The 281,719-nt window shown below is 44.7% G+C and overlaps 1 protein-coding gene and 1 long non-coding RNA gene across 2 annotated transcripts; one reads left to right on the top strand and one right to left on the bottom strand.

Moving 5' to 3' along the window:
* Window positions 1–85,444: 85,444 nt before the first annotated feature.
* On the bottom strand, window positions 85,445–244,105 carry LOC120984808 (putative cation exchanger C521.04c). The gene is made up of 21 exons (XM_040413434.1): window positions 244,096–244,105; window positions 230,483–230,592; window positions 205,008–205,160; window positions 202,751–202,878; window positions 201,413–201,521; window positions 193,781–193,897; window positions 181,773–181,834; window positions 181,208–181,354; window positions 180,476–180,661; window positions 162,535–162,640; window positions 151,556–151,697; window positions 140,983–141,166; window positions 140,735–140,834; window positions 134,210–134,328; window positions 132,294–132,331; window positions 110,154–110,266; window positions 102,102–102,250; window positions 101,187–101,281; window positions 100,693–100,771; window positions 89,923–90,031; window positions 85,445–86,070 (listed from the first exon to the last, which is right to left on the bottom strand). The coding sequence occupies exons 2-21, from the start codon at window positions 230,535–230,537 to the stop codon at window positions 85,997–85,999; spliced, it is 2,265 nt and encodes a 754-aa protein (XP_040269368.1). The 5' UTR covers window positions 230,538–230,592; window positions 244,096–244,105; the 3' UTR covers window positions 85,445–85,996.
* LOC120984824 lies at window positions 159,314–173,396 on the top strand. Its single transcript, XR_005775424.1, has 3 exons — window positions 159,314–159,450; window positions 160,429–160,431; window positions 173,385–173,396. It is a non-coding gene; the product is annotated as an uncharacterized LOC120984824 (long non-coding RNA).
* Window positions 244,106–281,719: the final 37,614 nt, after the last annotated feature.

The raw sequence follows: 281,719 nt of genomic DNA, 5'->3' as shown, positions 1-281,719 counted from the left end.
AACACCGGGTGATGACGCACGGCGGTATGAGGGCAGTGCAGGCGCAGTGTACAGAGAGACTTGCCGAGATGGGGGAACGCTTCATCTGTGATACAGTGCCGTGAGAGCATAAGGTAACTGAATTTCTCGCCCATTCCATTGGGGGGACACAGACCATGGGTATAGCTTAAGCCACCACTAGGAGGAGACACTATGCAAATAAGAAAAAACAGCTCCTCCTCCACTGGCTATACCCCCATGCTCCAACAGGAGGACCTCAGTTTTAGCTTAGTGTCGGATAAGGAGGTGACACTGCTGCTCATGCAGGGTTGTCCCTGTAGCTTTTCTCTTCTCCTGTTTGTTTTTTTTCTAAACAGAGGACGCAGGGTCGCATGGTGCGTCCCTGGTCTCTCAGCGGAGCGACCGCCGGGGTCGAATGGCCATCCCGGCTACCTCCCTTTCCCCCCCAGAAGATAAGTGGAACCGGGCTTGACCTGCAGCTCCGGTGGCCTACCAGATCCGGGGTCACCTAGTCCTGCCCTCTATCCAGTGCACTGCCACTTATTGTGCCATATGACTGAAGAGGTGACCCCATGCTGGTCTATTCACAGCGCCATGCTGCTGTGCCCTTTTCCTGTTTTGTTCAGAGGACTCGTTATACAAGGCAAGCTGGTAGCTCTGTTGTAATGCTGTTGCCCCATGTCCAGGCTTTGTGTTCAAAGCCCCTTTCAGCCTCTAAAATATTTTCCCCCTGCATCCTGACGGCGGGGGGCAATTTCGGAGCCGGGGTCTGCCTTTCTTCATGTTTCCCGCGCGCGTGCAATTTTTTTGCGCAATTTTTTCACGTGATTTGTGACGCCACTGAGGCTCTTCCACTTTGCCTCAGCGCTTCTCCACGCTTGGCTGCTACTCCAGCTCCTCACAGGTCACAGTAGGACAGATAGTGTTCCGCAAAACCGTAGGAGACCCTGACTCTGGGATTGCCGCCGTCATGCCAGGCCGGGGGCGCCCAAAAAATCTAAAGCGACACCTCAGGTCCCACTGGGATCCTGTAAGGTATGCTGCTTGCCACTATCGTTTACAGGCTCCTGTGACTCTTGCCCTGCCTCGAGACAGGATCATCCTCCTCCCCCTCCATCAAACCAGCCCAGTCCCTCCTCCGCCCCTTCGGAGCCCTCCTGGGCCTCTGCCATAGCTAGGGCAGCCGCGGACTTGTTCCAAGTCTCGCGCGGCCATGACCTTTATGGAACGCATGGCGGCCTCTGATCCACCACCTGCAATGCCTGCGGTTAGCACCGCTCCACCTCTCGGTGTCCCCCCACAGAGGACGCTCGACCGATAGGAGGCAGCGTGCGCAGCAGCATCCCTCCTCGGATGACTCTGCTTCTCCCCCTCGCCTGGAGGCGTGTTCAGCCTCTCCCCTTCGCGGGGACTGCAGGTCTGAAGGGGAAAGGTCCGGCTCGGACGAGGACACGGAACCCCCGCCTAAGCTCTCCACCATGGGGGCAGACTTGGTCACGGCGGTCCGTGACACCTTTGACATACAGGGGGAACCTCCTTCTTCTAGTAGCCAGGAATTCCCCCTTTTCCACTCCAGAAGGGGTGACGCACCAGAGGCAGTGACATTCCCCATTCATGGGAGTCGCCAAGGTCCTTTCTAAGGCTTGTGAGCGCCCTAATCACCGTTCTTTCTGCCACAAGGCGCAGTGGTCTTCTCCTCCTATGGTCGACCCGCCGGTGGCCAGATTGGCTAAGAATTCGGCAATACCAGTCCTGGACGGGTTCTCCCTACAGGACTCCATTGATAGGCGTTTGGACTCTCTTTCCAAAGCCATCTTCACTCTTGCAGGCACTGGTCTGCTGCCCGCATTCGCCTCGGCCTGGGTAGCCAGGGCGCTTTCGGTGTGGTTGCAGTGCCATCATCAGGACCTCGCAGAGCAGGATACCTCTGCAGACACCCTGAGCTTTGCCCTCCAGATGTCCCAAGCGACAATATTTCTCTGTGAGGCCTCATTGGACTTCAGCACTCTCTTTGCGTGGATTTTGGCCCTCTCGGTCACGCAGCGCAAGGAGGTCTGGTTGAAGGTCTGGGACCCCCAACGCTTCCTCCAAGCGCCCCTCACTAACCTCCCCTTTGCGGGCTCCAGGCCCTTCGGTGCTACGCTGGAAGAGGTTATCTCTGACGCTACGGGGGGGCAAGAGCACACACCTTCCCCAATCTAGAGCCAAGCGCGCCTTCAGAGCTCGCCCCTTTTGGCTCTAGAAACCTCTGGTGGCTCTCGGGACTCCCGCAAGAAGCCTTCCTTTACACCTCAGCCTCTCTGGCGTCCACAGGCACAATTCCAAGGGGCGTTCTGCCCGCCCCGCGGCTCCAAAGCAGTTCTCCGCCTGAAGGGGCGCCCCCACCGCCTGCTCTCCTTTCAGCAGGTCTGGAGAGCTTTCATTCGAGACGCCTGGACCCTGAAAATTGTAACTTCTGGTTACAAGAGAGTTCGCTTCCAGACCTCCGGAACGTTTCTTCCCTTCTCGGGTTCCGGGTGATCCGGCCCGAGCCTCGGCCCTTTTACAAGTGGTCTCTTCCCTTCTGGTCCGGGGAGTAGTTGCCCTAGTTCCTCTGGAGGAACAGGGTACAGGGTTCTACTCAAATCTTTGTGGTGCCAAAGAAGCAGGGATCTGTACGTCTGGTCCTAGACCTGAAGCTCTTTAACAAGTCCCATCGGGTGCGGAGGTTCCGGATGGAATCCCTCCGCTCTGTTATTGCTTCTCTTCTTCCAGGGGAGTTCCTCGCGTCGGTGGACACCCGGGACGCCTATCTGCATGTCCCTATCGCAGAATCTCACCACAGATTCCTGCGCTTCGCCATTGGCGGCCGTCATTATCTCTGGTGCCCTACCTGGACGACCTACTGATAAAGGCCTGCAGCAGTTCGGCTGGCTGATCAGCTTCCCGAAGTCCTCTCTCCAACCTGCCCAGAGGGTGACCTTCCTGGGGATGATTCTGGACACCACTGCAGCCCGGGTATTCCTTCCGGATTACAAGTTCTCTCGGATACGGGAGTCGGTGTCTCGCCTTCTGCATTCTCCGTGTATCTCCATCAGGGAGTGCATGCAGGTTATGGGTCTTATGGTGGCCTCCTTTGAGGCTGTTCCCTTTGCCCAGTTTCACACTCTGTGACAGGCGATCCTGTCCTTCTGGGACAGGACATCGAGGGGTCTGGACTCTCAGATCCGCCTACCGCCTCGGGTTCGCATGGGACTCCCGTGGTGGCTGTCCCCTCAGAATCTGGCTTCAGGGAGATCCTTCCTACCAATCTCCGATGCTAGTCTCCGGGGTTGGGGTGGCTTTTTGCGGGCTCGGACCGTTCAGAGGGTGGGTCAGAAGTGGAAGCCCGCCTTCCGATCAACATACTGGAGCTCAGAGTATTTTTTTCTCTCACTGTCTCATTGGACCCCCCTCCTAGCAGGTCTCCTGATAAGGGTCCAGTCGGACAATGCCACAGCTGTGGCCTACATCAATCTTCAGGGCGGAACCCGCAGCCGGACAGGTGATGCAAGAGGTGAAAAGAATCCTCCAGTGAGCGGAAGCTCATGTTCCAATATGGTCTGCAGTGTACATCCCAGGGGTCGAAAACTGGACGGCAGACTTTCTCAGCCACAACAGGGTGGATCCGGGAGAGTCTCTGCATCAGTATTCGAGGACGTCTGTCGCCGTTTGACGTGGACCTGATGGCGTCCAGGCTCAACAACGAGGTTCCCACGTTCCTGGCCCGAGCTCGGGATCCTGAGGCGTACGGGGTGGACGCTCTGGTGTCTCCGTGGCGAGACTTCGCGCTCCTCTATGTCTTCCCACCACTGCCTCACTCCCAAAGGTTCTTCGCAGGGTCGCCCCCGATTGGCCTCGCTGCGCCTGGTTCTCGGAAGGCACTCAGATGCTGGCAGACATTCCCTGGCCTCTTCCTCTCAGGGAGGACCGGCTGTCTCAAGGACCGCTCTTCCACCGGATTTTACAGCTGCTTCGTTTAACGGCGTGGCTGTTGTGACCTCCATCTTGAAGTAGAGGGGCTTCTCAGACTCTGTCTTGAAGTCCATGATAAGAGCCAGGAGACCAGCTTCCTCCTGGATATACTATCGTACCTGGAAGGCCTTTCTTGCCTTTTTGCGAGAAGTTAGGTGTTTTTTCACTTCGTTTCTCCGTTCAGGTGATCCTCTCTTTTCTCCGGTCGGGTCTTGAGATGGGAATGTCCCTGAGCTCTCTGAAGGGTCAGGTCTCTGCTCTGGCCATTTTCTTTCAGCCGTCTCTGTCTCTGCTCGGTCCGGTGAGGACCTTCCTACTGGGAGTGGCGCATTTGGTCCTTCCCTTTGTCCCTCTCCTGCCCCCCTGGGATCTGAACCCGGTCCCATCTTCTCTACAAGCGGCTCCTTTGAGCCCCTGAGGGACATTTCCCTGAGTCTTCTCACCTGGAAGGTGGTCTTTTGGTTGTCATCACCTTTTTCTGGAGGGTATCGGAGCTGGGCACCCTTTCCTCCAAGGGACCCTTTTTGGTCTTCCATAATGTTAGGGTGGTACTGCCCCCAGTCCCTTTTTTTTTTTTTTTTGCCCCGCTCCGGCGAACCCCAAGGAGTGCGCTCTTCATTCTATGGATGTTGTCCGTGCTTTCCGGGTGTACCTGTCGGTTACTGCCCCATTTCGCCGCTCGGACTCCCTTTTTTGTGGTTCCCGAGGGGCCTCGTGAGGGTCTGGCGGCCTCCAAGGTCACTGTGGCTCGGTGGATTCGGTCGACTATTCCCATGGCCTATCAGTCCCGGGGTAGGGTTTCCCCTAGCGGGGGTTACTGCGCACTCCACTAGGGCGGTGGGGGCCTCCTGAGCTAGGCGCAATCGAGCCTCTACATAACAACTTTGTAAGGCGGCCACCTGGTCGTGCTTACATACCTTTACCAAGTTCTACCAGCCGCACTCTCTGGCGTCGGCTGATGCTGCCATAGGGCGCAAGGTATTGCAGGCTGCGTTCCTGTTTAACCGTTGGACGTTTCCCTCTGGGGGTGTTGGTCATCCCACCCCATGGACTGCTCTAGGACGTCCCATGGTCTGTGTCCCCCAATGGAATGGGCGAGAAAAGGAGATTTTTTGTGAAACTCACCTGTAAAATCTTTTTCTCGTCTTTTCCATTGGGGGACACTGCTCCCACCCATTCTTGTCTGTTACAGGAGGGGTTGGTTCTATTCTATTGGGACCTTATGGTTTACGGCCTGATGGCGGTATTCCTCGGTTCTGTTTTCTTTGTTAATATTAGTTTTTTGTCTCCTTCTCCTACTGCTTTTGCACGCACTGAGGTCCTCCTGTTGGAGCATGGGGGTATAGCCAGTGGAGGAGGAGCTGTTTTTTCTTATTTGCATAGTGTTTCCTCCTAGTGGTGGCTTAAGCTATACCCATGGTCTGTGTCCCCCAATGGAAAAGACGAGAAAAACATTTTACAGGTGAGTTTCACAAAAAAATCTCCTTTTTATGGATTCCTGTGTTGCAGTTTTCTTACAGGTGTGAATTATGTTGGAGCAAGCCATGGATGTTTTAATCACTATTTGGGAAAAAATAAGTATACAGTACATGAAGCACTATGAAATTGAAGACAATCACGAAAATGTGATACACTATACCTGAGGGGATCCGATGGTTGCTGCTCTATGAATTGTCACAAGAGAATGAATTGTTTTGTATGGAGTTTTTATATGCACCAGTATGGAATTAAACAGGAAATTAGCACTGATTACTTCCTGAAATGTTCCTATATATGCACAGTCACTTTATTATGTGTTTCACTTGGCTTGATAATGGCTCTGTGAGAGAGCTGAAACGTTGCCTGTATCAACATGTGTTGAATAAATTTAGTATTTTTTCACTTTTTATCTAAAGAGTGATGTGTTACATTTATTTAAAAAAAATATATATATATATATATATATATATATAATATATGCAAAAATAGTCAACAGCACTCTATAAGATGTCGGGTGCAAATCCGCAAACTCTCCTGGACAAGGAACGGTGTAATAGAGATGATGAAAAATGGGCAGCACTCCGGTCTTGTGAAAATTCAATGATGTTTATTCACACTCCAACGCAATGCAGCATTTCAGCCCTCTCAATGAAGCCTTTGTCAAGCTAGTGAACATAGTGCTCTCAACATATTTAAATAGGTGAACCTCATCAGAGTAACATAATTACTCATTAAAAATACATTTTACAAATATCCGTATAAAACATGATTACAAAAATAATTACAGTGCATCAATATACACAGACCATCATGGTGTAAACATAGTGTATAAACAATGTGAAAACAGCTTTAGATCACGTATCCATATTACATACATAATTGGTACTGAACATCATATAAAGTGCAGCTGTGCTAAAGTGTATATCAATTATAAAAGTTAAGAGGGACAAACCCACGTCACGAAATCCCATATTGCAATCCAGTGTTGGCGTCCCCTGGCAGGTACTGCGCAGGCGCCAATGTATGTCAATAGATCGCGATATCCTGCAGCGTCCCGCGCATGCGCACAGAGCGCCCAGGGCTAGGGGAGAGGAGAATGCTGGTTATGTTACCCTTGCTAAACCCCCTTATACCTCTGTGTGTGTCTCTCTCTCTCTTCCTGTATGTATGCAGAGTGAGAAGGATGGGGCTCAGAAAAACTAAAAAATGTGTTGTGTTCAGTTAGATTTCCTGACACATAAAACAAAAAAACTCTGCAAAAAGTGTACCTCTAATATGGTAAAGGACCTGGTCCTGTCTATTAGGGAGGAGCTAAGAGATGTAATAAGGGAAGAAATTAGATCTGCCGAGAATCCTGTTGTTACCCCAGGGACATCTAGCTCAAAACATAGAGATACAAAAATGAGTATCTCTGGCTCATCATCATCTGACTCAGAGCAAGAATCAGATTCAGAGGATCTGGACTCTGGGGATTCATCTGGGTCTGATTCAGAATATAAAAACTTCCTCTTCTTCTCAGGGGACACAAAAGAGTTAGTAAAAGCTATCAGGGTAACTATGGGTCTTTCGAACAAAAAAGTGCAGAGGGCCGTCCAGGACCAAATGTATAGCGGACTGGACCAAAAGAAAAATGAGGATTACACTTACCGGTAATCAGATTTTCCAGACCCAACGACAGCACCACAGAGAGAGGGATCCACCCCCAGGGACAGGAAACCTACAGAATAAAAAGGTGGAGCCTCTCTACCCCCTTCAGTGGATTTCAGAGCAAGAGAGGGACTCCTACACAACTAACCATTCTGAACCAGCATAAAGACAATATAATCAACATTTTTTAATTTTTTTTGCTACTCCATGTGAACACACAGAACCCATCACCAAGGGAGGGAATTAGGAAAGGTGCTGTAGTGGGGTCTGGAAAATCTGATTACTGGTAAGTGTAATCATTTTCCCCTCCACCACGACTGCACCACATAGAGAATTACAGAGGAATAGAACCCTTCCTAGGAGGGACCACCACTTGTAAAACTTTTCTACCGAAAGATAGATCAGAGGAAGAGTGCAGATCCAAACAGTAGTGACGGAAAAAGGTACAAGGCGAAGACCACGTGGCCGCCTTACAAATTTGCTCAATTGAAGCCCCCGACCTTTCAGCCCAAGAACTGGAAACAGAGCGAGTAGAGTGAGCCTTCACCGAGACTGGAGGAGACAGACCCTCCTCCAAGTAGGATTGTATAATACCCAGTATAAGCAATCTAGACAAGGTACTCTTGGTAACCTTCTTCCCTTTATTCAATCCCGAAAAGAGAATGAACAAAGCAGAAGACTTTCCTCCTGTCACGACAGCACGACCAGAGAGATGGACTCCTCCCCCAGGGACAGGAAACCTAGAGCACAAAAGGAAGCACTTCCTTCCCCTTCATCAGTGGTTTCCTATCCCTAGGAAGCCTGGACTAAGTTCATAGCCTGGTGGGCTGTGTGTAAGATCTGGCTGGGGGACCTGGGAAGTAATCCCTGTAGTTCAGGGTAGCTAGGTCCCCCGTATGGCTCCCGGTGTGGAGCCGGTTCGTTCGGCCCCGGCTGCAAGTCCTTTGACTTGCGCCCGCCTCCTGCCCCCTCCTCGCCTCCTCTGGCTCGTAGTGCTAAGGCTTGTGGTGTGAAGGACGGGTTCGGTGCTCCGTCGTGGTTGCGCTGGGAGCGCCGAGGGCTGCGGCCATGTTGGAGGCGAGACTAAAATCACATGGGGTTGGGGAGGAGGAGGGATGATGCGGCGCTCACTGATGACGTCAGACGCCGACTCTCCCGGCTCAGAGCGACAGATTTAAAAGGAGTTCCTTTGGCTGCAGTTCTGCCTCCATTAAAGTGAACTGAACAGCCAGCGTCGGTGATTCAGCTTCCAGGAGGGGGTGTTTGCCCAGAAGATGAGTGTCTCCAGTGAAGATACGGGCTCCAGGAGGGCTCGTTCAGAATATTCTTCCAAGGTCCCATTTACGGTACCGTGGAACGAGGTGGTGAGTGTATGCGTTTTGGTTTGTGAATATTTTTTTCCCTGACCCTTGGTATGGTTACTGTTTTTTAGGATGAGGGTCCCAGGAAAATCTAAAAAGGTTAAGAATAAGGAATGTGCCATGTGCAAAGTCAGTCTTGCGGCTGACTATAATAAACCTAATTGTGTCAGCTGCACTAATAAGGTTATTGCGCAAGAAACGCCGTCATTACTACGGCAGATGCAGGACATGGTCAAGAACCAGATAGAAGCCTCCCTAAGAGGAGTTTTGCCAGCGCTTACATCACCTACACCTCAGCCGGCAGTTGCCCCTTCTGTCCCAGTGCTATCTGATGTTGAGGAGGAGGGTTTAATTATGGCCCATTCGGACTCAGGTATAGTCTACGGCTTGTCCGACCTTTACTTTGATGTATGTTTTTGTGTATATGATATTGCTCCAGCTATTTCTCTTACGTTATGCAGGAGAAGAGTCGGAAACGTCTGAAGATGATATGTCAGGCAGACCGTTGTTTCATTGTGAAGATACGGAGCAGTTGGTCAAGGAAGTGAGATCAGCTATGGGTCTGGAGGAGGCTAGAGAGCAGAAATCTATCCAGGACATCATGTTTGAGGGTCTTGAAGTAAAGAAAAGGAAAGTTTTCCCTATTCGCCGGACTGTGTCCCAACTTATTAAACAGGAATGGGAGAACCCAGATAAGAAATCGTGTATTCCTAGGGCCATAAAGAGGAAATACCCCTTTGATGACGCAGAGACCAGTTCCTGGGATCATCCGCCTTTTGAAGATTTGGGGTCGCTTAGGGAGCCCATGGATAAAAAGGCGGAGGGGTTCCTTAAGAGAGCCTGGGAGTCCACGGGGGCAGCTCTTAAACCAAGCATAGCAAGTACCTCAGTGGCTAGGTCAATGATATTATGGATTGACAGCTCTCAACGGATATCCAAAATGAAGTTCCTAAGGAGCAACTGCTTGCCTCTCTTCCCTTCTTGGCGGACTCTTCTTCGGATACCCTGAGGCTGTCCACTAGGGCTGGGGCCTTGACTAATTCGGCTAGACGGGCTCTATGGGTAAAGAACTGGTCAGGGGATCTCAGCTCCAAAAATAAATTGTGTGCCATACCATGTGAGGGCGAGTTGCTTTTTGGTTTGGTCCTCACAGATTTTTTAGAAAAGGCTGGAGATGAGAAGAAAGGGTTCCCTCTTCCTCAGTCGTCTAGGCAATACCGGTCCTTTCGTGCGAAGGGGAGGGGGCCAGGATAGAGGTAGAGGCCAGTCAGGCTTTAGATGGAGGGGTTCCCGTAAAGGTAGTGGCTTTATGTTTAACCAGTCCTCCTCTTCCTCCTCTAAAAAGCCCAGCCCCCAATGACTGGGTCTTGCGGGTAGGTGGCAGGCTAAAAACTTCTTGGCAGAGTGGCAGTTAATTTCAAGGAGTTCGTGGGTCCTAGAGACCATAAGGGATGGTCTTAGTCTCGAGTTCTGCAGCCTGCCACCTACCCGTTACATTGTCACAAAATGTCCACCGGGTCCCTCGGGTCTGTCTTCTCTCCAGCTGGAAGTCTTATCCCTGATGGAAAAAGGGGTTCTGGTTCCGGTGCCAACAGAGGAAGTAGGTCAGGGTTTCTATTCAACTCTCTTCCTTATAAAAAAAAAAAGCCGAATGGAACCTTCAGAGTCATCATAAATCTGAAGCCTCTGAATTAGTTTCTCACTTACCATCGGTTCAAGATGGAGACCCTGAAGTCAACAATAAATCTGCTAACAAGGGACTGTTATATGGCATCTCTAGACCTAAGGGACGCCTACCTCCATGTGCCCATCCACAAGGACTTTCAGAAGTACCTAAGGTTGGCAGTTCATGTAAACTCCCATCTGTTGCACCTACAGTTCTGTGCCCTACCATTCGGAATTGCTGTCGCTCCAAGGGTCTTCACAAAGATCATTGCCGAGATGGCGGCCCACATCAGAGAGGGGGACAGCATCTTCATCCCATACTTGGACGACTTCCTGCTGGTGGCAGAGTCCAAGGAAAAGGTACAGGATTTCCTAGTTCATACACAGAAAATTGCGGAAAAACTGGGTTGGTTAATTAACTGGGAAAAATCTTCTCCCCTTCCAACAAGACAGAAGGTGTTTTGGGGAATTTTATTGGATTCTGAGGTGCAAAAGTCCTTTCTTCCCAGATAGAAAATTGAGAATTTTTTCTTTTGTGCAAGAAGTTTCTTCTGCTCCCCTTATAACTATTAGGAAGGGTATGTCTCTATTAGGTCTGTTAACCGCCGCCTTTCCTGCAGTCCCATGGGGTCAGCTGGAAAGGCTGTTTGCAATTACAACTGTTAGATTCCTGGGACGGTTCTCAGTCAGGCCTGGATAGGAAAATTAAGTTGTCTGAAGATGTTATCTCTTCCTTAGTTTGGTGGCTGCAGGACAGGAGGAAAATTTATCCAGAGGTCTTGATTGGAACCCTCGATGTTCTGCGGTAATACCCACAGATGCTAGCCCCTTTGGGTGGGGGGCGCACATGGGGGAGATAAACTGCCAGGGGTCTTGGGATCCGGAGTCCCAGACTAGATCTTCAAATTCTTTTCAGTTTTTAAGGCCCTTCAATCCTTAGCTACTTCTATCAGGGGTAAAGATGTAAAAAAAAAATCTGATAATACAACTACTGTGTCCCTGATCAACAGACAAGGAACTACCAGATGTGCAAGTCTAATGTCATTGTCTTTTCAGTTTCTTTCCCTGGCAGCATCCCAACTAAATTCAATATCAGCGGTTCACTTAAGAGGAGACCTGAACCTGAGAGCAGACACCGGATTCGTCAAGGAGAGTGGAAGTTAAATCCAGAGGTGTTCCGGAAGATCTCGGCCTTATGGGGCAAGCCTCAGATAGATCTCTTTGCCACGAGACTAAACAGGCAAGTCAGCAGATTTTACTCCCTAGCTCCGGCAGACAGACCTCTAGCAGTGGATGCTTTATCTCAAAAATGGGATTGGGACCTAGCGTACGCTTTTCCCCCGCTGGCGCTGGTCCCCAGAGTCATCAAAAAGATAAAGGAAGAAAGTGCAAGAGTCATCCTGGTGGCTCCCTTTTGGCCTCAGAGGGCTTGGTTCTCCTGTCTAAAGAGCCATGTCGCTGGGGGATCCCTGGGTCCTTCCGGAGCTTCCCAACTTACTCTTACAAGGCCCAGTATGTCATCCGGAGGTGCTCAATCTCCATTTGACGGCTTGGCTTTTGAAAGGTTAACCTTAAAAGCTAAGGGATTGTCGGATGCAGTCATCTCCACGTTACAAGCCAGCAGGAAAGACGTTACGCATAAGATTTATGTCAGAATCTGGAGAAAATGTCTGTCCACGATTGACCTTGCTTCCTTTGACCCAGGAAAACCCAGCTTGGCGGATATTTTGGATTTTCTGCAGAAAGGTCTGGAAAAGGGGTTGAGAGTGGCCACTCTCAAAGTTCAGGTTTCGGCCTTGGGAGCTTTGTTTGGCCAGAAGATTGCGGATCATCCCTGGATCATCAGATTCCTTAAGTCAGTCAAGAGATTGCAGTTATCCGTACCAATAAGATCGCCATCTTGGGACCTTTCAGTGGTTCTTCAGTCCTTATGTGTAGGTCCCTTTGAGCCCTTAACTGATGTTCCTCTCAGACTGCTAGTTCAGAAGACCGCCCTCTTGGTCGCAGTAACATCTGCTCGTAGGGAAGTTAGCAGCCTTATCTGTCAGAGAGCCCTATACTCAGATCCTAGAAGACAGAATAATCTTTAAGCCGGATCCAGCATCTCTGCCCAAGGTGGTCTCCGCTTTTCATATGTCCCAGGAGGTAGTGCTGCCCTCCTTCTGTGCTAATCCCTCTTCCGAAGGAGAAAGGCGTTTTCATATTTTGGATGTACGTAGATGTGTTCTGGAATACATAGACAGGACTAAGAACTTCAGGAAGTCTGATAGACTCTTTATTCAGGTGGCAGGGCAAAATAAAGGGGACAAAGTAAGAGGAGACACCATCTCTAGATGGATCAGGCAGGGCATTTCTACGGCTTATGTCTCTGCAGGTTTGTATCCTCTGGTTAATCTGAAGGCCCATTCCACTCGGGCGGTGGCAGCTTCCTGGGTGGAAAGGAGAGGGGCCTCCATCGACCAGATTTTTTTAGGGAGCGGCTACCTGGTCGTCTTCACACACTTTTTTCCGTCACTATAGACTGGACGTGGGTTCCTTTTCTTCCTTAAATTTTGCCCGTAAAGTGCTTCAAGCGGTGATCCCACCCTAAATATCTTCTCTGGTATTCTCTCTGGTGGTGCTGTCGTGACAGGGGGAAAGCCGGTAATTACTCACCGGTAATTCAGTTTCCTCATGGTCATGACAGCACCACGGGACTTCCCACCCTTTTATTTTGTTTGTGAACAAGTGGTGTTCACGGGGTGTGGTAAAAAAATTTTAATTTTTTTTTTTTTTTTTTTTTGTTAGCCGATTCTTGGTTGTTTAACCACCTCCGGACCGCCGAACGCAGCGACGCGTCCTGGAGGTGGTTGATTCATTCCTCCTGGACGCGCCGGCGCGTCCTCTCGCGAGACGTGAGATTTCCTGTGAACGCGCGCACACAGGCGGGCGCGTTCACAGGAACGGAAGGTAAGCGAGTGGATCTCCAGCCTGCCAGCGGCGATCGTTCGCTGGCAGGCTGGAGATGTGATTTTTTTAACCCCTAACAGGTATATTAGACGCTGTTTTGATAACAGCGTCTAATATACCTGCTACCTGGTCCTCTGGTGGTCCCCTTTGTTTGGATCGACCACCAGAGGACACAGGTAGCTCAGTAATATGTAGCACCAAGCACCACACTACACTACACCCCCCCCCCCGTCACTTATTAACCCCTTATTCACCCCTGATCACCCCAGATCACCCCATATAGACTCCCTGATCACCCCCCTGTCATTGATCACCCCCCTGTCATTGATAACCCCCTGTAAGGCTCCATTCAGACATCCGTATGATTTTTACGGATCCACTGATAGATGGATCGGATCCGCAAAACACATACGGACGTCTGAATGGAGCCTTACAGGGGAGTGATCAATGACGGAGGTGATCACCCCATATAGACTCCCTGATCACCCCCCTGTCATTGATCACCCCCCTGTCATTGATCACCCCCCTGTCATTGATCACCCCCCTGTCATTGATCACTCCCCTGTCATTGATCACTCCCCTGTAAGGCTCCATTCAGACGTCCGTATGATTTTTACGGATCCACTGATAGATGGATCGGATCCGCAAAACCAATACAGACGTCTGAATGGAGCCTTACAGGTGGGTGATCACCCCATATAGACTCCCTGATCACCCCCCTGTCATTTATCACCCCACTGTCATTAATAACCCCCTGTAAGGCTCCATTAAGACATCCGTATGATTTTTACGGATCCACTGATAGATGGATCGGATCCGCAAAACACATACGGACGTCTGAATGGAGCCTTACAGGGGAGTGATCAATGACGGAGGTGATCACCCCATATAGACTCCCTGATCACCCCCCTGTCATTGATCACTCCCCTGTAAGGCTCCATTCAGACGTCCGTATGATTTTTACGGATCCACTGATAGATGGATCGGATCCGCAAAACACATACAGACGTCTGAATGGAGCCTTACAGGTGGGTGATCACCCCATATAGACTCCCTGATCACCCCCCTGTCATTGACCCCCCCCCCTGTCATTGATCACCCCCCTGTAAGGCTGCATTCAGGTGTCCGTATGTTTTTTACGGATCCACGGATACATAAATCGGATCCGCAAAACACATACGGACATCTGAATGGAGCCTTATAGGTGGGTGATCAATGACAGGGGGGTGATCACCCCATATAGACTCCCTGGTCACCCCCCTGTCATTGATCACCCCCCTGTCATTGATCACCCCCCTGTAAGGCTCCATTCAGACATTTTTTTGGCCCAAGTTAGCGGAAATAATTATTTTTTTTCTTACAAAGTCTCATATTCCACTAACTTGTGTCAAAAAATAAAATCTCACATGAACTCACCATACCCCTCACAGAATCCAAATGCGTAAAATTTTTTAGACATTTAGATTCCAGACTTCTTCTCACGCTTTAGGGCCCCTAGAATGCCAGGGCAGTATAAATACCCCACATGTGACCCCATTTCGGAAAGAAGACACCCCAAGGTATTCCGTGAGGGGCATATTGAGTCCATGAAAGATTGAAATTTTTGTCCCAAGTTAGCGGAAAGGGAGACTTTGTGAGGAAAAAAAAAATATCAATTTCCGCTAACTTGTGCCAAAAAAAAAAAAATTCTATGAACTCGCCATGCCCCTCATTGAATACCTTGGGGTGTCTTCTTTCCAAAATGGGGTCACATGTGGGGTATTTATACTGCCCTGGCATTCTAGGCACCCTAAAGCGTGAGAAGAAGTCTGGGATCCAAATGTCTAAAAATGCCCTCATAAAATGAATGTGGGCCCCTTTGCGCATCTAGGCTGCAAAAAAGTGTCACACATCTGGTATCGCCGTACTCAGGAGAAGTTGGGCAATGTGTTTTGGGGTGTCATTTTACATATACCCATGCTGGGTGAGATAAATATCTTGCTCAAATGCCAACTTTGTATAAAAAAATGGGAAAAGTTGTCTTTTGCCGAGATATTTCTCTCACCCAGCATGAGTATATGTAAAAAGACACCCCAAAACACATTGCCCAACTTCTCCTGAATACGGCGATACCACATGTGTGACACTTTTTTGCAGCCTAGGTGGGCAAAGGGGCCCACATTCCAAAGAGCACCTTTCGGATTTCATAGGTCATTTACCTACTTACCACACATTAGGGCCCCTGGAAAATGCCAGGGCAGTATAACTACCCCACAAGTGACCCCATTTTGGAAAGAAGACACCCCAAGGTATTCCGTGAGGGGCATGGCAAGTTCCTAGAATTTTATATTTTTTGTCACAAGTTAGCGGAAAATGATGATTTTTTTTTTCCTTACAAAGTCTCATATTCCACTAACTTGTGACAAAAAATAAAAACTTCCATGAACTCACTATGCCAATCACGAAATACCTTGGGGTGTCTTCTTTCAAAATGGGGTCAATTGTGGGGTAGTTATACTGCCCTGGCATTTTAGGGGCCGAGAAGTGGTTTGAAATCAAAATCTGTAAAAAAATGGCTGGTGAAATCCGAAAGGTGCTCTTTGGAATGTGGGCCCCTTTGCCCACCTAGGCTGCAAAAAAGTGTCACACATGTGGTATCGCTGTACTCAGGAAAAGTTGGGCAATGTGTTTTGGGGTGTCATTTTACATATACCCATGCTGGGTGAGAGAAATATCTTGGCAAAAGACAACTTTTAGCAGAAATTGATAGAGGCTAATAGATGTATAGGCCTCACTGATATCTCAAGAAACAATATGAAGAAAAGGGCCCACTACCCTAGGTGTGGGGAAATATCCTTATTAAAATTTAACTTTTATAAAGTATGCAATAAAATTTATACACCCAGGGATGCAACAATGTAACACATAAACAAACATATAAAGGGGTCCTTGTAAGGGTACCCCACTGCTGGTATAGCAAAAAGGAATTGGACCTGCTGCGCCTATCCAGACGCAAGCAGTCTTACCCGACCAACACGAGGGCTAGGATCAGCTCAGGTATGGAGAAGTCTCCTGGGCCAGATGGAGTCTGTGCAGGCAGAGGGAGTAGTGGTTCTGTGCCCGATGTCACCCTATATACTTGGTAGGAAGGGGACTGCTCCCATACTACCTGTCTATACAGAGCACTCGCCCTAAAAAGGGCGACCCCGTCTGCATACCTGTCCCTAGTTATGGACCTGATCCCTAGCGCTGTTGAGAAAAGATGTGGAATCTTCAGACCTCCCGACGTGGCACGTTTCTGTCGTGTCGACTCCTCAGGGGAAGTTGGTACAAAAAGAAGAAAAAACCGCATATAGCATGGATGACCGCAGGTACACAATCAAGTGGACCATACAGCCAGAGATGCAAAGCAGGGCTCTATAAGCCAGAGAGAGAACCAATAAACAGACACCCCTGGTGTTGAAGTGCTGTATAGTGGCATACACAGCCGTGGGTCCAGAGAATGATCCCCACGGCCGGAAATGCCAGAGGTAGCTCTATCAGCAAAAATCAGAGCCAATGGGCAGGCACTCCCAAATGTTGAAGTGCCGTGCAGCAGAGTTATGGATGTTCCTCTGCACGTTGGTGTGTGGGGATATGGTGATCCTCACTAAAGGTAAAGTCCCACTAGTTCCGGGGTTCCTACGTTTACCTGCCACACCGGTACATACCTTTGTGGGGTTTAAATAAAGCCCACACGCGCCTCTCCTGAATGGACCGCCCTGTAATCGTCCGCGCCGGCGTCTGACGTCATGCGCACGCGCCGCACATGTATTGCGCATGCGCCGCGCCGAAAAGACGCCAGACCCCGGCGCCCGACACCACATGATAGCGGCAGCCAATCATGGTCATGAGAAGGCCGTGGGAAGGTGCGGTTGCCTTGGAGACGATGACAACAAAGCGGCAACCCTATGGAATGCCTCCTAGTAGAAGCGTCCATAGCGACGCTGTGACACAGAATCGGCTTCACTAGGTCAATGCCCAGAAACACCAAGGATGCCCTACCATTGTGTACAGTGTGTACATGTTTGGATAGTGGGGTATCCCATTTATGTGAGATGTCCCCCAGATGTTCTCCTATCCGTTTCCTAAACTCACGTATTGTTTTCCCTACATACTCCATCCCACACTCGCACTGAATGCGGTATATAACCCCTCGAGATTTACAGTTGATAAAGTGTGGGATGGTGTATGCATGGCCTGTCACGTGACTTACAAAAGTTTTTGTGGTCTGTACGCGTTTGCACGCAATACAGTTCCCACATTTGTGGCAACCCACAATGTTTGACCGTAGCCAAGTGGACTTAGTGCGGCTAGGTGCAAAGTGGCTGTGGACCAGTTTGTCACGTAGATTAGGCCCTCTTCTGTAAGTGATCTGAGGCTGGTCTCCCAGCACATCCTGCAAATCTGGGTCCATTTTAAGGACCTCCCAATGCCGTTGAATGATGCGCCTAACCTGTTTGGAACCTCTATCATAGTTAGTAATAATCCTCATCACTTTTTGTTGCGGGCTAGGGGATTGATTGGGAGTGAGTAAGGAGGATCTTGGTCGAGACAGAGCGGTCTGAAATGCAGACCTTAAGACATGGTCAGGGTATCCCCTTATCTGAAATCTCCTCCTCAGATCGGCTGCTTGATTGATGAAATCACGTTTGTCCGAGCAGTTCCGTCTGAGTCGCAGATATTGGCCCTTAGGAATTCCACTCCTGAGAGGGAGCGGATGATTACTCTCCCATCTCAGGAGGGAATTCGTGGAGCTGACCTTCCTGTAAATGGAGGTATCAAGTTCACCTCTATTATTTTTGGAGATTTTGATGTCCAAAAAAGGTAAACTCGTGGGGTGTGATTCGCTCGTGAAATGCATCCCTATTTGATTTTGATTAAGGTGCAGGACGAAGGCCTCAAAACCCACTTTATCTCCATTCCAGAGAATGAAGATGTCATCTATGTATCGCGCCCACAAGCCAATTTCAAGAGTGTCCAATGCTTCATCCTCACTGAAGACTATAGTCTCCTCCCACCAGCCCAGGAATAGGTTTGCGTACGATGGGGCACACGGGCTCCCCATCGCCGTACCCCTGAGCTGGTGGTAGGTCTTACCATCGAAGGAGAAAAAGTTTCGTGTGAGGGTGAATTCGAGAATGTGCAGGACAAATTGGCTGTGGGCGCGATACTGACATCCCCGTGATCGAAGGAAATGCTCCACGGCGAGAAGGCCTAAATGATGTGGTATAGAAGAATATAATGACTCCACATCGATGCTGGATAGGAGGCATGTCTCCTCCAATGTCAGACCCTCCAAGCATTTAAGGAGGTCAGTGGTGTCTCTGACATGGGAGGGGAGAGCCGTCACGAAGGGTGCCAATATCTGATCAATGTAAATCCCCAAATTCTGGTTAAGATTATCCACCCCCGAAACTATCGGTCTCCCCTTCAGGGGATGAACCCCCTTATGGACTTTGGGGAGGCTGTAGAATGTGGATTTACGGGGGTATGCCGGAAATAAGAAGGCATATTCATCTGCTGTGATGATATTAGAGGTCTTAGCCTCATCTAGGATGATCTTCAGTTCCCGCCTGTAACCCTCAGTGGGGTCTCTATCCAGGATTTCATACGTATCTGTATCCGCTAGGATATTCCTACACATATTCTTATATTGCCCCGAGTCCATGACCACAATGTTACCCCCCTTGTCAGCGGGTTTGATGACAATATGGGGGTCATCCGCTAGTGTAGAGATGGCAGTGGTCACAGACCCGGCGCAATTGGAATAATGCGTAGTCACTCTTAAATCCTCCAGATCCCTGGTTACCATGTTTAGAAAAACGTCGATACAGGATAATTCATTCGCAGTGGGTGGCATCTTAGTACTTTTTAATTTTAAGTTGGTAAATGGGCCAGCGCCAGAAGCCAGTCCCTCTTCAGTGCTCAGGGAACACAAGAATTGTACATCACCCAATAGGTCAGTGGGGATCCCTAGCTCAAGGCACTGGCGCCGATCCATATGCTTATAGTGCTTATGCCACCTTAACTTACGAATGAACAAATTAATATCTTTAACGGATGAAAACCTGTCGAACTTGGGGGTAGGTACAAAAGATAAGCCTAGTTCTAAGGTCTTGATCTCATCCACGCTCAGAACGCGTGAGGAGAGATTGATCACTTGTGGGCCTAGAACTAGGTTGGAGGTTTCTGTGTGCGACTGCGCAGCGGATAGTCCTGGGTTTGATTGAACTGGCCTAAAAAACGGTTGTCCTGTCCCCTATAGGCACCCCGACCCTTACCCTTTCTATAGTTGCCCCTATTATTATGTTTGATCACCTTTGGAGCTGTATCTTTATCCGAGTCAGACAGGTCAGTTTCAGTAGAAGATCTCTCTGAATTACTTATTACTACCTCTCTTCTTGAGTTGCTAAGAGGGTAGTGTAGAATGGAGATAAAGTGGGTTTTGAGGCCTTCGTCCTGCACCTTAATCAAAATCAAATAGGGATGCATTTCACGAGCGAATCACACCCCACGAGTTTACCTTTTTTGGACATCAAAATCTCCAAAAATAATAGAGGTGAACTTGATACCTCCATTTACAGGAAGGTCAGCTCCACGAATTCCCTCCTGAGATGGGAGAGTAATCATCCGCTCCCTCTCAGGAGTGGAATTCCTAAGGGCCAATATCTGCGACTCAGACGGAACTGCTCGGACAAACGTGATTTCATCAATCAAGCAGCCGATCTGAGGAGGAGATTCCAGATAAGGGGATACCCTGACCATGTCTTAAGGTCTGCATTTCAGACCGCTCTGTCTCGACCAAGATCCTCCTTACTCACTCCCAATCAATCCCCTAGCCCGCAACAAAAAGTGATGAGGATTATTACTAACTATGATAGAGGTTCCAAACAGGTTAGGCGCATCATTCAACGGCATTGGGAGGTCCTTAAAATGGACCCAGATTTGCAGGATGTGCTGGGAGACCAGCCTCAGATCACTTACAGAAGAGGGCCTAATCTACGTGACAAACTGGTCCACAGCCACTTTGCACCTAGCCGCACTAAGTCCACTTGGCTACGGTCAAACATTGTGGGTTGCCACAAATGTGGGAACTGTATTGCGTGCAAACGCGTACAGACCACAAAAACTTTTGTAAGTCACGTGACAGGCCATGCATACACCATCCCACACTTTATCAACTGTAAATCTCGAGGGGTTATATACCGCATTCAGTGCGAGTGTGGGATGGAGTATGTAGGGAAAACAATACATGAGTTTAGGAAACGGATAGGAGAACATCTGGGGGACATCTCACATAAACGGGATATCCCACTATCCAAATATGTACACACTGTACACAATGGTAGGGCATCCTTGGTGTTTCTGGGCATTGACCTAGTGAAGCCCCCCATTAGAGGGGGTGACTGGGACAAACTTCTTCTCCAACGTGAATCCCGTTGGATATTCTGCTTAAAAACCACCGCACCACTAGGCCTCAATGAAAGGCTGGATTATGGGTGCTTCATATGATTGACATAGGAGCCGAGACTACCTTCTGGGTTTCGGTTATATGTTTAATCTGTTCCGTCAGCCCTCTGCAGCATTTTCTAGTCCAATAAGCACCCTGCAGGAAATGTCAGTTTTTACTTTGCTGCGATTCTGTGTCACAGCGTCGCTATGGACGCTTCTACTAGGAGGCATTCCATAGGGTTGCCGCTTTGTTGTCATCGTCTCCAAGGCAACCGCACCTTCCCACGGCCTTCTCATGACCATGATTGGCTGCCGCTATCATGTGGTGTCGGGCGCCGGGGTCTGGCGTCTTTTCGGCGCGGCGCATGCGCAATACATGTGCGGCGCGTGCGCATGACGTCAGACGCCGGCGCGGACGATCACAGGGCGGTCCATTCAGGAGAGGCGCGTGTGGGCTTTATTTAAACCCCACAAAGGTATGTACCGGTGTGGCAGGTAAACGTAGGAACCCCGGAACTAGTGGGACTTTACCTTTAGTGAGGATCACCATATCCCCACACACCAACGTGCAGAGGAACATCCATAACTCTGCTGCACGGCACTTCAACATTTGGGAGTGCCTGCCCATTGGCTCTGATTTTTGTTGATAGAGCTACCTCTGGCATTTCCGGCCGTGGGGATCATTCTCTGGACCCACGGCTGTGTATGCCACTATACAGCACTTCAACACCAGGGGTGTCTGTTTATTGGTTCTCTCTCTGGCTTATAGAGCCCTGCTTTGCATCTCTGGCTGTATGGTCCACTTGATTGTGTACCTGCGGTCATCCATGCTATATGCGGTTTTTTCTTCTTTTTGTACCAACTTCCCCTGAGGAGTCGACACGACAGAAACGTGCCACGTCGGGAGGTCTGAAGATTCCACATCTTTTCTCAACAGCGCTAGGGATCAGGTCCATAACTAGCGACAGGTATGCAGACGGGGTAGCCCTTTTTAGGGCGAGTGCTCTGTATAGACAGGTAGTATGGGAGCAGTCCCCTTCCTACCAAGTATATAGGGTGACATAGGGCACAGAACCACTACTCCCTCTGCCTGCACAGACTCCATCTGGCCCAGGAGACTTCTCCATACCTGAGCTGATCCTAGCCCTCGTGTTGGTCGGGTAAGACTGCTTGCGTCTGGATAGGCACAGCAGGTCCAATTCCTTACTTACAAGGACCCCTTTATATGTTTGTTTATGTGTTACATTGTTGCATCCCTGGGTGTATAAATTTTATTGCATACTTTATAAAAGTTCAATTTTAATAAGGATATTTCCCCACACCTAGGGTAGTGGGCCCTTTTCTTCAAAAGACAACTTTTCCCATTTTTTTATACAAAGTTGGCATTTGACCAAGATATTTATCTCACCCAGCATGGGTATATGTAAAATGACACCCCAAAACACATTGCCCAACTTCTCCTGAGTACGGAGATACCACATGTGTGACACTTTTTTGCAGCCTAGGTGGGCAAAGGGGCCCACATTCCAAAGAGCACCTTTCGGATTTCACCGGCCATTTTTTACAGATTTTGATTTCAAACTACTTACCACACATTTGGGCCCCTAGAATGCCAGGGCAGTATAACTACCCCACAAGTGACCCCATTTTGGAAAGAAAACACCCCAAGGTATTCGCTGATGGGCATAGTGAGTTCATAGAAGTTTTTATTTTTTGTCACAAGTTAGTGGAATATGAGACTTTGTAAGAAAAAATAAATAAAAAATCATCATTTTCCGCTGACTTGTGACAAAAAATAAAAAGTTCTATGAACTCACTATGCCCATCAGCGAATACCTTAGGGTGTCTACTTTCCGAAATGGGGTCATTTGTGGGGTGTTTGTACTGTCTGGCCATTGTAGAACCTCAGGAAACATGACAGGTGCTCAGAAAGTCAGAGCTGCTTCAAAAAGCGGAAATTCACATTTTTGTACCATAGTTTGTAAACGCTATAACTTTTACCCAAACCATTTTTTTTTTTACCCAAACATTTTTTTTTTATCAGACATGTAGAACAATAAATTTAGAGAAAAATTTATATATGGATGTCGTTTTTTTTGCAAAATTTTACAACTGAAAGTGAAAAATGTCATTTTTTTGCAAAAAAATCGTTAAATTTCGATTAATAACAAAAAAAGTAAAAATGTCAGCAGCAATGAAATACCACCAAATGAAAGCTCTATTAGTGAGAAGAAAAGGAGGTAAAATTCATTTGGGTTGTAAGTTGCATGACCGAGCAATAAACGGTGAAAGTAGGGTAGGTCAGAAGTGTAAAAAGTGGCCTGGTCATTAAGGGTGTTTAAGCTATAGGGGCTGAGGTGGTTAAGTTGTATGCATTTTTTAAGATGTTAACTAACTGGAAGGCTTCCTAGATCTCTGTAATTCACTGATGAAGGGGAAGGAAGTGCTTCCTTTTGTGGTCTAGGTTTCCTGTCCCTGGGGGAGGAGTCTCTCTCTGGTGGTGCTGTCGTGACCATGAGGAAACAGAATTACCGGTGACAGCCAGATTTGTGTGTTTATTGTTCTTATATAACATTGTTACACACTAGTACCACCCACAGGGTTTTGTAAAAACAACCAATAAACACGTACAATACAGTAAAACACTCGCACACAGAATCCTCCCCTCTGCCTGTGATACAATTACCTTACACAATGGGTTGATGTAATTATCACAGGCAGGAGAATACACAATGTCTTCTGTCCTGGAGACAACCGAGGAGTTATTCAATTATCTCTTAGGACAAAGGGAAATCGCCAATACACACGTGGAGACAATAGGACAGACATCACTACTCAAATATACAATGTCCCAACCATTACAGTAAACATAGACATTTAACATATCCCCAGATGGCTTGGATCTGAGCGCTCAATATATACAAACAGCGCTCAGATGCCACAAACACAGTCAAATCGCCATGGGGTTTAAGTTTAGCATGGGCTGATGAGAGGGCCCATAATCCTGGGGCAAGAGGCTGGCAACCAGGCTTCTCCAGCACCCAGTGGCGAGGTTGGTTTTGCCACAGCCTGCAACTCGCTTATTCTACTAGCAGTGGTGAGGGCTACCAATAAAACTATTTAGTAAGTAAGATGTTTTATGCTAGAAGAATACAGAGGTTCAAAGGGTGCCTTGGTTAAGGAATTAAGCACAAGATTAAGATCCCACAGGGGGACAAGACTGGCGGCATCCTATCAACTGCTTTAAAAAAATCTAATGATCCATGGATTTCAGGCAAAGTTTTGTTCAAATAGTACTGACAAGGCAGAGATCTGAACTTTACTCTTTGCCAGACCTAATGAAAGACCATTCTGTAAAATTTCCAGGACCTGGAAAATAGGGTCAGATAAGGGTAAATTTTTTTGGGTTAAGTTTACCAAAATCTAGAAACCTCTTCCAGGTTCTAGCGTAGATTGAAATACTCACAGGCTTTGTGCTTTTAAGCAAAGTCGCAATGAGTTCCTGAGAGAACCCCTTCCTGATCAGTTCTGCTCAAATTACAAGCAGTCAGATGGAGACCACTGACTGCTGGATGAAAAACCGGACCCTGGGACAGCACATCCGGGATGTCTGGTAGAATCCAGGAGTCTGATACCGACATGGTACGGAGGAGAGTAAACCCTGCCCTCTTGGGCCAGAAGGGGGCAATGAGGATAACCCTTGCCTTGTCCTTTTCTGATCTTTTTCAGGACTGCTGGGATCAACTGGAAGGGGGGAAAGGCATAGGCTAGGGCAGTGGTGGGCAAACTTTTTTGTCAACTGAGCCAAATATCGCCAAAACCACGATTGAAATTTTTTTGGAGAGCCACATTTTTAAAACCTAAAATATATAGGAAGGAAGCGCATGCTGAAGTGAATGGGTCCATGATGCGGGCTGCACACGGCCGTGTGCAGCCCGCATCATGGACCCATTCACTTCAATAGGTCCAGGATCCGGGATATGAGTGCTACAGAGTGCTTCCGTGGTGCTTCTGGCTGTGCCTCCGCACCGCAAAAAAGGAGTGCATGCGCTGCAATTGTAATAGACATGTCTGATTTACCTCTACATATCCACAAGTATTTTAGCCTCTGTACCTTTCATACTGCAGCCATGGACGCGGTCATACACGCACTCTCCACATACATGGACGCGGTCATACACGCACTCTCCACATACATAGACGCAGTCATACACGCACTCTCCACATACATGGACGCAGTCATACACACACTCTCCACATACATGGACGCAGTCATACACGCACTCTCCACATACATGGACGCAGTCATACACACACTCTCCACATACATGGACGCAGTCATACACGCACTCTCCACATACATGGATGCAGTCATACACGCATTCTCCACATATATGGACGCACTCTCCACATACATAGATGCATTAATACACACACTCATACACACACTCAACATATACATGGACACACTCATACACGCACTCAACATATACATAGATGCATTTATACATGTGCTCACCATATACATAGATGCACTCATACACGCACTCTCCATATACATAGATGCACTCATACACGCACTCTCCACATACATGGACGCACTCATACACATACTCTTCACATACAGGGGCGCACTCATACACACAGTCTGTGGTATGTATGTGGTATACATGGAAGCACTCATACACACTCTCCACATACATGGACGCAGTCATACACACACTTTCCACATACATGTACGCACTCATACACACACTCTCTACATACATGGGCGCACTCATACACACAGTCACCACATACATGGACGCACTCATACACACAGTCACCACATACATGGACGCAGTCATACACACACTCTCCACATACATGGACACACTCATACACACACTCTCCACATACATGGATGCATTCATGCACACAGTCACCACGTACATGGACGCACACATATACAATACACATATATAGACACCCAGCTTTCCTGCTGTGCCTCTCCCCCATACTCTAATGCTTCTGCACTTGTGCCATGCAGGATAGCAGGGAAGCTGGATGACATTTCATGATATAATTCACCCAGCTTTCCTACTGTACTGCAGGTCACATGTGCACAGTCTGGGAAAGCTGAATATAACCGCAGTAATTCCCCAGCTACTCACATCAATGGTGCAGTTGTGGCAATCCACCTGATGTTCAGCTTGCTGGGCATGGAAGATTGGAAGGTTCAATCAGGCTGCAGGAATCGAGGGTAGAAAAGGGGGCGTGGCTATTATAGCTCCGCCCACATCGGGCAGTTCGGTTGCTGGTCACTGACCAACTGAGGAGAGGGAGAGGCGGAGCAATGTCACTGATGTCAGCAGGGCCATCTTTAATATTGATTGGACCATGGGCAAGAATTTACTTGGGTCCCCTGGATCCCGCCTTCCCACACCTTAAAAAAATGCGAAAATCTTATACTCACCTGTGTCCTTTCCCTGGCGCTCACTAGCTTTTGGTACGGCGAGGGATGGTGCAACGCAGACGCGCACACCTCACCGCGTCCTGGCACAGGCAGGCGTGATGACATCATCACGCCTGCATGCGCTGGGATTTCACTACCAAATAGACCTCAGGCCTGTAGCCTATGACAAGTCTTGTCGCCATCTGCAAATTTTAAGGCGCATTGGCGACCATTTTGGTCGCCATCTGGAGCGCTGTATTGCATCAGTGACATGAACACTCTCCACATATAATGATATATTACATCAGTGACATCACCGCTCTCCACATATAAGTGATATTTTACTTCAGTGACATCACCGCTCTCCACATATAATGATATATTACATCAGTGACATCACCGCTCTCCACATATAAGTGATATTTTACATCAGTGACATCACCGCTCTCCACATATAAGTGATATTTTACATCAGTGACATCACCGCTCTCCACATATAAGTGATATATTACATCAGTGACATCACCGCTGTCCACATATAAGTGATATATTACATCAGTGACATCACCACTCTCCACATATAAGTGATATATTACATCAGTGACATCACTGCTGTCCACATATAGGCGATATATTACATCAGTGACATCACCGCTCTCCACATATATGTGATGAGCGGTGATGTCACTGATGTAATATATTACTTATGTGTGGAGAGTGGTGATGTCACTGATGTAATATATCACTTATAAGTAATATATTACATCAGTGACATCACCGCTGTCCATATATAGGTGATATATTACATCTGTGACATCACCGCTCTCCACATATAAGAGACATATTACATCAGTGACGTCATCCCTTGGCGCTGGGGTGCGCAGCCAGGGCCGGCCTTAGGTGTTCAGGCGCCCTGTGCGAGCTAACCTTGTGGTAGTATTACCTGCAGTCCTATGTAAAACCACAGATAACACTAGTGCTAAATAATGTAGTAGTGTTACCTGCAGTCCTATGTAAAACCACAGATAACACTAGTGTAGATCATGTGGAAGTGTTACCTTCGTCCTTAGTGTGCCTCCCTGTGTCTATCGCACGGACTCCATGCTGGCGCTGCCTCCTCTTCCATCTTCTTCCTCTTGCCCCGCACAGAACGTTCTGAAGCAGCTGCGTCAAGACTTAGGAACACTGTGGGCATGGTGATACACACAGGGAGAGACACACACACACACACAAAGGGACGGACACACACAGGGACAGACACACACACACACACAAAGGGACAGACACACACACACACACACACAAAGGGACAGACACACACACACACACACACAAAGGGACAGACACACACAAAGGGACAGACACACACACACACAGGGACGGACACACACACACACACAAAGGGACAGACACACACACACACAGGGACGGACACACACACACAAAGGGACAGACACACAGGGACGGACACACACACACACACAAAGGGACAGACACACAGGGACGGACACACACAAAGGGACAGACACACACACACAGGGACGGACACACACACAGGGACGGACACACAAAAAGGGACAGACACACACTCACACACAGGGACGGACACACACACAAAGGGACAGACACACTGGCACACTCAACATCAGCAGCAAGGAGTTAAAGTCCAACCCTTAATGGCCCCCAAAATCCCTGGGGGGGGGTTGATGTAGTAGCAGGAAAGCACACACTGTCCCCCTGTCCTATATGAGCCCCCCCCCCCCCCCCATGGCTACCAAATACCTGTAAGTTCTGTTAGTTGATTGGCTGGCTCAGGCTGTGTCTGCTGTGGCTGCTGGCTGAGGCTCGCTCCGCCTCCTTCTCTCTGCCTGTGCGGCAGCTGCGTCACGCTCCAGCAGCCACTGGTCTGCTCTGTTAAAGAGACAGGCACGCCAGGCAGCAGAGCGGAGCGCAGAGCGGCCGCGGGCCCCGCCCCCTCCTCACTCAGTCTCTTTCTAAAGTCCGGACCGTGACTTTGTGATGTTACATGGCCGGCGGGCGGCTGCGGCAACAAAATATAGGGGGCCCAAGTAAAATCCAAGTAAAATGCTGCTTGGGCCCCCCAGGAGCAACTGGGACCGGGGCAGCTGCCCCTTTTGCCCTGCGGTAAAGACGGCCCTGGATGTCAGGTCAGTGACAGAGGTGCAAGGGCAGGACTCTGGACCCGGTGCAGGAGCAACACGCCCTCTCTTGCTTTGTGGAACGCAAATGCGTCCCACAGGCAAGATTCCTCTGTAGTGCAGGATGGGTTGGTTTCCTGGGAGCCCGCACCAAAGAGCCGCATTCAAGGGTCTAAAGAGCCGCTTGTGGCTCGCGAGCCGCACTTTGCCGACCACTGGGCTAGGGGGAAGTTCCACTTCAGAAGAAAGGCGTCCACCCCATAGGGGAACTCCCTGGGATTTAGCGAGCAAAAAAGGTCTACTTTCTTGTTCTGGCTTGAACCAAATAGATCTATTACCGGCATGCCCCAAGACTTTGTGATCATGGCAAATATTGAATTGTTCAGGGACCACTCCCCTTGCTTCAAGGGGTACCTGCTTAGGAAGTCTGCATGAACATTCTCCTTCCCTTTTATATGGAGAGCTGATACATGACTGACTTGTTTTTCTAATGTTCCTAGCAATCTTCTCGCTTCCCACAGAGTTCTGCTCGCTAAATTGCTCCCACAGACCCGTCCTACCACCCGAAGACACCACCATCTCAAAGCTATCCGTCAAGGATCTGCTACCCCCTCAATACAGCGAGTTCCAGGATGTCTGCGACAAGAAAAACGCAGACAAGCTGCCACCACACCGACCCTACGACTGCCCTTTAGAACTGTTGCCCGGGGCCGAAATACCCTTTGGCAGTATCTACTCCCTTTCAGAGCCTGAACTCAAGGCTCTGAAAGAGTACCTGGACGAGGACCTGAGGAAGGGGTTCATCCGGCCCTCCACCTCCCCCGCGGGAGCCCCCTTTTTCTTTGTAGAGAAAAAAGACTCCTCCCTGTGTCCCTGCATAGACTACAGAAAGCTTAATGACATAACCGTAAAAAAACGGTACCCGCTCCCACTGATTTCCGAACTCCTTGAGAGACTCTGGGAAGCGAAGATCTTCACCAAACTCGACCTTCGAGGGGCCTACAACCTCGTCCGAATCCGCCCTGGGGACGAATGGAAGACCGCCTTCCGGACACGTTATGGTCATTTCGAGTACCTGGTCATGCCTTTCGGACTCTGCAATGCTCCCACCACCTTCCAGCACTTCATTAACGACGTCCTCAGGGACATGCTGGATCTGTTTGTAGTCGTTTACCTGGACGACATCTTGATCTTCTCTGAAGACCTCGAGCAGCACCGCGAACACGTCCGCAGGGTACTGCAGAGGCTCAGACAGAACTCTCTCTATATTAAGCTAGAGAAATGCGAGTTTGAGCGAACCACCACTCAGTTCCTCGGATACATCATCTCCCCAGCGGGCCTAAGTATGGACCCGGGGAAGGTCCAAGCTGTGATGAACTGGCCCGTTCCGAAAAACGAGAAGGAGATACAAAGATTCATTGGCTTCGCCAATTTCTATCGGAAGTTTATCCGGAACTTCTCCAAGGTCATAGCACCAATCACCCAACTCACCAAGAAGGCAGTCCCCTTCTCCTGGACACCCGAGGCCCAGGAGGCCTTCACCAAGTTGAAACTCCTCTTCACTTCTGCCCCAATCCTAATCCACCCGAACCCCGAGCTCCCATTTACAGTCGAAGTGGATGCATCAGACTCTGCGGTGGGGGCAGTTTTGTCACAACGGACAGGGGAGAGGATGCTATTACACCCGTGCGCATATTTCTCCCGCCAGATGTCCCCCTCCGAGAAGAACTATGACATCGGGAACAAAGAACTACTGGCGATCAAGGATGCCTTCTCCGAGTGGAGACACCTGCTGGAGGGAGCCACCAACCCCATAATCGTACTAACTGACCACAAGAACCTCGAGTTCATCCGCAGCGCTAAGAGACTCTCAGCCAGACAGGCCAGATGGAGCCTATTCTTTTCCCGCTTCAACTATCTCATCACCTATCGCCCTGGATCAAAAAACGGCAAGGCTGACGCCCTCTCCAGAATGTTTTCCAAGCCCTCACAGAGTAACAAGGGCCAAAATAACATCTTACCCGAGAGCCAAAATAACATCTTACCCCTTCCTCTCCCACCCCACAGGCAATGTCAGCCTTACGTTTAAGAACGGTCATTGGTTTCATCAGGACCTACAACTATATGTACCAGAAATCGCACGGCTCGAAGTGCTCAAACTCAACCATGACTCCAAGGTGGCCGGCCATTTTGGCACAAGAAAGACCCAGGAGCTTCTCTCCCGCTCCTTCTGGTGGCCAACATACAAGGAGGACATCAAGAGGTACATCTCCTCGTGCACGGTCTGTGCCCGCAATAAGACTCCTCGTTCCTCTCCCGTGGGTCTGTTACAACCCCTCCCGATTCCCTCCCGCCCCTGGGGCTCGATCTCCATGGACTTTGTGGTAGACCTTCCTCCTTCAAAAGGGATGAACACCATCCTGGTCGTGGTCGACCGTCTCACCAAGATGGCCCATTTCATCCCCTACAAAGGCCTACCCACAGCCAAACAGACGGCCGATCTTATTCTCAGAGAGGTCTTCAGGCTGCATGGGATCCCGGACGACGTGGTCTCCGACCGAGGCGTACAATTTGCCTCAAAGTTCTGGAAGAACTTCTGCCTGGCGCTCGGGGTTAAAGTGAACCTGTCCTCTGCTTTCCACCCTCAGTCAAACGGGCAGACGGAGAGAACTAATCAGACCCTAGAGCAATACCTACGCTGTTTCAGCTCCCACCTGCAGGATGACTGGCTTGATCATCTCCCCACGGCCGAGTTCGCCTACAACAATGCTGAGCACAGCTCAACCAAGCACAGCCCCTTCTTTGCTAACACAGGCTCGCACCCGGTGTTCATTCCCCACCTACCCGTTGCCTCCACCCTCCCAGCAGTGGCCGAACGCCTAACAACCCTACAGGAGGCACAAGAGAACATTATAGACAACCTCCAGCTTGCCCAGAGGCGCTTTAAACAGGGAGCAGACAGACGTCGCAAACCCACCCCGGGCTTCCATGTGGGAGACAAGGTGTGGCTGTCCACCAGGAACCTCAGATTGAAGGTCCCCTCCAAAAAATTTGCCCAAAGATACATGGGTCCGTTCCGGATCACCGCACAAATCAACGAGGTCACGTTCCGGCTCGACCTCCGGGACTCCATTAGGGTGCACCCTGACTTCCATTGCTCTCTCCTCAAGCCATACGTGGAGAACACCTTCACAGGCCGCCACTCGCCCCCTCCACCACCTGTGAGGGTACAGGGTGAAGAAGAATACGTTGTCGCAAAGATTCTCGACTCCAGGATCCACCGGGGAAGACTACAATACCTAATTGGGTGGGAGGGTTACCCTCCCGAGGATAACTCCTGGGACCGAGAAGAAAGTGTCCACGCCCCAAGACTGGTAAAAGAGTTCCACCAACGGCACCCTGGTAAGCCTGCACCTGCGGTGCCCGGAGGTCACCTTGGAAGGGGGGGAGTATTGTCGGGATTCGAACCCATGACCAGCCACATCACAGGCGGTAGCCCTGCTTACTAGGCTACCGTCCTCTCTGGACATTCCTCCCTGAAGCCTATTAGTTAACCTCAGTCTTGCCTAGCCTTGCTCATTACCCTTGATTCCCCACACCTGGTACTTCCCTATATAGTCCAGCCCCTTGCACTCCAGTTTGCTGATTATTGAGCTCCTGAGCCTTGATCAAGCTTCTCCTCATCTGTTGCTCCTGCTACTGCTGGAAGTCCACTGCTGACCAGGAATTGCCTACCGACTACTCTTCTGCCATATCCTTACCTACTGAACTGCTACCACCGTTGCCATCCGGATTGTCTGACCACGCTTACTGCCGCCTGCCCTGACTCACCGCCTGCCTACCGACTACTCTTCTGCCTTATCCCTACCTACTGAACTGCTACCACCGTTGCCATCCGGATTGTCTGACCACGCTTACTACCTGCCTGCGGTCCTTGCCACTGGGCTCCACTCCTACCTCCAGCCAGCGGTCCTCTGACTCAGGTGAGCCTGTAGGACTGTTACAATATGGTACCTTCAAGTTTATCTAACCTTGGTGTGTTATTCCCCAGACATGGGGGCCAAGCAGTTATCAGGCATTTTTGAACCTGTCTATACAACTGGGAATATGATGTATGACTGAGCGGTGTTAGTGCACTCCCGCCAACTCATACACCCAGTGATTCTTTATATACAGTAAGCCACATGGGGTACAGTGTTTTTAACCCTATAGGTAGCTCACAATATATTATTTTGTTTTTTAAATATGAATAAGTAAAAGTTATGTTTTATTAGTCTGGGACAAAAGTGGTTAGATAGCCGAGTAGGCAATAGTGTTTAATAAATAAACCCTTCCCAGATAGGGTCCTTGTTAGTAAGTACACTCTAACATAAAGCACACATTTAATCAAGATAAAATGTCAATCAGATGGGGATAAAAACAGAAACATAAAATAGGTAAAAATGCATCAATAAATTAGCAATAACCACGATGGGGCAGCTGGTACGTGTTGCTGTGAATGTCCGCAGTACAGATAAGGAGCTATTCCACCATATCGCGCTTATACTTCCTTGTGAGGCCTAATGTTATATCCTCAGCTTAATCTGAAAAATTCGGCAAAAAATCGCAGTTGTGAATGTTGTTTGCTTTTTAGGTGCCTTGATAAGGCTGGAAAGGTTGGTCTATAGTCCACAAATAGCAATCACAGTCGACTTTGTATGATGGTATTACTTGTGCAAAGTAATCAAATACGATAGTGTTACTTGTGGATATAATCGATGGTATTCAAATGCAGTCCAAAAGTTCTTATCAAAGCATAGATAATATTTAGTCGGATAATGACTAGCGGTATTCTCGGCTATTCAGCCGCTTACCTCCTCCTTCCAAGGATAGTTCACATGCGTCCGCTGATGTTTGTCAAGAGGCAAATGATGCAGGAAGCTCCGGCATCTTGCGTCGCACTCCTTGATAGCTGTACTAGCAAGCTCTCGCGAGATCACACTCACGTGACTTCCTCTTTCACCCGGCGATGACGTTTCTAGTGTATCAATTGCAAATTCGATCTTCCAATTTTTATGATGATGTCTGCATGGCCATGCAACTAGAAGTATTTTGACAGGTGTAACGCGTTTCGGGAAATATCACTATCCCTTCCTCAGTGGTTACGCTACACCTGTCTGTATCCGCCTTATATACTCAATAGAGATGTCATCAAAACATGGAAGCCGGATCTAGAGTCTGAACTTTAAAAATTAAAATTTGTTACTTGCGATTTTTTGACTTATAACTCTTCAAACTATTGATTTGTAACTATCGATTTTTCAGAAAACTTTCGATTTTTTGAACTTGTAGTATTTTTCTTATAATTTTCTCAACATTTTATTAAAAAAGAAGAAAACATTAAAAAAAAGAAGAAATATTCATTCATCAAGTACTTAATATGTTGCCCCAGCGGTTTTTCCAACAATTCTAATGTTTAAAAAACATAGTTCAAACACTAATAAAACATTATTAAAACACAATTAATAATAAATGTGGATTGCTTCTTACGGCATCAACATGGGGTAATGCTAGATCATATCTCAGAGAGAAAATGCCCCCTCTTTCAGGGATGGTGGTCTTTCCCATATTTCATATATTTTTCATATTTCACATATTTAGGCGTAAAGGGGTGGATCCAGGAGTGGGGCCCAGTGGTGAGAGAGGCGGGGGCCCCAGGCCGAGGGAGGGTCGCAGTGCCGATACACGGCCTGACATGCGACCCCCCATCGGACCGGGGGCACCCACCTATAAAAAGCCAAAGAGCTCCAGTTCCGAATTCAACCCTGCCGGTAGCAGACTCCCGAATTCGTATATTCGTCGGGATTGCTTCCTTGACATCTGCTTAATATAGTTCCCTCCTCTCCAGTGCTGGTCTACCTTTTCCAGTGCCATAAAGACGAGATTGGCTGGGTCACTATTGTGAACCTCTTTATAGTGTTTGGACAGAGAATGTTTCTCGTACCCTTTCTTGATGTTGGCTATGTGTTCAGCCAATCTCGTCTTTAGTAGTCGTTTAGTCCTGCCAATATACTGTCTATTGCATGGACACTGGATCAGGTAGACCACGCCGGTAGAGTTGCACGTGAGGCAGTCCTTGATCTGCCAAACAAAAGTGTTTTGTGTCGAAGAGACTGTGATAGTCTTACGTGGTTTGTTATTGATTTTACATGCAATACACTTTCCACATTTGAAGAACCCCTTTAGGTCCATCCAGGTCCCCAAAAGGGATTTCTTCTTATTTTTGGATTTAACAGAGGGGGCTATTTTAATGCCCAAATTGGGTGCCTTAGTGAACGTAACCTTTGGAGATGTAGGTAAGAGATGGCCTATCACCCTATCATTTAGTAAGTAGGGCCAATGTGTTTTTACTATTTTTTGTATTTTTCTATAATCGTCATTAAAGGGAAGAATAATCCTACTGTTAATTTCTTCAGTGTGTCTGGGATTTCTTTGTTTGTTTCTCTTCCACCTGATTATCAAAAAAGGTCTGTCTATCTAATTTTCTAACCTTTTCTAAGGCCTTCCCCACTACCTCGTCCGGATATTCTTTCTCCAGGAACAGCTTCCTCATTCTAGCCGCCTCCTCCTCAAAAAGATGGTCCTCCTGATCCTACGGAACTGGCCGGCTGGGATGTTGCTCAACCATCTTGGGAGGTGGCAGCTAGAATATTGAATGAAACTGTTCCTGCTTGTTGGTTTATAGAATGTATTACAAACAAACCTATTATTCAGTTTTTTGATTGTGAGGTCAAGGAATTCGGTATCTTCTTTAATAGTGGAACTGAATACCAGATTTAATTGGTTTTCATTAATCTCCTTCAGGAAAAGATCTAAATTTCCCCTATCACCCTTCCAGACAAAGATCACATCATCAATGTAACGAAGCCATAGGGCCAGATCCGCCCCCAGTTTCGGCTTGATATATTGGTGTTACTATTCTGCCAAAAATAAATTGGCATAACTGGGGGCGAATCTGGTCCCCATGGCAGTCCCACACTTCTGCAGATAGTAAACACCCTCAAAATAGAAGTAATTATGATTGAGGATGTAATCTATGCCATCTATAATGAAATCGGCATGTGCATCTTCAATTGTTCCTTCCCTTTCCATTTGCTGCCTCACCGCCGCCCTCCCCTGTTGGTGGTCAATTGCTGTGTAAAGGGATTGTATGTCCAGGGTCCCCATAATCCACTCCGGTTGACTATCCATACTCTCTAAAGTCTGAATGATATGGGTTGTGTCTTTGATATATGAACTAGTTTTTTTCACTATCGATTGTAGTTGCGTATCTACAGTGGGATGCGAAAGTTTGGGCAACCTTGTTAATCGTCATGATTTTTCTGTATAAATCGTTGGTTGTTACGATAAAAAATGTCAGTTAAATATATCATATAGGAGACACACACAGTGATATTTGAGAAGTGAAATTAAGTTTATTGGATTTACAGAAAGTGTGCTATAATTGTTTAAACGAAAATAGGCAGGTGCATAAATTTGGGCACCACAAAAAAGAAATGAAATCAATATTTAGTAGATCCTCCTTTTGCAGAAATTACAGCCTCTAAACGCTTCCTGTAGGTTCCAATAAGAGTCTGGATTCTGGTTGAAGGTATTTTGGACCATTCCTCTTTACAAAACATCTTTAGTTCATTCAGGTTTGATGGCTTCCGAGCATGGACAGCTCTCTTTAAGTCACACCACAGATTTTCAATTATATTCAGGTCTGGGGACTGAGATGGCCATTCCAGAATGTTGTACTTGTTCCTCTGCATAAATGCCTTAGTGGATTTTGAGCAGTGTTTAGGGTCGTTGTCTTGTTGAAAGATCCAGCCCTGGCGCAGCTTCAGCTTTGTCACTGATTCCTGGACATTGGTCTCCAGAATCTGCTGATACTGAGTGGAATCCATGCGTCCCTCAACTTTGACAAGATTCCCAGTCCCTGCACTGGCCACACAGCCCCACAGCATGATGGAACCACCACCATATTTTACTGTAGGTAGCAGGTGTTTTTCTTGGAATGCTGTGTTCTTTTTCCTCCATGCATAACGCCCCTTGTTATGGCCAAATAACTCAATTTTAGTTTCATCAGTCCACAGCACCTTATTCCAAAATGAAGCTGGCTTGTCCAAATGTGCTTTAGCCCACCTCAAGCGGCACTTTTTGTGCTGTGGGCGGAGAAAAGGCTTCCTCTGCATCACTCTCGCATACAGCATCTCCTTGTGTAAAGTGTGCCGAATGGTTGAACGATGCACAGTGACTCCATCTGCAGCAAGATGATGTTGTAGGTCTTTGGTGCTGGTCTGTGGGTTGACTCTGACTGTTCTCACCATTCGTCGCTTCTGTCTATACGAGATTTTTCTTGGTCTGCCACTTCGAGCCTTAACTTGAACTGAGCCTGTGGTCTTCCATTTCCTCAATATGTTCCTAACTGTGGAAACAGACAGCTGAAATCTCTGAGACAGCTTTCTGTATCCTTCCCCTAAACCTTGATGGTGAACAATCTTTGTCTTCAGGTCATTTGAGAGTTGTTTTGAGACCCCCATGTTGCTACTCTTCAGAGAAAATTAAGAGAGGAGGGAAACTTACAATTGACCCCCTTAAATACTTTTTCTCATAATTTGATTCACCTGTGTATGTAGGTCAGGGGTCACTGAGCTTACCAAGCAAATTTGAGTTCCAATAATTAGTTCTAAAGGTTTTGGAATCAATAAAATGACAAAAGTGCCCAAATTTATGCACCTGCCTAATTTTTTTAAACAATTATAGCACACTTTCTGTAAATCCAATAAACTTCATTTCACTTCTCAAATATCACTGTGTGTGTCTCCTATATGATATACTTAACTGACATTTTTTATTGTAACAACCAACGATTTATACAGGAAAATCATGACGATTAACAACATGCCCAAACTTTCGCATCCCACTGTATATATCTAGACAAATTGGATGTGATCGATTCAATGCCCGACACGATTGGTCGGCCAGGGGGATTTTCCAAATCCTTGTGGATCTTGGGCAGACAGTAGAAGACCGGAAGTCTCCTCTGTGTGCCCAAGATAAATTCACATTCCTGCTGAGATATTATTTTTTGTTCCAAACCTCGTTGACAATATTCTTTCAACTCTTGATCGAATCTATCTAGGGGGTCATTTTTCAACTTATTGTATGTTTTACAGAAATAACATTCGTTATTATATTTTATGGTGTCTAATATGACCACCGCACCTCCCTTGTCTGCAGGGCGTATAATAATTGATTCTTTTTTTTGTAGTAATTTTAATGTGGAAAATTCTTGTTTTGTTAAGTTGTCTCGGTAAGGGGGTCTAGCTTTCATTTTTCTAATATCTTCCTCCACATTCTTCTGGAAGGTTACCATCTCCCAGCTTATTTCATTCCTTGGGAACATAGTTGACTTATTTTTTAGACCAGAACTTTGTATTGCAGGTTTTTTTTGTGTAGGGTTTTTTAGGGGGTTGTCCTGATTCGCCCCATCCCTTATAATAGGGTTTTTCATAAAGTGTTTCTTTAACCTCTTAAGGACATAGGGCGTACAGGTACGCCCTTGTGCCCTGGTACTTAAGGACACAGGGCGTACATGTACGCCCTGTGTATTTTCGATCACTGCCGTGCGGCTGGCAGTGATCGGAACCCGGTGCCTGCTCAAATCATCGAGCAGGCACCTAGGCTAAATGCGCGGGGGGGTCCCGTGACCCCCCCATGTCGGCGATCGCGGCAAACCGCAGGTCAATTCAGACCTGCGGTTTGCTGCGATTTCTGAAGTTTCTGGTCCCCGCAGTCCCTGACCGCAGGGATCAGAAACTTTATATGCCAAAAAAAAAGTTTTATTTACCCCCCCCTGCACCCCCGAATGATTTTTATGGTGGGGGGAGGGTTGCGGGCGGTGTGGGCGGTGCGGGAGGCGGGCGGTGCGGCAGGCGGGATCGCGATCCCCCGCCCGCCTCCCCTTGTATAATCGTTGGTGTCTAGTGGGGATACCAGGGTGCCAGCACATTGCTGGCACCCTGGTATAAACGGCTGACATCTGCGATGCGATGTCAGCCGTTTAACCCTTTCCATACAGCGGTCCGTACGGACCGCTGTATGGAAAAGGTTAACAGCGCAGGGAGCTCCCTCCCTCTCCCATCGGGGGGGCTGCTGTGCCTTTGCAGCCCCCCGATGGGGAGGGAGAGAGCCCCCAGAGAGCCCCCCGAGAGATCCCCTCCTTACCCTTCCCCGTCTGCGAAGTTCTGAGCAGTACTGAGCAGACGGGGAAGGTTCCCATGGCAACAGGACGCCTCTCAGGCGTCCTGCTGTCCATGGTGCTGAACAGATCTGTGCTGAATGGCATAGATCTGTTCAGTGTAAGTAAAATACAGTACAGAACAATATATATTGTACTGTACTGTATTATTCAGACATCAGACCCACTGGATCTTCAAGAACCAAGTGGGTCTGGGTCAAAAAAAAGTGAATAAAAGTGAAAAAAAAGTAAAAATCAAAAAACACATTTATCACTGATAAAAAATGAAAAAAATAAAATTCCCTACACATGTTTGGTATCGCCGCGTCCGTAACGACCTGATCTATAAAACGGTCATGTTACTTTACCCGAACGGTGAACACCATAAAAATAAAAAATAAAAAACTATGATGAAATTGAAATTTTGCCCACCTTACTTCCCAAAAAAGGGTAATAAAAGTGATCAAAAAAGTTGCATGTACGCCAAAATTGTAACAATCAAACCGTCATCTCATCCCGCAAAAATCATACCCTACCCAAGATAATCACCCAAAAACTGAAAAAACTATGGCTCTTAGACTATGGAAACACTAAAACATGATTTTTTTTGTTTCAAAAATGAAATCATTGTGTAAAACTTACATAAATAAAAAAAAAGTATACATATTAGGTATCGCCGCGTCCGTATCGCCCGGCTCTATAAAAATATCACATGATCTAACCCCTCAGATGACCACCGTAAAAAAATAAAAATAAAAACGGTGTAAAAAAAGCCATTTTTTGTCATCTTACGTCACAAAAAGTGTAATAGCAAGCAATCAAAAAGTCATATGCACCCCAAAATAGATGCCAATCAAACCGTCATCTCATCCCGCAAAAAATGAGACCCTACTTAAGATAATCGCCCAAAAACTGAAAAAACTATGGCTCTTAGACTATGGAGACACTAAAACATTTTTTTGGTTTTAAAAATGAAATCATTGTGTAAAACGTACATAAATAAAAAAAATTGTATACATATTAGGTATCTCCGCGTCCGTGACAACCTGCTCTATAAAATTACCACATGATCTAACCTGTCAGATGAATGTTGTAAATAACAAAAAAAAAACGGTGCCAAAAAAGCTATTTCTTGTTACCTTGCCGCACAAAAAGTGTAATATAGAGCAACCAAAAATCATATGTACCCTAAACTAGTACCAACAAAACTGCCACCCTATCCCGTAGTTTCTAAAATGGGGTCACTTTTTTGGAGTTTCTACTCTAGGGGTGCATCAGGGGGGCTTCAAATGGGACATGGTGTCAAAAAAACCAGTCCAGCAAAATATGCCTTCCAAAAACCATATGGTGTTCCTTTCCTTCTGCGCCCTGCCATGTGCCCGTACAGCTGTTTACGACCACATATGGGGTGTTTCTGTAAACTACAGAATTAGGGCCATAAATAATGAGTTTTGTTTGGCTGTTAACCCTTGCTTTGTAACTGGAAAAAAAATATTAAAATGGAAAATCTGCCAAAAAAGTGAAATTTTGAAATTGGATCTCTATTTTCCATTAAATCTTGTGCAACACCTAAAGGGTTAACAAAGTTTGTAAAATCAGTTTTGAATACCTTGAGGGGTGTAGTTTCTTAGATGGGGTCACTTTTATGGAGTTTATAATCTAGGGGTGCATCAGGGGGGCTTCAAATGGGACATGGTGCCAAAAAAACAGTCCAGCAAAATCAGCCCTCCAAAAACCAAACGGCGCACCTTTCACTCTACGCCCCGCTGTGTGCCCGTACAGTAGTTTACGGCCACATATGGGGTGTTTCTGTAAACAGCAGAGTCAGGGCAATAAAGATACAGTCTTGTTTGGCTGTTAACCCTTGCTTTGTTAGTGGAAAAAATGGGTTAAAATGGAAAATTAGGCAAAAAAATGAAATTCTCAAATTTCATCGCCATTTGCCAATAACTCTTGTGCAACACCTAAAGGGTTAACGACGTATGTAAAATCAGTTTTGAATACCTTGAGGGGTGTAGTTTCTTAGATGGGGTCACTTTTAGGGAGTTTCTCCTCTAGGGGTGCATCAGGGGGCTTCAAATGGGACATGGTGTAAATAAACCAGTCCATAAAAATCAGCCTTCCAAAAACCAAACGGCGCACCTTTCACTCTACGCCCCGCTGTGTGGCCGTACAGTAGTTTACGGCCACATATTGGGTGTTTCTGTAAATGGCAGAGTCAGGGCAATAAAGATACAGTCTTGTTTGGCTGTTAACCCTTGGTTTGTTAGTGGAAAAAATGGGTTAAAATGAAAAATTAGACAAAAAAATGAAATTCTCAAATTTCCTCCCTATTTGCCAATAACTCTTGTGCAACACCTAAAGGGTTAACAACGTATGCAAAATCAGTTTTGAATACCTTGAGGGGTGTAGTTTCTTAGATGGGGTCATTTTTGGGTGGTTTCTATAATGTAAGCCTCGCAAAGTGACTTGAGACCTGAACTGGTCCCTAGAAATTGAGTTTTTGTAAATTTCGGAAAAATTTCAAGATTTGCTTCTAAACTTCTAAGCCTTATAACATCCCCAAAAAATAAAATATCATTCCCAAAACAATTCAAACATGAAGTAGACATATGGGGAATGTAAAGTCATCACAATTTTTGGGGGTATTACTATGTATTACAGAAGTAGAGAAACTGAAACTTTGAAATTTGCTAATTTTTTTCAAATTTTTGTTAAATTAGGTATTTTTTGGTGCAAAAAAAATTTTTTTTTTTACTCCATTTTACCAGTGTCATGAAGTACAATATGTGACGAAAAAACAATCTCAGAACGGCCTGGATAAGTCAAACCGTTTTAAAGTTATCAGCACTTAAAGGGACTCTGGTCAGATTTTCAAAAAATGGCCTGGTCCTAAGGTGTAAAAAGGCTGTGTCCTTAAGGGGTTAAACAAACACTTCTAATGAACTTTTGTATCCCTATATATGTTAAAAATTGGTCGACCTTTTCAGTGGGGGGCAAATTTAAGTCCCTTTTCTAACAATTTCATCTGTGTAGTGGTTAGTGTGACCGAACTTAAATTGATTACTGATCCCGTGTTCATCCCTAACGGTGTCTCTTGTGTGGTGGTTCTTTTCCTCTTGCTCCTTCTCGTCTTTCTTGCTCGTCCGTGTGTCTGTGATATTGGTGTCTTGAATTTTCCCCGTGATTTATTGTAGAGTGCGGGTAGTGATTCTTTTTCTGTGTGTTGTGATACTGGTTCCTTTCTACATTCTGTTGTGCATAGTGATATCTCTGCCTCAAATTGTATTGGTGTTTGTGTGATTCCTGGTTGTGAGTGAGAGGTGTCTGTTCTCTGTGTCTCGTTCGTGTTCTGTGATGGGCCGGAGTGTGGTCTAAAAAAGGCTGGTCAGAAAGTTGTTCATACCTATTATTTACTGACACAGCATAGTTATTGTGTACAGTGTCTTGTAGGCCTATTTGCCTTTGTGAGGTCTCTCTTTGGGGTGAGTCAAGGTGGTCCCCTAATCCCTCTATTTGGTGGTTCCTATGTGTATTCAAATGTTTTTTTTTTTTTAATTTATAATTTCATTCTCTATTTTGTCTAATCCCCTGCATATTCTTTCCAGCCAGGTATCAAAATCACTGTTCCTAGGCAATTTGTCTATTTGTTCTTTTAGTCCTTAATTTTTTTTATTTAGGTCTCCTAATATTTCAGTTCTCCTTTTGATAATAAGTTTGATAAGTGAGATAGAGTGGTTATGCAGTAATGTATTCCACTCTTCCTCAAATGTCTCACTTAGCAAATCTTGGGCTGGAGTCTTGTTCAACAACAGCCCTTTGGGAACTTTTTGGTGTTCTACATAGAATTGGAGTGAACTAATCTCCCAATGTTGTCTTAGTTACTTTTGCAACAAGCCTTCAAGATCTCTAAATATATCCACCATGTTTTTGTCATTAGTTGTTATTTCACAATTCGCATCATTAAATTTAAACGTGTCAGCTTTAGTTTTTTTTAATTTGGATATATATGGTGCCAGATGTCCATAGTGTAATATGGAGGAGCTCACTCACTGAGGGTGGGAAAAGTACAATGAGAAACAGTTGTGGTGGTGGCTCACTACCTATGGTATGGTGCTACCAACCCAATGGAGAGGACACCCTACCTCTCAAGAGTATAATAGGAAATAAAGATATATATTGGGCGAGCACTCTAACATAAAGCACACATTTAATCAAGATAAAATGTCAATCAGATGGGGATAAAAACAGAAACATAAAATAGGTAAAAATGCATCAATAAATTAGCAATAACCACGATGTGGCAGCTGGTACATGTTGCTGTGAATATCCGCAGTACAGATAAGGAGCTATTCCACCATATCGGGCTTATACTTCCTTGTGAGGCCTAATGTTATATCCTCAGCTTAATCAGAAAAATTCGGCAAAAAATCGCAGTTGTGAATGTTGTTTGCTTTTTAGGTGCCTTGATAAGGCTAGAAAGGTTGGTCTTTAGTCCACAAATAGCAATAACAGTTGACTTTGTATGATGGTATTACTTGTGGATATAATCAATGGTATTCAAATGCAGTCCGAAAGTTCTTATCAAAGCATAGATAATACTTAGTCGGATAAGGACTAGCGGTATTCTCAGCTATTCAGCCGCTTACCTCCTCCTTCCAAGGATAGTTCACATGCGTCCACTGATGTTTGTCAAGAGGCGAATGATGCAGGAAGCTCCGGCGTCTTGCGTCGCACTCCTTGATAGCTGTACTAGCAAGCTCTCGCGGGATCACACTCACGTGACTTCCTCTTTCACCCGGCGATGACGTTTCTAGTGTATCAATTGCAAATTCGATCTTCCAATTTTTATGATGATGTCTGCATGGGAAATATTACTATCCCTTCCTCAGTGGTTACGCTACACCTGTCTGTATCCGCCTTATATACTCAATAGAGATGTCATCAAAACATGGAAGCCGGATCTAGAGTCTGAACTTTAAAATTTAAAATTTGGAAAATCCTCCTGGCCGACCAATCGTGTCGGGCATTGAATCGATCACATCCAATTTGTCTAGATATATAGATACGCAACTACAATCGATAGTGAAAAAAACTAGTTCATATATCAAAGACACAACCCATATCATTCAGACTTTAGAGAGTATGGATAGTCAACCGGAGTGGATTATGGGGACCCTGCACATACAATCCCTTTACACAGCAATTGACCACCAACAGGGGATGGTGGCGGTGAGGCAGCAAATGGAAAAGGAAGGAACAATTGAAGATGCACATGCCGATTTCATTATAGACGGCATAGATTACATCCTCAATCATAATTACTTCTATTTTGAGGGTGTTTACTATCTGCAGAAGTGTGGGACTGCCATGGGGACCAGATTCGCCCCCAGTTATGCCAATTTATTTTTGGCAGAATGGGAACACCAATATATCAAGCCGAAACTGGGTGCGGATCTGGCCCTATGGCGTCGTTTCATTGATGAGGTGATCTTTGTCTGGAAGGGTGATAGGGGAAATTTAGATCTTTTCCTGAAGGAGATTAATGAAAAACAATTGAATCTGGTATTCAGTTCCACTATTAAAGAAGATACCGAATTCCTTGACCTCACAATCAAAAAACTGAATAATAGGTTCGTTTGTAATACATTCTATAAACCAACAAGCAGGAACAGTTTCATCAATTTGGGCATTAAAATAGCCCCCTCTGTTAAATCCAAAAATAAAAAAAAATCCCTTTTGGGGACCTGGATGGACCTAAAGGGGTTCTTCAAATGTGGAAAGTGTATTGCATGTAAAATCAATAACAAACCACATAAGACTATCACAGTCTCTTCAACACAAAACACTTTCAGATCAAGGACTGCCTCACGTGCAACTCTACCGACGTGGTCTACCTGATCCAGTGTCCATGCAATAGACAGTATATTGGCAGGACTAAACGACTACTAAAGACGAGATTGGCTGAACACATAGCCAACATCAAGAAAGGGTACGAGAAACATTCTCTGTCCAAACACTATAAAGAGGTTCACAATAGTGACCCAGCCAATCTCGTCTTTATGGCACTGGAAAAGGTAGACCAGCACTGGAGAGGAGGGAACTATATTAAGCAGATGTACAGGAAGGAATCCCGACGAATATACGAATTCGGGAGTCTGCTACCGGCAGGGTTGAATTCGGAACTGGAGCTCTTTGGCTTTTTACAGGTGGGTGCCCCCGGTCCGATGGGGGGTCTCATGTCAGGCCGTGTATCGGCACTGCGACCCTCCCTCGGCCTGGGGCCCCCGCCTCTCTCACCACTGGGCCCCACTCCTGAATCCACCCCTTTACGCCTAAATATGTGAAATATGAAAAATATATGAAATATGGGAAAGACCACCATCCCTGAAAGAGGGGGCATTTTCTCTCTGAGATATGATCTAGCATTACCCCATGTTGATGCCGTAAGAAGCAATCCACATTTATTATTAATTGTGTTTTAATAATGTTTTATTAGTGTTTGAACTATGTTTTTTAAACATTAGAATTGTTGGAAAAACCGCTGGGGCAACATATTAAGTACTTGATGAATGAATATTTCCTCTTCTTTTTAATGTTTTCTTCTTTTTTAATAAAATGTTGAGAAAATTATAAGAAAAATACTACAAGTTCAAAAAATCGAAAGTTTTCTGAAAAATCGAAAGTTACAAATCGATAGTTCAAAAAAATCGGAAGTTTGAAGAGTTAAGTCAAAAAATCACAAGTACCAAATTTTAAAGTTCAGACTCTAGATCCGGCTTCCATGTTTTGATGACATCTCTATTGAGTATATAAGGCGGATACAGACAGGTGTAGTGTAACAACTGAGGAAGGAATTGTGATATTTCCCGAAACGCGTTTGGTAAACGCCATACACCTGTCAAAATACTTCTAGTTGCATGGCCATGCAGACATCATCATAAAAATTGGAAGATCGAATTTGCAATTGATACACTAGAAACGTCATCGCCGGGTGAAAGAGGAAGTCACGTGAGTGTGATCCCGCGAGAGCTTGATAGTACAGCTATCAAGGAGTGCGACGCAAGACGCCGGAGCTTCCTGCATCATTCGACTCTTGACAAACATCAGCGGACGCATGTGAACTATCCTTGGAAGGAGGAGGTAAGCGGCTGAATAGCCGAGAATACCGCTAGTCATTATCCGACTAAATATTATCTATGCTTTGATAAGAACTTTTGGACTGCATTTGAATACCATCGATTATATCCACAAGTAACACTATCGTATTTGATTACTTTGCACAAGTAATACCATCATACAAAGTCGACTGTGATTGCTATTTGTGGACTATAGGCCAACCTTTCTAGCCTTATCAAGGCACCTAAAAAGCAAACATTCACAACTGCGATTTTTTGCCGAATTTTTCAGATTAAGCTGAGGATATAACATTAGGCCTCACAAGGAAGTATAAGCGCGATATGGTGGAATAGCTCCTTATCTGTACTGCGGACATTCACAGCAACATGTACCAGCTGACCCATCGTGGTTATTGCTAATTTATTGATGCATTTTTACCTATTTTATGTTTCTGTTTTTATCCCCATCTGATTGACATTTTATCTTGATTAAATGTGTGCTTTATGTTAGAGTGCTCGCCCAATATATATCTTCATTTCCTATTATACTCTTAAAAGTTAGGGTGTCCTCTCCATTGGGTTGGTAGCACCATACCATAGGTAATTAGGAGTGAGCTACCACCACAACTGTTTCTCATTGGAAGAGAACAATCTCTGACTTGGGGACCATAGACCCTGAAAACTGTACCCTTGAATATGGGCTCCCCACCCCCAAGAGCTTGCATCCGTGGTCAGGACAATAGGATCTGGATAGGACCAAGGGACTCCCTGAACTAGATTGTCCTTGTCTAGCCACCAGGATAGACTCTTTACTGTCATGTTTGAAATTTTTATTCTGACATCCAATGCCCCCTTGTATTTTTTGAATGCTGTTAAAATCTCTGACTGTAACTGGCGGGAGTGAAGTTGTGCCCACTCCACCGCAGTTATGCAGGAAACTAGACACCCCAGAACCGACATTGCCTTCCGAGAGTCAGAGTGGTGGAGGAAAGTGACCTGATTTGTTTCCAAATTTTAGATTTTTTTTTTTCCTCTGGAAGATATACCTTCTGTGTTTCTGAATTCAAAACCAGGCCCAGAAACCTCTATTTTTACCGGTTTTAATCTGGATTTTTTGCAGTTTATTATCCACCCCAGTTCTTGAAAAGTCTGTACAACCATCTGAACGTTGTTCTTGCAATTGAGCCAGGAATCCGCTATGATCAAAAAATCATCCAGGTATGGAACTATCAACACATTCTTGATCCTTATGAATGAAATCATCTCTGCTACTACCTTTGTGAATATCCTTGGGGCCATGGACAGGCCAAAGGGCAATGCCTGGAACTGATATTGTTGAATGTGCCCCTCCACCCTGAGGTATTTCTGAAATTCCTATTGCATAGGAATATGAAAATAGGCGTCTTTTAAATCTATCACTGCCACGAAACAATGAGGAAAAAGAAGCTGGACCGTATTCCTCATTGTCTCCATTTTGAACTTTTTGTACACCAGAAATTTGTTCAAATTCCTCAGATTGACGATAGTCCTGTGAGAACCGTCTGGCTTTGGAACTAGAAAAAGATGGGAGAAATGGCCTTCGGATTGCTCTTCTAGGGGGAACAGGAATCAGGACATCTTTCTTTATAAGGTCTAATACTTCCTTTATTATGGGAAAACAGCCTTTTACACAAATGCTTTTTGTAATAACGAACCTTTGCAGAGGCAAGGAAAGGAATTCTGGTTTTAGACCTGAATGAATGACCTCCAAGGCCCCGTAATCTTTTCCCAGGCTGACTAGAAGAATTTTAGCCTTCCTCCCATTCTTGACCTGGCGTCATTGTTGAGGTTGTTTCTTATTTGTAGAGGAAGAGTTTCCAAATAGGAATCCGCTCTCCCCCCCCCCCCCCCTCCCTTCCTAATTCTTGGATCTAAATCTCTGGTCTATCTCTGACTGGTCTTCTACCCGCATTATTCTTATAGGGACGAAAGGACTGCCTATTCCTAGGTTATCTAGCTCAGAACCGAACAAAAATTCTCCCTGGCAGGGGATGCCATATAACCTTTGTTTACAGGCTATATCCCCCCACTCCAACTCTTAAGCCAAAGGGCCCTCCGAGCGGAATTGGTAAGGGATGCCCACTGAGCTAAATTTAGAACTTTTCTCCTTCACTGATGTTCTAGCCCTCTTGCTTGGCGCAAAGTAACTTCAGAACGGAACTGGTCCTTAAAAAGTGGGTTTTGGAAATTTTCTTAGAAGACTTAAAAATTTTAGGAATTGCTTCTAAAATTCTAACGTCCTAAAAAAAAATTACATATTTACAAAACGATGCCAATATCAAGTAGACATATGGGGAATGTTAAGTAATAAATATTTTATGAGATCACTTTCTGTTTTAAAAGCAAAGAAATAAAAATTTTGAAAATTGTGAATTTTTCAAATTTTTGGGTAAATTTGGGATTTTTTCATAAATAAAGGTGAAATATATTGACTCAAATTTACCACCGTCATGAAGTACAATGTGTCACGAGAAAACAATCTCAGAATGGATTGGATAAATAAGTGGCACGTCAGATTTACAAAAAATGGCCTGGGCAGAAGGGTGAAAACTGGCCCGGGGTAGAAGGGGTTAATAGTACACAACTCTATAATTCACATGCTGTGCATTTGTGTAAGTTTTGGTTAAAATTCATAAGCCCAATCACGACGTCAAGGTTGCCTCTTTAGAATGAGTACCTACTCAGTGCAGCACAGTGCAATGTGGTGAAAGCCACCTGCATCCGTAAGCAAGTGCGGATGCAATGCGTTTTTCACTGATGGTTGCTAAAATATGTTGTTTGTAAACCTTCAGTTTTTTTTATCACGTGCATGAAAAACACATTAAAATACATTGCACCCAAGCGGAAAAAACTGAACGCAATAGCAGACAAAACTGAGTAAACTTGCTTGCAAAATGGTGTGAGTTTCCCTGAACGCATCTGGACCTAATCAGTCATGCTCGTGTGAAAGTGGCCTAAGGCTGGTTTCACAAGTGCATGGACCATGTGATGAGCGCAGTGACATCACCAAAGGTCCTTTTCCTCCCAGGTCATCAAAGAAGAAGCCGGGCTGCGCGAACAAGAGGATGAGGAGAGTTAAAAAAAAAAACTTTTTTAACCCCTCCATCCCTATTTTACTAAGCATTCTGTATTAAGACTGCTATTATTTTCCCTTATAACCATAGAAACATAGAATGTGTCGGCAGATAAGAACCATTTGGCCCATCCAGTCTGCCCAATATACTAAATACTATGGATAGCCCCTGGCCCTATCTTATATGAAGGATGGCCTTATGCCTATCCCATGCATGCTTAAACTCCTCCACTGTATTTGCAGCTACCACTTCTGCAGGAAGGCTATTCCATGCATCCACTACTCTCTCAGTAAAGTAATACTTCCTGATATTACTTTTAAACCTTTGCCCCTCTAATTTAAAACTATGTCCTCTTGTAGCAGTTTTTCTTCTTTTAAATATTCTCTCCTCTTTTACCTTGTTGATTCCCTTTATGTATTTAAAAGTTTATATCATATCCCCTCTGTCTCGTCTTTCTTCCAAGCTATACATGTTAAGGTCCTTTAATCTTTCCTGGTAAGTTTTATCCTGCAATCCATGTACCAGTTTAGTAGCTCTTCTCTGAACTCTCTCCAAAGTATCAATATCGGTGATACCATGTTATAAGGGAAACATGCCGATTTTTCGCGCATTGCACATTTTCCCGCAACGCACCCTCATCTTTTCCCACACGTCACCCGCAACGCCCGTGTGAACCCAGCCTAAGAGTTACATAGTGTCATAAATCAATATAATGCTATGCGATCCTGTAGGTGCTACATAGGTAAGGACAGGAGCTCTCGCAGACGCATACTTTGAGTTGAACACATTGCACTCGTTTGTGTGAAACCAGACTAAAAGCTCTGCCCTGTTTATTGTGGCATTAGTAACCTGATTATATCGAACTAAAAACTACAAAAAGTTAAGCACATTAAAATATATATATATATATATATATATATATATATATATATATATTCAAAGAATGAAGAGGCAGCACTTCCAGTTGTTTGGTGATAGGGTGACGACCCCAAACTTTATTCCAGCTACGTTTCTGCCTTCTCAATGAGGCCTTTGTCAAGCTACAACAGGCCTCATTGAGAAGGCAGAAACGTAGCTGGAATAAAGTTTGGGGTCGTCACCCTATCACCAAACAACTGGAAGTGCTGCCTCTTCATTCTTTGAATATATATCCTGGAGGATAAGCCAGCCTCTGTGAGGATTCCTTGCACCCAGAGCACTACATCCGACTGTGCTGCTGCAATATTTGTGGTATTATATATATATATATATATATATATATATATATATATATATATATATATATATATATATATTTAACCAGTACAACAGAACACAGCCTATGATGAATCGCAGAACCTGATTCAACTTGACCCATTTTTGGAGTAAAATTACACCAACTTATAGGTGGCGTTAGATTTAATAGGGTTTTTGACGCATGGAGAGAATCTGGTGCAGGATTTATAATACATAAGTTCTATGTAATAGTAATTTTGTCTCATATAAGATTGTGATTCATACTATTACACTATTAGTAAATCTGCTCCACTCTGTCAAATTGTACATATATATAATTTTTTATTTTTTTTAAATAGATATTTAATTGTTTATTTTAAAAATTCATTTGATCACACAATAGTGTAAAATCCAAGATACGTGTATGTCACAATTTTTTAAAAGTCACAAATACATAGTTTGTGAATTTTTAACGCCACTTTTCAGGCGAAAGAGTGATAATAAATTTTTCCTATAGTGTCCTGGACTCTGCCCAATTCACCATTTAAATAATTACTTCAAAGTAAAAAAATAATTATATATATATATATATATATATATATATATATATATATATATATATATATAATAATGCAGTTGATCAGACTGACATAGTAACATCGCAATTACAGTGGATAGACTGACTTTTCCTTTTTCCCTTTCATCCTCCATGACGGCATACCATGAGATGACCCGCCTCCAAGCAGGTAGGGACAGGAAGAATAAATTTGACCCTCCTTCGGCTCCTCATCAGTGTCTTCCTGTCCCTCCAGGTGGGAGACGGGTTATTCCGCACGGCACTTGCTGTGGCTCCACTTCTTTGAAGGCAGGCAGAGGTGGCTATACTGGATTCATTATGCCTAAGCACATGAGGGAGGCAGGCAGGCAGCACCCGTTCCCTAGTTGGGTTATTGAGGTGCTGGGAGTCTGTAGGTAAGGGACCCTGTTTCTTACCTCCCGCTCTGCAGGCCGACGGGGAGGTCCATGTGCTGACCGGACACTTAGTTAGTTCCTCCGGTCTTCAAAGCGCTCCTGATCGCATCCCGATACTTTCGGTGCATTGGGATGACGTCACAGGAAGTCGCATGCGTTCCAGCGGTTGTTCCAGTATGCGTGATGAACATAAAGGGGGCGGAACTTAGATTGGTGCGGATATCAAGGCGGAAGTTTCCCTCTGATCGGAGGTCTGCAGGTAAGGAGAAATAAAAAGGAAGACAGACCTTGCAGAGGCCTCATAGTATGTCGCAATTAGGATCAGGCCAGATGGAGTCCTATATGGGTCCTGCTGTTGTAAGTTACTTCCACTTGGGGGGATGCTGTATAAAATTGTACTTAGTCGAACCCCTTTGTGTTTCTGTCAACCCTATCTCCTGTGTGCATGCAGAGTGATAAAGATGGTGTGCAGAGGGCAAAATCCACTCCTAAAATTAGGAAATGAGTAGTATGTTTGGTAAAATTACCAGATGCATGTACTAAAAAGCTGGAAAAAATGTACTACAAATATGGCCAAAGATTTGGTTCCATCTATCAGAGAGGAATTAAGAAACGTAATAAGAGAGGAAATGCGTTCGGCTTTATCCAAACGGATGTCCGTCCCTGGTCCTTCTAATTGTAAATGTAGGGAGCAAAAAAATAATTTATTCTAGTTCCTCGTCCTCAGATTCACAATTAGAGAATAATGACTCTGTTAATTCCTCTGGATCCGATACAGAATTTAAAAGCTTTCTCTTTTCCTCTGAAGATACAAAAGAATTGATTAAAGCTATTAGGGCGACCATGGACCTCTCAGATGAGAAGGTCCATAGGTCCGTCCAGGACGAGATGTTTAGTGGACTCGAACATAAGAAAAAGCAAGTCTTCCCAGTCCATAAAAATATGCATGACATGATAAAAAGGGAATGGAAGACTCCAGATAGGAAGCTATTTATTCCCAAAACAATAAGGAGTAGACTTCCCTTTAGTGAAGAAGATGAAGCCTTGTTAACTTCATGCCCTAAGGTAGAGGTGTCCCTTTCCAGATTGGTTAAAGAGTCTAATGCCCTTCCCTTTGAGGACATGGGGTCCTTAAAAGACCCCATGGATAAGAAGGTAGATTCAAGCCTAAAGAAAACTTGGGAAGCTGCCACAGCCTTTTCAAACCCAATCTAGATGCCATTTCTGTGTCTAGATCCCTTAAAAGGTGCTTACAACAATTAGAATCTCTTCTTAGAGAAGGGACCTCTTATAATACGTTGAAAGACTCATTTCCCCTCTTGCTAAAGGCAGTAGACTTCCTGTCTGATTCTAGACCAGAATCAGTTAGGATGGCGGCAAGAACCACTGGAGTGGTAGGCAGAAGGGCACTATGGTTAAAATCCTGGACAGGGGATATTCGTTCCAAGATTAAGGTATGTAACCTGCCCTTTCATGGTAACCTAATGTTTGGACAGGACTTGGAGACTATATTTTAGAGCGGCAGATTCTAAAAAATCCTTTCCACGCGAGTCAAACAAAAGGAAGTTTCCTTTTCGTAAAACAAAAAGGAAGTTCCTTTCAGTCACAAAATTCAGACAGAGATGGACAGTGGTCTAGAGGGAAAAGTCAGAAAACTGGGAGAGGCAGAGGGTTCTTATTCAACCCCAAAAATTCTGAAATGTCCAAACAATGACGCCAGGCTTCAGGTAGGGGGAAGACTAAGATTCTTTGTAAAAGAATGGGAAAATATCACCATGAACCCCTGGGTTCTAAATATCATATCAAATGGACTCGATATTTCCTGTTCTCATCCTCCTCCTGTAAACGTGTTCAAAGTGATACCAATACAAAAATCGGCTCTTCTCCAGGAAAAACTGGAAAAAGGTATCTTGAATCTTCTGGCTCAGAAGGCTATTATCCCGATTCCTCCTCTTCAACAAAAGTCGGGTTACTATTCAACAGTTTTTTTTGGTAAAAACAAACAAAACACACACAAATGGAGAATTTCGGTTGATAATAAACTTTAGAGTCTGAACAGATTTATAAAATACTAAAAGTTCAAAATGGAATCCATAAACCTGTCAAAAGAAGGAGACTTTTTAGCATCAATAGACTTGAAGGATGCGTATCACCATATTCCAGTATGCGAGAGAGATAAAAATTTATTCGTATTGCAATAATCCCGGAATGATCTTCTAATCGTGGGAGACTCAAAAGAATGTCTAGAAAAGAATCTATTTCAAACTTGTCAGACTCTGTATCAAACAGGTTGGGTGATAAACTGGGAGAAATAAAACCCCTGGCCTTCGCAGAGTTAAATTTTTCTCTTACGTCCTAACCAGCAGCACAAGTGGGGAGTTCTCCCCTGTGAAAATGGTAGGACAGGTGGAATTTTTATTGATTAAAATTGCTACCAAGACAATTAAACAAACAATTAACCCACCCCCTATAAAGGGATGCCCTGCCCTTAAACCAGTGCTTTTTTTAAATCTGTCCTGTGGACTGAGGACAGGTTTAGGCGCTGCCTGTTACCTTTTTTGATTCGGTTGCTGCCAAGTTCTTGGTCCTTGTGGCCGTTTTTTCCTAGGTTCTGCCGGGTTGCGGCCTCTGCCGCAGTTAGATGGTAGGGGGGCCTGTTGTCACCTCCATATCCCGGCGATATCCCCCTGGGCTCAGCCTGTACTCTGCCGCGGTCCCGGCTGCCGCATCAGATGACGACTTCTGGGTCAGCGGCGCGCGTATATTTGGCAGAGCTACGCTAGGGGGAGGGTCTGTGAGCTATAAAAGCTCAGCAGAGACGCCAGACTCTCCCTCTCTGCCTGCAGTAAGTCTATTCTAAACTACTTTCCAAGTTGTTTTTTCAGATGGCGTCTCCCAGTGGTGACCAAGGAAAGAAACAGGTCAGCACTTCACCTTGTATTGTACGCTGCACGGGAGAGGAGCAACCTCCAATGTGATATAGATAAAGAATCCCAGCTGCTGTGTCTTTGTAAATAAGCTTCTTTTTTATTTTTCCATGAAAGCAAAAAGTCCTACAACCAGGACGCGTTTCGGCATGCAAGCCTTTCTCAAACAGGTACATCCAAAAAAAAAATCAAGACATATATAGGATCTAGTACCGCCCATTAGGGACGTCTCCACCCACTTTCTGTGGGTGGTATTCAATCAATAATCAGTCTACTAATGAAACAAAGTGAAACAAAGTAACATATGGCAGAGATAGTTTTCTACCTTATTGAAGAATCTAAATGTTCTTTTCATCATAAGGCTGAGGTCTAAAAAGGATACATAAGAAGTATATTAAACATTTATATTGACATGTTTATATATTTGAAAAACTTTACAAAATGTGCGACCTCATAGTCCCTGTTTAGGCCCCTTGGGTGCAGTGCGTCTAGGGTGTGTATCCAAAAGGCCTCTCTTCTGAGGAGAAGCCTTTTGACATCACCCCCTCTTCTAGGTCTCTTCACCTGCTCCAATACTTGAAACCGCAACTGCGCAATGGTATGTTTAAATTTTTCAAAATGATGTGGGACCGGTAACATGAGTTTTTTTGTCCTAATGTCAGATTTATGCTTACTAATCTGATCCCTCACTGCCTGCATCGTCTCACCCACATATAACAGGCCACAAGGGCATTTAATAAGATATATTACATTTGCTGAGTCGCAAGTAAAAAATCCTTTTACTCCAAAGCTTTTACCTGTATGTGGATGGTGGAATGAGGGGCCTTTAATTACATGGGAGCACTGTAGACAATGCAGGCAGGGGGATGTACCCATACGTGGCGTGGATATCCACTGTTGTTTCAATATAGCCTTAGTACTGCCCAAATCAGCATGTACTATTTTATCACGATAATTGGGATTCCTTTTATTGCAGATGAGGAGGGGGGGGATGTTTAAATTCCTCAACCTGCGGATATGATTTATTCAACAAATGCCAGTGTTTCCTGACCGTATTATCAATACCCACATTAAATGGATGGAATTTGTGGATTAATGCAATTCTGGACATCTTGCCATCTTTTAAGCCCCTGTGACAAACTGCCATTTGCCACTGGGCATTGTAGAGGACTTATGGCTAGCCTCCTGCCCTACGACTATGGCCCCGGGACATGTTGCCCTTCAGGAACAGTGACAGAACTGTGCCGCATGTCTGGACTGTTGGTGGGACCGAACGCGGTCAGCGGTGTATGCTGGGGATTCTGTGGAGCTGGAATCGGATGCGAGGATACACGAACGCCGCTGACCCTTACCTTCTGCCATACTGAACTTTCAGCTCCAGAGACTAAGTCCCGTTCGAAGATGGGACTTAGTCATTTTTCTGCATGGAATTGACCGACCGCACAGCCCAAATCTATGGAACTGTTTTGGGCAGGAAGTTGTGCTTGCGGTTGGTCATAAAGGACTTCCACTAAACTTTTGATCCTCTGGAGGGATTTGTGTGATTTTTGGAAGTGTTTATGTTTGATGTATGCAGAGTTTAAATATGTAATTTTTATAGAGATGGAATGTATGGTTTTAAAGTTACAGTGTATGTTTAAAAACTGTATTTTTACTGTCTGTGATAGTTATGTTAATCCATAATTATATCCCAGACAGAAGAGAGGATTTTGTGTATTCGGGTGGGATTCCTCTCCTATTGTTCCCACATGTGTATTGGTGGTCTCCCTTTGTTCTAGGAGAAAATTGAATTGCACTTCGGGTGTCTCCAGGGCAGAGAGGAGGAGACCATGATGCATTGTGGGGACCTGCATAAATACGGGCGGGTAGCCCTCAATAAAGAGTTCAGCTCAGTTCCTGTTTTTATAACCCTTCAAAACGCAGCCTCGTCTCGTTATTGGAGGGAATTGCTGTATCACGCTGGGGATTGCCATGCTCTGCATATTCCCTGGAGGAGAGATCTTTCCCACACGGTCCTGAATGCTGGAGGTTCATTCAGGATGGAAGGAAGACGGCGCGGCTCCAGTTAAGCTACGGCGGTTGTGGAGTCTGCGGTGCTTGTGGTGTCCAGTGCGGTGCTTGTGGTCCTCGGCGCAAGCTATGAAGCGTCTATTAACGGAAGTGGATCCGTTACATTGGTGGCAGCGGTGGGATGGCTTCCCTAGTGCGAGGAGCAGCATCCTGGGAACACCAAGCAAAACTGGAGTATTGGTATAGTCACGTACGGTTTGACGCTATGCTGAAGAGGCGGTTGGCTATCTACGGGCCCCACCTAACAGAGGAAATTGTACCGGAAGTGAGGAGAGAACTGGCGGAGTATCTGCAGCAGGAAGCAGAATATCGGGCAGAGATAGCGAAGTATTCCGTCCCTGCGCCCCAGCAAAAACGTGAGTTACAGGGGGCCGAAGGTGTCGTCCTTCCCCCCCAGCGGCAGTGTGTACCCCAGGGGGCCGAAGGTGTCGTCCTTCCCCCCCAGCGGCAGTGTGTACCCCAGGGGGCCGAAGGTGTCGTCCTTCCACCCCAGTGTGTACCCCAGGGGGCCGAAGGTGACGTCCTTCCCCCCCAGCGGCAGTGTGTACCCCAGGGGGCCGAAGGTGTCGTCCTTCCCCCCCAGCGGCAGTGTGAACCCCAGGGGGCCGAAGGTGTCGTCCTTCCCCCCCCCCAGCGGCAGTGTGTACCCCAAGGGGCCGAAGGTGTCATCCTTCCCCCCCCAGCGGCAGTGTGTACCCCAGGGGGCCGAAGGTGTCGTCCTTCCCCCCCAGCGGCAGTGTGTACCCCAAGGGGCCGAAGGTGTCGTCCTTCCCCCCCAGCGGCAGTGTGAACCCCAGGGGGCCGAAGGTGTCGTCCTTCCCCCCCCAGCGGCAGTGTGTACCCCAGGGGGCCGAAGGTGTCGTCCTTCCCCCCCCCAGCGGCAGTGTGTACCCCAGGGGGCCGAAGGTGTCGTCCTTCCCCCCCAGCGGCAGTGTGAACCCCAGGGAGCTGAAGGTGACGTACTTCCCCACCAGCGGCAGTGTGTACCACAGGGGGCCGAAGGTGTCGTCCTTCCCCCCCCAGCGGCAGTGTGAACCCCAGGGAGCTGAAGGTGTCGTACTTCCTCCCCAGCGGCAGTGTGTGTTACAGGGAGCTGAAGATGCCCTCCTTCCTCCCCAGCGGCAGTGTGTACCCCAGGGGGCCGAAGATGTCATCCTTCCCCCCCCAGCGGCAGTGTGAACCCCAGGGAACTGAAGGTGTAGTCCTCTCTCCCCAGCGGCAGCTTACCATAACAAGGGGAGACACCAATCGCCCAGACGGCGCAGAGGGGACCGTGGTCTCTGCGCCTGACCTACCGGGATGCTGGACAGCCTGTCCAGATCCCCCACTACCCTCACCAGGACAACAGGAGGAGGGGGTAAGTACAAATTCCCCTCCCAGTTAACTCCTAACGTGGCCTCAGGGTTCACAGAGGCGATGTTAACCCCTGCTGACTCCCATGTTCCTCTGGCTACTGAGCCGGACTATGGTCTCAGCACCCCAGCAGAAGAGCTGGCAGCTGGGCAGAGTGCAGTCGGCCTCTGCCCTCCCTCAAGTCCCCACAGCATGTTGCCCCATCACCACAGCAAAATACCCAGGTGCAGTAACTGTTTCTTGTGGGTGGGTCACCCTTGTACCTGTTTGTTGTGGGTGGGCTACTCGGGCATCTGGTTACTGTGGGTTGGTGGATCGACTAACGGAGGCACTGACCGACAGAAGGTCAGGTGCCTGGTTAGTCTTCCCCCCAAAGGGGAGATGTGTGACAAACTGCCATTTGCCACTGGGCATTGTAGAGGACTTATGGCTAGCCTCCTGCCCTACGACTATGGCCCCGGGACATGTTGCCCTTCAGGAACAGTGACAGAACTGTGCCGCATGTCTGGACTGTTGGTGGGACCGAACGCGGTCAGCGGTGTATGCTGGGGATTCTGTGGAGCTGGAATCGGATGCGAGGATACACGAACGCCGCTGACCCTTACCTTCTGCCATACTGAACTTTCAGCTCCAGAGACTAAGTCCCGTTCGAAGATGGGACTTAGTCATTTTTCTGCATGGAATTGACCGACCCGCACAGCCCAAATCTATGGAACTGTTTTGGGCAGGAAGTTGTGCTTGCGGTCGGTCATAAAGGACTTCCACTAAACTTTTGATCCGCTGGAGGGATTTGTGTGATTTTTGGAAGTGTTTATGTTTCATGTATGCAGAGTTTAAATATGTAATTTTTATGGAGATGGAATGTATGGTTTTAAAGTTACAGTGTATGTTTAAAAACTGTATTTTTACTGTCTGTGATAGTTATGTTAATCCATAATTATATCCCAGACAGAAGAGAGGATTTTGTGTATTCGGGTGGGGATTCCTCTCCTATTGTTCCCACATGTGTATTGGTGGTCTCCCTTTGTTCTAGGAGAAAATTGAATTGCACTTCGGGTGTCTCCAGGGCAGAGAGGAGGAGACCATGATGCATTGTGGGGACCTGCATAAATACGGGCGGGTAGCCCTCAATAAAGAGTTCAGCTCAGTTCCTGTTTTTATAACCCTTCAAAATGCAGCCTCGTCTCGTTATTGGAGGGAATTGCTGTATCACGCTGGGGATTGCTATGCTCTGCATATTCCCTGGAGGAGAGATCTTTCCCACACGGTCCTGAATGCTGGAGGTTCATTCAGGGTGGAAGGAAGACAGCGCGGCTCCAGTTAAGCTACGACGGTTGTGGAGTCTGCGGTGCTTGTGGTGTCCAGTGCGGTGCTTGTGGTCCTTGGCGCAAGCTAGGAAGCGTCCATTAACGGAAGTGGATCCGTTACAGCCCCTTTCACCTTGTATCCCTTCTCTAGCTTCTTTCAGAAACCACGTTCCTGAAATCTTTCTGTCATTTCTGTTATACTTATATTATATTTGTCTAACTGGATCTGAGACTATTCGTTTAACCCTTTGATATTGGGATCTGGGAATCGCTTTCTTTAGAGATATAGGGTGGGCGCTTTTAAAATGGAGTATGCAATTTCTATCAGTGTCCTTGCGATGAATATCTGTAGATAAGCGACCACCAGGGTCCTTAATTACCCTGGTGTCCAGGAAACTCACTATATTGGTGTCACAGGTAACAGTAAATTGTAAACCATCGACTGCAGTGTTGAGATAATTCATGAAACCAGATAGGGTCTCACAGGGCCCCGCCCATATGCAAAAAATATCGTCGACAAACCTTTTCCAAATAATAACATTATTGTAGAATAACTCATTATTGTATACATTATTCTCTTCAAAGGTCGACATGAATATATTTGCATAGGGCGGGGCCACGTTCCACCCCATCGCGGTGCCACGCCTCTGAAGGTAAAATGTATCCATGAATAAGAAATAATTTTCATAAAAGGACAAGATGTAGTAACTCAAGAAAAAATTATTGTTCTAACGTTGTATAATTGGTACCACTAGTTGAAACAGCTCAGCCTTATGATGAAAAGAACATTTAGATTCTTCAATAAGGTAGAAAACTCTCTCTGCCATATGTTACTTTGTTTCATTGGTAGACTGATTATTGATTGAATACCACCCACAGAAAGTGGGTGGAGACGTCCCTAATGGGCGGTACTTGTGCCAACTGCGAGATGCCGAACTCCTATGAATTCAATAGGTGTCCTTTATGCCGTCCTCCTCCGACGCAACCCACGATGGGTGACATGTTCGGCTGTATGAAGGAATTCATGGGTAATTCCATTATGGAGATCAAGAGCGCCCTATCTTCTAAGAGGCCCAGAGCTTCATCGCCAGGTCCTATACCTATGGCTGAAGACATAATTTCGGTTGAAGACAGTTCCTCCTCCTCTTCTGATGAAGATGATGCCACTTATCTTTTTCCTGCTGAGAAGACGCAAAGATTTCTACGCTCCATCCGATCAAGGGATTATAATGTTGAGCAAGGGGAAGCTCCACCGTCTACCTCTAGGGGGCCAAGGGCCTTTAAAGTGGATAAAGATTTTTAAAAAGCTCATGTTAACTGAATGGAAGCATCCTGAAAAAGGTCCAGTTCTCACGAAGAGATTTAAACTGATGTTTCCTCTCCAGGAGTCGGAATCAGAACTGTGGGTACCGCCTCCGAAGGTCAATATGGTGATCTCCAAGTTGTCTAAGAGGACCTTAGTTCCTTCTGATGACGGAAGCAACCTTCAGGATCCATTAGATCGGAGGGCCGAGTGCACTCTGAGGCGCAGCTATTTCGCAGCTGCAGCCTCCGCTTCAGTTGCAGTTGGTTCCTCAGAAGTCGCGAAGTTTGTTCGGTCCTGCGTTCTCAGAATTCAGTCAGACCTGGAATCTGGAGTCTCCAGAACTGACGTGCTAAACCAGTTCAAGACCTTACTCCTTGGAACTTACTTTTTGTGTGATGCTTCCACACAACACCTGAAATTAGTCGCCAAAGGCATGGCTCTCTCTTCCGCCGGTCGGCGGCCCCTATGGCTGCATCCCTGGGTTGCCGATAACGCCTCCAAATTCAATCTGTGTGGCTTACCATATGAACCAGGAAGACTCTTTGGTTCCGAATTAGATAAGATAATGGAGAGCCTGGTGGATAAAAAGGGGAAGTCCCTCCCCCAACAATCCTTTCAGGGCCGGAGTAGGCCCAGAAGTTCTAGAACCCAGGGCCCCTCAAGGTCTCAGAGACGTCAGGAGTCGTCCAGACACGGACGGCGTCGCGGTCGTGGAAAGGACCGTAAAGAGGATCTATGAATCTCCCGCTTACCTTCCCCCTTCCTCTCCAAATCTGTGCGATGCTCAGAATTTCAGTTCCTCTCCGGTTGGAGGTCGTCTAAGTTTATTTCAGCAGGCCTGGCTGCAAAATATTCCGGACCAGTGGGTCCTAGAAATAATTATGTTGGGGTACAAAATAGATTTTCTATCCCCTCCCCAAGAGAAATCTGTTTTAACCAGAACCCTAAACCAGACCAAACAGTCTATCGTAGAGGATTCTGTCCTCCTTTATGTTCAAAAAAAGGGCCCTAGAGGAAGTTCCTCCTCGCGAACAAGGGCTGGGAGTATACTCCCTCGTTTTTCTAGTCCCAAAGCAGTCGGGCGATTGGCGCATGATCATAGACCTGCGTTACCTAAATCGGTTCATAAGACCAAAGCGCTTTAGAATGGAGACTATTCGATCACTCATCAGCATCCTAAACCCCGGCGATCTAATGAACACCTTAGATCTGAAAGATGCTTACCTTCATATCCCCATTCACCCAGCTCACAGGAGATTTTTACGAAATGCGGTCTCCATAAGAGGAGTAGTAAAACATTACCAGTTTGCGGTGCTGCCTTTTGGCATTTCTTCCGCTCCCCACACTTTCACTAAAGTTGTGGCTCCGGTTGTCACCCAACTCAGGCTTCAAGGGCTAGAAATAGTGCCATACCTAGACGACTGGCTTCTAAAAGCCGCCACTCTAGACATTCTTTTATCTCATCTTCAGCTGGCTCTTCAGTCTTTCCAGCGCTTGGGCTGGCTCATAAATTGGGAAAAATCGGAGATCGTTCCATCTACTTCCAGGATGTTCCTGGGTTTTCTTGTAGACTCCAGAGAGGAAGGATCGAGTGATAAGAGCCGCGCAGTTCCTCATGACACCTCGGCGGGTGTCCATCAGAACATGAAGATGTTAGGCCACATGTCAGCATCTGCGGAAGCAGTTCCTTGGGCCCTATGGCACCTACGTCCACTTCAGGAAGAAGTGTTAGCAGTCTGGAATCGCAATTCCAAGTGGTTGGACAAGACGCACTCCCTGTCTGCCAAAGTCCGTTCCTCCCTCAGGTGGTGGAGGAACCTATCAGATGGGAGGTCCTTGATTCAACCTCGTTGGATCATGTTAACCACAGACGCCTACCTTCTAGGTTGGGGAGCCCATCTGGAGGAGAATCCAGTACAAGGTACCTGGAGTCCACAGGAGAGGCTTCTCTCATCCAATTTGAGAGCAGTGTGTCTCGCTCTCTACCACTTTGCTCCTCTTATCCGCGGAAAGGCGGTAAGAGTCCGCTCTAAACAATACGATGGTAGTCGCGTACATCAACAGACAGGGAGGCACAAGATCTCAACCTCTCCTCCAGGAAGTTGGTTTAATTCTTGATTGGGCAGAAACCAGTCTATCCCACCTTTCGGCTGTTCACATCAGAGGGAATCTCAACATAGTTGCAGATCGGCTGAGTCGGGATCTGCCAGTTCCAGGCGAATGGTCATTGAACGGAGACGTTTTCACCCAGATCACACTCCGGTGGGGTGTTCCAGAGATCGACTTGATGGTGACCCGCTTGAACGCCAAGGTAGACAGAGTCTCCTCCCTCTACAAGGAGGACAATCCTCTGGCGATAGACGCTCTATCCATAACATGGAGGTTTCCGGCTGGCTTACATATTCCCTCCAATTTCCATGATACCAAGGGTATTGACAAAAATCAAGCGAGACCAGACCCCGGTCATTGCGATAATACCATTCTGGCCGAAGAGGTCTTGCTTCACTCAGCTAATGAAGAGGAGTCAGGGCACATATTGGAGACTTCCCCTAATGCAGGACCTTGTGCATCAGGACACAGGTCCCTGCCTAGATCTGAGGAGACTCAGTCTGACAGCCTGGAGATTGACAGGTCCCTACTAGAAGCTAGAGAGCTTTCTGCGGAGGTCTTGAGAACCATTTCACACTCCAGGCGGAGTCTACAAACAAAGCTTACTCAAGGATATACATGATCTTCCTTCAGTGGTGTGCTGATAGAGATTGTACCCTCAGATCCTCCTCTTTCAGTGATTCTACAGTTTCTGCAGGACGGCCTGGACAAGGGTCTAAGCCCGTCAACGCTCAGAGTTCATACCAGTGCGCTTTCTGCATGTCCTACTCAGGAGGTTCCTCAAAGGAGCCGAAAGACTAAAACCTAGAATCCTGAGACCTATCCCTGAATGGGATTTATCTGTGGTTCTGAAGAGGCTATCCTCTCCCCTCTTTGAACCCTTGGAAAATGTGGACCTTAGATTTATATCTTTTAAGGTCACATTTCTACTGGCCATAACTTCGGCCAAGAGGATTGGAGAACTGCAGGCCTTAGCGGCCGCTGAGCCTTGTACCCTCTTCCTCCAGGACAGAGTTCTGTTGAGGTTCCTACCGACCTTTGTCCCCAAGGTACCATCATTTAGAAATACAAATCAGACTATCACCTTACCGGTTTTATGTCCCTCTCCCTCATCTCCAGAGGAAGAAGCCCTACATTCCTTGGACATTTCAAGAAATCTCAGAATCTATCTGAACAGAACTGCGGACTTCAGAAGATCCGAACACCTCCTGCTGTCCTTGTCGGGGAAAAACAAAAAGGTCTAAAAGGCCTCTAAACCCTATGAGTAGATGGGTAAAAGAGGCAATGCATAAAGCTCAGGGGCTGGCTCCTCCATCCTTTGTCACTGCCCACTCTACAAGGGCAGTATCTACTTCGTACGCGGAGAAAAACAAATCTGTGCTGCAGCCTCTTGGAGCTCCCACAGCACCTTTATAAAGCATTACCGCCTAGACCAGGGGTAGGCAACCTCCGGCACTCCAGGTGTTGTGAAACTACAACTCCCAGCATGCATACTTACTCTGTTCTTCTCCAAACCCCATATAAATGAATGGAGCATGCTCGGAATTGTAGTTTCACAGCAGCTGGAGTGCCGAAGGTTGCTGACCGCTGGCCTAGACTCTAGGCGCTCTGAGGGAGTGGCATTTGGACGTACAATTCTCAGGGCCGCCCTCTCAAAAAAAAAAAAAGAACGGGGAACCCTCACAATTTGTCTGTTGCTCCTTGCTAGGTCAATCACTTGTGCTGCTGGTTAGAACGTAAGGGAAGCGTTAATTTTAACGTACTTGCTGATAAAGCACTGGTTTAAAGAGCGTCCCTTAATAGGGGGTGGGTTAATTGTTTAATTGTCTTGGTAGCAATTTTAAATCAATAAAAATTCCACCTGTCCTACCAGTTTCACAGGGGAGAACTCCCCACTTGTGCTCCTGTTAGGACTAAGGGAAAAAGATTTACGTTAAAATTAACTCTTTTAGGGGGGGCGGAGCATAGCAGCAGAGCCGGGTGCAGGCGTTTTAGAGAGCTCTGCTGCAATCCGGGTTCAACCAAGCCATAAACAGCGTCTTTTCTGCTTAAAAATTGGGAAAACCGTGAGAGAAAAGTCCAAGGAGACCCCAGGGTAGTCGAAGCAAGCCCTGAGCCAAGGGGATCTGGACACATTTATAAAGAAATCCGGGGTCCGTTATGAGCCCAAGATGGCCGCCGCTCAACAAACTTCTGACTCTCCATCTGTTCCCGCCGGGATAGAAGCAGAGGACGATAGTCAGAGAGAAGACTTCACAGCACAAGCGGACTTACCCTTATCCAGAGGCTTTATGAAATCCCTGCTGGCGGAAGCGCTGGAACCCATACGCAGCGACCTAGCAGATATTAAAAAGGACATGCATCAGCTAAATGTCCGGATGGATGATCTGGAAACATCGCCACAGGCCTCACTGGACTTCCATGGCCGAGTTGCAGGCAATCTGGATAATGCTCAAGCGCATGTAAATTATTTCTACTCACTGGTGGAAGACCAGGATAATAGAGCACGGCGCAATAACATCCGCATCAAAGGGATACCAGAATCCATCACCGCTGAATCGCTGGAGCAAGAGGTACAGCGGTTTTTTATGTGTCTTCTCCCTGATCTACCGGCTGAAAGATTAGAAATGGACAGGGTGCACCGAGCGCTTAGGCCGCTACCTAAACCACAAGATCCCCCAAGGGACGTCATATGCCGCCTTGCGAATTTTCAAGTTAAGGAGCAGCTTATGATCGCAGCACGAGCGAACCGATCAGCAGAGATCGAAGGATCCCCTGTGGCCCTGTTTCAGGACTTATCTCCCATGACGCTTGGGAAGCGGAGGCAGCTAAAACCTCTCCTTGAAGTCCTTAATCAAAAGAAAATAACTTACAGGTGGCTACATCCCTTTGGGCTTCTGATCAATACGCCCAACAGGAAGCAAGTGATTAGATCGCATGCAGACTTACCCGGAGTCTGTGAAGTCCTTGGAACCCCTAAGTTGGACATTCCAGATTGGTGCACCGCTCAGAATATTGCATCGTTACCATCCATACCAACGTATGACTCATGGCAAACGAACTCTTCCAGGCGTTATAAGAACAAGAGGCATCAAGCTACTGCTGCGGCCAGACCTGAGTTGATTGCTGCTGGAGTGCCAGAACACTGAAGTTCGCAAGATGGGTCGAGTATTTAATACCTTGATACTATTATGTGGACTGACAAGTTCTTTTTTTATGCCTGTCTACCTTTTTCACATGTTAGCAATGTTTGATATTGTACACCAGTCCTCATTTCTGACAGGAAGGGTTAAGTTTTCCAAATACGCTGAATTTCCCTTACAGTGTTGCTTCCTGGTAGTATGGCGACATCTAGTGGAAGCTATATGTTACTACATATTGTGAAATACAGGATCAATATGTGGTTTACCCATATCTGCTGGCTCGGGAGGTTACCCGGCCCCTAGGAGTCCTGTAGCCAGAGATGAGTCAAGCGGAAAGGAGCCCAGCACCGCCCCGCGTCCTCCGAATCTCCTCCTTGCCGGCTGACGTCACAGAGCTGGAGCGCCGAAATCTCGCGATGCGCGAGCTAGCGCATGCGTAGTTCGTTCCCTGTGCTGATGCCAGCACAGGGAATGAACATGATGCCGACACTGCGCATGCGCTAGCTCGCGCATCGAGAGATTTCGGCGCTCCAGCTCTTTGACGTCAGCCGGCAAGGAGGAGATTCGGAGGATGCGGGGCGGTGCTGGGCTCCTTTCCGCTTGACTCATCTCCGGCTACAGGACTCATATCGGGTAATTTGCATATCACTCAAAACGGTTTTTTAACACAATAAAAGCGCAGAGAGCTGTGGGACCTGGGTACTGCAGATGTGCTAGTGGCCATCTAGCAGCCCATGTCCCCAGCTCTATGCGCAAAATCATGGTGACAGGTTTCCTTTAAAGAGTTAATTACTCTTAACAGTGTTTTATAAGTATGTCACCAATGATATTTATACCTGATGTGCTCACTTGTTTGGGTCCGTTGAAACGGATCAATTGTTACCCTTCCCCTCCCCCTCTTTCCTTGTTTTACTGTTTCCCTTCCCCTTCCAATATATACAATTTGAGATGCATAACGAGTACTATTTGCACCAAATATGGCTTGTCTACGTATCTGCTCGTACAATGTGAAAGGTCTCAATGCTCCTCAAAAAAGGAGTCAAATATGTCATTTTTTACATAAAGGCAAAGTGCAAGTAGCATGTTTACAAGAAACACATTTTCGAGCAAATCATGTACCTAGACTATCACATATGCTGTATAATCAGTGGTTTCACAGCACTTCGCCGGGTGCAGCAACCAGAGGTGTGAGCATAGCATTCCACAAAAATACACAGTTCGTCCATACCTCCACGCTGACAGACACTGAAGGAAGGTATATTTATGTTAAAGGAACGATAGGCCCACAAATGTACACCTTTGGTAATGTTTATGCTCCAAATAGGTCTCAGGTCCCGTGGCTTGTTGCAGCTTTGACCGCTTTGAACAGCTTTGAAGAGGGCATTGTTGTCCTAAATGGAGATTTTAACCTCATATTAATACCCAGATTGGATTCCTCCACAGGGTCATCTGCTCTCTCCAATACTGCCCTTCAGAGAATTAATGCTGCATTAACACAGGCCGGCTATGTAAATGTATGGCGTAGTATGCATCCAAGTGACAAAGACTACTCTTTTTATTCAGCGCCCCACAAAACCTATCAGAGGTTAGATTATATATTTCTTAAGGTGCAGTTTCTCCAATTCTGTATCTCCTCAAGTATTGGATCTATTCTTTTATCTGACCATGCACCGGTGTTTCTGTCTTTGGTGATACCCAATATGCCAAGGTCAGAATTCCGATGGCGGCTCAATGAAACGTTACTTAATAGTTTCAACATCCCGAAGCTGTCTCAGCTTTTACAAGAATATTTCCAATTAAACGACATAGGTGACCTACCGTCTATGACTCTATGGGAGGCTCATAAGCCAGTTATGAGAGGTCATTTGATTGCTCGAGGCGCTTTCACAAAAAAGCAAAAAACAAAAGAGAATTGAGGACTTAAATAAGAAAATTCAAAATTTAGAGAAACGCCATAGGCAGTCTCAACAGGAGAGTGTACTGGCGCAGTTGGAGAATCTCCGCTCGGAAATGAAAAATCTGTTAAACGCAAACACGGCGAAACTATTCCTTTCCACGAGATACAAATTCTATGCCCACGGTAATAAAGCCACCAAAGTGCTCTTGTCTCAGATAAAGAAAAGGAAAATGTCCTCATACATACAGTACAGACCAAAAGTTTGGACACCTTCTCATTCAAAGATTTTTCTTTATTTTCATGACTATGAAGGCATCAAAACTATGAATTAACACATGTGGAATTATATACATAACAAACAAGTGTGAAACAACTGAAAATAGGTCATATTCTAGGTTCTTCAAAGTAGCCACCTTTTGCTTTGATTACTGCTTTGCACACTTTTGGCATTCTCTTGATGAGCTTCAAGAGGTAGTCCCCTGAAATTGTCTTCCAACAGTCTTGAAGGAGTTCCCAGAGATGCTTAGCACTTGTTGGCCCTTTTGCCTTCACTCTGCGGTCCAGCTCACCCCAAACCAACTCGATTGGGTTCAGGTTCGGTGACTGTGGAGGCCAGGTCATCTGGCGCAGCACCCCATCACTCTCCTTCTTGGTCAAATAGCCCTTACTTTCAAAGTTTTCCCAATTTTTCGGCTGACTGACTGACTGACCTTCATTTCTTAAAGTAATGATAGCACTCGTTTTTCTTTACTTAGAATTTGTATTATGGCAAGAAAAAAGCAGCTAACAGTCTATTCAGTAGGACTATCAGCTGTGTATCCACCTGACTTCTCCTCAACACCACTGATGGTCCCAACCCCATTTATAAGGCAAGAAATCCCACTTATTAAACCTGACAGGGCACACCTGTGAAGTGAAAACCATTTCAGGGGACTACCTCTTGAAGCTCATCAAGAGAATGCCAAAGCAAAAGGTGGCTACTTTGAAGAACCTAGAATATATGACATATTTTCAGTTGTTCCACACTTGTTTGTTATGTATATAATTCCACATGTGTTAATTCATAGTTTTGATGCCTTCAGTGTGAATCTACAATTTTCAGTCATGAAAATAAAGAAAACTCTTTGAATGAGAAGGTGTCCCCAAACTTTTGGTCTGTACTGTACCTAATATTCAAACATCTAACATAGTACGCAAGACCACCCTGATTGCTCAACAGTTCTGTGACTTTTATAGCCAACTGTACAATCTCAGAGGTACCCTATCTCCTTCTAGAGAAGACTACTTAAAGTTAGCTACCAAACTTTGGTTAGATAACCTTAACTTACCTGTCTTAAGTAAAGAGCAATCATTATCTTTAAGCGCACCCTTTTCATTAACTGAACTACAAACTGCACTAAAAGAGTCTCCATTACATAAAAGCCCTGGGCCTGACGGCTTCCCAGTCTCATATTATTCCACCTTCAAAGAGATTCTACGCCCTTTTTTTTTTTTTAAACGTGTAATGAGGCGAGGGAGGGAGGAGCCTTCAACAGTGACATGCTGCATGCACAAATTTCCATTATTCCCAAACCTAAAAAAGACCACTCACTCTGCGCAAACTACAGGCCTATATCGCTGCTAAATAATGATCTTAAGCTTTACGAAAAAATGTTAGCAAAAAGGCTAAAAAAAATCTTACCAGATCTAATCTCCCCCGAACAAGTAGGGTTTGTACCGGGCAGAGAAGGTAAAAACAACATTATTAGAGTGATACACCTTATGCAAATGGCAAAACGTACATTTACGCCTTTGATTCTGCTCAGTATGGACGCCGAAAAGGCGTTTGACAGAGTAGATTGGCAATTCATGTCCCAGACATTGGCCAGGTTTGGTATCCCACAATCATTTATTGATGGGGTAATGGCAATGTATAGTCAACCAACAGCAAAGGTCCTGGTGAATGGCACTCTCTCCCCTGCCTTCAAAATAACAAATGGTACTGCCCCTTGTCTCCTCTGTTGTTCATATTGATAATAGAAACCTTGCTACAGGCTTTCCGACAGAACACAGATAAAGGGGATGACCATAGGGAAGACAGTTCACTCAACAGCCGCATTCGCGGATGACGTCCTACTTATAGTCACAAACCCTAAAGATGCTTTCCGAGCGATTATGTCTATTATAGAACAATTTCATGAAGTCTCTAACTTCTCGGTTAATTTTTTCAAAGTCAACTGTTTTAAACGGATCCTTGCCAGCAAGTAATCAGTCTATTTTGCAACACAACACGTCCTTCCAATGGTCATCAAAGGCGATAACTTTTTTAGAAGTAGAACTTACCCCTGAGTTCAACCAGCTGTATAGTGAAAACTTCCTGCCTATCCCTCAACAATTAGAAGATTTAATAAGTAGCTGGGATATACCCTTTGTCTCTTGGTTTGGCCGCAAATCCCTGATAAAAACAATACTCCTTCCAAAAGTGCTATATTATCTGCAGGCCCTACCGATCCCTATTCCCCTAACTTTCTTTAAAAAAGTCCAGAAGATCTTTCTTAAATTTTTATGGGGAGGAAAGAAAGCGAGAATGCCCTCGGCATATGTAATCCGTCACCCCACGAGAGGAGGTATGGGAATACCGGATGTTCACACTTATCATAAGGCAATTCTTTGTACTAGAAGTCTAGATTGGCTACGTCCTACCCCAGGTCGACTGGACATTAGTGTGGAGGAAGCAATGTCGAACCTCCCTTTAAGGTCCTTGCTCTTCCTAGATCTGATAAAGGTTAACAAAATGCTGAAAACACATAACTCAATTACTAAACACACAATAACCCGATGGTGTACTCTGAATATGTTACAGAAGCTGATGTCTAATTATGCTTTACTTATGCAAGTAAGGGACGTTCTGTGTCAGTCAAGTTTATGTTTTTGGAATACAGTTAAGGGATGAGATAAAAATAATATGACACCAATACTGTCCTTATGCCCCAACGCTGATCTGCCATCATTGTCAGAATTGAAATCACACCCTGCTTTAAAACAATGTACTATGTTCCAAATCACACACGGTTATCAAGTGTTTAAAAAACTGACTAGAACTCCAGTATGGGGCACGGAACACACAACATTTGAAAAAATGGCCTTGCAAAAGCTGGAACCTAAAAAGAAGATTTCCCAATTATATACCTCGATTAATTCCTTCACTAATACAAATAGATGCAGATTTATTGGTAAATGGGAGGAGGAACTAGCTATAAAGTTTGATAAGTGGGAATTGCCGAAGGTATTATTAGCTCCGGAGAAAGTCTCTAGATGTGTAAAATTGCAGGAAAATAGCTACAAAGTCCTTACACACTGGTACTATACACCACAACGTTTACACACTATGTTCCCAGAAGTCAGCTCTATTTGCTGGAGATGTGACCTTACTATAGGGACTCAAAGCCATATCTGGTGGTCGTGTACTAAATTACAAACTAATTGCCAAGAAATATGTAAAGTTTTATCCCAAATATGCAGAGTAACAGTCAGAGCGTCGCCTAAATTATGTATTTTTAGTTTAAATGGGAGAAATAGCTGGTACAGAATTAAAAGAGGTTCACATTTTGTGTAAAACATTATTGGCAGCTGCCCGTCTTCTTGTAGCAGTATATTGGCGGAAAACAGATCCTCCACCATTACAACATTGGTATATGAAATGTGACCAGATTTATAGATTGGAGCAAATAGCCCATTGGGATGCCAGAACACCAACGTTTCTCGGATATATGGAATCCATGGAAGAAGTTCAGAGGGTTTACTGACTAAACTAGTAGCTCAATTGAGTAAAATATGCTGTTTTCTAGTAATAGTTCATGTTGAGAGAGCAAACGTGACACTATGACTTACAATATCCTACACCCTCCTCCCCTCAGACTCCCCCCCCCCCTTCCTCCTTCCCTTTGATAATGTTTCCCCAAGTTCATGTTCTACCTGACAATGCGATAGACCGATGACATCATTATCTGTATAACTAATGTATTGGTTGTTATTTAAGCATACCGATATATCTATGATCTAGTCATTGTTAATCTTCTCACGCCTATCGGTGTATATTCATATGAAACAATAAAAACATTTTGAAGTAAAATTAACGCTTTTAGGGGTTCGTCTGGATTTCACCCTTCAAAAAAACTAAAAAAAAAAACTTTCTTCCGACCGAAAAGGTGACAGGAGTAATAGGGAAAGTACGATCAGGGAAGCTATGGAACTGTTGGGCACACGAATATCATGTTTTTCCGCAGTCCAATGGGCCCAATTCCACACTCTGATCCTCCAGCAGTGGTTGTTAGTGTGTTAGAACAGAAGTTAGGAATCTCTAGATAAAACAGTTCAGATTCCCCTTTGGGTACAACATTCCCTTCAGTGGTGGATAAATCCAGATCACCTAAGGGAAGGAGTTGCCTGGTCTCCCAGTCATGTACAGGTTATCACGACCGATGCAAGTCTGTGGGGATGGGGAGCTTATTGCTCTTATCACTCCTGTCAAGACCAATGGTCCGAGGATCAGATGAATCTCTCTTCAAACCAGAGGGAATTCTCAACGGTTTGGGAAGCTCTAAAGGCATTATCCCAATATATAGTGGGAAAGGACATTCAAATAAAGATCAGACAACACAACGGTAGAAGCCTATATAAACCATTAAGGGGGAACAAGAAGTATGGGATTAAGTCAAATGGCAGAAAAAATATTTTTCTGGGCGGAGACTCATCTAAAATCCCTGTCAGCAGTACAGTTAAAAGGGTCTTTAAACACAAAGGCAGACTTCTTAAGCAGGGTATCATGAAGTCGACAGAGTGGAGTCTAGAGAAACAGGTCTTTCTACAGATAACAGCTTTATGGGGGACCCTACAAGTGGATCTGTTTGCCTCCGCAGTCAACTAAAAAAATTAAACATTTTCCCTAAACCCCTTCAACATGAAACATAGGGGTGGATGCCATCTCCCAAAAATGGGACTTTCACCTAGCATATTCTTTTCATCCCTTTCCACTGATACCCAGGGTGCTAAAAAACATCTGTCAGGACAAAGCCCATGTGATATTGATAGCACCATTGTGGCCAAAAAAGTCAGTACAGCGCCCGTGGATTCTTCCCTGGAGGCAAGATCTATTGTCCCAGGGACCAGTTCACCACCCCCGGGTGGAAAAATTACATCTGGCTGCTTGGAACCTGACAGGCTATCTTTAAGAGCTAAAGGCTTATCAGACGCCATAATTAACACCATGGCAGCCAGCAGGAAGGAGATTACCTCCAAGATTTATTCCAAGGTCTTAAGAAGGTTCTGCGGCTGGTGTTCCCAATCCAAAAATTCATCCCAGGAGTTCTCCATTCAAACTATTTTGGGATTTTTTGCAATATGGATTTGAGAAAGGGTTGTGTCCAAATACCTTAAGGGTCCATATATCAGAATTAAGTTCCGTGTTTGATAAAAAAAAATAAAAAAAAAATTGCAGACCATCCTTGGGTCATCTGGTTTTTGAAAGGGGCAGATAAAGACCCTTTCTAAGACCTGCGGTTCCTCCGTAGGATCTTAATCTAGTCCTGTCTGGGTTAACAATAGCCCCCTTTGAGCCTCTTTCAGAAGCCCCTTTAAAATATATTACACTAAAAACTTTATTTTTAGTGGCAATTACCTCAGCACATAGGGTAAGTGAACTTCAGGCCCTAAAAATGGTTGACCAATTCTTTACTGCGTTTCCTTACAGAGTTGTGTTTAGGTTAGACAATTCCTTTCTCCCTAAAGTGGTTACTAATTTTCACAGGCAGGAGGAAATTACAGATCCCTCTTTCTATTCTAATCTAAAATCGGAAGTAAAATTCTATAAACTAGATGTGCGGAGAGCCATCCTGGCCATATGGCTCTAATTCAACTTATGTATCAACATCACATTCTCATTTGGGAAAAGTGAACTTGCTAGCAATGTGAGCATGGCTGTCCTCCTTCCATTAGTCATTCCAATAGCCAGGCCACATTGTCATCATCACCATTAATATTATCAGCTACTGCTTCATCCTCCTCCTCCACTCCATAAACAGAATATTTGGCCAGGAAACAATAAGTGCCCAGTAATCCACCTGTGTGCCAACTGAACTCCCAAGTATCCAAGTTGCTGGTATTGCAGCCACTGCCCTACCACTTAGTGGATTTTACTGCGTTTGGGCAATTGATGGTATGCACAATGGAGGAAAACAAATTCACAGTACTCTAAATTTGAATCTCTCAGATTTTAATTTTAGACAAATCGTGATGCCTCATAAAATATTCATTAATTAACATTCCCCATATATGTCTAAAACTTTTTTCCACAAAAGAAAACAAGAGAATATCCCTCCACAATTTGCTACCCACTTTCTCCTGAATACAGTAAGACCCCCAACTGTGGTCGTAAACTGTTATTTGGGGATATGCCAGGGATTAGAAGGGAAGGAGCGGCATCTGGATTTTCTAACATGGAATTTTCGGTCATTGTTTTTAAGAGCGATAACTTTTTTATACTGTTTACTTGATAGGTTAGATCATGTGATATTTTTATAGATCCAGTCATTACGTATGCAACGATAAAAATAAAAAAAATATCATGTTTTTGTGGTGGCATTTTCTTCGAGCCATATTTTTATTTTTTCCTGGCTATAGTCTCATGTGAGGGCTTGTTTTTTGCGGGATGAGGTGACATTATTGCTACCATTTTGGGATACATGCGACTTTTTGATTGATATGGTTTTTTGTGAGGTGAGGGGGACAAAAAAAACAAAACAAAAAAAAAAAGCTGTTTTGGCATAAAATTGTTTTTACACAGTTCACTTGATGGGGTAGATCCAAGTTGTTACGGACACTGCAATACCAAGTATGTATATTTATTTACATTTCACACTAAGCATTAAAAAAAAAAAAAAAAATATCATGTTTGTGTTGTAATTTCTTAGAGCCATATTTTTATTTTTCTGGCTATGGTCTTGTGGGGGCTTATTTTTTGCGGGATGAGGTGACTTATTGCTACCATTTTGGGGTACAGACTACTTTTTGATTGATTAACATGTTTTTTGGGAGGTGAGCTAAAAAAAACAAAACAGTTTTGGTGCAATGTTTATTAATATTTTTTTACAGCATTCGCCTGATGGAGTAGATCATATGATAATATTATAGAGCCAGTCGTTGAGGACGCGGTGATATCAAATCTGTCCAAAAAATTTTTTTTTCTGTTTTTAAATTTTTTTCAATTCACTTCTTTTCATTTTACACCTTCTTTCCCCCCATAAGATCATACAAGACTTCTGGGGAGCATTTACCTTCATATATTATTTTTTTTTTACTATTAATTTCTCCTGTAACTGGGGCTGACATAGTAGCCCCAGTTACAGTGGAAATACCCCCCCCCAGAGAGGCTGTACAGCATAATGGAAGACCCATCAGCTTCTGCACTCCCCCGACCCCGGGGTCATATGATCGCCAGGCCAGGATAGGAAGCAGCAGATTGCTTCCTCGGCTGTATACACAGCACTAGTTGAGCGCTGTGTATACAGCGATCCAGAAGGCAGGGACACCAAGGAACGGTCCCTGCCTTCTCTCTGGGGTGTCCTGCCGTCACTGACATGAGGCCTTAATACTTTAAAGCAACCGTCTTTGGGTACCAAAGAGATGCTGGATTTGTCACCAAATATGATTCCAGTCCATAGCATTCCAGGTTACTTGTTCACGACACCACTGCAAACAAAAGGTGACAATGGCTGGCAGTCACTGGCATAACAGGTAATGGGCACCGTCAAATTTAGTTATGCTATGCACCTGGAAATGATGTGTAATGAAGGTGCTGCCTATGTCTGGATAGTGGGCAATAAAACTGTGGGAGCTGCTCATGTTTGTCAACGGATCAAATGATCCTCTTTCCTGGCAGTCTGTCTAGGCCAGGCATGCTCAACCTGTGGCCCTCCAGCTGTTGCAAAACCAACTCCCATAATTTCCGGACAGCCTAGAGCCATGAGCCTACAGAAGGGCATGGTGGGAGTTGTAGTTTTACAACAGCTGGAGGGCCGCAGGTTGAGCATCCCTGGTCTAGGCCATCTGGAGCTTGTTCAGCACGTGTGCGCACCCTCATTTAACCACTGCTTCTAACAGCTTTGGCAGGCACTTCAACGAAAAAAAACATTTTGCTTCTCTAAGTCTAATGATGCACACCCTTTCAGAGTCCACTGTGCAAAATATATTTCCATATCATCACCACGACGGCCATACAAGGAGATTGACCCCTGACCTTTGTAGGGGCAGGAAGCAGAGAAAGGTTTAAATACTCCCCTCCCACCAAACACCAGTGTTTCCTGTCCCTACAGAGGACAGGGGCGGAGAAAGTTCTCCGCAGGCAGCTGCCATGGAGATGAAGGTCCCGAAGTGGATGGAGTCGCATACCTGCTTCAGCGGGACCCCCCTGTCAGCCCGCGGTCTCGTACTAATGCCAGACAGGGGGGAAAGGAAGAGACTCGCCTCCGGTTGATCTGGGGCCTGCTCCCGGAGCTGGTTCACTGAAACCATGCCGGTTTGTGCGCCCAGCAGCGCTGTACAAATTCATCACTTCCGGGTAGCTGTGACGTTTCCGGAAGTGACGAGGACGGAGGGCCGGCTTCGGGAGGCGGGAGAATTCAAATGGAGCGTCCTGCGGTGAGTGCTTATCCTCTGGCTATACTTCAGGATGTCTGCGTCTGAGCATACTGAGGTCTCTACCCTGCCGTCCGTAAGTTCCCCATAGGGGAGAGTTTTTCTTCCTCTCTCACCTGGGCACATTATTGATGGGTTTTTTCTTGGCTTTTCCAGACTGCTAAGGATTCTCTGAGAAAACCCAAGAAGTCATCAAAGTGTATTTCATGTCTTAATCAACTACCCGATGACCACCCTAAGAAGTTGTGCAGGGATTGCATTTCTAAAATTGTCCGTGATGAACAGCCGTCCCTCATGGACGAGATTAAGTGTATGATGCAGGAAGAGATTAAATCCTCCTTTGCGGCTTTTTCTTCTCTTCAAACAGAGAAACCTGTTGTTTCGGAGCCCCCCGCCAAACGCCAAAAATCAGACGATTATATTTCATCCGATTCTGAAGTTTATGGGGGTTCGGCTTTCTCCTCTAGACATATGGAGGATGAAGATAAGCTCTCTGAACGAGAATTTTCAGAGAACAGAAGGAAATTTTATTTTTCCTCTGAGGATATGCCCGAGCTTTTAAAAGCCGTCAGAGCTACTATGGGAGTAGAGGAGATGCCTTCTACTCAATCAGTACAGGATGAGATGTTTGGAGGTCTCAGGGTAAAGAAATCCAGAGTCTTCCCTATTAACGATAATATCAAGGGGATGATTTTGGATGAATGGGCAGATCCGGAGAAACAGCTGGGAGTTGCCAGATCCTTCCAAAACCGGCTTCTCTTTGATCAAGAAGAAGCTAGGACCTTTGATACCATCCCTAAAATTGACGCCCAGGTAGCTAGGGTCAATAAGAAGACCAGCCTACCATTTGAGGATGCCTCTCAGCTCAAAGATCCATTGGATAGAAAGGCTGACGGCCTGTTGAGAAGGTCCTGGGAGGCGGCCATGTTCACACTTAAATCGAACATAGCAGCCACATCAGTTGCCAGATCTATGTTCATCTGGCTCCCAGTTAGAAAATAGGGCCTCTAGCGATTCCTCAACAAATGAGATTTTGAGTGCTATTCCCCTGTTAAAATCTGCTACAGCTTTTTTAGCGGACGCCTCCGCGGAGTCGGTACGTTTTGCAGCAAAGGATGCGGGTCTGTCCAATGCAGCTCGCCGTGCCTTGTGGGTGAAATGCTGGTCGGGGGACAAAGTGTCAAAATCTAGACTTTGCGGCATCCCCTTTTCTGGAGAGCATGTATTCGGACCAGAATTAGAAAAGATCCTAGAAAAGGCCTCCGATAAAAAGAAAGGGTTTTCCGGAGGAAAAAAAGTCTATAAAAGGAAGTATCCCTTTCGTGCCCCTTTCAACCAAAGTAGTCAGTACAGTGGTAAGGGCAAGTCAGGCCGTTTCAGTTACCCCAAAAGGGGGGAGGGGTAGGGCTCCCGCCTCTGCCCCCCAGAAAGGAGTCAGGTTACAGAATACAATTCTCGGATTCTCCCCCAAAGAGATTTCTAGTCACCAAGGTTGCGATCCCAGACTTCAATCATCCTATTCACATGGGCATTCGGGAACTACTCGCAAAAGGGGTAGTGGTGGAAGTACCACGGTCCGAACAAGGAAAGGGGTTCTATTCGAACCTCTTCCTAGTGAAGAAGGAGGGATCCTATCGCACAATTATAAACTTAAAGCGCTTGAACAGGTACATTATTTATCAAAAATTCAGGATGGAGACCCTAAGATCTATAGTTCCTCTGCTCCAGAACAATTCAGTAATGTGCTCGGTCGATCTGACCGACGCCTACTATCATGTACCGATACGTCCCAGCTCTCAACGGTTCTTAAGGTTCGCGGTCAGAGACCATCTGGACAGAATTTTCCATTACCAATTCACCTCTCTCCCCTTCGGCATATCATCAGCCCCTCAAGTTTTTACAAAACTAATGATCGAGGTAGTGGCTTATCTAAGGAAGGAAGGTCTGACAGTTTTTCCATACTTAGACGATTTTCTGATCTCAAACAGTTCCGCTCTTCTTCTGCAGAGAGATCTAATTTTTTTCCATCAAACCCTAGAGGGACTGGGTTGGTTGATCAACATAAGAAAATCACAGTTAGATCTGACAACAAAGATCCAGTTCCTGGGGGTTATTCTGGATTCCCAGAAACAGATAACCTGTTTACCTCAGAGCAAGATACAGGACATCCAAAAGAAAATCTCCATCTTCAACTCAAAGAGTTTCTGCTCCATCAGAGACTCAACGAGTCTCCTGGGGATCCTCACATCCTGCATACCGTCCGTTCAGTGGTGTCAGATCCATTTCCGAACCCTGCAGATGTGGATCCTCAGGGTCTGGGACAGAAGGGAATCTTCCCTAGACCAAAAGGTGATCATCCCTCAGAGGATAAAAACCTCCCTTTGGTGGAAAAGCAGGCTCAATATCTCCAGAGGGGTGAAGTGGTCAAAGAATCCCAAACCCAGATCACCACGGATGCAAGCCAGTACGGTTGGGGAGCGAAGGTCGGAGACGTTTATTACCAGGGAGTCTGGCCAAAATCTTTCAGTCTCCAGTCATCAAATCTTCGAGAATTGATGGCAGTCTGGGAAACTCTAAAGCAAGCAAAGATTCATCTTCAGGGCCATCACGTAAGAGTCCTGTCAGACAATACGACAGTGATAAGGTATTTAAATCATCAGGGAGGCACGGGTTCGAGCAGCCTGCTGATATTCACCTGTGCCGAAGCAAATGTCCAGTCAGTGTCTGCACCTGAAAGGGTCCCTAAATGTGGAAGCAGATTACCTAAGTCGGGCAAAGATAGACCACTCAGAATGGTCCTTAAACGAGGAAGTCTTCCTGTTGATATCGGACAAGTGGGGGAGACCAACAATAGATCTCTTTGCCACTCGAGTAAACTCAAAATTGCCAGTCTTTTGTTACCTACATTCCAGAGACAACCCGAGATTTCTGGACGCTTTCTCTTTCAGATGGAACCGAGGTCTCCATTACGCTTTCCCTCCTCTTCCGTTAATACCGAGGGTGGTACAGAAAATCATACAGGACAGTACTTCAGTCATACTAGTGACACCCTACTGGCCAAAGAAGAGCTGGTTCCCAATTTTGTGGAACCTTGCCAGCGAGGATCCTTGGATTCTACCAAAGAGACGAGACATCCTTTACCAAGGTCCGATTCTACACCCGGACCCGGACTTCCTCAACCTAGCAGCCTGGATCCTGAGACCCAGATCCTAAAGCATCAGGGACTATCAGATGCAGTAATTTCAACCTTAAATGCTTCCAAAAAGAAAGTCACCTTTTCAATTTACCTGAAGATTTGGAAACGGTTCTGCTCGTGGTCAGGTTCGACCTCACCAAATACCTCAGCTCCAAACATCCAAATGATTCTGGACTTTTTACAAAAAGGCTTTGACATGGGATTAAGACCATCCACACTCAGGGTACAGGTATCAGCCCTCAGTTGCTTTTACGACACCGAACTGGCAAACCATAGGTGGATAAAGTGATTCATGAAGGCAATAACGAGGTTACGTCCGACTCTGAGGTCTCCGGTACCTACCTGGGATTTAGACATCGTCCTTAGGGGACTATCACATCCTCCATTTGAACCTCTGAGTGACTGCTCTCTGAAGCTAAAATCCTACAAGACTGCATTGTTGGTTGCCATCACCTCAGCCAGAAGAATAAGTGAACTACAGGCACTTTCAATTAGAGAGCCTTACCTACAGGTCCTGGACGACAGGATAGTTCTAAAACTAGACACGTGTTTTCTACCGAAAGTAGTCTCAAAATTTCATAAGGACCAGGAGATCACTCTTCCTTCCTTGTTTAACAACCCATCTAATGATCGGGAATCTACCTTTCATTCACTTGATGTCAGACGGGCAGTACTGGATTACTTAGAGACCACTAAAGACTTTAGAAAGTCAGACTGCCTCTTTATCCAGTTTGGAGGAAGAAACAAGGGTCAGAAAGTTTCCAAGCCCTCCATTGCCAGATGGATCAAAGCTACCATCGCTTCTTGTTATTCCTTACAGAATCTTTCCTGCCCTGATAATATCAGAGCCCACTCTACCAGGGCAATGTCATCTTCTCAAGCAGAAAGAGTGGGTGTCTCCCTTGAGGAGATCTGTAAGGCAGCCACTTGGTCCAGTATCCATACTTTTGCCAAACATTATAAATTGGACCTTTTCAAAAAGACTGATATGTCTTTCGGACAAAAAGTCCTTCAGTCTGTGTCCCCCCCGTAGATTCATATTTGATATACCTCCTTGTATGGCCGTCGTGGTGATGATATGGAAAGCCGGAATTAGTACTTACCGGTAATTAATTTTCCATGAGATCACCACGACGGCCCGTATATCCCTCTCTGTTAATTACTTGGGGGTTGATATGATAAAATATCTTCTCCTGTTTATTTTATTTTTTCACGTGTGTATCCACCCCCCTTTACTCTGGTATTTTGGAAGCACTGGTGTTTGGTGGTGGGAGGGGAGTATTTAAACCTTTCTCTGCTTCCTGCCCCTACAAAGGTCAGGGGTCAATCTCCTTGTATGGCAGTCGTGGTGATCTCATGGAAAATGAATTACCGGTAAGTACTAATTCCGGCTTTCGAATGCATCTTAGGGTATGTTTGCACATGCAGCATGACTGATCCAGCACAAAATGGCAGATAGCGGCCAGATCACCACCGGTCCTCATTCTAGTAATGAGAATCCGTTGAAATCTAGCAGCCTGTTCCGTGCTAGAAAAGCTGCCGCATATGCAAATGTACCCTCCGAGGCATGTCTAGCAGTCAATGATCTCTCACTAGGAAGTACACTACCCAAAAATAGCCTCAGGTTTTTTTAGGGCAGCAGGAGAAGCACTTTTACGGCCTCTTGTGGCATGACCCAGAATATAAACCAGATTACACCTGTAAATTATATATCTGCATGCAACATTTTGATCTGGGCGGGTTTTTTTTTTGTCGTCAATGTGTGGCAGAGAATATAGGTCGCTCCTTGGAACCATCGCTGTGCAGCAAGTTGCATGCCTCCATTGACACATGGAGCAGCTATTACAGCCAGAGACAGAGCATAACTTTCACTGCCCACTGCAACAAAGCCAGATGCTACCTACTGACACCTCTAGGTCTGGTTCCTACACTGGCAGGTGTCTGCACATCCTTGACAAACATTTTCCCGTCCCAAACAGAAAACAAGGTAGGTGCAGGGGTAGGCAACCTCCAGCTGTTAAACTAACCCTGAATGCTGAGAATCGTAGTTCCATAACGGCTGGATTACCAAAGGTTGCTGACCCCTGGGGTAGAGCGCTGCTTCCACTCCTCTTCCATAAGTTGAAGTGCTGCAATGCTGTCTTACAAACTAATGAGCCTGAAAGCCAGACAGCGGGAAGCAGCAATTTTCCCACTGGACATTTCCTTACCAACTACAATCGGGCAACATAGTCAGTAATTAAGGCATGGATACCCAAAGGGCCAAAAGGCCTAGAAAACCATAATATGCACATCCAAAAACATTAAAAAAAAAAAATTGTAATTTTATTAGACAACATAAACATACAAAACACCTTGAAAATTGTATACAATCTATCATGTGATGATACAGGTAGATCCAGACACAAACACACTCCCCACCAAAGTCCACCAATAGGGACAAAGCATATATAGTCCGGAATAATTAAGAATACAATATCACAAAAAAAGAACAAGCAAATCATAATATAGCATCAAGAAATCTGAAATACCACCCAAGGAGAAAAAAAGCAATAATGTGAAATCGAGACTATGCGAGTGGGCCTGTGTCAGAAAGAGATCACAGTTTCAATAGTCAGCGACTAATTCCTGTTTCTGGTCATGTTTTTATAAAATATAACTTTTATTTCTTCTTTATTAGACAGACATTGCCACAAAAACACATAAGTGAAAATTTAAAAATACATATGGAGGGCTAATATCTTTGGGGCTGAGGGTATATCTCTACTTCGTTAGTAGGTCAGATGATATTGCCGCATATCTCTCTGATAATAGGGTGCAGATAATATCGTATATCTTGTGTCTGCCGACACCAGAAGCATGAAGTGCTAATCACATCGTATTTAGCTTCTGCCCGAGTACTTTTAGTAGCTCTGCTACTGACACTTCAATCTGTCTGCACTGCCCCTATGAGGTAATTGTGTACACGGCGTCTGCAGTTCGCCGTGCATCTATTTGCTTATTTGCCCTTCCATAATTTTTTAAAAGTCTAAAGAATGCAGCTCCCTCCTGGGCCCAGAGGGTCATTTGAAACATTATAGAAAGATCACCCCACACGTATCGCCGGTGAAGTCCGGCTTCCTCAGGGGTAAAAGTCTGTATGTGTCAATGCCCTGTAAATATCCATGTAATTGATGCGCAAAATAGCCGCGAATCGGAAATGACAGTGTGGGACCACAAACAGGAAATACGTATTTCCGAAATCGAACGCCTCTGCGATCCAAAAAAAAAGTGTAGAGAGCGTAGAAGGAAACAAATAAGGCGTGCTGTTCAATGGCAAACAGATATACTACTTAGACCATAAACAATACGTATGCCGAGTAAAAATAAATATGTAGAATATGCATAGTTAGGATGTGAAATACTAAAACAATAATTTCATAATCAATTGGATATCCCAAAATATTGATCTAAACATGATCCGAAGATTTAAATAAATACTGAAAAATAGATACATAAAAAGGTGTTTATCCCTATACAGGTTATACCAGGGGCATCGTTAGGTCAAAACATTCGGGGCTGGAGCCCCGGATGTTTTGTCCAGTGCCCCGAATCTTTATGCTGGTTGTTTTTTTTTATGCCGTTTGGGCAATCCCACAGATCATCCCCCAACCCCCCTTGTACTTGTTCTGCTACTTGGAGGCTGCGTGGGCATGAGTTCAGAACTTCAGTCCACAATTCTGTTCTGCGGCACGTGATCCCACGAGACCCGCCGCGGGGGGTCACGGCTCTCACGTGCCGCAGAACAGAATTGCGGACCGAAGTGACTGAGGTTCTGATTTCATGCCCGTGCAGTCTGCAAGTAGCGGAACAAGTACAAGGGGAGGGGGGGGGGGGGTTGATGGGTTCCAACTTCTGTGATTAGTTTATAGTTGTGGGGGGGGGGGGGTCATTCACTGAAGGGGGGACTGCTGAAAGGAGTTAACTACTGTGAAGGCGCCCCCACCCGGTGGCAATGAAGGCATGGCTTTACATGGGCTCGTGCTCCAGATGTCTTCAGACCCTAGCAACACCCCTGAGTGATATTAAGTGCATAGATACTTGAAACATGTAACCTTGAAATATCTTGAAGTGTGAGACAACCAACAGGAAATGCGCATTTCCAAGATGGAACGCAAATGCGCTCCAAATAGAAGTATAAAGACCATAAGAAAAACTTACTAATCATAAGACAAATATAATCAAGTGCTTATGGCATTAACATCATGGGTGAACTGCATGTCGAGAACTGAAAACACGGGCTCACATCATAAATTTGGTGGTGCAACATTTTCTAAAAGTGTATTGTGGTTTACAAGAAGGTACTGTCCATGTCTAGGAGTGTGTGCCCATTTCAACTGTTCTAGGAGGGCATTCTTGGACACACAAGTGCACAGTTTGATCTGTCACTTTACAACTCACCGGAATTCCACATTGCTGGACTGTCTGTACAAGGAGCATTAAATGGTTACTGATTACATCATGCATGAGACCACCCAGCAGGGTGCATGTGTTATTGTGAGCTCAGGCAGTGGAAGCTCACCAGGGACAGGTCATATGCTCAGGCCCTTCGAAGAGGCTACCGGTTTTATTCTTAGGGATAACAGCAGCATCAACTAGATAACCCTCCCTGATACTCTTGGAGAAAATGGTCACACTCATGCATCAAGGGATGGAATAGGAAGAACATTGTCCACATCTTAGTCGCCAAGCTGTAGCTGTTGGGAACCAGCACGGATGGTGTTGTTGGCAGGAGGAAGTCGAGGCAGATGAGAAGCTATGGCTTTGGGAGGATGAGGTTTACACAGAAACAGCTAGGGGACAAGGCTGACACTTATTGTATAAACAAATGTGGTAGTGCGGAGCAGACACTGAAATTGGCTCCTTGGGCAAGCAGACTATTATATTTTTAGCATCAATCACTGGGAAGATTATTAAATAGCCATGCTTTTAGACTGTCTGTAAAGGGAAAAGTGTGGACTTTACCAGATTCCAAAAGGGAGCTAAAATTGTGGCAAGCTGGATACAGTGCATATCCTGATAATATGCCAGCTTTTGCTAAACAGATGCCTGATGATCACATTTCTGACCAGGAACCCTTCTGTTAATCATTCCACTGCCTCTGCCAGCATTACCACTACAGTGTGTAGCAGAAGCAGCCGCCAACATAATTTGCTGAACATGATGGAACAGTTTTTATATACTTTTTTTCAACAACTGCACCAAACTGATGCATATCAGAAAATGGATACACACTGGCTTAATGACCAGGTTCAGTCATACCTGCACTGTGCCATTTCTCCGGCAAGTACCATGATCCATAACCCTATAGACTTTTGGATCAGGAGATTGCAACAGTGGCATGAACTGGCCCAGTTTGCCATCAGTGCACTGTATTGTCCATGGACTTGTGTGATGTCAGAAACAGGTGGCTTCATCACACTGAAGCTTACAAAATTGTCCTCCAAAAAACATAACATTTGTGAAAATGAATCAGGCTTCTTCACACACCTTTGGGCTGACGCCAATGAATAGATCTACCATTGCTGATAGGGAGGACTTGTCACCAGACCAGGCTGGTCAGTTATATTCCATATTGCGCTGCGGTTGCTGGGAACTCAATTATGCATGGTATAACAAACCTGAAATGGCTCCCAAAAATGGTAGTTTTTTTGTGACTTTTGAAAAAGACATTGCTTCTTCACTACATAATGTTGCTATTCCCCAAAAAAGGGCTAATTTTGGAATCACATTGCGTCTTCCAATACCAGCATGTGTTTTTGTTACCACTAGCTGCCATCCATTTACTCAGCCATATATGTCAATGGTACTTTGTCATTGCCTGTGTTGTCTTGACATGAGAGAGCTTGAAAAAAGGCTGGATACGGTTCCAGGAGACCCCAGAGTGTCACCCACAACTTATTAGTACAACTGGGTTACTTTCAATTCTGGTCAAATTTATTCAGACCAAAAGATAAAATTGGAACAGCAATGACATGACTACAGCTCCAAGGAAAAGAATGCTTTAATAATCTTACAACTATTTACAATATATCAAGGAAAAAGTCACAATAATTTACATAGGTAATTATTACAAGCAAATATCAGATTTCTATTACTGTACCGTTTTATTCACGTGTTTCACACACTGAAGAGCACAGCAAAAAAAAAAAATCTTGTTTTGTAGACTTTATGGAAAAACCCCAACATACATAGAATTTTTTTTTTTTACCCAAGCAAGTTCAGCTGCTCCTTCATGTAACCTATGTTCTCAGTGTATATTTCACACACTTATGCCAGGTTAGAGGACAATACTTAACAGGAAAAATCTGAACATCAACACTGACAGGAAACTGGTTCCATTTGAATATATTCATCTTCTCTGAAGTATCTGCAACAGACACCTCCAAGGTTGCACTGCAAGCTAATTCAATGCAATCATTTTCAGTACCTGCTCCTGTGTTCATCAAAACAATATGGCATTATGTATACATAATGAAATTTATTATTATATATTTTTATTATATATAAAATGAACATTTTTATTATATATTTTTCAGCTGGAATGATTCAGAATTATAAATCCCAAACCTTGTATTTTTTTTAATAAAAAGACCCCTTGCCTATGTTCTGAAGGTGTTGGGAGCATGTAAAGGTAAAGGAATGTGAGCCAGAGAATAGAAGGGCGTAATTGCAGAGGTATATGAGATAGTGAAATTGGAAACATCGGAACCAAAAGGGCTGAACGAGACCTGTAATTTTAGTGCTTTCTTATGATGACTTGTGTAGACAGGTGTCACCTCCTGCATGCATGAGTAAGTGGGCCGTGAGATGTCAGGCTGATGAAAGACTTTGCATCCTGCATATTTTATATATATGAAGGAAATTGCATTATAATAGAAGAAATACTGAAGATGTTTTACACCCAGGGATTAGAGAGTATGGATTGTTTCACTCATTTGAAAGCTATATGAACAGTTAGTTGCATGTCTCTAATTAGGATTGACCGATTTAACGTGCGGCAAGACTCCTGGCAGACGCAGCCTTAACCATAGTAAATGTGGGTCTGCATTTCTTTTAGGACTGTATGTTCTGCCTCTTCCCATTTCCTTACTGGTTAGTCTAATTTAAAGAAACTTCAACGTTGATAGATTGCAATCAGCAGCCTTCAGGAGATGGTGCAAAGAAATACATGGCAAGTAATATGAAGTAAACCATTACCAAGACAGTTCCTGCAAAGAGAAACGATACATCAACATTCATCCGAAGCGTTCCTTAGATATAATCTGTACACCAATTGGAGAAGTGTTTATACAACAGTCAATTATCCCATAGCTTAATTGCTCCCAGCCCAGAAATTACTGAAGAGGCTGGGGGGTAGTCAAATGTATCCAGTGTCATATATGTGGTTTGTTAAATTTGGCTCATCTTTAAAGGGTTTCTGTCATCATAAATTACGTTATGTAGCTGACTGACATTAGCGATGGGCTAATGTCAGCAGTACATAACAGTGTGTTTGATAACTCCCTGCCTGCCGCTGTTCTCTTAAAATAAACACTTAAATATGCTAATGAGCCTCTGGGTGCTATGAGGGCGTTACTTCAGCACCTAGAGGCTCGGTCCATTCACCCTTTAAGCACACCCAGGTCCCGTTGATTGATTGGCGAGTTCTCCTCTTCATCCAGTAAATCCCACGCCTGCGCCGTCCCGTTTACTATTCAACGCAGGCGCAGTGAGTGAAGGACGCGCTCCTGCTGCCGGCCTCACTCACTGCGCAGGTCCATTTAGTATTCGGTGCAGGCAGTGAAGCACGCGCTCCGAGCGAGTCCTTCACTCATTGCGCCCAATACCAAGCGGGTCGGCGCCTGCGCAGTGAGTGAAGTCGGCAGCAGGAGCGCGTCCTTCACTCACTGCGACGGCGCGGGATATACTGGACGAAGATGAGAACTTGCCAATCAATGGGACCTGGGCGTGCCAAAGGGTGAGTGGACCGAGCCTCTAGGTGCTGAAGCAACACCCTAATAGCACCTAGAGGCTCATTAGAATATTTTAAAAAAGTGTTTTATTTTAAGAAAAACGAAAGCAGGCAGAGACTTATAAAGCCCACTGTTATGTACTGCTGACATTAGCCCATCGCTAATGTCAGTCAGCTACATAACGTAATTTATGATGACAGAAACCCTTTAAAACAAAATTTTTGTCTAGAACTGCTACTCCAGGTTTCCTGGGTCACTCTTGTACTGGAGTAAGTTTGCAACTTTTTAAAGTCTCAGTGATAAATCTGGAGTTAAACTCATTAAATGGCTAACCATGCCCACTTTACAAAACTGGAGCAAGTGATGTAAAATGTAAAAATTATGTGATTTAAAATAGGTTCCTGTTTTATGACTTTTTGAAGGCAGAATTCTGGAGTGCAGGGTGTGATAAATTCCCTCCATTGTTCTTTGGTTACACACTCCTGCAGATACGGAAGCATAGCCACAGAAAAATACAGTATTTTCCGCATTCTAAGACGCACCCCAAATTTTAGAGGAGGGAAAAAATAAATAAATAAAAACACATTCTTCAGACCTCAGCAGATCCTCAGATCTGACCCCCATAAATATCAAGACATTACATCTGACCCTCATATCAGCCCTCCAAACAGCTGAGGTAGGAGATTTTTTTTATATTTTAATAGTTTGGACTTTTCAGACGTGGCAATATGTAATAAGTTTGTTTATATATTTTATATGTAAAATTGGGAAAGTGTGTGATTTATACCAATTATTTTTTATTTTTAACTTTATTTAATAACTATTTACCCCCTTAGGGGTTAGAACCTGGGATCTTTTAATCCATTGTCCTATTTACCCTAATAGATCTCTATTAGGGTGAATAGGACCTCACACTCTCCCTGCTGCCCTCTGCATAGTACACACAGCAGCAGGGAGGTTACCATGGCAGCCAGGGCTTCAGTAGCGTCATGGCTGCCATGGTAACCGATCGCAGCCCCAGGATTACACTGCTGGGGCTCCGATCAGAACTGCCACCAATGACTGAAAGAAGGGGAGGAGGGGACCCTGTGGCCACTGCCACCAATGATTTTAATACTGGAGGGTTGGCGGCACACTGTGCCACCAATGTTGTTAATACGGGGAAGGGGTGGGGTGGGGTGGGGGGGGGGGGGTAGGTTTGCACTGCGCCACCAGTGATAACCTTTAATACAGATACAGGAGGCGGGTGCCGGTGGCAGAAACACATAGCCGGCACTTGACCTCTGACAGGGTGTTGCAATCCGCGGAAGTTAATCCCTCAGGTGCGGCAGGATCGCTGTTAAACCACCCCACCCCCCCACCCCCAACTCCCTCACAGAAACAGTAAATAAAAGTTAAATCAGAAAGTTGTGTACCCCAAAATTACACCATTAAAAACTACAACGTGTCTCATTAAAAGAAAAAAGCCCTCATACAGCTACATAGACGGAAAAGTAAAAAAGTTATAGCTCTTGGAAGAAGATGAAAAGGAAAAAAACACATTTGTCAGTAAAGCCCAAATACAGGGATGGATTGGCCATTGACTATACAGTAAGGACCCTATTACACGGGCGAGATTTCCGCGCGGGTGCAATGCGTGAGGTGAACGCATTGCACCCGCACTGAACCCGGACCCATTCATTTCTATGGGGCTGTGCACATGAGCGGTGATTTTCACGCATCACTTGTGCTTTGCGTGAAAATCGCAGCATGCTCTATTTTATGTGTTTTTCACACAACGCAGGCCCCATAGAAGTGAATAGGGCTGCGTGAAAATCGCAAGCATCCGCAATCAAGTGCGGATGCGGTGTGATTTTCACGCATGTTTGCAAGGAGATCATCATGATGGGGACCCGATCATTACTATTTTCCCTTATAACATGGTTATAAGGGAAAATAGCATTCTTAATACAGAATGCATAGTAAAATGGGGCTGGAGGGGTAAAATAAATAAAGTAATTTAACTCCCCTTAATCATCCACTTGTTCGCGCAGCCCGGCTTCTCTTCTTTCTTCTTCTTTGCCGTGCAGGAGGAAAAGGACCTATGGTGACATCACTGCGCTCATCACATTGATGGACCATGTGATAAGCGCAGTGATGTCATCAAAAAGGTCCTTTACCCGGGTTCTGAAGAAGGAAAAAGAAGAGAAGCCGGGCTGCGCGAACAAATTGATTAAGGAGAGTTAAATTATATAATTTTTTTTATTTAACCCCTCCAGCCCTATTTTACTAAGCATTCTGTATTAAGAATGCTAATATTTTCCCTTATAACCATGTTATAAGGGAAAATACAATCTACACAACACCTAACCCAAACCTCTGAAGAAGTTCGGGTTTGGGTACCAAACATGGCGATTTTTCTCATGCGCGTGCAAAACGCATCAACATGTTTTGCACTCACGTAGAAAAATCATGCATTTTCCCGCGACGCACCTGCATCTTATCCGGCCCAAATCCATGACGCCCGTGTAAAAGAGGCCCAAGAAATCCCAGTGGACCAATGAGCTTTATGTCATGAGGCTTGCACCCCTCCAAAAAAAAATAAAAAAATATTCAGAAGCTCTGCATTCCAGACCTGCATATCACTGATGACCTCTAAGCCAGTGAGGGAATGGTGCTATGTACTACTATTGGATGTACAGTATGTGTAACAATAAAGCTCCATATATCACGTTGGTGCTGTATGTACACGTATAGTGCCGCCACTTCGTCTCACACTACAGGGCTCTCTACGACCATATAGAAAACAATGGTGTACCAAATTTGAATACAGAACTGCATAGAAGGATCAGGGAGCTCTGTCCCATTGCCTTAAAGGTCTATTTCTTCATTGGTCCCACCACTGTAACTACAGCTGTCTGTCTGCTGACCCCACTGACTTGTGCTGGTTAGGCTGCTGCCAATTTTGACCCATCTCCCAGATGCGACCACTTTGATATTTTTTTTTGTTCAGGGCTGCTTTAAGCTCCCAATCTACCCATGAACACAGACTATACAAATCTACTTACATATGTGTTAGAGCTATACAAAAACCAACAAGTCACAAAACACAATTGTTTCAGTCCTTACCTTGAAAATAGTCACACTTTCCATCCATAAAGATGTAGTTCATCAAGATAACACTGAACATGCTGGCCCACAGGTGCAGATCACTAAATACCAAAGTGAATGCTGATGGCTGAATGGAGAACAACTTAAAATCAGAAATCATAGGACAAGAATCACATCTGTACTAGTTTAAGCAGTCAAGTGCCACTTCAGCCCTATGGAACACCTTGATGGACATACAGTATACATCACAGGCATGTGAGAAGTGTATGGAGTGGGTTCAAAAACAGAGCCCCCTAGGGGTGTAGCTAAAGGCTCATGTGCCCTGGTGCAAGAGTTCAGCTTGGGCCCCCTTCTCCCAGTGCTTTATAGCCAGGGGTGCACATATTCTTTGTGCTGCCCGAGGTGAAAATTGATCTAACCCCTTCCCTCCAGCCAGAGGTGTAACTTGACCAGCATTCACTTTCTATAATACCAGTGTCTTCTTATGTGGCGCAAGGGTCTTTGGGGCCCCCTCAGGCTCCTGGGCCTGGTAGCAACTGCTACCACTGCACCCACTATAGCTACACCCCTGCCACAGATAACTCCTAGCTCCGGCAGCTGGAATCGGTGAGGACTCACATCCCAGCCATTTAATCCCTTAAATGCTGTGGCCAATTGCAACCACAGCATCTAAACAGTTAAGATGGCACAGACATAAGTTGCCCCATTGTTTGTCAGCTCTGAGAACCCCCCAAACTAGAGTAAGCGCTGTATAATGTAAGTGATGCAGAGTCCGGTTATTACATTTTTATCTTCATATTCACTTCCATTCTGAGGCTGTGCTCCCACAAACCAGCAGTAAAGTTCATCGAGAGGACTCCTGAGCTCAGGCACATGAAGAGGACTCCTGAGCTCACACACATAATGGAGAGGACTCAAAGAGGAGTCCGCTCAATGCATTTTACTGCAGCTTTCTTGGAGCATAAATGTCAGAATGCAAGTATAAAAAGATAAAAATTACATAAATGGACTCTGCATCACTTACACTATACACTGCTTACTCTAGTTTCAGAGCTGAAAGATTCCCTTTAAAAATTGTTAGGCAGGTTCTACTGGGTAGTGAAGTGCCATAAATGTGGAAGTAAACTGCTCTTTACGTACGCTGCAGGGCTCAGGAGGGAAAAAAAAAACACATTTTGGTTTTTGCAACACAGATTTTGATGTATTGGTTTATGGGTGCCATGTAGCTTTTGAACAGCCTCTCAGGTACCAGTACAGCCATTTTCTGACACCCATACTTTTTTACCCAGGACATCCCTCTATGACAGCACCACTGGAGGATGTCCTATTGATCTCTGTAGGGACAGGAAGCGCGAGAGATTAAAAGGCCCCTTCCTGCACCCATCTCCAGTGTTCTTCCTGTCCCTACAGGGATAGAGAAGCAGAGAGGATAAAGAGATAAAGGGCCAGGCTAATTCGGGGGAAGGGTCCTGCCTCTCCTCTTAGTCTCTAAAGGGCCCTCAGCTAGCACCTCTCTGGGAAGATGTCCCCTAGCTCCCCCGTTACCAGTCAAGATGACCATCAGCCGCGGCTCCTCTCCCCAGGCCTCCAGCTTGGCGGCGGGCCGGCATGGTTTGGAGGATTCCATATGTGACACGTTCTGGACGCCGGCATGCGTGTGGCCGGCTCTACACGCATCATGTGACAACCAGAATTTCGGGCGGCGCCCAGGAACATGCTGCTGGAGGCTCCCAGGATAAGCCTAGTGTCGGGGGTCGACTTCCTTAGAGAGAATAGAGTCCCCCAAGAAGAGGAGGAGGAGGAGGAGCTGCGCAGCTGCAGGGGGTGGACCTTGTAAGGTAGGACTATTTATAAGGGTCTAGACCTGGGGAGCACAGTGTCGGCAGCATAGAGGTCCAGGCATCTGGAAAACCTGAGGGTAGCACAGGACCACCCCCCTCTCTCCAGGGCTATGTAAGTGTATCCTATCCCTGTGTATTATGTCAAGTATGGGGATGTGAGACCCTCTCTCTCCCCTTAGGTGGAGAAAGAGATGAGCCATAAGTCCCACCTGGAAGAAAAGAAAAAAAAAAAAAAGAAGGGAGGGCAAGAAGAACATCCCTCTTTTTGTAAGATTTAAGAGTAATAAGGGAGGAGGTCCAAGCGTCCGTATCCAGCCTAGTCCCTTCTCATGCTACATCTCCGTCACCTGCTAAAAGGCCAAGAGCACAGATGGAATCAGACTCTGAAGATAAGGGTGGTTTATCGTTTTCTGAAGGAGAGTTAGAGGACGAAGATGTAATATCTGTCCATTTCAGCAGAGGAATCAAAGAAATACCTGTTCTGTAATCAAGATCTAGATCCCCTGTTATCCGCAGTCAGACAAACCATGGCAGTGGAAGAAGAAGACCAGACCAAAACCCATACAGGACGAGATGTTTGGGGGTCTAAGAGCAAAAAAGAAAAGGTTCTTTCCAGTTAATCTAAATCTCAGAGAGATGATTAAAGAAGAAAGGGAGGACGCGGGGAAGAAATTATACTTACAGCTCTTGAATTCACGTGGTATTATTCAACTCTGTAGAAACAAAGCTATGGGGCAAAATTCCTAAGGTTGACATCCAGGTGGCTGTGCTCCTTTGAAGACTCCTCACAGATGAGAGATCCAATGGACCGGAAAATAGACTAATAAAGAATGTGTGGGAATCTGTGGCGATTTCAATAAACACAAACATTGTGGCCACTTCAGTAGCCAGAGCAATGGGTCTCTGGCTGAATCAATTAGAAAATCACTTCAGACTAAAGACCTCAAGAGAGGAGATTTTAGAATCCTTACCGCTAATAAAGATGGCTACAGCGTTCATGGCAAATGCTTCTGCCGAATTAATACGGTTTGCTCACTAGTACAGCAAGACGTGCTCTATGGCTAAAATCCTGGTCGGGGGATATTGCATCCAAAAATAAACTATGTGCAATCCCTTTTTCTGGATCCTATCTTTTCGGGCCAGTTCTGGATTATTCTGGAGAGTGCTGCAGATCAGAAGAAAGGTTACCCGGAAGATGAACCCAAAAGAGCGCAGCCCTTTCAGAGACCCTCCAGACAGTTTCAGAACCAGGCGACCAGGGGGAAAAGGAAAAACTGGTAGATGGATTTACCCCAAAGGCGGTACAGGGAGAGGTTACCTCCTTAACCCCAACTCCAGTTCCAACCAAGGAAAATTATGACGCCAAACCAGTAGGGGGGGGAAGACTGTTTCTTTTGGCAAGAATGGACTAAAACTACCAAAAATCTATGAATCATAAACTCAGTCAAGGAAGGATTCAAGCTTGAGTTTCGGTCCTCGCCACCTCACAGATTTCAGAGAGCGGAGTTTCTCTCCCCCTTGCTACAACAGCTTGTAGGAGATGTACAAAAATGATGCAACCTACAAGCAGTAGTTACAGTTCCTCAGACACAAAGATTCAAAAGGACATTATTCAAAACTGTTCCTAATAAAGAAACTGGACGGTTCATTCAGAAGGATTATAAACTTTAAAGTATCTGAACAGGCGGATCTGCTAGCACAAATTCAAGATGTAGTCGATCAAATGAACAAATCTGCGGATAAGTCCAGCGGGTTTCACGTGCACGATAGACTTAAAAGATGCATATTACCATGTACCCATTCATCAACAGTACCAGCAGTATCTGAGATTTGTCATAAGAATGAATGAATAAAAGGAATTTTTCACTACCAGTTCCAAAGCTTACCATTCGGGATATCATCTGCCCCTCGAATTTTTACGAAGCTGATTGTGGAGATTATGGCCTTCCTGACACAGAGACCGATAATTATCATTCCGTATCTGGATGATTTTCTGCTCACAGCGAGTTCCAGAGATCTTCTAGTAAACCATCTTCAGAAGACCATTTCCCAACTAAAAAAAAAAAAAATTATCTAGGTTGGTTAATAAATTACAAAATCAGATCTGCATCCAAACACGAAAAAGATTTTTCTGGGCACTCTCCTGGACTCCGAACAGTAAAGATCCTTTCTCCCTCTTCCAAAACAGGAGATATTTATAAAACAAAATATCCTTTTTTTTTAAGAACAAAAAGGAAAGCAAGTATCCCTAAGAGAGTCCATACAAATATTAGGCTCCATGACTTCTTGCATTCCGGTAGTCCCATGGGCCCAATACCACTCAAGGACTCTACAGACAGTCCTATCAAGGTGGGATCGAGACTACCACTCTTAACTCCAAAATAATCCTTCCAGAGAGTGAAGAACTCTTGTGTGGTGGTTAAATCCAGAGAACCTTCAAAGTCGCATCCCATGGAATTCAATGCCAGTGGCAGTAATCACCACAGATGCCAGCCAGGAGGGCTGTGGGGCTCACCTTCAGAATTTTTTTTTTCAAGGGAGGTGGTCAGCCCAGGACAGTCTCAGATCATCCAACCTCAGGGAACTAAAAGCGGTTCTGGAAACACTCAAGACCGCAGAGCATCTGATATCTGGAAAACGTTGTCTGAAAGAATTTTCAAATGTGAGTACAGTCTGCTACCTCAAGCGTTGAAGGGGGGGGGGGGGGGGGGGGGGGGGAAGGAGTCCTTCTCCAGGACCTAGCAGATCAGATTTTTGCCTGGGCGGAACAGTAGGTGCTATCCATCTGAGTAGTACATCTAAAAGGAATACACAATACCACGGCAGATTTTCTAAGTCGTCACAGGTTTGACCCAGGGGAGTGGATGCTCAACAGGGACGTTTTAGATCTGATCTGACAGAGGTGGGGCAGGCCGCAAGTGGACCTTTATGCATGAGAAGACAATGCTCAGACAAATTTCTTCCTGAATCCCGGAGACAGTTCAGCAGGGTTGAATACATTTTCTCAGGAATGGATCTGGGGCATTTCCGCCCTATCCACAGATTCCAGCGGTATTGAAGACTTTAAAGGAGAAGCTCAGTAAAACTGATCTTGATAACTCCAGCTTGGCCAAAGCGGAGTTGGTTTCCAATATTAAAAAGGACATGTCGATCGTAGAGCCTATGTCCCTGCCAAAAAGACGGGACCTCCTGCTCCAGAGTCCGTTAAATCATCCGATCCCCGAGAGGTTGAATCTAACCGTTTATCTGAGAGGCCTTGCCTTTTTAATGTCTGCCTCAGGATCTAAAGTAATATCTACATTACAGTGTAGTCGTAAACCAGTTACGTCGGCCATGTATAACAAAATATGGAAAAAAAAAATCAAGGAACCCCCTTCTCCATCGATAGGACAGATTTTGGATTTCCTTAAAAAAAAAAAAGAAGGATTTGATAATGGTTTAAAACTAAGTACCCTGAAAGTACAGATCTCAGCACTATCAGTTTTTCTGGACTCCACTCTAGCAGACCATAGATGGGTCAAGAGATTCATTAAAGCGGTGACTAGGATTAGACCTACTCTAAGGCAGACAGTTCCCCCATGGGATCCAAATAGTCTTAAATGCTCTGTGTGATCCACCTTATGAACCTCTAGAGGAGATATCAGATTTTTGTCTATTAAGACTGTTTTGTTAGTGGCTATAAACCACAACGCATACAATAGGGGAAATTCAGGCCCTATCAAATTACAGAACCATATTTAAAAAAAAGTCTTAGATGACCGTATTATTTTTAAACTGGATCCAACGTTTTTACCAAAAGTCATATCCACTTTTCACAGAGATCAGGAGATAATTCTGCCTTCTTTTTGTACCTCCCCCAGAAATAAGGAACAAAGTTTTCACTGCCTGGACGTAAGAACCCTATTAAGATATCTTCAAGCAACAGTTTGAGAAAATTATCTAATCTTTTTATTCAGTTTGGGGGAAAGAACAAGGGCAAAAAAGCATCTAAAACAGTCTCTCGCAAGATAGATAAAAAGGGACTATTAAAGAAGCATACGATCTCCAGAAAATATCCTGCCCCTTTTCAATGTAGCAATGTAATATAACCAGACACGTTTCAGAGTCTGAAGCAGACTCATTCCTCCTTCCTCCCCCTTCTTACATAGTCCTCTTTTGGCTGGGCTAAAAACCCCAGAATGGAATTCCTTATTTTTCTTCTTTTACAAATTTTTTGAAGACATTAGGATTTTTTCCATTTTAAATGGTTTTAAGAGTTAGTGTATTGCTTCCTTTGTCCATACATAGCTGAATCTATTTAAAAAAGGTACATTGCGGTTTTGTTGCGTTTTTTTCTTTACATGCGTTTTTCTATTCATATGTGCCATTAATTTTTATATATAAATAAATGATAAAATGAAACCTACACAATGAATTTAAAATGAAAACTGGATAAAATATATGAAAGAATATAAAGAAAGGTGGATAATAAGAATGATTAAAAGGTAAATTTCAGCTGAAATAATATATCTTATTTTATGGTGGTGTCTTCACAATTGTGCTTAATTTGTTATATAGCTGTAATATATTAATTTCCAAATTTTTTCAAAAAGGTAAGGATTAGTTTTGTTTTTAGTTTCACTCCCATTTTTCTATATATGTGTATCCTTGATGTATGTCTGTACATAATGTATTTGCTAGAAGGTAGGGATAGGGGTCTGGTGTTAATACTGTACCCGCAATCCCCATACTAGGATGGACAGTATTCCATCATCATTTGGGAAGCGCTTCCATAACCTCTTATTTTCACCTGCTCGGGAGTTCATTGATCAGTCCGGCATACAAACATGTGGGACGCCAACTGCAGAGCTCAGACCGATCGAGAAAAGCCGGCTACAGACCAGAGCGGTGCCGACTGATGCCATGTGGGACGCGACAAGAGGCATATGAAACTACCTAACTGCCACCCTACTTTTAATATATGGTATAAGAAGATGAACTTGACATAAGGATTACATCACAATCCAGCTGAGATTATTCAATATAGTGTGGACATTAGAATATATTGAGCTGAATCAATAGAGCATAAGACCTATAATATGGCAATATATTATTGCTATTATATGACAATACCAACTATCGCGATTTTCTCCTAATAGGTGGATACTTCTGGTTACAATACTCATCATCATCTCCTATAAGAGACTAGATACATATTCTTCATTGCTTTATACCAAAGGAGGACAAGAACATTCTAATAGAATAATGTTGTGTGCATATTTTTAGATACATTGTTGCAGTGGGTGGTGTTAACTGACTGAGCTCCAATACTCCCCTTTATCATCTGTAGTATATGTCCACACACAGTTGCCAGTATTACAACTAACATTTCCAGTGAGACAATATTTTAATTATTTTTAGGGGGGATTTAAGTTGTGTTACTTTTATTCGATATACACTGCTCAAAAAAATAAAGGGAACACTTAAACAACACAATGTAACTCCAAGTCAATCACACTTCTGTGAAATCAAACTGTCCACTTAGGAAGCAACACTGAGTGACAATCAATTTCACATGCTGTTGTGCAAATGGGATAGACATCAGGTGGAAATTATAGGCAATTAGCAAGACACCCCCAATAAAGGAGTGGTTCTGCAGGTGGTGACCTGACCACTTCTCAGTTCCTATGCTTCCTGGCTGATGTTTTGGTCACTTGAATGCTGGCGGTGCTTTCACTCTAGTGGTAGCATGAGACGGAGTCTACAACCCACACAAGTGGCTCAGGTAGTGCAGCTTATCCAGGATGGCACAACAATGCGAGCTGTGACAAGAAGGTTTGCTGTGTCTGTCAGCGTAGTGTCCAGAGCATGGAGGCGCTACCAGGAGACAGGCCAGTACATCAGGAGACGTGGAGGAGGCCGTAGGAGGGCAACAACCCAGCAGCAGGACCGCTACCTCCGCCTTTGTGCAAGGAGGAACAGGAGGAGCACTGCCAGAGCCCTGCAAAATGACCTCCAGCAGGCCACAAATGTGCATGTGTCTGCTAAAACGGTCAGAAACAGACTCCATGAGGGTGATATGAGGGCCCGACGTCCACAGGTGGGGGTTGTGCTTACAGCCCAACACCGTGCAGGACGTTTGGCATTTGCCAGAAAACACCAAGATTGGCAAATTTGCCACTGGAGACGCCGTGGAGAATGTTCTGCTGCCTGCAACATCCTCCAGCATGACCGGTTTGGCATTGGGTCAGTAATGGTGTGGGGTGGCATTTCTTTGGAGGGATGCACAGCCCTCCATGTGTTCGCCAGAGGTAGCCTGACTGCCATTAGGTACCGAGAGGAGATCCTCAGACCCCTTGTGAGACCATATGCTGGTGCGGTTGGCCCTGGGTTCCTCCTAATGCAAGACAATGCTAGACCTCATGTGGCTGGAGTGTGTCAGCAGTTCCTGCAAGACGAAGGCATTGATGCTATGGACTGGCCCGCCCGTTCCCCAGACCTGAATCCAATTGAGCACATCTGGGACATCACGTCTCGCTCTATCCACCAACGTCACGTTGCACCACAGACTGTCCAGGAGTTGGCAGATGCTTTAGTCCAGGTCTGGGAGGAGATCCCTCAGGAGACCGTCCGCCACCTCATCAGGAGCATGCACAGGCGTTGTAGGGAGGTCATACAGGCACGTGGAGGCCACACACACTACTGAGCCTCATTTTGACTTGTTTTAAGGACATTACATCAAAGTTGGATCAGTCTGTAGTGTGTTTTTCCACTTTAATTTTGAGGGTGACTCCAAATCCAGACCTCCATGGGTTAAAAAATTTGATTTCCATATTTTTTTGTGTGTGATTTTGTTGTCAGCACATTCGACTATGTAAAGAACAAAGTATTTCAGAAGAATATTTAATTAATTCAGATCTAGGATGTGTTATTTTTGTGTTCCCTTTATTTTTTTGAGCAGTGTATTAAAGCATGTATTTTTAACTACATTCTCTCCGATTGGTGCCAGAAGAGTGCCCGTCTTTACACTAATTGTTAAGATTTTAGTCTTACCGGTAAATGGTTTTCCAGGAGTCTGACATTACAGCACCTGGTAATCCCCTCCCTTATTCTTTTTTCTTACGACTTATGTATAGATCAATGCAGAGGTCAAGTCCTGGGGAAAAAAAAAAGTGTGGGAACTCACCCAAAATCCACTGCCACCCCGTTGCATATATCTATATCCAGTGTAGGAATTTAGAAAAACACTGGAGATGGGGGCAGGGAGGGGCCTTTTAATCTCCCACGCTTCCTGTCCCTAGAGAGATTAATAGGACATCCTCCAGTGGTGCTGTCATGTCAGACTCCTGGAAAACCATTTACTGGTAAGACTAAATCTTAGTTTTTTATTTTTCTCTCGATGGAGCTGTGTGATGGCTTTTTTTTTGCAGGACGATTTGCAATCATTAGTTCCATTTTGGGGAACATACGACGTATCCTGCTTCCTAAAAAGTAAAAGGGAAAAAAGGCAGCAATTCTGCCATTTCTTTTTGGGTTTTGTTATTGCGGTGTACACCATGTGGGAAAATGACAAGTAATCTTTATTCTGCTGTCAGTACGATTATAGAGATACCAGCTTTTTGTTTTTTTTGTTTGTTTTTTAAAATGTTTTATCACTTTTGCACAAAGCAAAAAAATATTTTTTTTGCACTGTGATTTTCTGAGAGCGGTATTTTTTTTATTCTTCAATATGGTTTTTGTTGTAGCACAGTTTCTAATTTCTTTATTTTTAGGCTACTTTCACACTAGCGTTCGGAGCGGATCGGTCTGATGTTTCATCAGAAGGATCCGCTCCGATAATGCAGACGTTCGCATCCGTTCAGAACGGATGCGTCTGCATTAAAACTTAGAAAATTTTCTAAGTGTGAAAGTTGTCTGAGCGGATCCGTTCAGACTTTACATTGAAAGTCAATGGGGAACGGATCCGCTTGAAGATTGAGCCATATTGTGTCATCTTCAAGCGGATCCGTCCCCATTGACTTACATTGTAAGTGTGGACGGATCCACTCGCCTCCGCACGGCCAGGCGGACACCCGAACGCTGCAAGCAGCGTTCAGGTGTCCGCTCACTGAGCGGAGCGGAGGCTGAACGCTGGCAAGCGGATGCATTCTCAGTGGATCCGCCTCCACTGAGAATGCATTGGGGCCAGACAGATGCGTTCGGGGCCGCTCGTGAGCCCCTTCAAACGGTGCGCACGAGCGGACACCCGAACGCTAGTGTGAAAGTAGCCTTACTGTGTTCACCTGACGGGACAGATCATGCGATACCCAATGTCTTTTTTTCAATTGTAAATGACTGAGGGAACAGGGTGCTTTATTCATTCATTTATTTTTTACAGCTTATTTTTATAGAACACTTTAATTTTTATCCCAATAGGTAGACTTCAACTTTTGAAGGTCTGAACCCTTTTCCAATGCAGTAAATTATCTAGTGTATTGTACTGAAATGGAACTGTCAGTTTTACATTGACAGTTGCCTAGGAGCCCAAGCCAGCGGGCTAGGCCTCTGTAGCTGGAAAGCCCGAGGCCTTCTGCAAACTTTTTAGATGCTGGAGTTTTCAGCAATGCCAGCGGATACAGCAAGTGCCCAGATGTCAATAACAGCCAGGCTCCTGTTCTTGCTCAGAGCATAAAAGGGTTAATGGTGTTTTTTGTACTGATATTTTCCCCCATACTGCCCTACAGTGGAAAATAAAATAACATGGGGGTACATATTTATAAAAAAATAAATACAAGGCATACAAACATTGCTTAGCAAGTAATTTGTTTTTTGAGGCTTCTTTGCCTCCCAAAAAAGCACAACATAAAACAGTGTGGAGCAGCACCCTCAGTCAGTGGAAACTGTCAGGAATGTAATAATTAAAAAAGAAGTGTATATTTTATAACAGAGCACTATGACGAAGATACAAAGTAATGACAATGGTACTTACATAGAACACAGAGAACAGCACTAGAATAGGAATCTGTAGCATGCACACCTGCACGGCAATGCAGCTCCCAATCTCTATGCTGGAAAGTAAAGTCAAATATTAACGTAAGGCTGTGAAAAAAATTATTGAAAAACTAAACAGGACTGTCAGAAAGGCTCAGAATTTACAGTGCACATCTTTAGGATTGTGAGGTTTCTAACTAAGCAAAGTTCAGATGATTGTACAGCAGAGGAAACAGTAGTTTAAAAAACCACATCAATAGACAGTTTTGCTGCCACTTTTTTTGAAAGTAGCAGTTCCTAGCAGTGTTGTGGGGATAAGAAATTGTACAGCTCTGTGCCACATGGAACCGGATAAAATACATATAAAAAAAATTCACACACTGTATTAAACAGCAGCAGTGGCCAGAATGCAGCAAAGCCTATGAACCTGATTTAGGTGGTGCCAGTGGTTTTGATATACATAGTTGCTTTAATTCTCATTACTTTACCAACCTTAGACTTAGGTTGTTCAGAAGAGCAAACTGGATTCCATTCACAATTTCTGGGAGTTCTGGGATCAATGCTAGGACAGTGACTCCTATAAAATACTGACAAGTGAACAAAAATAAAATAAAAATATAAAAGTGAATTTATACCACAGTAAAACTATACAAGACATTCACATCTTCAAACTGATGTTAATGGAAAGGCATAACTCACTCCACCTCCAACTTAAAGGGATTCTGTCATGAGATTTAAGCCCTATAAGCTAAACATATGGCCAGGTCCGTACTAATAACATGAATCCTAAACTGCCCTTATTAAACCTGCTTGTGGCTCTATTAGCCCAAAAAAATGGTTTTTATAAGCTGTCACTCACCTACCTAAGGTGCCCAAGGGGTTTTACATTAACCCAGGGTGCCCGCCCGCACCCCTCGCCGTCTGGTCCCCAGCGCCGCCTTCCTCACCTCAGGCCCGCCTCCGCAATTCTCCCGTCCCTCTGCTAGATCCGGCGCCTGCGCACTAGGCTCAGCCTGATGCGCCGCGGACTCCTGGCAGCGGCTTCGTTGAGCGAAGTGCGCATGCGCATTAGGCCTGCTAATAGAGCCACAAGCAGGTTTAATAAGGGCAGTTTAGGATTCATGTTATTAGTACGGACCTGGCCATGTTTAGCTTATAGGGCTCAAATCTCATGACAGAATCCCTTTAACTTTACAGTCAGTAAACAGACTGCAATAAATTATGTCCACTGCTCCCCTGATAACAGGACTAACAATGAATGCAATCAAGAATGGTTTTATTCACTGACCGCAAACAAGAATTAAATTATTTTGGTGAAGAATTAAAAGCAAAAGTATATTTCAACGTTGTAGAATATTTAAGGCTATAATATATTCCATATATCCATAATTCAAACACTATACTTACCTGAGACACAGTTGTTTCTTTTAGTATGGGGCTAATATGTTCAGTAGCCAGATCTGCACAGGCGGACATTAATAGTGTAGAACCAATAAGAATGACCATTGCCCTGCATCGGGACCAGTGGACCACAGGGCTGTGATGATGTCCAGGCACTATGAAGATAAAGCTGGTACATTCAGACTTGTATACTAAATTCTCCATTACTCATAGTAGTACATAGCACCATATAATATACTGTGCCATTTACCAAGATACAGTGTAATTGGCGGGGGGCGGCAATAGATCCATAGAATTATATATTTTCAATAGTTCTAATTAACTCTGGTATTAGATCGTAGTTACAAAAACATGAAAATTAAAGAGATCTGAGAATAGATCATTACAGAAAGGTCTCTCCTGTCCGTATAACCCGGTAGATCCATTTGAACTATATTTAGATATACAGAAATTCAGAAAAAAATCTCAATCAAAAGGCATTTTGAATCAAACCACACAAAAAAACAGAAAAACTCTGTCACAAAACCCTGAAACTACCCATGAGCCCCCGGCTTATATACATGAAGAGGTGCACCGAAGTCCAACTTTTTCCCCCTACAAAGCCAGGGACATTTTATACCAACCTTTTTTGACTTAATATCAACAGATATAAAAAAGATGACGGCAAAAACAAGATCTATGCATATAGAAAATCTAAATTAGACAAGAAAAAACTGCCATGAAAAAATTAAAAGATAAGGATATCATAATCCGTCCAGCTGACAAGGGAGGTGGTATCCTACAAAATTATATAGACTGAGGAGGAGGCACAGAACATCCTGAAAGACACTATTTACTATCAAATAGTCCCTGAAAACACCTTTCCGGCCCTTAACAAAGAGCTCACCAATTGAATCAAAAACGCATATGAACAACATCTTATAAATAAAAAATAAAAAGACTTTCTATTACCAAAATCTCCATGCATCCTGTACTTCTACCACCTCCCAAAAATGCACAAAAATCCTGATAAACCTCCAGGTAGACCAATCATATCCAACACAAAATCAGCCACCAGCAATCTGTCTCATTACCTAGATCTGTTCCTGCAACCATACGTCCGCTCACTCCCCAGCTACCTACATGATTCCTGTCAACTGATCCAGGAATTGAGTGATATTCCATACAAAAACACATACGCCCTGTTCACCATGGATGTCACTGCACTATATTCCAATATACAACCTAGGGATACAATGCATAAATACAGTACTGTCCAATGATGGGAAACTTAAACCACCACAGACAACATTCCTCTTAGAAAGCCTAAAATTCATTTTAGAAAACAATTTCTTTATCTACAACAACACTACGTACCATCAGTGCCGGGGGACCGCGATGGGGACGAAAGTGGCACCGTCCTTTGCTAATCTTTTCATGGGCGAATTCGAAAAGAATACATTACTAACACGTCAAAACCAAACAAACACATAGTCTATTACAAAAGATACATAGATGACCTGTTCTTCATTTGGGATGGGAATGAAGAGCAGGCCCAAGATTTCTGCACCCAGCTAAATACCACGGACTGGGGAATCTCTTTCACCTCAAATTTTAAAAAGAAACAGACTTTCTGGATATTACCATCACCAGTATAGACAACCATCTCATAACCAAAACATATTTCAAAACCGTAGACACAAATAGCTATATACATTTCACAAGCTTCCACCACAAAAAATAGCTCCAGAATATCCCTTACAGCCAATACAAACGAATTAGACGAAACTGCACACAAAAGGAAGATTTTGTACTACAGGCAAAAATACAAAAAAGATTTAGTGATAAAGGATACCCCAAAAAACTGATAAAGGATGCATACGAAAAAACTACACATATATCACAAGACCTGCCTAGAAAGAGGAAACAAAAATCAGAAATGCATCTAAGCCTAATCACTCAATATAAACACATCCAATAAAACCATCCGTGCAATATTAGCCAAACATTGGCACATTTTACAACAAGACCCATATCTTGACAAATTCCTGCCTACACAACCAAGAATAAATCTACAGAAGAGCCCCCACTATGAAAAACATGTTAGCTCCCAGCAAACCAAAACAGCACAAAAAAAAAAAATCACAGAAAGTGACAAGCCAGGTTTGAAAGGCAGCTATAAATGTGGAATAAAAACCTGTCTATGCTGCAAGTCTATTACACATAATCGCACACAATTTACAGAAATGGATCCACCTTCATGATTAGACATCATATGACCTGCCAAACGTGTTATGTAATATACCTCGTCGAATGTAAATGTGGCCTCCAGTACGTGGGACGCACGACCCAGGCCCTACACAACCGTCTAAATCAACATAGATACAATATACGCAGGCAATATCTCATAGCCTTTCAAGACATTGTGCGTCCACAATAGAAAAAGAAAAACATCCCCTAACCATAACCCTGATTGATTTTATACCAGAAAATCCTTTTAATAGATTTAATACTCTACAGAAGAGAGAGGTGTACTGGATATATCAGCTGGACACCCTTGCACCATATGGACTTAACGAAATTTCAGAAACCATACTATGAACAAAACAAAATCTCCATTATTTATATGAATTATTATTAAACCATCATCGATACTATAGACATTATACACAACTATTTCCTTTGTAACAAATATATATATTACACACACACACACGCCTACACACCATTATCCACACTTTATAAATACATATGCAAAATTTACATTAAAAAAAACAAAAAATTTATTTAACCATTATTTTTTTTTACTATACACTGCGTGCAGAATTATTAGGCAAATGAGTATTTTGACCACATCATCCTCTTTATGCATGTTGTCTTACTCCAAGCTGTATAGGCTCGAAAGCCTACTGCCAATTAAGCATATTAGGTGATGTGCATCTCTGTAATGAGAAGGGGTGTGGTCTAATGACATCAACACCCTATATCAGGTGTGCATAATTATTAGGCAACTTCCTTTCCTATGGCAAAATGGGTCAAAAGAAGGACTTGACAGGCTCAGAAAAGTCAAAAATAGTGAGATATCTTGCAGAGGGATGCAGCACTCTTAAAATTGCAAAGCTTCTGAAGCGTGATCATCGAACAATCAAGCGTTTCATTCAAAATAGTCAACAGGGTCGCAAGAAGCGTGTGGAAAAACCAAGGCGCAAAATAACTGCCCATGAACTGAGAAAAGTCAAGCGTGCAGCTGCCAAGATGCCACTTGCCACCAGTTTGGCCATATTTCAGAGCTGCAACATCACTGGAGTGCCCAAAAGCACAAGGTGTGCAATACTCAGAGACATGGCCAAGGTAAGAAAGGCTGAAAGACGACCACCACTGAACAAGACACACAAGCTGAAACGTCAAGACTGATTTTTCTAAGGTTTTATGGACTGATGAAATGAGAGTGAGTCTTGATGGGCCAGATGGATGGGCCCGTGGCTGGATTGGTAAAGGGCAGAGAGCTCCAGTCCGACTCAGACGCCAGCAAGGTGGAGGTGGAGTACTGGTATCATCAAAGATGAGCTTGTGGGGCCTTTTCGGGTTGAGGATGGAGTCAAGCTCAACTCCCAGTCCTACTGCCAGTTTCTGGAAGACACCTTCTTCAAGCAGTGGTACAGGAAGAAGTCTGCATCCTTCAAGAAAAACATGATTTTCATGCAGGACAATGCTCCATCACATGCGTCCAAGTACTCCACAGCGTGGCTGGCAAGAAAGGGTATAAAAGAAGAAAATCTAATGACATGGCCTCCTTGTTCACCTGATCTGAACCCCATTGAGAACCTGTGGTCCATCATCAAATGTGAGATTTACAAGGAGGGAAAACAGTACACCTCTCTGAACAGTGTCTGGGAGGCTGTGGTTGCTGCTGCACACAATGTTGATGGTGAACAGATCAAAACACTGACAGAATCCATGGATGGCAGGCTTTTGAGTGTCCTTGCAAAGAAAGGTGGCTATATTGGTCACTGATTTGTTTTTGTTTTGTTTTTGAATGTCAGAAATGTATATTTGTGAATGTTGAGATGTTATATTGGTTTCACTGGTAAAAATAAATAATTGAAATGGGTATATATTTGTTTTTTGTTAAGTTGCCTAATAATTATGCACAGTAATAGTCACCTGCACACACAGATATCCCCCTAAAATAGCTACAACTAAAAACAAACTAAAAACTACTTCCAAAAATATTCAGCTTTGATATTAATGAGTTTTTTGGGTTCATTGAGAACATGGTTGTTGTTCAATAATAAAATTAATCCTCAAAAATACAACTTGCCTAATAATTCTGCACTCCCTGTATACACTGATCAAAAAAATAAAAGGGAACACAAAAATAACACATCCTAGATCTGAATTAATTAAATATTCTTCTGAAATACTTTGTTCTTTACATAGTTGAATGTGCTGACAACAAAATTACACAAAAATAAAAAAATGGAAATCTAATTTTTCAACCCATGGAGGTCTGGATTTGGAGTCACCCTCAAAATCAAAGTGAAAAAACACACTACAGACTGATCCAACTTTGATGTAATGTCCTTAAAACAAGTCAAAATGAGGCTCAGTAGTGTGTGTGGCCTCCACATGCCTGTATGACCTCCCTACAACGCCTGTGCATGCTCCTGATGAGGTGGCGGACGGTCTCCTGAGGGGTCTCCTCCCGGACCTGGACTAAAGGATCTGCCAACTCCTGGACAGTCTGTGGTGCAACGTGACGTTGGTGGATAAAGCGAGACATGATGTCCCAGATGTGCTCAATTGGATTCAGGTCTGGGGAACGGGCGGGCCAGTCCATAGCATCAATGCCTTTGTCTTGCAGGAACTGCTGACACACTCCAGCCACATGAGGTCTAGCATTGTCTTGCATTAGGAGGAACCCAGGGCCAACCGCACCAGCATATGGTCTCACAAGGGGTCTGAGGATCTCATCTTGGTACCAAAAGGCAGTCTGGCAAGCACATGGAGGGCTGTGCGGCCCTCCAAAGAAATGCCACCCCACACCATTACTGACCCAATGCCAAACCGGTCATGCTGGAGGATGTGCAGGCAGCAGAACATTCTCCACGGCGTCTCCAGACTCTGTCACGTCTGTCACATGTGCTCAGTGTGAACCTGCTTTCATCTGTGAAGAGCACAGGGCGACATTGGCGAATTTGCCAATCTTGGTGTTCTCTGGCAAATGCCAAACGTCCTGCACGGTGTTGGGCTGTAAGCCCAACCCCCACCTATTGACATCGGGCCCTCATATCACCCTCATGGAGTCTGTTTCTGACCATTTGAGCAGACACATGCACATTTGTGGCCTGCTGGAGGTCATTTTGCAGGGCTCTGGCAGTGCTCCTCCTGTTCCTCCTTGCACAAAGGCGGAGGTAGCAGTCCTGCTGCTGGGTTGTTGCCCTCCTACGGCCTCCTCCACGTCTCCTGATGTACTGGCCTGTCTCCTGGTAGCGCCTCCATGCTCTGGACACTACGCTGACAGACACAGCAAACCTTCTTGCCACAGCTCGCATTGATGTGCCATCCTGGATAAGCTGCACTACCTGAGCCACTTGTGTGGGTTGTAGACTCTGTCTCATGCTACCACTAGAGTGAAAGCACCGCCAGCATTCAAAAGTGACCAAAACATCAGCCAGGAAGCATAGGAACTGAAAAGTGGTCTGTGGGAACCACCTGCAGAACCACTCCTTTATTGGGGGGGGGGGGGGGGGGGGGGGGTCTTGCTAATTGCCTATAATTTCCACCTGTTGTCTATCCCATTTGCACAACAGCATGTGAAATGGATTGTCACTCAGTGTTGCTTCCTAAGTGGACAGTTTGATTTCACAGAAGTGTGATTGACTTGGAGTTACATTGTGTTGTTTAAGTGTTCCCTTTATTTTTTTGAGCAGTGTATTATTATCTCTACGTGACTAATCCCCTCCCACCCCCTTCTTTGATTTTATTATGATTATATAATTTTATGCTCCTGTCATAATCATGATACACCAACCAAAACTATACATTCTAATTACCCCACCGCTTTAAAATTCCTATAGACTTTTATCTATAAATGAAATCCCACTGTACTAACGCAAAGTACAACATACATTCAAAAAACAAGCTCAGAAACAATACGAATCGAGCATACAAAAATCAGCCCCTACTTTCAATTAAACTGCAACTAATAGTGATTACATCCAACATCGAAACATACTGTAACTCTAAAGTTTGCTACATCGGAACGGATATACCCTTCTCCCTTCTGGCCAAGTAGCAACATAATATCGCTAGTACATTGACACCGCATGCAATATACAGCTCCACTGCCGTTAGTCACCAAACTGGAACGCTAGTTATGACACCATCTCCACGGATCCCTCTGACACCATCTATTTCAGCACTTATAAAAAGATGCAGGCCGGCACCCTGCCACGGGACAAACTGTATAACCCTTGACCTGTAGTACATCTCTCCTGCTGCCAGTCAGCGCCAGAGCTATGCACCTATGAGAATACGATTAACTTCAGAACCATCCGCATATTTCTAACTGTCTCCTGCAGTAGTTCACAGCTCTACCCAAGTCTGACCTCCATGCTTTACCGTGCTGCTAGTAGCAAAAGAACCATGCAGCATGAGAGCGCATATGAAAAGATGGGACGGCCCGAACAATATCTTTATATACAAAGAGGTCCAAACACAAACATTTTTTTTTAAAAACATGCACTACCCTATAGACAGATAACATACAATAATCACATCTTTACCTCCAGAGACAGTTGGGAAAATGGGGGCGTTCCTATCTGACATCACCAGTAGCATCATAAACATAAGCTCCCCACCCACAAAACTACTGGCATTATTTGTGGCTGGGAATACTTGGTCTTATTTGGTGGCTGCAGTTATAGAAAAAGTAGAGAGTTGGCTGTACTATGCTGTTTCTGTAGTTCCTATTTACCTCCAACAGTTGTGGAAACACCACAGCAGAGGTGACTAGGCCGTTTCTGTAACTCCGTCCACCCCATAACAGGTATTCTGATCTCAGCTGAGGTGGGAACACCACTTTAGAGAATGCTCATAAAATGTTAGGATACATCATAATATAACTAGTGCAGATATACCTGTGGGATACTCGTTGATTTGTAGTATGAAAGGACCAAGGTACCCTAGTGCTCCTCTGCAGCGTTCTGATTCCAGCCACCAGTGAAGCACAACAGAGCGCTATACATGTGAACAGGTCTGCTGCAGTTTCCTGCACGGAGGGGGGCCCCGAGAGCATTGCTGTGCAGGAAAATACTAAGGGGCTGCAAATGTTTACCAGTGATGTGGTCTATTTAATTTTAAGGACCAGTGGGGGTCCAGGCAAATGACTCCCAGTGACCAGCACATAATGGCGATCTGCTATCACTTACTATGGTGGAAAATAACCTCTAACTTTATAATCATTAAAAGGGGTTGTTTATTCATACAAAGTTATACAGACATACCGTAATTACGTACAATACAATTCACTTACTAATAAGCAACTTCTAGGGGAGGTAAATAGGGGGGGGGGGGGGCCTGTGCTCGGCAGACGCCATGACACATCAGTTTATGCAGGATAGTGAAGGTTTACGTGACAGTCAGAAAAGAGAGTTAGAGTCTAAACTGCTAACACTTTATGATTAGTAAGAGAATTGTATTGTGATAACCTAATTATGTCTGTAAATTTTTATGACTGCAGCCTTTTTAAAAAGGACACGGTATACAACATTATAACTATGGATGAGCGAATAGTCTTTGGCTGAAACATCCGAAGTCAATTCGCATAAAACTTTGTTTCAATACTGTACGGAGCGAGCACTCCGTACAGAATTAAAATGTATTGGCTCCAATTAGCCAAAGTTATCCGAAGTCGATTCGCTCATCCCTAATTATAACTATAGCCAGTGCAGCCAATAGAGTTTTCTACAGTTTAAAGGGGTCACCATTCAAGAATAAGTCCCTTGCAACGAGCATCATATTAAATCGCAGTGTCAAATAGAACATGTTAAGTATAAAACTACTGTGCAATCTTACCATGACAGTCGCTGATGTGAATATCATAAATATGGGAATGAGTCTTCAGAGTGAAAATAAGTCCTATGACATATGCAGCAGGCAGAAGAATGGACACAGTGTATACCAAGGGCCTGCACAAGAGCATGAAAATCCAAATTAACTATAATGTATTACCACTATACAAAGACATTTTGGGTACTTTCTATCATAATGATCAAGTAAGAAAGCGCTAGTAAATCAATGGTAGCCCTTTCCTCAATATTGATCTGAATAGGTGTCATCATTCATTATGTGTACAACATATGGGCTCCTAGACATGGCAGTGGCAAGCAAAAGCTTAGAAAGTATAATAAAATTGAGTTTGGCAAATCATATACTATCGTTACACTGACATTATCAATCATCTAGCCTGAATCTGAACTAAAAACATTCCATGAGGGGGCGTGGCCTGGTCAGGCATGTGAACGGACGTGCTTGAGGGGGGAGCTCCTGACCTGCCGTCTGTTATCTATGGAATCCTCCATCTGCAGTAAGCGCTGCTACTCCGAACACTGCTAAGGCCTCTTTCACACTTGCGTTGTCCGGATCCGGCGTGTACTCCACTTGCCGGAATTACACGCCGGATCTGGAAAAACGCAAGTGTACTGAAAGCATTTGAAGACGGATCCGTCTTCAAAATGCTTTCAGTGTTACTATGGCAGCCAGGATGCTATTAAAATCCTGGTTGCCATAGTAGGAGCGGGGAGCGGTATACTTACAGTCCGCGCGGCTCCCGGGGCACTCCAGAATGACGTCAGAGCGCCCCATGCGCATGGATGACGTGCCATGCGATCACGTGATCCATGCGCTTGGGGCGCCCTGACGTCACTCTGGAGCGCCCGGGGAGCCGCACGGACGGTAAGTATGCTGTTCCCCCGCTCCCCACTACACTTTACCATGGCTGCCAGGACTTTAGCGTCCCGGCAGCCATGGTAACCATTCAGAAAAAGCTAAACGTCGGATCCGGCAATGCGCCGAAACGACGTTTAGCTTAAGGCCGGATCCGAATCAATGCCTTTCAATGGGCATTAATTACGGATCCGGCCTTGCGGCAAGTCTTCAGGATTTTTGGCCGGAGCAAAAAGCGCAGCATGCTGCGGTATTTTCTCCGGCCAAAAAACGTTCCGTTCCGGAACTGAAGACATCCTGAACGGATTTCACTCCATTCAGAATGCATTAGGATAAAACTGATCAGGATTCTTCCGGCATAGAGCCCCGACGACGGAACTCTATGCCGGAAGAAAAGAACGCAGGTGTGAAAGAGCCCTAAGAGACACCGGGGAGTGTGTGGAACCTGCAAGTACAATTATGACCCGCACTGGCAAGAAAGAGAGGGAGCTGAGAGACGCCGGGAGCTCCACGCCAGTCAAACAAGATGGCGCCGCATCGGAGGTATGGGCCGCGGATGTGGCGGTCCGCTTGGGTAAATATGCCCGTACAGCCTCTGCATTACCTCCCACTGATGTGCTTGTTCCACCCTCTGCTATATCAGGGGAGACATCTTCGTGCCCAACAAGCTCGGCATCCTCGGCAATGAGGCCTACGCATGAGGGCTCACAGTCAGGGGAAATGGCTGAAGCTGCGGCCTCTGTCCCCTTAGCTCCACCTATTGGCCCTGCATCTACATGTACCCAGCATGAACAGCCTATTAACGGCACTGGCGAGCCCACATCTAAAAAGATATCTTTAATGCGGTACAGCAATGCAAGAGCTCGCTTGCTCTTCTCACTACTAACATGGGCAGCCTGCAAGAAAACATGTCCTTTCTTCGTCAAGACCTTAAAAAAGACACTGACAGGATGGCTGAGGTTGAAGTTAGAGTGAGCACCCTGGGGGACCAATTGCCCCCTGTTAAGAGATCTGGGCAGGATTATTCACAATGTAACCCTGTTGATGTCAAAAACGGATGACTTAGAGAACCGTTCAAGAAGGAACAACCTCCGTTTGGTGGGGGTCCCTGAGAAGGCAGAAGGTTCTGACCCAGTGTCTTTTTGAAGACTGGCTTACACTTAAGTTTGGCAAGGACTTGCTATCCAGGATGTTTGCTATTGAAAGGGGGAATAGAGCGCCATTTCGCGCTCCACCACCAGGGGCCCCACCTCGCCCAGTTTTAATGAAGTTGCTACACTTCAGGGACAGGGATGCTATTCTTAAGCAAGCAAGAGACCATCCTGTTACTGATTAATGGAAATAAAATAGCGGTTTATCCGGATTTCTCTGCTGAGGTTCAACAGAAGAGAGCCAAGTTCCTGGATGTGAAGCGTCGCCTCCGAAATCTACAAACTCCGTACTCCATGCTGTATCCCGCCAAGCTGTGAGTAGTGACGCATGGAGAAGTCTGCTTCTTTGATACTCCTCTAGAGGCGGCACACAGTGGATTGATGCCAATGAACCATCGCTCAAGAACTCTGCAACTGTGGGATGAGTGTCCTGCCTATTCCAGTGTTGGAACACGTGAGATATGATGAAAATATTACGGACACGTCTGATATGTTATGCATAATGCTTTACGTATAGGATGTACCTCTTTTCTGTCTAATGTTCTTATGACCTTTTGTTTACTCTACATGTGTTCTATATGTCGGGTCCCGAGGCCCTTGTGCTATCCTGGTGACTAGTTGCGGGTGTCACCTAAAAATGCTCGGATAGGTCTTTGCAATTTGTTCATGCATATTACGCTGCAGATTTACTCGTCTATAGGCGGGTCAGCAAAAGTAACCAGATTTATGTCTATACTCTTTCACGGGTTTTCCTGTGGCAGTTACTCAGCCATATATATGGCCGACTGTAGGGAAATATTTTCGCCCTGTTTGGTTTCTCAGGGTAGGGATTATATCCTTGCCGGAAGCGGTTATGTTTTTGGGCTAGTTTTTGGGGCTGGGAATTGGTGGGATGAGCGATGGATTGGGTTCCGGAACCTTCTGTGGCATGAAAGGAGTATGGAGGTAACATGTATGATGAGAGCGGTGTGCTTGGCTATTAACTGTACTGTGAGTCCTGATGGCGAATACTCTTAAGATAATAGGCTAGAATGTTAGGGGACTAGGAGAATCGACTAAACGAGCCACGGTATTTGTGGCACTGCAACACTTTCACCCTGCTATAATCTGTCTGTCAGAGACTCATTTATCTCCCAACACTACCTCGCTCATACACAGGCTGTGGATTGGTCATGCATATCATTCCATGTTTTCTTCACACCTCAGGGGTGTAAGTGTTTTGGTACATAAATCACTGCCATTTGTGTGTCATTCGTTCCATATAGACGATAGGGGACGATATGTATGTCTTCACTGTACTTGTTATCATTGGTCCTTCATATTGGTAGCAGTGTACATTCCCCCTCCCTATAATAGTGAGGTGATAAAAGGAAATTATAAAGGTATGTTGAGGAACTACCTCACTGTCCTATACTGATAGGAGACTTTAATACTTGTCCCTCGGCAACGTTAGATAGGGGTGGGATGTTGGGAGCGAGCAGAGACTCCAATTTCGCCAGTGTGCTGCGGGAACTAGACCTGCATGACATTTGGCGGGTGAGGAATCCAAATTTTGCGTCAGTTCTCATGTTTCTCTAGCTCTCACCATTTGTTGTCGCTAGTGGCTGAGATCAAATATTTACCTAGAAGTCTATCCTACTATTCCCCGATTTATATAGAACTGCAATTGGGCACCAGGCCCGGGGTTGGTCCATGGAAACTTAATCCATTCTGGTTACAGCTGGTAGATGAGGAGAATGGTATGGTGGAGGAGCTGAGGGAATTCTTTACGCAGAATGTGGGGTCGGCGTCTATGGGGGTGGTGTGGGATACTTGCAAAGCATATGCTAGAAGTCTTTACATACAGAAGATTAGTCGACATAAAACAAAAAACACGGGACGCCCAGAAAAAGCTGCAAGCCTTAGTAGCGGAGGCAAGGTTTGTAAATTCACCTGACAGGGCAAGCGAGGAATCCCTTATAGCAGCACAAGTGGGATTGAAGCAACATCTCTTGTATTCAGCGGATAATCGCAGTTTCTTTCTAAAACAAAAAGGTATTTTGGAGGCGGGGGAAAGTTCTGGGAAGCTACTGGCAAGTGTTATTAGAGCCCAGGAGGGCCCGTCCAAAAATCTTGTCTATTCAGAGGACAGATGAGGATATTCTAGCAGTATTTCCCCATTATGAAACCCTATATAGGACCAAACTAGAAGTGGACTCTACTAATATAGCCACTTATCTTGCAGAGATCGGGATTCCACGATTATCGACGGAAAGTGTGACAAGTCTAGATGGCCTTTTAACACTCACTGAGTTGGAAATGGTGCTACAATCATTTCCCAATGAGAAAGTTTTAAAAAAAATATAGTGGTGTCCTGCTGCCACATCTTATGTCGGTTTTTAATGATGCCCTTCAAGCAGGAAGTCTTCCCTCCTCTATGAAAGAGGCTATTGTAGTGGTCCTGCCCAAACCCGGTAAGAATCCCAAATCCCCTGACTCGTACCGACCAATCTCGCTGTTAACCTCGGATATTAAGATATGGCGAAAGTTTTAGCGAACCGTCTACAGTCAGTCATCTCCACTATTATTCATAGCGATCAGGCGGGATTCATGCCTGACAAATGTACTTCGGTAAATCTTAGACTACTTTTTCTTAATATCCAGAGAAGGGTCGAATCAGTTGGAGGTCGAGCCATCCTTTCGTTGGACGCGGCTAAGGCCTTTTATGGAGCTATCTTTGGGAGGTGTTGCGAGTCATGGGATTTGGGAAGATTTTTATTCCTTGGGTCCAGTTGCTGTACATGGGGCCCCTCGGCTAGGATACGGGCCAATAAGGGAATGTCAGAGTCATTTAGATTGGGCAGGGGAACCCATCAGGGATGCCTGCTATCCCCCCTTCTGTTTGCCATCGCAATTGAGCCGCTTGCATGTGTGTTGCGCTCATCTAATAGGATCATAGCATTTCCCTGAGGGACCTGGGAAGAGAGGGTATCCCTGTATGCGGAGGATATGCTAATTTATGTGGGAAATATGGAAGGTCCTATTATGTCACTCATACAGGAGTTTAGAGATAGGTCTGGTCTCCGTATTAACTGGGACAAGTCCAATCTCCTACCGCTAGATGAATCTGCTATGACTTTCCTTCCCCAGTCCAGCCCATTACAGGTTGCGCAAAAAGTTAAGTATTTGGGGATTTTGGTTACCGCAAACTCTAACAGTTATATTAAACTTCATATAGAACCGCTCTTAACTACAATGACTGCTAAAGGTAAGGCTTGGTGCAAACTGCCGGTCTGAAATTGGGAGGAGTAACCTTAAAATTATTCTCATGCCCAAACTCATGTACGTCCTACATAATTCCCCGATATGGATACCTCGCAGAATATTTATCAAAATTGATAGGACTATTTAGGGACCTGATATGGCGCCATAAAAAAGCTCGGATTGGACTAGACACTCTGCAGAGGGGGAAAGAAGTGGGAGGACTTTCAGTCCCGAACGCATGGCTCTACTACATCTCGTCCCAATTACAGCAGCTGAGGGGTTGGGGGGAGGACTCCTGGAGATACTGCTTCAGCCAGATTGGTGGCACACATTATAGGTCATGACTCCCCGGTTACTTTACTGGAAAATAGTGGACTTGCTGGCAAGATGACAGGTCATCCCACACTTATGATACACAAGGTCTGGAAGAAATATCAGGCACTGCTGTCAGTACAAGGGTTTACGCAATTCTCCCCTATATGGAAAAATCTGCACCTGCCTGAACTGTTTCATTTAGATGGCTTCTCGCCTTGAGAGCGTAAAGGAGTGAGATATTTATGTCAGCTACAGAGTGCTGGTGTCTTCAAGTCCTTTGAACAGTTAAGAAGTGAATTTGGTCTCCCACATATGGCCTTTTATCAATTTCTGCAATTACGTCATGCTTGTCAGACGCAAGCGAAATCATTATCGCTAAAATGTACCACGATCCCATTGTTTCAGCAGCTTCTCACAAACAATTCCTCGAGTGGTCTGATATCATCCATCTACAGGAACTTGTGTGTGAAATCACTGAAACAAGAGGTCTTAGCAGTTAAATATAAATGGGAAAATGAGGTCGGGCCGATTTCAGAGGAGCAATGCAAATCGCTCCTAGCACTTACTCTGCAATTGTCGGTGTGAGGGACAACGTATGTCCCAGCTGTTTTTTATTACACCAGGTGTATAGGACTCCAGAATTTTTATGCCCGATAGGTGTTCGGGCAGATGTGGATGGTCCTAGATGCAGTATAAGTCCTGCATCCTTGTTGCACATGTTTTGGGAATGTGCGGAGCTCCAGAGCTTCTGGCCTCTATAAAAGATGCCTACAATATTACGGTTCCACCTGGGCCGAGAACATGTGTGGTCAGGATATTGGACATCAAAAATAGTCATCACCGCCTGGGAGCACAGCGCCTGCTATTTCAAGCTAGGAAACTGATAGCCAGATACTGGCTTAGACCTCAGTCTCCGTCCAGGGGAGAATTTCTAAATAGGATGTCAGACATGCCCAGTGACGAGGATGAAGCTCCTGCCCTCAGTCTCCTGCAGATCGCACTGGCGCAGCCCTCAGTGGGTACTGCGCCTGCGCGAGAGTTCTTTATTTAGAAATCAAAAAAGGTGGGAAATTTGGTTTGTACAATTGGCAATGTGTTACAGTAATGCTTAATCTCATTTACGTCTATTACTATGATGGTTGCTATATATTATACTCATGTAATTAATAATGTGACTGAACATGTGATGCTTTGGCAATTTTTTTTTATTTTTGCAATTTACAGAAAATAAAAATCATCTGATTTAAAAAACATTCCATGGATGTTTCAGTCCACTTCATCCCACCATCAATTTGACACTCAACTACTCCTTTACAGAAATAACATTTTTGGTCACTCATCCAGATACAACCACACTTGTTCAATCCCTACAGACAGGGATGAACACTTTGGAAGCCTCAAACTTTTTTTTGAATCAGGGATATCATCCAATTACAGTGGAAAACGAAATTGCCATAGCCACCAGACAGACAAGTGAGCTCCGACAGTACACAAGAAAACAATCAGGTGCCTATAGTTGTCACCTACAACAAAAATCTGGAAATTCTGAGTTACTCCGAGAGCTTTAGATCCACATTTCCAGGTCCCCCCACTCCTCTGCTACAGGCAGCACCCCTAATCTTAAAACATAATTGTTAAAAATTCACTGTCCTCTCCAGAGAAATTCCCTGCAACCAGACAAAATACAAGACCTGTCCATACATAACGGGCACTGACAAGATATATATCCCCAATACATATCAGGACTACAAGATCCCAGGTACCTTCACCTGCACCACACCAAATGTAGTTTACTATGTGTACCTAATGTCTCAGACCTATTTCACACAAACGTTTTTTTTTTCCGTTTATGGGCCATTTTTTGTGTTCATTCATTTAATGTTTTTTTTTTCTCTCTTCCTTTATTTTGCCCCCTCCTCTCTCCTCCCTTTTCCTTATTTTTTTTAAGGGGGGTTGGGGGTAAAAGGGAAAAAAGGGTTGAAAATGTATACTAATTTCTGATTGCATTTTGTGTACTGTTTTGTATAAGCAATAAAAAATGTTTAAAAAAAAAAAAAAAGTTCCAAAAAAAAAAAAAGAAGATACGGAGTTTACTCCGTATGCATCCCGTTTCCATTCCGTTGAAAGATAGAACATGTCCTATTATTGCACGCAAATCACATTCCGTGGCTCTATTCAAGTCAATGGGTCTGCAAAAAAATAAAATAAATAGAAAAATGTATAAAATAAATCATAACACAGAAATGCATCCGTATGTCTTCCGTATCTGTTCTGTTTTTGCGGAACCATCTATTGAAAAGGTTATACCCAGCCCAAATTTTTTCTATTTAATTACTGTATATGCCACATGGAAAAATGGTACAGAAACGCAAAAGGAAACAAAAAAAAAAAAAAAAACACATCCGTGAAAAACGGACTGCAAAACACTGAAAAAGCCATATGGGTCGTGTGAAAGAGGCCTTACTGGGAGTCTTTATGTAGGTGAAACTGGTCAAAAGCTTTAGACCAGAATGAACCCTCATCACCACACAATGAAAAAGGGGGAAAAAAACAAAAAACACAGTTGAAAGAAAAAGTTTGTGAACCCTTTGGAATGATATGGATTTCTGCACAAATTGGTCATAAAATGTGATCTGATCTTCATCTAAGTCACAACAATAGACAATCACAGTCTGCTTAAACTAATAACACACAAATAATTAAATGTAACCATCTTTTTATTGAACACACCATGTAAACATCCACAGTGCAAGTGGAAAAAGTATGTGAACCCTTGGATTCAATAACTGGTTGAACCTCCTTTGGCAGCAATAACGTCAACCAAATGTTCCATGTAGTTGCAGATCAGACGTGCACAACGGTCAGGAGTAATTCTTGACCATTCCTCTTTACAGAACTGTTTCAGTTCAGCAATATTCTTGGGATGTCTGGTGTGAATTGCATTCTTGAGGTCAGGCCAGAGCATCTCAATCGGGTTGAGGTCAGGACTCTGACTGGGCCACTCCAGAAGGCGTATTTTCTTCTGTTTAAGCCATTCTGTTGTTGATTTACTTCTATGCTTTGGGTAGTTCTCCTGTTGCAACACCCATCTACTGTTGAGCTTCAGCTGGTGGACAGATAGCCTTAAGTTCTACTGCAAAATGTCTTGATAAACTTGGGAATTCATTTTTCCTTTGATGATAGCAATCCGTCCAGGCCCTGAAGCAGCAAAGCAGCCCCAAACCATGATGCCCCCACCACCATACTTCACAGGTGGGATGAGGTTTTGATGTTGGTGTGCTGTGCCTCTTTCTCCACACATAGTGTTGTGTGTTTCTGCCAAACAAATCAACTTTGGTTTCATCTGTCCACAGAATATTTTGCCAGTACTGCTGTGGAACATCCAGGTGCTCTTGTGCAAACTGTAAACGTGCAGCAATGGTTTTTTTTGGACAGCAGTGGCTTCCTCTGTGGTATCCTCCCATGAAATCCATTCTTGTTTAGTGTTTTACGTATCGCAGATTCGCTAACAGGGATGTTAGCATCTGCCAGAGACTTTTGTAAGTCTTTAGCTGACACTCTAGGATTATTCTTCACCTCATTGAGCAGTCTGGGCTGTGCTCTTGCAGTCATCTTTACAGGACGGACACTCCTAGGGAGAGTAGCAGCAGTACTGAACTTTCTCCATTTATAGACAATTTGTCTTACCGTGGACTGATGAACAGCAAGGCTTTTGGAGATACTTTTATAACCCTTTCCAGCTTTATGCAAGTCAACAATTCTTAATCGTAGGTCTTCTGAGAGCTTATTTGTGCGAGGCATCATTCACATCAGGCAATGCTTCTTGTGAAAAGCAAACCCAGAACTGGTGTGTGTTTTTTATAGGGCAGGGCAGCTGTAACCAACACCTCCAATCTCATCTCATTGATTGGGCTCCAGTTGTCTGACACCTCACTCCAATTAGCTCTTGGAGATGTCATTAGTCTAGGGGTTCACATACTTTTTCCACCTGCACTGTGAATGTTTACATGGTGTGTTCGATAAAAACATGGTAACATTTAATTATTTGTGTGTTATTAGTTTAAGCAGACTGTGATTGTCTATTGTTGTGACTTAGATGAAGATCAGATTACATTTTATGACCAATTTGTGCAGAAATCCATATAATTCCAGAGGGTTCACATACTTTTTCTTGCAACTGTATCTACCTGTACCGAAACTTTTTTGTAGCCACATCATCACAGAAAGTCAAAGCTCAGAAGGACAGGAAAGTCTGGGAATACAAGCTCACGTCACCCTTTGACACAATATGTTGCATAGACTCATGTCCAAAATCATTTAAGGCCCGTTAGACCTCTTGGGTTAATCTAATTAATGGACTAGGTATAAAAAAGAAACAATAAAACTCTGGCTACAACAATTTACTGCTACAACTGTCTGTTTACTCATCTCTAGGGTTGAGCGAACCCGAACTGTACTCTAGTATTTTTGGACCCTGGGCCCGAACATTTCAGTAAAAGTTCGGGTTCGGTGTTCGGCTATTTCATGGCGCTTTTTGAAAGGCTGCAGAGCAGCCAATCAACAAGCGTTTAACTCTGTGCCCTTAGAAGCCATCACAGCCATGCCTACTAATGGCATGGCTGTGATTGGCCAGTGCAACATGTGACCCAGCCTCTATATAAGCTGGAGTCACGTACGTTGCACGTTACTCTGCTGTTACTAGTGTAGGGAGAGGATGCTGCTGCAGTGAAGGAGAGAATAGGAAAGAATCTTTAAATCAGAAGTGCTTGTTAACTCCGTGATCTACCTAGATTTAGTTTTGTGGTTGCAGTGCACAATCTTTTTACCCTGCCCTGAGCCTAGCGACACAGAAAAATAACTTTTATCCGTCTGTTAGGTGGGCGACGGCCATTTTATGCAAGCTCAGTGCAACAGCTATATTGGGCAAAATACTTAATTTGCGGCCTTTGCTGCATCTGTCAGTGTGAGATACACGCTTTAGATACTGCTGTGCTATTCTGGTATTTAAAAAACTAACCCATTTTGGGGAAGATCCAAAATTTGAGAAATATGAGGAGAGCGTTGTAACGAAACGCCTAGAACCCCGAACGGGTACCTCCGTTGATAGATGCTCCTAGTGCTATCAGAGGACTCCAAGCACTCCACTTGACACCGTCAGCACAGCTTGGTGGAGGTCTCGCCGTCTCCTACCCACCCTGGACCTACGACAAGGCTCCAGGCTCTAGTGGGTGAACCTCTCCTAAATGCAGAGAGCAGGAACCATGAACAAGCTCTTACACGAGCTTATACTCAGGGGAGTATTGTGATATAGCAATCCCCAAGAGTGTAGTTATCCCATTCCCCAAACATGAGCTAAAACTTCAAGAAAGGTATAAAAACAGGAACTCTATTTTTAAACACACAAGCATTTTATACACATCTTCCAACAAGGTTACCACCCACAGGGTTTTGTAAAAACAGCCAATAACCACGTACAATACACTCAGACACTCCCACCCAAAATCCTCCCCTCTGCCCATGATAGACACTGGGTTGATGCAATCATCACAGGCAGGCGAATACACAAAATCCTCTGTCCTGGAGACAACCGAGACGTAATTCAATTATCTCTCAGGACAAAGGACAATCGCCAATACACAGACAATGGAATAGACCTCCCTACTCAACATATACAATGTCCCACCCTTTTCAATACACACAGACATTTAACATCCCAAAATGGCACGAATTAGACCAGGGTTTCAAGTTAGTCCAAGTCCTTTGTGAACAAATGAGGCCTGGCTGATGAGAGGGCCCATAATCCTGGGGCAAAAGGCTGGTTAACAGGCCCCTCCAAAACCCAGTGGCGAGGTTGGTTTCGCCACAAGCGTCAAATAAGGGACGTGGCCCTGGTCGTGGTGCTGCTGGTGGAGCTCCTGTTGCAAGGAGAGGACGTGGTTGATCTGTGCCAGCTACACGCACAAGTGAAACACCTTCCTCAGGTGCAAGTAGGCGACAGAACCTTTAGCGGCATTTGGTCGGGCCTAATGCGGCTCTACGAATGGCGAGGCCAGAACAAGTACAGGCAATAGTAGATTGGGTGGGAGACAATGTAAATGAACTGGAGGCACTGTCCGCAACCCAGTCTCCTGCTGAAAGATCAGAGTTGGCACCTGCAGCTGATGTCCATCAGTCTTTCACCTCACCCCCTTGCAAATCAGCCAAGCAGTCTGAGCCCCAAGTCATGCAGCAGTCTTCTGCTTTTTGAGGACTCTGCTAGCAGGGTTTCCCAGGGCTATCCACCTAGCCCTGCCCCAGAAGTGGAAGAGATTGAGTGCACCGATGCCCAACCACTTAAATTTCAAGATGAGTACATGGGAGGACCACCGCAGCACGTCTCCGATGACGAAAACACAGGGGCCAACTGCTGGGGCTTTCGAAAATGTGCAGACCGACAAAGGAGGGCAGGGGTGAAGACGTGGAGGATGATGAGATCCTCGACCCCACATGGAATCATGGTCATGCGAGTGACCTGTGTAGTTTGGAGAAAGAGAAGGTGGTTGCACAGAGCCACCAGCACAGCAGAAGAGGGAGCAGGGTGCAAAAGCGGAGCGGCCGTCCCCTAGACAGTATGCCTGCTACTGCCCACCGCAGCAAGGGACCGAGCACACCAAAGCCAGCTCCAAGGAGTTCCCTGGCGTGGCAGTTCTTCAGACAATGTGCTGACGACAAGACACGAGTGGTTTGCACGCTGTGCAATCAGAGCCTGAGGCGAGGCATAAACGTTCTCAACCTGAGCACAACCTGCATGACCAGGCATCTAAGTGCAAAGCACGAGCTGCAGTTGAGTAGAGACCTCAAAAACAAAGAAAGGTCTCTGGCTCCTCCTGCTTCCTTTTCTGCTGCAGTCTCGGCCTCTTCATCCACCTCTGGAGGGAGTGGCAACTGCCACCCCGCAAACAGAGCATCTGCCATCACCACCACCACCTGGGTCACCAAGCATCTCCACAATGTCCCACGGAAGCGTTCAGCTCTCCATCTCCCAAACACTGGAGCGGAAGATGAAGTACCCCCCTACCCACCCGCGATCCCTGGCCCTGAATGCCAGCAATTCTAAAATTACTGGCCTTTGAAATGCAGTGCAAGCCTAATTTTTTCCCCCACTTGGTTGTGCAGGGAAGGGATGGCACGCCTGGAAAAGTAGTGGCGGCTGGGCACGACGTACTGTGGGACAGCCACCGCCATAAGGCTATTAAAACTCTGTCTCCACCAGACGGAATGTCTGGTGGAGACAGAGTTTTAATAGCCTTATGGCGGTGGCTGTCCCACAGTACGTCGTGCCCAGCCGCCACTACTTTTCCAGGCGTGCCATCCCTTCCCTGCACAACCAAGTGGGGGAAAAAAAATTAGGCTTGCACTGCGCAAGTCCACCTAACTACGGATACATGGACCAGTAAGCACAGTCAGGAATGGTATATCTCCATAACAGCACACTGGGTAAACTGCAGTGGCGGCTGGGCCTGAGGTAGATAGCAGTTTGGCGCATGTCCTTCCACCACCGAGGATTGCAGGGCACTTCAGTTAGCTTCCTGTTGCTTCCTCCTCCTACTCCACTTCCTCATCCGGTCAGCATAACACCTTCACCACCAACTTCAGCACAGCCAGGGGTAAAACGACAGCAGGCAGTTTTAAAACCTGTTTGGGGGACAAATCCCACACCGCGCAGGAGCCGTGGACGGGCCTTGAACAACAGACCGATGAGTGGTTTGTGCCAGTGAGCCTCAAGCCCGGCCTGGAGGTGTGCGATAATGGGCGAAATCTCGTAGCAGCTCTGGGACTAGCCGGAAATCCCTTGCCTGGCGCATGTGCTGAATACGTCAGAGCTGCATAACTTCGGCCTTCCCGCTCACCGCCTCATATGAGACGTGCCCACAAGGTGGAACTCCACCTTGCACATGCTGGCCAGACTTTGCGAGCAGCAGCAGGCGATATAGTGGAGTTTCAGCTGCAGCACACAGGTGAGTCGCTCTGCGGAACAGCACCACTTCATATCAATGACTGGGCCTCCATGCGAGACCTGTGTTCCTTGTTGCTCTGTTTTGAATACTCCACCAACATGGCCAGTGCCGATGACGCCGTTCTTAGCATTACTATCCCACTTCTATGCCTCCTTGAAAAAACGCTGCTGGAAGAGGATGTGGCACAGGAGAAGGAGGGATCATTTCATAGGGTTTCTGGCCAGTCATTCACAAGTGGGTCCGAGGGTGGGTTCCTGCACCCACAAAACGCCAGGTACACAATTGTCTAGCCAGGGCACAGTTCTGGAGGATGACTAGGTGGAGGACGAGGAACAGTGTTCACAGCAGGGTAGCACCCAAACCAGCTCATGGCCATCACTGGTGCGTGGCTGGCGGGATACAGAGGACACAGACGATACACCTCCCACAGAGGACAGCTTTTTGTTGCCTCTGGGCAGCCTGGCTCACATGAGCGATTACATGCTGCAGGGTCTCCGCAACGACCGCCGAGTTGCCCACATTCTAACTTGTGCTGGATTACTGGGTGGCCATGCTGCTGGATCCCAGTTACAAGGACAACGTACCGTCCTTAATTCAGTCACTGGAGCGCAATTGTAAGATGCGCGAGTACAAGCGCACGCTGGTAGCATTCCCACCTGACAGCGGGGGCACAGTGGAAGCACAAGGGGAAGGCAGAGGACGAGGTCGCCAACGCAGCTGGGGCACCACCAGCACCTCAGAAGGCAGAGTTAGCATGGCCGAAATGTGGAAAAGCTTTGTCAGCACGCCACAACAACCAGCCCCACCAGCTGATATGGAACGTCTTAGCAGGAGGCAGCATTTCAGCAGGAATGGATCCCACAGGACTTGTCCATACCTTGTGCAGAATAGACATGTATACCGGCCTTAACCAGCCATTGTTATACTACAGCACAGTTGCTCATTGTTGTATTTTGGATATTTCACACTCTGGGTGTACCCTAATAAAAATAAAAATGAAAACCAAAAAACAGTGTTTGCTACCTCGTCCTCCTTCACCGCCACGGCTACATCCACCGCCTCTTCAAACTCCTACTCAAAGAGTTTATTTTTTAAAATTTGTACGCATTTTATTTTAATGTCATTTCACTCATTTGTCTGTTACTCATTCGGGTGAAATTTAGCAATTTTTGGCTGCGCTATACCCCTGCTCTACCTAGTAGACCGGTTAATAAAATTTCACAAAATTTTTCTGTTACATTCTTGGGTGACATTTTACAATTTTTGCCGTGAAATAAACCCCTACTCTGCATAGGCAACAGGGACCGAAATTTTTAAAAACCATCTGTTCCATTGGTGGGTGACTAACACATTTCTGGCGATGAAAACCCCCTGCTCTGCATAGGCGACAAGGAATTAAATTTGTAAAATTGGTCTTTAAAGGGCTTCTGTCACCCCACTAAACTTTTTTTTTTTGGGTACTCATAATCCCTATACTGCGATATAGCTATACATTATGTTATTAATCATTTTCGTTTAGTAGATAATGCAAAAAACGTACTTTTATAATATGCAAATTACCTGTCTACCAGCAAGTAGGGCGGCTACTTGCTGGTAGCAGCCGCAAAAAACCGCCCCCTCCTCCTGTTGATTGACAGGGCCAGCAGCGATCTCCTCCTCCAGCTGGCTATGTCTGCATTTCAAAAATCACGCGCCTGTCTTGATTCAGCGCAGGCGCTCCGAGAGAAGGAGGCTCGTCTCCTCAGCACTCCCTCAGTGCGCCTGCACCGATGACATCTTTTTTCGGTGACGTCATCGGCGCAGGCGCACTGAGGGAGTGCTGAGGTGGCGAGCCTCCTTCTCTCAGAGCACCTGCGCCGAATCAAGACAGGCGCGCGATTTTTGAATGCAGACATAGCCAGCCGGAGGAGATCGCTGCTGGCCCCGTCAATCAACAGGAGGAGGGGGTGGTTTTTTGCAGCTGCTACCAGCAAGTAGCCGCCCTACTTGCTGGTAGACAGGTAATTTGCATATTATAAAAGTACGTTTTTTGCATCATCTACTGAACGAAAATGATTAATAACAATTTATAGATATATTGCAGTATAGGGATTATAAGTACCCAAAAAAATAAAAATAAAAATTGTTTAGTGGGGTGACCGAAGCCCTTTAATTCGATCCTTCCGCTTTAATAACTTGTCCCACTTATCAGCGTGATCACATTGCAGCCATTGACCTCCCTTGGATGTGGTATCCCTTTCTCACGCTCCCTCTCCGGCGTGGAACCCTGATTCGCCGATGACCGTGATCAACATGGTAGGCTCAGAAAAGAACATCGAAAGTTGATAGAGAAGATATCCAGATGGATCGTGGACATCACGGGGACATGCGATCAGGCAGAAGCTATTTAGAGTCAAAGCGTTAGCCAGGAGAGGCCCTGCTGCAGTTTCCAAATCCAAAATACCCTAGTGACATTCCTTACAATTTTTTATTAATCATTCCAATAACAGGGCATCTTAAGAGTCCTGTATTGTTATTTATCGTCACTACCTCCCCGAGTCAGGAGTGGGTAATTGGCGCGCGCCCCCTCCATTCCTTCAATTCTTACTTTTTAATAGCTTCTCCCACATTTCCACTCGATCAATTAATTTTCATCAATTGATCTCCCTTGGATGTGGTCTCTTTCTCACATTCCCTCTCCGGCGTGGAACCCTCATTCGCCGCTAACCGAGATCAACATGGTAGGCGCAGAAAAGAACATCGAAAGTTGATAGCAGATGTCCAATTGGATCGTGAACATCACGGGGACGTGCGACATGGTGGGGGAGTGTGTGTGCACACGTCTACACGTACTGAATGATGGGTCTGCCCCCTTCAACCTCTGGGTCTGCAAATTGGGCACATGGCCTGAGCTTGCCCTTTACGCCTTGGAGGTGCTGGCCTGCCCTGCAGCCAGTGTATTGTCTAAAACGTGTGTTCATCACAGGTTATATTTCCCAATGTTTTGGGGTGTACCCTAATTTACAAAAAAAAATAAAAAATATGTAAAACCAAAAAGCAGTGTAAGCCACCTCCTCCGCTGCTTCCACCTACACCGCCACATCCACTGCCTCCTCAACCTCCTACTCCATATGGACCTCGTCCTCCTATATCCAGATTATTATTTATTTTTACGTATAAAGTCATTTCCCTATCCACATTTGTGTGCAGGGAACATTTTGATGCCATTTGCAGCCCTCTAGCCCTTTCCATGACATTTTTAGAGCCATTTTAGTGCTCAAAAGTTCGGGTCACCATTGACTTCAAATGGGGTTTGGGTTCAAGTTCACCCCGAACGCAAACTTTTGTGAAGTTCAGCCGAACCCGAACATCCAGGTGTCCGCTCAACTCTACTCATCTCATAATGACGTGCTTCACATAACTTGTCTTATCTACCTCACTATTCCTTTGTACTGTTGTGTATAAATGTGAATCTTTAGATAGGCACTTTAACCCCTTCTACCCCAGGCCAGTTTTCGCCTTCCTGCCCAGGAATATTTTTGCAAATATGACGTGTCACTTTACAGTATGTGCTTGTAACTTTGGAATGGTTTTAACTTATCTAAATGATTCAGAGATTATTTTCTGGTGACAAACTTTCATGCCAGCGATAAATTCAAAATTAACAGAAAATTTGGAAAATTCACAATTTTCTAAATTTGAATTTCTCTACTTTTAAAGACATAGCAACACCTCAAAGTTACCAATCAACATTCCCCATCTACTTTATGTAGGCATCATTTTGTAAATGTCACTTTTAGGATGTTAGAAGGCTTCGAATTTTAGGCAATTTTTCAAGAAAATCTCAGTTATACCAATTCAGTTATAAAGTGATTTTGAAGGGATTACGTAGTAGAAACCACCCATAAATTACCCCATTTTAAAAACTACATCCCCTTAAATTATTCAAAACTGATGTTACAAACTTGGTTAACACTTGAGGTGTTCCACAAAAATTTAAGGAAAATGGAAGCAAACTTAAATTTTTTTTATAGGTTAATCTTTTTTACTGCAACACAGCAAGTGTTAACAGCAAAACAAACCTCAATATTCATTATCCTGATTCTGAAGTTTACAGTAACACCCCATATACAGTCAGGTCCATAAATATTGGGACAGACAATTCTAACCTTTTTGGTTCTATACACCACCACAATGGATTTGAAATAAAACTAACTAGATGTGCTTTAACTGCAGACTGTCAGCTTTAATTTGAGGGTATTTACATCCAAATCAGATGAACAGTGTAGGAATTACAACAGTTTGCATATGTGCCTCCCACTTGTTAAGGGATGAAAAGTAATGGGACAGAATAATAATCACAAATCAAACTTTCACTTTTTAACTTGGTTGCAAATTCTTTGCAGTCAATTACAGCCTGAAGTCTGGAATGCATAGACCTCACCAGACGCTGGGTTTCATCCCTGGCGATGCTCTGCCAGGCCTCTACTGCAACTGTCTTCATTTCCTGCTTGTTCTTGAGGCATTTTCCCTTCAGTTTTGTCTTCAGCAACTGAAATGCATGCTCAATCGGATTCAGGTCAGGTGATTGACTTGGCCATTGTACAACATTCCACTTCTTTCCCTTAAAAAACTCTTTGGTTGCTTTTGCAGTATGCTTTGGGTCATTGTCCATCTGCACTTTGAAGCACCATCCAATGAGTTCTTAAGCATTTGGCTGAATATGAGCAGATAATATTGCCCGAAACACTTCAGATTTCATCCTGCTGCTTTTGTCAGCAGTCACATCATCAATAAATACAAGAGAACCAGTTCCATTGGCAGCCATACATGCCCACACCATGACACCACCACCACGCTTCACTGATGAGGTGGTATGTTTAGGATCATGAGCAGTTCCTTTCCTTCTACATACTCTTCTCTTCCAATGACGCTGGTACAAGTTGATCTTGATCTTATCTGTTTATAGGATGTTGTTCCAGAACTGTGAAGGCTTTTTTAGATGTCGTTTGGCAAACTCTAATCTGGCCTTCCTGTTTTTGAGGCTCACCAATGGTTTACGTCTTGTGGTGAACCCTCTGTATTCACTCTGGTGAAGTCTTCTCTTGATTGTTGACTTTGACACACATACACCTACCTCCTGTAGAGTGTTCTTGATCTGGCCAACTGTTGTGAAGGGAGTTTTTCACCAGGGAAAGAATTCTTCGGTCATCCACCACCATTGCTTTCCGTGGTCTTCCGGTGTTGCTGAGCTCACCGATGCATTCCTTTTTAAGGATGTTCCAAACATTTGTTTTAGCCAAACCTAATGTTTTTTGCTACCTCTCTGATGGGTTTGTTTTGTTTTTTCAGCCTAATGATGGCTTGCTTCGCTGATCGTGACAGCTCTTTGGATCTCATCTTGAGAGTTGACAGCAACATATTCTAAATGCAAATAGCACACTTAAAATTAACTCTGGACCTTTTATCTGCTCATTGTAATTGGGATAATGAGGGAATATGACAAACACCTGGCCATGGAACAGCTGAGAAGCAAATTGTCCCATTACTTTTGGTCCCTTAACACGTGGGCGGAACATATGCAAACTGTTGTAATTCCTACACCGTTCACCCTCAAATTAAAGCTGACAGTCTGCAGTTAAAGTACATCTTGTTAGTTTCATTTCAAATCCATTGGGGTGGTGTATAGAGCCAAAAAATGTTAGAATTGTGTTGATGTCCCAATATTTATGGACCCGACTGTATTTGATGGTAAATAGTGTTGAGCGAACTTGTGTTTTAAGTTCGGCGTCTAAAGTTAGAGTTCAGGTTATCAAAGTATCCAGTTATGGTCCATGGTAGCGGAATCCATAACGGGATACCCCGAACACTAATCATAAACTGCTCTATGGGCACATGGCAGTGGTCAGAAGTTAAGGAGCGCCATATGGTTTTTGGAGAGCAGATTTTGTTAAAATAGTTTTTGGGCGCCATGTTGCATTTGAAGAGACCCTGAGGTAGCCCTACAGGGGAACCCCTAAAAAGCAAGCCCATTTTGGGAAATAAACCCCTCAAGGAATTTAGTAAGGGGTGTAGTGAGCACTTTGACCCCACAGGCATTTCACAGAGTATAGAAACACTTGGATGTATGAATGAAAAATGTTATTTCTTCCAATAAAATGTTGCTTTAGCCCCAAGTTTTTCATTTTTCACAAGCAGTTACAGGAGAAAAAAGCATCCTATAATGTGTTACCAATTTTTTCCTGAATGCGGAAACACCCCATATGTGGTCATAAACTGCTGTAGGGACACTATGTTGGTATTGAACAGTCTCTGGGGTACCGGTACAGCTATTTTCTGACACCCATATGTTTTTCTCTGTGTGAGGACTTAAATTTTTGCACAATGATTTGTCATTGGTTCTATTTTGGGGCGCACACAACTTTCCGATAATTTTTTTATTTTCATTTTTGGGAAGCAGGATAAAACAAATGCAACAATCTTGCCATTGAATTTTGGGTTTTGTTAGCGACGCGTACACCATGCAGGAAAAAATTAAATTAAAAAATGACATTACACAGGTCTGCGACTAAAAAGCTGTTTGATTATTTTTATCTATGTATGTATTTTGGTGAGCTGAAAACAAAATATAAAAAAAAACTCCTAGACGTCATGATTTGCCACAAAGTGCAAAATGGTCTTCAAATTTACGAATATTTTTGGTATTTTTTTTAGATTATGGGTTTTTAACCAAATGTAACGTCCAAATTACTATTAATTCACATAAGGGAATTTAAGATATTAAAATGTCAAAAAACTTTAAAGGGGTTGTCCAAGTTATGTAAAATATAAATATAGCACTGTAAATCTGATGGTCAGCAATATATACATAAGCTAAGCAGGTTTTAGGGAAAAATAAATAAAAAAAAAAAAATCAAATTTCCTCATTTCCCTAGTTCTCTTCTTGGCCCTTTGTTGTTATTTGCAGGTAAACAATCTCTGCCCCTCCCCCCCTGCAAAGAGGGCGAATACAAGTGCTGCTCTGAGTGACATGTCTGACTACTGGGATACTCAGCAGCATGCTGTATGTGTAAGCCTCAGCCTTGAGTCTGTGCTTCTAATGGTAGAAGGTGTTAATCTTTACCGAAGAATCTGACCTTGAAGATGATACAAAACCAAAATGGTTTTCTCAGGAGATGAATGATTTGATAAGAGACTTGAATCTTCCCAAAGATGCTGAGTTACTTGGATCAAGGCTGAAAAGCAGGAATTTATTGTTGCCAGAAGTGTCAACTTCATGGTTCAGACATCGTGAAAAGGAGTTAGTTCCTTACTTCGCCCAGGAAGACAAGTTGGTTTATTGCATCGATGTCGAAGGTCTGATGGGTCAATTTAAAATCCAATGATTCAGAGCAATGGTGTCTTTTTATAGATTCTTCAAAAAGTCTCAAAGCAGTTTTACTCCACAACGGTGGTTTTCACGCTTCCATACCTGTAGGTCATTCCGTACACTTAAAGTAAACCTACGAGAACTTGGAAATGACCAGACATTAGAAGGCTTATAGTTGATCAAGAGTTTGTCAATACCATGAAGGATCCTCAAAAAAGATGGATTGCATTTAAAGAAGAAGTCATACAGAAATTTTTAGGCAATAACAAAGATCCTCACTACAAAAAGATCGTTGGACGAATGCTTAAAGCGTTTCAAGCTTTAGGTTGAGTGAGGACTTTGAATGTGCATTTCCTCCAGTCCCACCTTGACTACTTTCCTGAAAATTTGGGAGCTGTGAGTGAGGAACAAGGCAAACGATTCCACCAATAGATTAAATAGATGGAAAGGAGTTACCAGGGGAAATGGAGCATTACAATGATGGCAGACTACTGTTGGATGCTTCAGAGACATTCCAGATGCTACTCACAAGCGTAAATGTACCAAGAGGAGCCTCGCAGGGAAGAATCATTGAGTTTAGTGTGTAGGCAAGCTCATTTCAGTTGAAAAAACTATTCATGAAAAAGTTGTAATACAACTTTTTTTATAAGTCTATTCCCATTTATTTTGAGGTATTGCCTTATTTAACATAGTTACCTAAATTGTCAGGAAACGTGATCTCCTATCCCCATGACAAAATGGAGGTCATTTACGGATTCAGCACACCAAAAAACAAAGATTATGTGGAATAACCAAAACAGCTCTTGAACATTTTTTTTTTTTTTTTGCAGACCTTTATTCTGCTGGTCAGTACAGAGATAAGTTTATAGTTTTTTTTACAGTATTCACCTGATAGACAGTAGATCATGTGATCTAGAGCTGGACGTGACGATACCTAGTATGTCTATTTTGTTTTAGACAGTAAAAAGCTTTTTTTGAGAAGAAAAAATAAATAAAATCTTGTTTTTGTGTTGCCATTTTTTGCCACTTTTTATTAAAAATTCAGGCAATTGTTTCATTTTAAACTTTCTAAATCAGCTTAGAAAACGTATACACACTAATTATCTAAAACAACTAAAAAGGAGACAAACCCAGAATGTTACAAAGCGCACCAATTCCAAATTAGCCAAGTCAATTGACTTCTACATACGTTCATTAAAATCGAGCCAGTACTTACTTAATGTCACTATAGAAGACTGTGCTGTTTCGTCCCATCTACAATGAGAGATATGTTGAATGATACATGTATTTTACATTCTAAGCAAATAACAGGAAGGCCTTCAAGCCTACTTAACCTCTTCATGACCAGCCATACACCATGTCTTGATGGCAGTTGCTAAGCAGATTTAGGATTAGGCCACTGTAAAAATGCAATGGTCTAGCCAAAATTTTACACTGGGGGTGCTGGGATTAAAGGATGCTGGTCACAAAAGCCTATCTCCTGCTGTAATGGACAGGATAGTAAACACTACAAATCCCAGCTGTTTACCCTTTAGATTCTGTGTTCAAAAGTGGCATTTGAGTGGATGCACAGCAAGCGGGCTTCCTCCTGTCGATTAGGGTTGTTCAGAGAAGCAAACAATGGCCTCCAGGTGTGCCATGTACCACAATGTAAAACATCTGCAATACACTGCATTACAGAAGCAGTGCAGCATAATATGTAAGCAATTAATCTACTGCATGTTCAAATTCCCAAGTTAATTTTAAAAAACAAAAAACGTATTTCCCCTCAAAGTTAAAAAAAAAAAAAACACACACACACACACACACACACACACACACACACGCTTCAGTAGCAACTTGAATTTTACAACTATTATTTATCCTGCACATAAACGGTGCATAAAAAAGAGCAACAATGGCTCAAATACCATCATGATACAAATTATAAAAAGGGTTATTTTACAAATGTATTAAATAAAACATTTTACATTTATTTGGTATTGCAGTAGTTGTACCAACCCCCTACAAAATTAAAATACTCTTCTAGGAACCGGAAAAGCTCTAATGTCAGTTAGGCCGAGTTCACATCACTGTTTAGTTTTCTGTTCTTTTGTTCAGTTAATCTTATTTTGAGCATCCATTATGCTCATTTTGAATCTGTTTTTGACAGTTCTGTTATTTTTGACGGGAGAAACAGTGGTCCTTGCAGGGTTTTTTCTTCTGTCTAAAATAATAGGTCACAGAAGACCCCAACAGACTAAGGGCTCATTCACACAACTGTAGGCCATCCACGCCCATATTGCGGACCACAAGCTGCGGATCCACAACATACGGGCACCGGCTGTGTGAATCCCGTATGTGGACCCATTGACTTGAATTGCCTCCGCACCGTGCGGAGGCACGGATCAGAACCCCACGGAAGCACTACAAAGCACTTCTGTGGGCTTCTGTGTCCATGCCTCAGCACCGCAAAAGATAGGACATGTTGTATATTGTGGATCGTGAACCCACTCAAGTCAATGGGCCCGCACCACAATAAGGGATTCACACGGCCGGAGCCCATGCATTGCAGTCCGCAACTCAGGCATGGACAGTCTACGGTTGTGTGAATGAGCCTTAGAGCTTGTTCACACAATGTGAATAGAGTGCCGTGGACCACAAATTGCAGTCCGCAATGCACGGGCACTGTCTGTGGGGCAGCCGCATGGGGAAATCGCAGACCCATTCACTTCAATGGGTTCGCGATCCGTCCGTTCCGCAAAAAGATAGAGCAAGTTCTAACTTTCTGCGGTGGAGGCATGGAACGGAACCCCAGAAAGCACTCCGTAGTGCTTCCGTAGTATTCCGTTCCGTATTTCCGGATTTGAGAACCCATTGAAGTGAATGGGTCTGCATCAGCGATGCGGAATGCACATGAAACGATGCCTGTGTATTGCAGATCCGCAAATGCGGGCTGAAATACGGCAACGGGCAGCACACGTTCATGTGAATGAGCCCTTAAGTAAATACCCTATTAAGTTAATTCTTGTGAACTAGAAGTTGGCAAGTTTTGGACAAACAGTGCTTCAGTTTTGTGATTATTCATGGCACAATTTTTCACTGTTAAAAATTGCATGTTAACTTAATGCCCAAGTACACATTACTACTTACCAACTCAGTGTGGCAATTCTGGCAGATATACTTATTTGTTCCATTTTGTCCAAAATTCATACAGTCACCACAAATCATTTTGCCGTATACTTTGGAAAAGAGAGTGGGTGCAAACACACCTGGAATATCATGAAAAATCTGTTATAAGCACAGCCAATATATACATAACACAAACCAGATTTATGTATGCAGCAAAACACAAACAGAAATTCTATTAAAACAATATCATCAGAATTCAGCTTTTATATATTTGGATGTTAGGAAAGGCTTGTAAAAACATGTGCAAACTTAACACGGTTTACTAGAAGTTAGAAATATGTGAAATATTGCAGTACCACTGAAGAAACCACTACAGCAAATGTGGCCCCTTCTTTTAACGCTAAGTACCCAACTTTGCAAGCTGTAATAATTACATCTCCCATTCTCAGATGGTTTTGGCTCTATGCCCAGCTGTATCCCAATAAGCTGCAGGCTTATGTTGGACTGTTCATGTATCTGCATTTGCCAAAAATGAAAGCAATGGCATGTGTGACCACAGCTCCACTGCAAGATGGGGGACAATGGACACTGAATATAATGCGGATTGCTCGGGGCCCTCAAGAGACACATATGAGGGCCAGATATTGTGTAGAGGATTACGGTAACAGGTGTGTGGGTCTTCGGTGACAGTTGCCAGGGATAGGCAGCAACAAGACACTGTCTGGGCCAGGATATTTAAACTCTCGCTCTGGATTAACCACCACCACTGCACAATAGGCTGGCTAGAAGCTAATTTCAAACAATACAAGGCAGTCAAATGCGAAGGAAAAATAATTGAGACTTTCACTTTTTACCCCTTTAATGTCAAAGGAGTATATATGAGAGAATATCTTTATGACATATCTAAGATACATCATAAATGCTTGAGGAGGCGTGGCCTGGCCGTCAATGTAGGAGGATATGTGCGCTGGAGCTCCCGGGCAGCGCTTGGGAAAATCCTTCACCATCCTGTGGCTGTGGTGAATTAAACAGCCAGGCACCACTAATATCCTAAGGGGAACCTCTCTGTGACCCAAGGTCAGTATGACCCGCTCGGCCAGAAAAGGCGTCGGGACTGACCCCGGCAAAACATGGCACGGCATCTACTAAAGCGGTGGAGGTTGCAGCGCGGCAGGAGCAATATGCCCGCGTCCCCCCCGCCCCCCACAAAAGAGGACCCTGTACAGGAGGGCACTCTGTCTGGGGCGATGGCAGACCAAGCGGCAGACTCAGCCGATCATTCTGCAGAGAGAGGCTCCCAAGATGGTGGATTCCACGTGGAGGAGTTGAAGGCAAGTGAAGGGGGGCTCCCCACTGAGTATGGCTCACTGCACAATGCCCATGTACAGCCCTCTAACCCCACACTGCGACTGCTGACCGATCCTACCATCAAGGACATATATGCGGCCGTGCACCAATGTAGTGCAGCTCTGATGACCCTTAACACATCCATTGGGTCCCTCCAAGAAAAGGTGTCCTTTATTAGAAAAGATATTCAGAAAGAATCACTGAAGGGGTGGGGCGAGTAAGCCAACTGGAAGACTAAGTCTCACCTATGAAACGTGATCTGGCTAAAGTAATACACATCACTCTTCTAATAAGTAAAACGGAGGACTTGGGAAAACAGATCGCAACGAAATAACCTTCGCATTTTGGGGGTCCCTGAAAAAGCTGAAGGGCCCCATGCTGTTTAATTCTTTGAGGATTGGTTTAGAAAGATATTTGGGAAAGACTCTCCATCTCCCTTCTTTGCTATAGAGAGGACGCACAGAGTGCAGTTTCGCCCACCACCACCGGGTGGCCCTCCTAGACCATTGTTAATGAGGATTTTCCATTTTTAAGATAGATACACCATTCTCCGCAAAGCAAGGGAGCACCAGAATCTATGGCTGGACATAAAGGGCCAGATTTATCATGACTGACAGCTCACTCCACTTTCACATATGGCTAAAGTCAGTTTTAGCCAAGTCAGATTTATTATCGGCCCTTTAAGACTGTAATAAATGTGGTTTGATGGTAGCAGTTTATCCGTCAGTAAGCAGCTTTACAAAAGTCGCACGTTCCTACGAAAAAGTCGCACGTTTTAATGAAAGTCGCATGTTCTATTAAAAAGTCTCATAAGATAAGCATGGTCCTCACTGGAGTGAAATTGCGACTTTTTAAATAGTCCCAATAGTAAATCTGTCTAGAGATTCATTTACATAAGAAAACACGCCCACTTTCAGAAAACTGATGAGCATAGTGCAGAGCAGAAAAAAAGTCGCAAATTTGTGCGCAGTTTTAGCGTTTGGGACTTTCACTCCATTATTCTGACCTGAGCTAATGATAAATCTGGCCCAAAGTTTCTATCTTTCCTGACTTTTCAGGGGAGGTGCAGAGACGCCGTGCACGATTCCTGGATGTTAAAAAGGCGCCTACGATCACAGAATATACAGTACTCCATGCTATATCCCTCAAAGCTCCAGGTAGTGTTTAAAGGAAAGACCCACTTCTTCGAATCCCCGGAGGACGCCAACCGTTGGATTGAACAAACTGAATCCCCTTCCTGCGAAAGTTACAAAAACGATTGATAGAAAAGTGGAAAACGCAGTGCCTGGGACTTCACTGAGGAAAACCTAGAGGACTCTGAGGACGGGTGGATAAGTATAAGGTTTTCTAATTGTTGAGAGCCCATTCTTCTATTGTCGCCACAGTGCTCCGGAGTAGGAATCTGGTACCATCTTATAACAATGACTTTAGTAGCCATACTTGTGCTGTTGATATATGTTTAGTTGAACTACCAAGAGTTAACTGTACCAAAAAGCCATTTGTCATGCTGTTTTACTGCTGCCCGGGTCTCCATTACTGAGATCTGTTCGTGACTGCGGATATGTTCTTGCCTTCTATGTTGCGGGAACTTTGCCTGTGTCTCATGTCCTGTTCTGGGACCACCAAAAGTTATTTTGTTGGTAATATGTTCATGGTTTACTTAGGGTTAGGGCCTGCAGAGAGATGATGCATGCAATTGTTCTTTTACTGCCTGGTAAATGCCTCATCTTGATGCCTAGATCTTCTTTTCTTCTATGTCTTCCACGGGATGATGGCGGATAAAACTCACATAGTGTGGAATGTTAGAGGCCTGGGAGATCCTACTAAACGGCAAGCGGTTTTTATAGCCGTTCAAAAGTATGCCTCACTGAGACTCGCCTATCTAAAACAATCCCAAGGTCCACAGGTGCCAATTCTAATGATGGGTGATTTTAACAAATATCTAGATCCTTCTGTGGATACGTTTCCGCTGTCTTATAACCTAACAAATGCTGCGGAGACCTCAGTGGCGAAGCTACGCAGAACTGGACCTGCACGACCTATGGAGAATCAGATTCCCCAGGAATCGATAGCGTAGAATAGGAATACCTATGGGAAGTTTTGGAAGTCATGGGCTTTGGACGGGGGTTTGTCTCCTGGGTCAAATTACTGTACAACTCCCCGCTAGCAAGGATTAGAGCGAACGGGATACTTTCCGATCAATTTCCTTTATATAGGGGCACCCGACAGGGTTGCCCCTTGTCCCCCCTACTATTTGCGATAGCAATTGAGCCCCTAGCTTGCCTTCTACGTACGTCCCCAGACTGGAGGGGATTTCCAGTAGGACCCCGGGAAGAAAGTCTAGTTATATGCAGACTACTTATTACTATATGTGGGAGATTTACAGAAATCTATAGACACTATAATGAATGAGATTGTTGATTTTGGAAAATATTTCGGGGATAAGAATAAACTGGGACAAGTCCACAATTCTAGACCTCGCCCGTATACCCCTACAGCTGACCACTTACTTCAAATACCTAGGGGTGATTACACCAATACCAGAATAATACATAAAACTGAATTTAGAGCCACTAATTGCTAAATTTGTAGTCAAAACTAATGTTTGGTGTAAACTGCCCCTTACGATATAGAGATATATAGATATTCTACAAGATTCAGGGGATTTTTAGATCACTGATCTGAAAGAAAAGAAAAAAAAAAAAAAAGGGACACTCCAAAAAAAAAGTAAGGAAGAGGGCGGCTTGTCCCTCCCGAACCCATGAGCCTACTTTATAGCTGCACAACTACAACATGTTAGCGGGTGGATTAAAACAATTAACTTAGACTCTTCGGCCGATATTGTTGCTTACATTATGAAACAAAGAGCGCCTATTGCATTGGTGGAAATGGGTAGGCAACAGTGTCTTGGTAGGAAACTTCCCACATTCTCCCTTTTAACCAAGGTTTGGTCAAAATTCAAGGAATTGGCGGATCTGACAGGTTTCAGTGACATTACGCCGAAACCCCCAATTACCAGAAATATTCAGGCTAAAAGGATTTTCCCCATGGGAGGAGGGGGGCACACTCTTTCTGGGCCAAATTCAATCACATGGAGTGTTTAAATCTTTTACCCAGCTTCAGGAAGCGTTTGGCCTACCCAAAACGGCTTTCTTCCAATTCCTTCAATTAAAGCATGCATATCAAAACTCAATTTCCAAAGGATATAGTAATTGCCGCCTCACCTTCCGTGATGAAACAATTACTAGAGGCTAGGTCTGCCAAAGGCCTGATATCCCGACTATATAAATTTATAATTTACGCCAATCTCCCCTCAACCCCCTTGATGGTAAAGGGAAAATGGAAAGAGGATGTTGGGACAATATCTCAAGAACAATGGAATGACATTCTGGCTTTAACTACTAGTCTTACACTGAACGAATCTCAGAGACTGTCTCAGCTATACTTGCTAAACAGAGAGTGTATAGAACCCCCAAACTTCTATTTAAAATAGGTGTACGACCGGACTCCATATGCCCTCGTTGTGGAGCCACAGAAGCAGCACTGCTTCACATGGTTTGGTATTGCGAAAAATTGGGAAAATCTTGGGAAGAGATATACTGAATTTTCCAAGAATAGATGATAAAAAATCTCTATGTATTCACATAATGTTGTTCCAGGCGAGTGTTTTAATTACTAAGGCTACTTTCACACTTGCGTTTTTCTTTTCAGGCATAGAGTTCCGTCACAGGGGCCCTATACCGGAAAAGAACTGATCAGGTATGTCCCCATGCATTCTGAATGGAGAGTAATCCGTTCAGTTTGCATCAGGATGTCTTCAGTTCAGTCGTTTTGACTGATCAGGCAAAAGAGAAAACCGTAGCATGCTACGGTTTTATCTCCGGCTAAAAAAACTGAAGACTTGCCTGAATGCCGGATCCGGCATTTTTTCCCATAGGAGTGTATTAGTGCCGGATCCGGCATTCAGAATACCGGAATGCCGGATCCGTCCTTCCGGTATGCGCATGCGCAGACTGAAAAAAAGGTGAAAAAATAAATGCCGGATCCGTTTTTGCCGGATGACACCAGAAAGACGGATCCGGCATTTCAATGCATTTTTTCGACTGATCAGGATCCTGATCAGTCTTACTAATGCCATCAGTTAGCATACATTTTGCCTGATCCGGCAGGCAGTTCCGGAGACGGAACTGCTTGCCGGATCTCTCTGCCGCAAGTGTGAAAGTAGCCTAAGCATTGAATATGGGGTAATGCACCCGACAGGAATATTTAAATAGGTTGAATACAGTTTTACGCTTTGAAAGAGGGGTCTATGTTAAGAGAAAATGTCCAAACAAATTCCTGTCAATATGGAAGGGCTGGCTAGAAACCGGGAACTTAGCTTCATTAGCACTGACAAGGGATTACCTAAGAGGACAACTGTCCTACTGGGCCATTTACCTTAGCTCAAGCAATGTACTAGTGAAGATTGCGTGCTCACTTTAGTATTAGTTTCCATTGACATGGCCTTTTTGGAGGTACGATTAATAAGGTGTAATTATCTCTCTTCAGGGTAACGCGGAGGGGGGGGGGGGGTTGGGGAGGTTGGTAAGATGTTAAGTAGTTATTAATTATTTTTGTATTGTTCTGTATCATAACATCAAGTTTCTGTCTATGTAACTTATATTACGCTGATTCGAGGTTACTATAGTGATGGATCCAGTATCTTGTGGTCAATTTGATGGATAGACTGACAGGATCTTTGTCATTGTATACAAATATCTGTATTGTATTATTTAATTAATAACCAATAAAAATGAGTGACAAAAAAAACAAAAACTGAGAAGTGATGGTCAAATAGACAAATCGAGAGAGCTGCACAAATCCATGGAAAGAATACCCTTCTACCCTCTAAGCAGCGGTCACAGGACTCCTACTTATCAGACATTTACAGTGGTAACCACAGTGGTTTAGTATTATTTCACCTTTAGCTTTATCATCTGCAATGTTTATCACCATTGTGAATACATTAGCCGAAAAAGTATTAATCTAAAGCAAAGCTTTCATAAGCAGAACTTGTGACCACAACTAGTTCCACTAGTGATGAACACATCTCAAGTCTTAGAGACATTCTATGTCAAATGCAAAGGTTTATTCACAGTGCTTTTAAATATTAAAGCATCATACACAACAATGTATGGGTGGGAACTCCCAGGGTCTTACCTCCAACAGAAATAAAGAGGAGAGCAGAGCCCACACCAGCCGATCGACTATTAAATCTTTGTTCCCGATGCTTTATTCCTCCAATCACCATGCACAACCCCTATAAGTAATCACAGCCCATTTAAAAATGCTTATAGTAAAGAGTTCTTTATTGCAGTCATTCTAAACCGATTACAAAACTACTAAAAAAGAAAGAAAGAAAAGTTAGCTTCACATAAGGTCAAGTATTTTTATTGCAGAGGACTCACAGGAACGAAGAGGACACACCCCAGCAATGTGCCAGTCAGGGCAGACTTCACCACTTCCTCATAGCACTTGTCATTCTCTCTCTCCCCCTTTATCAGTGCAGTGATGTAGAAGGTCAACTCAATAATGGAGCCAAAAGTTGCATTCACCACCGCTCCCAATGCAAAGTTACTCTGGGCGGAGATACTACAGTATTCCATAAGAAAAAAAGAACAACAAAATGCATGTTAACACTGCACAGTCTAATACCGTTGTGCACCAATTTATAACTAGGAAGCATACAAACAAATATAAAACCACAGGGCCCCTAGCAGCAATATACATAACAAGCTCAGGCCTCATTCAGATGGCAGTATTACAGCCACAAATCCCAGCCCAACAGCAAGAATGAAGGCTAAGACATAGTGGACATAAACTGGGCCATGGTTTAATTAACGGAAACTAAGGCCTCTTTCACACAGGCGAGTTTTCCGTGCGGGTGCAATGCGTGAGGTGAACGCATTGCACCCACACTGAATCCAGACCCATTCATTTCTATGGGGCTGTGCACATGAGGTGATTTTCACGCATCACTTGTGCTCTATATTTTGCGTTTTTTCACGCAACTCAGGCCCCATAGAAGTGAATGGGGCTGCGTGAAAATCGCAGATGCGGTGCGATTTTCACACATGGTTGCTAGGTGACGATCGGGATGGGGACCCGATCTTTATTATTTTCCCTTATAACATGGTTATAAGGGAAAATAGCATTCTTAATACAGAATGCTAAGTAAATTAGGGGTGGAGGGGTTAAAAAAAAATAAACAAATTTAACTCACCCCATCCACATGGTCGTGTAGCAGATGTCCTCTTCTTTCTACAGGACCTGGCTAAAGGACCTTTGATGATGGACCATGTGATGAGCGCAGGGACATCAAAAAGGTCCTTTAGCCAGGTCCTGAAGAAAGAAGAGATCTTCTACACGACCAAGTGGATGGGGTGAGTTAAATTTGTTTATTTTTTTAACCCCTCCACCCCTAATTTACTTAGCATTCTGTATTAAGAATGCTATTTTCCCTTATAACCATGTTATAAGGGAAAATAATAAAATCTACACAACACCTAACCCAAACCCGAACATCTGTGAAGTCCGGGTTCGGGTACCAAACATGCCAATTTTTCTCACGTGCATGCAAAACGCATTAAAACGCTTTGCACTCGCACATTTTACCATGACGCACCCGCATCCTATCCGGCCCTTACACGTGACGCCCGTGTGAAAGAGGCCCAAGAACTGGGGTAGAGACACAGGAACCTAGAGATGACTAGAAAGGATGTTAGGCTGGGAGGGTTTCATTTGTGCCAACAGTGTGCCTTTAAAAGGGAGTCTCTCACCTAAAATTACCATTATACAACACAAACATCATGATATCCATTACATTCCCCATATTATAATCTTACCTTTCATATTGCTGTCCATCGCCTATTTTCTCTTAACGCTTAGATTCGATATGCCAATTAGCTTCTGAAGGTGCCCAGGGGCGGCGTTTATGCGGCCGGTGCCCGGGCCCCACAGCGCTGTTCAAATCAAACCCCTCTGGCCCACCCTAGGTTAGGTTCTTCAGATTCCATCCTCCTGTCATTGACAAATCCAGCACCTGCACTGTTCAACATAATCCTCGTGCCTGCGCACTCCATTAAGCACTATGGGCAGAGGCAGCAGAGCGTATAATGCGCATGCGCTGGCCTGTACCTCCCGATCTAGCCGGCGGAAGTAAACTGCCGCAAGATCGGGATGTACAGGCCGGCGCATGAGTGTTAAACGATCTGCTGCCTCTGCCCATAGTGGTTAATAGAGTACGCAGGCGCGAGGATTATGTTGAACGGCACAGGCGCCGGATTTGTCAGTGACGGGAGGATAGAATCTGAAGAGCCTAAGACGGGCCAGAGGGGTGAAAGGGGAGAGGTTTGATTTGAACAGCTGCATAAACTCTGCCCCTGGACACCTTCAGAAGCGAATTAGCATATGGAATAAAAGCATTTTAGGTGAAAGACTCCCTAGTACAAACACCAAAAAAGGAGGAGATTTTTGTATAACTTACCAGTAAAATCTCTCTCGCTCTTCATTGGGGGACACAGGAGCCGTGGGTATAGCTATGTCCTTTAGAAGGCGTTGACACTAGAAAAAGCTGTTAGCTCCTCCCCTGGCAGCTATACCCCCTCCAGCCTAGAGAGAGCGCTTCAGTTTGTGTACAAGCAGTAGGAGAAGCAAACCAACCAAGAACACCAACCATGTCAAAGGACCCAACGGGGTTCTAACCAGCAACAGCCACAACTGTGGTCGACAACAATACTGGGTGGATGTTGTGTCCCCCAATGAAGAGCGAGAAAGATTTTAGTGGCAAGTTATACAAAAATCTCCTTTTCTCGCCCATATTCATTAGGGGACACAGGAACCGTGGGACGTCCAAAAGCAGTCCACAGGGAGGAAAAAAAACACAGACCCATGGAAGCAAGCGTCCCTGCAAGACCATGCGGCCCAAGGCAGCAGCCGATGCACAAGTATGCACCTGGTAAATTTTTGTGAACGTGTGTAAGGAGGACCAGTAGCCGCCTTAGACAACTGTGCAGCCGAAGTGCGATTTCTCCGAGCCCAAGAAGCGCCCACCTCTCTGGCGGAGTGAGCCATGACACCTAAGGGCAGAACACTGCTCCGGGCGTGGTATGCCTCAGCATTTGCAGACCAAATCCAACGTGCAATCGCCACCTTGGAGGCAGCCAATCCCTGGCGAGGACCCTCCGAAGATAAGGGTTTTCGTACACCGGAAATCCTGTAATGGCTTGAAAGGATGCTGGGATAGGGCAGTAAGGACTGAATTAAGGTCCCACGGAGGAGTAAGGGGCCGCAACGAGGGATGAGCTCTGGAGGCAGCATTCAAAAATCTCTTCACCCAGGGGTGATCAGCTAACCTGCAGTCAAAAAAATAACTCAGTGCTGCCACCTGGACTTTCAAGGTGGAAGCCTTAAAAGGGAACCTGTGGATATTTGATTATAATTTAACTAATTATATACAATCATTAACTACTAAAAATGTGCCTTATATTTATTCACTTACTGGTGTGACAGATGGTTACCTCATAATATACACACAAAGATGCCACATGCTAATGAGCTGATTTGAGTCCAGCATGATGTCAGTGAGTCCAGCGTTTTTTTTTTAATTCAGAGCTATAGCCACTCCCCTGCCCACCTGCTGCTGATTCATATGGAAAATAACTGTCAATCAGCAGCAGGTAGGCAGGAAGAGCCAGGAGCTCATGAATATTCAGGATTCATCGTTATGAGCTGGAGCTTTTCAATACAAGATGTTAGCATTTTGCTTAGAAAATCTGTCACTTATTTATGTTGATTTTTCCTGTGTCATACAAGCCTACCTTAGTCTAGGCACTGTGATCGCTGCACTGGAAGTTCCGGTGGTCCAGCGTGCTATACACGCAGTTGTAGGCGCTGATGCATGGGGTGCCTTCTGCGCAGGGGGATCTGTGTCTCAGGTGAGCTGTTAGTACTGGGGTCTGCCCCGGCCGGAAGCAGAACTTTCAAAACAAGTTCCTTCGCTCGTGCTCACAGCTGAGCGGGTGACGTCACCACTTCAGAGCTACGGATTGCAGTTAGTCCCACAATACCATCCAACACGTTTCAAGGGAATTATGTCGCTCTTCGTCAGGGAATCAGTGGGATACTGCTGTAGCTCCTCTTATATACACATCATACCCCTGTATTAACCCATCCAGCGCTGCTGATTGTTTCTCATTCAAAACCAAACAACTCAACTTCCGCATTTAAGCCTCTGGCCATTAAGGTGTCCATATTAAATATCCACTGCGTTTCTTTTCTTGATAAGTTTTTAATATAGTCTCCTCCTCTTATTTCTTTTTTTTTTTTACTATTTCTAGCCCTACAAATGATGATCCTTCTATTCTTCCATTATGTTTTTCCTTGAAATGTCTGGATAATGGGTGTCCCTCTGATTTCTTCCTTATATTGTATATATGCTCACAATTTTTTTCACAGGGGCATTTTATGGCATAGATTACTCCCTGCGTATTACAGGTTATGTGATCTCTAATCATGTATTCATATGTGCCTTCTATATTCTTTATGAAGGTTTGTTTAATAGTACCCCCCATTGTTTTTCTACAGCCCAAGCACACCATTGTTTTTCTTGTGAAATTCCCAATAAGTTTGATGTGTCACATGACCCTCTTCCTATTGAAAAAACAAAAGTTGGATTCAAAATGGCCGCCATGGTCACCACCAATCTTGAAAAGTTTCCCCCCCCTCACATATACTAATGTGCCACAAAAAGGAAGTTAATATCACCAACCATTCCCATTTTATTAAGGTGTATCCATATAAATGGCCCACCCTGTAGATAAGCTCAGAAAACAAAAAAATGAGATTAAACAGATTGATAGGAAAGCACTTTTGGAAGAAGTAGCAGAGAAAGAGGGAACAGGTAATAAAAGTAATAAGAATACAATGGAAAACGATGAAAAAATCCCGCCTATAATTGTCCCATATAATGCCCAGACATATATGCTTAGGAAAATAGTGAGGAAATATTGGGACATTTTAAAAGACGACAAAATAATAGGGGGTATGATACCAACAACCCCGGCCTTTGTATATAAAAAAGCAGCCAATATAGGTAACATAGTAGCACCAACAAAAAAAATGTGCGGCACTAAGTAAATGTGTAACAATAAATAAAAACTCATTAAAAGGGCTTTTTTCCTTGCAAAAAATGTATGGGCTGTAGAAAAACAATGGGGGGGTACTATTCAACAAACCTCCATAAAGAATATAGAAGGCACATATGAATACATGATTAGAGATCACATAACCTGTAATAAGCAGGGAGTAATCTATGCCATAAAATGCCCCTGTGAAAAAAATCTATATTGGGAGAACAAAAAGATATAAAAAAAACAAAAAAAAACGCATAAGTGAGCATATATACAATATAAAGGAACAAATCAGAGGGACACCCATTATCCAGACATTTCAAGGAAAAACATAATGGAAGAATAGATTGATCATTTGTAGGGCTAGAAATAGTAAAAAAAAAAAAAAAAGAAATAAGAGGAGACTATATTAAAAACTTATCAAGAAAAGAAACGCAGTGGATATTTAATATGGACACCTTAATGGCCAGAGGCTTAAATGCGGAAGTTGAGTTGTTTGGCTTTGAATGAGAAACAATCAGCAGCGCTGGATGGGTTAATACAGGGGTATGATGTGTATATAAGAGGAGCTACAGCAGTATCCCACTGATTCCCTGACGAAGAGCGACGTAATTCCCTTGAAACGTGTTGGATGGTATTGTGGGACTAACTGCAATCCGTAGCTCTGAAGTGGTGACGTCACCCGCTCAGCTGTGAGCACGCGCAAAGGAACTTGTTTTCGAAGTTCTGCTACCGGCCGGGGCAGACCCCAGTACTAACAGCTCACCTGAGACACAGATCCCCTGCGCAGAAGGCACCCCATGCATCAGCGCCTACAACTGCGTGTATAGCACGCCGGAACTTCCAGTGCAGCGATCACAGTGGCTAGACTAAGGTAGGCTTGTATGACACAGGAAAAAATTGTGGTTTCGTAGTTGAGGTTAATAGTAAAGGGGCTTTGTGTGAGGCGAGTTTAGCGAGGTGTCCTTAGTATTATTTTAGTATGTGCATATAGATTGAGCACCTTACGGGAGTGCGGTGACACTGCAGCTGTGACCAGTATATAGCACCAGTGGCTCCCTTCACTTATTTATGTTGCCCTTAGTTAGGACACCATAAAACTGGTGACCGGTTCCCTTTAAGCCTCTTTTCTAAGCCCGCTTGTAGAAAATCTAGAATCCTAGGTATTTCAGGCTCCTTAAGGGGGTCAGGAGTGAAACCAAGGAAGGTAAAAAAAAAACAAAAAACAAAAAAAAAAAACACACCTTTCAGGTATTTATTGGCCATGATCGGAGGGAAAGGTAGGAAGCTTTAATGTAGATACCGTAGCACACCCAGACCAATGGAAGAATCCCTGTAGAAGGAGGGAGGTGGAGGGCGCCACAGCCCACCAGTAGGGACCGGAGCATGCCTGGAAATGGAAGGCCACCAAACGAATACCCCGTGCAAATGCAGATGAGGGAAGATAGTAACGTAGGAACTACCAAGGCATGCGGGGTGGCTATGAACCATGAGCCAGAGGAGGAAAAAGATAGGAGAAGAATAGGCTAGGTCTAAGCCCATTCCCCATCTGAGATCGGCACTATACAGAAGTAGCCAATCCCGACTGTGCCATAAGTGGCTGTGCAAAAAACTCTGCCTGAGGAGGAAGCCAGGCAAGGGGAGTCACACTGCATTGCTAGCCCCATACCCCAGCAGAGGAGGGGGCCACCCGCAGAGGCCACCGAATTCAGTGCCAGAAGAGTCCACCACCTGACGAAAGAGCTGTGCAGCAAGAACCCAAGTATGTAGTGGTAACGCAATACTGCTTCCACAGTAGTAGCTAGCGCTTGCCCAGTCAGCGCAGAACTGAGGGGGAGGCCTGACTATCCGTAGAAGCCACGTACCATACTGCCCCAGTTAAGTAGAGCTAACCTTAAAGGCTCTACCTGGAAGGGCGTTGAACAGGAGCAACTGCCCAGCCAGCGCCAGGGTAGGACCCCTACCTGAGATGGGGGGGGGGGGGGGGGGGAGGATGTCCTACTGCAGCGGCCACGAACTCAAGTATTAGCGAAAAGCTGCACCTATGGAGGAGAACACGCTGTAGCAGCTAAACCAGAGTGCCCGCATAACCACTTTCCCAGAGAAGGAGTGGTGGATAGAGAACACAGTCAGTGAAACACTCTACTCGCTGGAACGAACTCACCATATATGTGCAATTGTGTACGGACTACGTATCGATGCAGACAATATCATGACCGACTAACAATGGAGGCCCATGGAGATGGGAGGTCTCTAGGACACAAATGATGCTAGGTAACCCCGTGAAAAGGCAGAGGATGATATAATCATGCCCAAAGCCAGCACCAAAAGAAAGAAGGATACAAAGGAATAGCCAACGTATCCACTGGTGGCACCCATATACTACTAGAGTAAGAGTACCGGGCCCCGCGGGTACCGACTGTGCCATGCCCCCTTGAGAAATAAGCGAAGGCACCTAGAGCTGTGGCGCAGTTGAATTGCAGCATCCGAAGAGGTTTAGTTATTCCCCCGCTAGTGGATCCTTGTGGAAAGGGGTAATGCAACAGGAAGCACTGTGATGTGCAACGCTCCGCCTATGGAAGGAGAGCACGACAGTCGGGACCGTATCCAATGGTGGTGCAATTACCCTACCTATGGAAGGTGGAATGCATATGGCAAGTACTTAAGCCGGTGGTAGGGAAAATACTCCACCTATGAAGGGGGGTTAATGCCCACGGCGAGAACTAGTGCATATGGTGAGTCCTGTACCCTGTGGGAGTGCAATTATTGCACCTAAGTAAGGGAGCAATGCATACAGCACACATTGTAACCAGTGATATATGTCATCGCGCCACCTATGGACGGGGCTAATGCATACGGCAGGTACTGAACCCAATGGAGATGCAATTCCGCCACCTACAGAAGGGGGACAGTATACGTCCGGCACTGAAACCAGTATTACTATACTTAGTCCACCTATGTCAGGGGACAATGTATAAGGCAAGTACTGTATCCCAAAGTAGTGCAAGTACTCCGCCTATGGAAGGGGGTAATGCATACGACAAGTACTGCTGGCCACTGTAGACACAATCTTGGGAGATTGCTTCGGATTCATGTGAGGGTCTGAATCAGTGATTCAAACGCCCCCTCGGACGGACCCTCTCCTGTGAGGGAGGGTGTGTCTGAGCGTGACCCAGGGAGAAAGGGTGGGGGTGCAGAGATAGTCGAGGAGAAAGATGTGCTGTGGTCCGCATGCGTGTAGGTCTACCCCTCAGAATCTCGCCCCTGGCAGTTGCGGACTGCTCAGGTGGGGACTTATCAACCAAACTACCCAGGGGGTGGAATGGGAACTTCTAGAGGTCCGTCCACCGGTGCATTATGAAACGACTCTGGAGGGTGGATTGCATAGGTGGATATTTATCAACCAAACGACCCGGGAGGGTGGATTGGGAAGGTCAGAGGTCCTTTATTGAATTGTGTCGGCAGAGAATTATCAACCAAATTACCCCAGAGGGTGGATTGGGAAGTTCCAGAGGTTCCCCCGCTGGATTGCGCAGGTGGGGAATTATCAACCAAACGACCCAGGAGGGTGGATTGGTAATACCAGAGGTTCTTCACTGTATTGCAGAGGTGGAGAATTATCAAACGGCCCCGGGGGACAGATTGGAATCCTTCAGAGGTCCTTCACTGGATTGAGCAGGTGGAAATTATCAACCAAACGACCCAGAGGGCGGATTGGGAACCATGAGTGGTGCTCCTTATCCGAGATAGGACACGGGCCCAGTGTAGTACCACACAGAGAGGGTGGTACTGCATTAGTGAGGGCTGAGGAGGGGGACCCGTTTGGCACTTTTTTTATTTTTATTTTTTTTTATAAAAAAAAAAAAAAAAAAAAGTGCACCAGAGGCAGGAAGGGGTTAAATTCCTCCACATTACTAACCTTGCACTAGGAGTAGATCCCCAGATATGCCAGTCTAAAAAGGTGGCTGGGCAGTGAAGGGTTAAGACCATTTTAAGGAGTGGGGGCGGAGCTCAGCATGTTTCTGGGGGGAGGGGGGGGGGGGAGTAGGGCCGGAAGAATTTGCACCAGAGTGCCCCCCCCCCCCCCCCCCACCAGGGGACAAAGTTGGCAGCCCAGCAGGCCGCAAAATGGCGATCCAAGCCTCTGCACATAGCCGATTAGGGCATTGCTAGCCCCTGCATCGGTCGGACTACAGACAAGAGCAGCACGGGGCTCCACCCCGCGGATTGCAGCCGGGGCACCTATGCGGTGCTAGCTGAACGCAGGGCTGTTAACCCCCTCCGGAGCGACGCGCCCGCTCCCGAAAGTGGTGGATAATGGTAGGTGCAGTCTCACCTCCTGTCGGGGAGCGGGAGCTGCGCTCCCCTCTCTGCATGTGTGACCATGCGCTCTTCTCCCTCCCTGGACAGCAGTCATTAACCCCTTATGTGCTGTTGTCTCAGCTCGTGGGACAACAATGAGTGATATGTGCCAGAGGGGAGTGAAGTAAAACTAAGATGCCGGCCTCATGGAATGCTTTAGGGGTGCTGAGAATGGCTGCAGGGGTGCTGGGCTATGCTGAAGCCCTGTGCTGTTTGAGACTTGCCACCAAGAGGAAGGGAGGGGGAGAACAACCCAAGAGGGTTAAACATACTTACCTAGTCCTGTGTACTCACCACATCTTAATCCTCTTCTCCAGCAGGGTCACCCCTTCAGCTACTGGCACCGTAGTGGCAGGACGCTGGAAAAGGGGCTTGGATGGGTGACCATTCTGCTGGCGGGATGCAGGGAAGCGAGGCTGCCCTGGTCCACCTTGTCTTCTTGTGGGGGAGGAGGCAGCGTGGCAGACCAACGCTGGCGTGCTCCCCCGGAAGAACAGGGAGGCGAGGCGACCACTGTTTCCCATCTGAAAAAGGAAAATAAAAAATAAAAATAAAATCTTCAGGAGCTACCCTGCAAAGCAGGGAGATCTTTCCTCCTATTGACACTAGAAAAAAAACTAAAGCTCTCTCTCCAGGCTTTAGGGGGTATAGCTGCCAGGGGAGGAGCTAACAGCTTTTACTAGTGTCAACGCCTCCTAGAGGACATAGCTATACCCACGGTTCCTATGTCCCCCAATGAATATGGGCAAGAAAACTAAATTGTTCGATTGAACGTTAGATGACAGTTCCTGATTATTAATAATGCTCACCATCAGATTTCTTTTTGTGGAAGCCACTTTTTAGATCTATTCCATAAGAGCATAATATTTATCACAAAGAAAAAATGTGGGTGATTCAGTCAGCACAACCCTGTATGCAGGTGCACATCGCTATGGCGAAATACAGATACAAACGCAAAATACAAATGCAATAGCACTCTGCAACCAGCACTCTATAGAGGCGACCTTGACGTGGTGAGTGGCTTATTACGCTTTGGCCAAAATGTACACCAATGCCTCATCCAGCATAGAGGCAGGGCAGAATGCTGGTTGCAGAGTGCTATTGCATTTGTATTTTGCGTTCATAATATTTATCAGTTGGCTGCAATTTTGCTGCATTGTCTAATGGGTATTTAGGGTGGTCTGAAATCCCAAATCCTGGCTTGAATGGGAGCTGAGCTGCAGCACACAGTCACAGCCACTACTTCCTGCTCCATCCACTGTTTAGTTTCCAGCCTTAGCAGTACTGTGCTCCACCTATTAAGCCTTATGTATGTTTTATAGGTGTATTTCATTTATAAAAACATTTTATGAGATGTCACATTAGATATCTACCAAGATTTCATATTGGCTTGTTAATTTTCTGTATAGGACAATTACTTTGTCACCTCAAAAAAGGTGCATTAATTATTTCACATGCCATCCAGCAAAGGGGTGCAAAGTCCACTTACCTCGCTATAGCCATTCCAATGTAGTAGGACAGTGGCATAATGGAGAGCAAAGACAATGTGAACTTCACAGGGGAGCTTGTGTAATAGTTGTGACTGTCCACATAGCCAAGAATCAGCGACACAATCACCATTACTATGAGATCTGCAAGAGATAGCTAAGGGGCTTTGCTTCATAATGTTGAAAGCCATGTCATGACAGGAAAGGGTGAATAATTTGCATGGGTTAAAGTCTCTAATTTTGACAGAATGCATTTGCCCTATTTTCTGTTTGACAGTAACGATCACAGATTGTAGAAGATAGAACTGTTCCAATCCTAAGGCAACAGTTGTGTGTAGGTGAAAATGTCCCAATACTAAAAACCAAGACTGGCCCAACAGAACATATTTGCATTCAATATGAACCAGCTTGATAAACCAAAAAAAAGATTCATAGTTGGCACATAAGTATCTCAAATGAATTGAACACTAAAATGGAGGAATCAACTAAAAGACAGCATTAAGGGCCTTTACACGCTGTGGATTTTGTTGCAGAAATTTCTCAGTTCCGTTCACCTTAGTGGGGCATGCAGAAATCCATGTGCTTGCCGACTTATTCAAAAGAATGGAAGTGATTTTTCAGTCGCTGAAAATTCTGCAACAAAAATCTGCAGAATAGTGGGTTGCTAAATTAATACTTAACATTTATTAGTATCAAAAGTTAAAATGATAGGCCCTTAGTATATAGATAAAAAACTAGACTGAGTGCAATTAGGATACTACATACAACTCTCCGCTGGCAGATGCCAATCCAGAGAGAGGGGTATGGACCAAAAAATGAGAAGGGATAGATAAAGATAGTTTGAGAAGAAAGGATGCGCAGTAAGAGGGACACACTGCTGGGTCGATAACCCTGGAGGTCCCTTACCCTGACTCCTCAACACTCTGTATAATCTATCACAGACCCTAGATGGCCCTGCCTAGACATGGACTGCCCAGCTTTGTCCGAAAGATAGAGTGTGGTCCCTGTAACTAGGGGAAAACAGTCTAGATGAGAGAAAGGAGGGCAGTGTAGACTGACAAACAAAACATGTAACGACCTATAATTAAGCAATTTGGCTGTAACTATAGGTATGATGCTCAGGAATCGATAAGTCCCAAGTAAATTAGAAAAATGTCCCGACGCGTTTCCTTGAAGGTTAGCAAATCTTCAGGGGACTAAAACCTTTAGATGTATCGGTCACTAAGTTGGCTGAATTATAAATGTCACATTCAGTCAGCTATATCAAGTTCTGCAGAAGGTAGCTCTCAAATATCAAAGATATAGCCACACGGGTAGTATACAGAAATCTTGTCTTTTTACCAAAGAAGACTCAAGAGACCCCCTGTGTATCCACCTATTGCAGGGTCACAGGCTCAAAAAACATTCAAGTAAAGGGGTCTCGAGTCACTCCGGTTCAAATGACTAAAACAAGCCAGTGACCACCTGTTCCAGGATCACTAGTTCAGTTCATCAATCATAAACAATATATCCAGTGACTAACTGTTAAATAGTCACTTGAGAAGTGCAGTGTATCAATTAGACCACCAATAAAGCTAAAGTCCAGATATAAGACAATATATGTAGCCTGGTTTACACTCAAAGAGATGCTGAAAGTAGCTGGCTCTCCAGTGTTGAAGCGGCTTTACTGGTGTAGTATCATACCCCAGCAGGTAATCATAGGCCGTTCAACACAATGTGCCAAGAAGCGCTGTGCAACAAATGATATTTAATCACACAGTCAGCAGAGTACTTTGCCTAAAGGCACTGTGCAACATTGATATTTGATCACCCAGTCAGCAGAGTACTTATCTGTACAGTCATAGTGCTCCGACTGTCCACAGAGAGGTGCGGGTGTCACTCCTTGGCATTCCGCGTATGGAATTTAATTTACTTGGGACTTATCGATTCCTGAGCATCATACCTATAGTTACAGCCAAATTGCTTAATTATAGGTCGTTACATGTTTTGTTTGTCAGTCTACACTGCCCTCCTTTCTCTCATCTAGACTGTTTTCCCCTAGTTACAGGGACCACACTCTATCTTTCGGACAAAGCTGGGCAGTCCATGTCTAGGCAGGGCCATCTAGGGTCTGTGATAGATTATACAGAGTGTTGAGGAGTCAGGGTAAGGGACCTCCAGGGTTATCGACCCAGCAGTGTGTCCCTCTTACTGCGCATCCTTTCTTCTCAAACTATCTTTATATCTATCCCTTCTCATTTTTTGGTCCATACCCCTCTCTCTGGATTGGCATCTGCCAGCGGAGAGTTGTATGTAGTATCCTAATTGCACTCAGTCTAGTTTTTTATCTATATACTAAGGGCCTATCATTTTAACTTTTGATACTAATAAATGTTAAGTATTAATTTAGCAACCCACTATTGTGAATTTTCATTGGATTAAAGGGTTTAGCCCACTATAATAGCATCGGTTTGATCAAACCCTCTACTTTGGTCGTGTAAAGTGATAACAAAAATCTGCAGCCTGTGAAGGTACCCGAATAGTCTCAAACTGTACACGATACTGTCAGCAATAGAAAAGGGTGGGTACTGACGGCATCAGGGACTCAAACCTACAGTTGCACACGGCGATGGGTTAATGCAAGAACTGTCATTAAGACAGGCCGTGCAGGCAAGTAAGGAGGGAGTTACAATATCTAGAACAGCCACTGTTTCTAAGACCAAGAGTTCCCAAGTCTCCATTACCATCCACAGTACGGCATGAGCATGCACCATCAGTTTCCATGGAGGTGAACAGGAGCTTAAAGAGGCTCAGTCACCAGGATCAACCCTATGAAAACAGGCATATAGCCTGGTAGGGATGATGTAGCCCCCCCCCCCCCCTCACCTTAGATTGACAGTGCCAACTTCACATCTAGCACTGACTTTTTACGTCTGCGCACTGGTTCACTAGCACCAAGTCATTACACCAGAAAGTGGAGGTGACTGCAGATGAAGCTAATGGCGCCTCCATGTCCGGGTTAACTGCGTTTCACACTAATTATCTTCACTGCTTGGCAAACGTGGGGCGCACACGCTGTGCGCATAAGGAGTCATCAATAGAAGTGAAGTCTAGCACTGTCAATCTAAGGGGAGGGTAGAGTGTTTGGAGCACCAGATGCATTGCTGGAGCGGTGCTCAAACCCCATTAGCCTGCCTCTTGGTGCTCCAATGTCTCATTTGCATAAAGTGTAAAATTTCTCCAAGACAGCAGCACCTACAAACCAGCAAGGTATCGTTTTACTAAGCTAGATCAACCCTAACAGGATGTATGCCTGGCTTAATAGGGTTAATTCTGTTGCATTAATGGTTGTAGCTATTAAGTCTCATCACTGTAAAATAGTACCCGTCAGATTGTGCTACATACAGCAATGACACATGTTCATCCTGTTGTCTGACTGGAGCTTTTGTTCAAATAGATTTTTTATTTAATTTTTTCCCCCACAATAACAAAGTGTTTTAGGCATGGCCTGAAAATGTAATCCTTTGTAATAAAAAAAAACAAAAAAAAACAAACACACACGAGGCATGCTGGGAATCTTAAAATGCACAGGAAAAAAATTTTGTGGGCAACCTATGGATTTTACTTTTCTTTTGAACGTTCAGGTGGATTCTACATGGAAAATCTGCAACTATTCCACATGTACACAACGCCTTAAAAAAGTGATGTCTATCTTCATGCTCAATTTAAGTAGCCCCAGCAGCACGTTGTCCCTTGTGGGAAGAAAAAAGAAAAAGAAAAAATTTGAAAAAATAAAAAATTCCATCTGTTCACCACTGTTTTGCAACTTTTTCATTGCTCTGTTCCATGATCTGCTGTACAAGTTCTCGTGCAAAGCGGCAGACAAATATTGGCCTAAGCAGTGTTGACTTGTCCCCAAGTGGCACATAACCTAACAGCAAGGTGCTGCTTGGGAACAGGTCACTGCTAAGGTCCACTAATGGCTACAGTTTTATATGTGACCCCAATTAGGAAGAGTACAGGCTGGGGACCAGAAAATCCCAGAACAGCCAGGGAAAAGAGGCTACATAAAAATGAGCATTAGGCCTCATGCACACAACCGTTCTGTGTTTTGCGGTCTGCAAATTGCAGATCCGCAAAACACGGATGGCGTCAGTGTGCGTTCCGCAATTTGCGGAACGGCACGGACAGCCATTGATACAACTGCCTATTCTTGTCCGCAAAATGGACGGGTTATATTTTTTGCGGACCATGGAAAGGAGAAACGGATGCGGACAGCACACGAAGTGCTGTCTGCATCTTTTGCAGCCCCATTGATGTGAATGGGTCAGCATCCAAGCCGCAAAAACTGCGGCTCGGATGCGGACCAAAACAACGGTCGTGTGCATGAGGCCTAAGGCTGGACAGCACCATTAAAAAAAAAAAAAAAAAGGCACATTAAATTAATACACCAACTAGTCTCTGAACACATCACATCTGAACCATATTGCACAGCAATTCGGTTGTGTAATTATATTGTCACTGATTTGCAATCACCTTAAACTTGCACATATATGAAAGACCTGACATTCTGCTGGCAAAAAAAAAAAAAAGATTTTTGTATAACTTGCCAGTAAAATCTCTTTCTCGCTCTTCCTTGGGGGACACAGGAAACCTTGGGTATAGCTCAACTCCCTAGGAGGCGTGACACTAAGTGAAAACTGTTAAGCCCCTCCTCCAGCAGCTATACCCTCAGCCTGGAGAGAGATAGAGAGAGAGACTACCAGTTGCGTGTCCAAGTAGTGAAAAAAGGCAATGACCAACCATGTGAAACCAAACAAGTCAACTACCCGACAGGGGCAACTAAACCGAAACGGTAAACCAGAACAATTGGGTGGGTGCTGTGTCCCCCAAGGAAGAGAGTGAAAGATTTTACTGGTAAGTTATACAAAAATCTCGTTTTCTCGCCCAATTCCTTGGGGGACACAGGAAACCTTGGGACGTTCAAGAGCAGTCCAAGAGGGGAGGGACTACAGCCCAAGGCGAAAACCACCGAGGTATCAAGTAACCGCCGCCTGCAAGACCAAGTGGCCCAAAGCAGCATCCGCCGATGCATAGGTGTTCACCCTGTAGAACTTGGTGAAGGTGTGCAAGGAAGACCAGGTGGCCGCCTTACACAGTTGTTCAGCCGAAGCCCGATGCCTCTGAGCCCAAGATTCTGGTAGAATGAGCGGTAACACCAAAAGGCGTCTCCTTGCCCTTGGCGTGGTAAGCCTCAGCAATAGCCATCTTAATGAAGCGGGCAATAGACACCCTGGACGCCGCCAACCCCTTGCGCGGACCTTCCGGAACCATAAAGAGAGAGTCCGTGCGCCGAAAGGGTCCAGTGACTTGCAGGTAAATCTTCAGGGCCCTAACATCCAGGCGGTGAAGCTCCCATTCACGGGCATGAGAAGGAGACGGACAAAGGGAAGGGAGGACGATGTCCTCATTGATGTGAAAGGCGGAGACCACCTTCGGGAGGAAGGAAGGAACCGGACGGAGAACCGCCTTATCCTGGTGGAAGACCAAAAGGGGTTCCGTGCAAGAAAGTGCCGCCAATTCAGACACCCGTTGAAGGGACGTGATGGCCACAAGGAAGATGACCTTGCAGGACAAAAAGCGAAGAGAGACCTTCCGTAACGGCTCGAAGGGAGAGGACTGGAGCGCCGAGAGCACAACATTAAGGTCCCAGGGTGGAATGGGAAAGCGATACGGGGGAGCCGAGTGAGCGACCCCTTGGATAAAGGTCTTGACAGGTCCGAGAGGAGCCAAAGGACGCTGGAAGAGGATGGAAAGCGCCGAGACCTGACCCTTTAACGAACTGAGACCCAGACCCAGGTCCAGACCAGACTGCAAGAAGGACAAGACAGTGGGAAAGGAAAAATGAAGGGGATGAACATCCAGATTTTCGCAAAAACCCAGGTAAGACCACCAAGTCCGGTAGTAAATCCTGGACGAGGCCGGCTTCCGTGCGCGGATCATGGTACAAACCACATCTGCGTTAACACTGCGGTCTCAACAGCCATGCCGTTAAACGTAGCGACCCTAAATGCTGGTGGAAGATCGGCCCTTGAGAGAGAAGGTCTTCTCTTAGAGGCAGCGGCCAAGGCGCGTCTCCCAGGAGCAGCATTAGGTCGGCGTACCAAGGCCGGCGAGGCCAATCCGGGGCTACCAGGATCGTAGGAATGCCCTCTGATGTGATTTTTCAGAGCACCCGCGGCAGAAGGGGGAGGGGCGGAAACACATACAGGAGAGAGAATTGCGTCCACGGAAGAACGAGAGCGTCGGCGCCGTACGCCCTCGGGTCCTTGGACCTGGACAGGAAGGTGGGGAGCTTATGGTTGAACCTGGAGGCCATGAGATCCACATCCGGACGACCCCAACGGAGGCAAATGGACTCGAACACCTCGGGATGCAGAGACCACTAGCCCGGGTCTATTGCGGTCCGGCTGAGGAAATCCGCCGCCCAGTTGTCCACCCCCGGGATGTAAATTGCCGAGAGGGCCGGAACATGAGTTTCCGCCCAGCGGAGGATGTGATACACTTCTCGCATCGCTGTTGCGCTGTGAGTGCCCCCCTGATGATTTATGTACGCCACGGCCGTGGCGTTGTCCGACTGGACCCGGACGGGATGGCCCCGAAGCAGGGGAGTCCAGTGCCGGAGCGAGAGGAGAATCGCCCTCAGTTCCAGAATGTTTATCGGCAGCTTGGTCTCCAATGGAGACCAAGTGCCCTGGACGGACCGGGGAGGAAAAGGAGGGTGCCTTGATAAGCAGATCGTCCAAGTAGGGAAGTAGAAAGACACCCCTGGAGCGGAGCAAGGCCAGGACAGGGGCCAAGATCTTAGTGAACACCCAAGGAGCAGTCGCCAGGCCGAAGGGAAGGGCGAGAAATTTATAGTGGTCGCTCCCCACCGCCAAGCGAAGGAAACGCTGGTGACACCGAGCGATCGGGACGTGGAGGTAAGCATCCTGGATGTCGATAGATGACAGAAACTCCTTTTTCCAGAGCAGCCACCACGGATTGGAGAGACTCCATCCTGATCCAGCGAAGACTGAGAAACCGGTTTAACAGTTTGAGGTCCAATATCGGTCTCACCGAGCCTTCCTTTTTGGGGACCACAAAAAGGTTTGAGTAGAACCCCCTGAAATCGGTCCCTTAGAGGAACGGGATGGATCACTCCTTTGTCCAGAGGGGTGCGAATGGCCTCGGAGAAGGCAGCCGCACACTGGGGGTCCCTCGGGACACGGGAGTGAAAGAAGCGGTTCGGAGGGAGGGACGCAAATTCGATTTTGTATCCGGATGACACAACCTCGAGAGCCTAGGCGTCGGAGACATATGCCTGCCAGATGTCCTTAAAAAGGAGGAGGCGGCCCCCCACCCGGGTGGGTGGGGGCACACCTTCAGGCAGGGGTCTGCTTGGCCGAGGAAGGGCGAGCAGGCTGGGACTTATGCCAGGAGGGCCAAGTCCGAAAAAAGGCTTCTTGCGCCTATCCTGGGAGGAAGTAGCGGACGCGGATCGAGGGGCGGAGGACCTGCAGGAAGACCTAAAGCGAGAGAAACCAGGACGGCCTCGAGTGGCGCTCTTGGTCCTAGGCTGAGGAAGATAGGTGCTCTTCCCCCCCCCCCCCCCCCCCCCGTGGCTTCAGAAATGATCACGTCCAAGCGGGACCCGAATAAGCGGGAACCCGCAAAAGGGAAGGCCAGCAAGAGACAGTTTTGAAGCAGCATCCGCCGTCCAAACTTAACAAAAGTTCTCTCCTGGCTGAGACTGCCAGAGCAGAGGAACGGGCAACGAGGGCACCCGCATCAAGGGAGGCCTCACAAATGAATTTCCCTGCCTGAACAACGAGCTGGGCTAAAGAACGGAGATCCTGAATGGAGACGTCCGAATCAAGTGCCTGGTCCAGCTGGGAAGCCCATTCCGAGACCGCCTTACCAGCCTAGGATGAAGCAAAGACAGGTCTGAGGGCTGAACCTGAGGCGGCAAATATGGCCTTTGTAAGGGATTCCAGGCGACGGTCCTCAGTGGATTGAAGAGAGGAACTATCCGCCACAGTAATGGCCGTGCTTTTAGACAAGCGCGCCACAGGAGGGTCGACCTTAGGTGGAGACGCCCAAGTGGAGATGCAAAGGATAACAGATATCCAACTTCTTAGGGGGGGGGGTAAAGCGGGCATCAGGCGAGACCAAGCCTTAGAGACCACCGACGAGAAGTCGGCCTGAGTCCATGTCCCAATCCGAATCCACCAATTCTCCCTCAGAGAGCATGTCCTGTGAAGAGGAGGGGCCCGACTGACACCGTACCCTTGGAGGGGACAGGGACACATCCGAGGAAGACACACGCTCCACTCTGGGGCGCTTCTGGAGCTGTCGGGTCCTGGAGGCATCGCTAGAATCGAGGGACCCAGACGGGTCGGCGGCGGTAGCGGACCTCGGAGGGTACGACAGGGGGTGTAGCAGGCTGTGTGTCCACAAGGCGACCCACGACATGAGTGAGGCTTTCCACAGCCTGGGACAGGGATCTTGCCCAATCAGGTGGATCCAAGGAAACAGGGGGCGGCACGGCAGGTGGCGGACCCTGTATTGGGGCCTGGCATGCAGAGCAATGTGGGTCTGAATGCCCCCGTGGAAAGGGTGCTTCACAGGCGGTGCAGGCGTGATACCAGGGCCTAGAGGCCCCTGAGGGGTCTGACATGTTGGCAGAAAAAAATGGGGGTGGGGCTATCCAGGCTAGGGCTGCTGGCGCTGGGAAGGGTTAACAGTCCTACCAGACCGACTACCTCAGGAGTGCTACAGCAGGAGGAGCAAGCAGCAGTGGCAGAAGAAGCTTTTACACTGCACGGCAGATGGAAAGAGCGGCAGCGGTGGCCAGACTGTAGAGCTGAACAGAGGCGGGAAGAGAAGCTCCGCCCCCCGCCGATACTCCGTTCGCGTGCGCGATTTGAATGTAGGGAAGAAGGGGCGGTCTGCGGCCTGTAAAGAAAAGACCGCGACTCCCCATGGCTCCGCTATAGCGATCCGCCATATTCCAGAGCCCTGTAAAGATATGCCCTCTGATGCAGAGTTGCCTTTTGATCGCAATCGCGATAAGCCACTGCCCGCAAGCCGCACTACACACCCTTGCGCTGCTGGCTGCTAAGTGCTGCGCCCCCTGGAAGAAGGTCTGGTCCGGCAGGGAAAGGTTAGCCCGATAACAGATCTGCGCTCCTGGGGAGAAGAAAACTGAGCCCATGACCGCAGGGTCCGCTCATGCACTGGGGGTCCCTAGTTATATGGGGCGCAGTGACGTCCACAGCATGTTTCAGCGGTGGCCATAGGAGGATGCAGTGGGGGAGCAGAGAGCCGGGGGGGGGGGGGGGGGCTGGAACAGCCACCCTCACCATCCAGGAGTCTTCACCCTCTGTCCATTCCAGCAGGGTCGCCCCTTCAGCTCCTGGCACCGCAGTGGCAGGGAGCTGGAGAGGGCGACCCTTACGCTGGCGGGATGCAGGGCTACCCTGGTCCTCCTTGTCTTCTGTGGGGGAGGCAGCAGTGGCGCAGCTCAACCCCGGGAGAAACAGAGGTCCAGGCGTCTCTGTTGTCCCTGTGAAAAATAAAATAAAAAATAAGAATAAAAGTAAAAATAAACTTAAAAGAAAAATTAAGGAGAAAAAACAGCCCTGTAGAGCAGGGAGTGTCTTGCCTCCTTGGACACTAAGCAAAAACTGGTAGTCTCTCTCTCCAGGCTGAGGGTATAGCTGCTGGAGGAGGGGCTTAACAGTTTTCACTTAGTGTCACGCCTCCTAGGGAGTTGATCTATACCCAAGGTTTTCTGTGTCCCCCCAAAGAATTGGGCGAGAAAATAAAATAAATAAAACACACACACAATGATTTAGAAACCTCAAGCTACACCATTAAATTTAGTAAATTGTACAATACAAAGTAAAAAAAATTAACTTACTGCCCATGTGCTACTTTCCCACTTGCGTTTTAGGCGGATCAGTCATGGATCTGGAAAAAAACAAAATGGATCCGCTACAATACAACCGCATGCATCCGTCATGAACGAATCCATTTGTATTATCTGTAACATAGTCAAGACGGATCAGTCATGAACTCCACTAAAAGCCAATGAGAGACCGATCAGTTTTATTTTTGTGCCAGATTGTGTCAGAGAAAACAGATCCGTCTCCCATTGACTTTCATTGGAGTTAATGACTGATCCGTCTTGGCTATGTTACAGATAATACAAACGGATCCATTATTGTTTGGCTCAGTTTTGTCAAGCAGACAGCAAAACTCTGCAAGCAGCGTTTTAGTGTCCGCCTCCAGACTGAATGGAGACTGAACAGAAGCAAACTGATGCATTCTGAAGGGATCTTTATCCATTCAGAATGCATTAGGGCAAAAATTATCAGTTTTGGACCACTTGTGGAAGCCCATGACTGATCTCACAAACAGAAAGCCAAAACGCCAGTGTGAAAGTAGCCTTAAAGAGGACCTTTCACCGATTTTTACCCTATGAACTAAGTATACAGACATGTAGAGCGGCGCCCGGGGATCTCACTGCACCTATTATCCCTGGGCGCCGCACCGTTCTCCTCCTATGCCCTCGGTATCTCTGTTCACTAAGTTATGGTAGGCGGAGTCTGCCCTTGTTCTTCTGTAGTGCTGGCCAATCGCATTGCTGAGCTCATTGATTGGCCAGCGCTAGAGCAGAACAAGGGCAGACTCCGCCTACCATAACTTAGGGACTGAAATCTCCGCCTACTATAACTTAGTGAGCGGAGATACCGGAGGGCATAACGGGAGAACGGAGCGGCGCCCCGGGATAATAGTAAGTGCAGGGAGATCCCCGGGCGCCGCTCTACATGTCTGTATAGTTAGTTCATAGTGTAATAATCGGTGAAAGGTCCTCTTTAACCACGCTCTTAACTGATCTAATGCAAATTTAGACAGGCAAAAATCATGAACATATTCTTTCACAGCAAAAGGATACTAACAGCAAACACGTTGAGTCCATCCACAGAGAACTTGTAATAATAGACATTAACAGCATAATAGCAGCAGAGAACAACAACATCGGCGTTATTGAAGTCGTCCACCTAGAAAGTTTATTAAGAAAATGAAAATGTTACAAAGCAACTACACTGGCTTACACAAAAAAAAAAAAAAAAAAAAAAAAAAAGTGCCATTCAAAAAGACATGCAGTATTAGCTTCCTTATTATTTGAGGGACAAGTCCAAATCAAAATAAAATCTTGGGTAACCACTTCTGCACAATAAAGGCTACAATACACTTGACCTGCCTTGGACTGAGTAACACATTCAAGACAACTTAAAGGGGTTGTCCAGTCTCTAGATACTGTTGACCTACCCTTAGAATAGGCAACCAATATCAGATCCATGAAGGGCAGACAGTCAGCACCCCCACAGTCAGCTCTTCACACTAAGGCTACTTTCACACTTGCGTTGTTCTTTTCCGGCATAGAGTTCCGTCACAGGGGCTCTATACCGGAAAAGAACTGATCAGGTATGTCCCCATGCATTCTGAATGGAGAGTAATCCGTTCAGTTTGCATCAGGATGTCTTCAGTTCACTCGTTTTGACTGATCAGGCAAAAGAGAAAACCGTAGCATGCTACGGTTTTATCTCCGGCTAAAAAAACTGAAGACTTGCCTGAATGCCGGATCCGGCATTTTTTCCCATAGGAATGTATTAGTGCCGGATCCGGCATTCAGAATACCGGATTGCCGGATCCGTCCTTCCGGTATGCGCAGACTGAAAAAAAGGTGAAAAAATAAATGCCGGATCCGTTTTTGCCGGATGACACCGGAAAGTCGGATCCGGCATTTCAATGCATTTTTTCGACTGATCAGGCATTTTTAAGACTGATCAGGATCCTGATCAGTCTTACTAATGCCATCAGTTAGCATACATTTTGCCTGATCCGGCAGGCAGTTCCGGCGACGGAACTGCTTGCCGGATCTCTCTGCCGCAAGTGTGAAAGTAGCCTCAGGCTACTTTCACACCTGCGTTCAGGTGTCCGCTCGTGAGCTCCGTTTGAAGGAGCTCACGAGCGGTCCTGAACGCAGCCGTCCAGCCCTGATGCATTCTCAATAGAGGCGGATCCACTGAGAATGCATCCGCCTGCCAGCGCTCAGCCTCCGCTCCGTGAGCGGACACCTGAACGCTGTTTGCAGCGTTCGGGTGTCCGTCTGGCCGTGCGGAGGCGAGCGGATCCGTCCAGACTTATAATGGAAGTCAATGGGGACGGATCCGTTTGAAGATGACACAGTATGGCTCAATTTTTAAACGGATCCGCCCCCCATTTTTTTTTTGTTCATGGTTATGCAAACGGATCAGTTCTGAACGGATGCAAGCGTTTGCATTATAGGTGCGGATCCGTCTGTGCAGACACCAGACTGATCCGCTCCTAACGCAAGTGTGAAAGTAGCCTAATTCAGATGACATGACTACTAAACAGTGGACAGATTGTTCCAATTCTGGTTCCGCCTTGATACGGATGACCCATCTTAAGGATAGGTCATTCGTCTTTAAAGGCTGGAAAACCAGTCTAACTTGGCCTGTTGCCAACAGTGTGACACAACTTACCAGCGATCTCTGAGTTAGTCTTTTCAAAGGTTGTAATACATTTTAGTAGGATGATTGCTTTAATATTATCGGTTTACCTATTCCCATAAATACTTGGATATTCCAGAAATTGACAAAGAAAAGCTTAATTATACAGTGCTCACAAAGACTTCCAATACTCATTAGGCTCAGTTCTCTCATTTTCACTGGTGGGCCATGGTAGCAAGAGTGTCAAAATTCTGTGAGTGGTAGTCATGATTAAATTAGGATATGCTCTTCTCCTTGTTATAATCATTACTAGTGCATCTCGATAAATTAGAATATCAAAGTTTATTTATGTAATTCAATTCAAAAAGTGAAACTCATTATATACAGTAGATTCATTAGACAGGGTGATTTCAAGGATTTATTTCTCTTAAAGTTGATAATTATGGCTTACAGCTAATGAAAACCCAAAAGTCAGTATCCCAGAAAATTTTGACTAATCATACCAATAAAAAAAAAATAAAAAATAAAAAAAAACACACAGCATATGCAGTCAATACTTGGTCGGTGCTCCTTTTGCATGAATTACCTCAATGTGACGTGGCATGGAAGTGATCAGCCTGTGGCACTGCCGAGATGTTATGGAGACCCAAGTTGCTTGAAACCGGCCTTCATCTTGTCTGCATTGTTGGGTCTGGTGTCTCATCTTCCTCTTTACAATACCCCATAGGACAGGTGAGTTTGTTGGCCAATCAAGCATACCGATACTGTGATTACCCCCTTCAGAACCAGACTGAAGTTCTAATTTTTGATGAAGTGACCAAAAAAACTGAATCGGTCATTTAGATTTTTTGCCCTTTCACCATTTGTGATAAATATTTTTATATTTTAAATAGTAGGGGTATTTTCACACAGTGATACCTTACCTTTTTAAAAAATGTTTATGTATTGGTTTTATTTTTGGAGAAGGGGGGGGGGGGATTTTTATTTTTTTTACATATTTAAAAATGTCTTTTTTTTAACACTTAGAAAGTTTATAGTTATATTGCTTCTCTCAGACACCAATACTTTAGCACTAGAGTCTGAGAAGCTTACTGTGTTTCTATGGAGCTCTGCCACAGGCACCATCCGGCATCGGGGGGGAGCCTGTGGGGGGGGGGGGGAGCCTAAAGGGTTAAATGTGCGATATTGACTGTATTGCAGATCGCATATTAGTCCCAGGTGCCTGCTGTTTAAAACGGGCACCTAGCAGCTATGGCACCAGCTGCATTCGAGAGCCAGTGCCATCTTTAACCACCTCCGGACCGCCTAACGCAGGATCGCGTTCCGGAGGTGGCAGCCCTGCGCAGAGTCACGCATATATGCGTCATCTCGCGAGACGCGAGATTTCCTGTGAACGCGCGCACACAGGCGCGCGCGCTCACAGGAACGGAAGGTAAGAGAGTTGATCTCCAGCCTGCCAGCGGCGATCGTTCGCTGGCAGGCTGGAGATGTGTGTTTTTTAACCCCTAACAGGTATATTAGACGCTGTTTTGATAACAGCGTCTAATATACCTGCTACCTGGTCCTCTGGTGGTCCCCTTTGTTTGGATCGACCACCAGAGGACACAGGTAGCTCAGTAAAGTAGCACCAAGCACCACTACACTACACTACACTACACCCCCCCCCTATTAACCCCTTATTAGCCCCTGATCACCCCATATAGACTCCCTGATCACCCCCCTGTCATTGATTACCCCCCCGTCATTGATTACCCCCCTGTAAAGCTCCATTCAGATGTCCGCATGATTTTTACGGATGCACTGATAGATGGATCGGATCCGCAAAACGCATCCGGACGTCTGAATGAAGCCTTACAGGGGCATGATCAATGACTGTGGTTATCACCCCATATAGACTCCCTGATCACCCCCCTGTCATTGATCACCCCCCTGTCATTGATCACCCTCTGTAAGGCTCCATTCAGACATTTTTTTGGCCCAAGTTAGCGGACTTATTTTTTTTTCTTACAAAGTCTCATATTCCACTAACTTGTGTCAAAAAATAAAATCTCACATGAACTCACCATACCCCTCACGGAGTCCAAATGCGTAAAATTTTTTAGACATTTATATTCCAGACTTCTTCTCACGCTTTAGGGCCCCTAGAATGCCAGGGCAGTATAAATACCCCACATGTGACCCCATTTCGGAAAGAAGACACCCCCAGGTATTCCGTGAGGGGCATATTGAGTCCATGAAAGATTGAAATTTTTGTCCCAAGTTAGCGGAACGGGAGACTTTGTGAGAAAAAAAATTAAAAATATCAATTTCTGCTAACTTGTGCCAAAAAAAAAAAATTTCTATGAACTCGCCATGCCCCTCATTGAATACCTTGGGGTGTCTTCTTTCCAAAATGGGGTCACATGTGGGGTATTTATACTGCCCTGGCATTCTAGGGGCCCCAAAGCGTGAGAAGAAGTCTGGTATCCAAATGTCTAAAAATGCCCTCCTAAAAGGAATTTGGGCACCTTTGCGCATCTAGGCTGCAAAAAAGTGTCACACATCTGGTATCGCCATACTCAGGAGAAGTTGGGGAATGTGTTATGGGGTGTCATTTTACATATACCCATGCTGAGTGAGAGAAATATCTTGGTCAAATGCCAACTTTGTATAAAAAAAATGGGAAAAGTTGTCTTTTGCCAAGATATTTCTCTCACCCAGCAAGGGTATATGTAAAATGACACCACAAAACACATTCCCCAACGTCTCCTGAATACGGAGATACCAGATGTGTGACACTTTTTTGCAGCCTAGGTGGGCAAAGGGGCCCATATTCCAAAGAGCACCTTTCGGATTTCACTCGTCATTTTTTACAGAATTTGATTTCAAACTCCTTACCACACATTTGGGCCCCTAGAATGCCAAGGCAGTATAACTACCCCACAAGTGACCCCATTTTGGAAAGAAGAGACCCCAAGGTATTCGCTGATGGGCATAGTGAGTTCATAGAACTTTTTATTTTTTGTCACAAGTTAGTGGAATATGAGACTTTGTAAGAAAAAAAAAAAATCATCATTTTCCGCTAACTTGTGACAAAAAATAAAAAGTTCTATGAACTCACTATGCCCATCAGCGAATACCTTAGGGTGTGTACTTTCCGAAATGGGGTCATTTGTGGGGTGTTTGTACTGTCTGGGCATTGTAGAACCTCAGGAAACATGACAGGTGCTCAGAAAGTCAGAGCTGCTTCAAAAAGCGGAAATTCACATTTTTGTATACGCTATAACTTTTACCCAAACCATTTTTTTTTTTTTACCCAAACATTTTTTTTTTATCAAAGACATGTAGAACAATAAATTTAGAGCAAAATTTATATATGGATGTAGTTTTTTTTGCAAAATTTTACAACTGAAAGTGAAAAATGTCATTTTTTTGCCAAAAAATCGTTAAATTTCGATTAATAACAAAAAAAGTAAAAATGTCAGCAGCAATGAAATACCACCAAATGAAAGCTCTATTAGTGAGAAGAAAAGGAGGTAAAATTCATTTGGGTGGTAAGTTGCATGACCGAGCAATAAACGGTGAAAGTAGTGTAGGTCAGAAGTGTAAAAAGTGGCCTGGTCTTTCAGGGTGTTTAAGCACTGGGGGCTGAAGTGGTTAAATAGCCGAACGGCAACATAAATTTGCATTATGCGGTGGGGAAGGGGTTAAACCAGGTATTAGTACTTTTGGCAGTGTGGCATGGTGTCAAGTCCTGCTGGAAAATTAAATCAGCATCTCCAGAAGGCTTGTCAGCAGAGGGAAGCATGAAGTGCTCCAAAATTTCCTGGTAGACGGCTGCGCTGACTTTGGACTTCATACAGTCCTGATCAAAAGTTTAAGACCACTTGAAAAATGGCAAACAAATCATATTTTACATTGTTGGATCTTAAAAAGGTTCCACGTAGAGCTTCAACATGCAACAAGAAGAAATGAGCGTGAGACAAAACATTTTTTGAGCATTCGATTAATTGAAAATAACGATTTAACTGAAACAGGCTGTTTTTCAGCTGATCCAAATTTTAGGACCACATGCCTTTAAAAGGCCAAATCTGTGCAAAGATGTGAATTCATAGTCATTTTCTGTCAGGTAGTCACACGTTGTGATAGCAAAGGCAAAAATCGGTAGTTAGTCTTACCGGTAACGTTCTTTCCAGGAGTCCAACATGACAGCACATGGGAGGATGTCCAATCCAATCTCTGTAGGGACAGGAAGTGAGACAGGTTATAAGCCCCCCCCCCCCCCGCCCCTCCCTCCAATCTCCAGTGTCTTTTAAATTACTACACCGGATGGATGCAACTCAATTTTATTTTTATTGTGATAAACAATGTTAACTTCACACTGAACCACATATTTAGGGAGGGAATTAGGAGTGCTGTCATGTTGGACTCCTGGAAAGAACGTTACCGGTAAGACTAACTACCGATTTCCAGGACGTCCCCCATGACAGCACATGGGAGAGTTACCAACTTAACCATCAGGGAGGGAGCACAGCCTGTAGAACCTTTCCCCCAAAGGAAAGCTGACGATTGGACGCCAGGTTCAACCTGTAGTGTTTACAAAAGGTGTTATAACTTGTCCAGGTGGCTGCCTGACAAATTTGATCTTTAGAGGCGTTCGCTTTCTCCGCCCAGAAAGCTGCGACTGCTCTAGTGGAATGTGCTCTGATAGAAATAGGACAGGGACTATTCTGAAGGCGATATGCTTCCTCAATTGTTGACTTGATCCACTGTGTCAGAGTCCTCTTAGACACTTTCTTCCCTTTTCCTGCTTTACCGAACTGTACGAAAAGATTTGAGTCCTTTCTATCTGGTTCTGTTCGGCGAAGGTATTCAAGGACTGCCCGACGGACGTCTAGGCAATGGAACTTCCTCTTCCGGATCTCTAGGAGAGGTGTAAAAAGAGGGTAAGAATATTTCTTGTTCTCTATGGAAGGTAGATACGACCTTTGGGAGGAATCCTGGGTCTAGCTGTAGAATTATTCGGTCCGGGAAGACTCTTAAAAAAAGGTTCCTTCATCGATAAGGCCTGAAGTTCACCAATTCTGCGTGCTGAAGTGATGGCTACTAAGAAGGCCGTCTTCCAGGAGAGTAGTTTTAACGGGATGGTGTCCAATGGTTCAAAGGGCACTTTACAGAGGGTATCTAGAACTACAGATAAGTCCCAAGAAGGGACAGTCTCAGAGTGGGTTTTAGTCTGAGTTTAGCTTTTACAAACCTTTTTATTCAACGATGCTCTGCTAGAGGGTAGTCCAGAAAGGATGATAATGCTGCTATTTGCACCTTGATTGTGCTAGGACGTAGCCCTAGGTCAAAGCCCCTCTGTAGGAAGTCAAGAATCTGAGCGATGGAAGGAGTTGATCTGGACGGATGTGTCTCTTCCCGCCAGGAATTGAATTTGCTCCAGATCTTTTTATAAATAGCATTTGTCACAGGTTTCCTACTTTTTTGTAACGTGGAGATCACTGCATGTGACAAGCCCTGCCTACTCAGCATTCTCCTTTCAGGATCCAGGCTTTCAGATTCCACTTCTCTAGATTCAGGTGGAGAAGGGACCCCTGAGTGAGAAGGTCTGGCCTCAGAGGGAGTGATATTGGTTCTTCCGTCTTTAGTCTGCTTAACAGGGGATACCAGCTCCTCTTCGGCCAAGCTGGACCTATGAAGATGAATTTCCCCGAACTCTCGCTGATCTTCCTCAAGGTGGCCGGGATAAGCGGGATTGGCGGGAAGACATAAGCTAGATCCATATCCCATGTTTTTGACATGGCATCTATCCCCAGAGGATCTCCTCTGGGATCCAGGGAAAAAAAACTGAGACGCCTGGGCATTCTCTCTGGAGGCTAGAAGGTCCACCTGGGGGTACCCCCATTTCCTGCAGATCTGATGAAAGACCTGCCTGTTCAGCATACATTCTCCTGGATGGAATCTTCTTCTGCTCAGGTAGTCTGCAGTAACGTTGTCCTTCCCTCTGATATGGAGGGCTGAGATAGATAGGACGCTTTCCTGTGCCCAAAGAAAGATCTTTTCTGCGACCTCCTGAAGCCCTGGGTTCTGAGTCCCCCCTTGATGTCTTATATAACAGACTGTAGTTATATTGTCTGATAGAATTTGTACGCAATTCCCTCTTAGGAGAAGTTCTGCTGCCTGGAGAGATTTTAGTACTGCCATTAGTTCCCTTACGTTTGAGGAACGCTGACTTTCTGCTAAGGACCATGAACCTTGAAAGAAATGGTCTTCTATGTGAGAACCCCAACCGATCATGCTGGTATCGGTTACCACTGTCAAGCAAGGTCTTCTCAACCAGTGTACCCCTCCCTGCAGGTTGACGGGAGTTATCCACCAGTTCAAGGACTCCTTTATGGACATTGGAATCTTGATCTTCCCGTCTAGAGACCTCTGGTCTTTGTCCCACTTGGTAAAAACTAGACCTTGTAACTTTCAAGGATTGTATCTAAGACTGGGCCAAACACATGTGAACCTGAGAAAGGGATCGAACAGAGCTTGTTTTTTGAAGCTATGTCCCCTGACCAACTTCGTAGCCAAAGGGCTCTCCTAGCAGTATTTGCCAGGGTGCTGTTTCTAGCCAAAATCCTAATCGATTCGGCCGAGGCCGCTACGGCCTATCTGGCGGACATCTTAAGGAGGGGAATGGATTCTAGTATGTCCTCCCTTGGGGTTTTTAATCTGAGGTGGTTCTCCAGCTGATTCAGCCATAACCCCATAGACCTGGCTACCGAGGTGGCCGTAATATTGGTATTAATGAGTGCAGATGAACACTCCCAGGCTTTTTTAAGAAGACCCTCCGTCTTCCTATCCATAGGATCTCTTAAATTTGAGGAATCCTCAAAGGGAATGGAGGTCTTTCTTGTGACCTCAGCCACTTGAATGTCTAATTTTAGGAACTTCATCCCATAATCTAGTATCCTCGGGATTAAATATCAGGCGATTTTTAAATTCCTTGGGTATAATTAATTTCTTTTCAGCCTCCTTCCATTCCTCCAGAATTATTTCCTTCAGATGGGAATTTACTGGGAATAGGCGAGTCTTTTTTGCCCCTAACCCCCCAAACATCTCATCCTGAATGGATAGGGGAGGGCTAGCTTCCTCTATTTGCATGGTATCCCTAACCGCATGGAGGAGGGCATCTAGGTCTTCAGTAGAAAATAAAAATCTTCTAGCGTGATCCGAAGAACCTGAAGCGGAGGTGGCGAGTTCCTCAATCTCTCCGTCAGAGACTTCTTGATTATCAGAATCAGAGTCCTCCTCCTTTTTGAGGGAGGGGAGTCGGGCTGAGAAGGGGGTGGCGGAGGGTTTAGAGAAGAAACCGTAGCCTGCACCTCTTCACGAACAATGTTCCTAAGCTCTGTGAGAAAGGACGGCTGTTCCTCTTTCATTAACTTGGCAATGCAATCGACACACAACTGTTTTTTGTAGGATGTATGCATTTTTTCCCCACAAGTCGCACATTTTCTCGGTCTCTTTTTAGAATCCTGGAGGGCCGACTGCCCAGAACTTTTTATCCTAGGAAAAAAATCAGAGAAAGGGCTGTGCTTAAATGACTGGGGGAGTACACCAAGTAAATAGGGATAAGAACACTTACATGGGCTGCAGCAGAGGAGTCAGACAGTCTCAGATTTGGCTGACATCAGGGGCTCCATGGTGGCTAAGGAAACACACACAGCAACTTAGACTTCCCCACTGGGGCTTACCTTCCACCTCTGCTGCTGCGCTGCAAAGGGGGGGGGAGTCAACCCCTGAGCGCGAGACCGGGATTCCGGGTCTCCAGCGCTTGCACTGGGCGCCGCCATCTTGTTTCCGGATGACCTCGGAAGTGACGTCATAGTCGCGTCACGTGAGCCGCGTCGCAGGGCAGGAGCGCGCCGCTGAGCCCAGAGCTCCCGGAGGAGAAGCGGCTGCAGCGTCCCGGCTACCGCCGTCCCTGGTAGGCCGGGAGAGAGCTAGAGAACCCCCGAAGGGGGAGCTAGCAGGGCCATGCGGGACGCCGCCCGACCTGGTACTGTGAGGAGAGTGCGGGACCCCCGACCAGACCTAGCCCCTGGTGCCTGGGTAAGCACCCTGAATCCGCTGGAAAAAAATCCTGCTCAGCATCCTATCCCGGTAGGGACAGGGAGACACTGGAGATTGGAGGGAAGGGGGCTGTCATGGGGGACGTCCTGGAAAAACTCTTTAACGTGGTCGGGTTGTTAAACTGCATAAGCAGGGTCTCACAGCGCAACATCGCTGCCGAGTTGGGACGCAGTAAGACAGTCATTTGGAATTTCTTAAATGATCCTGAGGGTTATGGAACAAAAAAGTCAAGTGGAAGACCCAAAAAGATTTCATCAGCACTGAGCCGGAGGATCCAATTGGCTGTCCGTCAAGACACTGAACGATCCTCGACCCAAATTAAGGCCCTTACTGGTGCTGACTGCAGCCCCATAACCATCAGACGGCATCTGAGACTGAAGGGCTTCAAAAACAAAAAACGTCTTCAAAGACCTAGTCTCCTTGAATGCCACAGAACTGCTCGTTTGGACTTTGCAAGAGAGCACCAAACATGGGACATTCAAAAGGTGGAAGAAAGTTTTATTCTCTGATGAGAATTTTTTTTTTAACCTTGATGGTCCTGATGGTTTCCAACGTTCCTGGCATGACAAGCAGATCCCACCTGAGATGTTTTCTACGCGCCACAGTGGAGGGGGCGCTATAATGGTCTGGGGTGCTTTTTCCTTCAGTGGAACAATGAAGCTTCAGGAAGTGCAGGGGCGTCAAACGGCCGCTGGCTATGTCCAGATGTTGCAGTGAGCATTCCTCATGACTGAGGGCCCTCGTCTGTGTGGTGACTGGGTTTTTCAACAGGACAACGCTACAGTACACAATGCCCGCAGGACAAGGGACTTCTTCCAGGAGAATAACATCACTATTTTGGCCCATCCTGCGTGTTCCCCTGATCTAAATCCAATTGAGAACCTTTGGGGATGGATGGCAAGGGAAGTTTACAAAAATGGACAACAGTTCCAGACAGTAGATGGCCTTCGTGCGGCCGTCTTCACCACTTGGAGAAATGTTCCCACTCACCTCACGGAAACGCTTGCAGCAAGCATGCCGAAACGAATTTTTGAAGTAATAAACAATAACGGCGGAGCTACTCATTACTGAGTTCATGTTTGGAAGTTGGATTTCTGTTTTGGGGGGCGTTTAGTTTTTTTTTGGGGGTGTGGTCCTAAACTTTTGATCAGCTGAAAAACAGCCCGTTTCAGTTTATTCGTTGTTTTCATTAAATTGAATGCTCAAAAAATGTTTTGTCTCACTCCCATTTCTTCTTGTTGCATGTTGAAGCTCTACTTGGAACCTTGTTAAGATCCAGCCACGCTAAATATGATTTTTTGCCATTTTTCAAGTGGTCTTAAACTTTTGATCAGTAGTGTATAACACAGTGGACCAACACCAGCAGATGACACGACTCCCCAAACCATCACTGACTGTGGAAACACACTGGACCTCAAGCCACTTGGATTATGTGCATCTCCACTCTCTTTCTCCAGACTCTGGGTTCTTGGTTTCTAGTTGAAATTATAAATTTACTTTCATCTGAAAACATGATTTAGGAGAAAAAGGACTGGACTGTTGCTCAGTTTTCCATAGTTCAGGTAAAATGCTTCCGACGTTGTCTCTGGGTCATAAGTGGCTTGACACAAGGAATGCAAATATTGGAGCCCATGTCCTAGATACATCTGTATGTGGTGGCTCTTGAAGCACTGACTCCACTCATTGTGATTCTCCCTCAAATTGTTGAATGGCCTTTACTTGACAATCCTCGAGGCTGCAGTTATCCCTGTTTGTGCACCTTTTTCCTACCACACTTTTTCCTTCCACTCAACTTTCCATTAATATGCTCGGATACAGCACTTGTGTGGGGCATCTATGACTATCTTTTGGACAACTGTCAAGTCAGCAGTCTTCCCCATGATTGTGTAGCTTACTGAACCAGACTGCAGGGCCCACTTAAAGTCTTAGGAAACCTTTGCAGGTGTTATGTCGATTAGATGATTTGAGTGCGATACAAAGTTTTTCCCAATATTAAAATTTTCTGAGATACTGACTTTTGGTTCTTCATTAGCTATAAGTCAAAACATTAAAATAAATACTTAGAATAGATGACTGTGTGTAATGAACCCATATTATATACGAGTCTCACTCTTTGAACTGAATTACTGAAATAAATTAAGTTTTTGTTCATATTTTAATTTATTGAGATGCACTAGTACTGTGATGGCTAACCTCCGGCACTCCAGCTGTGGTAAAACTACAACTCCCAAGATGCACTTGCTTTGCTGTTCTCAGAACTCCATAGAAATTAAGGGAGCATGCTGGGAGTTGTAGTTTCACCACAGCTGGCGTGCCATAGGTTAGCCATCACTGCACTAGTATATAACATCCTGAGGCAGTGTGCAGGATCTGCAGGTCCTATATCCTGCTTCTTACATGCAGATCTGTATTCACCTATTAGAGAGATAAAAGGTTTCAGGAGGAAGAAGCTCTATCAAGGAGGGTGCACAATAAGGCCCCTTTCACACGGGCGAGTATTCTGCACGGATGCCATGTGTGAGGTGAACGCATTGCACCCACACTGAATACCGACCCATTCGTTTCTATGGGGCTGTTCAGATGAGCAGCGATTTTCACGCATCACTTATGCGTTGCGTGAAAATCGCAGCATGCTCTATATTCTGCGTTTTTAACGCAACGCAGGCCCCATAGAAGTGAATGGGGTTGCGTGAAAATCGCAAGCATCCGCAAGCAAGTGCGGATGCGGTGCGATTTTTACGCACGGTTGCTAGGAGACGATCGGGATGGAGACCCGATCATTATAATTTTCCCTTATAACATGGTTATAATGGAAAATAATAGCATTCTGAATACAGAATGCAAAGTAAAATAGGGCTGGAGGGGTTAAAAAATATAATAATTTAACTCACCTTAGTCCACTTGATCGCGTAGCCCGGCATCTTTGTGTCTCCTTTGTTGAGTAGGACCTGTGGTGAGAATTAAATACAGTTACAGGACCTTTGATGAAGTTACTCCGGTCATCACATGGTACGTCACATGATCTTTTACCATGGTGATGGATCATGTGATGACCGGAGTGACATCAAAGGTTCTGGAATGAATGCTCACCACAGGTCCTGTTCAGCACAGAAGGAGACAGACGAGATGCCGGCAGCGCCAGCAAGTGGATTAAGGCGAGTTAAATGATTTTTTAATTTAATTTTTTAACCCCTCCAGCGCTATTTTACTATGCATTCAGAATGCTATTATTTTCCTTTATAACCATGTTATAAGGGAAAATAATTCAATCTACAGAACACCAAGCCGAACTTCTGTGAAGTTCAGGTACAAAACATGCGCGATTTTTCTCACGCGAGTGCAAAACGCATTACAATGTTTTGCACTCGCGCGGAAAAATCGCGGGTGTTCCCGTAACGCACCCGCACATTTTCCCGCAACGCCCGTGTGAAAAGGGGCCTAAGAGTATGAGTGAAGTAATCATTATGGCTTGTACAGGCTTGACCAAGGTCAGAAACCAGCCAGCTGAACATCTCCCTGCAAATTTCCAAGTTTCAATTTCTCTACTTCTATAATACATAGTAATACCTACAAAAATAGTTATTACTTTACATTCCCCATATGTCTACTTCATGTTAGGATAATTTTGGGAATGACATTTTATTTTTGGGGGATGTTACAAGGCTTAGAAGCAAATCTTGAAATTTCTCAGAAATTTCCAAAAAAACTCTTTAAAAAAGGACCAGGTCAGGTCTGAAGTCACTTTGTGAGGCTTTTACATAATAGAACCCACCCAAAAATGACCCCCATTCTAGAAACTACACCCCTCAAGGTATTCAAAACTGATTTTACAAATGTCGTTAACCCTTTAGGTGTTCCACAAGAATTAATGGAAAATAGAGATACAATTTCAAAATGTCACTTTTTTGGCAGATTTTCCATTTAAATTTTTTTTCCAGTTACAAAGCAAGGGTTAACAGCCAAACAAAACTCAATATTTATGGCTCCGATTCTGTAGTTTACAGAAACACCCCATATGTGGTCATAAACCGCTGTACAGGCACACGGCAAGGTGCAGAAGGAAAGGAATGCCATACGGTATTTGGGAGGCAGATTTTGCTGGACTGGTTTTTTGACACCATGTCCCATTTGAAGCCCCCCTGATTCACCCCTAGAGTAAAAACTCCAAAAAAGTGACCCCATTTTAGAAACTACGGGATAGGGTGGCAGTTTTGTTGGTACTAGTTTAGGGTACATATGATTTTGGTTGCTCTATATTATACTTTTTGTGAGGCAAGGTAACAAGAAATAGCTGTTTTGGCACAGTTTTTATTTTTTGTCATTTACAACATTCATCTAACAGGTTAGATCATGCAGTATTTTTATAGACCAGGTTGTCACGGACACGGCGATACATAAATAAAGTATACATATTAAGCAAGTTTTACACAATGATTTCATTTTTGAAAAAAAAAATAAAAAATGTAAATCATGTTTTAGTGTTTCCATAGTCTGAGAGCAATAGTTTTTTCATTTTTTGGGCAATTATTTGGGGTAGGGTATGAGTTTTGCGGGATGAGATGACCGATTAGCACTATTTTGGGGTGCGTATGACTTTGATCGCCTGCTATTTCACTTTTTGTGATGTAAGGTTACCGTAAAAAAGCTATTTTTTTTTTTTTGTTTTCACCTGAGGGGTTAGGTCATGTGATGTTTTTTATAGAGCAGGTCATTATGGACGCGGCGATACCCAATATGTATACTTTTTTTTAAATTTACTTAAGTTTTACACAACAGCTTTTTTTAAAACAAAATTATGTTTTAGTGTCTCCATATTCTGAGCCATAGTTTTATTTTTTTGGGCGACTGTCTTAGGTAGGGGCTCATTTTTTGCGGGAGGTGGTGACTTAAATTGGTACTATTTTGGTGGGCATATGCCTTTTTGATCGCTTGTACTTTTTTCCGATGTAAGGTGACCAAAAAAATAAAAATATGGTTTATTTAGCAGTTTATTTTTTACAGTGTTCATCTGAGGGGTTAGGTCATGTGATATGTTTATAGAGCCGGTTGATACGGACACAGCGATAACTAATATGTCTACTTTTTTTCCCCTAATTTTTACCAATTTTTTTTTTTTACTTTATTTGGGGAAAATGAAGTTGGTTTATATTTACTTGAAACTTAAATTTATTAAAAAAAATTTTTTGGGGGGGGGGGGAAGCTCTATTTTTTCACTTTATTTTTTGTCCCACTTTGGGACTTAAACTTTTGGGGGTCTAATCCCCTTTACAATGCATTCCAATACTTCTGTATTGGAATGCATTAGCTGTATGAGTATTACAGTGTGTATTACTCATACAGCTTCCGGCCTGTGAGATCCAGGGGGCTGGATCTCACAGGCTCGTCACCGGAAGGCAGCGCCGATGCCCAAGGAAGGCATCGCGCTGCCTTTCATGCCATCGGGTCCCCCCCTACAGCCGCACGGGGACCCGATGGCACCGCCGCAACCTGTGAAAGCCACAAACCGCAGGTCTGAATTGACCTGCGGTTTGCGGTGATCGCCGACAGTGAGGGGGTGGGGGGCATAGGACCCCCCCGCACATTGTCCCCGGGTGCCTGCTCAATGATTTGTTCCAGCGGCGGTGATCGGAACTACACACGACATACCGGTACATCAGGTGTCCACAACAGGTTAATCGTTAAATTTAACTCCGGAAAGTCTACAAGGTATATGTAAGAAAACTGAGCCCAGCTGACGGAACAGGCACACGGCAGCATGGACATCAATGATGAGGTAACCAAACTGCACCAATAACTTCATACTGGTGTAAGACAAGCTTGGGATTCCGTACCAGGATAGCAGAGGATGGTTTCAACCAACCAACCTCTGGGTTATGGGCCAAGCATGCTTCCGCTGCGCCCCTCTGCTCGACGAAACAAGGCCAGCCGGGAACCCACCTGCCCGCACAACTTCAAAAAGGTCAGAGGCAGTCTTAAGGGTTTCACAAGATCTTTACTTTGCACTAGCCAGAAGACACAGGGACTAAGGAGTGGCGACAGGTTACAGGACCTGTTCAGCATACATAGCCCCAGCTTATATGTGTGAGCCTGGCAGTAAGGGAGTATGAGGACAGAAGAATGCACCGTCTCTATTGCCATTTTGTAGCTCCCTGGGACAGCATGCAAGGGGAGTCTCCTCCCGGAGGCAACAGTTATGCCTCTGAAGTTATGGGCATTACATACAATGAAGGCAGGGACCCTAATGTTCACGACGCCAGCACCCCAGGTACAAATAGATAGAATAGCCTAGAGAACAGTTTAGTTGGGCATAAGTTGACATTTACTGAAAATTTCTTGTTCTGAGGTAGATACCAATTTATTGCCATAGAAGGGATAGCTGTAATCCACACAATAAGAAATCCCAGCCAGGATGGAGCTACCTCCCATTGTAACAAATCTGGGTAGGATCTCTAACTTCAGGCTGACCCATACTATCTCCAGGTGTAGAGTATACTATACCCTTTGCAAATGCATACAATTTCCGTTAATATTGTCCAAGGAGGAATGCCAGCATTGCGCAAAACTGTAGATCGTGAATAGACACTGTAGGCTACTCCAGTCACACTGGGTCCCTGCCTTCATTGTAGGACCCCTTTAGCTTAACTTCCTGCCTCCTACCTTGTTAATTTTATGTGTCAGGACACAAGTAGGAGGCAAGTGTCAGCCGGTCCCGTACAGAGACAGCAAGTGGCATCAAGTGACAGTAGGTCTGGCACAGAAGCCATGAGGCATCAAGTCAGACATACCAAGCCAGGTTGCTCGCCTAAAAGGTTAAAGTCTTCAATCTTGTCATTTAAGTGCAGCCAGAAACTTAACTCCACCTTTAGATCTCATTAGGTGATGCCACTATCATCTGAGCATGCACAGAGACCATTTAGATCCACACACAGATTCTAAATTAAAGTAATTAGAATGGTCAAGGCAATCCAGCTGGTTAAACCCATGCATGGTTTACTTACCTGACAATTAGTTTGCATGGATTACTTACCAATGTTGGAGTATGTGCTGCCAAAGCAAGCACTAATATTGTCATGCAGCCTCTGCATACGCAGTGTTGGTAAGACAAGGCGCTATCCCATCTGCTGACTGTTTCAGGCTGATCCTGCTGAACTCCATTAAGGAACAGCAGATCTAAGCTCCATAACCCCATAGTTGTCCATAGTGAGGTAACCACCAGGTGCATTACTCACTTCATGGGGGTTAGGAGCAAGCCAGGGGACCTCCAGCTTAGAAGGTACTGGCACAGCCACTTATAGGGAAGGAAGGATGAGGATGAACCCACCGATCGACCCAGGCCGTCAGAGAACCCACCTATTGGCTCCGACTCCAGGAGGGTTCCGGGCTGCTAAGGGACCTCTTCCCAGATAGGTGTTAGCAAGGCTACTCGAGACCTGGAAGGAGAGGCCGGTCACCCCCCCCCGATCCTAGACCCAGCCTTAGGCCCTAAAAAGTTATTGTAGAATCTCTTCAACACCTAGAGCAGGAAACCTCTCTGCATCTATCCCCTGTAGGGACAGGAAGAACAGTGGTGGGTGGAGGTGGGAGGGACCTTTTAACCTCAGTTTCCTGTCCCAAGAAGGTCAAAGGGGAACAACCTCCTGTGGTGCGGTCAGGAGGGAAGAGCTGGAAATTAAAGTTAAGCAGCTATATTATTGCTGTATCAGTATCTGATATGTGGGGTCCGACACCCCCTCTGATCAGCTGTTTGAGAAGGCACTAGCGCTCACAGTAGCGACACTGCCTTCCTCAGCTTACCAAGCACAGCGCTGTATATAGCATCATGGCTGTGCTTGGTATTGCAGCTCAACCTCATTTACTTCATTTGGGCTGAGCTGCATCTACACCATGTGACTGATGAACGTGACATTACATGGCCTTGGTTAAGCTGCCCAAAGGCCACGGCACTACTGCGAGCTCTAATGCCTTATCAAACAGCTGATCGGTGGAAGGCTCTAGTGTACGACCCCCACCGATCAGATACAGATGACCTATCCAGACGATACTGATGACCTAAGTCTCAGAAAAGCCCTTTACATTAGAATTACAGAATATATATAAAAAAAAATTATATATATATATATATATATATATATATATATATATATATATATATATTATATATATATATATATATATATATTCTATTTTTTTTGACCATACATTTTACATCATTAGGGCCAGGCATTTACAGTGCACACCTTGCCTTTATCATACCTCGCTTCCTTGGTGTATGTGGACATGCTCTGGAGGCATTAAAAGCACAGTAGATAAAACCCTGCCATTCATCTTTGATACAGGGATGAAAAAGACAAAAATCCAGGAAAAGAAACAGGCCAGTCCATGGACTACTGCAAGCACAGGATATCCCACAAACAACCAAATGTAAGTACTGGCACGGCTCTAGTGAGGGAAACAAAATTTATAAATAAAAAAATAATAATTCAAGAACATAATATGGTTGCAAAAATAGAACCTACAAAAAGTATCCGAATGCAAAAAGCAAACCAATATAAAGTATTGTAACAAATATCAATTTTTATTAAAAATGCAACAAAAGGGGTCTGAGGTAGAGGATGCACCCTGCTGCTGACAACAGCCCAAATAAGTCTAAAAAAGTGGCGCAAACTGGCACATCTACACAGTTTATACACTTTTCTTCTGGCATACAGTACTACCATGTTCCGTTTATGTATCATTTTCCGTTTATGTATCACAGCCTAGCTGCAGGTTTATCTGACCCAAAATTACAGCATCATAGGACTAGTTTGACGCTGCGATTTCAGGTTAGTTAAACAGGTTGGACCATGATACATGTGAGGCATACACTCACGTGAACAGCTCCTTCACATTAATGCATGGTTCAAAAGTCTATTTTCAACAAGGTTACAGCTGTAGTCAGAAAGCAATAAAAAAAAAAAAAAAAAAAAAAAAAAAAGTTAGATTTACCCAATAGTTGACATCAGGACCGTGGGAATATGCATGTACTTGCTCACATTTTTCTATAAGGGGAGACTTCTCCAGCTCATCAACCTCTGGTATGGCCTCACACTTGCAGAACCTCATACTGGTTTTTTTAGGGTGCGTTATACCATTCTAGACAACAGAAAGATTATGAATAGCATTATACAAGTGTGCCAACATATTGGATTAAGGATAAAAAAAAAAAAACTTAAAAAAAACAAAACTCAGCAATGTTAGATATCACCTGCGACACAAACCTTCATGCATAGTAGTCTGGTGCACCATGTGACATAGCAAATGTATTGCGTCACCCATGTCTGATCTACCCCAGCCCCATCTGCAACTGTAATACCTGTGGGATTATCACAATGGTGCAGATGCAGGTTGTGTATATGCAATCAGATGGAGGTGGTGCAAAACCATGTTGTAGTGTGTAAAGCTAAGGATCAGATTTATGTATATTAAAATGATGCTTTGGTTCTTGACAGCTTCATATGTCAGATAATGTACACATATCCAAATTGAAATATAGAAAAATTTCCACTCTTACCTTCAAAATAACTTTTCCAAATGGCCAAACAAAGTACTTTGCAAGCCTCCAACACAGCACACCTACATTAGGAGAAATATGAACTACCATAAAGATTTTGTTATACAGTCGCAAGAAAAAGTATGTGAACCCTTTGGAATGATATGGATTTCTGCACAAATTGGTCATAAAATGTGATCTGATCATCTAACTTGTATAGTTAGAGACTCATAGCAGCCGAAACGCGTCACTTACCACATGTATGTGACCATTAAAAACACTTGAAAATTATAACCAAAGTGAGTGCCGGTCCTTTCTATACAAGTATCTGCGGACCTTCCCTGGACACGTGCACTCCATCACCGACAGCGGAGTGCCGCCTGTATCTTCCTTAGATCTGATCTTCATCTAAGTCACAACAATAAACAGTCTGCTTAAACTAATAAACAAATAATTAAATGTTACCATATTTTTATTGAACACACCATGTAAACATTCACAGTGCAGGTGGAAAAAGTATGTGAACCCTTAGACTAATGACATCTCCAAGAGCTAATTGGAGTGAGGCGTCAACCAACTGGAGTCCAATCAATGAGATGAGATTGGAGGTGTGGTTACAGCTGCCCTTCCCTATAAAAAACACACACCAGTTCTGGGTTTGCTTTTGACAAGAAGCATTGCCTGATGTGAATGATGCCTCGCACAAAAGAGCTCTCAGAAGACCTACGATTAAGAATTGTTGACTTCCATAAAGCTGAAAAGGGTTAAAAAAAGTATCTCCAAAAGCCTTGCTGTTCATCAGTCCACGGTAACACAAATTGTCTATAAATGGAAAAAGTTCAGAACTGCTGCTACTCTCCCTAGGAGTGGCCGTCCTGTAAAGAGGTGAAGAAGAATCCTAGAGGGTCAGCTAAAGACTTACAAAAGTATCTGGCATATGCTAACAACCCTGTTAGCGAATCTATGATACGTAAAACACTAAACAAGAATGGATTTCATGGGAGGATACCACAGAGGAAGCCACTGCTGTCCAAAAAAAACATTGCTGCACGTTTACAGTTTGCACAGGAGCACCTGGATGTTCCACAGCAGTACTGGCAAAATATTCTGTGGACAGTTGAAACCAAAATTGAGTTGTCTGGAAGAAACACACAACACTATGTGGAGAAAAAGAGGCACAGCACACCAACATCAAAACCTCATCCCAACTGTAAAGTATGGTGGTGGGGGCATCATGGTTTGGGGCTGCTTTGCTGCGTCAGGGCCTGGATGGATTGCTATCAAAGGAAAAATGAATTCCCAAGTTTATCAAGACATTTTGCAGGAGAACTTAAGGCCATCTGTCCACCAGCTGAAGCTCAGAGGATGGGTGTTGCAACAGGACAACGACCCAAAGCATGGAAGTAAAACAGAATGGCTTAAACAGAAGAAAATTACACCTTCTGGAGTGGCCAAACCCAACTGAGATGCTGTGGCATGACCTCAAGAAAGCGATTCACACCAGACATCCCAAGAATATTGCTGAACTGAAACAGTTCTGTAAAGAGGAATGGTCAAGAATTACTCCTGACCGTTGTGCACGTCTGATCTGCAACTACAGGAAACGTTTGGTTGAAGTTATTGCTGCCAAAGGAGGTTCAACCAGTTATTGAATCCAAGGGTTCACATACTTTTTCCACCTGCACTGTGAATGTTTACATGGCATGTTCAATAAAAACATTTAATTCTGTGTGTGTTATTAGTAGACTGTGATTGTCTATTGTTGTGACTTAGATAAAGATCAGATCACATTTTATGACCAATTTGTGCAGAAATCCATATCATTCCAAAGGGTTCACATACTTTTTCTTGCAACTGTATAGTTAACATGGCTGAAAGTTTGAGTAACTCAAGGATGTAAAAATATTGTCTCCGTCTGTGCTCTTTATACGAGGAGCACACAACCTGTCTCTGGCCCCTATCCCCCTGAACAGACAGCAGATCGCACAGGCAGAGGACCAGCAGGACTATTTTTTTTATGGCGTTTAATGTAAGGGATACTTGTATAGTGCAGGTCGTTATGGACACGGCAAAACCAGGGCTGTGGAGTCTGAGTTGTTATAAAATGGACCGACTCCAAAAATATGTAATAAATTTGTACAGTTAGTTCAATGCAGTATGTGCTAAATATGGTTTCATAAGAATTTGGGGAAATGTCCTAGAAATGTCTGTTCTATTCCTGATCTAAGGATCTAGGCTTTTAGTTGGGATGAATGTGTGCTGCCCTTTATGTAGATGCTCAGTAATGAAGCTCCTCTGCTACAGATCAGAGGAAAAAGAGCACTGGGAAGGAATGGCTGCACTCATCTCAGATCTGCTAGAGAAAACAGGATAAAAGGAGGTTCTCACTAGTTACAAAGATTAGCTTTCAACATAAAAGGGACAGTTAAAAGACATTTTCTAAATCCATTGGTCAGTAGATTTTACTTTAGTCATGAACTATAGAGTCTAGACCAGGGATGTGCAAACAGCCCTCCAGCTGTTTTAAAACTACAAATCCCATCATGCCCTGCTGTAGGCAGACTGGGAATGATGGGATTTGTAGTTTTACAACAGCTGGAGGGCCGAGTTTGCCCAACCCTGGTCTAGACAGATTAGCAGGTCTCACTGCACACAGGTTTCTATGGTAATCTGTATACCTGATTAGCAGAGAGCAGGAGTGATCTCACCCCCACGGAATGATGGGACTGAGCTCTGAGTGAACTTATAAGGTTTAGCAAGATTACCTGCAGTAAGCAAAAGGTCCAAGTGTTGAGGACTGAGAAGCATGGCTTTACCTGTAATTGTGTTAGAACTCACAATCTCCTGCTCCGTCAAAGTTAGTTAATATATGCTAATAAGTGCTGGAGACCCACCCACAGCCTGAGGAGACAAAGTGAGTGCAAACTGCCTGTCAGCCAGTAAATCAATGTGCTGAGAAAACCCCTTTAAGGCAAGTTCCCTTACGTCCTACCAGCAGCACAGATGGGGTTAACTGCCCCTGTGGACTGGTAGGACCGGCGGAATTTTAATGAGCCCAAGAACCAATAAACGATCTTCAGCTCCCTGAAAGGGAGGAGATCACCCCCCAGCCCACCGTGTTTTTTTCTGTCCTCTGGACAGGTGGACTGGCGGTGTCGCTCCCTCTGAGGGAGCTGAAGAGTGCTAGGGGCTCTATTTTTCTTTGAATCTAAAAAGTTTGCCCTCCATGGCCTCTCATTGCCTTTATTATAGGCTGGTCGGCGTTTCTATCTGGGGTACCTTCGGGGTGAGGGGTGTCCCCTCCCCCCTTCTTTGAACCCAGCTGTGGTATCCGTCCTTCCTCGCCACATGTGAGCGGCGCTATGGCCGTCGGGTGCCGCTGGGGTACTGTCGGGGAGGGGGGTGTCCCCTCCCCTCTTCTTCCACTCAAGTGCTGCGGTATCCCGTCCTTCTTTCGCCGCATGTGTGCGGCGCTATGGGCGCCGCCATCTCCGGAAGTGACGCGCACTAGGTGCGCTACGTCACTTCCGGTTTTTCCATAGCGATGCCGTGAGGGTTTAAACTGTCTCCCCATGTCATCCTGGTATCCAGGATTAGGTGGGGGAGACAATTAGGGCTTGCTGAGCCTGTTTAGGCTCTGTTATCCCTCTGGGCTAGTTACGATTGGGGCGGGGCTTCCTCCTCTTAAGCGCCCAGAGCCTGTCAGTCAGTGCTCTGGTTGCGTCGCTTTCACAAGCTAGCTCCAGAGTTCCCTGTGCCTTGAGATATTTAGTATTGCTTGGCTTGGGATTGTGGTTTCCTCTTTTACAGCTCTATTGTCTGCTAGTGCTGGTGGGCCCCCATAAGGTTTTGTTTCACCACCTCCAGGTAAAATTGTAGGTGTTATGACCTGTGTTCTTTCTAATTACAGACTATGGCTTCCCCTAAGGATCCGGATCAGAAGCTGGGGCCAAGAGGAAGCATCTGGCGTGTTACGAATGTAACACCCCCTTAGACGACAGCTGTCCATACTCTAGATGTGAGAGTTGTCGCACGGCATCCACGGAACCCACGATGCAAGAAATGTTTCAGTGGACGAAGACATACGTGGATGACTCCATTAAGGGAGTGGTGCGGCTGCTGAATGAGAGGCTACCAGGACCCTCAGACTCCCATGGAGGTGGTCGCACCGGTCGAAAGACCTACCCCCTGTTCTCCGGGGTCTTCTTCTGAGGAAGAGGAATCTACTTCTTGCTTTTTCCCCTCCAGAAAAGACGCAGAAGTTACTCAAGTCCATCAGGTCGGGGGACCATGATGTTAACATGGGGGAGTCCTCCGATCCCGCCGGACGGACACAGCGTGTCTTTAGAGCGGATGAGACCCTTCTCTCCGTGATGCGCACGGAATGGAGAAAGCCTGAGAAAGGTCTAGTTCTCACTAGAAAATTCAAACTGATGTACCCGATGGCTAAACCCTTGGTGGAATCGTGGGGTTCCGTTCCCAAGGTGGACATGGCTATAGCCAAGTTGTCCCGGCGCACTCTAGTTCCTGCAGACGATGGGTCTAGTCTGCAGGACCCTCTAGACCGGAGGGCAGAGTGCACCCTTAGGAGGAGTTACGTGGCGGCTGCTGCCTCCGCATCAACTTCTATTGCGGCCACGGAGGTAGCCGCCTATTTACGCTCTAAGCTTAACCGAATCCAGACGGACGTTGATCAGAGCGTATCAAGAGACGATATCCTGGCAGCCTTCAAGTCGGCCAATCTGGCCATGGACCTTCTGGTCGATTCTACCCAGATGCAGCTGAAGCTGGCCGCCAAAACTATGGCCCTAGTTTCAGCTGCCTGCAGACCACTCTGACTGAAACCTTGGATCGCTGATAACGCGTCCAAGTTCAATCTTTGTGGGCTCCCCTTCGAACCGGATAGGCTATTCGGGTCCGAATTGGACAAGATAATGGAGGGGCTCTCCGATAAAAAGGGGAAGAGCCTCCCCCCGCAGCCCTTTCGGGGACGCCCCAGGCAGGAGAAGAAAGGCGGAGGTCGTCCAGGGCAGCAGTCTAGGCGCAGAGATTGGGGGGGGACCATCTCGTAAATATTCGAGACGCTCCCGCAAACCCACCAGGGAGGCAAAACCCTCCTGACTATGGGCCTCTTCGAGGCTCTTGGATAAGCCCTGCTGCCCCTGCAGTATCTCCCCTAGATTTTCCCGTACCCCTCCCCCAGATTCCCGTGGGGGGTCGTCTTACCCATTTCAAAGACTCTTGGAGCCGGTTGATTGCAGACCCCTGGGTCCAGGACATAGTTTCCCTCGGGTACCGGGTAGATTTTATCTCTCTCCCCCCAGAGAGATTCATCGCCACACGAAACTTCGGGTCTGCCAAACAAGTGGTCCTAGAATCTTACATTCAGGACTATATTTCCAAGGGAGCCCTAGAGGAGGTGCCGGCAGGGGAGAGGGGCCTAGGGATTTATTCACCAGTGTTCCTGGTTCCCAAAAAGACGGGAGATCTCCGGATGATCATCGACTTGAGATTTCTCAATCGATTTATAAGGAAAACAAGGTTTTGCATGGAAACCATAAGGTCAGGTCAGCCATATCCTCAACCCTGGGGACGTCATGGCTACTCTGGACCTCAAGGATGCGTATCTTCACATTCCGATCCATTCCACGTCCCGGAAACTCCTCAGGATCGCGGTCCAGATTTCAGGGGTTCGCAGGCACTTTCAGTTCGCCGCGCTTCCCTTCGGAATCTCTTCTGCCCCCCTTATCTTCACCAAGGTGGTGGTGTCGGTGGTGGCAGCTTTGAGACTTCAAGGACTGACTATTATTCCTTATCTGGACGATTGGCTTTTCATAGCCTCTTCAGTTCCGATCATTACCCACCATCTTCAGGTCGCAATCTCTTTTCTCTTCCGCCTAGGCTGGATTATCAACTGGCAGAAGTCGAATGTGAGCCCATCGACTTCAATCCATTACTTAGGATTCGTGGTCGACTCTGTGGAGATGTCCCTCCGGTTGACTCCAGAAAGGAGAGCGCGCATTCAGGACCTGGCAAAGGTCCTTTATGTCCCTCGTCGAGTCTCTATCCGGACTCTCATGAAGATGCTGGGGCTCATGTCAGCGGCTGCGGATGCAGTCCCTTGGGCACTATGGCACCTCCGTCCTCTTCAGTCGGAGGTCTTACACCTATGGAACGGCAGCCCTGCGGGGCTAGATTCCCTGTGCTCCCTGTCCGGTCAAACCCGGAATTCCCTCAGATGGTGGTTTCAGCTACCACCAGGGAAGTCTATGACCCAACCAGCTTGGGTCATATTGACTACAGACGCGTCCCTTGTAGGCTGGGGCGCTCACCTGGACGGATCCCCAATACAGGGATCTTGGTCTCCTCTGGAGCGGCGTCTTTCTTCCAATCTTCGCGAGATGCGAGCTATCCGGCTAGCCCTCCTTCACTTTGCCCCTCAGATCCGGGGCAAAGCAGTGAAAGTCCAGTCAGACAATATGACTGCAGTTCTCTATATAAACAAACAGGGAGGCACAAGATCACTGCCCCTTCTGTCAGAGATCGGGGTGATTCTTCGGTGGGCAGAGACAAACCTTTCCCATCTATCTGCCGTTCATATTCGAGGCTCCCTCAATATGATAGCGGACCGCTTAAGTCGAGGATTACCGACCATGGAGTGGTCTCTGCATCCGGAGATCTTCAGGCAGCTAGTTCACAGATGGGGTATGCCAGAAGTGGATCTCATGGCAACCAGGTTCAACGCCAAGGTGCTGAGGTTCTGTTCCCTCTACAGGGAAGACAACCCCCTGGCGATAGATGCTCTGTCAATACCGTGGAGGTTCAGGCTGGCTTACATCTTCCCTCTGTTTTCCATGATACCGAGGGTATTGATGAAAATCCGTCAGGATCAGGCCTCGGTAATAGCCATCATACCGTTTTGGCCCAGAAGATCCTGGTTTACCCAGCTCATTCAGATGAGTCGGGGACAATACTGGAGACTCCCCCCGGAGCAGACCCTGGTGTCGTGGGACACTCACCTCTGCCCAGATCTGCACAGGTTCAACCTGCCAGCCTGGAGGTTGATCAGTCCCTTCCCAACATAGAAGGGCTTTCCGAGTCGGTCCTGAGAACTTTGTCGCATTCCCGAGCAGAGTCTACAAAGAAGGCCTACTCCAGGATCATGAGAATCTTCGTGGCATGGTGCGATTCCAGACAGGTGGCGTCCGCAGATCCGCCCCTTCCTGCGATACTTCAATTTCTTCAAGATGGATTAGATAGAGGCCTATCTCCAGCTACCTTGAAGGTACAGGTTTATGCCATCTCAGCCTGTCTCAACAGGCCACATTCTCGGGACCCACTCATTAAACGCTTCCTGAAGGGAGCTGAAAGACTAAAGCCTACTATTCTGAAACCTATCCCCCAGTGGGATCTTTCAGTAGTGCTCAGGGGGCTAGCATCTCCCCCCTTCGAGCCCTTGGAGGAGGTAAATTTCAAATTTTTGACTTTAAAGATGGTTTTTCTTCTGGCTATAGCTTCAGCCAAAAGAATTTCTGAATTGCAGGCTCTCTCTGCAAATCACCAGTACATTATTTTCCTACAGAATAGAGTACTCCTGAAGTTTTTACCCTACTTCAGTGCCTACTTTGCAGAATATCAATCAGGTAATCTCTTTACCAGTTTTGTTTACAGCCTCCTCCTCTGATACTCCAGCTACAGACCCGCTGGATATTTCAAGATGCCTCCAGATCTATGTGGATAGATCTAGAGAGTTCAGGATAGATGAGAATCTTCTTATCCTGTTTGCCGGTAAGTCTAAAGGCCGTAAAGCGTCTAAAGCTACCATTAGTCACTGGATCAAGGAGGCCATTATGGAAGCTTTCGTCTCCCAATCCTTAGATCCTCCTGAGTTTGTGAGAGCCCATTCTACTAGGGCAGTCTCCACCTCGGTTGCGGAGAGAAGACTCCTCCCCTTAGAGTTGATCTGTAAGGCGGCCTCCTGGAGCTCTGAGTCAACCTTCATCTCCCATTATAGGATAGATGCTAGGATGGCAGAGTTTTCGGCTTTTGGGCAGACTGTTCTTAGTTCTGCCAGGCATGAGGACCCTCCCTAGGGGATTCTTCTTGCCATCTCCCCATCTGTGCTGCTGGTAGGACGTAAGGGAATCGTTAATTTCTAACGATAATTTGTTTTCCCTTAGTCCTAACAGCAGCACACAAATATCCCACCCTAAATACATTATGCTTGTTAAAAACACGGTGGGCTGGGGGGTGATCTCCTCCCTTTCAGGGAGCTGAAGATCGTTTATTGGTTCTTGGGCTCATTAAAATTCCGCCGGTCCTACCAGTCCACAGGGGCAGTTAACCCCATCTGTGCTGCTGTTAGGACTAAGGGAAAAAAATTATCGTTAGAAATTAACGATACTTCTTAGTATATCTAAACTTTCAATAAACTGTGCATAAATCAATTGTCCAGTGCATGTGCTCTCTGTATGCTTTAGGCCTCATGCACACGGACGTTTTTTTTTTTTTTCGGTCCGCAAAACTGATTTCCGTTGTTCCGTGACAGTTTTTTTCGTCCGTGGGTCTTCCTTGATTTTTGGAGGATCCACGGACATGAAAAAAAAGTTGTTTTGGTGTCCGCCTGGCCGTGCGGAGCCAAACGGATCTGTCCTGACTTACAATGCAAGTCAATGGGGACGGATCCGTTTGACGTTGACACAATATGGTGCAATTGCAAACGGATCCGTCCCCCATTGACTTTCAATGTAAAGTCAGGAGTCCCTATTATACCATCGGATCAGAGTTTTATCCAATCCGATGGTATATTTTAACTTGAAGCGTCCCCATCACCATGGGAACGCCTCTATGTTAGAATATACCATCGGATTTGAGTTAGATCGTGAAACTCATATCCGACAGTATATTCTAACAGAGGCGTGAGGAGTTAATTGTGCATATCATAGCCCCCTGTAAGAGATCAGGTGCTGCCAGGCAGGAGGGGGCAAAACCCCTTCCCTCCCCTGTATTACATTCATTGGTGGCCAGTGCACCTCTTCCCCCCCCCTCCCCTAGTTAAAATCACGTTCCGAATCCCCCATCATTGGTGGCCAGTGCGGCCTCACCTCTTCCCCCCCCCCCCCCCCCCCTCCTTGTTAAAATCACGTTCCCCCATCATTGGTGGCAGCGGAGAGTTCCGATCGGAGTCCCAGTTTAATCGCTGGGGCTCCGATCGGTAACCATGGCAACCAGGACGCTACTGCAGTCCTGGTTGCCATGGTTACTTAGCAATTTTCAGAAGCATTATAACTTACCTTCGCTGTCTGTGACCGGGCGGGCTGCTCCTACTGGTAAGTGAAAGGGCTGTGCGGCGCATTGCTTATAGCACAGACCTGTCACTTACCAGTAGGAGGAGCGCCCGGCCGGTCACAGACAGACATCGCAGGCAGTGAGGCCGCACTGGCCACCAATGAATGTAATACAGGGGAGGGAGGGGGTTCTGCCCCCTCCTGCCTGGCAGCACCTGATCTCTTACAGGGGGCTATGATATGCACAATTAACTCCTCAGGTGCTGCACCTGAGGGGTTAATTGTGCGGATCACAGCCCCCTGTAAGAGATCGGGTGCTGCCAGGCAGCAGGGGGCAGTCATGTACACAGTTCTTAGTATATTCTAACTGGAAGCGTCCCCATCACTATGGAAACGCCTCTGTGTGTTAGAATATACTGTCGGATTTGTGTTTTCACGAAGTGAAAACTCAGCTCTGAAAAAGCTTTTATGCAGACGGATCTGCGATCAGTCTGTGTAAAAGTGGCCTACGGCCACGGACGCCAATCTTGTGTGCATCAGTGTTTCTTCACAGACCCATTGACTTGAATGGGTCCGTGAACCATTGTCAGTCAAAAAAAAAAAAAATAGGACAGGTCTTATTTTTTTGGACGGACAGGAAACACGGATCACGGCCGTGGATGAACAACGGTGCATTTTCCGTGTTTTCAACGGACCCATTGAAAGTCAATGGGTCCGCAGAAAATCACGGAAAACGGAACAACGGCCACGCATGCACACAACGGTCGTGTGCATGAGGCCTCATGCTTTAGTGTGCATTTCCTCTGAGCTCATGTTTGGAGAGGTTTGCTGGATTCTATAATATGCTATACATAGAATATAAGGGGGAAAACTGTTTTCTAACATCTCAAATTCAGAAATACAAAGACACAAAATACAAAAAAAGTTTCCGCTTAAACATGCGCCATGTATGAGGGAGTGGGAGTCAGGGGAAATTGAGGAGTCGTAGCCGAGGCTTTGGATTACCGACTCCACAGCCCTGGGTGAAACCAAATATGTTGAGATTTTTTATTATTTTTTTTCAACGGAAAATAATGGCAAAAAAAGTTCTCTTTAATGGACTAATAGCTAATATTTTTATCGCTTCTAAAATACAATACATAAAAAAATTACAATACAGAAATACTGTAAGTGCTATACTGACATTCGCCAGCAGGCTGAGAGAGGCACAAACTGCTAGGAAACTAAAGGCAGGCTGGGGGGCTTCACTAGGCCCCAGCCTGTCTACACTGACATTGACACCCCGCAATCTCAACTTCAGGGCGCTGATGGGAGATAAAGAGAGTCCGCTCCTACTGTAACCGTTTACATGCCATGGGCACTATTGCTTGTGGCATGTAAGGGGTTAAAAGGCCTGCAGGTTATGTTAGTCGTGCCCCTGCTCTTTGCTGCACAGGAGACCCGTGCATAGTTTAGACTGGGCCTTTTTATTGTAGCCCAGCCTAAGTGCCCCTTAGTGACCACCATAAAAAGGCGTTTTGGTGGCCACTAAGGGGTTAAAATTCAATTTGGACACCTTAAAAAATAAAATGTACATGAGATTTGTCAAATCTCATTCACTTTGCTGGTATTACTCGGCTGTATTATGCTGGAGTTGTTCCCGCACAGAACTTCTGCAGAAGAAAAAACGTGTACCCGCAACATGAGAAGCCACCCATAGGGTCCTGCCACATGTCGTGGCTGTGCTGTGTTTTGAGGGTGGTTTTTGCAACAACATACCTTCATTTATGGCTTTCTTCCAGCAAAGGGAAAACACACGGCAGACTTCTATTACAAGATGAGTTACAATAATGTAATTAATTTTTGCTGTGTACGACTTACTTCCCCTTCTCGCCCACACTTTGCAGTTTTGCTTCACCCCCACCCCCCCATACGTTGAAAAGGTGACAAGTGGTGCCTAAAACCCCTAAAAAGTTGCAAAAGTACACAGCTGTCTATTGCATAGTATACATAGAACTGCACCTCTGCTCCCAGTGCAATAAATGGGAACAGCACAGCAGTTATACCAACTCTGCTCTACGAAAAGGACAGAGGCGTGTGCTTAAAGGGGTATTCCCATCACAGACAATTGGGGCATATCGCTAGGATATGCCCCCATTGTCTGATAGGTGTGGGTCCCACCTCTGGGACCCACACCTACAATGAGAACTGAGCGGGTAGAGTTGTGGCTGGAGGACCCCTGGTTTACCGGGGTCCGGCCACCACAAAAATGCTGCTCCCAAATACGCGCGGCCCCCGCTCCCATTCATTTCTATGGGGCCAACGGAAATAGCAAAGCCAGCGCTCTGCTATTTACAGCGGCCCCATAGAAATTAATGGAGGGCAACTGCACATGCGCTCTCCACCACTTTCCCTGCGGGTCCCAGAGGTGGATCCCGCCCATATCAGACAATGGGGGCATATCCTAGTGATGTGCCCCCATTGTCTGTGATGGCATAACCCATTTAAGAACAGCCGATTGGCAGGCGTGTTGGCCACCCGGTAATCAGATATTGATAGTCAATCCTGAGGATAGGCCATCAATATTAAAATCCCAAACAATTTGGACACTTTTGCCTAGATACGTTACTTCACTTATTCTATAGCACCTGTAACAGAGTAACAGTCACTTTTTGAGACACACAGTTAATAAATCAAGCCCCAAAAAAATATATTAAAAAAATAATTTCAAGTGCCTTTTTTTTTTTTTTTTTTTAACCATACCATAAGGAAATCCAAGAATGGAGATAAACATCATGAATGAAATTAGGAAATAAAACAGGCTGATCCACCATCCAAATAAGAGCAGATAGAGAATATTCCCAAAAGTTAGAGTTGAATCTGAAAAATAATATCAGTATATTAGACCAAGACATTGGGGCACAGATTTCATGTGCATCTCATGCATATAACAGCGCAGATTTACTAAAACAGTCCTAAATTCAGAATGCCAATTTTTCAGTGTGTCACACTGTATGATCAATGATAAAATTAGTTTTGCGCCACCTTTTGGTTTTATGGGTCTGAGGACCATATTGTTTGTCACATTGTTCTATTTCTATTGCTACTACAGTCGTTCCTCCCTCATTCAGTTTTACGGTTGACCAGCAGTACATCTCTGACTACACAGGGAGAAGGTGCCAATAATAGATGCCAATCAGCCTTCTATTGGCCAAGTGGCAGCACAAATATACAGGCCACTTACCAGGAATGCAGAGGACAGCGCTCATTGGCTTTTACCAAAAAAGGAGAGAGAGAACACAGTTGGCACTATGCGTTATGGTGTAGATGACTATCTCTCAGTGTCCATGCAAAAAAATCAAAGTAGTGCTCTGCCTAGATAAATAGCTGAATGTCATCAACGGTAGAAAAAAAAAAAAAAAAAAAAAAAAAAGGGAAAACAAGGCGGCACTCACCGAATCTTCGTTAAATCGTGGGTTTATTCGGTCTAAAACATAGCGAGTGCGGGTCACATAAAGCAGAAAGAAAGGCAACAGCCGTTTCGCGCTACAACAGCGCTTTGTCGAGCCTACTGTGATGTGAAAGGGGAGCGCCCAATATACCTGTCTCCTCCCTGCATGTCACTGCTGAACAGGTGCATCAATCAAATATTCGGATCACCTTCGTATACATATAAAATCTTAAAATTGTATAAAGACAGCAAGATCATTTTTGTCATTGAGGCCTAAACCTCCCGTGGCATTACTTTTAATAATCCATTGTGCTTCTCGTTACAATAAAATGCGCTTTCTATCTCCTCCTCTAGTTGGTAGATTAACCCTCTCAATCCCTGCACATTTTAAGGCCTCTTTCACACGGGCGTTGCGGGAAAATGTGCGGGTGCGTTGCGGGAACACGCGTGATTTTTCCACGCGAGTGCAAAACATTGTAATGAGTTATGCACTCGTGTGAGAAAAATCACACATGTTTGGTACCCAAACCCGAACTTCTTCACAGAAGTTTGGGATCGGTGTTCTGTAGATTGCTATTATTTTCCCTTATAACCATGTTATAAGGGAAAATACATTCTGAATACAGAATGCATAGTAAAATAGCGCTGGAGGGGTTAAAAAAAAAATAGAAAATAATTTAACTCACCTTAATCCACTTGATCGCGGAGCCCGGCATCTCCTTCTGTCTTCATCTTAGCTGTGTGGAGCAACAGGACCTGTGGTGATCCATCACATGATCTTTTACCATGGTGATGGACCATGTGATGACCGGAGTGACGTCACCACAGGTCCTGTTGCTGCTCAGAGCCAAGATGAAGACAGGAGATGCCGGGCTCCGCGAACAAGTGGATTAAGAGGAGTTAAATTATTTTTTTAACCCCTCCAGCGCCATTTTACTTTGCATTCTGTATTCAGAATGCTATTATTTTCCCTTATAACCATGTTATAAGGGGAAAAAATAATAATAATAATGATCGGGTCTCCATCCCGATAGTCTCCTAGCAACCGTGCGTGAAAATCGCACCGCATCCGCGGATGCTTGCGATTTTCACGCAACCCCATTCACTTCTATGGGGCCTGCGTTTCGTGAAAAACGCAGAATATAGAGCATGCTGCGATTTTCACGCAACGCATAAGTGATGCGTGAAAATCACCGCTCATGTGAACAGCCCCATAGAAATGAATGGGTCGTATTCAGTGCGGGTGCAATGCATTCAACTCACGCATCGCATCCGCGCGGAATACTCGTTCGTGTGAAACGGGCCTAACACTTCTTTATTACCCTGATGTTCCTCGTTAATATGTTCTATAAGGCGTGTAGCGCCAATACCTATAACAATCGATCTTTTGTGCTCCAAATCGCACGTATAGGGGGGTGTCTATGGGTTTTACCAATATAAAATCTTTCACATGGGCAAAAAAAAATAATAACATACACTACATAAGCTGACTTGCAGTTAATGAATTGCTTAATAGTGTGTGTTATGTGTCCTATCTGGACATGTTTCCCGGTTCGCATTGCATTACACAGAGCACTGTCCACATCTGAAGTTTCCCATGGGACTCCATCTATCCAACCAAGTGTGGCTTGTATCTGAAAAGATTACTGCTGGTCACCATATCTCCTATAGGTTTTTGCGCTCTTAAAGCTAACAATCGGTTTGTTTATCACTTTATCGATTTAATTGCTCATCTCGCTGTAACATGTGCCAATTATTTAAGATTTTGATGGTTTGGGCCATGGGAGAATATTCAACTGTCAACACTGCTCTAGTGTTCTGCGGTATTTTACTATGTGTTTTTTGCTGTTTTTTCTTTCCATATATCTTTACTTTGCCTACGTGCATATGCTTTGTCATAAGCTTTATCAACACAACACATAAAAAGCTTTTTTAGATACATCGACGATGTATTTATTATTTGGGGAGGGGACCGAGATCAATTCAGTTTGTTTGTTCAGTACTTAAACGATAACATGAACATGACTTTCACTAGCAAAATAGATGAACACGCCATTGAATTCTTAGACGTCCAAGTTAGAATTATCAATGAGGATATCGATACTACCATATATAGAAAACCCAGTTCAACAAACTCCCTTTTGCATTACCATAGCGTCCACCCGCCGCATGTAGCTGCAGCTGTCCCGTATGGTCAATTTGTCAGACTTGCAAGGATCATCAAAAATGATAGCGTTTGAAAACCAGAGTAAAGATCTCAAAAATAGATTCATGCAACATGGATACCCACCTCTTTTGATTGATAAAGCTTATGACAAAGCATATGCACGTAGGCAAAGTAAAGATATATGGAAAAAGAAAAAACACATTATAGTAAAATACCGCAGAACACTAGAGCAGTGTTCACATTTGAATATTCTCCCATGGGCCAAACCATCAAAAATGCCATTTTAAATAATTGGCACATGTTACAGCGAGATGAACAATTAAATCGATAAAGTGATAAACAAACCAAATTGTTAGCTTTAAGAGCAAAAACTATAGGAGATATGGTGACAAGCAGTAATCTTTTCAGATACAAGCCACACTTGGTTGGATAGATGGAGTCCCATGGGAAACTTCAGATGTGGACAGTGCTCTATGTGTAATGCAATGCGAACCGGGAAACATGTCCAGATAGGACACATAACACACACTATTAAGCAATTCATTAACTGCAAGTCAGCTTATGTAGTGTATGCGATTATTTTTTTTTGCCCATGTGAAAGATTTTATATTGGTAAAACCCATAGACCCCTATACGTGTGATTTAGACAGCACAAAAGATAGACTGCTACAGGTATTGGCGCTACACACCTTATAGAACATATTAACGAGGAACATCAGGGTAATAAAGAAGTGTTAAAATGTGCAGGCATTGAGAGAGTTAATCTACCAACTAGAGGAGGAGATAGAAAGCGCATTTTATTGCAACGAGAAGCACAATGGATTATTAAAAGTAATGCCATCGGAGGTTTAGGCCTCAATGACAAAAATGATCTTGCTGTCTTTATACAATTTTAAGATATTATATGTATACGAAGGTGATCCGAATATTTGATTGATTGATGCACCTGTTCAGTAGTGACGTGCAGGGAGGAGACAGGTATATTGGGCGCTCCCCTTTCACGTCACAGTAGGCTCGACAAAGCGCTGTTGTATCGCGAAACGGCTGTTGCCTTTCTTTCTGCTTTATGTGACCCGCACCCACTATGTTTTAGACCGAATAAAGCCACGATTTAACAAAGATTCGGCGAGTGTCGCCTTGTTTTCTCTTTTTTTTTTTCTTCTACCATTGAGGACATTGGTTTTTACCACCTCCTGTCACAGAGTTGTAGGTAATGTCTGTGTGATCAGTGCCGTGCAATAACCAGTAAGCCCTTTCCCTTACTAGGCTACAGGTTCAGATTTTCTGACAGTTTTTGAAGTCAGGAGAAAGTATTTGCGACTGATATTACTGTTCCCCATTTTTTAATCTACTCCTCGTTTTAGCATCACAAAATGCATAAAAATTACCTGAAAGCGTGGTCTCGTCATAATAGCCAGAGCATGCCCCATCTACCTCCTTAACGTTGACCTTAAACTTTTCACATCCATACTAGATAGTCACCTTACCACTCTAATGCATTCTGACCAGGGAGGGTCGATTCAAGGTTGGCAAGCACTAGATAATGTGAGGAAGGTGTGAAATATTCAGTGGGCCAATATGAAATCTCAGCCCATCTCCTTATTAGCACTTGACATTGACAAGGATTTTGATAGCCTTTCTCGGTTCTGATCTTTACCAAGTCATGACCACCATGGGAATTTCTGGAGCCTTCCTAAGTTCTATACAAGCTCTTTATTCAACCCCAACTGTGTATATTATAGTAGAGATATTAGTAGAGGCAGGCATCAAGGATGTCACCTTTCTTTCATTGCAATTCCCACTCGTCAGTTCACAACTTAGAGGACCTTTCACTGGCCCTGACATTACAATATTAGTACCTGGCAACATAGGGCATGTTGAGTCCGTGCACAAATTTTTTTTTTTTTTTCAGATGTCCTGCCCCTTCTGTGCCCCCCCGTTCTCTTTTGCCATCCTGTATGCTAATTATTAGCATCGGTACAGGGAGGAGAAGACTGCCGCATTTCTTAAGGGGCGTCTCCTTCTCCCTGGCTGTGAGCTGTCCAATCACAGCAGAGCGGGTGTCAAGGTGAGCTTTTTTTCCCCCCTCAAGGGCTGTAACACGCTCAGCCTATAAGCTTCTACAATATATCCTGATGTCTGAGAATTCATATTGCGTCCAGGTCGAGGTCTCCTTCACTTTCTATCTCAGCAGTTATTCATAGAGTTCATTGCATTTCATTGTATGGCAAACATAATGCCGCTCTAAATGATTCCAGAGAACGATTCTCAAAAGTATGGAACCCATGGTTAAACAGTGCCAGCTCTCCTAACTTGCAGTACTTCCTGTCTCTATAGAAGACCTGACTGCTCTGCTTCTCTCCCTTCCCTACTTTTCCTCTTGGGCCAGGACAGTAACAGGAGTTGAGCCTTTTTTTCATATTGCATTAGGCCTTATGCACACGTTGGCAAACAGTGGGCCCGCAATATATGGGCACCTGCCGTTTGTGCACCACATCACGGATGCGGACTGACTTGGAATGGGTTTGCAATCTGGAAGGTGCAGTGCAGAACGGAACAAAAGCACTACGGAGTGCTTCTGTGGGTTTTCTCTCCATGGCTCCGCACTGAAAAAGAGTAGTGCATGCACTATACTGCGATGCCGACAGTTGGCTATGGATTGCGAGTCCGCATGCGGCTGGCACGCGGTCGATGCCCTGCAATTTGCGGTCGACAGCATGGGCACAGGCCAATAACCGCTGTGTTCATGACGTCTTACTCATGTTGTAGGTAATGTTCTTACTGTTTCGTTCTTATGCATACCGCTTCTTCAAGTCATATGTAACACCATATGTAACTGCCAGCATTCAAAGCACAAAGTAAATCAGACACTTTACACATGTATATAAATTAGCAAAGCTATACACATTAAAGCTGGCCATACATAGCTGTCGCTTATACACACTGCTCAAAAAAAATAAAGGGAACACAAAAATAACATCCTAGATCTGAGTTAATTAAATATTCTTCTGAAATACTTTGTTCTTTACATAGTTGAATGTGCTGACAACAAAATCACAAAAATAAAAAAAAATGTAAATCAAATTTTTCAACCCATGGAGGTCTGGATTTGGAGTCACACTCAAAATGAAAGTGGAAAAACACACTACAGGCTGATCCAACTTTGATGTAATGTCCTTAAAACAAGTCAAAATGAGGGTCAGTAGTGTGTGTGGCCTCCACGTGCCTGTATGACCTCCCTACAACGACTGTGCATGCTCCTGATGAGGTGGCGGACGGTCTCCTGAGGGATCTCCTCCCAAACCTGGACTAAAGCATCTGCCAACTCCTGGACAGTCTGTGGTGCAACGCGACGTTGGTGAATAGAGCGAGACATGATGTCCCAGATGTGCTCAATTGGATTCAGGTCTGGGGAACGGGCGGGCCAGTCCATAGCATCAATGCCTTCGTCTTGCAGGAACTGCTGACACACTCCAGCCACATGAGGTCTAGCATTGTCTTGCATTAGGAGGAACCCAGGGCCAACCGCACCAGCATATGGCCTCACAAGGGGTCAGAGTATCTCATCTCGGTACCTAATGGCAGTCAGGCTACCTCTGGCGAGCACATGGAGGGCTGTGCGGCCCTCCAAAGAAATGCCACCCCACACCATTACCGACTCAATGCCAAACCGGTCATGCTGGAGGATGTTGCAGGCAGCAGAACATTCTCCACGGCGTCTCCAGACTCTGTCACATGTGCTCAGTGTGAACCTGCTTTCATCTGTGAAGAGCACAGGGTGCCAGTGGCGAATTTGCCAATCTTTCTGTTCTCTGGCAAATGCCAAACGTCCTGCACGGTGTTGGGCTGTAAGCACAACTCCCACCTGTGGACGTCGGGCCCTCATATCACCCTCATGGAGTCTGTTTCTGACCGTTTGAGCAGACACATGCACATTTGTGGCCTGCTGGAGTCATTTTGCAGGGCTCTGGCAGTGCTCCTCCTGTTCCTCCTTGCACAAAGGCGGAGGTAGCGGTCCTGCTGATGGGTTGTTGCCCTCCTACACGTCTCCTGATGTACTGGCCTGTCTCCTGGTAGCGCCTCCATGCTCTGGACACTACGCTGACAGACACAGCAAACCTTCTTGCCACAGCTCGCATTGATGTGCCATCCTGGATAAGCTGCACTACTTGAGCTACTTGTGTGGGTTGTAGACTCCGTCTCATGCTACCACTAGAGTGAAAGCACCGCCAGCATTCAAAAGTGACCAAAACATCAGCCAGGAAGCATAGGAACTGAGAAGTGGTCACCACCTGCAGAACCACTCCTTTATTGGGGGTGTCTTGCTAATTGCCTATAATTTCCACCTGTTGTCTATCCCATTTGCACAACAGCATGTGAAATTGATTGTCACTCAGTGTTGCTTCCTAAGTGGACAGTGTGATTGACTTGGAGTTACATTGTGTTGTTTAAGTGTTCCCTTTATTTTTTTGAGCAGTGTATTTAGTGGCTGGCAGCAGCTCATCACCCCAATAATATAAGGACTGAGGAAATGAATCCGATCTGACTGATCCTTGTACACCCCTCCCCCCCGCCGCCCCCATATCAGCCATCAGGAGAGAGCAGGGAGGCCATTATCTATATTAGATGGTTGGCCAATACATATCTAATGTGTATGGTCAGCCGCAGAATATCATTTCTTTAAAACCAACAACAATCTTATGGCCATTATATATCTGTACATGTTTCACTTTTTACACTGTTCCCATCAAACCATTTGCATGAAAAGTTATCATACCAACTGACATCTTCACTACATTTAGCTCAGAGTAGAGTTCTTTTACAATATCAGACCGATCCTCCCATGGTCTTTCTGTTACATGACTTTTCCATTTTTTGAAACCAAACTGAAAAAATAAAATGATATATTATATACACACACAGAACGAATGTAGTATGACAGTGTATAGTAATAATGCACAAACACCATAGATAAAGAAACCTACATAAATAGAAACTATATATGAGTAGAGGTTACATAGGAGTCTATTATGTGTGTGGCTAAGGGACATTTCTGGGGTCACAATATTGATGACCTGTTCTAAGAACAGTCCATCAATATCAGATCGATGGGGTCCACCATTCAACTGTTTATAGGGACTGTTGCTGGGATGAGCAGTGCATCCTCTTCCTTGTTTACACTACACAATGCAAACTTACTGGTGGCTATACATGGCATTTGTGAAAGTGAATGCCTTTAAAAAAGGAACCTGTCAACTGCACAGTGCTGCCCTCACTGACAGACTGGATGATTTCAGCAGTCAGAACTTTTACAATGTTGACCTGCTGAACCCCACCTCCGTACTTTCATGTCACTCCTCGTCAAGAGGCGGCAGAGACAAGCACGCTGATCAGGTGGCCACAGGAGCTTCATTTCTGACAGCCAGACCCCTGCTGTAACAGCCATAGGATGTAACTACAATGCCGGCCATTTAAATCCTTAGATGTGGTGGTCAATGGTGAACAGTACATTTAAGTGGTTTACAGAGTGAGGGGGCTCATTTTCTTACCCCATCAGCATCCGGTAAGGCCTCTGGGTGTCCCAGCTATTTTTTATATTGCTGCTCCTGCCCGTGCCCCTTGGAGGTTTACAAACACCTGGCATAGCACATTGGTACCCTGTACCCATATACTATGCCAGGATTAGCCGAGCGCAGTGGGTTCCTGCTCCGGTAAAGGTAAGAGAACTGCATGTTAGCTCCCTTAGCAGAGCAGGCAGAAGCAGGAGCCCACTCCGCTCAGCTAATCCTGGCATAGTACATGGGTACAGGGTACCCATGTGCTATGCCAGGAGTTAGTAATCCTCCGGGGGGGCGCTCCTGCCTGTACTCACTGCAGTGCTGCGGCCCCATTCGTAAAGTGTCTACAGCCCGAACTCTGCTGAGCTGTCAGCGGTGTACAGAAATGCCAGTTTTAAGTGCACAGGGAACGGTGCACTTTAGGTAGGGAAATGACTAATAAAAAACATAAAATCCATTCATAAAGTATATTAGAAAAACTTTTATTAGGGACATCTTATTAAAATTCTACTCAAAAGGTTTAGTTACTCTTTACACTTACACACACACACACTTGCCTTGTAGTTGTTAGACAGTTTAAGAGCCTCCACCTCGTTCTCTGCAGTTATGGTGGTTTTCACAAGGCAGAGGTCACAAGGCTGTACCTCTTCTGAGTGATGAGGACAACATGGAGACGAGACTGCCCCTACAACGACAATGTAAATGTTTATGTCCATAATACTTTGAACATGGAGGGAAGAAAATGTCTCCTCCTGTCTATGAAAATCTGCTACCACTTTAGGACAAAAGGAGTGATCAAATTTAAGGACAATCCAATCTGCTAAAAACCTAAGAAAAGGTTCCTTTACCTTAAGACCCTGAAACTCATGTACCCTATGGGCAGATGTGATGGCAACTAAGAACAATGTTAAAGGGTTTCTGTCACCCTGCAAAACTCATTTTTTTTTTTTGGATAGTTAGATTGCTCATAGTGCGATATAGCAGAATATAATGCTCTTACTTTCATGCGGCCGATTCTTTATAAAACGAACTTTTATAATATGTAAATGAGGGCTCTACCAGCAAGTAGGGCGTCTACTTGCTGGTAGCTGCTGCAGAAATCCGCCCCCTCGCCGTGTTGATTGACAGGGCCAGCCGTGATCTCCTCCTCCGGCCGGCCCTGTCAGTAATTCAAAAATCGTGCGCCTCGCGTCATTCGGCGCAGGCGCTCTGAGATGAGGAGGCTCGTATCCTCAGCACTCCCTCAGTGCGCCTGCGCCGATGACATCACCGAAAGAGAAGACGTCATCGGCGCAGGCGCACTGAGGGAGTGCTGAGGAGACGAGCCTCCTCATCTCAGAGCGCCTGCGCCGAATGACGCGAGGCGCGCGATTTTTGAATTACTGACAGGGCCGGCCGGCCGGCGGAGGAGATCACGGCTGGCCCTGTCAATCAACACGGCGAGGGGGCGGATTTCTGCAGCAGCTACCAGCAAGTAGACGCCCTACTTGCTGGTAGAGCCCTCATTTACATATTATAAAAGTTCGTTTTATAAAGAATCGGCCGCATGAAAGTAAGTAAGAGCATTATATTCTGCTATATCGCACTATGAGCAATCTAACTATCCAAAAAAAAAAAAAATGAGTTTTGCAGGGTGACAGAAACCCTTTAAGGCAAGAATAAAATAAAAAAAAAAGTCTAAGTGACTAAGGCCCCTTTCACAGGAGCGAGTCTTCCACACGGGTGCAATGCGTGATGTGAACGCATAGCACCCGCACTGAATCCTCACCCATTCATTTCAATGGGTCTGTGTACAGGAGCGTTTTTTTATTCACGCATCAGTTCTTCATTGCGTGAAAAATGCAGCATGGAAATGGGGCTTCAGTGAAAAACACATTTCATCTGCAAGCAAGTGCGGATGCAGTGCGTTTTTCACTGATGGTTGGTAAGGCTACATGCACACGTATGTGTCTTGCGGTCTGAAAAAAAAAAATAATAATCCGTATGCCAGCCGTTTTTTGGCGGATCCATTGTAACAATGCCTAAAACTGACAATAAGATATGTTCTATTTTTTTTTTGCGGGGCTACAGAACGCACATACATTTTTTTGCAGACCCATTGAAGTGAATGGGTCCACATCTTATCTGCATAAAAAAACAACAGACACGGAAACAAACAACGTTCGTGCGCATGTAGCCTAAGAGATCTTGTTTGTAAACCTTCAGTTTTTTTATCACGCGCATGAAAAACGCATCAAAACGCATTGCACCCACGTGGAAACAACTTAAAGCAGTCGCAGACAAAACTGACTGAACTTGCTTGCAAAATGGTGCGATTTTCCCTGAGCGCATCTGGACCTAATCCGTCATGCTCATGTGAAAAAGAGGCCTAAAGGGGGCACGTAAACCTTGACAAAACTAGATTAAAAGTCCCAAGGTGCAATAGTTGACCTAAGCAAAAGGTTTCAGCCCATCAGCTGCTTTTCTAAAATTTCACCACACATTGATCTTTTCATCAAATGCCACATTTAAAGCGGAGTAGACCTGCACTCAGAGTGCTAGGTTGAATACCTTTAAGACTGACAAACTGCCATGGTGGCATGCTATTACAATAGGACGCCTGAATTCAGTGAGCTCTGTAGAACAAGCCCAACAAATTTTTGTAAAGGCAGACAGTATAGCTAGATGCTGGATTTTATACACCTGTGGCAAAGGGACTGAATGAAACACCCGAATTCAATGATTAAGTGTGTCCCGGTACTTTTTTCCCATAAAGCACATGTCTAATTTATGTAGTCCTCTTGCACTATAATAAAGACAATCCTTACAAGTCACCTGGCAAAAGTCTTGGAGTAAGCAGACTATGTTGATGAGATCCGGAATGAGTATCTACCCAATCAGCCTGCAAATTACCGGAACAATGTCTGTCACATAGGGATCCTCTTCGATGGTGTGAATCAGCACGATGTTCAAATTCACGTGGGAAGTCTGGAATGAAGAATAAAAATGACCAAGCCATATGCAAAATAATTATATTCCCCAAAAAAAAAAAAAAAAAAAAGTACACAATTAATAAAAGCACAAACTACTAGTCTATTGGTTCTGCATAAAGCAGATAAGAGCAACCATCATGTGTTATTATAAGTACATACATCATAGCAGCCACTAAGAGCAGAAGAGGACAGACATCACTCAAATGAGAACGTCAAGAGGCCTTTCATTGTGCTACAAGATGCTGCCTTTTATACAGTAGTACCCTGCTCTTCTGTACAACATGCCAAGAGCAGGATTACACTGTACCTACTAGATTACGAAGAACATGTCGGACATTCCATTTACAGTGACTTTCAAAACTGTTTGGATGACTGGCATAAGCGTTGAGTGGATTTTAATGGTGTTGCGCAGTGGCTTAATATTGATGACCTTTGAGGATAGCGAAATACAAAAGTTGCAGAGCAGCACAAGTGGACCTCTCGACCAAGCCCGGAATGCACCAGCCGCGATAGGACCACAGATCCACAGCAGTCCAAGGAACAGTAGTAGAGCGCAAAAAGGGTCACAGCAGCATATCTGGTGTGTCTATTTATTGGAAGACAAGAGTGCACACACAAACAGGTACAACGTTTCGGCTACGCAGTAGCCTTTATTAAAGTATACAGATACTAAAAATGAGCAATCATATATACACCAAAGTGACCACTCCTATGACATACCAGAACCAATCAAATAGAGGCTCAATCAAATCAACGCATGTGTAACAATTAAAGACAGCCTAAACTCCAAATCAGGCTGTGATTAATAATAATGTGTACCTGATACCACATTGAATATCATCCAATTCCATCAACCATGTTAACACACCAAGTCGGCGTCTCAACAAGCATGTTGCGCATGTCAGTGACGTCACTGCGTTGTAATGTGGGCGTGCCGCCGTCCGAAACCACAGGGGTGCAACCGCACATCATACGGCAGCCGCACCTCATACAGTCAATCAGCGAGCGCATCCAGAGACCAAGGTCATGTGCGTCACCGGCCCACGTGACTGTCACATGACAGGCGCAAGGTCCTACATCATCGTAGTGGCGCAAGGTCCTACATCATCGTAGTGGATGCATGGAATAGCCTTCCTGCAGAAGTGGTAGCTGCAAATACAGTGAAGGGGTTTAAGCATGCATGGGATAGGCATAAGGCCATCCTTCATATAAGATAGGGCCGGGGGCTATCCATAGTATTCAGTATATTGGGCAGACTAGATGGGCCAAATGGTTCTTATCTGCCGACACATTCTATGTTTCTATGTTTCATCCATAAGAAAAAGGAAACATAAAAGACCTTATATATATATACCTAATGCATCTAGCCACGAATGTCCAGATGGGGACAAAAAACAATGTCTCGCACACACCTGATCACATCAAAGGAAGCTAGATGAATTGTCAAATAAACATCAGATAAGTTTCTTTAGCATCAGTCCATAACTTGTGATGAATGATCTATAATCAAATTATCAATAGACAGACATCGAAAGAGGAAGAAAACGGATGGGACAATGGGTACCAGTATATATAGATGGCGTAAATGACAATATAGAACTGTACCCCGAGGGGGACAGGTAATTAAGTGCAAAAATATACCATAAAATACCTTGAGGCATTCCGTCATAATAGAGGTCTATGGCCTGCATAACGGATCCGTCCCGTTTCCATTATACAGGAAAAGACTCCCCTGCATAACGGAAGCGGGACGGATCCGTTATGCAGGCCAGAGACTTCTATTATGACGGAATGAATAACGGAATGCCTCTAAAGGCATTCTGCTATGCATTCAGTCATAGAATTGCGTTATGGTCCGTGGTAACGGAATCCATAACACAATTCTGCTTTTACCACCAAACGAAGTGTGAACAAATTTCATAACATGAAATTCATTTATCTCTAGTCATCAATATCAGATCAAAGAGGGTCACTTAAAAGGGGTTCTCCAGGAATTGAAAAAAAAAAATTAAAAAATTATAACAGAATATTTTATTATATATTCACAAATACCTCTCATTACTTAGAATGTCTTGTTTTTTCTAGGGAGCAATCATTAGGAGAAATAAAATGGCCACCGTTTTATCAGTACACACAAAACCTGTCCTAATCACACAGGAGGACAAGTTTTACTTGATCACAATAAACCATAGTGCTGCCTCATCTTCCTCTCTGCTCTGCCTGTCAGAAATCATGATCCTGAATACAGGTGAATCTCTGTGGGAATGGAGATGATGAGGAGACATGAGAGGTGTGGCTAATGAGCAGAAGCACTTGTATGCAGTCTCCATTACCACAGCCCCATATTACTACAGTCTGTCCTGTCCGTCCTCTGTACTTCATGAACTAAATTCCCCAAAGAGTCAGCTAAAATTCTTATCTGTATTCAGGATCATAATCCCTGACAAGTAGAGGAGGATGAGGCAACTCTTTACTTCAGTGTTGTGAAGTAACTTGTCCTCATGTGTGATCAGGACAGGTTTGGTGTGAACTAATGGGACAGTGGCCATTTTGTTTCCCCTGATTGCTCCCCAGACAAAACGAGCCATTATAAATAATAAAGTATTTGAGAATAAATATTACTTTATTATAAATAAATATAAGTATTTTCATGTTCTTAATTCCCAGAGAACGCTTTAAATGAGACAAGCAGTTGTAATAACACTATGCAGCCTCTATGAAGGAGACAACATGCAGGTAATCTTGAAGAGGATGCATGCTCACACAAAAGTGCCACCACCTCCCCAGGAATTACCTTGATTGGTGCCTTCCTCTTCCAATCAGGTATCTGAAGTGAAGTCCAGGAAGAGCGCATCATTGTAATTCAGGGAAAGATTGTTGGAACCAAAGCAGAGTTCGGTTTCAAGTTTTAAAGTGGTTTTCCCAATTTTAAAAATGTAATTACTGAACTTATTTAACAAAGTCACACACGACTTTGCGAATAACTTATTTCGACTCATCGGAGCCAATACATTCTAATAGACGAATCTCTGTACAGTATTATTCTGAAGTTTTGAACAAAGTGACTTCGGATGGAGCATTTGAAGCTAGCTTGGCTAAACACTAGTTATTACTTTAAATGGGACTTTTTTGTTATATATACAGGCATTTGATCATATTGGTCCACACATCCTATCCACTGTACCTATTTTTTCAGCAGTTATGCCCAGAAATCATTGCAGTGCCCTTAATATGACTGCTTGTATAAAATTACACCAATTAAGCCTCATTCACACAGTGTTTCACGGACGTGTGCAGTTCGTGTTCTTCATGGACAGCACACGTCCCCATTCATTTTAATGTGTGTACTCAGACATCAGCGTTTTACCACGGTCCGTAGGTCAGTTTTTGTAGCATGGACGCATGCTCTATTGTCTGTGTTCACGGATCCATCACGCCCATTACAGTCTATGGGTCCGTGAAAGCCACGGATGCCATCCGTGTTTTATGGATCATTAGGAAGAGATGCTTTGAAAATAATTTTTCAGCTGTGCAGGGTGAGTGAAACACACAGACAGCAAAAAACGGACACAGATCCTTCACTGACAGCTTCAGGGATGTATCACCAACCACCTTCTCACGGATTTGAGCATGGACAAGGACATGTGAATGGGGCTTTAGTAATAATTTTCCTATAAATTTCTAAATGTGATTTAAACCCCAAAACAGATCTCAGTTGATGAGTCTGATGAAGGGAAGACTACACATTAAAAGTATATCAACCATCAAAATGGGCACGTTATCATTAAATTGTATAAAACGTGGGAAAGTGGATCAGGTTTTACATGTGCCTTCTGTATATATGAGGGAAAGGATCGCAAGCGGAATTCACCAGGGTGTCCCCAATATTTCAGAACCAATAGAAAAATCCACCTATTTTTGCAGATGGGGTATAACCTATATCTAGTCAGTTTCTGCGGCAGAATGTCTTCTTTTCAAATACCTAGAATAACAAAACACTGGGGCGTAAGGCTAAATTAGAGAAGACCAAGGGATATCCACAAGCATTGGTCAGACAGATACTAAAAACAGGGATCAGCCAGTCTCCGCTGGCATGACATACGGTACTTAGTACTCTTCATACTGATGCCACCATTGCAAAAATGGTTTAAGGAGAAACACGCAGTACTTTTGTCCAGATTGGCCCAGCATTGTGCATTCCTGATAGGGATCGACCGATTATCGGTTTTACCGATATTATCGGCCGATATTGAGGATTTTGAACGTTATCGGTATCGGCATCTATTTTGCCGATATACCGATAACGTATTGGGAACACAGAACGCGCTGCTCTCAGCGCGTTCTGTGTTCCCTCCGCAGCATAGGGGAGAAGGAAGCAGTGTCTCCTCCCCCTGTGATGCTGCTGCCGCTGCCGCCAATGGCAGGAGAGGAGACAAGAGGAGGGGAGGGGCTGTGGCCGCTGCGCCACAAATCAAGATGAGTCTTTCATTAATTCATATACAGGAGGCGGGAGCTGGCTGCAGAATCACATAGCCGGCTCCCGACCTCTATGAACGGCAGCTGCGGTCCGCGGTAGTTAACCCATTAGGTGCCGCGGATCGCAGCTACCGTTCATAGGGGTCGGGAGCCGGCTATGTGATTCTGCAGCCAGCTCCCGCCTCCTGTATATGAATGAGAGACTTATTATGTTCATTGGTAGCGCAGTGCACCCCCCCCCCCCAAGCCCCCTAGTATTAATCATTGGTGGCGCAGTGCGCCCCGCACCCCCATCCCAATAGTAAAAACATTGGTGGCGCAGTCCCCCCCTCCCAATAGTAAAATCATTGGTGGCAGTGGCCACAGGATCCCCTCTCTCCTGCTCCTCCGATCGGAGCCCCAGCAGTGTAAGCCTGGGGCTCCGATCGGTTACCATGGCAGCCAGGACGCTACTGAAGCCCTGGCTGCCATAGTCAGCTCCATGCTGCTGTGTGCACAAAGCACAGAGCAGCAGGGACAGTGTGAGATCCTATTCACCCTGATAGAGATCTATCAGGGTGAATAGGACAAGGGTTCTAGTCCCTAAGGGGGCTAAAAGTTAGTAAAAAAAAAAAAATTAACCACTTCCCATCTGGGCCCTTTGCCCCCTTCCTGACCAGGCCAAATTTTGCAAAACTGACATATCTCACTTTATGTGGTAATAACTTTGGAACACCTTTATTTATCCAAGTCATTCAGAGATTGTTTTCTCGTGACACATTGTACTTCATGATAGTCATAAATTTGAGTCAAAATATTTCACCTTTATTTATGAAAAAAAAAAATCACAAATTTACCCAAAAATTTGAAAAATTCGCAATTTTCTAAATTTCAATTTCTCTGCTTTTAAAACAGAAAGTGATACCTCATAAAATATTTATTATTTAACATTCCCCATATGTCTACTTTATGTTGGCATCATTTTGGAAATGTCATTTTATTTTTTTAGGACGTTAGAAGGCTTAGAAGTTTAGAAGCAATTCTTCAAATTTTTAAGAAAATTGCCAAAACCCACTTTATAAGGACCAGTTCAGGTCTGAAGTCACTTTGTGGGGCCTACATAGTGGATACCCCCATAAATGACCCCATTGTAGAAACTACACCCCTCAAGGTATTCAAAACCGATTTTACAAACTTTGTTAACCCTTTAGGCGTTCCACAAGAATTAAAGGAAAATGGAGATCAAATTTTTAAATTTCACTTTTTTGGCAGATTTTCCATTTTAATCAATTTTTTTCTTTAACACATCGATGGTTAACAGCCAAACAAAACTCAATATTTATTACCCAGATTCTGCGGTTTACAGAAACACCCCACATGTGGTCGTAAACTGCTGTATGGGCACATGGCAGGGCACAGAAGAAAAGGAACTCCACATGGTTTTTAGATGCCATGTCCCATTTGAAGCCCCCTGATGCACCCTTACAGTAGAAACTCCCAAGAAGTGACCCCATTTTGGAAACTAGGGGATAAGGTGCCAGTTTTATTAGTACTATTTTTGGGTACATATGATTTTTTGATCATTCATTATAACACTTTATGGGGCAAGGTGACCAAAAAATTGGTTGTTTTAGCACAGTTTCTATTTATTTATTTTTACAGCGTTCACCTGAGGGGTTCAGTCAAGTGACATTTTTATAGAGCAGATTGTTACGGACGTGGCGATACCTAATATGTATACTTTTTCTCATTTATTAAAGTTTTACACAATAATAGCATTTTTGAGAGCTATAGTTTTTTTATTTTTTGAGAGATTTTCTTATGTAGGGGCTCATTTTTTGCGGGATGAGGTGACGGTTTTATTGGTACTATTTTGTGGGACATACGCGTTTTTGATCACTTGGTGTTGCACCTTTTGTGATGCAAGGTGACAAAAATTGCTTGTTTTGACACAGTTTTATTATTATTTTTTTTTTTTTACGGTGTTCACCCGAGGGGTTAGGTCATGTGATATTTTTATAGAGCTGGGTTTACGGACGCGGCAATACTAAATATGTCTATTTTATTTTTATTTTTTCTATTTTTAATTTTTTTTTTTTATTCCTTAGGCCTCTTTCACACTTGCGTTGTCCGGATCCGGCGTGTACTCCACTTGCCGGAATTACACTCCGGATCCGGAAAAACGCAAGTGTACTGAAAGCATTTGAAGACGGAACCGTCTTCCAAATGCTTTCAGTGTTACTATGGCACCCAGGACGCTATTAAAGTCCTGGTTGCCATAGTAGGAGCGGGGAGCGGGGGAGCGGTATACTTACAGTCCGTGCGGCTCCCGGGGCGCTCCAGAATGACGTCAGAGCGCCCCATGCGCATGGATGACGTGATCCATGCGATCACGTGATCCATGCGCTTGGGGCGCCCTGACGTCACTCTGGAGCGCCCGGGGAGCCGCACGGACTAGTAAGTACACTGCTCCCCCGCTCCCCGCTACACTTACCATGGCTGTCAGGACTTTAGCGTCCCGGCAGCCATGGTAACCACTCTGAAAAAGCTAAATGTCGGCTCCGGCAATGCGCCGAAACGACGTTTAGCTTAAGGCCGGATCCGGATCAATGCCTTCCAATGGGCATTAATTCCGGATCCGGCCTTGCGGCAAGTGTTCCGGATTTTTGGCCGGAGCAAAAAGCGCAGCATGCTGCGGTATTTTCTCCGGCCAACAAACGTTTCGTACCGGAACTGAAGACATCCTGATGCATCCTGAACGGATTACTCTCCATTCAGAATGCATTAGGATAATCCTGATCAGGATTCTTCCGGCATAGAGCCCCGACGACGGAACTCTATGCCGGAAGACAATAACGCAGGTGTGAAAGAGCCCTTACTTGGGATTTTTTTTTTTTTTTTTTTTCAACCCTTTATTTTATTTTTATTTTATTTTACACTTTTCGTCCACCATAAGGTCATACAAGACCTCTGGGGGACATTTACTTCACTTTTTTTTTTTTTTTTACACTGTTGATTTCTCCTGTAACTGGGGCTGACATAGTAGCCCCAGTTACAGGACAAATGCACCCCTATAGAGGCTGTACAGCAGCAATCCAGCCTCAGAGCAGGGCTCCCTGCACTCTCCGGTCCCGGCGGTCACATGACCGCCGGGCCGGAACAGGAAGCGCACAGCGCTTCCTGCTCTGCAGACACAGCGCTCGGTGAGCGCTGTGTCTGCAGCGATCGTGAAGGCAGGGACACCTGGGCACTGTCCCTGCCTTGTCTTAGGGTTGCCCTGCTGTCACTGACAGCGGGCAACCCGATCAGCAGCTGCACGATTAGCGTGCAGCTGCTATTTCTGACAGGACGTTTTAAAACGTGCTGTCAGAAATAGACGTCCACCCATAGGACGTTTATATCCTATGGGCGGATGTGAGGCGGTTAAGTATAAATGAAAAAGATTTTCAAAAAAAAAAAAAATACACGTTAACAATAAACATTAATTTTCAGCAGATTTGTGTAGGAAAAAATTTTTTCCTCAAAAATAAAAATACCCAGAATATCGGTATAAATTATCGGCTATCGGCCTGAAAGTTGACAAATTATCGGTATCGGCCCTAAAAAATCAATATCGGTCGATCCCTAATTCCTGATTAGAGTTGTTGCGATACCAAATTTTTGATTCGGTTTCGATACCATGAAAAAGTATTGCGATACTCGATACCATTCGATACCACGCGAAAAAAATAAACAAAAAAAGCCACGTGCATTCCTCATTTTTAAAAATGGCGAATCGCGCAGTTTTTATTTTATTTTTTCTGTTCCGGCATTCACCACCTAGATTTTTTTTTTTATATTTTAATAGTTTGGACTTTTCTGACGTGGCGATGTAATATGTTTATTTATATATTTTATATGTGAAATTGGGAAAAGGGGGGTGATTTATACTTCATATTTTAGTGTTTTGTTTTTTTTTCACTTTTTATTTAATAACTATTTCCCCCCTTAGGGGCTAGAACCTGGGATCTTTCATCCCTTTTCCTATTCACCCTGATAGATCTCTATCAGGGTGAATAGGACTCCACACTGTCCCTGCTGCTCTGTGCTTTGTGCACACAGCATCAGGGATGTTACCATGGCAACCAGGGCTTCTGTAGCGTCCTGGCTGCCATGGTAACCGATCGGAGCCCCAGGCTTACACAGCTGGGGCTCCGATCAGAAGCTGCCACTGCACCACCAATGAGGGGGAGTGGAGAGGTCCCTGTGGCCACTGCCACCAATGATTTTAATACTGGAGGGTTGAGAGGGGCCGGCGCACTGTGCCACCAATGATTTTAATGGGATGGGGGGATTGAGGGGGGGGGCACACTGCACCACCAATGATTTTACCCCTTTATACAGGAGGCGGGTACTAGCAGATCAGCGGCAGTTAACTGCCGCTGATCGCAGCTCCCTGTCAGGGGCAGGGTGCCGGCAATGCGATTCTGCTGCCGGCACCCGCCTCCTGTATGTGTTAAAGACTGACTACTGTATATGAGTCCAGACTTTCACCATCAGGCCACACAGAGCGGCGCCCAGCGATGTCTCAGCACTCACCATTTAGTCCTGGGCGCCGCTCCGTTCGCCCGCAGTGCCCCATTACTGTCTCCTCTCCTGCTCCACATGCTGCTGATTACTATCGGAGCGATGGGAGGAGACATCAGCTTCACTAGTGGGCGTTCCTTCTCCCTGGCTGTAGCGCTGTCCAATCGCAGCGCAGGGAAAAGGAACGCCCACTAGTGAAGCTGATGTCTCCTCCCATCGCTCCGATAGTAATCCTATCATTGGTGGCGCAGTGCGCCCGCCCCTCCTCCGCCCCTCTCTTCTTATTGCCGCCCCTCCTCCACCCCCTCTCTTCTCATTGCCGCCCCTCCTCCGCCCCTCTCTTCTCATTGCCGCCCCTCCTCCGCCCCTCTCTTCTCATTGCCGCCCCTCCTCCGCCCCTCTCTTCTCATTGGTGGCAGCGGCAGCAGCACAGGGGGGAGGGAGGACAGCTTCCTTCTCCCCGTGCTGCTGAGAGAGAACATGAGCGCGCCGATAGCAGCGCGCTCATGTTCAGAGATACTAGACTGCGCAGAAGCGCAGCCCAGTATCGAAAAAACGGAAATCCCGGTATCGTATCGATACCGGGACAAAAGTATCGATTGGGTATCGAAATTTCGATACCCGCAACAACCCTATTCCTGATAGTTTTAAAACTTTTCATATGAAGGGGTATTCCGGTTACACAAATCAGTATCTATGTTAGAGTTTTACCATGCAAATGGCTGACTAATAACGTTATTACCAATTTTGCAGTCTTTATCTATAATAAAAGTACCTTTTTTGAGCAGCCAGCCTTTTGTCTATTCAAAGTTTTCCATGGATAGGGCCTGTAGTTTTCTGTGTAGCATGGTCGAGCATGCTCAGTGATTCTCTGTCAAGCTTACTTCCTCATAATCAGGATGAGCGTTTGCCTTCAAGTAAAGCACAGAGACAGCGGGGCATGTAAGCCACGCCCACTCATGGGCATGTTTTGTATTAGCCCCCACGACAGTGCAAGAGAATCATGGGCAATGTTCGTTTCCATCTCATGTGATGTAAGGGAAAGTGCCATAACAGTTAGGCCTCTTGCACACGACCATACAGGTTTTTCAGTATTTTGCGGTCCGCGATAAACGGATCCGCAAAAAAAAAAAAAAAAAAAATAGATGACGTCCGTGTGCATTTTTTTTTTTGCAGAATGGAACATCTGGCCCTTGATAGAACAGTACTATCCTTGTCCGTTATGCGGACAATAATAGGACATGTTCTATCTTTAAACGGAAAGGAAAAACAGAAATGGAAGGCATATGGAGCACTTTCCGTTTTTTTTGCGGATCCATTGAAATAAATGGTTCCGTATACGGAGCGTAAAAAATAGATAGAATGAATATATTAGAGAGATATATATCTATATCTCCATGTCGTGTGTAAGAGGCCTAAGAGCAGATTACAGATCACAACAGCAGTAGGATAGAAGGTAATGCTGGACCCCTGAAAACTTTTTGTATGGGTTAAGACTCTTGGACACATGTTGTAGCGCAACAGTGCAAAAAATAGCTTACACAACCGGAATACCCCTTTAAGTAGGAGATTTTCATGTACACAGTACAGAAATCAACCTGCAGTGAAGATTTTTCAGTGTAGATTTCACCCTTTGCAACGCAAATAGTGAGATCTGGGGCAAATCCGCATGAAAAGTAGCATATGTGCATGTGATGAGAAAACGCAGCAAAAACCGCGCAAAGTCTACGGAAAATGTACATAAACTGCTGTGTGTTCTCTTATAGAGCTGCATCTTGGGGTATGTTACCATCTGCAGCAGCAGGCTTTGCCTGGTGATAACAGCCTGCCAGATTTCACCGCATCCTACAATTCACCACCACATCCCCGTTGACTATAATTGGATCCGGTTGCTTTCCTATATAAATGGCTGGGTTTCAGACGGACTATTTCAACACATTTACCAGATTTAATAGGAGATGCAATTCTTGCACACTACCCTTTCTAATTTCAATGGCCCTGAGGGCCCTTACACACCAGTTTTATACCAGTAGGGTTTATTTAAAAGGATAACTGTCGTATTATATTTTTTTGGGGAGTATTGGATTGTGGTGATTAACAACCTTAGCTCCCCTAGCTTAAACACCCTTAACCCCTTAAGGACTCAGCCCTATTTCACCTTAAGGACCAGGCCATTTTTTGCAAATCTGACCAGTGTCACTTTAAGTGCTGATAACTTTAAAATGCTTTGACTTATCCAGGCCATTCTGAGATTGTTTTTCCAGAGCTGTGGAGTCGGTAGATAAATGGTCCGACTCCTCAGTTTTTGGTAACTCCGACTCCTCTGTATTTAATATGCAAATGTATTTTATACTATAAAATACATTTGCATATTAAATACAGAGGAGTCGGAGTTACCAAAAACTGAGGAGTCGGACCATTTATCTACCGAAATACATTTGCATATTAAATACAGAGGAGTCGGAGTTACCAAAAACTGAGGAGTCGGACCATTTATCTACCGAAATACATTTGCATATTAAATACAGAGGAGTCGGAGTTACCAAAAACTGAGGAGTCGGACCATTTATCTACCGACTCCACAGCCCTGGTTTTTTCATCACATATTGTACTTCATGACACTGGTAAAATGAAGTCAAAATTTTTATTTTTTTTTGCATAAAAAAATACCTAATTTACCAAAAATTTGGAAAAATTTGAAAATTTCAAAGTTTCAGTTCCTCTACTTCTGTAATACATAGTAATACCCCCAAAAATTGTGATGACTTACCATTCCCCATATGTCTACTTCATGTTTGAATTATTTTGGGAATGATATTTTATTTTTTGGGGATGTTACAAGGCTTAGAAGTTTAGAAGCAAATCTTGAAATTTTTCAGAAATTTACAAAAACCCAATTTTTAGGGACCACTAGAGCTCTGAAGTCACTTTGCGAGGCTTACATAATAGAAAATGACCCCATTCTATAAACTACACCCCTCAAGGTATTCAAAACTGATTTGACAAACTTCGTTAACCCTTTAGGTGTTGCACAAGAGTTATTGGCAAATGGGGATAAAATTTGAGAATTTAATTTGCCTAATTTTCCATTTTAACCCCAATTTTTTCCACTAACAAAGCAAGGGTTAACAGCCAAACAAGACTATCTTTATTGCCGTGACTCTGCCGTTTACAGAAACACTCAATATGTGGCCGTAAACTACTGTACGGCCACACAGCCAAGCATAAAGTGAAAGGTGCGCCGTTTGGTTTTTGGAAGGCAGATTTTGCTGGACTGTTTTTTTGACACCATGTCCCATTTGAAGCCCCCCTGATGCACCCCTAGAGTAGAAACTCCATAAAAGTGACCCCATCTAAGAAACTACACCCCTCAAGGTATTCAAAACTTATTTTACAAACGTCGTTAACCCTTTAGGTGTTGCACAAGATTTAATGGAAAATAGAGATACAATTTTCCATTTTAATATTTTTTTTCCAGTTACAAAGCAAGGGTTAACAGCCAAACAAAACTCATTATTTATGGCCCTGATTATGTAGTTTACAGAAACACCCCATATGTGGTCGTAAAATGCTGTACGGTCACACGGCAGGGTGTAGAAGGAAAGGAAAGGAATGCCATACGGTTTTTGGAAGGCAGGTTTTGCTGGACTGTTTTTTTTTAAACCATGTCCCATTTGAAGCCCCCCTGATGCACCCCTAGAGTAGAAACTCCAGAAAAGTGACCCCATTTTAGAAACTACGGGATAGGGTGGCAGTTTTGTTGGTACTAGTTTAGGGTACATATGATTTTTGGTTGCTCTATATTACACTTTTTGTGCAGCAAGGTAACAATAGCTTTTTTAGCACCGTTTTTTTTTTTGTTATTTACAACATTCATCTGACAGGTTAGATTAGGCATCCTCAAACTGCGGCCCTCCAGCTGTTGCAAAACTACAACTCCCAGCATGCCTGAACAGCCTACAGGTTTTAGCCTACAGCAGAGCATTGTGGGAGTTGTAGTTTTACAACAGCTGGAGGGCCGCAGTTTGAGGATGCCTGGGTTAGGCCTCTTTCACACTTGCGTTGTTGGGATCCGGCATGCACTTCCGTTGCCGGAGGTGCCTGCCGGATCCGTAACAACGCAAGTGTACTGAAAGCATTTGAAGACGGAACCGTCTTCCAAATGCTTTCAGTGTTACTATGGCACCCAGGACGCTATTAAAGTCCTGGTTGCCATAGTAGTAGTGGGGAGCGGGGGAGCGGTATACTTACAGTCCGTGCGGCTCCCCGGGCGCTCCAGAATGACGTCAGAGCGCCCCATGCGCATGGATGACGTGATCCATGTGATCACGTGATCCATGCGCTTGGGGCGCCCTGACGTCACTCTGGAGCGCCCGGGGAGCCGCACGGACGGTAAGTATGCTGCTCCCCGCTACACTTACCATGGCTGTCAGGACTTTAGCGTCCCGGCAGCCATGGTAACTATTCAGAAAAAGCTAAACGTCGGGTCCGGCAATGCGCCGAAACGACGTTTAGCTTAAGGCCGGATCCGGATCAATGCCTTTCAATGGGCATTGATCCCGGATCCGGCCTTGCGGCAAGTCTTCAGGATTTTTGGCCGGAGCAAAAAGCGCAGCATGCTGCGGTATTTTCTCCGGCCAAAAAACGTTCCGTACCGGAACTGAAGACATCCTGATGCATCCTGAACGGATTACTCTCCATTCAGAATGCATTAGGATAATCCTGATCAGTATTCTTCCGGCATAGAGTCCCGACGACGGAACTCTATGCCGGAAGACAATAACGCAAGTGTGAAGGAGCCCTTAGATCATGTGGTAATTTCATAGAGCAGGTTGTCACGGACGCGGCGATACCTAATATTTATACAATTTTTTTAATTTATGTAAGTTTTACCCAATGATTTCATTTTTAAAACAAAAAAAAAAAAGTTTGTGTCTCCATAGTCTAAGAGCCATAGTTTTTTCAGTTTTTGGGCGATTATCTTAAGTAGGGTCTCATTTTTTGCGGGATGAGATGATTGTTTGATTTGCACTATTTTGGGGTGCATATGACTTTTTGATCGCTTGCTATTACACTTTTTGTGACACAAGATGACAAAAAATTGCTTTTTTTTTACACCGTTTTTATTTTTTATGGTGGTCACCTGAGGGGTTAGGTGAAAGGTCATGTGATATTTTTATAGTCGGTCGATACGGACGCGGCGATACCCAATATGTATACTTTTTTTCAATTTATCTAAGTTTTACACAATGATTTCATTTTTGAAACAAAAAAAAAATGATGTTTTAGTGTTTACATAGTCTAAGCCATAGTTTTTTCAGTTTTTGGGCGATTATCTTAAGTAGGGTCTCATTTTTTGCAGGATGAGATGACGGTTTGATTGTTACAATTTTGGCATACATGCAACTTTTTTGATCACTTATTACCTTTTTTTGGTAAGTAAGGTAGGCAAAATTTCAATTTCATCATAGTTTTTTATTTTTTATTTTTATGGCGTTCACCGTTCGGGTAAAGTAACATGACCGTTTTATAGATCAGGTCATTACGGACGCGGCGATACCAAACATGTGTAGGGAATTTTATTTTTTTAATTTTTAATCAGTGATAAATGTGTTTTTTGATTTTTACATTTTTTTACTTTTTTCTTTACCCAGACCCACTTGGTTCTTGAAGATACAGTGGGTCTGATGTCTGTATAATACAGTACAGTACTCTATATAGGGTACTGCACTGTATTTTACTTACACTGAACAGATCTATGCCTTCAGCACAGATCTGTTCAGCATCATGGACAGCAGGACGCCTGAGAAGGTGTCCTGTTGCCATGAGAACCTTCCCGGTCTGCCACAACTTCGCAGACGGGGAAGGGTGAGGACGGGGCTGGCGGAGGGCTGTCTGGGAGCTCTCTCCCTCTCCCATCGGGGGGCTGCAAAGGCACAGCAGCCCCCCGATCGGAGAGGGAGGGAGCTCCCTGAGCTGTTAACCTTATCCATACAGCGGTCCGTACAGACCGCTGTATGGAAAGGATTAAATGGCTGACATCGCATCACCGATGTCAGCCGTTTATACCAGGGTGTAAGCAATGTGCTGGCACCCTGGTATACCCACTCTACACCAACGATTATTCAATGGGAGGCGGGCGGGGGATATTTTTTGTCACAAGTTAGCGGAAAATGATTTTTTTATTTTATTTTTTTCTTACAAAGTCTCATATTTCACTAACTTGTGACAAAAAATAAAATTTTACATGAACTCGCCATGCCCCTCACGAAATACCTTGGGGTGTCTTCTTTCCAAAATGGGGTCACTTGTGGGGTATTTATACTGCCCTGGCATTTTAGGGGGACCTAAAGCGTGAGAAGTAGTTTGGAATCCAAATGCGTAAAAAATGCCCTTTGCGCACCTAGGCTGCAAAAAAGTGTCACATGTGGTATCGCCGTACTCAGGAGAAGTAGGGCAATGTGTTTTGGGGTGTATTTTTACATATACCCATGCTGGGTGAGAGAAATCTCTGTAAATGACAACTTTTCCCATTTTTTTGATACAAAGTTGTCAATTTACAGAGATATTTCTCTCACCCAGCATGGGTATATGCAAAAAGACACCCCAACACACATTGCCCTACTTCTCCTGAGTACGGCGATACCACATGTGTGACACTTTTTTGCATCCAAGATGCGCAAAGGGGCCAAAAGTCCAACGAGTACCTTTTAGGAGGGCATTTTTAGGCATTTGGATTCCAGACTTCACGCTTTAGGGCCCCTAAAATGCCAGGGTATTCCGTGAGGGGCATGGCGAGTTCATAGAATATTTTTGCACAAGTTAGCGGAAATAGATTTTTTTTTTTTTCCCTCACAAAGTCTCCCTTTCCGCTAACTTGTGACAAAAAGTTCAATCTTTCATGGACTCAATATGCCCCTCAGCGAATACCTTGGGGTGTCTTCTTTCTAAAATGGGGTCATTTGTGGGGCGTTTGTACTGCCCTGGCATTTGAGGGTCTCCGCAATCATTACATGTTTGGCCAGCATTAGGAGTTTCTGCTATTCCAATTAGGCCTCATGCACACGACCGTTGTTTGGGTCCGCATCCGAGCCGCCGTTTTGGCGGCTCGGATGCGGACCCATTAATTTCAATGGGGCCGCAAAAGATGCAGCCCTGCTAAAAAAAATATAACATGTCCTATTCTTGTCCGAGCTTTGCGGACAAGAGTAGGCATTTATATTGCCGGCGCCCGTGCAGTCAACACGAGCGCCTTCCGTTTTTTGCGCATCCACGGTTTGCGGACCGCAAAAAACGGTACGGTCGTGTGCATGAGGTTTTATATTGAGCATACGGGTAATGAGATTTTTTTTTCGTTCAGCCTCTGGGCTGAAAGAAAAAATGAACGGCACAGATTTCTTCATTCGCATCGATCAATGTGGATGAAAAAATCTCTGCCAAAAAATGTGCAAAAAAAAAAGCTGCGATCGCTAATAAAGATCCAAAAAGCTCAAAAGTGATCTTTATAGCGCCGCAGCGATTTTACGGTATTTTTGCAGTGATCAGAAAAAAGACTTACATTACTCTTACCGGTAATCGTTTTTTCCCTTTAGCCTCCACAACGGCAGTAAACATGGAGATTATCCCGCCTTCTCAGGGACAGGAAAACAGCTTTGTGGACCAGCCCATATAAGGCCCCCTCCCTCTTACCTCTCCAGTTAGTAACCTAGTACTCAGAGATAAATGCAAGGAAGGTTTAATAAAGAACAAAAGTAACAAATATCAGAGCCAGTCTGCTCTAACTTAGAAGAACATATATATTTCATCAATAGAATATATAAGTATGAATACGTATTAAATAATGTATATCTAAATATAGTAGATTTTTTTTTTTTTTTTTGGGGGGGAATTCCTCCTGCCGTTGTGGAGGCTAAAGGGAAAAAACGATTACCGGTAAGAGTAATGTAAGTCTTTTCCCTACGCCTCCACAACGGCAGTAAACATGGAGGAAGTAACATAGGATAATAGCCTAGGGTGGGACAACTGCAGATAGGACTCTCCGCCCAAAGGCTAAATCCCTATTTGCAGAAACATCTAACTTGTAATGTCTAAAAAATGTACATGGATTGGACCATGTGGCTGCACGGCAGATGTCCTCTAAGGAAGCTGAAGCACCCTCGGCCCAGGATGTGGCTAGGGCCCTGGTAGAGTGAGCTTTGAGAAACGGTGGAGGAGGAACACCCTCTGTCTGGTAGGCTAGATAGATACAGGACTTGATCCATCTTGATATTGAAGTTTTGCTGGCAGCTTTCCCCTTCAACATGCCCAGGTATTGAATTAGAAGTTGATTAGTCTTCCTAATCTCCTTAGTGGCTTCCAGGTATTGGAGGACACATCTCCTGACGTCCAGGTTATGAAAAAGTCTCTCTTTTTCGTTCTTTGCCTGAGAACAAAAGGAGGGAAGGATAATTTCCTGTTGGCAGTGGAATTTAGAGACTACTTTTGGGAGGAATTCAGGAGCATGTTTTAGTGTGATCCTGTCGTCAGAAACGGAAAGGTATGGAGGCAGGATAGAAAAGGCTTGTATTTCGCCTACCCTTCTGGCCGTAGTGATGGCTAGCAGGAATGATGTCTTAAGAGTAAGAATTCTTAAGGGTATATCTGTAATAGGCTCGAATGGAGGGTACATAAGCTTGGACAGTACCAAGCTTAAGTCCCAGGGAGGCACTAGGGATCTTAACCTAGGGCGAATCCTGATGGCTGCCTTAAAAAACCTTTTTATTATTTCCATGTTAGCCAGTTTACAGTCCATAAATACACTCAAGGCTGCTATCTGAACCTTCAAAGTACTTACTGCGAGGCCTTTATCCAACCCTGCTTGGAGAAAGTCCAGTATGAGGGACATCTGAGGTTCTCCTGATGGGTCGTATTTATCCTCCCCGAAGAGTAGAAAGGATTTCCAGGCCCTCAGATATATTTTCGAGGTGACTGGTTTCCTACTAAGAAGTAAGGTGGAGATCACTTTCCTAGAGAAACCTTTGTTCCTCAGGATGTTTCTTTCAGCCTCCAGGCCGTCAGACGGAGTTGGGCGACTTGAGGATGAGAGACCGGACCCTGAAGTAGAAGGTCTGGGCGAGGAGGGAGGATCCAGAATTCTTCTCCTGCCAGAATCTTCAGGATCGGAAACCATGATCTGCGGGGCCAAAATGGAGTGATCAGGATGATTCGTACTCTTTCTTCTAAAATCTTTGCTATGACCCGCTGTATGAGGGAGAATGGTGGGAATGCATATAACAGGATTGGCGGCCAGGGTACCGAGAGCGCATCCACCTTTAAGGGTTGATCTTCTACCGCCAGAGAGTAGAAATTCGGAACCTGTCTGTTTTTTCTCCTGGCGAACAGGTCGATCTTCGGCGTTCCCCACCTGGAACAGATCTGCTTGAATACCTGAGGGTTTAGCATCCACTCTCCTGCGTTTAGCTGGTCCCGGCTGAGGAAGTCCGCCACCTGATTCTCTTTTCCTCTCACATGTGCTGCTGAAAGGGACTGAATATTCTTTTCTGCCCAACTGAAGATTTTTGTCACCACCAGGGCTAGCGACAGGCTTCTTGTGCCGCCCTGTTTGTTCAGGTATGCCACTGTTGTAGAGTTGTCCGACAAGATCTTTACATTCCTCTGTAGGAGGGAGGGTGCAAATGTCTTCAGGGCTTCCCAAACCGCGGACAATTCTCTCTTGTTGGAGGAGGCTTTTTGCAGAACGAGACCCCACTGGCCTTGAGCTAGTTTCCCTTCCATGTGGGCTCCCCACCCTTGCTGGCTGGCGTCTGTAGTAATAACTACCTGATCCGATGGTCTCCAGGGTACTCCTTTCAAAAGATTTTTCCGATCTGCCCACCAATTCAAGGATGTTTTTACTGCATGAGGGATTTTTACCTTCTTGTTTAAGGATGTTTGTTTTTTGTCCCAGGTTCTTAAGAGAAATGATTGGAGGGTTCTTGAGTGGAACTGTGCCCATTTTACTGAAGGGATAGTGGATGTCATTAGACCCAGGATGACCATCATCTCTCTGAAAGAGACCAAGTGTTGTTTCTGAAATCTTCTCACTGTCGTGATCAGGCCATCTTGTTTCTGTAGAGGAAGAAAAGAGATCATTTTCTCCGAGTCCAACAGTACTCCTAGAAAGTTTATCTGGGTTGAGGGTATGAGACAGGATTTTTCCGTATTGATTATCCACCCCAGGTTGGTAAGTGTGGTCCGGATTGTCTGGAGCTGCAGGAGTAACAGATAGGATGATGGGGCTGCTATTAGGAAATCGTCTAGGTACGGAAAAAATAGAATTTCCTTTAGGTGAAAGAACTTGGATACTTCTGTTATGACCTTCGTGAAAAGCCTTGGGGCTGAGCTGAGACCAAACGGAAGTACCCGGAACTGGAAGTGGCACAGCTCTCCCTTGAACCATGTTGCCAGTCTGAGAAATTTCTGATCCTCCTTCTTGATGGGTATATGGTAGTAGGCATCTGCCAAATCTAATGTTACCATGGCGCCGTTTTTTGGGATCAGGCTGATGACTGTTTTTATGGTTTCCATCTTGAACCTTTTGTATATGATGTATTTGTTTAACATCTTCAGGTTTATTATTAATCTGAACGATCCGTTTGGTTTCTTTATCAAGAAGATCGGGGAGTAAAACCCTTTCTTCTGTTCCTGCTTTGGGACTGGGATGATGGCCCCTTTCTCCAGCAGAAGTCTCAACTGATGATCCATAGTTAGTTGGCTTATCTCCCCTGGACGAGGGTTCTCCATATATCTGTCTGGTGGGCAGGTTTTTAACTCTAGACTGTACCCATTTTTTATGACTGACAGCACCCATGGAGAGGCCTGGATATTTACCCAGGCTGGATAGAACTGGGACAGTCTTCCTCCCACTACGCTTTTGGCGTCATTGAGTAGAGGTGTGGGCCGATTTGTCAGGGTTAAACAGGAACCCTCTGCCTTTACCCCTATTGGACTGCCAGGTTGGTCTAGTGTCCTTTCTTTTTTGGTCCGGCCTACCTCGTTTCTGGGACCGAAAGGACCGTCTTTGTTGAAAAAATTTTGATTCTGTAGGAAAGCCCTTCTTTCTATCTGAAGCTTTCTCTAGAATGTCGTCCAAGGCCGTACCAAACACCCTATCTCCCTCACATGGCAGAGTGCACAGCTTGTTTTTAGAGGCTGTGTCACCCGACCAGGTGCGTAACCATACTGCTCTTCTAGCGGAGTTAGAGAGGGCAGCAGATCTGGCTGAAAGCTTCACTATGTCTGCTGACGCGTCTGCCATAAAATTAGCGGCTTGTTTTAGCATAGGTATAGAAGCTAGGATGTCTTCTCGTGGAGTGCCTGACTCTAGATGTTCCTCCAACTGTCCCAACCAAAGGCCCAGGGTTCTAGCTGTATAAGTTGCAGAGATCCCTGGTCTTAGAGTGGCCGTAGAGGATTCCCACATCTTTTTAAGGAGGCTTTCACATCTTTTGTCCATCGGATCTTTCAGAAGGCCGAGGTCTTCAAATGGAAGGGCAGTTTTTTTGGAGATTCTTGCTACTGGGGCATCTACTTTAGGGGTCTTATCCCAGGCCACAGAATCATCTTCCGCGAAAGGGTATTTTCTCTTTAACCACTTAGAGGCGGACTGTTTTTTCTCAGGGTCTCTCCATTCTGAGTGTATTAACGCTCGGATGTTAGGGTGGACGGGAAAAACACGTTTTTTCCTGTCCCCTAATCCAGCAAACAATTGGTCCTGTACTGAAAGGGGTTCTCTGGGCTCTTCCAGGTTTATTGTAGCCCTAATAGTTTTCAGAAGGGAATCCGTCTCCTCAACTGAACAGAGAGGTTTACCGCCTGCTTGATCTGAAGTATCAGAGTCAGACCCAGAGGAAATTTCACCTTCATCCAGGTCAGAGTCCTGCATATTAGAGACTATGGCTCCTGAGGTAGATGGTCTGGGAGGCAATGTAGATAACTTAGCTTCTACAGCTGCACCCACTTCTTCTCTGATTATGGTTTTCAGACTTTCAATTAAGGATGGGGTCTCCTCTGACACAACACTTTTGGCACAATGATTTCTTGTATGTACCAGACAGCGATTTCTTGCACATTACGCATTTTTTCTTCAAAGGCGGATCCTTTTTTGAGGATTCTTTACCCTGAGAGACACAAAGTTAGAGAGGAAAGTTTTATCCTTAGTCTCTAAAAGAGAAGGGTAAAGAACCACCACCAAGGAGACCCCCATACAGGATAAGCACCCTGTTATTTTAGTAATGGGAGGAGGCTTACCGGGCTAGAGGGCCTGGAGGTATCTGTGGGCCGCCTGGGCGAATCGTCAGCTTGCTGGGACATCTTTCTCAGGAGAAGAGCGCAGGAGCTGCATCTGGACGCCGGCAGCCGCGCTCTTTTACTTCCTGGTTCCCACTGATGACGACATATGCCCCGCCCCCCTCGCGTCACGCGCCGGCCTTCCGACGTCACATAGAATCCAACTGCCGGCGCGCGCGCATAGGGGAAGAAGTGGGGAGCGATCCCAGGCCCAGGAACGCTCCCCCGGCTCGCAGAACAGGGCCGGTCCGCACTGGACGCGGGTCCAAAGCCCGGGGTGGCCAGCAACGCTGGGCTTAAACCTCAGGGAAGGAGGAACTTTTATAGAGTTCCGCGACCCTATCCCCTGCCTCAGCCCTCCGGCCAGAGCCGGGATACAAACCGAAAAGGCTGGGCGCGTGACTGATCCATTCCGGCAAGTCCTGACCTTCTGAGGGACAGGAAAACAACTGGAGAGGTAAGAGGGAGGGGGCCTTATATGGGCTGGTCCACAAAGCTGTTTTCCTGTCCCTGAGAAGGTGGGATAATCTCCATGTTTACTGCCGTTGTGGAGGCGTAGGGAAAAAAACATTTCTGTCACTGCGGTGGGGCGGACTGAACGCAAGTGTGCGCACAAGATCAGGCCTGATTAATGACAGCGATGACGCTAATCAGTGACTGCGGTGCGGTGGGCGCTAACTCCCTAACAAGTGGCTAGCTAACTGGCTCTGATAAGGGACCCTTAGGCCCCATTCACACGTCTGCAATTCTGTTCCGCATTTTGCGGAACGAAATTGCAGACCCATTCATTTCTATAGGGACAGACTTTGTCCCGCTCGGATCCAGAATTGCGGATCTGAACTTCCGGGTCCGCACTTCCGTTCCGCAAAAATATAGAACATGTCCTATTCTTGTCCGCAATTGCGGACAAGAAAAGGCATTCTCTATATATAGTTCTGGCAATGTGCGGATCCGTAAAATGCAGAAAGCACATTGCCGGTGTCAGTGTTTTGCGGATCCGCGAATCCGTGGATCAGCAAAACACATATGGACGTCTGAATGGAGCCTTACAGGGGGGGTGATCAATGACAGGGGGGTGATCAGGGAGTCTATATAGGGTGATCAGGGGTTAAAAAGTGACAGGGGGAGGGGTGTAGTGCTTGGTGCTACGTACAGAGCTGCCTGTGTCCTCTGGTGGTCGATCCAAGCAAAAGGGACCACCAGAGGACCAGGTAGCAGGTATATCAGACGCTGTTAACAAAACAGCGTCTGATATACCTTTCTGGGGTTAAAAAACAAAAAAAATAAAAAATATCGGATCTACAGCCTGCCAGCGAATGATAGCCGCTGGCAGGCTGTAGATCAGCTCGTTTACCTTCCGATCCTGTGAACGCGCGCTCCTGTGTGCGCGTGTTCACAGGAAATCTCGCGTCATGACGCGCCGATGCGTCAACGAGGAATAACCCGGCCGCCCTCAAGACGCATCCCTGCGTTAGGCGGTCGGGAGGTGGTTAATATCACCTTGGTGGCCCCATTTCAACTTTTTACTGTGTATTCAATTACCCCTTAATTCCACATTTTTGTTCCCTGTACTGCCTACTTTTACCTGTGCTTAAAATAGGGTTGCTAGGCATGGTCCAGATAGACGGAGCACGCAGCGTGCAGGCTCACATTACTGACAGCCAGGGACTGTAAATGTAAATGATTAAAGCCAGGTCCTCCCCAGCAGCTGATAACAGTGCCTGGGCTGTGTGCACTTCTCCCTGTCCCTGCGCTTGGCAGACGCTCCCTCACTCAGCAGAGCTGGAGAATGCAGAGTTGAAACAGCACAGACCAGGGAAGGGAGATCTGCCATCTGCTCAGTGTATAAATGAAAGCAACATGTGGTAAGAAGACCCCTTTGTGCTGCAGGAGATTAACCCTTTAGGGGGGAGGCCTCTGGTTACTGACACATTTGGGGGGCTATTGTTACTGGGTAGTGCATGTGAGGAGCTCAATGCATTGTGGGTAGTGAGGGCAGGCGGGAATAGCCTCAGGGTGAGGGCAGTGGCGGCCATCTTAACTGAATAGTGAAATTGCAGTTTTATGCAGACTGGTTGCGAAGGGCTGAATCTTATTAAATATGGGGTAAGTCAGTCTAATAGTAACTGATTCTGGAATATCATGTTATTAGTAACTACATATATGAAAATTGAAATTAGGGTCTAAATGTGACAGTTATCCTTTAAGGGTGGGTTTGCACATGAGTTATGGTATTCCGTTATAACGGAACTCAGACAGAATGCAAAACGGAAGCATTTAAGAGACACATCCGTCATAATAGTCTATGGGCAGCAGAACGGATCCGTCTCGCTTCCGTTATGCAGGACGGAAAGAAAAACAGACGGATCCGTTCTGCTGGCCACAGACTTCTATTATGACGGATGTGTCTCTTAAAGGCTTCCGTTTTGCATTCCATCCAGGAATTCTGTTATAAATGGAACCTATAAACGGAATACCCTAACACAAGAACATTTTCAGCTCTGCAAAGATTTACTATCATTTATGTCTGAAAGAAGGTGTAAGGCTCCATTCACACGTCCGTGGTGTGTTGCGGACCCGCAAAACACCCGCCCGGCACCCCTATAAAAATGCCTATTCTTGTCCGCAGCTGCGGACAAGAATAGGACATGTTCTATCTTTTGCGGAGCTGCGGACCCGAAGATCGGGGCCGCGCTCCGCAATTGCGGATGCAGACAGCACACTGTGTGCTGTCCGCATCCATTCCGTCCCCATAGAGAATGAATGGGTCCGCACCCGTTCCGCAAATTTTCGGAACGAATGCGGACCCATTTGCGGACGTGTGAAAACGATGGCAGTCATGGGCTGGAGTGGATGAGGTGCGCGTTTTGTCCGAAATCAGGCAACCCTCCCAGGCGGCGTAAACATTTTCTTCAGGACATTGTTCTCCTGCAGAGATGGGAATGTGAAAATGCCTGAAGCCGTGACAAGAGCTGCATCATGGGGTGAATAATAATAATAATAATAATAATAATAATAATAAAAAAAAATTAAAAAAAAGGGGGTCCAAAACACAAACATGCAGAAAACACTAAAAATTCCATGTGAAGTAATATTAACATCAGGTTTTATAGTTAATTGCTCCTATCACACCAGTATATTTGGCAGCACTTTATTATCACATGTTGCAGTTATTTAGCACTTTTTTCTCTTTTTGATGCAGGTTGCTTTGCACTTTTCATTGCCATTCAGGGTCTACCACAGAGGCACAGGTGATATATATATATATATATATATTTATTATATCTTAATTCAATTATCAGAGAGAAGCCTAAGGCCTCATGCACACGCCCGTATGTATTTTGCAGTCCGCAAAAAAATACGGACGACGTCCGTGTGCATTCTGTATTTTGCAGAACAGTACTATGCTTGTCCGTAATGCGGACAATAATAGAACACGTCTAGTGTTGAGCGAACTTGTGTTTTAAGCTCAGCGTCTAAAGCTCGGGTTATCAAAGAATCGAGCTATGGATTTCGCTACCACAGACTATAACGGAATTTAGAATCCACAACGCGATTCTTCAATAACCCAAACTTTAGATGCCAAACTTAAAACAAAAGTTCGCTCAACACTAGACATGTTCTATGTTTTTGCATAACAGAAATAGGGACATACGGAAACAGAATGTACACGGAGCAACTTCCATTTTTTTTCAGACCCATTAAAATGAATAGTTCCGTATACGGTCCACAAAAAAAAAAAAAAAAAAAAAAAAAAAAAAACACGTAACGGACACGGAAAGAAAATACATTCATGTGCATGAGCCCTAACCCTCCACACTAAATAGCTGCCTCCCTGTAATGTGGCTCAGCCTCTGAGCACTATGAACTGTGAGGAGCCTCAGACCAATGAACAGGTGTCACCGCACAAAACGTTCCCCTGCTGCAAGTCACAATATTCACGACATAAAGACCGGCAATAGTTCCTACCGAAGGTGTCATGTGTGTACCTCCTGCGCCGCGAGTGCTCCACATCCATAGACATGACTGCAGACGAGCCTCTCCGCCCGACACTGCCTCACAAGCGCCATCCACCGCTCCTCTACCCTGTTATAAGAAAGGATGGCTGATGTGCGCATGCGCGGTTTGGGTTGCTCTGAAGCACGCTGGGATTTGCTGTTGTGATGTTATTCAGGAGCACTAGGGGGCGCCCGCTCGAAGACTAGCGATTTCATCCAGCAGAGAATTGAGGTTCTCTACCTGTCCTATCAGATCTATGTATTTACATGCTGATGACCATTTTATCAGAAGGTGTCGGGCTTTTTGTGGTAAATAGAAGCCATATAATGTGAATTCTGAACTACTGCAGTCTAATAGTGTTCACCTAGAGGTCTGGGCACTAGTGTGGTGAGGTGTGGCATCTCCATGTACTGCTGCTGCTGTGGTGGACTGCCCATGGACTGTTATAGCCCTGTTCTTACCAAATGGGCACATAGGCACTGACTACACATCAAGGCAACAATGCTTTGCATCAAATTGCAACATTGGGCTTTCTTTAAACTTAAATTTGGTGTAAAAGGCTACAAAGCTGTTATACTGGGGGCAGTGATTAAAACTGGTGACAATGTAAATTGGCCTAGTTACCCATAGCAACCAATGACATCCTACCTTTCATAAAGTTTTTTTTTTTTTCATTGGAAGTCTATGGTGAACAGATACCACTTGACCAGTCTATGGTCCATTCACACGATCCGCGCATCCACAAAACACAGACATAAGCGATGTGGGTTCCGCTTTAGGAAAAAGCAAAGAAAGTCCAGTGGCACTGACCATTAGTTGCGGTTCTTCTTTATTGTATATTCCAAGATGAGGATACATGTAAAAGAACACAGACGGCAGCGGGTGGACAACGTACTTGCAGTGCAAGGGAAATGCGGCGACGGCCATTTCGCGGGTATAGCGCTTCGTCAGGCCAGCATATCAGCGGCAAGAAAATGCCTGCTTTCATACCTGTCCGACGTCACTGGGCGGCGCTCACCTGTGAGGTCAGACCAGGGTCGAAGGTGTGCTCACCATACAGAGGCTGTCTGCATTCGTTAAAACCAATAAACAGAAACACATATAAAGAAACATAAACCATAGCAATTCTACAGGAACACTCCCATGTCTATTTTCTCATTTAATCCCAAGGGACCCATCGTATCGGTGCGCAGTATCCACCTGCTTTCTCTTCTAAGTAACTCCCGATGCCTGTCTCCGCGATCTTTACGAGCTCAATACCTGCAAACCTGAGTACTTCACTTCTTCCCCCATGATCGTGTTTTACATGATGTATGAGGTGCGGACAACCCTTCTCAGAGGTGAGAGAGGCAAGATGTTCCTTTATTCTCTAATTAAGGCCTCATGCACACGTTGTTTTTTTCGGCTTCCGTTCCGTTTTTTTTGCGGTCTTAGGCATGACATTGATAAAATCCGTGACAGAACCACTGAGGTGGAGAGGAGATTGGGTGAGGTGGAGGACGTGGCCCACTTGGGAGAAAATCACGTCAGAGCCCTGCAGCAGCAGGTGAAGGCCTTGCAAGCAAAAGTGGATGACGCCGAAAACCATAATAGGCGAAATTACATACGTATTATGGGTCTGCCCGAGAGTGCTGAAGGCCAGTCGCCTGAGATCTTTGCAGAGCAACTTATTAAAAAATGTTTGGATCCCATCGATCTTTCCACCACATTTGTCGTTGAGAGAGCGCACAGAATACCTACCAAACCCTTGCCGCCGAGTGCTCCGGTGTGCCCCTTCATATTGAAAGTTCTAAATTATCGGGACCGTGATACTATCCTGGCGGCGGCCCGTCAGATACAGGATATTAGATTTGAAAACTCCAGGATCTCGCTCTACCCAGACTTTTCCTCGGAGGTCCAAAAACTGCGACGCCAGTTCTTTGCGGTGAGGGCTCGCCTGAGGGAAAAGGGCCTTCGTTATGCTATGTTGTATCCAGCTCGCTTAAGGATCCAAGATGGTAACTCTGTTAAATTCTTTCCTACTCCTCTGACTGGCTTGACAGGAGAGGCTGAGCTTCCAGGGCCCCCTATGTCTCAATGTCTTTGTGCACCGTACGGATGTCCAAATTATCTGCGGGTCTAAAACTGGGGACTGTTTAGTATACGTTTATTGGGTCTCTTCGATTTAGCAAGAAATTGCTAGCCTTAAAGTTTGGGATGATAGGCTCAGATAGGTTGGGGTGGTCTGGGCAGGGTGGGGCAATATGCTTAACATTGCTACTGTTATGGGTTACTTAATGTTATGTATGTTTGTCTTTTGTCTTGTGGTGTGTGTGGATGAGTGAATGGCCTGGATGTCCTGGGATTTTTGTGACTTATGTGGTTGGCCCTATTACATGATGGCGTGCTGTAACTTTATCTCCTGGAACGTCAGGGGACTTAATGACAAAGTGAAAAGATCTCTTGTTTTCAATTACTTGAAGAAATTCTCCCCAGACATGGTATTGCTGCAGGAGACTCACTTGAGAGGCCAAAAGCTGTTAGCATTAAAACATCCATGGGTTGGTTCATCATTCCACACCGTATATAGTAATTAGGTATGCTAGGGGAGTCTCTGTCCTGGTATCTAAATTAATCCCTTTTAAACTGCATTCGGTGCAGACTGATTTGTCTGGGCGGTATGTTATTGTACATGCTGCTATGCGGGGAAGAAACTACATAGTGGTGGGCCTATACATTCCCCCCCTTTCAGAGAGGAGTACTAGATGACATTATGGGAAAGGTATCGACTTTGCCGACTGATCCTCTAATTATGATGGGTGACTATAATGCAGTTTTGGATCCGATTGCAAATAGACTCCGTCCCCAGGCTTCGCATAATAGGTCACTTATCAATTAAGCCGATGCCCATGCTCTGACAGAAGGATGGAGATTTCTTCAATATTCCTGTCACTCGGCTTCTTTTGATACCTTGTCCCGTATAGATTTGGTGTTTGTTAACAGGGAGCTATTGCCGTGGCTGACTAAGGTGGAATACCTCCAGCGGGGTATCTCTGACCATGCCCCGTTACTAGTGATCTTGGCTATGCCGCTGGCACCCCCGGATAGGCAGTGGCGTCTAAATGCTAGATGGTTGGAAGTTTTACCGGTGGCCTGTGCAGCTCTTGAGGGAGCAACTGATTATTGGGCATCCAATGAGGAGGGGTCAGCTAATCCTACTGTTGAATGGGAGGCCTTTAAAGCGGTGCAGCGTGGCACATTTATACATGCCATTGCCTCGCATAGGAAAGAATTAGTGAGTACTAGGACCAAATTAGAAGAAGAGCTAGCTAACAAAGAATATGAGTATACTCAGAGTCCTAGCCCAGAGACCAGAGGGAGAGTGGGAAGAGGCCCAGAGGAGATATCATCTTCATCTACTAGACTACACTCAAAAGAAGCTTTAGTATCAGAAACAAGTGGTGTTCTCGGAAGGGGATAAAAACGGGAGGGCTTTGGCTTATTTAGCGAAAACAGAAAATCCTCAGACAGTGGTCTCCCTTATTACTAATGTGGAGGGAATTCAGTTTTCCCAACCAGGTGATATTTGTACTCAATTTGCCTGTTATTATTCTGACTTATATACCTCTAAAACGCCTTACACAGCTAGTGATATTCAGGGGTTTCTGAAGACAGTCCAGCTTACGCCTCTTTCCCGCTCTGACTTTTCTGGACGCTTCCATTGAGGTGGGGGAAGTCATGGCAGCGATAGAAAGCATGATGGTGGGGTGGTCTCCTGGGCTGTATGGTTTCCCGTTAGAATGGTACAAGGCAGATGTAGACAAACAAAGTGCGCGGTTGTTGAAACTCCTCAACTATGCCTTTGAGTGCAACAGATTGCCCCCATCATTCATGGAGGCGACTATTCTGGTAATCCACAAACCTAGGAAACCTCCGGACCAGTGCAGCTCATATAGACCAATCTCCCTTTTGAATGTAGATGCGAAAATCCTAGCTATACTTCTCGCTAGACGTCTCAGGGATGTAATTTTGTCAGTGATTGATCCTGATCAATCTGGCTTCATGCCGGGTAAGAGCACTGATATTAATCTTAGAAGATTGTTTACCAATTTACAGGTCTAACATGATAACGCGGGATTCCGAGCGATTGCTTCTCTCGATAAGAAAAAGGCATTCGACTCGGTTGAATGTAATTTTATGTGGGAAATTTTGAGCTGTCTGGGCTTCCCCCAATCCTTCATAAGGTGGGTACAATTACTATACCAAGCCCCTATGGCAAGGGTTAAATGGTACCTGTTGCGCCCCTTTGGCCTTCATAGAGGTACTAGGCAGGGGTGTCCCTTATCATCTATGTTATTTGCCCTAGTTATGGAACCACTTACCTAATTAGTTAACGGATCGGGTCTGATTGAAGGATGGTCCATAGCGGGAATACAGGAAAAGATTTCGCTTTACGCTGATGACCTACTGGTGTATCTAGCTGATACTGGTCCCTCTTTGGAAGCACTATTGGATACCATAGATGGCTTTGGGAAATACTCAGGCATCAGGGTTAATTGGAGTAAATCTAGTCTCTGCTTAATAGATGAGATGGATCCCGCAGATATAACGCCCTTGTCACGTTTGAAGGTAGTTGGATGTTTTGTCTATTTGGGGATAAGGATACATAGAGATCCCAGGCAGTTTTATCGGCTTAATATAATCCCCACTATGGAGTATATTACGCGTAAACTGGAAGCTTGGGGAAATTTGCCACTGACATTAATAGGTAGAGCGAATATGATAAAAATTGCATTGTTACCGAAACTTCTATATCTTTACAGATCAGCTCCTACAAAGATCCCCCATATCCACTTTGATTCCCTGGATAAGATTTTTTCCCCTTTTCTGTGGAAACACCAGTCCCCTCGCATTGCTAGGAAATCTTTGAAAGCCTTATATAATCAAGGGGGTTTGAGACTACCAGATATGTATTTGTACTACATCGCTGCCCAATTAGTGTATGCCTCTTGGTGGATTAGGGCAGATGCCAATAATCCTGCAGTTGTATTAGAGGCGGCTCTGGTGGGCTCTTATGAGGCATTGGCCAACTTGGTGTATCGGGCGGAGTGACCTCAGCCTTGCATTACACTGAAGCGATGGCTACAGTGGTGATGGCTTGGAAGCAGTTTGTGGTGACGCACATTGAGAGTGAGGGGAGTGTTACTTGGTCCCCGTATATACCATTGTGGCGCAACAAGCAGCTACAAGAACTGTTTCACTTATCCGACTATGAATTTTGGCCCCAAAGGGGTGTGTAGTACCCTACTCAATTGTATATGGATGGGGTCTTCTGTTCATTTGAGAACCTTTGCAGGGAATAAAATTTTCCCCATACATGTTTTTATCGGTACCTCCAGCTGAGGCACGCCTGTGAGGCCCAATTTAAATCCTTATCCCTTTGTTTGAAATGTGGCCCCATTGAATCTGTGGCTCGGTGGAAACAACCATATAAACCTATTTCATCATTCTATGTTGAAATTATGAAAAAAAAGATTTGCCGCTCTGTCGCTCCTTCGAGCGTTGGAGGGTTGATATCCCAGATCTGGAGGCATCTCACCTGGAGGAACTGAGCTCTGTCTGAAAGAACATGGTAATAAGTGCTTGTGACCAGCTCATTCAACTTAAGTGGGTACAAAGGGTTTATCTCACTCCAGTGCGCCTGCACCATATGCGTAGGCTCCCAGACCCTTCTTGTTCCAGGTGTGGAGAGCCGAGAGGATCTCTATATCACATGGTATGGACTTGTCCTGTTATGCAGAGGTACTGGAGTGAGATCTGAGATTTTATCTCCTCGAAGTTGGGGCTTCCGGGGATACTTTCTCCTATAGTCTGTCTGTTGGGATTGGTGACAGAAATAGTTCCTACCAAATATGGAAGGAAGTTGCTCCGTTACTTATGTTCGTTTACTTATGTTCTATGGGAGGAAAACAATCCTTTTGAATTGGAAACCACCCCAAAACCCTACCTTTGATCTCGGATCCAACTGATAAACGCTGACCTACAGATGTACAAACTCACTTATGCAGCAAGGGGGACTCCTAATAGGTTCGATCAGATTTGTGGCTTATGGCTATGTGTGCAGGGCACTATCAGATTTTATGTGCAGGGTTCTGGGACTCCAGGATGAATGAGTGTGTGTGTGTGAATGGTTGTCTAGTCCTGTACTCGTAAATATACCATGATGTAACACGGGACTGCCTATTTGATTAGTAACATATTGCCACTGTTTTATTCTGATGTATCTCCCGTTTAGGGATCCTTGTGAGTACTGGATTACGGACTTGTTGTCTGGCTGTCTTTGTTTTGAAAATTTAAAATGCTTTCTATAAATAGACACTATAAAAAAAAAATAATAATAATTAAAAAAAAAGAGGCCCTGTGTTTTAAATGTAGGGTCAGACGGCAATACTTCATATGTTTGCGTATTCCCCAGCTGCCTGTGAGCTTCACCTAGTCATGAGAACCACTTTACCCCCCTTGTCCGCCGGTTTAACAACAATATTATTTTGGCTTTGTAGCCACTTTAATGCTTTTTCTTCCCTTACATCTATGTTTTTGTCTGCCCGAGGGTAAACCAGGGCTTTAATTCCCTCTAGCACCCTACGTTGAAAGATGTCTATACTATTGCCGGCGGGCAAGGGGGGATCAAACGTGGATCCCACGCCCCCTCTAAAATCTTCCTGTGGAGCCTCCTGTGGTTGAGTACCCAGAGTGGATTCAGTCATCCATTCCAAACAAGATATTTCCATAGGGTTGAAGTCGGCAGTCATGTTGAACCCCAATGGTCCTATGGCCGCCGGCTTCTCACCCTCGCCTTCCTCCCGACTACTGCATGGTACCCTGCTGAACAACCTTCTCAAGTTTAACTTTCTCACAGATTTGAACAAATCAACTTCAAACCCGACTGGGTCAAACTGCTCCACCAGGTTGTAATTAAGGCCTCGGTTGAGGACTTTCTCACAGTCTGGTGGTAGCTCGGAGCCAGTCAGGTTGGTGACCAGATTATATGAAGTAGTGTCCTCTTCAATTATCGTCTCCAAGAGACATGTTTCCGTTTGTAGCCTTTTTCATATTTGTTTTGCCTTTTGCGTCGGCCCCTTCTGATTTCTCTTCTAAAGGGCGGTTGATGCCAGTACCACTGGACATGCCCTGGGACTGTAGATCGTCTGAGGCACTAGAATCGGAGTCAGTTGTCCAATAGTCACTTTTTTTCCGGCGCTGGCGTGTGCGTTGCCTTGCTTGTTTCTTCTGGTTCCAATCGAAGACCTTCCCTGTGTCAAAGTCCTGTTTGTCTCTCAGGAACTTGACGCTCTTTTTCGTCTTTATATCTCCTTGGATCACTAATAATTTTTTATCCAGGTGTTTAGTGTACACTTGCAGTTGGTTTTCTGTTAGCCGGGTCTGTAACATTTTCTTTGCTTTTAATAGTTCTTCACTTATTATTGTATACTCTTTTTAATTTCTTGTGAGCACCGTTTCTAAGATCTTTAAAGAAAATTGCAGATGAATGTGCTGCCAATCATTCATGAATTCCACGATGCGATGGGTCCCTTGGGATTAAGGGCTCTTTCACACTTGCGTTGTCCGGATCCGGCATGTACTCCACTTGCCGGAATTACACTCTGGATCCGGAAAAACGCAAGTGTACTGAAAGCATTTGAAGACGGAACCGTCTTCAAAATGCTTTCAGTGTTACTATGGCAGCCAGGACGCTATTAAGGTCCTGGTTGCCATAGTAGGAGCGGGGACCGGGGGAGCGGTATACTTACAGTCCGTGCGGCTCCCGGGGCGCTCCAGAATGACGTCAGAGCGCCCCATGCGCATGGATGACGTGTCCAATGCGATCACATGATCCATGCGCTTGGGGCGCCCTGACGTCACTCTGGAGCGCCCCGGGAGCCGCACGGACGGTAAGTATGCCGCTCCCCCGCTCCCCGCTACACTTTACCATGGCTGCCAGGACTTTAGCGTCCCGGCAGCCATGGTAACCATTCATAAAAAGCTAAATGTCGGCTCCGGCAATGCGCCGAAACGACGTTTAGCTTAAGGCCGGATCCGGATCAATGCCTTTCAATGGGCATTAATTCCGGATCCGGCCTTGCGGCAAGTGTTCCGGATTTTTGGCCGGAGCAAAAAGCGCAGCATGCTGCGGTATTTTCTCCGGCCAAAAAACGTTCCGTTCCGGAACTGAAGACATCCTGATGCATCCTGAACGGATTTCACTCCATTCAGAATGCATTGGGATAATCCTGATCAGGATTCTTCCGGCATAGAGCCCCGACGACGGAACTCTATGCCGGAAGAAAAGAACGCAGGTGTGAAGGAGCCCTAAATAAAAAAAATAGATATGGGAGTGTTCCTGTAGAATTGCTATGGTTTATGTTTCTTTATATGTGTTTCTGTTTATTGGTTTTAACGAATGCAGACAGCCTCTGTATGGTGAGCACACCTTTGACCCTGGTTTGACCTCACAGGTGAGCGCCACGGCTGAGCGCCGCCTAGTGACGTCGGACAAGGGGTGTGTACACAGGTATGAAAGCAGGCATTTTCTTGCCGCTGATATGCTGGCCTGACGAAGCGCTATATGCGCGAAATGGCCGTCGCCGCAATTCCCTTGCACTGCAAGTACGTTGTCCACCCGCTGCCTTCTGTGTTCTTTTACATGTATCCTCATCTTGGAATATACAAAAAAGAAGAACCGCAACTAATGGTGAGTGCCACTGGACTTTCTTTGCTTTTTCTTAAAGCCACATAGATAAAAGTAGGAATAGGCTGGTTAGGTGCAGCTGACATTAGCACATCGCTAATGTCAGCCAGTTTAATAGTGAAAATTCTAGTGATAAAAACCCTTTAAGGCCCCATGCACACGACCGTTCGTTTTTTTGCAGTCTTGATGGCGGAGGACAGCAGCAAGCTTTTTTTTTTTTTTTTGAGGGGGAGGGGAGTCTGTAGGCTCATAGAGGATTTAGGAGGACAATGTGCTCCAGTGTGCTTTCCTCCTACTCCTTCCCCAACCCCTTTAACTCCTTGCTGCTGATGCTGGGTGTGTGCATAGCCACCAATCATATTCTCCCCATCACATCAGTCACCCCTAATGCCCCCCAAAATGCCCAGGGGGGGGGGGGGGTATGACACAGGCAGGAGGAGCTATGTGTATGCGGGCTCCTGCCCTGCACTAGTTCAGCTGTGCTCGCATACATATCGTGCCCTGTATCCACTGTCCTGTGCCCACTCTGCTAAAGCCTGACATAGCCCATCTATGCCCGGCTTTACCAAAGCAGACAGGCAGGAGCAGTGATGTGTGATGTGATCACATTTATTCTATGTGTGTGTGTGTGTGTGTGTGTGTCTGTCCCTGTCCCTGTGTGTGTGTGTCTGTCCCTGTGTGTGTGTCTGTCCCTGTGTGTCACCATCACCATGCCCACAGTGTTCCTATGTCTTGACACAGCTGCATGAGGACGTTCTGTGCGGGGGAAGAAGAAGAAGAAAGAGGAGGCAGCGCCGCCAGCATGGAGTCCCGTAGGAGAGACACAGGGAGGCACACTAAGGACGTAGGTAACACTAGCACATGATCTACACTAGTGGTATCTGTGGTTTTACATAGGACTGCAGGTAACACTACCACATGATCTACACTAGTATTATCTGTGGTTTTACATAGGACTGCAGGTAACACTACCACATTATCTACACTAGTATTATCTGTGGTGTTACATAGGACTGCAGGTAACACTACTACATTTTAGGTAATCAGAGAGCCATCACTGTGTTATCTGTATTCAGAGAGCTATCACTGTGTTATTTGTGGTGTTACATAGGACTACAGGTGGCATCTACCACATTATCTGTACTCAGAGTTATCACAGTGTTATTTGTAGTGTTACATAGGACTGCAGATAAAACTTTTATGGAATATCCACAGGTCCCATAGATACAGATACCACAGGGTTTTGTTCCTACAGCATTCCCTTTGTCGAAAACTGACCTGTGCCCTTCATTCTCTGGGTCAGTACGAATACGTACCAACGTATGTATACATTTCTTTATTGGCAAATGGGGGAGGAGCCAGGACAGGAGGTGGGATAGGCCAGGAGTGGGTAGTGGGTGGGGTTAGGGGACCCAATTCATATTCTTGCTATGGGGCCTAGTGATTTCTATGTACGCCCCTATGTGCAAGACTTCTTTTTGATCACTTTTTTTTTTTTTTTTTGGGGATGTGAAGTGATGAAACAAATAACAAATTGGCCATCTGTTTGTCTACGGAGTAAATATTTTAAAATCTTAACAGTAATGGCATTTTCAGATGCATCAATTTCCATGATGTTTAGTTTTTGCATTGTTTCGTTTTATTTTTTATTTTTTTAAGTTGCCCTAGGTGACTATAAAATGCAATCATTAGATAGACAATTGTATTCTGTAATGGATTTCTATCCATTACAGAATACAGGATTCAGTAAATTCCTATGCAGTGCTGCCACCTGCAGGCCAGCATTAGAGTACACCAGTAATCAGTCTGAAAGCGTTGTACAGGCTCAGGCCTATTAGGTCCCTTTCACACAAGCGAGTTTTCCGTGTGAGTGCCATGCATGACGTGAACGCATAGCACCCGCAATGAGTCTGTGTACACTTCTGCATTACGTGAAAATCACAGCATGTTCTATATTCTGCGATTTTCACGCAGGTACATGAGACTCATTGAAATGAATGGGTCAGGATTCAGTGCAGGTACATGAGCATTTTCTTTTTACGCATCACTTCTGCGTTGCGTGAAAATCGCAGCATGTTCTATATCCAGCGTTTTTCACACTGCCCTGGCCCCACAGAAATGATTGGGGCTGCGTGCATAACGCATTGCATCCGGATGCAATGTGTTGCGTTGCGTTCCGTTTTAAACGCATGTTACTTAGCAACAATTGAAGGTAAATTCCACAGGAAATGAGCATTTTGTGTGTGTGGCTCCTGCTACCTGTGCAGAGCTGCTTTATTGGACATATTGCTGCCCTTGCTGAGCCACAGCCAAGATGCCAAGGCAACCCACCAAGCCTATGGATGTGGAGAAGCTTATAGTGATGGTCCAGGAGAGGCCCTGCATTTGGGACACCAGGTCGGGGGACTATCATGACCGATACAAAAAGAATGCCGCCTGGGTGGAAGTAACACAGGAGGTGTTCTCAAGTGTGTGGTCAAAACCCCCTGAACCAAAGCGCATGAGTTTAGGTAAGTGCACTGTACATATATATCTATATATACATGTGTCATATTCAGTTTCTGTTAACTAGCATAGCACATGTCTAACGTTGTCCTCCATTATATAGCACATGTGACACGAAAACATTGTTTGACATGTGCTATGCTAGTGACGACATTGTTTGACATGATGTGCTATGCTAGTGACGACATTGTTTCACATGTGCTATGCTACTGATGACACCCCTAGGTTAGCACATGGTAGTGATACAGTATTTCATCTTGAAAAAAATAGTTTTTTTAAATTGTTCGTAGTTGAAGAAGTAAAGAATAGATGGAGGAGCTGCCGGGACAAATTTAGAAAAGAAATGACCCATCAAGGCTGCAGTGGGTCGGGCCCACTTAAGAAAAGGCCCTATATGTTTAAGGAACAACTAATGTTCCTTCGTGACATAATGGATGTGCGACCGTAAGTATATATATATATATATATATATATATATATATATATATATAAAATCATATATGCTTGGTAATGTATAGGAAATTATCAGATTGACCAAAATAAAAATTAGAATCTTTTGAAGAGAGTGCCTGAGGATCTTTACTTGCGCACCCAAGGCGCACTTGGGATTGTTCTGGAGGCAGCCACTCCTCCAAATGACCTCACCGTTGTCTTTCGGGCCCTAGAAAACTGGCGGTTATATCGCAACATCAATAGGCCATCACCTAGGGCTCCTCCACAGATACCCATCAGGCCTCCCCACTACCCTCCTCCTCGCCAAACATTTGCCCTTCCACCCCAACAATATGGGAAGCAATACATTGGTGACACATCATATATGCATCAATCTCCCCCCGGATCTCAGGCTGCTCCACCCCAGCACTTAGGACCCTTTTCTCAGGGCACTTACCAGCCCTCTCAATTTGAAGTTTCCCTGGCCACACCAGGACGTTATTATAATTTGTAATTATGTTTGTTATATTGTAAGAAATTATCATTACATTGTCAGATCAGACTATTGTTTTTTATTTGTTGATTTTTCAATTAAATAAAAACAAAAGACAAAAAAGTAATTGGTTTTATTTTTTATTTAAAGTTCCGTATTTTTTGCCCTAGAAGACGCATTCCCCTGCGTCTTATGGGGGCAAATACTAATGAGCGCTTCCATTATGGAAGTGCTCATTAGTACCGGAGGACCAGGAAGCAGTGAAGGCTCTGTACTCACCGTTTCCCGGTCCTCGGCTGTCGGCTGTGCAGTGGCTGCGCACAGCGTAAGGGCGCTTTGTGACCTCACGCCATGCGCGCCGGTTCACAGCACAGCCAACAGCAGGAGGAAGAAGATCGCGGGCAGTGATGAGCAGCGGCGGCGTCCAAGAGCAGAAGAGGTAAGTGGTTTATTTATTTTATTAAACATAAGGCGCTGGGGGCCAAAATGAGAGGCAATAGGGGGCTACAGAGGGCTCCTATGAGACAATATGGGCAATATGAGAGTCAATGTGGGGCCGCAGGGGGCTCATAGGAGGCTATGGGGCAATATGAGAGGCAATATGGGGCTACAGAGGGCTCATATGAGGCAATGGGGGCTGCTGGTAGCCAAAATGAGAGGCTATGGGGGCTACAGAGTGCTCATATGAGGCAATGGGGGCAATATGAGAGGCAATGGGAGGCTACAGAGAGAGGGCTGATATGAGGCAATAGGGGCTGCTGGGGGCCAAGATCAGAGGCAATGGGGGATACTGAGGGCTGATATGAGGCAATGGGGGCTAATATGAGAGGCAGTGGGGGCTGTTGGGGGCTGATATGAGGTCTGATTGGGGGTCATTCATATTGGGGTCTGAGCTAAGATCTGATTGTGGGTCTGATCTGAGGGCTTGTTGGGGTCTTATTAACATTGAGGGTCTGATTGGGGCTGTTAGCTGAGGTCTGATCTGAGGTCTAATGAAAAATATTTTTTTCTTATTGTCTTCCTCTAAAACCTAGGTGCGTCTTATAGGGCGAAAAATACGGTAATATACACTGTAATTTAATTGAAATATAGTTGTAAAGATGACTTGTTACTGTATATTGTAATAATGAGGGATTAGTTTATATTTCACACACATTTCAACTTACATTATGCATGCAAAATATGTAAGCTCGCAACCCACATCAAGGGTCCTCATCGTTTTGAGAGTCCCTAACTAATAAAAATCAAAAATAGTAACTAAAAAAATTATCCATCCAGGATATATACACTGTATAGTCAGCTTGAGGGGAAGGAAAAAAAATTATGTTGCTCCACGTGAAGAGTGCTGTTGCTAAAAAGGGAATGAACCAACTGGAGACATAAAATAGTCAGAAGATAATTCCCTCACTCTCAGTCCTGCTGAACCAGCTCTTCCAAGTTGAGAGGGGTATCCATGGACTGCTGCTGTAAAGATGGCCGCATCTTCATCAGGAGTGGCCTCATATATGCGAATGTAGTTATGGAGAACTACACAAGCTTTTATAACATTATTAACATTTTCTGGGGCCAGCTGGATGACCGAAAAAAAAGATACACCATTTGCTGGCTAAGATCCCGAAGGCACACTCCACAAACCTTCTGGCCCTGCTTAAACGATAGTTGAGTAATGTGCGCTTTTCTCATCCAATCCTCACCTGGGGAAAGGACGTATGAGGTTTGGCGATAGGGAAAACCCCTCATCGCCAACTATGACATATGGTGCAGGTGGGCCAGAGGAGCAAGGAAGAGGAGCTGGCTGGGGAATGTCCAGTTGGTTGGACTGAAGCCACCGACGCATTCTGGAAGCCCGGAAGATGCGAGCATCAGCCGAACTTCCATAGGCCCCGATATCTACAATTATAAACCTGTAGTTTGTGTCAACCAAGGCCAACAAAACTACAGAGAAAAACTGTTTATAATTATAGAATCGGGACCCTGAGCTCGGTGGCTTCTTCACCCGTATGTGCTTCCCGTCAAGGGCACCAATACAGTTGGGAAATTGTGCCCTCTCCAGTAAGCCCTGGGCAATCTGAAGCCACTGCTGCCTTGTTGGTTATGGCAGCACAGCAGCTCGCAGTCGCAACCAAATGGTGGCCCAGGTTGCCCTCACTATCCCAGCAATTGTGGAGGTCCCCATGCGGAATTCAAAATGTAACGAGGAAAAATAATTTCCTGTGGACAAAAATCTGTGAACAAAAAATAAAAACGATCAGGCAACGGTCAAAACACTATCACCATCCACTATATTTATTTAATATGCCACATGAAATCATGTGCACAAATATTTATATACCTGAGAGTTAGCCTTTCCTCAGCTGAAATCAAAACATCCGGTAACAGGGGGAAGTAGCCAATAGGAGGCCGTGACGATGACCATCCTCCCTAGCGTCACCTTTAAGGTGGTGTAGCTTTTCTGGAAATGGTAGGGGGTAAGATGCAACATTCTCTGGCATATGTGTGCCACAATTCTAGCATAAAATTCTGCCACAGACTAAGTCAACCAATAGTTGGTATAGAGTCTATAGGGTCTATCCCTGTACCAGGTTTATCATCCAGACTGAGCCCCTGTGATAAATTTTGTGCATGATGAGCACCTAGGCTTATTACCTCTACACTGATACATCCACCTTGTGCCGATCACCAACAAAGCTCTCCACAGTACCGCACCTCCCAACATCTCCTCCCTCCTCTCTATCTAATTGTGCTCTCCATTTAAGGCCTCATGCACACGATCGTTGTTCTGGTCCGCATCCGAGCCGCAGTTTTTGCGGCTCGGGTGCGGACCCATTCCGTTCCGTGGCCCCGCAAAATAATACAACATGTCCTTTTCTTGTCCGTTTTGCGGACAAAAATAGGCATTTCTACAATGGGCCGCCTGTTCCGTTCCACAAATTGCGGAAGGCACACGGGCGGCTTCCGTGTTTTGCGGACCTGGAATTTGCGGACCACAAAAAACCGAACGGTCATGTGCATGAGGCCTAAGACTAACATCCTTCATAAACCAAACCTCTCACTTCTTTCAAGCTGCCCCAGTTAATGGTATGTGCTACCTCAGACAATTAGGTAAACTTCCAACAACCACAGTTTTAGGCACGACCTTCCTCCAACAGTATCAACCACACAACATACACTCAAGTGCACTACATATACCAGATGGTGGCTCGCTCCTGCAGTTGTACTTCCCTATTTACACTCTTTGACAAAAAAAATAATGACACACCCGGATCGAAATGTCGTATTGCAGAAAAACTTGCATGGTGTGGTCTGATTAGACTCTGGTTCTTGTCACAGGAGGGCATAAAAAGTTTTCCTGCTGCTCTATAAAAAAGGCTGTCATTGGCTACTTTTGGGTAGTGAACTTCGTAGTGATTGTTGACTAGACATGCCTTTGAGATGCATTAGAAGACATTTTGCCCAGTTGACAGATATTGAGAGGGGGCACATCACTGGACTGAGAAGCAGGATGATTGTTTCAATTAATTGCCTGTCATCTAGTCTGCTCTGACCTACATGTTAGGAGTTGTTTGGAGCAGTGGTTACATGAGGTCATGCACACATGGTGAACAGGCTTTGGGCGGCCCAGACAGATAATTTTTTTGATCCACCAACAAGCACGAGCAGCTTCCACATTTCATTGTCCACCATGCAGACACAGCTGGCACCTTCATTACACATCCCTGTCTCTGCCCGGACCATTTACAAGCACTTTAGTTTACAGTGGTATCGTGAACGGGAAACATGGACTGCTACAGACTGGATCTGTATCATTTTTAGCGAACAATGCAGGCTCACCAGATTTATTGCCAATCGAGCATGTATGGGACTGGCTGGGACACTAGCTTTAGCAACCTACAAGTGTGCAAGGTCTATAGGCCCAGTGGCAACATCTGTTGGCAAATGTGCCACAGGATGTCATACAGAACCTGTATACCTTCATGCCCAACCATATCTCATCTTGTATCCAGGCTAGAGACAGCCCAACAGGTACTAGAACGTCCTTTCAGTTGTATAGTTTTCCCCAATTAACGTATCCTTTCACTCTAATATTGTAATCACTTGCATATATCATCATTACATTCACACATATGAAGTTTCATTTCATTTTAACAACTCCTTCTTGGTGCATTATTGGTTTTTTTTTGTCAATGAGTGTAGATGGCCATTGTACGAATCAAGCAGTGCTACCTCTTGTGCCATTCCTATTTCCACATCAATTGTAAACTTTTTGCAAGCAGGGACCTCACTCCTATTGTTTGAATTGTTTTCATTTTGTAATGTAATAGATTTTGTTGTTACATGTGTTCTCTGAAGCGGTGGTGAACATGTTGCCACTATACAAATAAAGGTTATTATTGTCTATGTTTACACAATCTACAGAATTAGTAATTGTATTTTATGATGTAGTGTGTTCTAGGCATGCTCTGTGACCCGTGTAGAGGTCACTGTGCAGGGAGGAGAGGAAGTTAAGACTATGTTACCTATATATGTTACCTTTTAATGGCAATGAGGCATGTGATGATAATGAGACGACTGCTTAAAAGTGATTTGTGCAAAATAGGAAGTTCAAGGCTTCTCACATCTATTCCCTAGAACCATGCAGAATAATTGATGAGAAAAGTCCTAGGGGATTGAAATGTCTAGCGCTAGCTAAGTGGCTATAATAAAATATTACACTTCTATAAGTTATGTTTGAAAAAAAATGGACTATGCATTGCATAATGAGTGCTATGGCCTTTTAATAAAAATACAGAACTGAAAATGTTGGAAAACTGCAAGATATCAAGATTTTTTAAACTATAGTGAAATGGAAAATGAGAAAAACAATCGCCAAAAAATAAAATAAAAATATAGGGGACATTTATGAAGACTGGTATTTTCTTCTCCAGTCTTGATTTCCTCTGCCAGGTGGAGGATGTGCCTTATTTGGGTTATCCTCCAGCAAGCCATGCGCCAGGCTGAAATCTATGGCAGCCCCCTAGGTATCATAGATTTGTCTTCAAATTGAGTAAAATAATAAATAAATCCACATCCGAAAATTTGCATGAATGAAGACAAATGTGCTGAGCCCTTATGTTCTGCTCCTGCCCTCAACACTCCCTCTTTTCGGAAATCAGCAAGGACAGCATAGAAACGCCACTTGTGACAAAATTTCATGGTGTGTAATACGTTGTAAATACAGGGTTTGCTTCGTTTTTTTACGCCGGAAAACTTGCCTGGGAGAAGTCATAACTTTGCTTCTATATCTTTCAAGTAAAAAACACTGGGAAACATTTATCAAGACTGATGTATTATTTACCTGTCTTGATTCTTCCTGCACATCCAGAGGATGCGCCAAGTTTATGGAGAGGCTCCCACTCCTCTAGATCATTTAGCATATCCTCCTGCCATGTGACAGACTATAACCTACAGCAGCCTCCTAGGTGCCATAGGGTTGGTGTCACAGTCTTATTGTTGTTTGACCGTGACGCAGTTGCCGTGCAGACTCGTTGCTGATGGCTACGTGTAGTTTTTGGTTTGCATGTGCAATTCCCCTTTAAGGTGTGCCTCCCTGCTGTTTGGTGTGCTATGGGTTAATCTCCTAACTAGTGGCCTCAAGCTTGTTATATACCTGTGGCTTGCAGGCTGGGGGCAGTGGTTGTTTGGTGATGGAGCTCTGCTCCTTGCCTGGGTGTTCCAGCCCAGTCCTTGAGGGCCACCTTATTGGACATACAGTTGCAAGAAAAAGTATGTGAACCCTTTGGAATGATATGGATTTCTGCACAAATTGATCATAAAATGTGATCTGATCTTCATCTAAGTCACAACAATAGACAATCACAGTCTGCTTAACCGCCTCACGTCCGCCCATAGGATATAAACGTCCTATGGGTGGACGTCTATTTCTGACAGCACGTCTATTTCTGACAAACTATAGCTCTCAGAACATGGACACATTAAAACATAATTTTTTGGTTTCAAAAATGCTATTATTGTGTAAAACTTTAATAAATGAGAAAAAGTATACATATTAGGTATCGCCACGTCCGTAACAATCTGCTCTATAAAAATGTCACTTGACTGAACCCCTCAGATGAACGCTGTAAAAATAAATAAATAGAAACTGTGCTAAAACAACCAATTTTTTGGTCACCTTGCCCCATAAAGTGTTATAATGAATGATCAAAAAATCATATGTACCCAAAAATAGTACTAATAAAACTGGCACCTTATCCCCTAGTTTCCAAAATGGGGTCACTTCTTGGGAGTTTCTACTGTAAGGGTGCATCAGGGGGCTTCAAATGGGACATGGCATCTAAAAACCATGTGGAGTTCCTTTCCTTCTGCGCCCTGCCGTGTGCCCATACAGCAGTTTACGACCACATGTGGGGTGTTTCTGTAAACCGCAGAATCTGGGTAATAAATATTGAGTTTTGTTTGGCTGTTAACCATCGATGTGTTAAAGAAAAAAATTGATTAAAATGGAAAATCTGCCAAAAAAGTGAAATTTAAAAATTTGATCTCCATTTTCCTTTAATTCTTGTGGAACGCCTAAAGGGTTAACGAAGTTTGTAAAATCGGTTTTGAATACCTTGAGGGGTGTAGTTTCTACAATGGGGTCATTTATGGGGGTATCCACTATGTAGGCCCCACAAAGTGACTTCAGACCTGAACTGGTCCTTATAAAGTGGGTTTTGGCAATTTTCTTAAAAATTAGAAGAATTGCTTCTAAACTTCTAAGCCTTCTAACGTCCTAAAAAAATAAAATGACATTTCCAAAATGATGCCAACATAAAGTAGACATATGGGAAATGTTAAATAATAACTATTTTATGAGGTATCACTTTCTGTTTTGAAAGCAGAGAAATTGAAATTTAGAAAATTGCAAATTTTTCAAATTTTTGGGTAAATTTGGGATTTTTTCATAAATAAAGGTGAAATATTTTGACTCAAATTTATGACTATCATGAAGTACAATGTGTCACGAGAAAACAATCTCTGAATGACTTGGATAAATAAAGGTGTTCCAAAGTTATTACCACATAAAGTGAGATATGTCAGTTTTGCAAAATTTGGCCTGGTCAGGAAGGGGGCAAAGGGCCCAGATGGGAAGTGGTTAAACTAATAACACACAAAGAATTAAATGTTACCATGTTTTTATTGAACACACCATGTAAACATTCACAGTGCAGGTGGAAAAAGTATGTGAACCCCTGGATTTAATAACTGGTTGAACCTCCTTTGGCAGCTATAACTTCAACCAAACGTTTCATGTAGTTGCAGATCAGACGTGCACAACGGTCAGGAGTAATTCTTGACCATTCCTCTTTACAGAACTGTTTCAGTTCAGCAATATTCTTGGGATGTCTGATGTGAATCGCTTTCTTGAGGTCATGCCACACATCTCAATCGGGTTGAGGTCAGGACTCTGACTGGGCCACTCCAGAAGGCGTATTTTCTTCTGTTTAAGCCATTCTGTTGTTGATTTACTTCTATGCTTTGGGTTGTTGTCCTGTTGCAACACCCATCTTCTGTTGAGCTTCAGCTCGTGGACAGATGGCCTTAAGTTCTACTGCAAAATGTCTTGATAAACTTGGGAATTCATTTTTCCTTCGATGATAACAATCCGTCCAGGCCCTGATGCTGAAAGTACTAGCTTCAAGTACTACATTAAGTACTAGTAAAGAGATATTGCAGGAGATAGTCAGGAGGTAGGCTGGAAGGTGGAAACAATACAAAAAAAAAAAGGTAAGATTTGTTTGATTTAAAGTTACACATTTATTTTTTTATTTTTTTATTTTTTTCTCCTCTTTAAAATGGCAGACTTGGTTCAGTGCAGGAATTGTTGTGCATTTATTTCATGTTCCACTCTTTGGAGATTCGGATGCTGTCAGATCTGTAGACAGTTCTCCTTACTGCAGCAGGAAATTGCATTTTTGAAAGCTGAAATATTTAAATTATCTGTTAAACAAACTCCAGCTAGGACTGCTGCAATGCCACTGCCACAGAGGACCCCCAGAAATGGCAGATGGGTTAATGTAGGTTCTGGAAGTCTTAGAGTGGTGGATAGAAGACATGTCCCACAGTCGGTGGTTCTCCATAATTCATTTGCAGCACTCTCAGAATGTAAGGACAACATGGATATGGACTCAAGCACAGAGGGTGAGAAACCATCGACTCCTATGTCTAATGTATGCAACAAAAAAGATAAAGTGAAGTCTCAAAGGATGCAGCTGTTGCTGGGTGATTCAATCATAAGAAGTGTGGAGCTTAAAGAAAATGGTTTTGTGAGATGTCTCCCTGGGGCTACTGCTAGAAGAGATAGAAGACGTATTATTAATATTGTTAAGCAAGCAAAGCAGGAAGGGGACGTGGATGTTCTTGTCCATCTAGGGACAAATGACCTGGCTTTCAATGAAGTGTCAGAGGTGAAAAAATCTTTTATCACACTTGGTAATGACGTACAGGATTTTGCATCCACCATTTCATTTTCTGAAGTTCTGCCTGTGCATAATGTTCAGAATGATAGGCAGAGGCGCATAAAGGAGTTCAACATATGGCTTGGTAAATGGTGTCAAGAGCAAGGATTTGGCTTTGTTTCTCATGATAGCTCTACTTGGAATATCACACCTACACGATTGGAAATTGGCAAATGTCGTGCCCATTCACAAGAAAGGTAGTAGGGAGGAATCGAGCAACTATAGACCAGTGAGTCTGACATCAATAGTAGGCAAATTAATGGAAACCCTATTAAAGGATAGGATTGTGGAACATCTAAAATCCCATGGATTGCAAGATGAAAAACAACATGGGTTTACTTCAGGGAGATCATGTCAAACAAATCTTATAGATTTTTTTGACTGGGTGAATAAAATAATAGACGGTGGAGGTGCAGTAGACATCGCATATCTAGATTTTAGTAAGGCTTTTGACACTGTCCCACATAGAAGACTTATCAATAAACTGCAGTCATTGAGCATGGACTCCCATATTGTTGAGTGGATTAGGCAGTGGCTGAGTGACAGACAACAGAGGGTTGTAGTCAATGGAGAACATTCAAAACAAGGTAATGTTACCAGTGGGGTTCCACAGGGATCTGTACTGGGACCGATTTTGTTTAATATCTTCATAAGTGATATTGCAAAAGGCCTCGCTGGTAAGGTTTGTCTTTTTGCTGATGACACAAAGATATGTAACAGGGTTGATGTTCCTGGAGGGAAACGCCAAATGGAAAAGGATTTAGGAAAACTAGAAGAATGGTCAGAACTCTGGAAACTGAAATTTAATGTGGATAAGTGCAAGATAATGCACCTGGGGCGTAAAAACCCAAGGGCAGAATATAGAATATTTGACACAGTCCTGACCTCAGTATCTGAGGAAAGGGATTTAGGAGTAATTATTTCAGAAGACTTAAAGGTGGGAAGACAATGTAATAGAGCAGCACGAAATGCCAGCAGAATGCTTGGATGTATAGGGAGAGGTATAAGCAGTAGAAAGAGTGAAGTGCTTATGCCGCTGTACAGAACACTGGTGAGACCTCACTTGGAGTATTGTGCGCAGTACTGGAGGCCATATCTCCAGAAGGATATAGATACTCTAGAGAGAGTTCAGAGAAGAGCTACTAAACTAGTACATGGATTGCAGGATAAAACTTACCAGGAAAGGTTAAAGGACCTTAATATGTATAGCTTGGAAGAAAGAAGAGACAGAGGGGATATGATAGAAACTTTTAAATACATAAAGGGAATCAACTCGGTAAAGGAAGAGAGCATATTTAAAAGAAGAAAAACTACCACAAGAGGACACAGTTTTAAATTAGAGGGGCAAAGGTTTAAAAGTAATATAAGGAAGTATTACTTTACTGAGAGAGTAGTGGATGCATGGAATAGCCTTCCTGCAGAAGTGGTAGCTGCAAATACAGTGAAGGGGTTTAAGCATGCATGGGATAGGCATAAGGCCATCCTTCATATAAGATAGGGCCGGGGGCTATCCATAGTATTCAGTATATTGGGCAGACTAGATGGGCCAAATGGTTCTTATCTGCCGACACATTCTATGTTTCTATGTTTCTATGTTTCTATGATGCAGCAAAGCAGCCCCAAACCATGATGCCCCCACCACCACACAGTTGGGATGAGGTTTTGATGTTGTTGTGCTGTGCCTCTTTTTATCCACACATAGTGTTGTGTTTCTTGCAAACAACTCAACTTTGGTTTCATCTGTCCACAGAATATTTTGCCAGTACTGCTGTGGGACATCCAGGTGCTCTTGTGCAAACTTTAAACGTGCAGCAATTTTTTTTTGGACAGCAGTGGCTTCCTCTGTGGTATCCTCCCATGAAATTCATTCTTGTTTAGTGTTTTATGTATCGTAGATTCGCTAACAGGGATGTTAGCATATGCCAGAGACTTTTGTAAGTCTTTAGCTGACACTCTAGGATTCTTCTTCACCTCATTGAGCAGTCTGCACTGTGCTCTTGCAGTCATCTTTACAGGACGGCCACTCCTAGGGAGAGTAGCAGCAGTGCTGAACTTTCTCCATTTATACAGTTGCAAGAAAAAGTATGTGAACCCTTTGGAATGATATGGATTTCTGCACAAATTGGTCATAAAATGTCACAACAATAGACAATCACAGTCTGCTTAAACTAATAACACACAAATAATTAAATGTTACCATGTTTTTATTGAACACACCATGTAACCTGGAAAAAGAGTAGACTGGGCACACCTTGGATATTGGAAACTACTATTTATTAATTAATGAGTATTTAGGGATAAGAACACCAAAATATAATAGAAGTCACTATCACACTATTGGACAACATACATATTGAGACTTCTGCGTATCAGTGATCGGGATGAAGCTGAACTGGTCACCGCCGCGATGTTGGCAGACCCGACAGCCTCACTCCAGTCCCTGCATAGGCAGAGGGTATAAATTATATAAATATTTGGATTTTAATAAACAACAGTGTATTAACAGTATAATATGATAATAAAATGCACTGGCAAATAAAATACGGTGTGGTATCGATACAATATAATTCAGGTGACAATATAAGAATTTATGAATATATAAATATATAAAAAAGGAAATTCGTTGATCCTGAGGATTTCCCAATGTCCAAATGGGCCAAGATGCCCACAGGTTCGTTATGGCAATGTAAATGGACAAGGTGATGTTGTAATTAATACCAACATAAAATCACTTGATTTGTTCAGTCATTAGACCAGCGGCGTCCCGCTAGCGGTCTGAAATAAATCCGATAATTGGACAGTAGTACAAATAGGAACGTTCTTACCGATGCTGGAGGTTTCTCGCAATGGAGAGAAACCTCTGCCGTCTGTCGAAACTTGATCCCGGTTTAACTGCAGTCGGGTAGAACTCACAGTGGGTACTATGGATCACCTGTTAGCAGTCGAATCACTGCACGAGGTCCCGCTTGTTTGAGTCCAAATGAAGTATCCCAACCTTCCAGGTAGAGGTTTCAGATCAGCTGTGTTTGGTAACTCGGCTTAGAATTGTTCCTCTATGAAGTCAATGCGGTGCACTCGCATGTAGTAGAATTGGGGGGTCAGACCAGACGCGTTTCGGGGTTAGAGTGTCCCCTTCCTCAGTGGCTATCCGACCACCCCTAGAGACCATTCTTTTATACTTTAACAAGGAGTTTTGCAAACCCCGGTTCGGACTTTGTTTCCGGAAGTCCTGTGAAAATCCTTATACCGTCAGGGAATAATCCTTATAAGTGTCACAATACCGTTTTACTTATTCTGTTTATTCAAAGTACTATTATTATATTCGCGCATTTCTACAACGGTGGTCTTTTGTGTATTTGTTGCAGTAAATAACAGTGGGTTGTATCGTTGCGATTCATTTGCGTTTTCCTTATCGCCTCCAGCCGTCCAAATGATTGCATATAGACTGCTACATGTGTAGATATATAGTGTATCACATATAAAGGACATTTCAAAGATATTGTAACATTTGTCTGACCATTCCACCGCTATATATAGGGGAACTTTTTGCACACGGAAAATCCTTTGAAAAAATTTTTTTTCTTCTCTTCCCTGTGTAAAATTGTTTTTTGAAAAGAGGAATATACAAATGTATAAAAGGTTTACGATAGGGCAGAAGAAATTATGTTAAACACTATATATCTACACATGTAGCAGTCTATATGCAATCATTTGGACGGCTGGAGGCGATAAGGAAAACGCAAATGAATCGCAACGATACAACCCACTGTTATTTACTGCAACAAATACACAAAAGACCACCGTTGTAGAAATGCGCGAATATAATAATAGTACTTTGAATAAACAGAATAAGTAAAACGGTATTGTGACACTTATAAGGATTATTCCCTGACGGTATAAGGATTTTCACAGGACTTCCGGAAACAAAGTCCGAACCGGGGTTTGCAAAACTCCTTGTTAAAGTATAAAAGAATGGTCTCTAGGGGTGGTCGGATAGCCACTGAGGAAGGGGACACTCTAACCCCGAAACGCGTCTGGTCTGACCCCCCAATTCTACTACATGCGAGTGCACCGCATTGACTTCATAGAGGAACAATTCTAAGCCGAGTTACCAAACACAGCTGATCTGAAACCTCTACCCGGAAGGTTGGGATACTTCATTTGGACTCAAACAAGCGGGACCTCGTGCAGTGATTCGACTGCTAACAGGTGATCCATAGTACCCACTGTGAGTTCTACCCGACTGCAGTTAAACCGGGATCAAGTTTCGACAGACGGCAGAGGTTTCTCTCCATTGCGAGAAACCTCCAGCATCGGTAAGAACGTTCCTATTTGTACTACTGTCCAATTATCGGATTTATTTCAGACCGCTAGCGGGACGCCGCTGGTCTAATGACTGAACAAATCAAGTGATTTTATGTTGGTATTAATTACAACATCACCTTGTCCATTTACATTGCCATAACGAACCTGTGGGCATCTTGGCCCATTTGGACATTGGGAAATCCTCAGGATCAACGAATTTCCTTTTTTATATATTTATATATTCATAAATTCTTATATTGTCACCTGAATTATATTGTATCGATACCACACCGTATTTTATTTGCCAGTGCATTTTATTATCATATTATACTGTTAATACACTGTTGTTTATTAAAATCCAAATATTTATATAATTTATACCCTCTGCCTATGCAGGGACTGGAGTGAGGCTGTCGGGTCTGCCAACATCGCGGCGGTGACCAGTTCAGCTTCATCCCGATCACTGATACGCAGAAGTCTCAATATGTATGTTGTCCAATAGTGTGATAGTGACTTCTATTATATTTTGGTGTTCTTATCCCTAAATACTCATTAATTAATAAATAGTAGTTTCCAATATCCAAGGTGTGCCCAGTCTACTCTTTTTCCATATTTCTCTTCTCCCAGCAGCGGGGTGACGCTGCTAAAACTGAGAGCACCCTGTCTGGTGCATCAACCATCCTGTGCATCTAACTAAAATATTATCACACCATGTAACCATTCACAGTGCAGGTGGAAAAAGTATGTGAACCCCTAGACTAATGACATCTCCAAGAGCTAATTGGAGTGAGGTGTCAGCCAACTGGAGTCCAATCAATGAGATGAGATTGGAGGTGTTGGTTACAGCTGCCCTGCCCTATAAAAAACACACACCAGTTCTGGGTTTGCTTTTCACAAGAAGCATTGCCTGATGCTTCGCACAAAAGAGCTCTCAGAAGACCCAACGATTAAGAATTGTTGACTTGCATAAAGCTGGAAAGGGTTATAAAAGTATCTCCAAAAGCCTTGCTGTTCATCAGTCCACGGTAAGACAAATTGTCTATAAATGGAGAAAGTTAAGCACTGCTGCTACTTTCCCTAGGAGTGGCCGTCCTGTAAAGATGACTGCAAGAGCACAGCGCAGACTGCTCAATGAGGTGAAGAAGAATCCTAGAGTGTCAGCTAAAGACTTACAAAAGTCTTTGGCATATGCTAACATCCCTGTTAGAGAATCTACGATACGTAAAACACTAAACAAGAATGGATTTCATGGGGGGATACCACAGAGGAAGCCACTGCTGTCAGAAAAAAACATTGCTGCACGTTTACAGTTTGCACAAGAGCACCTGGATGTTCCACAGCAGTACTGGCAAAATATTCTGTGGACATACGTGTGGAGAAAAAGAGGCACAGCACACCAACATCAAAACCTCATTCCAATTGTGAAGTATGGTGGTGGGGGCATCATGGTTTGGGGCTGCGTCAGGGCCTGGACGGATTGCTATCATCGAAGGAAAAATGAATTCCCAAGTTTATCAAGACATTTTGCAGGAGAACTTAAGGCCATCTGTCCACCAGCTGAAGCTCAACAGAAGATGGGTGTTGCAACAGGACAACGACCCAAAGCATAGAAGTAAATCAACAACAGAATGGCTTAAACAGAAGAAAATACGCCTTCTGGAGTGGCCCAGTCAGAGTCCTAACCTCAACCTGATTGAGATGCTGTGGCATGACCTCAAGAAAGCGATTCACACCAGACATCCCAACTTATTGTTGTTTGACCGTGATGCAGTTGCCGTGGAGACTCGTTGCTGGTGGCTATGTGTAGTTTTTGGTTTGCATGTGCAATTCCCCTTTAAGGTGTGCCTTCCTGCTGTTTGATGTGCTAGGGGTTAATCTTCTAGCTAGTGGGGATTATGGTGTCCTGGGTGTGGCCGCAAGCTTGTTATATACCTGTGCCTAGCAGGCTGGGGGCATTGGTTCTACAGCCTTGTTTGGTGATGGAGTTCTGCTCCTTGTCTGGGTGTTGCAGCCCAGTCCTTGAGGGCCACGTTATTGGACATAAATTATCTTTCCTTATGTATGCTACTGGTTCCCTACCTCAATTGTTATTTGTTAGGTGTGGGTTTATGTTCAGGGGTTGTTACATGTCTGTGCTATTGTTGGTGTTTGTCCCTACATGTATGTTTGACGTTTGCCCTGTATGTTGATGCCTGTTTTCAGCGCTGCTTGGGGCTGCCATGCACTGTGTGAGCATGGGGTCTCTGGCAGAGTTGGTATTCTGGATTCCTGTGTGGGTTGTTTGTACTGTGACCTGCTGTGTGTTCGGGCTCCTGTACTGATGCACGGGTTCCAGTTGTGAAGGCTTCGGCAGGTAAGTGAGTTGTCTTGTTGTTCTTACCTGCCGATCCTCTTGCTGCGAATGGTCTCTCCTTTTCCCTGCTTCTAGGCCTTTAGAGGCTCCTGCTCATCCATGTCTGGGAAGAACAGGTCGTCTCTCCCCTGCTCCTATGTGAGGGATTATCAGGGCGACTCAGGGCCATAGGTATCCTGGTATGAGCTGTCCTACCATCCAGGTCCGCTCATACGGTAAGGAGTTAGGGTAAGGATTAGGGATGCAATAGGAGGTAACCTGATTCCGGCGTCCTGGCCTAGCTGCTTCCCCTCTATCCCTTTACATTGTACGATGGGGGGTTTTCCCCACTCCCCACCGTGACAGTTGGTCTTAATTAATTCATGCCATAAAACTGAACAACTTCAAAAAAAAGTGGTGAGAAGTTGCAGATTTCGCTGCAAACATGCTGTGCAACAAAATATGCTACTTTTTACGCCAATATTGCATAATAATTGTCCCCCTTTATTTAATATGGAAGTAATTTTCTGCCGATACATTCCCTTTAATTCTAGTCTTTTAACTGCACTGTTAGTTTTGTGCGAGTGAAGGTCGTGTTGTTTGTGTAGATGAATTGCTGACTGATGATGACAGGAAAACCACAAATCACAACTGTATCAATCTATTACTCATGATGTTTAATCACAAGTATCTTTGGTTGTCTTTTATTGCCAAAAACATGCTTGTGACATTTTACTTTTTATGGTGTTACAAATGAATTAATTACAGCTCAGATGATATTCACTCCTTTCGATGCAGTCTTGCATCATAAGACAGTTAAATAATTCCTTTTCTGTTCCCATTATGTCTACAAAATCAGTAGACTAGACTGTGAGGATAGATAATTTTTAAGATACGTTTGATGCAGAGCTTTGTAAAAATGTTCTTTTTTCTGCATATTATCTTTAGGGAATAACCTACATAAGGCTTCTGCTTTAGGAATCTACCCTAGCTAAGATATGACCATCCTGTTACACTTATGTGGTCCACAAATTACACCATCAACTCATCATTACTAATCCTGATTTATTTTCTTCATTTTATTAGATAATAGATCTAAATGTATAGTTACATGCAGTAAAACAGATACTCCTCCCAACCACCATAAATCTTCCCAGTGGGGAGGGGGGAGTAAGCCACCCCCAGACACTTATGGCAGAGGATTATTTCCCGTTAGAGCAATGGACTGTGCATGCTGAAATGCAACATGGCCGATCCTTCTTCTCTATCTGTAGTCGGGTCACCACCATACACATTAGATAGTTGTCCAGTCATGCTGAGAACGGCTAGTTTGGAGGCTCTGTTTGGGCATCGTAGAGTGGCACTGCACTTTCTATAAACTTAATATGTTATAGGGATATATCAAAAGATTAGATCACTGAGGCCCCAACCAATCTCTAGAACGAGGGGAGAGAAGTAGGCGCTTAGCACGTTCTCTCTCCTCACTGCATGAATCAGGCCTATTGCCTTTCTATTGAGTCCGTCTCATTTCCTGTACTGCAGGGAGTGACGAGAGAATGTGCTAAGCACTCACTACTCTCCCTTCATTCTAGAGATTGTGGGGGTCTCAGTGCTCAGACCCCCACCGATCTAAACTTTTATGAGTCCCTCTAACATATCAAAAGGTTAATAAAAGTACAGTGCCACTTTAAGAGAAAACATGAATGGGTTGCATTAGAGTAGATAAGCTGTGATATCATATATTATGACTGGTGGATCCTGTGTTGAGAGTCTCCGGTGAGAACTGGGACTTGTGAACCTGGTGTTACAAATACGCTCATACATGAGGGAATGGTGGGCCGTAATTTCCCCTTATGCTTGGAGTGACAAAACTCCTGCAGAACCTGTACCTGTCCCTTTAAATGATAATGTGAAGGAGCTGCACATTGAGAACAAGGGTGCAGATAAGGTGCAAAGTGATGGTACCATGTTTGCCGAAATGCATAATGGAAATGTGATGTCATGTGAAATATGTGATAAAAATGACATGCCTTTTCCTTTGCAGGCTGTGATTGGGGAAAAAGCTCCCCCTGTTGGTAAACATGTGTCTGATATAAAAGTGTTGATAAATGTTGAAGAAACACCGCTAGGAGACCCCATTGTAGACAATGTGGTGGGGCTAAAGGGTGTACCACACGTACCAGAGGTAGATGTGCAGTCTCCACAGGTTTCTATGATTAATAAAATGGCCCAGGTGGGGATTGACTCATGGGTGCCCCTAGAGGTGAGGGTTAATAATGACACGAGCAGTATAAGTGGCGTATGTGCCGTGACAGTTAGCAACTCAGAGAGTGAGGCTACCATGTAAAGACCCAGCAAAACTAAAGTGGTTACTAGTAGCGACCAGATGACAGTTATATCTGACGAGACGAAAGTTCAGTCGGGTGACAGCCTAGTGTCTGAAGCTCATATCCAGACAGTTGTAGATGACCTGACAGGACAGTACAGCTACAAACTTGAAGATGTTTTCGCTCGCTCTGCACAGTCCCTAGATACACTAAAGATGGGGCTAGCGGTTCTCGCAGAGCAACTGCAGGAATCTCCAGAGGAGTCACAGAAAGAGATGAATGAGCTGAAGGAACTAGAGTCACTAATAGAAGCGGAAATTCTCCAACTTCAAGAGGAACTTGCAGCTTCTGAGCGATCCAGACTTCATGCAGAGCAGGAAAGAGATGAGCTGGCTGATGAGGTTCTAAACAGCGCCTCAGAAAAATCTGCTCTCTTGGAGGAGAAAAGACATTTGGAAGCCAGGATGGCTCAACTTGATTAAGAGTTGCGTAATCGGATGGTAGACCTGGACCACTAGAAACAAATTGTGTCTAAATTGGAGAAGAAACAGATGTTGGACAAGCTCCTGGCTGAAGAGAAAACCACCTCGGCCAGATATGCCGAAGAACGTGACCAAGCAGAGACTGATGCTCAAGAGAAGGCGACCAAGGCCCTCTCCTTGGCCAGAGCTCTTGAAGAAGTACTTGAGGAGCGAGATGAATTTGAGAGGCTGAACAGGCAACTCAGAGCAGAGATGGAAGATCTCATGAGCTCAAAAGATGACGTCGGGAAGAACGTCTATGAGTTGGAAAAGTCTAAGCGTGCTCTCGAGCAGGATGTCAAGAGGTCTAAGCCAGAGCCTGTTAGTAGGCGGTCTGGAGATGATGGCGCTGTAGTAACGCCAGAGGCAGAGAAGATGGAAGGTCTTTCTGCTGAACCCGTTGATGGGGCTGATGTGGATGCAGAGGCCAACAGTCTCATGACAGTGTGTAACCAGGACCAGGTCGCAAAAGACGTCCCCTCCACCTACAAGGCCTTCCAAGTAGCCAGCAGCCTGCTGAGGAAGAAATATGAGGAGATGGACGACCAGTATGCAGATCCTGTTTACTACTGTGGGCTGGCTCTCCTGAATTCCTCCGAAAAGGAGAACAGTGTCCTGGGTGAGCCTCTGGAGAAAGAGGAGAAGGACTTAAAAGGGCAAGTATATGATGCCGGGTCCAAGGAAACAAAGGCTGAAGAAGTTAAGGCCGAGGTGTTGGGGGACGTGAAGTCCTCAGGGGCTGCAGAGACCGAAGGAGTGGCTACTGATGTCGAAAAAGCCACTAAAGAAGCAGAGGTCTCTGAAACTGCTGCCAAAGTGGGGGAAACCACAGCTGGGAAGATGGAAGATGTGCCCCGGAGGCACTTTAAAAAAGCGTGCGGGGACAAGCCTGCTCTGCTGAAGGAGAAAGGGTCGAGACACAACCATGAACTGGAACCGTTCAGTCAAGAGTTGCAGCAGTCCAAGAAAGGACATGAGGAGCATGTACAGAAGCCCGAGAATCAAAAAAGAGAGCTTGCCGATCATAGAAAAACAACTTCTGAGAGAAGTTCCAGAGGCCTAAGGCCAAAACTGGAGAGAAAAAGAAAGAAAAGAGAGAGGCCACGGGTGCGAAGGCATAACATCCTCACTCGTGAAAGAGAGTACCTGCTCATGAGATGGGGAAGAAAGTCCCATAGATATGATCTACTCCATAATAAACTCGTGTTCGTAACAAACCAAGCGCTGTTGTCCTGGGTCTAGCAGAATAAAGGGAAGACTGTAGGCCAGGTAGATGCCCTCTCACAAGCATCTGGGTTTGGTGCTAGTGTTTACCCCTACGGGCTTGAACAAAGGGGGGGGGGGATATGCTAGGGGAGAGATATGGCAGGAGTTTCCATTTCTTCGCTGTCAATCAGCAGGTCAGAGGCCGCACCAGGTGGAACAATCAGTCTGGGATAAGAGCCCAGTCCAGACTGTTAGGAGGAGGAAGAGTCTGTGTGCAGCAGAGGCCTGGGAAGGCTCTGTAGAAGTGGGCACAGCTGAGCTGGCTGAGGGGCCACGGGGCTAGGTGTTAGCCTGAACTTTGGGGGACTCTGCGAGGTCTTAGAATTGACGGTCGCTAGGCCAGAGTCAGGAGGACTTCTGGGCCACAATCCCCCAAAAGGTACTGGACTTTCCCAAAAGGTACTGGACTTTGGTACAGCCTGGACGTGCTGGATTGTTAGGCTGGAAAAAGCCACATGTTCTTCCCGTGTGTGAACGGGGCTTTCAGTGAGGTAGGGAGTCCTCATGTTTAGTTAGAGCCCAGCCGGGCAGGTGTTTTATTTGTATTGTTTGTTTTGGTTTTGCTGAGGTGCCAAATAAAAGCAATGTTTGGCCCCTAACCCTGTGGTCGATGAAGATCATTGTGAGAATGACCCCCGAATAAGAGGCGATCCCTTACAGTGTACATATGAGTGCTGGGTGAGAGTCAACAGGTTATTGTTTCCCTTTTAGACATTCCAAATCCTGTTTTTAAAAACAGTTAATAAGTAAAATCAAATTAATTCCAAAATTTATACGTGGACCTCTGGTGCCATCTGGTGTGAGAATAGAATTAAGGAATTTATTGCAAAATCCCTATCATTATAAAATGATGTCACTAGTTGTTGATTAAACTAGACCAGTCCCATTTTAGATAGGATAAAATAGATGGTATGGGCTGACAGAGGGATCATCAGATTAGATCAGGAGGCAGATCATCATCATCAGCAGCATCATCATCTTCTTGAATCCGCTTGAGATGGTCATCTTGAAGAAGACATCTTAATCCATCAGATCCAGCCCTGACCACCTTTTCAGCCATTGGAGGCAGCCATATTAGAACCATTGAAACTGATTTCTGCTAGCTGACATTTTTGGTATAGTATAAACTTACCTATATTTTATAGGATGATTAATTAAGATAATATATATCTATATATATTCAATTAACCATACTTTGTGTATAGTATCTGTTTTGGAATAAGATTGGAGTGTACCTGCAGCATCATTCTAAAACTCCATCCAATCCAGGGAGATTGAAAATATACTGGTGAAAACACAGTATCATCTCCAAGGAACTGAATTCAGTTCTAGACCGGTATGGTTGATATGTATATATACAGTTGCAACAAAAAGTATGTGAACCCATTGGAATTATATGGATTTCTGCACAAATTGGTCATAAAATGTGATCTGATCTTCATCTAAGTCACAACAATAGACAATCACAGTCTGCTTAAACTAATAACACACAAAGAATTAAATGTTACCATGTTTTTATTGAACACACCATGTAAACATTCACAGTGCAGGTGGAAAAAGTATGTGAACCCCTAGACTAATGACATCTCCAAGAGCTAATTGGAGTCAGGTGTCAGCCAACTGGAGTCCAATCAATGAGATGAGATTGGAGGTGTTGGTTACAGCTGCCCTGCCCTATAAAAAACACACACCAGTTTGCTTTTCACAAGAAGCATTGCCTGATGTGAATGATGCCTCGCACAAAAGAGCTCTCAGAAGACCTACGATTAAGAATTGTTGACTTGCATAAAGCTGGAAAGGGTTATAAAAGTATCTCCAAAAGCCTTGCTATTCATCAGTCCACGTTAAGACAAATCCCTAGGAGTGGCCGTCCTGTAAAGATGAGTGCAAGAGCACAGCGCAGACTGCTTAATGAGGTGAAGAAGAATCCTAGAGTGTCAGCTAAAGACTTACAAAAGTCTCTGGCATATGCTAACATCCCTGTTAGCGAATCTACGATACGTAAAACACTAAACAAGAATGGATTTCATGGGAGGATACCACAGAGGGAGCCACTGCTGTCAAAAAAAAAACCATTGCTGCACGTTTACAGTTTGCACAAGAGCACCTGGATGTTCCACAGCAGTACTGGCAAAATATTCTGTGGACAGATGAAACCAAAGTTGAGTTGTTTGGAAGAAACACACAACACTATGTGTGGAGAAAAAGAGGCACAGCACACCAACATCAAAACCTCAACCCAACTGTGAAGTATGGTGGTGGGGGCATCATGGTTTGGGGGGGCTGCTTTGCTGCGTCAGGGCCTGGACGGATTGCTATCATCGAAGGAAAAATAAATTCCCAAGTTTATCAAGACATTTTGCAGGAGAACTTAAGGCCATCTGTCCACCAGCTGAAGCTCAACAGAAGATGAATGTTGCAACAGGACAAGGACCCAAAGCATAGAAGTAAATCAACAACAGAATGGCTTAACCCCTTAACGACCCAGGACGAGAATGCTCGTCCTCAATCGCCGGCACTTAGCGCTCGAGGACGAGCGTTCTCGTCCTGCAGTCGTTCCTCCCCCCGCGTAACTCGTTCCTCCCCCCGATCAGCAGCAGAGATCCGGCGGTTACTGACAGCGGGATCCCTGCTGCATCCACCAGCATCGGCGATAACGTAGATGCCGGTGGATTAACCCCTCATATGCTGCGGTCAGCGCTGACCGCGGCACATGGGAGGTTTGCGCTCCCTCACCTGATACATCGGGTCCCCGCGCTGCTGTGGCGGGGACTCGATGGTTGCCATGGCAGCCCCAAGCCATTCTAAGGCTTGGGGCCTGTCATGTACGGAAGCCTAAGAGGCCCAGCCCCCAGGCTGGGTCTCCTAGGCAAATGTTAGCGTCTTACAGTGTAAGACACTAACAGTTCAATACAGCACAATACAGATGTATTGTGCTGTATTGAAACAAGGATCAGATCCTGTCCCATAGTGGGACAAAAAAAAAAGTTTATAAAATTAAAGTTTCCCAAAAAAAAGTTTCAAGTAAAAAAAAAAAAAGCGTCCTTTTCCAAAAATAAAGTAAAAAAAATAGGAAAAAAAATAGGAAAAAGACATTCAGACATATTAGGTATCGTCGCGTCCGTATCGACCAGCTCTATAAATATATCATGTGACCTAACCCCTCAGATGAACACCGTAAAAAATTAAAAATAAAAACTGTGCTAAATAAACAATTCTTTTGTCACCTTACATCACAAAAAGTACAACAGCAAGCGATCAAAAAGGCGTACGCCCACCAAAATAGTAACAATCTAACCGTCACCTCATCCCGCAAAAAATTAGCCCCTACCTGAGACAATCGCCCAAAAAATAAAAAAAATATGGCTCAGAATATGGAGACACTAAAACATCATTTTTTTATTTTGAAAAAGCTGTTATTGTGTCAAACTTACATAAATAAAAAAAAGTATACATATTAGGTATCGCCACATCCGTATCGACCGTCTCTATAAAAATATCACATGACCTAACCCCTCAGGTGAACACCGTAAAAAATAAAAAATTAAAACTGTGCTAAATAAACCATTTTTTGTCACCTTACATCACAAAAAGTGTAATAGCAAGCGATCAAAAAGTCATATGCACCCCAAAATAGTGCCAATCAAACCGTTATCTCATCCCGCAAAAATCATACCCTACCCAAGATAATCGCCCAAAAACTGAAAAAACTATGGCTCTTAGACTATGGAATCACTAAAACATGATTGTTTTTGTTTCAAAAATGAAATCATTGTGTAAAACTTACATTAAAAAAAAAAAGTATACATATTAGGTATCGACGCGTCCGTATCGACCGGCTCTATAAAAATATCACATGACCTAACCCCTCAGGTGAACACCGTAAAAAAATAAAAATAAAAACGGTGTAAAAAAAGCCATTTTTTGTCATCTTACATCACAAAAAGTGTAATAGCAAGCGATCAAAAAGTTATATGCACCCCAAAATAGTGCCAATCAAACCATCATCTCATCCCACAAAAAATGACACCCTACCTAAGATAATCGCCCAAAAACTGAAAAAACTATGGCTCTCAGACTATGGAGACAATAAAACATGATTTTTTTTGTTTCAGAAATGAAATCATTGTGTAAAACTTACATAAATAAAAAAATTGTATACATATTAGGTATCGCCGCGTCCGTGACAACCTGCTCTATAAAAATACCACATGATCTAACCTGTCAGATGCATGTTGTAAATAACAAAAAAAAACGTTGCCAAAAAAGCTATTTCTTGTTATCTTGCCTCACAAAAAGTGTAATATAGAGCAACCAAAAATCATATGTACCCTAAACTAGTACCAACAAAACTTCCACCCTATCCCGTAGTTTCTAAAATGGGGTCACTTTTTTGGAGTTTCTACTCTAGGGGTGCATCAGGGGAGCTTCAAATGGGACATGGTGTAAAAAAAAACTGTCTAGCAAAATCTGCCTTCCAAAAACCGTATGGCATTCCTTTCCTTCTGCGCCCTGCCATGTGCCCATACAGCAGTTTACGACCACATATCGGGTGTTTCTTTAAACTACAGAATCAGGGCCAAAATTTGCCTTCCAAAAACCGTACGGCATTCCTTTCCTTCTGCGCCCTGCCGTGTGCCCGTACAGCAGTTTACGACCACATATGGGGTGTTTCTTTAAACTACAGAATCAGGGCCATAAATATTGAGTTTTGTTTGGCTGTTAACCTTTGCTTTGTTACTGGAAAAAATTGATTAAAATGGAAAATTTGCCAAAAAATGTAAATTCTGAAATTTCCTCTCTAAAGGGTTAACGACATTTGTAAAGTCAGTTTTGAATACCTTGAGGGGTGTTGTTTCTTAGATGGGGTCACTTTTATTGAGTTTCTACTCTAGGGGTGCATCGGGGGGCTTCAAATGGGACATGGTGTCCAAAAAAACTGTCTAGCAAAATCTGCCTTCCAAAAACCGTATGGCATTCCTTTCCTTCTGCGCCCTGCCTTGTGCCCGTACAGCAGTTTACGACCACATATGGTTTCTGTAAACTACAGAATCAGGGCCATAAATAATGAGTTTTGTTTGGCTGTTAACCCTTGCTTTGTAACTGGAAAAAAAATATAAAAATGGAAAATCTGCCAAAAAAGTGAAATTTTGAAATTGCATCTCTATATTCCATTAATTCTTGTGGAACACCTAAAGGGTTAACAACGTTTGTAAAATCAGTTTTGAATACCTTGAGGGGTGTAGTTTCTAGAATGGGGTCATTTTTGGGTGGTTTCTATCATGTAAGCTTCACAAAGTGACTTCAGACCTGAACTGGTCCTTAAAAAGTTGGTTTTTGAAAATTTCTGAGAAATTTCAAGATTTACTTCTAAACTTCTAAGCCTTGTAACGTCCCCCAAAAATAAAATGTCATTCCCAAAATGATCCTAACATGAAGAAGACATATGGGAAATGTAAAGTAATAACTATTTTTGTAGGTATTAATATGTATAAGGGTACTTTCACACTTGCGGCAGGACGGATCAGACAGGCTGTTCACCCTGTCGGATCCGTCCTTCCCCTATTTCGCCGTGCCGCCGCTCCGCCGCTCCGTCCCCATTGACTATAATGGGGACAGGGGCAGAGCTCCGGCGCAGTACGGCAGTTCGCGGTGAGAGGCCGCCGGACTAAAAAGTCGGACATGCAGGACTTTTAAGAAATTTGGATGGGGTGGCTCACCCTGCTTTAGGATTATTATGGTGCACCTACTGCAATTGATGCACCCAAATCAAGAAGGAGAGATTTATAATAGAAATGTAGGAGGGCACTCAGCATAAGGAGTCACATAGAATCATGAAGGTTCGAACAGTACGATTTATTGAACACCTATACAACAATAAAATCATATAAAATGGTAACTGCAATAAGCAATAATCTACACACCATAAAACATAAGGGCATTTAGCGCAATATAATACATAAAATGAAGACAGAGCTTGTAGATAAAATATCAAATGTAAAAAAGGGGAAAAAGAATTTCGAATAAAATGTCCAATATCACAAAGGGACGCACTTGAGCGTTAAGGTAGGTTGTATATTTATATATGCAATCATGGGAATTTTTCGAATCAAGATTTTTCAAATTTTTTTCGAATTGAGTAATCGACTTAGGCTATCTCGATTAGAGCCAGTTCGTGGCGTCCCACGTTTTCAGATAATAATAGTCGATAAGGGAAAACAATGTTCGACGAATCAATAATCACAAACTTTTACTTAGCTTATTCGTAACCGGCACTGTGATATACATAGAGTTTTCCACTATGACGTACTGGATCTAGGATTTAGCGTCCCACGTGGTATGGCCTATTTTCGGCCTTCTGTTGGTCAGCAGTATAACACAAGTCGAATCTTTCACTGTAAAGTATCGAACTTGAATATCGGTGTCCCACGTGTTCGTATTATTCATGCACAGATTAAATAGTCGACCCAGGCACTGTAATTATCGAGTCACGCACATTCACATTCAATGGACCTTGTTTAGTTGCAGCAAGATTTGGTGCTTGCCTTTTCCTCGATCCTGTGGGCGTTCCTCTCCAGGTGTTGTGTCTTTCGGGTCTTTATAATCTGTTCAGTTGTATCTTTTCCCAAAAATGTGGGTTATAGTTATAATCCCACTATGCAAGTCCATAAATTGAGCACCAAACGCGTTTCGGAGTGTTGCCTTACTCCTTCCTCAGTGGTAATGCTTGCATAGGATGTTGGCTGTCTTTTATATCCCTCCTTCATAAGTTCCTAATAATATATGGACCAGATTCCCAAGAAAACAGAGTTCATGATAAAATATGGACCAGATTCCCCAAAAAACGCAGTTGCGGTTTTGTTGCGCTTTCAATGTGTTTTTTGGGGATCCATGCGTTTTTTATGCATATAGTTCCCAATGGTCCTAAACAACATTCCTAATGGGTAATTTTCCCTTTTTAAACATTGCTTACACAAAATAATAAATAAATAGTTAAAATATTATCACAATAGTAAACATTTAAAAATAAGAATGACACTGAGCTTAAATGATAATGCAAATACATCTGGAACAATACTGTATAGAGGACTCGGACATTTTTCGCAATCTTCCCATTCGATGCTTCCCCCTGTTGACTCAGCGTATCAATGGTCAGGTGGGTGAGGACCCTCCACGGAGGCGGAACCCCCGCGCTATGAAACTACACAGGGGTATCGCATCAGTGAAGGGCACCCACCCATATGGTCAGGGGAGGTCACAAAATCAGAGAAAGCCAAAAATTTTGAGGTCAGCATTTAATCCGTGGGGTAACATGCTTCTGAATTTGAATATCCGTCTAGATTCTGCCCTTGACATCCTAGCAATATGATCTCCACCCCTCCTGTGTCGATCAATTTGTTCCAAAGCTACAAATGTTAGGCCCTTCGGATCCTTATTATGTGTTGTTTTAAAATGTCTAGACAATACATGTTTCTCATATCCATTCTTGATATTTGAGATATGCTCCGCTATTCTTGTTTTTAGAGCTCTTTTAGTTCTTCCAATGTATTGCCTAGCACATGGACACTGAATTAAATATATCACATTGCAGGTATTGCATGTAAGGAATTTATTTATCTCGAATGAGAAAGAGTTTTGGGTTGATACTATTTTAGTAGTTGTTTTAGGGAAGGATGTATTCCTGCAATTAATACATCTTCCACATCTGTGGAAACCCTTCATGTTTAGCCATTTTTGTATGGAACTTTCATTTATTTTAGGATTCTTGATTGAAGGGGCTATTTTTATTCCCAAATTGGAAGCTCTTGTATATACTATTTGGGGTGATTTAGATATCAAGGATCCTATAGTTTTATCTTCTTGGATATAATGCCAGTGTTTATGTATTATCTGTTCGATTTTCTTGTATTGTACATTAAAAGGGAGAATTATCCGAGGGGTTTCTTCTTCCTTTTTCTTGGCATTTTCTAGACTAGGTTGGAAAAAGGTTTTCCTATCCATCGATTCTATTTTCTGTAATGCATTGTCTAGTACTTTCTCTGGATAATCTTTTGTTATAAACTCTTCTCTCATTTTTATAGCTTCTTCTTGAAATTTGTCATTCCTAGTACAGTTTCTTTTGATTCTACGAAACTGGCCTAGGGGAATATTCAGCAGCCACCTAGGCAAGTGGCAGCTGGAGAATCGAATAAAGCTATTTTTCGCAACCGGTTTCTGATATTTGTTGCAAATATAATGATCTCCGTCAATCGTAATTTGTAGATTTAAAAACTCAGTGCATTGATTATTAATATTTGAAGTAAAAATAAGGTTAAAATCATTACTATTAATCTCCTCTAAAAATATCAATAAATCTGTTTTATCGAAAACTGGGCTGAGTGCTGGACTTTTGTAAACAGCAGGGATTTGGATTTATCAGCGATATGGCAACTAACCGTGATTACTATGTTAATCGCCAATCTATAAAGAGAAAAGAGCTCCCCCCTTGGCTACACATCTTATATGTGAATGAGGTGGTTGAGTTCACCCCTGCAGAGGGTACACGTGGACCCTATGCCACAGCAGTACGTATGAGGAGGATCCAGAAAAGGAACTTTCTACCGCCCCCGTGCGGCCTGCTGCAAAATATGTGCCACCAAGTACTACACAGAATCAGTATGCTACTGGTTTTGCAGGAACTAATATTCTCTGGCAACCCGCCATCGTCACCAGAGACCCTGACGTCAAACCTAAACCTCAAAGAGAAAGGGTTAGGAGAAGAAGGCCCGAGCCACAAAACCTCACTGCAGCTATATAGAGGACTGTGCTATGTTATTCCAACAACTAGCTGTACAGCAACAACAAGGATTTTCCATCCCACATTATGGAGAGGAGCCTGCTGGTTCTTCAACACTGAAAAATCCATCTGCAGAATCAAATCCTGTGACCAGGAGTGACCCTACAGTTGGGCTGGCTTGTAAAGTGAAAAGGGAACAGCCCCCTATCTTTGAGAAAGTGAAGCAGGAACTTAACTTTCCATCTACACCCAAACAGAGAGTGATGGAGGGACAACCAGAAGGATCATCCCCTGATTCCTGGGATTCTGGAAGCCCAATTCCAACAGATGTTTCATCATGTTCTGATCCCTACAACTAAGTAGGCCGTTCAACAACCATTTTATGGAGCAGGAGCTGCCATTGTTTGAGAGGACTTCTCTAATTGTTTTTGTTTTTGAGCCCCTCTCTATGTTCTTGCAAGGACTCCATCCAGGACTCCACTTGAAACCAGAAAGTTTTGCACTACATTTGTGTTTTATCATGTTTAACCCCTTTTTACCCCATTTTCAGGTTATCAAGGGACTTTGTTAAAGCAACATTTAAAGTATAATACCCAGAAAGACTTTTCTATTGCTTATCCGCTCTACAACAAAATTTTTGCATTTTAAAAAGTTTTATACATGCTGTATACCCCATTTTAGGTATGGACTTTGTCTTCTGAACCATATCATGGACTTTACTGCTCTTATGTGAGATCATTTTCTAATAACCATTTTTGGCCGTAACACATCTACCATAATAAAAAAAAAAGTGTATGTGATATATTTTATATATTTTACAAAGAAAAATGTGGGGGGTTGAGTCCGCACAACCCGCATGTAGGTGCATATCACTATGGCGAAATACATATACAAACGGAAAATGCAAATGTGATCGCACACTACATCCAGCATTCTGCCCTGCCTCCATGCTGGATGAGACATTGGTGTACATTTTGGCCAAAGCGTAATAAGCCACTCACCGCGTCAAGGTCGTATCATTTGAGTGGTCCCTAACACTTGTTCCTACCTGTTTATGGGCCATGACAGACACATAAAGTCCAGGGAATGCAGGTCAGCATGCAAGCCAAGCACACTCTGCCTTTAACCCCGTCCGGTGCCATTACAGCTTTCATCGGATCCAGGGATGCAAGTACCAACATGCATGCTGAGCCCACCATATACTTCTCCTGGAGCCAAATGGCTACTGGTAGGTTCTATATAAGCAGACTCAGTTTTATACTGACTTTAAAATCAGCCTCCAGGACAGATTGACTGGTCAGGTGTGCATGACTCAAAGGAGATCGCCACGCCTCCAATATAAGCTACAAAGGAAAATGTGGGGGGTTGAGTCCGCACAACCCGCATGCAGGTGCATATCACTATGGCGAAATACATATACAAATGGAAAATGCAAATGTGATCGCACACTACATCCAGCATTCTGCCCTGCCTCCATGCTGGATGAGACATTGGTGTACATTTTGGCCAAAGCGTAATAAGCCACTCACCGCGTCAAGGTCGTCTTATTTGAGTGGTCCCTAACACTTGTTCCTACCTGTTTATGGGCCATGACAGCCACATAAAGTCCAGGGAATGCAGGTCAGCATGCAAGCCAAGCACACTCTGCCTTTAACCCCGCCCGGTGCCATTACAGCTTTCATCGGGTCCAGGGATGCAAGTACCAACATGCATGCTGAGCCCACCATATACTTCTCCTGGAGCCAAATGGCTACTGGTAGGTTCTATATAAGCAGACTCAGTTTTATACTGACTTTAAAACCAGCCTCCAGGACAGATTGACTGGTCAGGTGTGCATGACTCAAAGGATTAAAGATCAAAGAATCGAAAAAGTAAGGATCATACAAGATTTCCAACAACTTCATCTTTTTTCCATTCAATGCCATGTGAGATGCTGACAGCTGAACGAAATCAACACACCACATAGACAAGCGCTCTAGACCTGGGTGAGTAAGCTTAACTGTGAGAGGGACGCCTCCACAGCAAGCACAATCGAATTTTATAACAAGTCTATCTATACTAAACAATTCATTCGAAAATCACCCACTGATAAACTATATAGCTGCAGTGCTCTATTGTGAATATCAGATCTTCCATGGTATAAATCAAGGAAATGTATGAAAAATGATCAACTGAAACTAGAGCAATTACAATATATTATGAACATTCTGCAACTAATTTAACACTGGAATATGTTGGATCACCCATAAGAATAAGAAGACAAGTATACTTAGCAAATTTTCAAAATTATATTCATATGATATCCGAAAATTTTATATGAAATAATCTAAAGACACTCCTCTGCTATTTATTCGACCACTTATCCGATTTTTTTATCTGACTATTCAATCGATCTTTTTTATTGGAATATTTAATAGTTTTTTTTATAAATTGACTCTACCACATTTATCCATTATATATTATATATTAACATATGGTTATTAACTTTCTATACTGTGCGCACAATTAAGGTATATTAAGGTATATTGTTATCCATTTTCTTTTTTAAGATTTTTATTCATTTTAATATTTTAAATTTTAAATAATAATAAATGTGTTATATATGTGTGAAATACAGATGGTGAGTGCCTGCTGATTATTTTATATTCACCTAGAATCAAGCCAGAAAGGAAACACAAATAAAGAAAAAGACTTATCTTAGCAAACAGCAGCAGCAGCCTCCAGCAGTGAACACCTCATCCAGGAAGTAGTATAAACCGCAAAGTGAGGCAGTATGGGAGGGAATATAAAGGGAGACAATTAGTCTAAATAGGTGACACCTGGGAGAAGGAAAGGAGATGACAAAGTGAAACCAAAACAAAGAACGTCATGCAAGAGGTAGAGAAGAACGTCTGCCAGACCTTCTCACAGAACTGGTGGTGACAGGTACACATTACCCACAGCTCAAAACAAGCCTAAGAAAGCCTGGAAACAGTGGATCTGCAGAATTAACTCTAGTACAAACCAGAGACTGTATTTTGTATTACTGCAACCAAAGTCATCAACAGTAAAAGTTGTGAGTTGCATCTTACCACTGTCTACCTCATTATTACAACTATTGGTTGTACCACCATTAACGGTACTGGCGTCACGACAAAAACCATCAAGGGACTCAGCCGCAACAAGCACCCTAAGCACCCCTAACATCAAGGGCACCTCAACCACCATCTTGGCTGGGATTTTGTGCTGTCCACCTCAACACTGTGCTGCCAGCCCAGGGAGGCTTTCTGCTAACCGTGAGTAAACTGATGAACTGTGTGTTATAATTTGGCCCCTCATCGGTCCACCGTGCACCTCACGTGTTGCCCCTGTGCTACTGGCTGGCGGCAATAGTAGTGAACATATATATACTTTAGATTATTTTGACTTTCCTACTATTTTGCATAACATTGATTGAATTTCAATTGTCACCAATTTTCTTATATTAGTTTGCACCGTATTATTGTTATTTAATAAATATATATTTTGATATACAAACCGGATTCCAAAAAAGTTGGGACACTAAACAAATTGTGAATAAAAACTGAATGCAATGATGTGGAGATGGTAAATGTCAATATTTTATTTGTAATAGAACGTAGATGACAGATCAAACGTTTAATCCGAGTAAATGTATCATTTTAAAGGAAAAATACGTTGATTCCAATTTTCACGGTGTCAACAAATCCCAAAAAAGTTGGGACAAGTAACAATAAGAGGCTGGAAAAAGTAAATTTGAGCATAACGAAGAGCTGGAAGACCAATTAACACTAATTAGGTCAATTGGCAACATGATTGGGTATAAAAAGAGCTTCTCAGAGTGGCAGTGTCTCTCAGAAGCCAAGATGGGTAGAGGATCACCAATTCCCACAATGTTGCGCAGAAAGATAGTGGAGCAATATCAGAAAGGTGTTACCCAGCGAAAAATTGCAAAGACTTTGCATCTATCATCATCAACTGTGCATAACATCATCCGAAGATTCAGAGAATCTGGAACAATCTCTGTGCGTAAGGGTCAAGGCCGTAAAACCATACTGGATGCCCGTGATCTCCGGGCCCTTAAATGACACTGCACCACAAACAGGAATGCTACTGTAAAGGAAATCACAGAATGGGCTCAGGAATACTTCCAGAAACCATTGTCAGTGAACACAATCCACCGTGCCATCCGCCGTTGCCAGCTGAAACTCTACAGTGCAAAGAAGAAGCCATTTCTAAGCAAGATCCACAAGCTCAGGCGTTTTCACTGGGCCAGGGATCATTTAAAATGGAGTGTGGCAAAATGGAAGACTGTTCTGTGGTCAGACGAGTCACGATTCGAAGTTCTTTTTGGAAATCTGGGACGCCATGTCACCCGGACCAAAGTGGACAAGGACAACCCAAGTTGTTATCAACGCTCAGTTCAGAAGCCTGCATCTCTGATGGTATGGGGTTGCATGAGTGTGTGTGGCATGGGCAGCTTGCATGTCTGGAAAGGCACCATCAATGCAGAAAAATATATTCAGGTTCTAGAACAACATATGCTCCCATCCAGACGTCATCTCTTTCAGGGAAGACCCTGCATTTTTCAACAAGATAATGCCAGACCACATTCTGCATCAATCACAACATCATGGCTGCGTAGGAGAAGGATTCGGGTACTGAAATGGCCAGTCTGCAGTCCAGATCTTTCACCTATAGAGAACATTTGGCGCATCATAAAGAGGAAGGTGCAACAAAGAAGGCCCAAGACGATTGAACAATTAGAGGCCTGTATTAGACAAGAATGGGAGAGCATTCCTATTTCTAAACTTGAGAAACTGGTCTCCTCGGTCCCCAGACGTCTGTTGAGTGTTGTAAGAAGAAGGGGAGATGCCACACAGTGGTGAAAATGGCCTTGTCCCAACTTTTTGGGGATTTGTAGACACCATGAAATTCTGATTCAAAATATTTTTCCCTTAATGGTACATTTTCTCAGTTTAAACTTTTGTTCCGTAATTTATGTTCTATTCTGAATAAAATATTAGAAGTTGGCACCTCCACATCATTGCATTCAGTTTTTATTCACGATTTGTATAGTGTCCCAACTTTTTTGGAATCCGGTTTGTACCACCGCCTTCTTTTAGTCGTCTAACTTAGCGCAGATCACGAGCTCGTTTCAGCTTGGTATTTATGATAATAGATTAGAATCTCCTTCATTACAGATTCTAATTTATTTACATAAATAATATAGACTGTCAATCGGAGACAGCATAAATATTCCAACAACAGATTCCCTTTAGGCTAGGGCTACACAGCAACATTTGTCACACGACTTCTTGTCGTAGAAAAGTTGTGTGACATTTTTGTAATGATAGTCAATGGTGTAACACTGAAACATGCTGCGACACGACAGTCGCAAAAAATTCATCCAAGTTGGCTTTATTACATTGCCTATTATTACAAACAAATGTCGCGTGACACATGTTGTAGTGTTGTACCCTTTTCATCGCACAACACATGTTGCCGTGTAGCCCTAGCTTTAAATCCATTTCATCACCATGACGGCGTAATAAGGAGATTGACCCCTGACCTCTGTAGGGGCAGGAACAGAGAAAGGTTAAAAGACCCCCACCCTCCACCATACACCAGTGTTTGCTGTCCCTACAGAGGCCAGGGCAGAGAAAGGTCTCCCTGCCCGTCAGGGAGATGAAGGATGAAGAAGAATGCTTTGATGTGCACAGTGTAAAAGATGCGTAGTACCGCATCCTGATCCACCACAATTCCCCAAAATTCCTAAGGTTTGCCATAAGAGATCAGAGAGGCAACATTCACCATTTTCAATTTACAGCACTTCCGTTCAGGATTTCCTCTGCTCAGAGTATTCACCAAACTGGTGATCAAAATGGTAGAGTATCTAAGACAAATAGAGCTAGTTTTAGTTCCATATCTACACGATTTTTTATTAGTAAGAGATACAGTAGACCGTTTATTAACAGATCTAAACCAGTCTACTGTTCCTGGACTCTCGAGTATAGTCCACCTTTCTTCCTCAAGACAAGATCCAATCTTTAAAGGAAAAGGTCAGAACCTTTCAGAAAAGGAGAGTCTGTTCCATAAGAGAGATGATAAGTTTATTGGGTCTGTTGACGTCATGCATTCCTTTAGTAACGTGGAGTCAGTTACATTTCCGTACCATACAATCTTGGATTCTGGAAATCTGGGACAAACAACGAAAGTCTAAAGATCGAAAAGTTCACATTCGGGGTACAGTAAAGTTTCCCTGTGCTGGTGGAAGATTCAAAGGAACCTCTCAGAAGGGGTAGCTGTCACGGCCTATGGTGTACTCTGTGACACTGTTGCCACACTTGCGGTTGCCCGCGGCAACATGTTGAGCATGTGGTGACAGGGTCTCGGCCTTCTGGGTGATTGCAGTGACATGGTTGCCACGCATGCTGTTGCCGGTGGTAACGTGTGGCTTAGTTTGCTTGTGTGTGCCCTTCCCCTTTAAGTGGCTTCCTTCCTCTGTCTGGTGATGGAAGGGTTAACTCCCTTCCTAGTGTTTTGTGAACACTGGGTTTGTGTGCTTGTGGGTGTGGCTGCTTGGGCTTTTTAGTCTCTGCTGGAAGCCTGTTGCTCTGTGTTCCTCCAGGATTGGTGTGTGCTGGTGTTTCACTGCTCCTGGCTTTACCATCTGTCCAGTGAGGGCCACCCTTGTGGTCATAGATGTTCAATGTCATCCCGGTGTCTCCTTCCCTTCCTGTCCCTATTTGTATGGAGTGGGTTATGTTCAGGGTGTTTGTATGTCTAGCTTGGTGTTACATGTCTGGTGGTGTTTGGTGTCATGTTTACTAGACATTCCCCTGTCTCATGTTATTTCAGCTATGGTGTCCTGGGTTCCTGTGTGGTTTGTGGTGTGTGCTGTGTCCTTTAATGTTGGTGTGGACACCAGCACTTGTGCACCGGTTCTAGTCAGTGTGTCTGTGGCAGGTAAGTTTCGCTTACCTGCCATCTCCTTTAGCTGTATGTGTTTCCCTTTCCCTGCTTATAGGCATTTAGAGACTCCTAACCGTTTTGTGGATGAACAGGTCGTCTCTCCCCTGCTCCTAAGTGATGGATTTACAGGGCGACTCAGGATATTAGGTATCCAGGGTATGAGCCGTCCCACCATCAGGGTCCGCTCATATGGTTAGGAGTTAGGGAGAGGATTAGGGATGCAATAGGAGGTGACCTGCTCCCTGATCCCAGCGTCCTTGGCCTAGTTGCTACCATTATCCGTCTTACATTGTATGGTGGGGGGTTTCCCCCACTCCCCACCGTGACAGTAGCCTGGAGAAAATCCCCTTATATCCAGATCAAAACGGACACAAGCCTGTCAGGTTGGGGAGCGAAAATTGGAGACTATTATTACCAAGGCTCTTGGCCCCTATCGATGAGCAGCCAATCCTCAAACTTCAAGGAACTGAGTGCTGTGTGGGAATCCTTAAACATGGCGAAAGATTCTTCGGGATCATCACCTGAGGATCCTTTGGGACAACACGACAATTGCTCATCTCTCGCACCAAGGAGGAAAGAAATCAAAGAAGCTGCTAGCTCTATCAAGCATAATATTCTACTGGGTAGAAAAGAATGTGAAATCTATTTCGGCGACCCATCTCAAGGGATCTCTGAATCAGGAGGTGGACTATCTAAGCCGACGGAAAATAGACCAAACAGAATGGTCCCTGGATTCGGAGGTCTTCAAAATGATTGTCGACAGATGGGGGACTCCAGATATAGACTTGTTTGCTTGAAAAGACAACAGGAAGGTGAAAAAATTCTGTTCCTTAGATCACAGGGGCAATCCTTAGGCGATAGACGCGTTTGCCTTGACATGGGATTGGAGTCTGAGTTATGCTTTTCCACCCCTACTGCTAATTCAGAGGGTGATTCAGAAGATCCAACAGGAGAATTCAACAGTCATTCTCATAACCACCTTTTGGCCGAAAAGGAGCTGGTTCTCCTCCCTCAAAAGACTTTCTATCTCTAGCCCTTTGACTCTTCCGCTCAGGAAGGACCTTCTACATCAAGGGCCCATTCTACATCCTCACCCAGAGTTCCTGAGACTGACAGCTTGGATCCAGAGGTCGAAATACTAAGGCGCCAAGCAGTGTTCCCTCTAAGCCTTGGCAGCTGCTGAGCGGGATCGGCTCAGAGCTGGGCACAGCGCCATCAAAGGTGGGCGATAGGAAAACCTAAGATAATTGTCACATCAAAGAGCATACAAACCCCTGTGCCATCCCATACAATACAGTATAACCCCTGCACCATCCCGTACAATATACAGTATAACCTCTGCACCATCCCGTACAATATACAGTATAACCTCTGCACCATCCCGTACAATATACAGTATAGTCCTCTCTGTTATCACTGGACATTGCTCTCCATATAAACCATACAGGGAAAAAAAAATCTTTGATCCAGAGAACTTACATAGAAAAACTAATAACCAAGAGGCTAAACAAAACCCAGTTTCTGACCCTTATGTTAAAACATAACTTTCATTTGATTGCTTTAATACCTAAAGGAAAAAATAATTTAAAAAAGCTGCTGTTTCTCTAGATGACATTATGTTGATAGTAGTGGTAATAGAGTCTCAAGGGTCTATAAAAGCAGCAACACTATTTTTACAAAGCATTGAAACTCTATTAACACTACTATCAACATAAGGTCATCTAGAGAAACCGTAGGTTTTTATTTATTATTTCTTTCTCTTTAGGTGTTAAAACATAACTTTAATTAGATTGCTCTAACACCTAAATGGGAAAAATAAGAATTTTAAAAACCTGCTTTTTCTCTAGATGACCTTATGTTAATAGTTAATAGTAGTGTTAATAGAGTCTCAAAGGTCTGTAAAAATAGTGTAGCTGCTTTTATAGACCCTTGAGACTCTATTTCCACTACTATCAACATAATGTCATCTAGAGAAACAGCAGGTTTTTAAAATAATTTTTTTTCTTTGGGTATTGTTATGGGGATCTGTGGATGACACATTTTTATGGGAGATCTGTGGATGACACACTTATGGGGGATCTGTGGATGACACATTGTTATGGGAGATCTGTGGATGACACATTGTTATGGGGGATATGTGGATGACACATTGTTATGGGGGATATGTGGATGACACATTGTTATGGGGGATCTGTGGATGACACATTGTTATGGGGGATCTGTGGATGACACATTGTTATGGGGGATCTGTGGATGACACATTGTTATGGGGGATCTGTGGATGACACACTGTTATGGGGGATCTGTGGAGGACACACTGTTATGGGGGATCTGTGGAGGACACACTGTTATGGGGGATCTGTGGATGACACACTGTTATGGGGGACCTGTGGAGGACACACTGTTATGGGGGACCTGTGGAGGACACACTGTTATGGGGGACCTGTGGAGGACACACTGTTATGGGGGACCTGTGGAGGACACACTGTTATGGGGGACCTGTGGAGGACACACTGTTATGGGGGACCTGTGGAGGACACACTGTTATGGGGGACCTGTGGAGGACACACTGTTATGGGGGACCTGTGGAGGACACACTGTTATGGGGGACCTGTGGATGACACACTTATGGGGGATCTGTGGATGACACATTGTTATGGGAGATCTGTGGATGACACATTGTTATGGGGGATATGTGGATGACACATTGTTATGGGGGATATGTGGATGACACATTGTTATGGGGGATCTGTGGATGACACATTGTTATGGGGGATCTGTGGATGACACATTGTTATGGGGGATCTGTGGATGACACATTGTTATGGGGGATCTGTGGATGACACACTGTTATGGGGGATCTGTGGAGGACACACTGTTATGGGGGATCTGTGGAGGACACACTGTTATGGGGGATCTGTGGATGACACACTGTTATGGGGGACCTGTGGAGGACACACTGTTATGGGGGACCTGTGGAGGACACACTGTTATGGGGGACCTGTGGAGGACACACTGTTATGGGGGACCTGTGGAGGACACACTGTTATGGGGGACCTGTGGAGGACACACTGTTATGGGGGACCTGTGGAGGACACACTGTTATGGGGGACCTGTGGAGGACACACTGTTATGGGGGACCTGTGGAGGACACACTGTTATGGGGGACCTGTGGAGGACACACTGTTATGGGGGACCTGTGGAGGACACACTGTTATGGGGGACCTGTGGAGGACACACTGTTATGGGGGACCTGTGGAGGACACACTTTTATGGGGGACCTGTGGAGGACACACTGTTATGGGGGACCTGTGGAGGACACACTGTTATGGGGGACCTGTGGAGGACACACTGTTATGGGGGACCTGTGGAGGACACACTGTTATGGGGGACCTGTGGAGGACACACTGTTATGGGGGACCTGTGGAGGACACACTGTTATGGGGGACATTATACAGGGGTAATATAACTGAGGGGTATCAGGTAAATTATACAGGGGTAATATAAGTTATATTACCTCTGTATAATGTCCCCTGATAGCCCTCCTAAGTTATATTACCCCTGTATAATAATGTCCCCTGATACCCCTTAGTTATATTACCCCTGTATAATAATGTACACTGATACCCCTTAGTTATATTACCCCTGTATAATAATGTACACTGATACCCCTTAGTTATATTACCCTTGTATAATAATGTACACTGATACCCCTTAGTTATATTACCCCGCCCTGTATATTTTAACCTGATACCCCTCAGTTATATTATATAACTGAGGGGTATCAGGGTACATTATACAGGGGGTAATATAACTAAGGGGTATCAGGGTACATTATACAGGGGGTAATATAACTAAGGGGTATCAGGGTACACTATACAGGGGTAATATAACTTAGGAGGGCTATCAAGGACATTATACAGGGGTAATATAAGTTCTATTACCTCTGTATAATGTCCCCTGATAGCCCTCCTAAGTTATTTTACCCCTGTATAATAATGTCCCCTGATACCCCTTAGTTATATTACCCCTGTATAATAATGTACACTGATACC

This window comes from Bufo bufo, chromosome 1 (genome assembly GCF_905171765.1).
Source record: "Bufo bufo chromosome 1, aBufBuf1.1, whole genome shotgun sequence".
Classification (NCBI taxonomy): Eukaryota; Metazoa; Chordata; class Amphibia; order Anura; family Bufonidae; genus Bufo; species Bufo bufo.
The sequence above is the reverse complement of the archived record's forward strand: the minus strand, read 5'-3'. Positions and strand labels throughout refer to the sequence as shown.

What these genes read in the sequence shown, in the direction of transcription:
- LOC120984808 (XM_040413434.1), bottom strand. Translation starts at nt 230,537, where the DNA reads ATGTCTATGGATGTGGAGCACTCGCGGCGCAGGAGGTACACACATGAC. An exon ending in TTGGAAAAGTTATTTTGAAG is followed by an intron (nt 181,355 to 181,772) that starts GTAAGAGTGGAA and finishes TCTGTTGTCTAG; the next exon opens with AATGGTATAACGCACCCTAA. An exon ending in AGAATTGCCACACTGAGTTG is followed by an intron (nt 132,332 to 134,209) that starts GTAAGTAGTAAT and finishes CTCTCATTGTAG; the next exon opens with ATGGGACGAAACAGCACAGT.